Here is a 288,358-nt window from a genome sequence, read left to right on the forward strand (position 1 = left end):
CACGAGAAATTTCCACATTTTTCCACCAATAAGTACATGGCCAAGATTTACTATGAAGAGACTGAGGTCACAAAGTTGGAACCAATGAAATGGGTAAAAGGGGTGGAGTAGGCCCGATTGCTACATATGTTGTGTGTGCCACACTTTAATAGGTTGGTTATCAACACTATATGTGTGCACCAATTGCTCACACTGGTGCACGATGGGTGTTTGTGGTTAGGCGAACCCATCCCCATAATAGACATGTTGAGCCACATAATTACAAAATTTCCCTGTAAAGGAGCGGATCCAGCCAAGGAGTTTGGAGGCAAAAGTAAGGAGAAGGAGCTTGCAGATAAAATGAAAAGTGAGTTTGGACTGGTAAAGAATTCGCGCAAATACTCTATCTGCTCTATTACAGACCAAGCGGTGCAGTTTTCCGCTCAAATTTTGGCTAGGAAGGTCATGCAAAAATGTCGCGCAGACAAGGTTCCAACGCCATTAATTTCATTGGTTGCACAGTGCACAAAGGGGGTGTAGTACAACTGGGCGCAGTACCTCTACAAGGAGTTCTTAGCAAATTTTCGTGAAGCGCAGGATGATGGCAAGGCATTTCACTATGCTTGGTTCTTGTTGTTGAATGTGCTTGTTGCATGGCGACTTCTGGAGGATAGTTAGTTCCCTCCGTAGGATGAGGATTTATCAGAGGAAGCGAAGTTCACTTCGCTATGGGCAACGAAGGACCTAGAGAGGGTCATAGAAACAAAAGTCTTCTAGATACTGGTCAAGATGGACCTCCACACGGTGATCAGTCAAAGGCCAAGGTTGTCTCCAACCTTGTTTGAGAAGTTGCAAGCCTACGCGAAATTTAAGGTTGATTTTCATAATGTATACATCTGCGTGAGGCGAGATCCTAAGAAGATATGGCACAAGTTTCCATACCTAGTTACGGAGGCCAATGTATAGGAGATTGTGGGGACATGGCCAGGGGAGTGGCTAAAACCCACAGATCTTTTCACAGGTGCTAGCAAAGGTGGAGACAACTCCTCCACGCAAAAGACAACTTCAAAGAAATGGAAAGAAGCAGCACAAGAAACAATGTAGGAATTGGTCGATCAGAAGAAGAAAGAAATTTTTGCTAAAGTAGTTGTTGCTAAGGTAGCTGCCGAAAAAGAGTGCGCTGCAAAAGAGGCCACAGTAGAAGTCGAGGAGTCAGCTTCCCAGCATAGTGAAGAGAAGGAAGGAGGCGGGGGTGATGCGTAGAGCACTCCCTTCAGGGTGTCAAAGCGCCAAAAGGAGACAACTCCAGACCAAGGAAAAAGCACAAATCAGACAAGCAAGCGTGCATTGACCCAATGGTCCTCACAGAGGGGGACCTTGATGAAATTGGGGATAAGGTCAGAGATACAACAATGGAACTGTGGCAACAGTTTGAGTAGTAGTTCCAAAAATCACTCAGAAGCATGTAGAAAGGTCTGCATGAGCTGCAAATACAGACAGGTCGGCTGCAAGCAAGCGGGGTTCAAGTGAGCCTGCAGTAAGTGAGCGAGAGCGTAATGGAAACAGAATGGACTCTGGACCTCAGAGTCATTCCCTTTCCATAAGGAACATTATACGCAGATTCAGAGGAAGATAATGCCCAACTCAGAAAGATCAAAGGTGTGGGTGTGAATTTAGCCACACTGCCACTTCAGACCCTCCACGTGCTTCATCAGGGGGTCTTAGATGAGCTTTGGATCAGAGAGTAGCACGCGCTATTGGTAATTAGTGAAGTCAAAATGAAAAATGAGTAGATCTTCGTCGAAAAGGCTCAGGCTCTTAAGGAAAAAGAAGAGCTAGCAATGCGAAGCCAGAGCCTTGAAGCAACAATTACACAAGCGTGTAATTCAGTACTAGAACTACACATTCCAGAGGATGCGACAACTTCAACAAAGATTCATAAATTGGCTGCTGCAATGCGACAATCTAAGGATGATGTAGGCCGAGTTACTTTTGACTTTTAGATGAAGATCTCGAAACTGTAATTGAAACTGCAGTCGACTACTCCTCCAGAGGTCAGGGAGCAGCATGGCACAGCCATCAGAGAACACATGTCTACTTTGGATAATGCAGTATCAGGCTACAATGGTCTTTTTGAAAATGCAATGGATCTATGGACCACTTTGTAGGAGGACTTAAACCTGTAGCGACTGGGTACAGAGATCAAAGAGGCACAACAGAAAGTTGATGAGATCAGGGCGACTACGCGCACTTTGGTGCCAATCCAACGCTTCACGCGCTTACAAGAAGGGAAGCTGTTGCATGCACATGTTGAGGAGCTGCAGCGCAAAGAAGTAGTTTTTAAGGCTTAGATTGAACCATGGATAGAGGAAGTGAGCCAAATTACTCTGGCTATCCAAGAGAAGCTGAAGACTTTCCAGTAGACACAAAGGACCATGTGCCCCGCGACGGAGGGGCCAACTACAGAGAAGCTGGTTGAAGAAGTGTAGCAGGCCACAATACAGAGGACAACAAACCTTGAAGTATTGAAGTTGGACTTCAATGACCTCCGCAATAAAGTGGAGAAGCCAGCTGATTGACTCAAGGGCGAGTCACCATATTTGTGTTGAGGACCTATTGGGATGAGGTCCCTTGGGTCAATTTTGAAATAGTTTTTGTTAAAGAATGTAAAGTCTCCATGAAATGTGGAAGCAGAGCGCAAATCTAAGTAAGATTTAAAGGGGCATTAGTCCCTTGTATGGGTAGGCGATAGGATGGTTTTGAGACTCGCCCATGGTCCGCGGGCCATGGTATTGTAATGAAAAGGATATATATAGTTGGGTCATAGCGAAGTCTAAGAAAGTAACTTTAAGTGAAGAATTAGTGTAAGGGAAAGGTGCTAAGGCAGGAAAAGTTTGTTTCATGTACTTAGGCGAAAGGGGAAGGCTCTTGTAGCTGAGTGCGTAGAGACCTTGGTAAGTCCGCAAGCTGAGTGCGCGGGCCCCTACAGCTGAGTGCACAGGGAGGAGAAGTCTCTAATTGAATGCTTATTCATAATAAAGATTGTTTGGGAAGCAATTCTGATGCATTTGTGCCTTGTTATTTACTTCTTTTTAAGCTTATGTATCTTCACTCTGTGATCTGTTTTATGTGAATTAATGCTTATTTTCTGCGCGAAACAGATAGATCTATAATATTCATGCCTAATAAGTATAATTAACCACCTTCGCGAAGATCAGGAAGTCGTTAGATAGATCTGTTGTAGTTAGTTGTTCAGAAAGAGTAGATCTGCACGACGACAGATCTAGGCCATAAGGGCTTCAGAATACACATTTACTGCATGGAACTGGTAGATCTATAATCTTTCTGCATGATAAGTACAATTAAGTACCTTCACAAAGATCTGAAGGTCATTTTGATAGAGTTGCAGTAGTTGATAGTCAGAAGGAATAGATCTGCGTGAAGGTAGATCTAAACCCTAAGAACCTTAGGAAACCATCACACAGGCTTCTAGATGCAGAAACCTGGTTCTAGCATCCCCCAATACTGCTTCGGGTGAGACTGCAACCTGCTCTACGTAGGTTGATGCTAAAAGGGCCAGTAGTTAGGGTTTTTTTGGTTGGTGCAAATAACTCCGAACCTAGGTCAAGCCCCCTTAAGCCAACAGGGGGATACACTAACAATAACAATGAGGGAATACACTAGTATTATAGGGACCTAACATGCCCCTTTCCTTCAAAAAAGTGTTTTCCTTAACATTTGAGTAGTTATAGATGTTTTTGTATAAAATTCTCGTCCTCCCATGTGGAACCTTCAACAAGTTAGTTCTTCCACTTGATGAGATACTTTGAAATTGATCGATTTCGTAGCTGTCGAGTTCTTTTTTTCGTGACTACTTTAGGTTCCAATATTTCCTTCCTCTTCAAGTTCTGGTAATATTGTGAGAGCTGGGAGCTTGTCACCTATAACCTTCTTTATGCATGAAACACAGAAAACTGGGTGCACTCGAGAAGATGCAGGAAGCTCCAATTTGTATGCAATAGTACCAATATTTTGCAACACCTTTTAAGGACCATAATACTTTGGTGATAATTTATTATCCTTCTTAGATTGCTTGAGGTACATTTGTTTGTATGGTTGTAGCCATAAAAATACCTAGTTCCCTACATCACAACTTCTTTTGTTGCGATGTTGATTTGTTTGTTGTTTCATTCTATTCTACACCAAAGTGAGGTTATCATTTAAGAGTTGGAGAGCTTGTTTTTATGCTAGATGTGATCTTCCACTGCTTGAAACTTAGAATTTTCTCTTCAAAATGATGTGATGGACGGTGGATGATATCCATAAAGTACCATAAATGGGGTCATTTTTTATACAGTATGGAAGGAAGTGTTATACCACCAATCAACCAAAGGTAACCACTTGACCCATTATGTATGTTTATCAGATACAAAGCAACGAAGATATCCTTCCAAACATTTGTTGACTACCTCAGTTTGCCAATTAGATTTAGGATGATAAGATGAACTATGAGCTAATTGAGTGCCCAAACAAGAAAATGATTCCGTCCAAAAATTTCCAGTGAAAATAGGATCTCTGTCGCTTACAATAATCTTTGGGTTTCCATGTAGCTTCTGAATTGTTTCTATAAATGCGGTAGCAACTTGACTGGGTTTAAATGGATAAGATAATGCACAAAAGTGTGCATACTTGGTAAGTTTATCAACTACCACCATGATGAAACTCTTTCCTTCGGACTTGGGTAAACCTGTGATAAAATCCATTGAAACCTCCTCCCAGCGTTGACTTGGAATGGATAAAAGTTGTAACAGACCCGAGGTCTTAATTGTCTCAAATTTATTTTCTTGGAAAATCAAACATTCCACCACAAACTTTTGAATATCAGATTTAAGTCCATCCCAAAAAAAATCCTTCTTAACCCTATGGTAAGTTTTCAAAAATCCTGAGTTCCCTCCTAAGGGAGAGGTGTGCAATTCCAGAAGAATCTTTTGTTTAAGTTGGGAATTCTTACAAAGGTATAAGCGATCTTTGTACCATAATGAATCATTTTTTCCAAATAAATGTATCATATGTACTAGTATCTTGTTGCAGCGTTTGAATGAGTGCCCACACTTCTTCGCCATTCTTCCATTCATCCCTTGCTTAGGTTATCCAATCTGATTGGATAATAGAAATGGCACAAAGCAATGCTTCCACATCCTCATCCTTTCTTGAGATTGCGTCTATAACAACATTTTGCTTCCCATTTTTGTAGATGATTTCAAATTCATAACCCAACATCTTTGTGACCCATTTTTATTGTTCTTCTAAAGATAATCTTTGTTCTAAAATGTATTTAAGACTATCATTGATCCAAATGGAAAATGGCATCAACCCATGGTACTCATCCACCCATATTATTCATTGACCCATGGAATTTACCTAGGTATTGTAAATGGCATCTGCCCGTGGTATTGTAAAATCCACCCATGGTATTCATTCACCCATGGAATTTACCGATGGTATTGTAAATGACATCTGCCCGTGGTATTGTAAAATCCACCTATGGTATTCATTCACCCATGGAATTAACCCGTGGTATTGTAACTGAAAAAAAAAACTATAAGTAACAAGTCACATTTTGTAAAAGGATAGGTTGTCTGCCACAATGTAGAGGCATGTAGCCGCCACATATCTTCTCAGAGATAAGCTACCATCGCCCTAGCCGGTTTATTTCCACTTCTGTTTGTAAGCATATTTCAGTATTTTACAGTAATGAAATGAAGTATTATTTCTGCTGCATATCTGTCTTTATGGTTATCTCAGTAATTTGTTGCGTTCCTGTTTAAATCCAAATCAGTGGGTTTTAATAAAATGTTTCTTTGTGGTTTTTTTTATTGGTCATTCTCCTATTTTTCTTCTGGCAATTCAAGTTTTCAGATCTTGGGGTCCTTTCCCCCAAGATCCATTGCGAGTTTTCATATCTTGGGGGTCTCTCCTCCCAAGATCCATTTCAATCTTTTAGATCTTGGGGGCCTCCTCCCAAGATCCGGATCAGTGGTATCAGAGCCGGTTATGATTCCATGGGCGGCGAATTTGCAGATCATATCTGAAACATTTGGTACAAAATTTACAAAAACAAATACCAGATCTGGATTCCTCTCGAAAAATCACCCAATTTTAAAAAAAAATGCGTCGAATCGAAGTTCGGATGTGGGAGATCTCGCTGATTTAAAATCAACTATTTTATCAGAATTTTTGTGACGGCGGAACTGTTGCAGCACGAATCTGAGATCTCATAGTGTCTAGATAAGGATTTCCAACTCATGGGAAGATGCAAAATGATCCTTCTACTTCCAAAAACAGGTTATAATAAATATTCTGAGTTATATTGGCCGAGTTATGTCCATTTTAATTCTGGAGCAGCATTCGGCTTGGGTTATTTGGAGATGTGCCCTCCCACCCCAGGCTATGTAGGCACCTGCTACTTCATCAGCAACCAACATCATGGTTATGGGTCAACCGCATACAATCCTTGTCATCGAAGTCCATTTGCTAGGCCGCACACTGTCAGAATCACAGTTGGTCACAAGCATTACAGGGTATCTCTATCCTCGGATCTTCGTTTATCAGGGTTTTGGGTTAACCACATAAAACCCTTATCTTCAGTGGCTCTTCATATTCAACAAAGGCTTTGCAGGAGGGAAATTTACGCAATGGGGACCATTGCTTCTTAAGGAGGGAGGAATGAACCAAATGGAAAATGGCATCAACCCATGGTACTCATCCACCCATATTATTCATTGACCCATGGAATTTACCCATGGTATTGTAAATGGCATCTGCCCGTGGTACTGTAAAATCCACCCATGGTATTCATTCACCTATGGAATTTACCCATGGTATTGTAAATGGCATCTGCCCGTGGTATTGTAAAATCCACCGATGGTATTCATTCACCCATGGAATTGACCCGTGGTATTGTAACTGAAAAAAAACTATTAAGTAACAAGTCATATTTTGTAAAAGGATAGGTTGTCTGCCACAATGTAGCATTTACAGTTCAGAGGCATGTAACCGCCACATCTCTTCTCAGAGATAAGCTACCATCGCCCTAGCTGGTTTATTTCCACTTCTGTTTGTAAGCATATTTCAGTATTTTACAGTAATGAAATGAAGTATTATTTCCGCTACATATCTGTCTTTATGGTTATCTCAGTAATTTGTTGCGTTCCTGTTTAAATCCAGATCAGTGGGTTTTAATAAAAAGTTTCTTTGTGGTTTTGTTTATTGGGCATTCTCCTATTTTTCTTCTGGCAATTCAAGTTTTCAGATCTTGGGGTCCTTTCCCCCAAGATCCATTGCAAGTTTTCAGATCTTGGGGGTCTCTCCTCCCAAGATCCATTTCAATCTTTTAGATCTTGGGGGCCTCCTCCCAAGATCCGGATCAATCATGATTCATTTTTACCTTGAAGTGTTTTCCCATTAGGTAAGGTCACCTTTTCTTAAGTGCATGTAGGATTTCCAACACTTCCTTCTCATAGATAGCTTTGTGTAAATACTTTTCTTTGATAGGATGATTTTCAAAAGCAGTGGGTTTTCCCTCTTGCATTAAAACAACACCAATTCCATTTCTTGTGGCATCACATTCCATAATAAAGGTTTTTGTGAAGTCTGGCGTAGCTAAGACTAATGCTTGGCACATTTCCTCTTTAAGATGTTCAAAGGCCTTAGTTTCTTATGGAGTCCAAGAAAATGCATCTTTCTTCAGTAATGTTGTTAGAGGTGCTGCTATTCTCCCATAATTCTTAACAAACTTGCGATAATACCCTGTAAACCCAAGAAATCCTCGCAGATGCTTTATGGATGTGGGGATTTTCCATTCCTTAATGGCTTTAATTTTGTTAGGGTCTACCTTAACACCCTTATGAGATACAATATGACCCAGATATTCCACCTCTTGTACTCCAAAGAAACATTTGGAGGTTTTTTCATATAATTGTTTCTCCTCCAATAGTTTGAGCACCCTGTCAACGTGTTGAACATGATCCTTCAAGACTTGTTGTAGACTAGTATATCATCAAAAAGTACTAACACAAATTTTTTAAGGAAGGGTTTGAAAATGGAATTCATCAAACCTTGAAATGTAGAAGGTGCATTGGTAAGGCCAAAATGCATGACCAAAAATTCATAATGACCCTCATGGGTTCTAAATGTTGTTGAATGAAGATCCAACTTGGTGAAGTAAATTGTTCCATGTAATTCATCCAATAATTTATCAGTGACATGAATGGGAAATTTATCTTTAATAGTGATCGTGTTGATCTACCTATAATCCAGACACATGCGCCATGATCCATCATTCTTGTGCACCAATACTACTAAAGTAGAGAAAGAACTTTGACTAGGTTGAATTATACCAACCTCTATCATTTTTACAACCATACGTTCAATTTCACTCTTTTGGGCATATGGATATCTGTAAGGCCTAATGTTTGGAGGAACACTTCCTGGATCAAATGAATAGCATGACCATGATCACAAATAGGTGGGAGGCCATTGGGAGAACCATGGAATGATTGTCCAAGACTTTTTGGAGATTTGGAGAAATAGATGATTTCGATTTTTGAACTGTTGTTCTTTATTTAGAAGCTTTGTCATGCCATTAGAGTTGATTATATTTCCTGGTTTCCCTGCAATACCCCTTAATTCAACTTCCTTTCCTTCCCAAAAAAAAAATCAAGAAAAGTTCTTGAAAATTAAAAGTTATCGTACCCAAAGTTGTAACCATTGGACTCCTAGTACAACATCAGCACCACCCATTGGAATGGAAAGCATTGGACTATTCAATACATATTCTCCCATGGATTGCTTGATATTATGGCACTTTCCAGAGCAATTTATGGTTCCTCAATTTGCAACCATCACTTAACACTCTAGTGCTAGATATAGGAAGCAATTCAATTACTTGGTTAGCTTACAATGAATAAAATTATAAGTACTACCTGAATCAATCAACACTATTACATTTTTCTTCTTTATATGTCCTTCTATCTTGAGAGTTTGAGGAGTGGTAATTCCTATCAATGCATTACAAGATATGGTCGGATTCATTTCTTCTTTCTCTGGGGTTGGTTCCTAGTGTATATCCTCTTCTTTTGACATTTCTTGTTCCTTTTCTTCCTCCTCTTCACAATCTATTTAAAATAATTTCTTCTCAACACACTTATGACCTTTAGTGTATTTACTATCACAATTGTAACAAATCCCTTTTTCTATTTTTTCATCCAATTGTTGTGGTGTCAACCTTGTAGGTTGTGGAAGGCTAGGAGCAAGAACACTTCCATATTTATAGTTGTGAGTGGTAGGCTTGCTTGTTGCCATAATTTTTCTTTCAATTTTTCTTGCCAACCTGAATGCCTTCTCCAATGAATCAGATACCTAAAGGCTCAAAGTGCTCCACCATTGAAACCTTTTGTTTGAGATTTATCAACTGGCTAAAGAAGGTGTTTCTCTTTATATCCTCATGATGTGCTATAATTTCCTCCATAAAAATTGACCAAATGACAATTTGTTTGCGAGAGAAAATTCATCGATACCATAAAAATTGATTGGGTTCTAAATATAAAGTTGCAATGCATACCTTTTGTGTGTTTTTCACATTATGGAGATCAAAATATTGCTCCATTTGTAGTATCCATGTTAAGGGATCTTTGCCATCAAACTTCCTCATATTGATATTTGGAATATGGTGGGTCTTCCATCCAATGTTAGGGTCTATGAAATCATGGTTAACATTTCTTTTGTTCTCATCATGAGTTTCCTCTACTACCTTTTTTCCATTAGGAAGCATTTCTTGTATCAACTATGTCAATTCTTTCTTCAAATATTCCACGTTGCCTTTTAGTTTTACTTATATACCATCAATCTTAGCTTCCATGCCATTCTTCAAACCATCCATCTTAGCTTCTGTTACTTTTTGTGAGAAATTTGTTGCACTTGGTCTCGTAATTTTGATATATCATGTTGCATTTCTTCCTCTTCATCATGTGTCATAGTAGAGCTTTCGGGTTGCTTACTAGGTGTTTCCATTTTTTTTCTTTGGGGAATCAATTAATGATAATTATGCTTCACTGTGCCCTTTGAATCACTTCAAAATAATTATTCAAACAAAACTTATGTAAATTTTACAAAATACACATTTTTTTCACTTTGTAGGAGCTCAATATTGAATCTGTTGTATCTCTATAATTTTAGATCTCCAAGGTGTTGAAGTTTCTAAGTCTAACAGTTAGAAACCCTCCATGCACTTTACCGATTTATTCCTACCTACTTGTTCTGTTAATTAACAAGTTATTTACCATGTAAATACTGAAAATAAATACGAGTGCATGCTCAACACATTACAGATCATCAACTAAAGGAAACAGAAACAAGCACACAAATGACACTGTTATTTTTGGATTAATGTCCCTGGAAAAACCCAATGCAGAAAAACCAATGCAGCTATCTGAGGGTTTTACTATTAAGCAGCTCTTTTCTGAGTACACTAGGTGCCAAATTGGCTAACCCGACAGAGATCAAAAAAATCTGGCAGCAATACCTCTCTTTGGAAACAGGTATATGGAAAGCTTGTTCCATGAAATCCCTCTCCAGCACAATCTGAAGCTCAGCGTCAGCCCTGCTAGCCTCTGCGTCAGCCTACTGAGGCTCTGCGCAGCCTCTCTGTCTCTCTGCATCACTCCTACAGCCTCTCCATGGATGACGCAGGCCCTTCTAGTTATGCGTAGTCTCTGCTACCTCTGCATGGCTCCCTATGGCTCTGTGTTTTCCTCTCTCTGCTTCTGCGCTGGTCTCTCGACACTGTTCCTGCCTCTCTGCCTCATACTCACTGCCCCTCGCTGCAACTGATCACTAATTCTATCTCTCTTAGCAAATCCTGCTCTAGAGAATTGAATGATTGATGACTCTAGTGTGTTCTCCATCTGAACCTTAAGCCTGCTCTTATACTTTCCTCGTTGACAAATCAACGGCCAAGATTAAGTCCCTAATCGAAGGCTAAGATTAGATCTGACTTGATCCATGTATTTTGGACCATTCTAACACAGTTTTATATTAATTCACATTAATATTTTAATTTCCCTAAATTTAGACTTAGGGACTCCATTAAAAGTATTAATTATTTTAATATCTCCCAAACTGTTTAGAATCTACCCAAACCCATTCTAGGTATTGGAGATCTCATGTGCCCTAACATCTCCATAAAGTTTCGTGGCTAGAGCACATCCGATGCTACACCAAATCAACACAAGGTTTGAAATTTCATCTTGTGGTAGCCCTTTGAGTCTTCTTTCCCACCCCACAAGTCAGACCAATATTGGAGTCTTCATGAAAGAGTTATGCCCAATCTCCCACGATAACCTGAGTATAGACTAGTTTAGTAGAGTGAACTTGTACGGATTTCCACGTGTCATTGTTTCGACCTTCAAATCTGAAATTCCTACACGAAAAACTACAGTCTATGCACTTTCATCCACTTTTTATAGAATTCAAATCTGAAGCCTGAAACAAAAGTTATGATGATTTTCCCTAGGTCACCTATTTGAGACAGAATTATGGGCCCTACAAAAACCCTAACTTCCCCATATCATATCTCCAAAAATATAGCGAACCAAGATCTGAAATTTTTACATTAAGTTCATCAGAATTTTGAATCCACGTGATAAAAAATTCAGCTTCTGAAGTCTCGTAGAAAAAAATTATAGTGAAAATTCTAAGATGTCATGTTTGAAGAAGTGAAACCCTAGAATCCCAAATTTTATGCAACCAGCTCACAAAATAGAAGAATAGATAGATCAACAACTTCAAAATTAGCCTCTTCGGAGGGGAAACCTCCTTTACATTACACAAATGAACAATTATTCGATGATTCAAATGAAAAAACCTCCTTTCTATATATAGGAGTCTAAGGGATCATAATATAATCAGATTCGGCATAATAATAATAATGTAAGGGCACAACAATAACAAGAGTGGGCTTCTATGGGGCACAATAATAACAATATGGGGACTACATGGGCACAACAAGGGCTACACTAATAATAAAAATGAGGGAATACACTAGTATTATAGGAACCTAATAGAATATAATCACAAACTTGTCTAGATAAGGACGTAATACATTATTCATTAAGCACATAAAAGTAGTTGGGGAATTAGTCAAACCAAAAGGAATCACAACAAACAAATAGTGTCTATGCCTGGTCCTGAAAGCAATCTTGTAGATGTCCTTTTCTTTGATGCATACCTGATGATATCATGACCTCAGATCAATCTTCGAGAACACTGATGCTCCCTTCAACTGATCGGATTCTCCCATAAACGGATCAAACAAGTCATGAATCCTTAGAAATGGGTACATGTTCTTAATCGTCACCTTGTTTAGTTTCTTGTAATCAATGTACAACCTGAGAGTACCATCCTTCTTCTTTACGAACAATACTGGTGCACCCCAAGGCGATACACTTGACCTAATGTATCCCTTATCAAGCGTTTCCTTCAATTGCAGCTTCAACTCTACTAACTCTTGCATGCTCATCCTGTAAGGTGCCTTTGATGTTGGTATTGCTCTTGGTACCAACTCAATAGAAAATTCCACTTACCTGTGGGGACGCAACTCTGGAATATTTGTTGGAAACACATCCTAAAACTGCTACAGTACAGGGTACCTCTTGAATAATTTTGCATCCTCAACATCCTTACCCTTGTCACTGGAAATATGAACTGCAAACATCACACGCCCTTTCCTGCAACTGTGCCTTGCCTGCATAGATGTGACCATCCTAACTGATGTAGGCTTCTTCTTTCCCTGCAAGATTCTATTTTCTCCATTATCATCTAAGCACTCAATGGCCTTGTCATAACAGTCTAATTTGGTCCTGTGAAGGTACAACCAATCCATACCCAAATGCATATTATATGATCCCAATGGTCGTACATTAAGATGTGCTTTTGTAGGCATACCATTAAGCTCAAATGCACAATCTCTTACCCAATGATGAACTCTCTTCTTAGTACTTGTAGCCAACTGCACCAACCAAGACTCTGCATGCACTTCTTTTCTCAAGCCACACTTATCCACCAGGTTAGGATTAACATAATTATAATTATATCCAGGGTCAATCAAAAGAGAAACAACTTGACCACAAAGATTACCTTCCATATCAATAATGTATGCCTGATGATCTGCCTGCTTGTTGTCTACAGCTACATAAATCCGAGGAATGATATGACCAACACCCCCAATTGTCTATGCCTCCTGAGCATTATAGATATGAGGCCTGCCACCCTAGTACTATGGATAATCCTTCTTGCGATGACATTTGCCACATATCCAACACTGCAATGGTCCCCTGCCATCACCTTTGTTCTACTGCTCTTCAGGCTATGACCCATGTCCCTTTTTAATTGCATTGAACTTCTTGTAAGGAGCAACATTTTCTTTCTCACCTACATCCTGAGGTTTCCCTCGATTCAGTGGCCATTTCCCTTTAACTTTTCATTTCCCCTCAACTCGTGCTTAGGCTTAGCTTTATGCTTTAACTATTCGTAACAATGCTTCAACTTCCGAATGGCCTCCTCCAACGATATAGGCTCATCAAACTTAATCTGGTTTCTATATGTTGTTGGAAACCCACTGATGAAACTATGAATCTTAGCCTTCTCATCCTTGAGGTAAGACACATACATTAACAGCTCCAAGAACCTGCTATTATACTCATCATCTTTCATATAAACCATCTACAACTCATAAAACTCCTTAACTCTATCGTTGTAATATCTCTCATATAAGTACTTCTTCTTGAAGAGTCTCTCAAACTCATCCCAAATCAACTCTTCTTCTTGAATGCCCTTGAAATTCTTCACATCCTCCCACTAGATATCTGCTTTACCTTTAAGACTGAAGGTGGTTATTTTCACTTTCATGTTCTCTGAGTAGTTATGCAATCTAAAGAATTTCTTCATCCCAAGCAACCATGCCTTTACATCTTCTAACTTCTTCATTTCTCCATCAAATGTAGGCGGCTTGAATTTCTTGAACTCTTGGGCAAGTACTCAATCCTCCTATAAGGATGATGACGATGATGATGTCTCCTAGATGAGGAACTAGTATGATACCCATACATAGCAGTCTGCCTATCAGGTGTATCCAATGATCTTCCACCTCTGATTGTATCCCCTTTATCCAAACTATATCCGGATCGAGACCTGCTACCATATGCTCCATTAGTTTTCTCTTCTTGCTCTTGACTGATCCTCAATTGTCCCTGTCTCTGCAAATCTGACAAGCTATAAAAATCACTGGATTGACTTTTCCCTGCTTTTCCTAAGCCCTTGAAAGTTTTTCCTAAGCCTCAACCAACCTGTCATTGTCTGCTTTGTAACTTTTGATCTCTACCTTCAAACTCCTCAATGTATCTGTTATATCTGGAGAATACTCGTCTCCTTTCTACCCAACTGATCTGTAGGGAGATTCACGTGAACTGTAGTCTACCATTTTGCTCGTCATCTCTGATTATCTTCTTCCTATAAGTAGGCCATGTCATATAAACCAAATAGATACCAAAATCAAAACCATACCTCATTGACGTTCAGGGGAGGCTTATCTCATCTGCAAAATCAGTCCACATTAGCATGATACATATATAATCATAATCATATCAATATAACAACATCATGCATGACCATACCAATTGTATACCATGACCCCATGCATGACAACCATAACCTTGACAACATCATATTTTACCAAAGAGAGCGCAACCCACTCTGATACCACCCTATAACTGCCTCCTCCCACATTTACCCACTTTCACCAATTTTCTTGGGGTAAACATGAGTTGAGGGTCACTATGATAAGACTCAACCTCCTATATGACCTTAAGGAAATGGAGTCAACCCTTAAGACCTTACTGGCTCCCCTTAGGTGGTACAGGACCTCTAGGAGCTACCCAACCCCTCTAGGTGTCCAACTCCTAAGCTACATCTCTTTTTCACTGACCTAGAGCCTCAGTCACTCCCTTGAAAAGGCCTCCAAGTGAAAGTAAGCCTCCAGTCACTCCCATAAGCATGCTTCCTAGTGACTGTGAACATTTTTAGTCAATTTTGTGCGAGCGACCCAAAATTCTAAGCCACTTTTTCAGGGATAGGACTCAAGCCTCTGCCCAGAACTCAGTGAAACTTCTAGAAATGATAAATAACATAGAAATAAGGCTTCTAAACCAAAAATTAAACAAGGATTTGACCTAACCCCTCCCAAACAAGACAGGCATTATGTCAAACATATGGTAAACATGCAATCTACAGGTCATAAATGCATATTTGAATATAGGGATCTGAAACTTATCTGAGGTTTAACAAGAAGGACCAATGCCTTCTCACAATAGCTCCCATAATTTAATTTAGGTCATGCATTCATTAACTTTACATTCATTAATTAAAATGTGATCAGATTCATACTTAAATATGTCATAAAACCATGCTTATAACCAAACTAGATAGATAACAATGATAGAACAAGCATTAAAGCCACATAATAACAAGTATAATTACTCATCAAAGATAAGAGGAACTTAGCTCTTATTAACCATATGCAAAATCCAACCAAGTCAGGGACTTCCACGTACCACCCGACCATAGATTGGCTGAACCAAATCTTTTTTTCAGCCAATCACCCTCGTTTCATATTCCAAGCATGAATGTGGGATATCATGGGATAAACCAATCCATAAACAACCAAGGGAATCTGGAGGTTAAACCACCTCCACCCTCACCATACCATGATCTCACCTAAACCGGTCTCAAGATCACAAAACCAAACCGAGCTTGGATGCCTCAGAATTCCTTCACCATCCCTTGAGGAATTTTCCTATCTCCACCCACCTATTGAGGGCTTCCCAAAGAAAACCATCTCCACCCCCAACCCTTGGGATTTTCCTGAGACCACCTCACCCAAATCCAAAACCTTCTGGCAATCCAAAGCTCAACCAAGAAAGAATCCCATCACACCATGGATATCCGAAAATGGAAAGGCAAGGCTAAAAACCACTGTCGAAACCTGACAAAACCCATGCCAATGACAACAAATGAACCAAATGCACACATGCACATACCATGCATACCAAAACTAGTTAGGAAATCATACATGCAACTTGTTACCTGCAAGTATTCCCGCTGAAGCTACTTGATCCAACCTTTCCTTGCTTGATCCTTGCTTTCCTTGTCCTTCCTTTGCTTGCTTTCTTTCCTTCTCCTCTTGGTGCTCTTCTCCTCTCTAAGACTAATTCCAAAACCGAACTGACAAAATGCTGACAAAAAGACGTGAACTGATCCTCAAAAGCCTTTTTATCATTGATGCCTCTAATTTCTTCATTTTCCTTCAATTTCCTCCTCACATGCAACTCGTGACCTTTCACCTCCCTTTCTCCTAATTCCTTTATTTTCATAAATAAAATACCAATAATGCATTTTTGCCTTTTCAAAGCCTTTGCCACTGCCTTTGCTAATTTCCCCTTAGCCATAATACACAACAAGTGATGCCCACTAGGATTTTTTGCCCAACATTCAGCTTGGAATAAGTGTCCCATGACCTTGGTCTTATTTTGCTTCTATTAACTTTATTACATGAGCTTTTAACCTGGGGCTCTTACATTGTGCATCTTTGTAACATCAAATCGTACTTGTGAAATAAATAACTTGAAATAATAGGTACTCGGACTTTTTTTATGTAAAACAAATTCAAGTATAACTTAAAAGAATGTGTTGTAATCTTTTTAAAAGAATACATATACAATATGCATCTATAGGTATATTGGATGCCTAATTCTATTTACAACTACAAGCATGATTATAACAAAGGATGGTAAGATATATTCACTCAATTAAAATTATGACTAAGAGCCCTGGGTTGTTTTGAGTTCAAAACTAACTGGCTTTCACGGATATTTATTATATGTTTATAAATAATCACATAATGGACGTTCAATACAACTCTTGCCAGTATGACAGAATATGTGTTAGAATAGAAATGAATAGGTGGGGACAACCGGCTAGTAAATCCCAAAGGTATGATCAACCAACGGGAGAAAAATTAGATACGAATGGCCATGGTCCCAACCATAACGACAAGCACTGGATAACTTCATAGAGATTGACTAGTTAACATATATCCCACTTCATTTGATAAGGATCAAAGGCCATGTATAGTATCATGATGACCTAGTTGAGACAGTGAACCAACAATGAATCGATGAGAAATTCGATCACTATTTGGTGCATACTTGATTTCGGGTTAGTTATAGCAAGGCCTAAAGTATGCATGCAACTTACAACAAAAGAAAAAGCAAATGCTAGAATAGATTCCATTACAATGCGAGTATGGTTATACCTTCCTCTCTAATACTCGAAAAATCAATTGGGGAGCTAAACAAATCATCACAGATTAATTCTATGTATAGATTCGAGTGGAAGATTTTGTGCATTGCCATATGCTAGGCTTCATTATTTAATATATTTCATGCAATAATGGAACGTAATCTCACACAACAATATATTTAGACTCACCATGCACACACCATATAGTTGGGAAATGTTAATATAAGAGTTCTACAGGAGCGTAGTCCCAATACACAGAGATAAATGCATGATTTACATTCACCCACATAATTATATGTAATTCAAATTATGTATAATGCATAAAAAAAATGCATAAACACTGTAAAAATTACATGAATAGAGACAGAGTACTTGGATTAAAAATTAAAAATAAAAATACGTGAATATTGTTATGCACTATACAAATTTCCATGTTCATGTTATATGCAATCTTTGTAATCTCTACTAGGAAGAATTTAAACATTTACAAAAAAATTAGACACGTTTTTAACTTAATATCATAGACATACATCAAACATTCTATGGGTGATTTCATTGGGCAACTGAAGGACAAACTTCCACTCTCCCCCAACCATAGATTAGTTTCACTGTGAACTCTCTTGTAGTTGATCACCCTTCAGACAGATCTAGGGTATGAGGAAATTACAGGTCACTAAAGCAGCATACGAGAAAGGGAAGTTGTCAAACGATTCTAATAGGGCTCTCGAGCATAAGATGGTTAACAGAGTGGGGAAGACATCCCACTTAGTGGGTGGTGATATGAATTTATATTATTTTGTCCCAGCGCCCCACTACCTCTAATTGTGGCTGAGTGGGGAATTTCCCTGGTTTATTATTAGGGATGTTTTGTCCCTTCAAAATTCAAGGAAAAATGTTGACTTCTTGTCAGAAAACAAAACAACATTCCATTATTTCAGGTCTTGTATTATGTGCCACCATGTGATAAAGGATAATAAATGCTTGTTACTTGAAATTTCACGGGGCTGGCATTTAATTTAGGCATAAAGTAACATTTAGGATTATCAATAATTAATTATGGTTAAAGTATAATTTAAAATTAATTATTGTAATGAATTTGTAATTACAGTTGCAACATTTAAGAATTAATAATTTGTATTATTTAATTATTGAGTTATCATTAAACATGTTCGATTACAAAAAACATATAAGGATCATATTAATGTGGAGTGATACAACCACATTAATTAATAATTTAGTCAAAATAGTAGTTCTCAACTGCAGAGGGTTCAGTACTTGACTCTGTGGATAGCGGTGCGACGTTTTAGGGCTACAAGCAAAACCCAGTAATTTCTTCCTTAGACCAAGGATCCGTAAGGCGATCCAACCTTTTGTTGTGTTAATTAATTAATTATATTAATCATTAATTTGGGTCTTGACAAGTTGTGGTTGTCTCCAAGCTAGTGTGGCCATTGCTGCTACATTTACAGTAGCAAGGTAGACATGGGGGTGTTACATGGTTTAGAGGATAGTCTCGGTGAAGTTGAATTTACTACAGAAAATAGTAGTTTGAAGGACTTTGAAAAAGTTAAGGAAATGACTCTCATTAACCAAGAAAGGTATATTCAATGGCTCGCATAAAGGCTAAATAGGATAAATCCTAAGATGATTGTATGGTAGTTGTCCAAGTTGATCCACCATGGTAAACTTAACGTTATTATAGATTTCAGAATATTTCACAAATTTAATGGATATTTCAAAATTTGCAATCAAGATAAGGATGGTCCATCCTCACATTGTGGTGGGTCAACCTTAATGTTAGAAAATTATATATTACAGAGCAATGGAACACATAAAATATTGCAGAAATATAAACACAGAAAACGCATAAAACAAGAGAGACACAGATATACGTGGTTCACCCAGTTTGGGCTACATCCACGGAGAAATAGCCAGTCCTTCTTTTATTATATTATCCAGCAAACTAAAGAGATACAACCTACAGCAGATCTGTTGTAACACCCTCTTTGCTCTCAATATCCTCTCTCTTCCTCACTCAGAATCCAGATATGTGTAGATGTAATACAATTCCCTCATATATAGTGAGGGGTTGCCTTCTAGGGCAAAAAACCCTAAATTAAACATAACTTCTACCGTTAGATCATCTGCCTAATGAACGGCCCAGATTGACTAGAAATTACTAGGCTTTTACAAGGTAATTTTACATCTATTTTTAGCTTCGGGGGCGCTGGCCCCTGACCGCGTGGAGGGGTGTACAGTCTTCCTGGGGTATACATCCGACTGAAACCTTTGAATACAGAATATAATCAGGCTCCACACCCAACAATTTCCCACTTGGAGACTAACTATAGCAACTCCACCGCTGCTTCATTTGCTAGACAATGACTCCACTTTGGACCTGGCTGTTTCTCATCTTGTTCATCATACTTGAAGACCAATTGAAACTGAGCAGATTCTCAGTTTCTCCCTGGTTACAAATTTTGTTAGCATATTTGCAGGATTCTGGCTAGTATGTATCTTTTCCAACTTCAACTGTCCATCTTCCACTGCTAACCGCATGAAATGGTACTTGAGCTATATATGTTTAGTCTTGGAATGAAATGCAGAGTTCTTTGCAAGATGTATGGCACTCTGACTATCACTGTATAACCTGCCCAACTCCTGCTTCTTACCCAATTCATCCAGAAATCTTTGTAACCAAATCATTTCTTTACTAGCCTCTGTAGCAGCAACATACTCTGCTTCTGTTGTTGAAAGTGCAACAACACTTTGGATTTTTGAAACCCAACTGACAGTTGTTCCACCTACAGTAAATACATATCCTGTAGTGCTCCTCTTGTTATCTCTGTCACCTACCATATCTGCATCAACATATCCCTGTAGAGCAATGTTTGAACCACCAAAGCTTAATGCTTGATTTGTGGTACCTCTCAAATACATGAGAATCCACTTCACTGCCATCCAATGTTATTTTCCTGGATTTGTCATGTACCTGCTTACAACTCCCACTGCATGTGCAATATCAGATCTTGTGCAGACCATTGCATACATTAATCTTCCAACTGCTGATGCATATGGAACTTTAGACATATGAGCCATTTCTTCCTGAGTATTGGGACACGCCTCCTTACTTAATTTGAAATGGCTAGCCAAAGGTATACCAACTGGTTTTGAATTCTACATATTAAACCTTTTCAACACCTTTTCTATGTACTCACTTTGAAACAATGTTAATTTGCGATTCTTCATGTCTCTAGTTATTCTCATACCAAGGATTTGTTTTGCAGCACCCAAATCCTTTATTGCAAATGAGTTTGCCAATTTCCTTTTGAGCACATTTATTTCCTGCATGTTAGAACCTACAACAAGCATGTCATCTACATACAATAACAATATAATATAGCTGCCATCATTTTGCCTTTTGAGATAAACACAATGATCAGAGTGACATCTAGTATAACCTTGTTCACACATAAACCTGTCAAATTTTAGATACCACTGCCTTGGAGCCTATTTTAAGCCATACAATCTCTTCTTCAACCTGCACATTTGTTTCTCCTTCCCTTTTACCTCATATCCTTGTGGCTGCTGCATATATATCTCTTTCTCCAAATCCCCATGGAGAAAGGTTGTCTTTACATCTAATGCTCAAGATGCAAATATTCAACTGCTACTAGACTTAAAATAGTTATGATTGAAGTCATTTTAACAACAGGAGAAAATATTTCATCAAAATCAACACCTTTCTTCTGTGCAAACCCCTTCACTATAAGTCTAGCTTTGTACCTCTGTTTTCCTCCATCTTCTTCCTTCAGCCTGTAAACCCATTTATTCTGCAATGTTGTTTTACCTGTAGGCAACCTGCCTAAGTCCCAAGTCTGGTTATGTGTTGAGTCCATCTCTTCTTTCATGGCTTGCTCCCACTTCTTCTTGGTTTCTACCTGCACTGCTTCTTCATAACATTCTGGTTCACCAGAATCAGTCAACAATACATAATATAATGAAGGAGAGTATCGTTCAAGGGGTCTACTTATCCTTGTAGATCTTCTAACACCACTTTCAGGTGTTTGAAGTGCTTGTTGTTGTTGTGGTTATTGTTCTGGCTATTGATCATTATGATTTTCAGGCACCATCACTTTTCCAGTGATATCGTCAAGCACTGTGTATTCTCTGTTTTCTTTTTCTTCTTTCTTTTCCTGCAACTGATTCTTATACAAGACCTTTTCATTGAATATTACATCTATGCTCCTAATGATTTTGTGATTTTCATAATCATATAAGCGATAACCAAAATCATTAACACCATATCCAATAAAGGTACATTTCTTTGATTTTGCCTCAAGCTTTGTTCTATTTTCTTTGTTAATGTGGACAAAGGCTTCACAACCAAAAGTCTTTAAAAATGAGTAGTTTACCTTTTTACCTGTCCATGCCTCATCTGGAATACCGCCACCCAAGGAACTTGAAGGCCCTCTGTTTATTAGATAAACGGCAGTATCTACAACATCTACCCAAAATTGTAAAGGCAATCCTGCATGCAATCTCATGCACCTTGCACGTTCCATGATTGTCCTGTTCATCCTTTCTGACACACCATTTTCTTGTGGTGTTCCTGGAACTGTCTTCTCTCTGTGAATTCCATTCTCTGAACAGTACCTATCAAACTCTTTGCTACAATATTCACCTCCATTATCTTATCTGAGACACTTCAACCTTTTCCCTGTCTCATTTTCAACCAAAGCTTTCCATTTCTTGAAAGTATCAAATACATTATATTTATTTCGAATATAATAAATCCAGGTTTTTCTGGTTGCATCATCAATAAAAGTAACATAATAACGAGAGCCACCAAGAGATGATACCTGAGCAGGTCCCCATACATCTGTATGCACAAGCTCTAATTTTTCGCTCTTCTTTTCTTTCCCAACTCTAAGGAATCTGACTCTCTTCTGTTTTCCATAAACACAATTCTCACAGAAGTCCAAATCAACATTCTTCAAACCTAGCAACAAATTCCTTGAGTGAAGAATCTTCATCCCCTTCTCACTCATGTGTCCGAGCCTATGATGCCATAATGCTGCATCTGCTCCTTTGGAAGTTAAAGCATTAACAGAGTTAGAAATACCATTGCATAAATACAATGTACCAACCTTTTCACCTTTTGCTATTACCAAGGCTCCTTTGGTGACCTTCCAAGCTTTATCTGTGAAAGTTGTCACACAACCTTCATCACTTAACTGCCCTATTGAAATCATATTTTTCTTCAGATCTGGAACATGCCTTACCTCCTTCAATAGCCATTGATTTCCATTCTGCTGTTTTATGAAAACTGTACCCATTCCAACAATTTTACAGGGTTTATCATCACCCAATCGAACTTGTCCAAAATCTCCTTGAACATAGTCATGAAAATATTTCTTATCAGGTGTGGCATGGAATAAGGCCCCTGAATCTACCACCCAAGAATCAGTAATATTTTCAAAAGAAAGAATCAAACCATCTTGTAACACCTCACCTGTCACATTTGCTTCATGATTGTTTTCTTGATGTGCATCTCCTTCTTTTCCCTTCCGAGACTTGCAGTCTTTCTTCAGGTGTCCTTTCTTCCCACATTTTGAGCACTCTATCCCCGATCTGGACTTGGATCTGCCTTTTCTTGACTTACTGTGATATCCTGGGCTCTTTCCTCTTTCCATTTTTCTTCCCCTAGACTTTGCACTCAAAGCATTACCTGATGTCTCACCGGAGCTTTTCTGTCGCATTTCCTTGCTAAGGATTGCATCGACAACATCATCAAACTTTAAAGTACTAGATCCAGAGACAGAGTTACTAATGGCCATAACTAAACCATTCCAACTCTCTAGCAATGAGCACAAAAATAACAAAGCCCTAACTTCATCATCAAAATTTACCCCTACATAACTTAATTGACTTGTAACTGTATTAAAATCATTTAAATGGTCTGCAACAGATCCACCTTCTGACATCTTCATATTAAATAAATGCTTCATAAGAAATACCTTATTTGAGGCTGAGAGTTTTTCATATAGTTTGGCCAATGCCGACATTAAACCCTGTGTTGTCGTTTCCTTTGAAATATTAAATGCTATCGACGCTGCTAGGCACAACCGTATTGTTCCAAGTGCCTTTCTGTCGAGAATATCCCATTCTGTGTCTGTCATACTCATCAGCTTCTTTGTCTTTCCACTCAATGGTAGGTACAGATCTCTCTAATACAGATAAACTTCCATCTGCATCTTCCACAGCTGGTAGTTTTGGCTATTGAATTTTTCGATCCTAAACCTACCATCTTCTGCCATTGCTCCCACTCGAACCAGGAACCCTTCTCTCCTGCGAGTTTATCAGCCAAATAGACCTTTGGCTCTAATACCAGTTGTTAGAAGACTATATATTACAGAGCAATGGAAAACATAAAATATTGCAGAAATATAAACACAAAAAATGCATAAAACAAGAGAGACACAAATATACGTGGTTCACCTAGTTTGGGCTACATCCACAGAGAAACAACCAGTCCTAATTTTATTATATTATCCCGCAAACTGAAGGGATACAACCTACAACAGATCCACTGTAACACCCTCTTTGCTCTCAATCTCCTCTCTCTTCCTCACTCGGAATCTAGATATGTGTAGATGTAATACAATTCCCTCATATATAGTGAGGGGTTGCCTTCTAGGGAAAAAAAAACCCTAAATTAAACATAACTTCTACCGTCAGATCATCCGCCTAATGAACGACCTAGATTGACTAGAAATTACTAGACTTTTACAAGGTAATTTTACATCTATTTTTAGCTTCGGGGGCGCTGCCACCAAACCCCCGCTGGGGGACCACTAGCCCCCAGACCCCTGCAGGGGGGACAAGTCCCCCCCGCACCCCCTCGCGTGGAGGAGTGTATAGTCTTCCTGGGGTATGCATCTGGCTGAAACCTTTGAATATAGAAGATAATCAGGCTCCACACCCAACACTTAACTCAATTGCAGATTCCAAAATATTATATAGATTTGAGGGACAAGAGCGAAATCAAACAAGTATTCTAGAGTTCTAACAAAAATGAGTGAAGTCAACTATTTCATTTCACTTATGTCCATGGGATCTCCAAACTATTCTAAAATCAAGAATTGAGTTAAATTCAGCGACAAAGATGAAATTCACAAATAAATTATTTGTAAGGATTGTCCAACTTTTTGGGGATATGGATAATTGGAGGAAAGCAATGGAAAGAGTTCATTGGGTTCACAACTATGGTATGCATAGACAATAGTGACTATTGTCCTTGAAAAGGCTAGGAGGCTAATTTAAGCATTGAAGTCCTTTCATATGATGCATGAGCACATATTTTCTTACCCTAACATGCCAACATATCATAATATTGAAGTTACTCTTGGGAAAATTAGTTACTCAAAGATATTTGAATATTATTAATTCTTTGTAGACAGGTCCTTCCAAGCCGAAGAAGGATGTGAAATTTCTACTTTGAGATCTCGAACCAAATGTTGTAGTCTACAATGTTGTGTTAAATGTTTGTGTCCCTTCGAAGCAATAGAAAGGATCCTTTTGGTTGTTGCAACAACAAAGCAAAGTATGTTTAAGCCATCTAGCCCATAATATGGCCTTGCAATGGAGGTGATGTTATCCTTCGAAAAAATCGGTGAAACTCCAAGGGTAGTTGAGTAGATGGAACGTCGAAGAGTGCTTGCAAGAGTAAGTGTTTATTTTGAATCAGCTCACTGTATTTACAATGTTATAAGATGACAAGATGCTTTATTACAGTGGTGATTGTTGGACAATGCATTTGACCAAAGTTTAGAGATGGGTGAAATAGAGAGGTTAAGTGACGGACTATTTAAATGTTTAAGCAAAATGGGACTCAATCCTAAACATTTTCTTTCAAGATTAATGCACTCCATTGAATTCAAATAGTAATAATAAATTTATGATCAATCATAAATTGAAAGTTATCCATAAAATAACACGTAATGAAATTATAATAATATATTTATCATTGATAATAGGTATTAGTTATATATGGCAAGAATAAAAACATGTACACCACTACTCCGACAAGCTTAATACTTGGTCTTAGCGAGAACGATGAATAGTGGAAATAAAGAAATTCTTATGATATATTCTATACATCTGATATTGTTATCCTAAGATATCATGTTTATCAAATATATATTCTTCAGGGATGTGACAAGTTGGCATGTGAATTTGATGTTATGCCCAAAGGGTGGTCATGGAACAATGAATGTGGAGACTAAGAGAAATAATAAATCACAATCGAAGAAAGAAATAACAAAAACTCAGGGAAGGTGAAATAAATTATAAATCCAATGCATCTACATATGAGTCTATCTAAAATGTTATCCACATTACAAACCCGAGAAAACATGGTCAATATCATGAGTAATTGTTAGGAGAAAAGCATTGTTACCTTAAGGAGTATTATAAAATTGTTCTCTTAAGTTTCAAAGATAAGGTTATGTGTAGATGAAATTGGGTTGAATTCAAGGGCAACAAACTCATGGTTGTATATGACTAAAAGTGTCAATAGGTATTTTACCTAAGTGCAACAAAATCTGGAGAATTTGGAGTGAATCTATGATCTCAAATTGAGGAAACATAAATTATTTAGTAATTGAACTTAGTTTATCTATGTGTAGCATCACTAGCGAGGAATAACATCTAATATACATGAAGTATATTACTCATTCAAATACAAGTAAACTAGACATATAATTTATTTAAGGACATAATGATTGTCTGGAGGGTTGCAACTCATTATACCACACATTCAATATATATGGTAGATGTCCATTTATTATTGTAAATGTCACAAAATAATAAAATATTTATTTATTTATTTATAGTTATTCTTTTGGTTTGCTCCAAAGTGAATATGTCTATACATAGTGGAAAGTGGGGAGCATCAAATTGTTTTTGGATGATGTGTTGCATTGGTTATGTTTGAGTTCCTAAAAAACGTCATTATGTTCCTTTACTTTTGGGTTGCCCATCATTGCTGGACGAAACACATACCAACCACAACCTCTCAGGTGTAGATATGCAGTTGTGGCTCACAAACAAAATTGGCAAATTAATATCTTGAATTAAACAAGTTTGTTAAGAATAAAACATCGGTATTTGATGCAACCATTGTTGTCATTCTTGAGCTTCGATTCCCTTCCATTCTCCATGTAATATGCTTCTTCGAAATATTTGCTATATTGCCTTGTAAATCTATTTGCAAATAGAAACAATAAGTTGTTTCAAGAATTTGATCCATTTTATTCCCAATTACAAATTATCACCTAATTTCCTTAGTGAAAGATGTCAAAGCATCGATAAATGGTGCAACATATTTTTGGATTTAGGAAGTTCAATGATCTTTGAACACAAGAACCTTAAAGACAAAAAAAAAAAATCTCAAATTTAACTTTCTAATGTTTAGAAGAGTCTAAAATAGAACATAGTACTTAAATAGACTTATTCTAGAAAACACATATTTATATTGACCCTTAAGGATGAAATATCCTAATAAATAGGGTCAATGTTGTATTTCTCTATAAAAAAACATCAAATTGATGATTGATGCTTCATTAAGAAGTCTAATTAGAAGCTCATTGTGCATTGAATGTTGCTCACAAACATGACAACTTACTTTGAGATGCTCAGCTATAAAAATGAAATAGAAATGCCAAGAAGGTTGTTCATAAATATTGTGCTTATATTATATCAACCTAAATCCATATTAACTCTATATCTACCAAGCCCAAGAGGGATCAAATCTCTCAAGGTGCAAACCTCTTTTTTGAGCACAAAAGAGATGTGATCCCTCTCAACGCTTGATAGATCCAAAGTAAAGATGGATCTAGGTTGGTTTAATTCCCCACTTTAAACAGGTTATATTCCACATGAATACCATGGGCTCTCATAAACCTGGAGACCAAAAACTATTGGTACCTTGACCAATTTTACCTTAACCACCTCACACAAATTAATAAAAATTAATAAAAAAATAATGATAACATAGAATTTTTATTTCTATTTTATTTCCTCAAAAAAGGTCCTGTAATTTTATTACTGAAAACAAAAATACATTGTGTATATGCCAAAACAAATTCAAGAGGTATGCAAATGGCCTACATAAAACTGAGCAAAAAGCTCCAATATCAGTACCCCAGCAGAAGAATCTTGGAGGACCATGTAGAAAAACCACAACCCAAGGCGGAAACCCCCCAAAAACTACATAATGGTGCAAAGACCCACATTTAGTCAACCCCAAAGGGGACCAAGTTAACAATGGTTGAATCCATAAGATAATAAAAGAGGGTCCACAATCCCAACCAATCACCAACAGAACCCAAGCCACTAATCTGTCAGTAGCCACGCCCAAAAAAAGAACTCAAACCGAGGAACCACCAACCAGGCATCAACAAAAAATGCCCAAACCATGAGCCTCAGTACGAGCAACATATCGACCCACAACAGGTGGAGAGATGCAACAACAATCCACACCAGAAGTAGTGGCAATAGGAAAGGGGTGCACCAGAAACACCGGAAGGAGACAAACCACAAGCAAGGATAAATGTGGAACCAACAACACAAAAACATAGAGCTAACAAATAAAGGGAACCAGTTGCCAAAGTCCATGCCCCCTCAATGTTGAGACCCGTTATACGCAGCGACAACAACAAACAACCCACCAGAAAGTGGCCCGGAGGTGACACCATAACCTATCACAAAGAGGATAAAGAACCATGAAGACGAGGGTTGTAGAGGCTAGGGTTCTAGCCTCTAAGCCCTCCAAGATTTTTATTTTTATTATTTTAATTTTGAAGTTATTTTTATTTAAACATATAACTTTTTATTTTTTTCTTTTCATGACATAATAGGACATGATGGGACATTATAACATTTCTTCTATACTGAGGTGAAAAATGCCTCTCAATATAATTAATATTTGTAAACAAATCCATATCAATTTCCTTTAGTACAAAACGAAAGATGTGATAATAAATAATATATTCATAAATATAATAAATATAAATATGTAATATATTCATGGGAATATTTAACATGGTAGAATGCCTTAATATGCTCACAAAAACATAGAATCTTCATATAACTTCTTGTGTTGCCTTCCATATTCGTTTTCCATGTTTAGTGATTGTCACCAACAAATCCTCAAACACTTGGCAATTGTAGAAATGCTAGTGGGAGTCTAGCATTAGTTCATAAATATTAAAAGTTTGTCAATTGGGGTTATCTTAGGTGGTTGGGAGGAATGAATGGAATCCTCCCCACCCAAGTTCAGTTCCTGCAAGTGACATGACGGATGTTTGACAATATTGACAATATATGTATATTTCTCATATGGAATGTATAACAATGTACTTGTGAAAAATATATATTAATAGTTTGTGTTAGACCATAATTGATCAAAGATGTATAATGCACTGTGTGTGCCATGATCCACCTCACAACCTTTATATTCTTCTTTGCATTGACACAATATTATTCTATAATGCTTGCTTTTCAATTTTTAGGATCTAAGGCCACCCACATAGATTTATTTGTGTTATACATCATCTATTAATCTTTTATTTTTGCAATCATTCTTCTTAAAATCACTTTCTACTACAACAAAGAAAAAAGAAGAAGAAGAAAACAGAGTTGTATCCTTACTTTATATCAAGTATTAATTTATCCTCTTTTACACACTTCAATAAATCATGGAGTATTGTTTTGAAAAATTAACTAATCAAAGGATTGTCCATGCAAAAACATTTTAGGTTTCTATACAATGTAGAAAAATTCACCTTCTCATGATTGTGAATGCTAAACTAAATAGTGCTTCTCATAGGTGAGATTACTTGGAAAGCCTCCCTTGACATGCCTTGTTCTAACCATTCCACCCTTTGAGTATCCACGATACTTTCATAAAAAAGACAAAATGCTATGCCATTGTAAGAGATTACATGTTTAACTTATTCCATAAAAAATTCCAAATTCACATTTTTTATGTTCTAAATGAAAATAATTGTAAGTGATTTTTTTGCAAAAACAAGCTTTTTCCTAATGAAATTGTTACTACTAAACACATAAATTGCACAACTTTACTACAATAAGTATTTGCCTTTCAAAAATCATGAAACTATGTTATTTGTTTCAAGTCATTCCCTACCTTAGCTATCTAGGGAAGGGGGATATAATGATTCCTAGTTGATGGATTTCATACTTAGTTGGTTGTTTTTAATTACCCTAAAGAGCAAGAAAAAATATACTGAATTACCTAAAAAATGAAATCCTATCTCCATTGTTTGGTTAGACCTAGTGTTGATAGGGAAGACCCTTTCTCCTACATTTCACTTATTCACAAGTTACGTTACCTCAATGCATGTATTCCAAGTCAACAAATATCAACAAAACATAGGTGGGTGCACCTTATTGAGAAGGCATGTCACCAATGGTTACTAAGGTGAAGACATCAAAGAAAGTAGTAGAAGAGTTAACTAGAAGAGATAGGAACCATGACAAGGTACAACTCGACCCCCACCTTTTGTAGTGCACTATAGAGGTCACTTAACATTTGTTGATTTGTAATCCTAATCTATGTGTCATAGGAAACATAGGGCTATCACACTAGATTTGGTCTCATCTTTGCTTTTGTTTGAACAAATGCTACTACACAGTCTCAATCTTAATGGATGTTGGTGATGCTAGACAAATCAGTGTCGCTAAAGAACCTTATGCCCCTTCCTTCATAACTATCTATTTTGATGCCAAGCAAACTTCTCCTAGTGCATTTGTATATGCCTCTAAATAAGCACTTTGATGATTCGTTCATGTAATAATAAGTTCTACCTCTTTAACTATTTGCACCTTTACTTGAGCTACCCTATTGAGTGGTTTTGTCTCTTGATCTTGATATGCTAATGGATATGCTACTGGTGGAGAACCTTAAACTAGATATGGAATTGGATATTTCACTTATGGATAAGGCACTGGAGGATCTAAAACTCACATTATGAGATATGGCCTTGGAACCAAATCAGCTTCAATTGGTCCTTATTGGTGTTGGGACTTCCATGGAGTGATGTGTGATGTAACAAAGATACATGTTTTCTCAACTAGCAACATGCTTTCCCCATACGTCATATGAAAAATGTCGTAGGACAGATGGAGATGTATATTGTGAAAAAAAATCTGCCTATGAATAAAATGATTTAGATTACTTGTGATATATTTCCAGGGGATGATAATTGTGTTTTAAAGCTTATATTTTTTACTAATAACACTCACCTTAAATAATATGCACAATAAGGTTTCTCACTTATTTAGTGACCACATAAGGGAATTTTGTATAAAGCTTTCTTTGTCTCTTAGTTTACTCACATGATCTCACATACATGCACACACCCACACACATATAAAGCAACATTGTAAAGTCATCTTGAACCAATATTTACCATTTCCATGTAAAATCATATAACAAATGATGCCTTTGAAACTCACATTAGTCCAAAGAGGGGAGTAGCTAATGACATAAGCATCCTTGTTTATCAAATATTTTTTAAAAGTCTGGATTTCTAAAACCTTCCTATGACATGATTTAAAATAAAATTTAAATAGGATTACAACACTGCTAAAGGAACAAGGAACATAACGAGATAAGTATTAATTTCAAAATTGACATGATTTAATTATGAACATTTTAGATTCATTTTATGAAATTGGTCACTTAATCTATATCTAAGCTACATTGCTAGATGTTTGGAAGTAATCTTGATTGAAGGTAGATGAGCCATACTAAATGTTGTAGTTTATTTGTTAGACATTTTGGAGTTTCAGGTCTAGTTCGCCCATAATCCAACAGGAATTTGTTGGAGTCACAAGTTCGAGTTGTCAACTCTCTATAATTCAAGTGCTCCAAGGGTTTTTTAGGGTGTTGAATCCATATATATGGTCAAAACCCCAATTTAAACAACACAAATCAAGATTTGACCCAAAAAAATTGCCAAATTTTGACCAAAAACTCCAAAACGTCTAATAGTTAGACAACACTATACTAAATTAGTTGACAATCTATCATTTTATGATACTTTAAGGAACAAATAGAAGGCATATTGGATAAAAGAATGTTGGCAATAATTTAATGGTTAGAATGAGGCATGCTCTAAGGTAGTGCCTGGGAAGGAATAGGACTTAAGACCTCATGCATGAAGCTCAAAGAACTCAACCACTTGAGCTAATCTATTGAACTAGGTCTTTTGACTTTCGCATGTGTATTATTCAAACCTCAATTAGTTCAAAACTAGGGACCCAATTGCTATGGTGTTTATGTGTGCTTGCACTTATACATGTGTATTACTAAAACCTCGATTAGAACAAAACTAGGGACCTCATGTTGAATTTGACCTTGAAACAATGTGTTTGAATTGATAAAGCTAACACAATATATATTAGAATATATATTAAGTTAGCTCAATCAGTTCAAACACTTTGTTTGTAAGTGGAAATTGTCGTAAAGTCATCGATTTTGGTCTATTTGAGCTTTGAGTAATATATATATATATATATATATATATATATATATATATATATATATATATATATATAAGCTAATATAATTCATTTTTTTTTTTAAGATTTGGGATTACATTGTATAATCAAAATGAGCATACCCAGATAACCAAAATTCTTTGAAAACACAATTCAAGCATACCCATTAAATATGGAAATGCACAAGTTTAATTTTGAATCGAAATATGCAAAATCATTGTAGCAATGTCACTGTAGCGATGACGTTATAGCAACATTATTGTACCATGATATTGTAGCGAACTCTAAAATCCTTTTTGTTTCCACAAATATCCTCAAATATGCTCTAAAATACCGATATCAAACCATTAACGAAGCCCAACTCTGATTTTTGTGTTAAATCACTAATATATTATCTAGATTATATCTCTCAATAACATGGAGAATGTCACCTGAAGTAATCTCCTCTAGAAAATGGCAATATCAAATATCAAAACCAACATATTAAATGAACTCCACAAATTTGCTTTTATAACTCTCCCAAGAAGTTCGACTCTCTTCATCAAACCATGTGAGTCTAAGTAAAATCAATTTTACTATCCCAATTAAAGGCCTCATTCTTCTTCTTTTCTAAATAAAGCATCTTTCAATTTATAACTAATCCTTATAGCCCCTTCATTAAAAATATTAAAATAACAATAAAGTTAAATCTTTGATATAACTTTATTAATTAACAAATTATCATTATTTTATTTAAAACTACCAGATTATATAAAATTTTGAGATAGTCATCAAAAGTTAACCCATTGACAATACTAACAACAGTAACCCTATCAACTGATCCAGTTAGTGCTAAAAAATAACTTATTAAAAATAGTAAGTATTGGAAAACTATCTCGAAGTCATTTTAGAAAAAATGCATCATGCTCATAATCCTGATGAGATCTCAACTGACCATCAAATAATTCCAAACTGTTGGATTAATTACCTCCAAGATTCCCTAACCCTAACCCACTAGTTTATGGGAAACAATTGATAGGTTATAGGTCCACCAAATCATTGGTTAGGAAGGGGACATTACAATCTGCCCTTCCCAAAATTGCTTGTCCTTGATCAATCTCAACTCTGGATGTTGCAATATATGTTCATTTTCCCATGAGGCATCCTTTACTAACAAGTTCTTCCATTTGACCAAAAACTCTTTGATGACCCTCTTACGAAGAGTCCTCTCTCTAGTATCAATGATGGCCTCTAGAATTAATATCAACTTCCCCTCCTTTTCTAATGGTGGCAACTCAGATGAGGGAACCAAGCTATTACCAAGTGCATTCTTGAGCTTGGATACATGAAATACATTATGAACCCTATTGCTAGTCAATAGCTCAAGTTCATAGGCAACCTCTCCAACCCTCCAAGATACTTTGAATGGTCCATAAAACCTTGGCTTGAGCTTCTATGCTCCACCCTTCTTGAGATTATACTATCTATATGGTTATAATATCAAAATGAACCATGTCCCCAACCTCAAAAATATGCTCTATCTGTTGTTGATCACCATACAACTTTTATTGATTCTATGCCTATTCCAAATTTTCCTTTAGTGACTTCATGATGTCCTAACTCTCTTGTAGTAAGTCCTTTTCCTTAGGCACTCTACTATCCCAAAGTAGTAGATCCATGAATTTGGGAGCCTTATGACCATATAAAGTTGTGAATAGAGACATCCTGATAGACATGTGATAAGTACTATTATAACAATAATCACCAAGGTGTAACCATTTGATCCAAGCTCTTTGTTATCCAAAAACATAGTTCCTAAGATACCCACCACTCATTTGTTCACTATATCCTTTTGACCATTTGTATGTGTCAGGTAGCTAGTGCTAGGAGTGAGCTTAGTCCCACTCAACATGAGTAGCTCCTACCAAAACATACTCAAGAACTTGTCCCTATCAATAACAATATTATTGGGCATCCCATGCAACCTGGAAATCTCTCTAAAAAAAATTACCTACCTGCACTGTTGTATAAGTAATTGAAGTGGCAAAGAAGTGTGCAAACTTAGTCGATCTATCAACCACCACATAGATGCAATCTTTACCTATTATATTAGGTAGCCCTATGATGAAATCTATAGAGAGAGATACTTATTTTTTATTAGGAATGGGTAGGAACGAAAGTAGACCAGCTAGATAAGTATGTTCATTCTTGTTTTCTTGGCAAGTAGAACACTCTCTAACATAATTAATAATTTCATTATTAAGTACATTCAAAGTGAATCTCTCTCGGATCTACTTGTGGGTTGTAAATAAACTCAAGTGACCAGTCATAGGTGCATCATGAAAGGTCCTCAATATCTTTATCTTAAGCTGTGAAGAAGGCACCAAATAAATTCAACCCTTATACATGATCAACTCATTTACCACTATATATTTGTCATCAATAATTATGCCTTCCATAACTCTTATTGCCCATGAATCTTTGACATACTCTATTGTATTTAACTCCCTCCAATCAGCAGAACTCTTCATCACCGAACATAAGTGATGCCTCCTGAAAAGTGCATCAATAATTGCATTCTTCTCTCCCTTGACATATACAATGTCAAAATCATATGCCTACAATCTATTAACACACTTCTGTTGCCTATCATTTATATCCTTTTGGTTCATGAAATATTTTATGTTGTTAGGATCCATTTTGATGATAAACTTACCCCCAACTAGGTATGATTTGAATTTAGCCAAGGCATGCATAATGGCCAACATCTATATATCATAAATGAGTAACTCCTCTCCACACCTCTTAATTTTCTACTCTCAAAAGTGATTGGGTGTGTATCCTACATCATAATGGCTCCTATCCCCTTTCCTAAAGCATCACACTCCAACTCAAAGGGGTTTGGAGAAATATGTCATTTCCAACACAAGGCACGTAGATATCCTCATCAATCTAAAGGGTATTACCAAAAACTCAAAATGCCCAAAATGACATATGCAAGTAGTCTTCTCAATATCCTCTTCCCTCATTTGAATATGATGATACCCTAACCTCAAATCTATCTTAGAAAAGTACCATGGCCCATGCAACTCATCGATCAATTCATATATCCTGGGAATTAGATACTTGTTCTTGATTGTCTTTTTGTTGAAGGCCCTCTAATCGATGCAAACCCATGTCATTCCATCCTTCTTTTTTACCAACACTGTTACTGATGAAAAAAGACTTTTGATGGGTCTTATATGCCCCATCTCCAATATTTCCTTGATCCTTTTCTATTCCATCCTTGTACATATTAGATGTCAATAAGGAGTAGTGACCATTAGTTTGGGTTATCCCACTAGCTCAATGACATGCTTGATTCCCCTCTCATGAGGAACTCCATGAGGAATACTCCTAAACAAATTGCTATGTTTGGATAACAACCCTTGAATATTAGGATGGTAACTATTATTTTGTTAGTCCAACATTGCAAGTGTCATTGGCATGATGAGATACTCTATTGCCCACTCTACCTTCTCATGCATGTTTAATCACTTTATACCCTTAAGTGATAACACTCTAGGCACTCCATCTGAAATTCCTCGGAGTATTACTTTCCTACCTTGATGTTCAAGCTCTATTTCCAACTTTTGTAAAATTGAAAGAGAAATTTGCAAGGGACGCCATCCATGCCATACCAAGAATAACATCATTGTTCCCCATGTCTACCACATAAAAATGAACTTGCAAATGATAACCACCCAACTATATACTTATATTTGAAATCTTATGAGTACAAGGAATCTTATACTCGTTAGCTACAATCACCTTAAACCCACTATGTTCTTTTTGTTGAAATTCTAGTGTTGCAATGGCTAAAGTAGTTTTTCACGATTGATAACTACTTATGTTGATATAAATTGTTCCTTCTTTATACGTTAGTCAACAAGTAGTTATACATGAAAAACTTCAACCATTAATTCTTCAATATGAGTAGTAAATAAAGATCACAGTAGACAATAAACAATAAACAATAAGCAAGAGACAAGAGACACCAAGATTAAGCTCACAGCTAGGGGAAAACCCACAAGAGGAAAACACAAATTATTTCCTTATGAGAGAGATATTTTGTCCATCAATAGTACATCAAAATATTCCAATAGCTAATAATGAAATACCTAATCAAAGTCTGCTTGTAAAAGGAGAGAAATTCCACTTTTGTCCAATGAGAAAGGTCTACACAAGGATTCCAAAATATATGCATGTAGTCACTATGATAGGAAGCTGAGGTTCTCACCAAGGTCACCACAAAATTCTACCAATGAACTGTTAAGAACTCAACCCTAAAACCCTAAAAAAACTTTAGAAGTATGTCACATAAAAGGAGCGAGCTTCTCTGTAATTTTTGGCCTCAAAGAATCAATAGAATAGAAGTCAAAGACACCCAAATCACTATAGTCAACGAGCCTTTAAAAGAGACATGAATCGCAGTAAAAAGATCCCTTATTATTCTCTTTGCACATGTGGATATGCTCTATAATAGAAGATCGAACTTGCTTGCGAATGTAGACTGAATTGTTATGGTTGATAGTGGACGAAATGAATGCCAGCAAACTTGTATAAATAAGCATCATGTGAGGGCTAGTTAGCCCTAATGGGGCCGACATGATGATCTTCAAGGAGCCAACTTGTAGGGCTTATTTGAGCTGACTTGTAGGTGACCAAAATTGATTTCTTCTTTGTGTATGCAATGAAAAATGTTGACCATAGCTACATTATATTTCAACACTCCCTCTTAGCTAGGGAGGTAGTTTTTCATTCTCTCTCAAGATCCACCTTCCCAACCAATCCATAGGTCTCATGGACCATAGCCTAAGGAAGAGAACACAATCTAAGTTTCTCTCTCCCAAACTCATCATCATGAAATATACATACCATCCATCTCAAAGCATCTTCCCGACCACAAGGTCTCATGGCACACAACCTAATGTAGGAACCAACAAAGCATCTCCCAAACCACAAGGTCTCATGATACACATCCTACAGGAGGAATCATCAATACATCTCCTAGACAACAATGTCTTAGGACACACAACCTACAGGAGGAATCATCAATACATCTCCCAGACAATAATGTCTCACGGCACACAACAAACAATAATGTCTCACAACACACAACCTATAGGAGGAATCATCAATGCATCTCTCGGATGACAATGTCTCACAATGCACAACCTACCAAAGGAATCATCAGTACATCTCTCGGACAATAATGTATCACGACACATAGCCTAAAGGAGGAATCATTAATACATCTCTCAACAACATTGTCTCACGACACACAACCTACAGGAGGAATCATCAATCTATCTCTCGAACAGAAATGTATCACTGCACAAAACCTATAGGAGGAATCATCAATACGTCTCTCGGACAAGAATGTCTCACGTTGAAACAACCTACAGGAGGAAAGGAATCCATCAATATGATGCTATGTCATCAATGTTCCCTCTTTAAGAGGATTCTCGGTCATTCCAAATCCTTCATATAAACATCAACAACCAATTTAACATCATAAATGTCACCATGGTACAACAACATTCATTTGTTCATTCAACTTCAGCTATGACTTCTCTCGGAAACAAACATCAACAAATATCAACAGAAAATAGTAGAGCTTAGCAGTGGCTTCTCACAGAAGCAATCATCGGCAACCAGTAGAAAATAAGAAGCTTATGACAGAAGCAGGCATCGACAACCATAGTAGAATCCAATAGACCATAATCGAACAATAAACTCCATCAAATAGATCTACAAACCAATCAATGAATTAACCAAGTCAACATCAAATATTTTCAGCTTCTTTAAATCATTTATTAGGGAGATATCGATGGACCTGCAATCCATTGAGCCATGATATCACCAGGCTCATGCCAAAAGCAACTCCCTCTTAAACAAAACTCCTCTATATAGCACCATATCAACATCAGTCTTCAAAACTTTTAATCATCTTCATAGAAATGTGCTTCTGAGTATAGAGCCTATCACAAATCCTTTTTTCACATTGTTCTTCCAATATTTCCAACGATTTGCCACACCTTTGCAATCTTCACGAGGATGCTATGGAAGAACAAGAACAACCTGTTGAAGAATGTAACTAGTGTTGGTATTCATAATTGTATTTGAGCCATGATGTAATGTATTTGTCAAAAGAGAGAAAGAGGAATTTCATTATTAAAGAATTTGACTTATTAAAGCATGGGTTTCATGCTTGGGTCAATGGTTTATAGGCAAAATCCTCCATTGTAGGCTTCTAGGGTTTATGTCAAGTGCCCTTGTCCATGTCATAATGTAATAGACCCTTCTTGGGCATTATCAATCAAGAAACAAATTTATTTTGATGTAAAATAGGTCTTTTAGGCCTCCTCCACCAAGTTAGCCTCAAACTGGACAAGTCAGCCTAATTGAGGAGCAAAATCTCCTATATAAAGGAAACAACTTGACCTCATTTAGAACACTCACTAAACAAGTCCAATCTGCAATTTATGGGACAAGAAAAGGTGTGAAATTCAAGGAATAGTGAGGAAAGGGCTAGCAAAAAAAGAGGAATTTGTCCACAAGAAGTCGGAATTTTCTCTCTTTCTCTCACATGTGTGAAGCTGTTGAGCTGCTGGAAGGGTCGAAATTTTGGGTTGAATTTGCATTTGAGAAGTTGAAACTTGGTGACTTTGGGAGAGATCATCTATTGGAAGGAAGCGCTGACTTGGTGGAGGAGGAAGGTCTTTTGGTCTAGGGTCTTGGTCTATCTCAACTTGAATTTTTTAGTGGAAGAGTTTGACTGGGTTTTCCCCAATAGAGGGGTTTTAGCCCTGGGTGAGTGCCTACATCTAATGTCATTGATCTTCATGTTTTGTTTTAATGATTGCTTGATGAAACAAAAATAAAAGAAGAACATAGGAAAGTTAACTTGAAAACAAATATATCAGAAGTAATTATCAACATAAGAAAATCTTTCTGCCTTTCCAATTTTCTAACATGGTATCGGAGCTAAGGTGAAGAAGGAATCAATAGGTAGCTTGAAGATCTATTGAAGAAAAGGGGATCAAAGGAAGGTCATTAAGTAAAATGAATATACAAGGAGACTACTATCTATAGGAACTATGTCAACTACAATGAATGGAGAAAACAAGCTAGAAGGATCCTCCAACTATAGGTCATGGAAAAAGAGGATAGATCTTATCCTTGCTAAGCACAAAAATTTGGACCTTGTTCAAGGAAAAGTCAAGAAGACTACAAATGATGCAGAGAAGGAGAAGTTCAGCGAAACCGAAATCTTGGCCATGAATCTGATAGTAGATGGAGTAAAGGACAACCTAATTCCATACATATCCAACATAAAATCTGCTCAAGAAATGTATGAAGCTCTTTCCAAGTTATTCACCATCAAGAACATTGGTCATATAGCTAGCCTCAAGAATGAACTAAGGACAATAAGGATGACAAGAGACGATACCGTGTCATCATATTTTGTAAGGATATCTAGAATAAGAGATGAACTCCAAGCAATAGATGAGGTTGTACCAGAAAAAGAATGCATAGTTGTCGCTCTTATAGGTCTACCAAAATATTGGAGTGATTTTGGAATTAACAGTTGGAAGGATACTCCAACCTTTGAACAAATGTGGAATGCATGCAGTCAAGAAGAAGTCTGAATATCATTAGTAAACAATAATAAGGAGTATGAATAAGACAACACATTTAATGCTTATTATGCTCATCACAAGAAGAAGGGAACCTTCAAGAAGTTCAAAGGACCAAAGAAGAAAGTTGACCTATCCAAAATTGAATGTTACAACTGTCATAAGATGGGTCATTACAAAAATCAATGTCCTAAGAATCCAAGGAATAAGAAGAGAGATAGGGAACAAGAAAATAATACAGATGAAGATCCACCTAAGAAGAACAAGACTGAAGAATCGAAAGTCAAAGACTTATACTATTAAGTCCTCTCTTACATATCCTTCTTAGTCTGTTGTTCTAAGTTTTGCAGTGTTTTCCTTTATGTTTTGACTTCTAGAGTTTGTAGGTCTAACATGTTGTGTTAGAGCATTTTTAAATTATTTTTATAAGTTGCAGGTGTCCCTCAGAAAGATTCAATTAAGAGGGAGCTTCCACCATTTTACCAAAAGATAAGTATTTTGTTATTTGTTTCATATTTTCATGCTTGGTTTCCTCCTCACATCAAGATTTGTTTATATTGTATGCTAATAACCTTTTATTTATTGCAACAACCTTAGTGAAAATTCCATGTAATAAAAGTTAATAAAGGCAAAAACGATAACCACGATTGATGGGACACTTCTTCCAAGTTGAATGTTGGGCAAAACATCCTAGTGTGGGTGTCCATCGGTTCATTAATGGCAAGGAAATTTGCAAAGGCATTGACTAAGGCTTTGGAAAGGCAAAATGGCATTTTTTGGCACATTTATTTATGAAAATAATGGAAATTAGGAGAAAAGGGAGGTGAAAGGTCACAGGTTGCATGTGAGGAGGAAACTGAAGGAAAATAATGGAAAATGAAGAAAATAGAGGCCTCATTAATAAAAAGGCTTATGAGGATCAATTGGTAACCTTTTGTCAGTTCAGTTTTGGAGCTCTCTCGTTATTCTCTCTCTTTCTCTCTCACTCTTGGACACTTAGAGTTTCTTGGAGAATTTTGGCATTGGATCAAGAAAGGCAAAGAAGGAAAGAGGAAGAAAAGTTCAAGCAAGGAAAGGTAGGAGCAAGCAGCTACAACAAGATTCTTTGCAAATATCGATTTGCATGTCTATTTTCCTTGCTAGATTTGGAATGCATGGTATTTCATGTGGTTCTTTTGATATTAGGGCATGGGTTTTTCCAGGTGTAACAACGTTTTCAGCCTAGCTTTTCCATTTCCGGATAGCCATGGTGTGATGGGGTTCTCATGTTTTGGTTGAGCTGGATTACCGGATGGATTCGAAGCTAAGTGTGGTGGATCTCCGAATGATAGAACACATGGCCTAGTGGTCCCTGAACCAAACTGTGGATCACGGTAAAGCCACTAGCCTAGTGACCCCTAAGCCAGACTGTGGGTTGCAATATATCCAGGATTGTGTTGCCTTGGTGGGCCTAGGAATCATTTCCGGTGAATGACAGGATATACGGTAAACCCAAGAGGTAGTGTGCTCTCCATTGGGCCTACTAATCCCGGGTTTGGGGTATGCGGTAAAGCCTACAGAGTGGGTCTCAGTTTAGGGCCTAGTGATCCGATTTTGGATTACGGTAAATCCTGAGAGACTAGGAGATAGGAAAATTCCTCACGATTTAGGTGGAGAAATTCGATGGCATCCATGCTTGTTTTGACCTACTGATCTGGTGGAGATCATGGTAAATATTGTTATGACATGTTTATTGTGTTGGCCTAGTGATTCGGGATGGATTGCGGTAAAGCCTGGTTTTTATTGATGAGGGTGAGGTGCTTTAGCCTCAGGATGCCCTAGTTGGTTCTTTTGGTTTGAGTCCCACATTCATGCTTGGAATATGGCATAAGAGTGAATGTCTGAAGAGAGATTTGGCTTAGCCATTCTATGGTCGGGTGGAACGTGGTAGTCCCATCCCGAGTTTGGATTTTGCATGATTAATGAGAGGTTATTTCTCCTTGTATTTCTGAGTATTATATTGATTTATATGTGGACCATATGGTTGTGATTCCATTGGTATTTATGCTATTTATATATGTGTTTTATGACAGTGGCTATGTATAGATCTCGTCATGTTTTTGCTTGTAAATGAATGGACAATGTATCTATGACCTAATAGATTACCATGCAGCAAATGATATGAGGGAACAATGTTTCTTAGCGATTCTCATATAAGTATGAGATCCCTATGCTTAATTTTGTTGTTTACACCTGTAGATTACATGTTTGTGAAATGTTTGATGAAATGCCTGTTATGGCTAGTAGGGGTCTGATTAAGGGCTTGTTCAAGTATTTTATTTAACATCATTATTTCCCTGTTAATTTACTATTCTGAATATGTCATGAAATTATGGGCAGTGACCTAGGCTCTGAGCCTGAAAAATTGGCTTAAATCCCGGGGACACTGGCACAGAACTTGACAAAATAGTCCCTGGACGTTGGCATGCTTATAGCATGAGAGCATCCAGAGCCTCCTGGATGTTGGCAGGCCTATGTCATGAGAACATCCAGAGGTCAAGTGATCAAAAACTTCAGTGGGACCTAGGGGCAAGCTGTCTGAAGTGTTGGGATGGTTCTCAGGGGTCCTAAAGCTAACATGGGAGGTTTTTATGTTGAGTTTCTATCAATTCCATTTCCTTAAGGCCACATAGGAGGTTGAATATGACCATAGTAGCATCTCGTCCCATGTTTACCCCGGTTGGCCGGTTACTTGGGTAGATGTGGGAGGAGGGTGTTACATTTATATTTTCCTTGGTAGGAAACATTGCAGAATACACAAAAGTTATGGAGGAGACTTGAAGCATGGAAGAAGTTTCGTTACAAAGAAATCCCTTCAAGAATTTATGTCCTACAATGTTTGTTAAAGAACAATTCAAGGTATGTCTTAAATTACAAGTTTTCTTACAAAGTTCTCTTCATAGAAAATGTATGCTCATTCTCTTTTGAAATTTGTTTTACATTATTGACATTGTTATGTATAGGGTTTTAAATCTTAATATTCTTGTTAGGGTGATTAATCATTAGATTGAATCTACCTTCGTTATACTATTTGATCATTCTTGTGAAACACTAACCTTTAGGGTTCACTATAAAACCCCAGCCTCTAGATGTTAACGGTATGTCAATGTTGATTATAAAACCCTAGTCTTCTTAATGTTTTATTGATAAAGTCTATAACAAATGATGAAATCATATTCTTTTGAAGTTTAGGGTTTTGATAATGTTATGTTAAAAACCCTAATCCTTTAGGGTTTGCTGTTAATATGTAAATGAAACCCTAGATATTTAGGGTTTGGTGGATTAGAGTTTATGAACAAAACCTTTGTAATAACTAAAGTAAGATCCTAGGAATGAAACCCTAGGTGTATATTCATCTGTTTGATCGAAACCCTAGCCTAGTCAAAATTATTCAATGTACTAATTTTGGGTTTACCTAAAATATATTAATGTGAAATATATATGTATATGTGAGTATGCTAACTTAATGTTTTAGTTTGTAAAATCTAGGGTTTATAACAAAACCCTAGTAGAGATTGATATTCTAGGGCATGATGATATTGATATGATTTAGCTTTGAACTAAGGTTTGCAACAAACCCTAGTAGAGTCTGACATGTAATTCTAAAAGCATATTGTTGAAACCATTGATGTATAATTGTTATTTGATTGAATTGTTGATAGCTAAGTCTTTATGCCTTGAAGATGGAGTCTAGGGTTTATAACTAAACTCTAGCAAGAAGTTAAAGTCTAATATGTAAAAATATGTGACCCTTGTTGATTATAAACCTAACTATGTTTAGGTATTTGATGTCTAAAGCATGAATGATTTGATGCTTCCATTGTAATGACATGATTTTGATATAGTTAACTTCATGCTTCGATTTGTATTTGGTTGTACTTGCTATTAAAGTTTTGCAGGTACATCATCTTTAAGATCTTGAAGATATTCATAATGATGATCTTGATAAAGGAAGCTATAAGAACGATGATGATCAAGATTACCTTGATGCCATGAGAAAAAAATGAAGCCCTGAAAAGATGAAGTTTCTTAGATGTTACAAAGTTGTTGAGAGGGAGCTTGGATAGAAGAAAAATGTATATCTCTCAAGTTGAGAGGGAGGGCATATTATGATAGTCATAATGAATACCTTGAAGAAAGAATGAAACCAAAGATTGAATGAAATTAGTACACATGGAATTGAAAAAGATTTAAAGAGTACGAAAACTATTTGGTGTTGATGAAGAAGTGAAAGAAGAAGAAAACTTCTAATAAGTTGTATTTGATAACTTGATGGTGATATAAGTAGCATCAAGATGATTGAGGACCCCGAAGGTTTGTGTTTACTGAATATATATTTGAAATTTTATTACTGATTAGGGTAGAGATTGTGCATGATCTCTCCATAAATAAATTACACATTTGGAGCATGCTTGGATTGATGAGTATATATTTGGTAAGGAGAGGTGAAGCATCTTGCGGAAACAAGATGCTTGGGAGGACATCTTGTCAACATATGTGTTGATGTCTAGATTCTGAAGTACGGAAAGTGGTGTTGGTTATGGAGATTTGACCTTGGATACACATCTCGATCCCTGGGTTGGCGATAGAGCTTAAAAGCCCGATGATACCTAGAGTGGATAAAGCTTGAGTTCACCTTAGTCCCATTCGATTAGAGTACCTTGGTCAGGTATCTAATCTGTAGCATTGCATGTGCTGGAACTCTTCATAGTTCATATCATTTTGAGATCTTTCATGTACCTTTATACGAGTGGATAAAGCTTGAGTTCACTTTAGTCCCATTTGATTAGAAGACCTTGGTCGGGTAGCTAATCTATAGCACTGCATGTGCTAGAACTCTTCATAGTTCATATCATTTTGAGATCTTCCATGCACCTTTATATGTATATAGTTATGAATACCTCCCTAGTTAAGAGGGAGTGTTGAAGAATGTAACTAGTGTTGGTCTTCATAATTGTATTTGAGTCATGATGTAATGTATTTGTTAAAAGAAAGAAAAACGACTTTTATTATTAAAGAAATTGACTTATTTAAGCAGGGATTTCATGCTTGGGTAAATGGTTTATAGGTCAAAGCCTCCATTGTAGGCTTCTAGGGTTTACGTCAAGTGTCCTTGTCCATGTCATAATGTAATATACCCTTCTTAGGAATTTTCAATCAAGAAACAAATTTATTTTGATGTAAATTAGGTCTTTTAGGCCTCCTCCACCAAGTCAACCTCAAATTGGACAAGTCGGCCTAATTGAGGAGCATAATCTCCGATATAAAGGAAGCAACTCGACCTCATTTGGAACACTCACTAAACAAGTTCTATCTACAATTTTTGGGACAAGAAAAGGTGTGAAATTTAAGGAACAAGGAGGAAAGGGCTAGTGAAAAAGGAGGACTTTGTCAAGCACAAGAAGTCAAAATTTTCTCTTTTTATCTCACTCATGTGAAGTTGTTGAGCTGCTTGAAGGGCCAAAACTGTAGTCTTGAAGCTGGGGGTCAAAATTTTGGGTTGAAGTTGCATTTGAGAAGCTAACACTTGGTGACTTTGGGAGAGATCATCTATTGAAAGGAAGGGATGACTTAGTGGAGGAGGAAGGTCCTTTGGTCTAGGGTCTTAGTCTATCTCAACTTGAATTTGTTAGTGGAAGATTTTGACTGGGTTTTCCCCTATAGAAGGGCTTTAGCCCTGGCTGAGTGCCTACATCTAGTGTCACTGACCTTGAAGTCTTGTTTTGATGATTGCTTGATGAAACAAACATAAAAGAAGAACATAAGAAATTTAATAAGAACATAAAGATATCAAAAGTAATTATCAACATAAGAAAATATTTTTGCCTTTCTAATTTTCTAACTCAACCAAGTAAGCCAAGAGACTCAAAATGAAACAATCAATAGAAATAATCAATATAATTCGTATCTTTTGAGAGTGTGTCAACTCCCTCTTGATCTTAACCTTCTTATATTGAGTCAATATCATTACATCATAAAGGGGTTCATACAATCATCAAAGAGTTCACGTCATTATTAAGGAATTATCATCATCAAAAAAGAGTTCATGGAGTCCAAGTCATCAAGGAGTCCATATCATCAAGGAGTCCATATCATTAAGGATTCCATGTCATCAAGGAGTCCACATCATCAATGAGGCAACATCATCAACGAATCAACAAGGAGTTCACATCATTATCAAGGAGTCTCCATCATCAACGAGTCCACATCAAGGAGTCTACATTATCATTGAGTATCTATCTAGTCCAATTTATCATCAATGAGTTCATGTCATAACAAATTCCATGTCATCAATAAGTCATGTTATCATCATCATCAAGGAGTCTAGTCCAATTAATCATCAATGAGTCCATGCCATCAATGAGTTCACATTATTATCGTTAACATCATCAACGAGTTTAAATTATTATCATTAACATCATTAATGAGTCCATGTCATCAATGAGTCCACGTCATCAAAAAGTCCATGTCATTAGCGAATCCATGTCATCAACAACTCCATGTTATTAATGAGTCCACATTATCATCAAGAAGTCTAGTCCAATTCATCATCAAGGAGTCCATGTCATCAATGATTCCTCATTATCATCATCAACAAGCCCACATTATCATCATCACCATCAAAGAGTAAGCATTAAGGAGTTCAAATCATCAATGAGTCCAATCACATCATCCACGTCATCAATGAGTCATATATCATTGTCAGCAAGGAGTACTTATCATCATCAACAAGGAGTACACATCATCAACATCATATAATATGCATCATTCATCATTAAGGAGTCCACATCATCAACATCATAGAATATGCATCATTCATCATTAAGGAGTCCACATCACCATCCTCAAGGAATCCATATCATCATCCACAACATCAAGTAGTCCATATCATCATCAAAGAGTTCTCATCATCATCATTAATCCATATCATCAATATTATCATCAATGAGTCTTTATCATCAACAAGCCTACATCATTTTCAACTCCCTCTTGATATTAGTCCTCTTGAGTCTAGTCATTCTTTCATATCATCAAAGAGCCCATATCCTTAGTAACAATTTAAAAATAAAAATAAAGCACAAAAATACTTATCTTTTTTCATATCATGACAAATCCCTCTAAATTTCTTTACATGTTTTGTCACCATATTGCTACAAGATTTTGCTTCATTTTTCAATAAATATGTTTCACCAACTAGAAGCTTCAACATCATGAATATCAAGGTCCTTACAATTTCCTCTTTCCATCATTCTCATCATTATATTGCTTCCTTCATAGCGTATATGCAATTTTTATTGACAAGTACAACCAAGCAAAATATACAAAAACAAGAGCATGATGTCAATTTTGACAATCTAGGGTTTTTATGATTTCTCAAAGGTGTGCTTCTAGGATTTTGGGTACAAACCCTAGATATCCCATGACCTGTCCTTATAATTATTTGAGTTTCTAACCCTATGGATTTGAATTTCAAGCCATAGGTTACATTTTTACTTCAACCCTTGCTAGGGTTTTACCACATTCCCTAGATTATCCTTTCAAAATTTAGATCTTGCAAACCCTAGATGATATTTTCCAATAGTTAGGTTTTCTATGAAGGAACAAATCAATTAATGTTTTTCTAGGGTTTTATAATCCAAGTCCCATCTAGGGTTTACAATCCCTAGACACCAAACCAATGTGAAGTCTACAAACCCTAGATTCAAAACATGCAATAAAACCCTAATGCATTACATGTCATTACTTTCTCTTGTAATTATACAGACCCTTTATTCATCTTAAGCCAAAAATGCATAAAAAAATTATACATACCTTATAGAAAAAGACCATGTACCTTTGTCTTTCATGATTACTTGGAAGCTGCTACAAAGCCTTCTTCAATATAACAAACTTTATAAGGATAAGTCTCTCAAAATCTTGATCTCACAATCCAAAGCATTGTAAAAGTATTTGTCACTTCCAATGTTGTCATGATCTAAGATGCTCTTCTCAAGGTGACTAATTGTTGCTCCTCTTGAATTTTGGTTAGGGTATGCAACAAATGCTACTACAAATCCTCAAACTAGACTTCCATTACAACTCCTTGCTTCAAACGAACTTTGAATGGGATACCATAATCCTTCTTTACTTCGTTATCTTTTAGAAAGAGGTCTGGTACCTCTATCAATTCTTTGGAACTTCTAAAGTTTATACAATACCTTTGGATTTCTTGGTTAGAAATTTTTAGCAGTCACTGAAATGCTTTTATATTAGGCCTAAAATACCTCTAATTACTGTGGTCTAGATCCCTCTACAAGGTGTTATTCTTTGTTGGCTATAAAGGCTACTACTAGTCCAAAAAAAATGAAATTACAGGGCTCTTTCTTCCTTGTACATATGCACATGACCCTCGCACTAGAATGGGTCTCTCTCTATGCACCTCAAACATCTTGAAAGATGAAGCGTCTACCTGAAGTGTGCTTATATGACCCTTCTAGACATCTCCGAAACCTTGGATCCCAAGCCCAGGATTTCAACCATATTTGAGAGGTCTAATATTATTGTGATTTGCACAAAAGTATCCCATAAAATATCTCTTCTAATTCGGCTCTTGATCTAGTTGTCTCGACCTTTAAGACTAATGCAAACAATTCCTTTTTCTTTACTCTGGTCACTTTAGAAATGTCTAAATCTTGGAGCAGTCAGTGATCTTCAAGTTGTTAGAAATCTTGACCTTAGCCCTGAAACCATGTTGAAATTCTAGTATTGCAATGACTAGAGTAGTTTTTCACAATTTATAACTACTTCTATTGGTATAAATTGTTCATTCTTTATACTTTAGTCAGCAAGTAGCTATACATGGAAAACTTCAACCATTAATTCTTCAATAAGAGCAATAAATAGAGATCACAGCAGACAATAAAACAATATATAATAAGCAAGAGACAAGGGACACTAAGATTAGGCTCACAACCAGGGAAAAACCCACAAGGGGAAAACCCAAAAATTCTTTCCTTATGAGAGAGAGATTTTTTCCATCAATAGTACATCAAAATATTCTAATAGTTAATAATGAAATACCCAATCGAAGTCTCCTTGTAGAAGGAGAGAAATTCCACTTTTGTCCAATGAGAAAGGTTTGCACAAGGAGGCCGAAATATATGCATGTATCACTATGATATGAGGTCAAGGTTTTCACTGAGGTCACCACAAAATTCTACCAACGAACTGTCAAGAATTTGACCCTAAAACCCTCGAAAAACTTCAGAAGTATGTCACATAAAAGGAGCGAGCTTCTTTGTAATTTTCGACCTCAAAGAATCAATAGGACATAATTGAAATACACCCAAATTACTTTAGTCAACGATTCTTTGAAGGAGACACAAATCACAATCAAAATATCCCTTATTATCCTCTTTACACATGTGGATATGCTCTACAATAGAAGACCGAACTTGTTTGTGAATGTACACTGAATTGTTATGGTTGATGGTGGACAAAATGAATGCCAACACACTTGTATAAATAGTTGTCATATGAGGGCTAGTTAGCCCTAATGGGGCCAACATAATGATCTTCAAGGAGATGACTTGTGGGCTTTTTTGAGCCAACTAGTAGGTGACCAAAATTGCTTTCTTCTTTGTGTATGCAATGAAAAATGCTGACCATAGATATATTATATTTCAACACTTTTTTTGAAAATCCCTCTTAGTCACAAGAATTTTATCAATGAAATCATGAGTTTCCCTTGTATCAATCAAAGCAACATCTCATTGCCCCTATCATCCTATGAATCTTCCTTTGAAGTGTCAAACTCATCATTATTGACTCTTCCTTTAAAGTGTCAAACTCATCATTATTCTCCGAATCAAATTATTGATTTGATTTTTCTAATGCAGATTATTTAATAGAAAAGTACTCTAACTACTTAGCTTTTGGATTCAAATTGCATTTATGTGAGGGGTCCCATGACTCTCTACAATGGAAACACAACTTCTTCCTTCTAAGGTTGTTTAGCTGCTCAGTATCTAACCTGTTAGAATCATTTTGTGGCTATTGTGATTATATATGAAATTGATTTTTTTGTCTTTATTTTTCTTGTGTAGGAACCCTTTGGAATAAAACTTACTTCTAGAAGTAGAATCTTCCATGTAACTTGATTTTTTGATGGATTTTAGAAAGGTAGGTGGATTGAGGGCCTTAATCCAACCTCTCAAAGGTTCTGTCAAACCATCCATGAATAGCACCATGAGTATTCTTTTTGAAATATTAATGAATAACATTGCAAACCTCTGAAAATATGCAATATAAATGTCAATTGAACCCTAATTCTTAAGTTGTGCCAACTCTTTGAAATGCAACTCTGGGTCTTTTTTATCAAGTCTCTTTATGAAATTTACGTATGACGTTATCCTGTCATGTCCCATCATGATCATCCCATGATGCCACCATTTGTGTGTTATGCATAAAGGTGTATAACTACATATTTGATGGCCTCTTCCTCTGGCATTGGGTTGAGTTGGAAATAGGTATCAACCTTTTGAACCTAAGCTCGTGTTGAAGTCTTCCTTGAACAATCACAATATGGGAGCGTCAATTTTCCCACTTTCTTCTTTAAAACATAATTTTGTTATATGTTTCATATGTGGAGCCTATGTTTCATCTTGACATCAATATAATCTCCAAGTGATATAGTAGCTTGAAACTTCGGGCCACTATTTACCTAATCATGCATAAGTTGATTATGCAAATCAATGACTTGTGGCTCATTTTCAATTGATTTTGGTGCTCTAGGTGAGAAGGTAGGCATAAGAGGCCTCAAACTAATGGTTCTAGTTGGTTAATTTTGTCTGTCCCCATGATTGGAATTCTATCCCTAACCATTATTATCTCCATTATTTGCATTATAACCACCAATATTAACTCCTAGTTGTTTAGCCATCAACTATGTCAAAAGGTCAAACCACTGATTCTATGCTTAGGCTCTTTGCTCTACAACTTGTGCCCTCTAACCAAGGCATCCCACAAATTCAGAAAATGTTCTTTAAGGTTTTGATTTCCATGGTATTTGTCACACACATTACTTATATATTTGTCCCTCAATTTCCCTCTGCTTTTTTGCAGCCAAATTTGTAGTTTACTTGTTTCTACAAGTATTGTAATGGTGTGTATAAGGTTGTTGGTCAAATATTGAAATATCATTGTACTATCATATTAAACCCCTTAAGGATGACAAGATACACTGATATGATACCGCTATAACATATACCCTTGTTTTTTTTTTTTGGTTTTATGTTTGAATGTGTTTATAGAAGAGAGATATATGAAGAAGATTTGTTTGACAATGATAGTATTGACAACAATGAAATAACTTAGAAAATAATAATATTTAGGAAAACTCACAAATTGATATAACTTAGATTTATTTTTAGAGTTGGGATTAAAATGTATGATCAAAATGAATAATAATGAGAAAACCACAATGCTTTGAAAACACAATTAAAGAATATCGATTAAATTTGGAAACGCATGTATGCTTTTTGTATTGAAATCTATAAAATCTTTATAGCAACGTTACTGTAGCAACAATATTGCAGTACCGACACTATACATGTTATTGTAACGAGCTCTAAAATCCTTTTTGTTGCCACAAATATCCTCAAATTTGCTCTAGAATATAGAGATCAAACCAACAACAAAGCCTAGTATTGTAGTGAGCTCTAAAATCCTTTTTATTGCCACAAATATCCTCAAATCTTTTCTAGACTATAGATATCAAACCAACAACGAAACCCATATGTGATCTCTATGTGAAATCACCAAGATATAATAACATGTTAATGTTGTCTACAAGGGATTCTGTAGTCACAAACCAAGAAGAAGTAATCTCCTCCAAAAAAAAATGGCAATATTAAAATCAAAACCAACATATGAAATGAACTTCAAAAATTTGTTTTTACAACTCTCTAAAAAAGTTCAACCCTCTTCATCATGCCATGTGGGACTAAATAAAATCACTTTCAGTCTCCTAATTAATTATAGACCTCATTCTTTTTTTCTCTTCTTTTTTAAATAATTTTTTCCATGTTATAAGTGACCCTTATAGTTCCTTTATTAAAAATATTAAAATAATGATAAAGTTAAATATTTGATTTAACTTTATTAATTAATAACTTATCATTATTTTATTTAAAAGCACTAGACTACATATGAGATAGTCAGCGAAAATGAACCCACCAATAATACTAAAAATAGTAACCCTACCAACTAACCTAATTGGAGCTTAAATTTGACTTACTAAAAATAATAAGTATTGGAAAACTATCCCAAAATCATTCTAGAAAAAAAGACATCCTGCTCATAATCCTGATTATATCTCATTTTACTATCAAACACTACCAAACTATTGAATTAATTACCTCCATGGTTCCCTAACCCTAACCCAAACCCAGTAGCCTAGTTAGGAAGGGGACATTGCACACAAAAATACATATATTTATCAAAATATAGCCCAATGGGTTAGCTTGTTTGGTTCAAATGGATTGTTTCAAGGTAGATTTCACCATGAGGTCTTTGGTTCTAGTTTGATTGAGCCCTATTGGGTCACCCGTTGTTATTGTGGCCAATGGTTGAGCTACCTTCCACACACACACACATGCTTCGAGGTAAATGCCACTAACATATAACATGTATGCATGATTCTAAGGGAGTAAGGTGGATTTCATCTTATGACCTCCTTGGCTATATGTGTTATGAAACCAACTCAAGAAAAGATAGAAAAGATAGTTCAACGCCTTAGAATTCAGCCTCTTCGAGGGGGAAACCTCCTTTACATTACATAAATGAACAATTCTTGGATGATACAAATGACAAAACCTCCTTTCTATATATAAGAGTCTAAGGAGTCACAATATAACCCAGCCGACCTAACAATAATAGTATAAAGCCACAAAAATAACAATAGAGGTTTCTATGGGGCACAATAATAACAATATGGGGGCAATAGGGGCACAACAATATTAATAAGGGATACAACTACAATAGTAATGGGGTAATCACTAGTATTATAGGGATCTAACATGCCCCTCTCCTTAAAAAAAGTGTTGTCCTCAACGCTTGAGTAGTTCTGGATGCTTCTCTATAAAATTCTCATCCTTCCATGTGGAATCAACTGTGGAATCTTTAGCGGATAAGTTCTTCCACTTGATGAGATACTCTGAAATTGATCGATTTCATAGTTGTCTAGTTCTTGTCTCTGTGACTGCTTCCAGTTCCAATATAATTTTTCCTTCCTCGTCAAGTTCTGGCAATATTGTTTGAACTGGGAGCTTGTCGCATATAACCTTCTTTAAACATGAAACATGGAAAACTGGGTGCACTCGAGAAGTTGCAGGAAGCTCCAATTTGTATGCCATAGTACCAATCTTTTGCAACACCTTGTACGGACCATAATACTTTGGTGATAATTTATTATCCTTCTTAGATTGCTTCAGGGACATTTGTTTATATGGTTGTAGCCGTAGGAATACCCAATCACCTACGTCAAAACTTCTTTCACTGCGATGTTGATCTGCCTGTTGTTTCATTCTATTCTGTGCCAACACGAGGTTATCCTTTAAGAGTTGGAGGACTTGTTGTTGATGTTCGATGTGATGTTCCATTGCTTGAACCTTAAATTTTCTCTTAAATATGATGTGATGGATGGTGGCTGATATCCATAAAGTGCCATAAATGGGGTCATTTTTGTTGCTGTATGGAAGGATGTGTTATACCACCATTCAGCTAGAGGCAACCATTTGACCCATTGTGTCTGTTTATCAGAGACAAAGCAACGAAGATATCCTTCCAAACATTTGTTTACTATCTCAGTTTGCCCATTAGATTGAGGATGATAAGATGAGCTATGAGCTAACTAAGTACCAAGACAAGAAAATAATTCTGTCCAAAAATTTCCAGTAAAGATGGGATCTCTGTCACTTACAATAATCTTTGGATTTCCATGTAGCTTTTGAATTGTTTCCATAAATGCAGTAGAAACTGTACTCGCTTTAAATGGATGTGATAATGCACAAAAGTGTGCATACTTGGTAAGTCTGTCAACTACCACCATTATGACATTCTTTCCCTCGGACTTGGGTAAACCTGTGATAAAATCCATTGAAACCTCCTCCCAACGTTGGCTTGGAATGGATAAAGGTTGTAATAGACCCGGGGTCTTAATTGTTTCAACTTTATTTTGTTGGCAAACCAAACATTCCACCACAAACTTTTGAATATCCAATTTAAGGCCATCCCAAAAAAATTCCTTCTTAACCCTGTGGTAAGTTTTTAAAAATCCTGAGTGCCCTCCTAAGGGAGAAGTGTGCAATTCCATAAGAATCTTTTGTTTGAGTTGGGAATTCTTACAGAGGTATAAGTGATCTTTGTACCATAACGAATCATTTTGCCAGCTAAATGTATCAGATGTATTGGAATCTTGTTGTAACTTTCGAATAAGTGCCCACACTTCTTCATCATTCTTCCATTCCTCCCTTGCTTCGTTTATCCAATCGAGTTGGATAATAGAAATGGCGCACAACAATGCTTCCACATCCTCATCCTTTCTTGAGAGTGCATCTGCTACTACATTTTGCTTCCCTTTTTTGTAGATGATTTCAAAGTCATAACCCAACATCTTTGTGACCCACTTTTGTTGCTCTTCAGAGGATAATATTTGTTCTAAAAAGTATTTAAGGCTATCATGATCCGTTTTTACCTTGAAGTGTCTTCCCATTAGGTAGGGTCGCCATTTCTTAAGTGCATGTACTATTGCCAACATTTCCTTCTCATAAATAGCTTGGTGTAAAAACTTTCCCTTGATTGGACGACTTTCAAAAGCAATGGGTCTTTCATCTTGCATTAAAACAACACCAATTCCATTTCCTGAAGCATCACATTCCACAATAAAGGTTTTTGTGAAGTCCGATGTAGCTAAGACCGGTGCTTGGCACATTGCCTCTTTAAGATGTTCGAAGGCCTTTGTTGCTTCTGGAGTCCTTGAAAATGCATCTTTCTTCAATAATGTTGTTAGAGGTGCTGCTATTCTCCCATAATTCTTAACAAACTTGCGATAATACCCTGTCAACCGGAGAAATCCTCGCAGATGCTTTATGGATGTGGGGATTTTCCATTCCTTAATGGCTTTAATTTTGCTAGGGTCTACCTTAACTCCTTCATGAGATACAATATGACCCAGATATTCCACCTCTTGTACTCCAAAGAAACATTTGGATCTTTTTGCATATAATTGTTTCTCCTCCAATAGTTGTAGCACCCTATCAACATGTTCAACATGATCCTTCCAAGACTTGCTGTAGATTAGTATATCATCAAAAAATACTAACACAAATTTTCTAAGGAAGGGTTTGAAAATGGAATTCATCAAACCTTGAAATGTAGAAGGTGCATTGGTAAGGCCAAAAGGCATGACCAAAAATTCATAATGACCCTCATGAGTTCTAAATGTTGTTTTTGGAATGTCTTCAGTCTTCATTCTGATTTGATGATATCCTGAACGAAGATCCAACTTGGTGAAGTAAATTGATCCATGCAATTCATCCAGTAATTCATCAATGACAGGAATGGGAAACTTATCTTTAATAGTGAGCTTGTTGAGCTCCCTATAATCTGGACACATGCGCCATGATCCATCCTTCTTGTGCACCAATACTACTGGAGCAGAGAAAGAACTTTGACTAGGTTGAATTATACCAGCCTCTAGCATTTCTGCAACCATACGTTCAATTTCACTCTTTTGGGCATAGGGATATCTGTACGGCCTGATGTTTGGAGGAACACTTCCTGGAATCAGATGAATAGCATGATCATGATCACGAATAGGTGGGAGACCTTTGGGAGTCTCAAATACCTTGGAATGATTGTCCAAGACTTTTTGGAGATCTGGAGAAATAGATGATTCCGATGTGGAAACATCTAGCGAACATAATTGTGCAATTACACCTCTTTGTTCCTTTTTTAGAAGCTTTGTCATACCGTTAGAGCTGATTATCTTTCCTGGTTTCCCTGCAATACCCCTTAATTCAACTTCCTTTCCTTCCGCAGAAAATTTCATGAAAAGTTCTTGAAAATTAAAAGCTATTGTACCCAAGGATTGTAGCCATTGGACTCCTAGTACAACATCAGCACCTCCCATTGGAATGGAAAGCATTGGGCTAGTCAATACATATTCTCCCATGGATAGCTTGATATTATGGCACTTTCCAGAGCAATTTATTGTTCCTCCATTTGCAACCATCACTTGACACTCTGGTGCTGGATATAAGAAGCAATTCAATTCTTTTGCTACCTTACAATGAATAAAATTGTGGGTACTTCCTGAATCAATCAACACTATTACCTTTTTCTTCTTGATTTGTCCTTCTATCTTGATGGTTTGAGGAGTGGTAATTCCCGCCAATGCATTACAAGATATGGTCGGATTCATTTCTTCTTTATCTAGGCTTTGTTCCTGGAGTATATCCTCTTCTTTTGACCTTTCTTGCTCCTTTTCTTCTTCCTCTTCACAATCTATGTAGAATAATTTCTTCTCAGCACACTTATGACCTTTAGTGTATTTGCTATCACAACTGTAACAAAGCCCTTTTGCTCTTTTTTCTTCCAATTGTTGTGGTGTCAACCTTATAGGTTGTGGAAGACTAGGGGCAACAACACTTCCATCTTTATAGTTGTGAGTGGTATGCTTCCTGGTTGCCATTTCCATTTTTCTTGCTAACCTGAATGCCTTCTCTAATGAATCAGGTTCCCAAAGGCGAACATCATGTTGGATATTATCCTTTAAAGACCCTATGAACACATCAATCCTATGCTCCTCTGGAATATTTTTTACCCTTATGTTCAATTTTTGGAACTCCTCAATGTGCTCCATTATTGAACCCTTTTGTTTGAGACTTATCAATTGGCTAAAAAAAGTGTTGCTTTTTGTATCCTCATAATGTGCTATCAATTCTTCCGTAAAAATTGCCCAAGTGATAATTTGTTTACGAGAGCAAAGCCATTGATACCATACAAACTGATTTGGTTCCAAATATTAAGTTGCAATACGTACCTTTTGTGTGTTTTGCACATTATTGAGATCGAAAAATTGCTCCATCTGTAATATCCATGTTGTGGGATCCTTGCCATCAAACTTCCTCATATCGATTTTTGGAATATGGTGGGTCTTCGATCCAACATTAGAGTCTATGAAATCATGATTAACATTTCTTTTGTTCTCATCATGAGTTTCCTTTACTACCCTTTCACCATTAGTAAGCATTTCTTGTAGAAACTTTGTCAAATCTGTCTTCAAATCTTCCATGCTTGTCTTTAAAAAATCCATCTTAGCTTCTACGCCTTTCTTTAAACCATCCATCTTAGCTTCTACATCTTTCTTTAAACCATCCATCTTAGATTCTGTTGCTTTTTGTGCTAGTGACACTTGTTGCACTTGGTCTCGTAATTTTGATATATCATGTTGTATTTCTTCCTCTTCTTCATGAGTCATGCTAGAGCTTTCAGGTTGCCTACTAGGTGTTTGCATTTTCTTCTCTCGGGTCATCAATTACCGATAATAATGCTTTACTATGCCCTTTGAATTCCTTCAAACTAATTTTTCAAACCAAGCTTATGCAAAAATTTAAAAAAACTACACACCTTTTTTCACTTTGTAGGAGCTTGATATTGAATCTGATGTATCTCTGTAATTTCGAATCATCTAGTTTTGAAATTGCAACCTGTGATAGCCCTCTGTGTCCTCTTTCCAATGCCACTAGTCTGATCCAAATTGGATTCTCCACGGAAGAGTTATGCCAAATCTACCATAGTGACCTGATTATAGACTAGTTCAGTAGAGTGAACTTGTATGACGTGCCACGAGTCACTGTTTTGACCTTTGGATCTGAAAAATATATACAAGCAAACTATAGTCTGTCCTCTTTCTACACCTTCTTACGAAATTTCAATCCGATGCTCAGAGAGAAAGTTATGACGATTTTCCCTAGGTCACCTGTTTGCAATTTAATTAAGGAGTCTGCAAAAAGACCAAATTCCTCAGATCATATCTCCGCAAATATAGAGCGAAAAGCTTTGAAATTCAGACCCGAGATTCAGCGCGTTGTCTTCTCAAATGGGTTTTTTTTTAGCTTCTGAAACGTCGCAGAAAAACAGTTATAGTGAAAATGCCACGATGACCTGTTTGGATAGAAAAGATAGATCAACGCCTTAGAATTCAGCCTCTTCGAGGGGGAACCTCCTTTACATTACATAAATGAACAATTCTTGGATGATACAAATGAAAAAACCTCCTTTCTATATATAGGAGTCTAAGGAGTCACAATATAACCCAACCGACCTAACAATAATACTATAAAGCCACAAAAATAACAATAGAGGTTTCTATGGGGCACAATAATAACAATATGGGGGCAATAGGGGCACAAAAATATTAATAAGGGATACAACTACAATAGTAATGGGGTAATCACTAGTATTATAGGGATCTAACAATATGACTTCAACATGATGAGCGAAACCACTTGAACTAACTGTTGGTGTTTCATTGTAGCACATATATATCAAATTCCTAACAATGGCTCTCCTTCATTGCGTTGAGTTTGCCGGATGTGCTTAAGGATTATATTAAATATTGTTGATGTACCATTCAAGTGGAGTATTGCATGGTGTTAACAAGCTACCAACAAACCATACTCTTTGCTTAAGTGTGTGAGAATATGTCAAGCTTCTTTCTAAGTTTACATCAATAAAGTGAAAAGTTTCCATATATTTATATAAAAACATAATATATAATTTGCAATAAATATATAATAGTAGCTTACACATATTTATCCAAAATCTCATTGGTTGAATCAAAGGTGCAATTATAAATGTTTAAAAGTCTCAATCACACCCTTGATTACCTCTGCAGAACTAGATCATAGCCTTGATTATCTGGAGAAGCATATATCAAACCTTTAATCATACTTCCATTAGTCACATAACCCAACTCCATGAGCTGCTCTTGAATGCATTTAGCAAAAATGTAAAATAACAAAATTTCAAGCTTTATTTATATATTTTTTTACCATCTCGCCTCACTAGTGGGATGTTATCATGAGGATTGTGCGAAACTTGGTTGAGCTTAGACACCCCTTGGGATAGTTCATTTCGCTCACAAACATCTCCCACCCTCAACCCATACCTATGAGGTTTGAACCTGAGATCTTATGGGATTAAACCCCATAGAAACAAATTAGTTATTTAAATTACACCTCATGGGTAACAAGACTTCAAAGTTATCTACATCACAAATGCTAAAGGTGCGAGAGTTGGCATAAATCCCAAATGATTTTATAGAAGAGTTAGTGAAGATCCCAAATGACGTTAGACATGAACTCAAATCACTACAAATAATTGTGCTCACTCCTTTGGTTTAGACAACATTTTTCCATCTTGTGAAACAATGGCTGTTCAAGTCCATATGACATGTAATAAATGGTGGACTTTAACATGGTGTCTTTTTGCCACTTTTTTTCATATTAAAAAATTTGTAATTTGTAATTGCTAAATTTATAAAGTCCAAAATCTTATTAATTTTCTAAAATACAAAATCTATATCCAAATATATAATTTAAATAATAAAACATTATGATATTACCAAATATATATAATTTATTACCAAATATCATATAATCCAATTTTAATAAAAGAGTGAAAAATTACCTTCTTATGGTGCACGGTAAGAAACCTATCCATTATTTGAACGTTTCACTACATGGTAAGAAACCTCTTAATCATTTGAACGATTTTACATTGCGCGTTTACGATGAGAGATAATTAAAGTTTAAGATACTGATTTAATTAATTTTTAAATAAAAAATTTAAGATATTGAATAATTTTTTTATAAATATTATAATGTATGGTTCAATTTTTATGATATCAAACTGAACTTTAAAAGCCAAATTTGAAAGGCAGGACAATTCTCTCAGTGAAATCTCGTGGAGACTGTTTGAACCTGTCACCTCTGCTCCATGCCAAAAACAGCAAAGACCAGCAATGACATAGGATGATTCCTGCTTTACCCTAATCGTTCCCGAAGATAAGATTTATGATATACGTATATAGATTTAATTCATGTTTCACTGTGTGCCTCAGGCCGATCTAAATATGGACCTACGGTGCTTTTCTGTCGTAACTAATCAAATGCCCATCTCTATTTTCAAATTTCAAAATCTTGCTGTGGCAAAACATATTTATATTCACTGCTACCCTTGTACTCCCAGTTCTTCAAGGAATCAATGGATAACTAGTGCTTGCTTTAGTCCTTCCCAAAGGCTCCAAACCCTACAATATAAGGTACATTTTATACTGCTGACTTACATTTCTATACTTACTCTGCAATTTTTTCTAAAGCTTATCGTAGTTATTCATAGAACCGTAGTTGAATCCAGCCCTTCTTCACGTGGAGAAAAACCGTTCTCTGTGAACTCCATATGCCCGAGTCTATTAAAAATGAAGAAATGCATTACAATTGTACAATCATCTTAAAACCTCTTATAAAAAATTCAATGGAGAAGTCTTCTCTTAGGGGCTTCAGTTCTGAGAGCATCTAGGGCTTTTTTTCAGAGCAATGGCAGGCGAAATGGGAACAGAGCCAGAGCCTCTGACATTCACAGCGAAAACAGGAGGGATTCAGTTTCCACGAAAGAGGATGTTACGGACAACAATGACAGCGAAGTTTTTGATTATCCCCTTTATGTGGATGAAGAAGATCCTGACTGGCCCGAAGAGGAAGAGGATGGCTGGGGGCTTCAGCTCTCCCAGTTTTTTGATAAAATGAAGGTTAAGAACGAGAAAGATGATGATGACGTAGACTATCTAACCGAGGATGAACTGGATTGGGACGATGATACTGAAACGCATCTTCCAGTCAAGGATATCACTGCTAAGGATTGGGAAGATGCCGTGTTTCGTGATCTCAGTCCTTTGGTTGTTCTTTTCTTTGATCGATATCATCGGTAAGGTTTCAATGCTCTTCCAATGTATGTTTGTAGTGAAATTAAAAAACGAAGCAAGCATCCTGTCAAAATTGAACTTATCATTCAAGACCAACTACTTCTTGTAGGTATGGGTTCTTAACCAAATTGCCCAACTGTGGCATTTGGCAAGGAATCCACGTCATTGGCAGAAATTCAACCCATGGAGTTCCAGTGCTTCACTTACATCCTTCTTACGGAGTCAATTCCATGGGTGACTCCTGGGAATTGAATAACGAATTCCATGGCCAAAATATATTGGAGAGCAACTCCATGTTGGCCTCCTTGCAATACAGAGCTGGGCTTAATCATTTAGAAATCAACCTCCCTGATTGTGTTCTAACTTTATAGTTTAAAATTGACTGGCAAAGACAATTAACTTGACATGCTGCTTCATTCTTGTGGATGGACTAAGATAAGTGAGCGAGTCTATTGATTCGGTATAGGAGTCTGATTTCAGTTGCAGTCAAATACAAATTCCCAGTGAAAAATTCAATGTAGTTGGCAGTTGCACTGAGAATGATTGTTCCATTGTTATTTTATAAATTCAATTCAGAACCCTCATATAATTAGTCCAGAGAATTCATCTTAAATGGAACTTACTGTTATCTGACCTGTTTGAACTTTCATGTAACGGGGAGGCTTTGATATGCTGTCAAGTGCTTCCTTTAACTCAAGAAACACATTACAACTAGCCTGAAGAGTTTGGGTTCTAGAAGCGGCTTGCTTGGACAGGTGAAATGACCCTTAAAGGATTAACCAGTGCGTTGTCCGCTGAGATATATCCTTTGCAGGAAACAATGCCAGGGCATTTATGAGGGATGAAACCTCCCCGCCCTAGGCTTGGTAGGAAGAATCATCCAACCAAAGGGGGTGACCCTTAAATTTAAGCAGAGCCTGCTGCCTATTATCACCACAACAGGTGACGACAGCAGCTCTTTGCTATATCAAATTTGGAATTGAGGCTCATCAATATATAAAATGGTTGGTAGTTGAGTAGTGAGAGGACATCGGAAAGAAACTTAGGAGGATTAAATTCAAATGGATTGGTGGGCAAACCATTGGCCTCTGGAGACAAGTTACTTATGATCATGGGCCAAGGTAGGACCTGGAATAGTAAAGAATGCAATGGCCTTTGCAAAGTGTCCTACTTTTTAATTTAGAGACAGTAAGTAGAGAGCATAAATACACAAAATCCCCTACATGTCGGGCACCTTTCTCCCAGACTAAATGACATGTAGTATCGAGTATGAAGGTGTAAAAGATATTGAAGAAGATACATTCATTAGAAAGTCATGAGAAGGTGGAAGTACAGGTTGCAGAAATGAAAACGTACTAGGCATTGCAAGAATATAGTCCAACAGTTTAATATCATACAAATAGAAAACAACATATGAAACCAGACAGTACAGCATATCCCTTTATATTGATAGCATGGTGAATTAATTACAACCCTGTACACAGAAACTCCAATACTGTCCAACCTGTATTGTCTAATAACACATCTTCGATAGTGACCATTCCCATTTGAATTTGGTATCAATTCCTTTCAATAGCTGCCCTCCCACTTCAACTCCAGCCAAAACCTTTGAACTTGACTGTTCCAATTTTTCTTCAACCAAGCCCCCTTTTCTGAAACAAGTGCAGCAATAGATGGTTCCTCCAAGCATTTATAAAGATGCCTCTAGTGAGCTGATGGCTCACCCAACTATGTTTTTTGAGATGAGGAGAATTGATATCATTTCAAGTGCCCTCGCTTTCCTCCCTTAATTACTTCCGCAACAGACTGATTTCTTCAGGTATGATAGGCACGTGCCTCTCAACAACTGGTCTCAAAGGTGGAAGCAGTTGGAGATTGGAGCATTAAAATATTATTTCTTCTCTAAGAAGAATGGCTGCCATGCTTGAATTGGTTGGTCAGGGCTTCTTTGGCTTTAGCGGTCAAAGAGTTGGTGTGTTCTTGAAGGAGCAGTCTAACTTTTCTATGTCTTGGCTTTATTCGCTGCAATCTGGCAATATAATTTATGGTGAAATTGTGGTTTTTGTTGTTGTTTAAAATGCAATTTTGAATCCACAAGTGGATTTAGCGCCTTGAAAAACCCTTGAAGCACTCAAATCATGCAGATTTCCCAACTCAAACTTGTGATTCCAACAAATTTATGCTAGATTTTGGGTAAAATTGACTGGAAAATATTCCCATAAAATAGCCAAAATGTAGAAGAGTTAGACTACAGCATTCTTGAACCCTGATTTTTTCCTGTTTTTCCTTTAAAAATTCCAAGCTCAATCCTTTCATGACTTTATAATACTATTTAATATCATAAAGTAACGTAACACAATTCACTTCTAGGAGTTGCTTCTGTTTTAGTAATAAAGAAATCTTGGTTATTAAAACCAAGAGATTAAGCAAACTGGTCATGCACTTTTGATTAAATGAGGGAGGACCCACCAAGCGCATCACATCTTAAAACATTCATAAACTGTATGATAAAACCCTGTATGATTCATTGACATGCATGGTTTCATGGGTGGTTATGGCATTTGGGATGATCTCACAATGTCAGAGGGAAAGGCCATGTGTCATTCATCACCCACAAACCAGCAGCCCACAAGTCCTCTTATTTTTGGTGCTGCAGAAATTGGGGGCTCGTGTCTCCTCCACATGGACCCATCATGGCCCACCATTCTTTCAGTCTCATGCTTTTAACCTTATGCAAGACTGCATTGCTCTTTATGATTTACGTGCATTTCAAAAGGTCCATATGCTCTTCTTTTGGTAATTTAACTTTGGTTTGATGTGGGAGGGACCACCAAGACCTGGCTATTCTAAAACTAGTCTGCGTGTTTTCTTAGTCCACATTGATATATGCCATTCAATATGTTTTATGCCTTGGAACCTTGCTTAATTATCCTGGAACCAAGAAAAACCATTCTGCACGGAAGGAAGAATGAAAAACACTTATGAGCCTTGTTCTGGGAGCTATGGTTTTCCTCCGACTCTGCAAATTTTACCATGGCTTGACATCACTGAGGCCTTTAATTACCCTGAAAGAAATCTAGAACAGTTGACTAGAAACAAAGAATTTCCCTGTTCAGTTGTACTTCATGTCTGCGTGTGAAATTGAAGACATATCATTCCCATGGCCATACTAAGCATTTGCTTCTGACGGGTACAAGTTCCATCGGTTGAACCATAGATATCAGTCTTTGAGCCAAATAGCTTCGAGATTTTCTTCCTACCAATCTACTCTCTGCTTCGGGCCATGAAATTTTGACTGCAACTTGCTCCTATGAAGGCCATGGGTTAAAACAACTGTGCCATTGGTAACCTGGTGGCCATGGGTTAAAACAACTGTGCCATTGGTAACCTGGTTCATGAGTTACTAGCACCTGAAGACTGCAAAACAAACCTAAAATATGAATTAAACCAACATGAGCAGCCAACTAAGGATATCTGGACGAAATCATGCCATAACCTGGGCTTTCGAACCCCAAATTTGAATCCATCATAAGTAATACAGTGCAAACTCAGAAGGCTTTTCATTGAGTGTCTGCATGCTACACTTTTGCTCTATCTAGATATCATTTTTTAAATGGAACCATGAGTCAAGTCCTCAGTCCTTTTTATGTGAAGCATTTCAGCACTATTTGAGCTCTTTGTTGCTCCACAACCTCCATAAACATATGCAAACACCTCTCATGCTCTTGGAATTCCATTACATCTGTATGTTCCATTTTTCCATAATCAGGCCCCACCATCAGTTTAAGAAATTGGCATTGAAGATCAAATTATGGAGGGGGCCACTTTTTGCTGCAACATTTGGCTCCAAATCAGGGACCATCTCCCTATGAGGTGAATGAGAACCATAGATATTTGAAGAAGTAGACTAGTGCCTTTTCCTCTGGCCATGGAGTCATATATAGTCATCCATCACAAAAATTCGTCTTTCTTCCTTCTCACCTTGAAAGTTGCAACAACTCATGCCCTGATTGAAACGACACTAAATTTCAAAACATATAAGAAAAATGCAAGCTAGAAGGTGCCCCATGAATACAAAGGGAAAACCTACCTACCTACCCTAGCTGAGATAAATGTCGATCGACTAGGCAACATGAGATCGCTAATGGAGCTGAGCCAACAACTTGTTTAATGTATGGGACTTGTTGTCCTCTGAGATAATTCTAGGTTAATTAATCATGCTAGAGCATCTAAAATGTTTTGTTGTTTTAAAGTTTTTTGGATGACCAATGTTATGAACAGTTAAAGACAGGTGCTTAAACCTTAACAATTCCGAATTTAATGAAATGGCTGTTTGTTTGTCTCTAAACAGTTAATTGATTTTTAGTTGAATGAATAGCAGAGTTGAAAGGGTTATAACTTACTAAATATTCAAATTGAGTATTTAGTTAATTATAAGACAGAGTGCAGGTAAACAATGTTTACCTGCTCAACAAAATGTATTTAATTTTATGAAGATGGGTGTGACAATTTATAGATATAGAGGAGTTTATAATAACAGATAGTTTTATAAACTAATCTCTAATTATTGATTATAACTTCACTGGGGATTTCAGATAAACTAACATTCAGTTTAATCTTACCCAAGGTTCTCCATTAAAACTTAAATACATGAAGAATAACATAATGAAATGAAAACATGAGAAAGACTCACAAGGAGACAAACTATTTGAGGAAAATCCAGAATCCTTTCATTAATTCGAAGCAAATCTCCAGTTTGATTACAATTCTGCTTTGAAAAGCTCATCCAAGGGTTCAACCCATAATAACTCGAAGGAAGAGTTATTTATACAAAATATTGATTTTCTAGAAAGATCCTTTAACAAAATATAAAAATAGTACAAAAATATAGGAATCCAAAAACTGCTAAGCTGCTGGCACTATCTTCAAGGAAGTTGTTGATGATCTGGCCCCCAAAATGTGCTGCCTCGCTGTCTGTCAGTTGGTGATGAAAGTTACTCAATGATTTCACACAAGTGATCCCATATATCTTCACTTGGTATAGAAAGATTAATTAATTTCCTGTAGACTTCATCCACCTCGATATATTTTTCAAAAGTAGGCTTATTGACAAAGATATGTTTAATTTCATGTTTGATCATTAAATCAAAGTTCAAAGCCTCTAAGAAAGCCTTCCCTGTAAGATGACCTTTGATACCTGCAAATTTAGCTTTATCAGTTGCAATTGTATAAAGCTTTTGGCAATATTCCTCCAAACTGATCAATCTGTCATTTGGTGCTACTAGTCCTGGCAATCCTCTTTGGTTAAGCAAGTTGAACTTAAAATGAAATCTCTGGACAACAATTTTCAAAGTTTGGCACTTTGTCTCCAACTGAGTCATAAGATTCTTCTTCTGCAAAACTTTCTTAATCTCTAAAATAGTTTATGTTCTGTTTGCAATCTGAATCTCTTCTAATTCAGCTCTGGTTTTTGAATTCAACACCTTAATCATATCTGTGGCCTCATTTGGTTTTTCTTTAAGGGCTGCTCTGACTTCTTCAATAGTTGTTTGGCATCTAGTAATAAGCTCTTCCTGTTCAAAAATAATTTGTATAGAGGGCCAAACTTCAATTATAGCTTGACTTATATTTGCCCAAATGTTTTCCTTGGCTTGGGCCAAGGTCTGAGCCATTAGTGACTCATTTTCCAACTCTTGAATCTTCTTGGTCAGTCTATGGGTCTTCTGCATCTCTTCTACATAAAGAGTGTCATTCTTTATTTTCTGTGTCTCCAAATTTTTGAATTTCTTCTGAAGTTTTTCATTTTCCTGTCTCTAGAGAGACAACTCTTGTATAACTTTATTTAGATCACTTGTTGTTGATGTAGACTCTGCTGTTGCTGATGTCGATTCCCCTGCTGTCCCTGCCACTGTGATTGGTATAACTGTGATTGGAGCTATGGCACTTGTGTAGACTGTTCCTTTTCCTTGAGCAAAGTTTCTATCTGTTCCTCCATCTTCTTTATTTGTATATTCTGCTCAATGATTAGTTTGAGCATTTCTTCTTTATGTTGCTCGCTTTCTTCTATCTCCTTGGTTTGAGGATCCTCTGTAGAAGGTAATTTGAGCTGCTTCCTTAGTGCTGTGATGTCTGCATTCTTCTTCTTGATGATGTCCTCTACAGCTTTAACATCAGTAGGATCATATCCAATCTTGATCACTAAATCTTCTAATGATTTGACCCTGTTATCCTTTGCCAAGGAGGATATCTTCTCTATCTTCAACTGTGACTGCACATTTGAAAGAGTTGTTCTTAACTTTGACAGTGCCATGGCAGTGTTAGTCATGGTAGAGAAAAGCATCTCCCCAGACTGTCTATGCATGTCCATTTGGTCAATAGGATGTATTTGATTTGCATCAAAAGAAAATATGGTTTTCTTATAGTCTGAAGAAGCCTTTGGAAAAGGCACTTGAGCCTGTAAGAATGCCATTTGCATCCTTCCCTTTTCACTGTCAAATGCTGTCAACAATCTATGCTGTGAAGTAGATGTCTGCTTCCAAAATTGAGCATAGACATTGGCCTTCAGAGATTCATTATTTTGCTTAATTTCAAGAAAATTAGTGAAAATGTTTGGTTCCTCTTGTTCACTTGCTCTTGCTGACTGTGTAATTTCCAATAGATTTTGTGAAACTGAAGAGGAAGATGGAGTGTTAAGGACAGTTTCCTCTGATCCTGTAGAAACCTGTGAATCATCCAGATTGATAATTATGGGCTCTTTTTGACCCTGAACAATGGTAACTTTAGAGTCAGTCTTCTGTTTCTTTTGATAAATGACAAACTCCTTTTCACCCTTTGCTGAAGATGATGATTCTTCTCTCGACCTCTTTTCCTACTTGCTTTGAGAAGTGGGAGTCTAGAGGGTAGAAGGAGGTAGAATTTTCTCTTTTGCTTCCTGAAGTGTGTTCTCCTCCCACTGTTCTTGATTCCTGTATTTCTCAATCTCTAGTCTTGGAGTGTGATTATAAGGTGTGGTTTTAAGTTCCACCCTTAAATTAGAGATTATGTTGAATGGGTCATAAGACCAGGTAAAACTTGGTTGAAATCCCATCTGCTTGAGAATTGAATCTGCTTCAATTCCTACTGCTCTGGTATTACAAATAAAAGGCCCCACTTGGGACTTGATCTTAAACTAAGACTTCCTCTTACCTGAAACAAAATGAAGCTCATCCATGTTAATCATTTGCCTTATATATTCCAGAGAGAAAATTCTCATTGGAACATATTTAGGCAACTTGTATGGAGCTAACTCACAGCCATACACCCTAATCTCTATGTAATTCTGGTAAAGATACCAGTCTCTAGTCTTAGCTTGGTCACTCAGGTGCAGGATCCTTTTTATCTCCGAACTGATTCTTGGTTCACTCTGGCTGTTAAGAAGCTGTGCAACTGGATGAATAAAACAATCAATAAAATCTAAAAATTTAAACTTAGTTGAGTTTCTTCTGACCAATGAGGTCCATTGTGTAATTGATTGATTGATTTGTTGATCATCCTGCTTGTGTAAAGTTATTGGTAGCATGTCTCCTTGTTGAAAAAGGAACATATGGACCAATACAGAAGAGTATTTGAACACACCTTCAGTTGTGATCTTCATTATCTGTTCATGCATATTTTCAACTAGAAATGAACTGTAATTATACATGAATGCTGGCTTGTGCTCTTTGGAGAAGATGGATAGATAACCTAGAATAGGTTCATCTACCCATTGGTCTGTCTGGTAACCTAACAGGCAAGAAACTAGGGAGATGATATGTTTGGCTCTTTCAGGGAACATTGAGGCTGGATATGGAGGATTATTTTTGGGAAGTTTAGCATCTTCTGGAAGAAAGATTTCAAAAATTTGAGCTCTTTGGGGGAAAGTAAGTTTATGGTATAAATCCATGAGGACAACAATAGAGAAATGGCTAAGGGAGTCATTCTCAGGAATGAGCAGCATTTTGTTTATGGTTTTAGGTGTGATAGAGATCAGAATGTCTCCATTCTGAGCTACAACAGTTCTTTGAAGGGGATTATACCTAGCCTGACACCACATAACTAAATCAGGGAATGAATGAGTTTGAGGGAACATGAACATGGGCAACAGGGATTCCCATAGATTAATTTCATCCTCTGAATCTTGGTAAGTTTGTTTTAGCCAATGGTGTAATTCGAACATATCGAATTCACACTCTGTGTCAGTGATCTTAAAAAATTGATCTGCTAAAGGGATATGGTCAAGATCTAGGGTATCAAAGGTTTTTGGATTTTCCTGAGCAGGGGTCTTGCTACCAGAGGGCTGGTCCTTTCTTTTGGGTGCCATATTCTAAATAATGGAAAGAAATAGTAACAGAATGCTGACAGTATGGATACTTGAACAGAGAGCAGTCTCTGTGAATAGTGGTGTTTGGTATCTGCTTGAAAAAGCAAGCACAATCTATAACATAAATTAACTGGAGCTGAGCTGAAAACCTGTAATTCAAACAATTGTGATGAAATCAGGGAAATTGCGCGAAAGGGGTGAAGGGTTTATTTATAACAGCGAAGTGGATTATCGTTAAGATCAAACCGTTACCAACGGGACTAGTGTGCATTAATGAACAACGGGAGGCGGGTAATGGGTAGGAGGAACGGGTATGAGTGTAACAGATATGTAGGAGCGGGTATGAACACGTGGAAGAGACTGATAGGCGGAAGGAGGGCGCGGGAAGTGGTGATGAGCGTTGGCGGATGACGTAGTGATGTGATTGGATGGGCGGATTTTGGAGGGGGGGTAGTGGTATTGAGCGGCCGGGGGGGAGGGGTAGTGGTATTGAGCGGTGGATGGGGAGTGCGAAGTTATGAGGAGACGATACGTTGCAAGGGGCTTGCTGAAAAGAGTACCATTTTTCGGACCCCCTTGTTGTTAATGCAAAACGGTGGAAGGGGGTGTGAAATGGCTTCCCTGCTGTTGATCTGGGCGGGGAGGAGGATCATCGTCGGAAACCATCCACTTGATAGTGCTTAACGACAAAATAAATTTTGTCGTTTTATGACTTTGACTTAAAACATTACATGGATTTATTACATAATTAATCACCCTTTAAAAGGTAATTAACCCTAATTAAAACAAAATTAATCTAAGATTTGGCGCATTTAAACAAGCGGCCAGTTTATTTCCCTAATTCTATTTTAACCCTACTCTAGTACATAATTTGGCCAAGTTTTGAGCATATTGGGCCAATTTTTCATCTTATTCTATCCTATCTAATCATGTTCCACCAAGATTAAATAATTTGGTGAACTTATTCACTAATCTAGAGACAAAAATTTAAATGATTTGATCATGGTTAAACTATATGATTCAAACCAGAATATTAGGTTGTGGCATTTTAAACAAGCTGCACACAAAACCCTAGTTTATTTCTAATGCAATATTATTCTTTTCTAGTGGCATTTAAATTTGCTCACTTATACAATTGTTTTTCTTTTCATGGGGTTTCCTTTCATCATTTTTTTTATTGCATTTTCATTTTTTATTCTATTTTTTTATACCCTCTTTTATAAACAAAAACTAACTTATCAAAACCAAATATGTTACAACGAGATTGGATCATGCATTTGATTGCCAGGGAAAGACGAACATGAAGGGATGAAGTGCAGAATGAATGGGAAATCCATATATGCCACTTATAAAAACTACCCTGAAAGGTCCAAAAATACTTGAGGCCTTAACTTAAATAGACTCGAAAATGACCAAACAGGATTAGTGAAAACATGGGAGTGGTAGGGGTGAAAGACATGGATAAAAAGTGAAGATACCTTTCCCCAGGACGCCTTTGTCATTGTTGTATGCAAACATGTGTTCCTTTCCCTTTATTCCTGCAAGTGAACACATCATAGGTATGTTGTTGTCCCAGAATAGGGGAAGCCTCCTCAAGTATCTCATTCTTGGAGTGAATGTTACATTGATCCAAAACCTCATGGAAACCAATCACTAAATCCGATTTTCGGATGGGATTGTGAAGATAAAAGCCTCTTTTCGTTCCTTTTGAAGATTGGCACTGAGGAGCAACAACAAATCACACTGCAATTTGAGCTTCCCCCTTTTACATTACTTTGTATCAGTGTCATAAATGTTAATTGAAGTTAGAGAAGGAAGGGTTCTGCTAAATTTAAAAGTGCACTAAATTTGGCAGAAGAACCCACATGTGAAGCTAAGGCGCAGTCTTACTTTCTGTTAGTGTTGACTTAGTAAAATTTTCTAATTTTTCTATAGTCAAAAATAGTAAATTGAACTCAACATGCATGGAGATTTTATCTCAGTTCAATTCAGTTCAGTGTAGCAGTTTGACTCGAATTCAAGAGGCTAGTTCGCTTGAGTTCAAAATATCAGTTAGTTCACTATTGTCAAAAATAGTAACTTGAACTCAACATGGATGGAGATTTTATCTCAGTTCAACTTCAATTCAGTGTGACAATTTGACTCTAGTTCAAGAGGCCAGTTCACTTGAGTTCAAGATGTCTATTAGACTTGAGTTTAGTGAGGTAGATCGACTTGGGTTTAAGGAGCTAGTTCGCTTGAGTTGAAGAGTAGTTCGATTCTATATAGAGAAGGGCACAAACTTGGTGAGACATATGATTATGCACTAGCGAGAATTTGTGTGTTTTGAGCTCAGGAAAATAGTTCCAGATCATCACGTGAGGTCAGGGAGAGCCAGAGCACATCACTTGAGGAGGTCGAGATAGCTTGCGCAAGGAGTCAATTCAACTTGTACAATTAGTAAAACCTATACAAGAGAGAGGCCAGATTGGTATAGGGTGTGCAAGATATTGTGTTGAGGAACAGAGAGTTGCAAGAGAATTTTTCTAGTGCTTTGTAATTAATCACTGAGATTTTTTCTCTTTCTGAGCAAATCAATCAAATCACACAAATTAGCAGGTTTTCCGTAGTTGGGGTTTCGTTGGTATTTCTAGTATTTTTTTTAATTATGTGCTCGTGTTTTCATAAATTTATTTTCCGCTGCAATTTCGTTAGTATGCTCAGTATATTTGATCAGTGAATTTAGCAGTTCAGTTTCTAGTTCTTGCATCTCAAAACACTGTTCGAATTAGCCGCTGGGTATTAGAAAAATAACATGGTATTAGAGCTACAGATTGATTGAAGATTAGGAAGCAGTATATTTTTTTCTCAGAAGCAAATGACAATTACATTGCAGGGTGCACAGTTTCCACAAGAATGCAATCTTTTCCCGTGAAATCAAGTGCGCAAGTGTTTTCTCTAGCAAGCTTGCGCAAGGGTATTTTTGAGCAGTTCAAGTTTGAGCATGGCATACCTAGGTTTGAAATTTGAGGACTGCCTTGATGGGGCCTCAAATTTCTGTTCTTAGAAGGAGAGGATTGGCATAGTATTGGAGGAGCAGGGAGTTTGGGGATTTGTGGAGAGTCCACTAGTTGCTCCAACAAATTCTCAGCAGCTGGCCCAAAAGAACAAGAAGAACGCAAAGGCCAAAAGAATAATCCTTGAAGGAGACAAGGATCACATCATACCTCACTTTTCCAGAAAGAAGATAGCTCAGGCCATGTGGACAACTATCTTAGGGTTGTACCAGGGTACGAGTGAGACCAGAAAGTTGGTACTTCGAGATAAGCTCAGAAATATTAAGATGACTAAGTCTGAGTCCGTGATTTCTTACCTAACTAGATTCACCCAAGTGAAGGACGAGTTCACCGGGGTTGGAGAGATAGTCTTAGATGGAGATCTTGTCAGTTTTGCACTACTGGGCTTTCCCAATTCATGGGAAAATGTCATTGATGCAGTGAGTGGCAACGAAAAGCTGCCAAATTGGGAACGATTATGGAGTGATTGCGTGCAAGAGGAGATTTGGAAGCGGGCTAAATCTAGTTCTCATGCGAAGATTGGGAAGAAGAAAACTTTACCCTAGTTGGCAAAGGGAGCGAGGCTAAGAGCGAGAAAATTACAGGAGGGCTTGAATCCAGTTCAGGAGGCAAGAAGAAGAAAGATCTCTACAAAGTGAAGTGCTTCTCTTGTCAACAGTGTGGGCACTATTCCACCAAGTGTCCAAATAGGAAGAAGGGATCCAAGAAGGATCACGTGGCAACATCAACAGAGGTGGAAGAGTTCACTTCTCAGTTTGAGAAGGAGTTTTTGCTCATAGCTTGCATGGCAAGCTCAGTGGCCAACAACGTATGGTATATTGATAGTGGAACATCCTTTCATATGACTGGGAACAAGAGTTACTTCAGCCAGTTGATAGAGAAGGATATGCAGTTTCATATAGAGATGGGAGATGATGGCAGGTACCTAGCGCAGGGTGTGGGTATAGTCAAGTTTGAGAGGGAGTCCGGAAAACCTCTCTATCTTAGAGATGTCATCTATGTCCCAGGGTTGAAGAAAAACCTTGTTTCAGTCTCAACCTTGGAGAGGAAGGGGGTCTGAGGTTATCTTCAGTAGAGGGAAGGTTTTCATCAAGCCTCTCAACTCAGGAGTAGTTAAGCAGGTTAGGATTAGGGCGAGGAACCTCTACAGGCTACAGTTTGAGATAGAAGCGATTTTGAGCAACATAGAGATCAATGTGCATAGATGTGACCTTGGGGAGCTTTGGCATAGGCGTATGGGTCACTTACACCATGGAGCGTTGAAGATTTTGAGGGAGATTGCCACAGGGTTACCATAATACAACGTAGATCAACATGACGTGTGCAAGGGCTACACACTTGGAAAGTATGCCAAGACATCCTTTTCCAGCAGAGACAGTAGGGCCAAGAGCATCTTGGAGCTGGTACATTCAGATGTATGCGAACCATTTTCCTCTCCATCCCTGATGGGATACATAGATTATGTCACCTTTATTGATGACCACTCGAGAAAGACATGGATCTTCTTCATGAAGAAGAAAGATCAGGTCTTCTCAAATTTCATGGAGTTCAAAGCCTTGGTGGAGAACCAAACTGGTAGGAGGATCAAGGTGCTGAGGTCAAACAATGGTGGGGAGTACATCTCCAATGCTTTTAGAGGCTTGTGTGCCAAGGAGGGCAACATGAGAGAGTTCACCGCACCTTATAACCCTTAGTAGAATGGGGTGGCTGAGCACAAGAACCTGAGCATTGTTGGAGTGGCCAGAGCTATGTTGCATGACCAGGGGCTACTCATGTTTCTTTGGGAAGAGGTATGCAACACTATAGTCTTTTTGTAGAACAGGAGTCCACACAGGGTGCTAGGAAAAGTCACACCAGAGGAGGCTTTCATAGGCAAGAAGCGTGGCATGTCTTACTTTTAGATTTTTGGCAATCTTGTTTATTGCCATGTATCTTCAGATAACCGGAAAAGCTGGAGCTCACAACAGAGAAGGGCATTTTCATGGGCTACAACATGACATCTAAGGTGTACAGGGTGTGTATTTCAGCACTCAGAAAGACAATGATTAGACGTGATGTGAAGTTCGAGGAAGGAAGGGCTCTAAGGCTAAGTTGCACGAAACACCGAAACGTTTCGGAGTTTCCGAAATGTGTAATTTTAGAAACGTCACCTTCCAAAAATGGAAACGTTAGCTGAAACATCATATATGTATATAAATATATATAAAAAATTATAAATAAGTGAATAACACATTATCTTGCAAGAAAAAGGGGAATAACACCCATAGATGACAATTTTGAAGGAAAACCAAGTCTATATTAACTCTCATAGATGATTATATGATGGTCGAGTTTCGACAGAGTTCCAACGGAGTTTCGGGTACGACATAGTTGAGGAGAAAGCGCAGAAACAAGAGGAGAAAGCAGAGTGAGTGGAGCCCACTCAACCAATGACCCCTAGTGTAGGGAGAGGTCAAGCTAGGTGGGTAGACCAGTTGATTAGGGAGGCTCAAGAGAGAGTTGGAGCTCCCAGTACCACATTCAGACAGAGTAAACAACCACAAAGATATACGGGGTACATGGCACTTATGACTGAGGTGATAGACTTGGAGCCTTCTTGTTACAAGGAGGCAACTTCTCAGTAGGTTTGGCATGATGCTATGGTGCAAGAGTACTCTTCTATCATGCAGAACGATGTCTGGGAGATAGTGCCAAGACTGGTTGGAAAATCAGTTGTGGGATCATGTTGGGAGTACAAGATCAAGCATGCGACTGATGGGAGTGTGGAGAAGTGTAAGGCTAGGTTCGTGGCCAAAGGGTTCTCTTAGGTTGAAGGGATTTACTATGATGAGATGTTCACACCGGTGGCCTGATATTCGTCCATTAGGACTATTTTGGCGATTGCATTGCAGATGCGGTGGGGGATCCACCAGATGGACACGAAGATCACATTCCTTAACAAAGTTGTTGAGGAAGAGATTTATGTTGAGTAGCTTGAGGGATTGGAGACTTTCAATAGAAACACGCATGTTTGCAGGCTGAGGAGAGCTCTTTATGGGCTCAAGCAGGCACCAAGGGCATGGTATGCCCGGATAGACAACTCACTGTTTTGAAAAACGGCCAGTACGAAACGGACTCGACTGAGTTGGTTCGAGTCATGCCTCCACCGGGTCAACTCGGCCTTCGAACTAGAACCGCCGGCCGAGTTATTACTAAGTTGATTGAGTTGTCTAACGACTCGGTCGGCTCGGCCGAGTCCAAGCCTACTCGGCTGGCTCGGTGATAGCGGCCCGAAAAAGCCAGAACAACACGGTTTTTTTTTGAAAATTGTTTTTTGGGGACCCCAAACCCATTTCTAATTTTCCTTTAGGTTCTTTGGGGTCCATTCCCCTCTCCTAAACCCTATAAAACCCACCCAACCCCTCTCATTTCCTCACAGCCATCTCATTGCATTTGAGTGAGAGTTTGTGAGGAGTTGTGGAGTTTGTTTTTGGAGCAGCAGTGAGGAGTCTTGGGCAAGCATTGTAGCAAGAGTGAGGAGCTTCTTGGGCAGCCATTGGAGCAGCATTGAGGAGTTGGTTTGTTGGAGCAACCTTGAAGAGGCAATTTGTGCCTAGAGGTATTTTTTTTCACTTGTAAAAATCTGTTTTTGCTTATTTATTTTTTTGTGCAAATTTGGAAATTGAAAAGAGTGTTTTTTGTGAAAGAAATGAACATTGAAGCAATGCTATTTTTTTTGTTTTCATTTTCAGATTTTTTCCTTTGATTTCCAAGTGAAAAAATGGCACCTAGAGTGAAAGATGCTGCTTGGGCATATGTTGAAATGGTTGATAGTCAAATGCATTGCAAATTTTCCCATAGAAAAATTAAGGAAGGTCTTGGGGGCATTAATAGGCTGAAACAACACTTGGCGGGGATTAGAGGCCAAATTACTCCATGTGAATCACCAGAAATTGGGGAGATTAGGAAGGATTTGTTAGCCAACTTTGAGAAGTTTAAAGAAGAAAAGGCTAGGCAAAAAGAGTTAGAGGCTGAAATTGGGAGGAAGAGGAGTATACAAAAAATGCTGGCTATCAACCCCCATTTTGATTTTGAGGGTTCTTCCTCTGTCCCTTGTATTGATGCATCCAACCCCTTTCGATATGTTCCTTCCACTTTGGAGTCTATTCAAGAAAAGGGTAAGGGTAAAATGAAAAAAAGGGTGATATGAATATCAAAAGTTATTTCACTGTCACACCCTCCTCTCCATGAGATGCACATGGTCCTCAAGCTAGTAGAACTTTGCAGCCCACTTTAGATGACCATTGGAAGAAAGAATTAAGGGAGACTGCTTGTGATTACATATGTAGATGGGGGTATGATGCTGATATCCCCTTCAATGCTTACTGTTCACCATATTGTGAGCCTATGTTTGATGCCATACGTGTTGCTGGAAAGGCTTCAAAGGCCCTACTATGCATGAGATAAGGAGGTATCGTTTGCAGAAAGAAATTGCATCCATTAATTAGTATTTGAAAGATTTCAAGAAAACATACGATCATAAACTTTCTTATCTTCTACCTACAGGGAACCATGTTTCTAAAGTCAGTTGATGCATCTGATAAGGTAAAAGATGGACAATTGTTGTTTCAGCTATTGGATGAGGTTGTTGAGGAGGTGGGGGTGGCTAATGTTGTTCAAGTCATCACAGATAATGCCTCTAACTATGTTCTTGCTGGTAAACTGTTAGAGGAAAAACACATAACCATCTTTTGGACCGCATGTGCTGCACATTGCATAGACTTCATGTTTGAGGATATTGGCAAATTAGATTGGGTCAAAAACACTGTAGATCATGCCAAAAGCATAACAAAATTTATCTACATTCATTCATGGATTTTGAGCCTTATGAGAAGACACACAGGGGGCAGGGATATTATTAGGCTTGCCATCACTAGATTTGCTACTCATTTTTTGACGTTGCAATCTATGCTTTCACAACCTAGAAACTTGCAAAAGATATTTTCCAGTGAAGAATGGAATCAAAACCAGTGGTCTCACAAACAGGAAGGCAAAGAATTGAAAAAGAAAGTTAAGAAGAAATATTTTAGAGAAAGGCAGCAAAGATTGTGAAGCTTGCTAAGCCACTGGCTAAGGTGTTGCGGTTGGTGGATGGGGAAAGATTTGTTGACACCTAATCCGAAACGGATGAGGTGAAGTTGGACAGTCATCTAGAAGATGAACTGATCCGTTTTTGTATATGTATAAATAATAATAGTCTAATGAATAAAATCACTCAGTTGTTTTGCGCTCATTAATTTCTGAGCTAACCTGGCCTGACATGGTATCAGAGCACAGGTCCCAGAAATAGCTCCTGCCTCTGCCAGGTTTCTACTGCCTCATGAAACCTACCTCTGTCCTGAGACTGCGTGCTTCTGGCGGTGATCTGAGCGCCTCTGGCATGACATGACTGTCCAGCTCTATGCGTTGATGCGTGGAATGCGCTGTTACCTATACGTTGATGCGTTTCTGCTGTTGGTAAAAACCTATCTCATTCCATTCAAACAAAATGGTATCGCTGGTGACTGCGTTTTTTTATGACTGTGTTGTATTGTATAGAAGTTACGCTGCGCTATATTGTTCTTTTGAAGTCTGCGCTGCGTTTTTGTAAAGAACTGTGGTATCGTTTTTTTAATGGTGCGGAGTCCTTCATCCGCTAAGAAAAAAAAACACTCAGAAATTTGTTGGTGAAACTGTGGTATCGTTTTTTAATGGTGCGGAATGTTGCATACAGTTCTGAATGGTGGTTATGCGTTGTATTAAAGTATTGAAGACTGAGACTGCGTTTTTTATAGACTGCATTGTATTATATGCGCATTTTTAAATGCTGTGGACTGCGTTTTTTTTTAAGACAAGACATCTCATGGTATATACATTTTAAATGCTGTGGACTGCATTTTTATTTGAAGACTGAATGCTGTGATTATATGCGCATTTTTAAATGCTGTGGACTGCGTTTTTTGAAGACAAGACATCTCATGACATCTCATGGTATTCGATACCTTTGTGGCTTCTGCACATCTGGAAAGCAAACGAAGTCGAGGCTGTGGTGTGGTGCCTGACGGTGTTTTGAGGGTTGTTTCTTTGAATAACCCGTTTGTAATGTGCTAGCAGCGGAGTTTATAGTATACTTGGAGCAGAGTTTTAATCTTGTTAAACAAATACAAATGCCTGGACCATCTCAGAGTTTTATTACGCTGTCCTCTTGAACAGTCTTTGCATTAATATATATATTGAAATGATATATATTTGAGCGCCCTCTTTTTTCAAAACAGTGATATATGTTGAGCAGTGATATATATTTGAGCGCCCTCTTTTTTCAAAACAGTGATATATGTTGAGCAGTGGTATATGTTGAACAGTGATATATGTTGAGCAGTGATATATATTTGAGCGCCCTCGTTTTTTTTTCTTAAAACATAATATTATGGAAGTGATGGTGATATAAGAAATGCTCATGATATGCTGATGAAATGTTAGAAGAAAAATAAAATGCATAAGGCTATCATATAAGGATTTTTTTTTCTCTCTCAACAGAAGTGTTTTTGGCAGAGATATTTTTTTTTCACAGAATGCATTCAATCATTTCTATGGTCGGAATAGTTCTCACTGGCAAGGAGAACTATTCTGAATGGTCTCGGATGGTGAAACACACCCTCATCTACAATGAGCTGTGGAAAGGAGTGTGTGTCGGAGAAGAAGACAGAGACCCTGTGCAGCCCACATCAGACAAAGAACTCGCCATTTGGGAAAACAAGAACAGCAAAGCCTTTGCATTGATCGCAACATCTGTAAATGAGGAAGTAAGTCGTCATATTTCATCCTATTCCACTGCCTTTGAAGCTTTACAAAAGCTGAAAGAACTCTATGATACACATTCTGCACTTGAAGTTGTTCAGCTAATGATTAAACTCTTCACTCTTGAACTGAAAAATAATGATCCTCTTGCTCTTGCATCTGAAATAAAGTCTATAATGCATGATATAAAATCCACTAAGGTTGAGCTGGATATCTCTCTTATTGCCTTTCTCAAAGCACTCTATCCTACCTACTCTAATTATCTTGAGTCTTTACAAGCAAATGGAAATCTTAAAGATATAACCTTTGACTCTCTTGTGAAAAAGTTTGCTGAAAGAGAAAAGGCCTTTGGAAAGAAAACAGTCCCTGAATCTTCTGAAGAGACTGTTTGCCTTGCTCACAAAGAAAAGCATCCTGCTCAAGATTCTGCAAGAGGAAGAGGTGGACGAAGAGGAAGAGGAAGGTACTTCAGAGGTAGGGGGGGCAGAAATTCTCAAGCAGAAAAGTCAGATCTGCATTGCATTCGCTGCGAACGAAATGGATCACATGATGCTTCTACATGCAAGCTACCATGGGACAAGGTTGAGCAGAGAAGAAATCAGCAGAAAGGTAAAACTGATGACACAGACAAAGGTAAAGCACCTGAATCCGCTCACTATATTGAGGCACAATGTAACATTGGAGTAAATGAAGACTTGTTTAATGCTTCACTTGCTTCTTCAAAAAATGACTGGTTGCTTGATTCAGGAGCAACCTGTCATATGACTCATAGGAAAGAATTTTTTGAAGATTTCACTGACAATGTTGATGGAGCAGTATACTTTGCAGATCAGTCAAAAATCAAGCCATCAGGGCTTGGCACAATCAGGCTTAAACTGCCTGGTCTTCCAGATTTTCTTCTGGATCATGTTCTATATCTCCCACAGCTCAAGAGAAACTTGCTGTCCCTGGTACACATCCGCCAGCAAGGTCACTCCATTCATATGTTTGATGGAAAGCTTGAGGTAAGAAAGGCATCTGACCATTCACTTGTCATGAGAGGTATAGAAGAAGAAAGACTTCTTAAACTGCAAGGAACCTCTGCTCATGCACAACATTTTTCATATATTTCTCATCATGATGAAGGTACACTTCCATCAAGTTTATTATGGCATGCTAGATTTGGACATCTAAACTATGATAGTCTCCGCTTGTTGAAGAAAAATGGTGTTGCTGGTTTGCCTACAATTCCTAGAAAACATAAACAATGTGATGCTTGCATTCTAGGAAAGCATAGCAAACAGTCTTTTCATGATTCACATTCAAGAGCACATAGGAAGCTTGAACTTATTCATTCAGATTTATGTGGTCCAATGCCTGTTCCTTCTGCAAATGGAAATAAATATATCATGACATTTATTGATGATTACACCAGAATGTGTTGGGTTTACTTATTGAAGAACAAATCTGATGCTTTTCAAACATTCAAGAATTTTCATAAGTGGATTGAAAATGATGCACAATCTCATATTGGGTCTATTCGCACTGATAATGGAAAAGAATATACATCAAATGAATTTGAACACTATCTTCGCCAACATGGGATTAAACATCAAACAACTGTGCCTTATAATCCTCAACAGAATGGTGTAGCTGAAAGAATGAACAGAACAATTTTGAATATGGTACAATCCATGCTTTTCTTCAAAAATGTAAAGACAATGTTTTGGGCTGATGCTGTTCTATGTGCTGCATATATAAAGAATAGATGTCCATCTAGTGCTATAAGAAACAAGACTCCTTATGAATTGTGGTATGGACATGTTCCTTCGGTAAAACATCTCAGGATATTTGGTTCCACCTGTTATGCTTTAATACCAAAGGTACATAGAAACAAACTTGGTGCTAGAAGTCGTAAGTGTATCTTCCTGGGGTATTCAAACACATCTAAAGCATACCGCCTTTATGATGAAGTAAATAAAAAGTTTGTTTTATCTAGAGATGTCATTTTTCTTGAATCATCCAAATCTGACAGTGTTGTTGAGCGGCAACTTGATCGCTTGGATAGATTCACAAAACCGAAATCATTTCAAGAGTTTGATAATCAGATTCCACATCTTGAAGGGGGGATTCCTATACTAGATCAACATGTGGAATCTCCTTCTGAAGAACAATCTCCCCTACATGACACTCCAACAACGGATGATGCTTTAAGTGATGTAATTGATAGAATTGGGAGACTCAATCTTGATTCAGACCCAAGTCAATCAACAGAACAGCCTGGACCATCTCAGAAAGGTCCCCCAAAGTGGCTGACAAAGACACTTGAAAGTGTTCATCCTGATGAAATTGGAAAAACAGGAACCAGAAATTCAAACCGACAAGATGGAGGTGATGTAGATAACTCTAATTCACCTGTTGATATGGATGTTACTTATGATTGTGAATTGAACTTGTCTACAGATTTTGAACCAACTTCCTTCAAAGAAGCTGCTTCTCATGATGAATGGAAAGAAGCGATGCAGAAGGAGTATGATGCCCTCATAAAGAATGGCACTTGGAAGCTGGTTGATCCTCCATTTGGAACCAAACCAATTGGCTGCAAGTGGGTCTACAAGAACAAGTACAAAGCTGATGGCTCACTTGACAAGCACAAAGCTAGGCTTGTGGCAAAAGGTTTTGCACAGAAGGAAGGGGTCGATTATGAGGAAACTTTTGCTCCCACAGCAAAATGGGCCACCATCCGGACACTCTTTGCACTAGCTGCTCAGAACGGTTGGAAAGTCCATCAAATGGATGTAAAAACTGCATTCTTGAATGGAGATCTAAAAGAGAATGTTTTTATGTCCCAGCCTGAAGGATTTGCTGTGAAAGGACATGAACACAAAGTATGCAAACTTGTGAAGTCCTTGTATGGCCTCAAACAAGCACCACGAGCCTGGTATGAAAAACTAACTGAGCATCTTCTGAAACTCAACTTCAAACATTTTGATCTTGATGATGCAACTTTATTTGTCAAGAAAGTTGGCAAAACAGTTGTATATCTTGTGGTATATGTAGATGATCTTTTAATGACAGGGAACAATGAAAGCTATATTGCATCCATAAAGAAAGAATTAGGAAATTTTTTTGAAATGACTGATTTGGGCTATGTTCATTACTATCTTGGCATTGAAGTAACCCAACATCCAAAGTCCATATTTCTTTCTCAAAAGAAATACATTGGAGATTTGTTAAACAGATTTGGCATGACAGAATGCAATCCCCTTTCTACTCCAATGGAACAAAACTTGAAGCTCACATCTATTGAAGGAAAGGAATTTGAGGATGCAACAAAGTATAGACAGCTTGTAGGAAGTCTCATCTACCTCACTACTACCAGACCAGACATTTCATTTGCTGTTGGAATCCTCTCCAGGTTTATGCAAAAGCCTTGTGAGGGACATTGGTCTGCTGCAAAAAGAGTTCTAAGGTACTTGAAGGGAACTCAAGACCTTGGAATCAAGTATACACAGGTGGACGACTTCAACTTGATTGGATACTCTGATTCAGACTTCGATGGAGACAAAGAAACTGGGGTATCTACTTCACGATATGCTATGAGTCTTGGATCGGGAGCTGTCTCCTGGAGATCACGCAAACAATTAGTACCAACAGATTCCACAACAGAAGCAGAATACGTGGCAGCAGCTGAAGCAACGAAAGAAATTGTGTGGCTCAGGAAAATTCTTGAAGATTTGCAAGTAAAACAAATACAATCTACTCCACTCATGATTGATAACACCTCTGCAATAAAGTTGGCCAAGAACCCAAAGTTCCATGATCGTACTAAGCACATCAATACTAAATATCATCTGATCCGACATCATGTTGAGGCCAAAACAATCCATCTCCGTCATTGTTCCACAAACGAGCAAATTGTAGACATCTTCACCAAAGCGCTTGGAAGAGAAAAGCTTGAAAGATTCAGAACGATGCTTGGACTCACCAACATCCCTTCAGATTAAGGGGGGGAATGTTGACACCTAATCCGAAACGGATGAGGTGAAGTTGGACAGTGATCTAGAAGATGAACTGATCCGTTTTTGTATATGTATAAATAATAATAGTCTAATGAATAAAATCACTCAGTTGTTTTGCACTCATTAATTTCTGAGCTAACCTGGCCTGACAAGATTGTCTATGGGCTTCATTAATGAGGCTATGGATCAATCAATGGAGCAAATAAAGAGGGCATACAAGGATAAAGTGGCTAAGTATGGGCCCATTTGGGCAATCATCGATGAAAGATGGAACAATCAAATCCATTGCCCTATACATGCAGCTGGGTATTTTTTGAACCCACAGTATCATTATAAAGCTAAGGCGGCAGGAGCTTTGAAGGGGGAGGTTAGAGATGGATTGATTGACTGCATTGATCGCATGATCCCATTGGAGTGTGATCAGCTGGAGATACATCGACAGGTCACAACCTTCAACAAAGCCACAGGTACCTTTGGGAAGAACCTAGCAAAGATTGCAAGGGAAGCAAATGTGCCAGGTAAACAAAAATTTCAATTTTCAAATTCTTAATATTTATTTTGTTAAATCGTTTATAATTTGCAAGTTGGATATAATTTGTAATTTTGTTGAGCTAACTCATTACACTCCTATGTTTTTTGCAACACAATGGTGGGAGGCTTTTGGTAGCCATTGTCCTGAATTGCAGAAGTTTGCAATTCTTATTTTGATTCAAACTTGCAATGCTACTGGGTGTGAGCGGAATTGGTCTGTCTTTGAGAGGATTCACATGAAGAAGAGAAACCGTTTGGATAAAAAAGGGTTAAATGATCTAGTCCATGTCCAATACAACCTCCGGCTTAGACGCAACCAATTGCTAAACAAAAGACCTGATTCAAATCCCAGTGTGTTGGAAGACATTGATCCAACATCAGATTGGGTAGTGTAGAGTAATCCAACAGAGTTTGATTTTGATGAGGATCTTGATTATGATTTACAGACGGTGGCATCACTCGAACATAATGTTCAATTGAATGCAAATCCTGATCCACTTGTACCAGCCTCAGGGCTAGCCCCAAGTCCTCTAGTTGCAGGCACTTCCTCTGCTCAACCACGACAGAAGCGCATATCTCGTCTATCTCAACTTGCAGCTGTTGCACAACCTGCTAGTGCTACTGTTGATTTGGGGTAGCATCGAATGTACTCTGGCCATGAAAATTGGTGGAGAGGCTAAATCACATGAGATCTCCAATACCCAGAAATGGTTTGGGCAGATTCGAAATAGTTTGGGAGATATTAAAATAATTAATATCTTTAATGGAGTCCCTAAGTCTAAACTTAGGGAAAATAAAATATTAATGTGAATTAATATAAAACTGTGTTAGAAGGGTCCAAAAGTGATGGATCAAGCCAGAGTTAATCTTAGCCGTTGATTAGGAACTTAATCTCGGTCGTTGAATTGTCAACGAGAAAAGTATAAAAGGAGGCTTGAGGGTCACTTGGAGAACACACCGAGTTGATCAAGATTTCGATTTTCTGGGGCAGGGTTTGCGGAGGAAGTCTAAAGAGTGATCAGAGTTGCAACCGAGGGCTAGTGAATACAGAAGCAGAGAGGCAGAGATAGTACTGGGAGGATCAACGCAGAAGCTGGGAGAGAGGGACACAGAGCCAGCCAGGGCTCACGCAAAGGCAGCCAGGAGCTGCGCAGTGCCTCAGAGAGCCAGCGTGGGTGACGCAAAGGCTCTAAGGGTTGACGCAGTGCCTCCAGAGGCTGGCGTAGGGCGAGCTAGGGTGACACTGGGCACACGCTAGGCCAGAAAGGGCTGACGCAGTCCTAGAGGCTGACACTGGGGTTTCCGTGGGGCAGATTGGAGCTGGGCACTGTCAGAGTGTTTATCGGAGGTTTCAGCTGGAATATTTGCTTCCGAGTAGAGAGGTACTAATGTTGATATTATTCTCTGTTGGGTGAGCCGATTTTGGCACCCAGATTGTATTCCGAAACTGCTTAATAATTAAAACCCTCAGATCGCTGCACCGGTTTTCCCGCATTGGGTTTTTTCGGGGACATTGGTCCAAAAGCAACGGTGTCACTTGTGTGCTTGTTTTGTTTCCTTCAGTTGATGATCTGTAATGTGTTGAGCATGTACTTGTATTTATTTTCAGTATTTACATGGTAAATAACTTGTTAATTAATCAGAACAAGTAGGCAGAAATAAATCAGAAAAGTACATGAAGGGTTTCTAACAATTAGACTTATAAATTCTAGCATGGTATCAGAGCGTAGTTGCAGATCATAGGAGAACTCAGGACATCAGCCGAGTAGAGCAACAGCGACAGAAAACAGTTGTCCCGAGTGACAAGATATTCCTAGCAGAGAAGTAGCAAGGAAGGGGTGATGCAGTGCCTGCGTCATCAAGTTTGAGTCGTAAAGAGGATCAGCACAGTGGCAGAGGGGAGCAGACTCGACCTATGTAGTGCCCGGTCATCTTTCTCAGTCAGGAAGGATTGACGCCCGTAGCCAGGAGGTGTGGATTTTGCTGGTGTCGGGATTTCACAGAGCCTAGAAGCTCTAACCTTTAGGTTGTTGGGGCTTAGGAGGCTGTGAGTAAGTTGCAGAGTGAAGCTGGTGGGGTACTGTAGTCTGAACAATACCTAATAGGGCAAGACCAAGGAGGAGGGAGTTGTTGCCAAGGATTTCTAGCCAAGAAATTCGGATCAGTGGTGCAACTGTACTAAGGATCGGAGGGGGGGCATCTCGACATTGGCAGAGGGGTTTCCAGGAGGGAAATCGAGGCTCAGAGGGAGTCACACGGAGAACTTCCAGGAGGGAAGTAGAGGAGCAACGAGATGGCAGTGAACGGGGTAAGAGACCAGGATAGACTGGATGGAGCCTCAAACTTCGTAGTTTGGAAGGCCAGAGTCTTATCCGTTTTAGATAGGAACCATCTCAAGCACTTCGTCTTGAGGACAATAGCGGTCCCGGTTGATCCGGCTGATACCGATAAGTACAAGGATGCAATGGCGAGGGCGAAGAGCATCATCCTTGATGGTGTCAAGGACCATGTAGTACCACACATTGCCGAGAAGAATACGACAAATGAGATGTGGGAGGCCCTAAAGAAGTTATATCAACATACTTCCGTGCAAAGGAAGATGCTACTAGAAAATCAACTGCGGTCATACCAGATGCAGAAGGAAGAATAGATCGACACCTTCCTCGGTCGATTCAACGAGATCCGGGATCAGCTGACTTCCATAGGGGCCATGTTGGATCAATTATTGATGGTGAGAACAACCCTGAACGCAGTCTCTGAAGACTGGGAGGTGTTTGTCTAGAGCATACTGGGCAGGGCGACCCTTCCAAATTGGGAGGAAATGTGGGCGGCTCTTTGCCAAGAAGAGATCAGAAGGCTGACCAAGGCAGGAAGCAACGACAAGGGGGTCAAAATCAAGAAGGAGGAGGAGGTGGATGCTGCCCTAGCATCTGAGGGAAAGTAGGAGAAACAAAAGAAGAAGGACCTCTCCAAGGTCAAATGCTTCCACTGTGGGGAACTGGGTCATTATGTGACCCAGTGTCCAAGGAAGAAGAGCAAGGGAGAGGCTTTCGAGACCAAGGCTGCGCTAGCAAGGGCGGAGAAGGAAGTGGAGACAGATGATGACTGTGCCATGAGTGCTCACACGCCACTTGAGCGGAAGTGGGGAGACATCGAGCTGTAGTCAGACGGACTACAAGCGATGAGGGGCAGGATCCTCGAGGTACCTAGCCTCTTGGATTATACCTTGCTACGGGAGCCCCAAAGAGGAATAACAATGCTGGCGGATGTGGATGGAGCGACAGAGGGAGCTACAGTGCAGGATTCCCAGGACAACGTGAGGCAGTAGTGCGAGATGCATGGAGTTGTTGCAGTAGCGCAGAGGTCAGAAAATGGGCACTTGTCAGCGACAGAGGGAGTTTCAGCATCGAGGGTGTCTCTAGCCTGACAAAGATTTCAGAGATGGGAGATTAGTTACTTACTTCTCAGTAGCTAAGTTGCAATGCAACAGTTAGCAGTGGCAGTATAGGCAACACGATGCAACATGATGAGAGGGGTTGCAGTGCAGATGCAATAGTGGCAGTGGCAGGGCCATGGGCAACAACACTGATGCAGAGGGAGCTGCCGTACAGATGAAGCAGTGGTAGTGGCAGTGGCAGGGCCATGGGTAGCAGTACATGATGCAGCAGTGCAGAGGATGTTGGGCAGTAGGCTTCAGCACAGGGACCGATGCCAGATGATTAGGGTGATACTCAATGAGGAGTATTACTAGAGCACAATCCTCACTAAGAGGGAGTGTTGATTTGGGGTAGCATCGGATGTGCTCTAGCCACGAAAATTGGTGGAGAGGCTAAAGCACATGAGATCTCCAATACCCAGAAATGGTTTGGGCAGATTCTAAATAGTTTGGGAGATATTAAAATAATTAATATTTTTAATGGAGTCCCTAAGTCTAAACTTAGGGAAAATAAAATATTAATGTGAATTAATATAAAACTGTGTTAGAAGGGTCCAAAAGTCATGGATCAAGCCAGAGTTAATCTTAGCCGTTGATTAGGGACTTAATCTCAGCCGTTGAATTGTCAACGAGAAAAGTATAAAAGGAGGCTTGAGAGTCACTTGGAGAACACACCGAGTTGATCAAGATTTCGATTTTCTAGGGCAGGGTTTGTTGAGGAAGTCGAAAGAGTGATCAGAGTTGCAGCTGAGGGGCAGTGAATACAGAAGCAAAGAGGCAGAGATAGTACCGGGAGGATCAGTGCAGAAGCCGGGAGAGAGGGATGCAGAGCCAGCCAGAGGTTCACGCAGAGCTAGCTAGGGCTCACGCAGAGGCAACCAGGAGCTACGCAGTGCCTCAGAGAGCCAGCGTGGGTGACGCAGAGGCTCTAAGGGCTGACGTAGTGCCTCCAGAGGCTGACGCAGGGCGAGCTAGGGTGATGTTGGGCAGACGCTAGGCCAGAAAGGGTTGACGCAGTCCCTAGAGGCTGACGCTGGGGTTTTTGTGGGGCAGATTGGAGCTGGGAGCTGTCGGAGTGTTTATTCGGGGTTTTAGCCGGAATATTTGCTTCTGAGCAGAGGTACTACTGCTGAGATTATTCTCTGTTGGGTGAGCCGGTTTTGGCACCCAGATTGTATTCTGAAATTGCTTAATAATTAAAACCCTTAGATAGCTGCACCGGTTTTCCCGCATTGGGTTTTTCCGGGGACATTGGTCCAAAAACAACGGTGTCACTTGTGTGCTTGTTTTGTTTCCTTCAGTTGATGATCTGTAATGTGTTGAATATGTGCTTGTATTTATTTTTAGTATTTACATGGTAAGGTAAATAACTTGTTAATTAATCAGAACAAGTAGGCAAAAATAAATCAGAAAAGTACATGAAGGGTTTCTAACAGTTAGACTTAGAAATTCAAACAGCTACCACTTCTACAATTGTAGTTGGAGACGATGATGATGAGGAGCCATGGGCTGGCCTGTCTGACTCCGATCCAGAGGTTGAGCCAGATGATCTTGGCTCCTCTAGCAATAGCCAGTAGTACTGGTCACAGTTTATTTTTGTTGTAGAGGCCATTTCTAGCCTCCTTGGTTATGTGTTTTTGTTTTGATCTCTATATCATCATCATGTATGTATTGGACAATGCACTGGGTGCCATTTTGATATAATGGATATATTCATGAGCCTACTTTGATCATATGTTGTCTTCTATCTATATTCTAATGCTCCGTGTTTAGAAACATGAATGAAAATCTTTAAAATTATGTTTTTTTATAAAAAAATAAATATTTAATGTATTTTTTACCACGATCGGGTCATCGAAATCGAGCTAGCCGAGTCGATACCGAGTCGGAGTTGAGCCTCGACCGAGTCGGAGTTTTAAAACATTGAGACAACTACCTTCTCGGATTGGGCTTCACCAAGAGTGAAGCTAACCCTAAGCTGTACTATATTGTGGTTGAGGGCCAACCTCATTCTTGTGTTGCATGTTGATGATTTGATATTGACAGGGGACGAGGAGCTCATCTGTGATTGCAAGAGAGATCTTGTAGAAGAGTTTGAGATGAAGGATATAGGGTTGATGCACTATTTCCTTGGGTTGGAGGTATGGCAGGGTGATGGACAAATATTCTTGGGATAGGGCAAATACACACAGGAGATTCTCAAGAGGTTCCACATGCAGGATTGCAATCCCATGACCACGCCTCTAGTCACAAACTAGAGGAAGGTAGATTCTACCAGAGGTGAGCGAGTGGACGCGACTCTATACAAGCAACTCATAGGGTCGTTGATGTATCTTGTGAACACAACCAAACATTTGCCTTGCAACTAACCAATTGAGCCAGTTCATGGTTGAGCTGACCAGAGTGCATTGGGTTGCTGCCAAGCACGTGTTGAGGTATCTTAGTGGCACAATAGATTATGGGTTGTTTGGCAGGTTGATGGAGTGACTCTTCAGGGATTCACAGATGCAGATTGGCAAGGGGGTTCAGCAAACATGAAGAGCACTTCAGGTTGTGCTTTCATTGTTGGGTTAGCAGTTGTTTCCTGGTTTAGTAGGAAGCAAAGATCAGTGGCATTGAGCTTAGCTGAGGCCGAGTACATGGCTGCCACCTTGGCAGCTTGCAAGGCTATTCGGTTGAGGAAGCTACTTGTCGGGTTGTTCAGTCAGAAGTTGGAGCCCACGATCATAAACTTTGATAATCAATGTTGCATCAAGCTCTTTGAAAATCCAATATTTCATGACTGCTCCAAGCATATCGAGATTAAGTACCACCATATCAAAGATTGTGTTCAGAGGGGTAAAGTTAGACTTCAGTTAGTACCTACAGAGGAGTAGACAACATGTATCTTGATCAAGGCATTGGCAAGAGGCATATTTGTCTACTTTTGAGACACTGTGTAGTACATAACACCTTCCTCTCTAAGAGGGAGTGTTAATTGAAGTTAGAGAATGGTTGGTTTTGCTAAATTTAGAAGTGCACTAAATTTGGTAGAAGAACCCACATGTGAAGCTAAGGCGTAGTCTTACTTTCTCTTAGTGTTGACTTAAGGAAAATTCTCTAATTGTCCTAAAGTAAAAAATAATAAATCGAACTCAACATGCATGGAGATTTTATCTCAGTTCGACTTCTGTTCAATGAAGCAGTTTGACTCGAGTTCAAGAGGCCAGTTCACTTGAGTTCTAGATGTCAGTTAGACGTGAGGTAGTTTGACTTGGGTTTAAGGAGCCAGTTCGCTTGAGTTGAAGAGCAGTTCGATTCTATATAGAGAAGGGCGCAAACTTGGTGAGACATATGGTTATTCACTAGCGAGAATTTGTGTGTCTTGAGGTCAAAAAATAAGTTCTAGATCAGTTTCTGAGTTCAGGGAGAGCCAAAACGCATCATTTGAGGATGCCGAGATAACTTGCGCAAGGAGGCAGTTCAACTTGTACAATTAGTACAACCTGCCGAAGGGAGAGGCTGAATTGGTCTAGGATGTGCAGGATATTGTGTTGAGGAACAGAGTTGAAAGATGTTTTTTCTAGTGCTCTGTAATTAATTACTGAGAATTGTATTTTTATTTTTATTTTTTGAGCAAATCAATAAAAGCACACAAATTAGCAAGTTTTCCCCAGTTGGGGTTTCTTGGGTATTTTTGGTGTTTTGTTAACTGTGTGCTTGTGTTTACATACATTTATTTTCCGCTGCAATTTCGTTAGAATACTCAGTATATTTGATCAGTGAATTTAGCAGTTCAATTTCTAGTTCTTGCATCTCATAATATTGTTCAAATTAGCTGCTGGGTATTAGAAAACTGACAATAAAAAACAAGGATATCAAGATGAAAATCAACACTGTCCTTTTCCAAAGTTAGGGAAAGGTTATTGAGAACCTTAGTCACAAGTTACAACTTCTGGGAGATTCCCAAAACAATTTTGAGTCAATTGCTGCATCATGAACATCATGATTTGCTCATAATTCAACATTGTTTTCCAGCATCTGAGAAATAATCTTGACCATAATCTTTAGCCCAATAGGGATATATGAGTTTATTAGCAACCATATCCTCAGTGTAAAAATCATACACAGGTTGGATACCTGTGTTGCGGTATCTCAGTGGCACAGTAGATTATGTGTTGTTGTACAAGCAAGTTGATGGAGTGAGTATTAAGGGATTCATAAATGCAGATTGGGCAGGGGTTTCAACAAATAGGAAGAGCACTTCAAGTTGTGCTTTCAGTGTTTGGTCGACATTTGTTTCCTGGTTTAGTAGGAAGTAAAGATCAGTGGCATTGGGCTCAGCTAAGGGCGAGTACATGGCTGCCAACTTAGTAGCTTGCACGGTGATTTGGTTGAGGAAGCTACTTGTCAGGTTGTTTAGTTAAAGGTTGGAGCCCACGATCATAAACTGTGATAATCAAAGTTACATCAAGCTCTCTGAAAATGCAGTATTTCATGACTGCTCCAAGCACATTGAGATCAAGTACCACCATATAAGAGATTGTGTTCATAGGGGTAAATTTAGACTTCAGTATGCACCTATAGAGGCACAGACAACAAATATCTTGATCAAGGCATTGACAAGAGACAAATTCATCTACTTCTGAGACAAATTGGGTGTAGTACAAAACACCTTCTTCTCTAAAAGGGAGTGTTAATTGAAGTTAGAGAAGGAAGGGTTCTGCTAAATTTAGAAGTGTACTAAATTTGGTAGAAGAACCTACATGTGAAGCTAAGGTGCAGTCTTACTTTCTCTTAGTGTTGACTTAAGGAAATTCTCTAATTGTCCTATGGTCAAAAATAGTAAATCGAACTCAACATGCATGGAGTTTTTATCTTAGTTTGACTTCAATTCAGTGAGGCAGTTTGACTCGAGTTCAAGAGGCCAATTCGCTTGAGTTCAGGATGTCAGTTAGACTTGAGTTTAGTGAGGTAGTTCGACTTGGGTTTAAGGAGCCAGTTCTCTTGAGTTGAAGAGCAGTTCTATTCCATATAGAGAAGGGTGCAAACTTAGTGAGACATATGATTATGCACTAGCGAGAATTTGTGTTTTGAGGTCAAGAAAATAGTTCAAGGTCAGCACGTGAGGTCAGAGAGAGCCAGAGCACATCACTTGAGGAGGTCGAGATAACATGCGCAAGGAGGTGGTTCAGCTTGTGCAAGAGAGAGGCTGAATTGGTCTAGGTTGTGCAAGATATTGTGTTGAGGAACAAAGAGTTGAAAGAGATTTTTTCCAGTGCTTTGTAATTTTTTTTCTTATTTCTTTTGAGCAAATCAATAAAAACACACAAATTAGCAAGTTTTCCCCAATTGGGGTTTCCTGGGTATTTTTGGTGTTTTGTTAATTGTGTGCTTGTGTTTTCATAAATTTATTTTTTGCTACAATTTTGTTAGAATACTCAGTGTATTTGATCGGTGAATTTAGCAATTTAGTTTCTAGTTCTTGGATCTTAGAGTACTGTTCAAATTAGCTGTTGGGTATTAGAAAACTAACAATAAAAAAACAAAGATATCAAGATGAAAATCAACACCATCCTTTTTTGAAGTTGGGGAAAGGTTAATGAGAACCTTTCACAAGTTACAACTTCCAGGAGATTCCTAAAATAATTTTGAGTCAACTGCTACATCATGAACATGATTTGCTCATAATTCAACACTGTTTTCTAGCATCTGAAAAATAATCTTGACCATAATCTTCAGCTCGATAGAGACTTATGCGCTGATTAGAAACCATACCCTTGGCATCAAAATCATACACAGGTTGGCTACCCGTGTTTGATAATGGCCATGTTGAAATTGGGTAGCTTTGGGATGAATTTCCTTAATACCCTAAGTAGGATTCAAAGTGGTCAAAATATTGTTATATAGCAAGATATATTTAACTGTGGACAAAATTCAAATCTGTGGCTTTCCCTCCAAGGATACTTACAACGTCGGCTCCAATTCTTTTAAGAAACAAAAAAATATATAAATTATTATATCAAATTTGAATTCCCTCCAAGATTAAATTCAAAAGGGTCGTGTCAGTTGGCTAGCCCCAATAATCATGACCCTTCGCTTGTATAAACCTTTATATATTGGCACGTCTCTTCGTCCATTTGGAAAAAAAAAGTCTCGAGTCTTCTGTAGCTCGCTTGGATCACTTTTGATCATCGCATATTCTGTAATGGCTCATTATATTTTAGTGAAGGCTCACAAAACTCTCTGAGGTGCGCAATGAATCTTTGAAATGGCTTGCACCCTGTATCTGTGTGTCATATGGTTCTGTGGCTTTACTTTTTCTCTTGGTTCACATTCAAATAGTGGTTCGTATTTCTAATCTTTGAGACTTGCACTTGATACATGTGGGTTTTTTATACCCTGCGCTTTGCTGGCTCATCACTCTATACTCTGTATGGGTATCATTGTTGTACTATGGGCATAAGAACACCGCTTCACTGTATTGTATGGGCATATGGACATTGCTTCACTATAATGTATGGGCATATGGACATTGCTTCACTATACTGTATGGGCATCACATCGCTTGACTATATTGGCATTCACTTATTTGAACATGAAACCACTTGACGATTGACATCGTTGGATTAATTGATTACACAGTGGCATAGTCTCGCTATATTACACAGTGGCAGGGTCTCGCTATATTTATAGTGTCATCTCTTATATGTCTTGATTGGTGGCATTGCTAGCTAGTACAATGGCATCGTGTTGCTCTCCAAATGGCATTGCTCTAAGATAGACACAGTGACACGGTATTATATTGCGGTGGCAATGTAAGTTAGTGATATTGTATTGGTTCACATTATGTTTCTATGGCTTGTAATCATAAGCTTATGACTATATATATTGATCTATATATCTGAGATAAGTGATCTATAGGACTGTGATTTGAACATCCGGTACCCTGTATGAACAAGATTTGAAGTGTATGACAATGGTACATGAATATAACAATGACATGATAAATAAAGTATTACAATGATCCTAGATATGGTTCAGTAACCCTAGGCTTGGTAGTAACAATATTCTTTATGGCATTATCTTTGATGGTTGTTACCTTAATATATATTGGTAACCATGATACATGATGACTCAAACCATGATGATTGTGACTTGTTCTAAGTGATTTGCTCGTGTGAGAAATGATGGCAAAATTCTTACTCGTGTGATTCATATGACTATGCTCTTCTATAATACATATGGCAAAGTTCTGCTATGATACACTCAACTTTGTATTAGATACATGGGTCAGAGTTCTTCTATGATTCAGGTGACAATGAATATGTAGGCAGTAACCCTGGACAATGCCCTTACTTCTATGACATTTGACGACAATGATCAGTGTTGATGTTTCTAATGATGCCACTCCAAACAGTGATGAGAAAGAAACTCTCGTTCTTGATCTTATTTCATTTAGTTCACAAACGTAGTTGTGAATTGACTTGGATTAACCTTGAAGGCCAGATGTAATTGATGTATCTCATAATGGATGTACTTTGTATCTCCGCTGAACAATTGATGACTTAAATCATAGTGTTCCTATTTGTGCATGCTTTTCTTCTGTTGTTCTTTATTGTTCCACTACACTGTTTATGTTATTGTTCTTTCTACATAATTGGTAATGGTGTTATGATGTTATGGGGTGAATGCAATATGTAAATGATAAAGAAGTTTGTAGATGCAACTATCTAATACAAAGAACAATTTAGTCCTAAAATTAGTAGGCCATGCTTTCTCTTCTTCTTCACATCCTAGGGTTGTGTTGACATTGCGATCAACACCCTCCAAAATTTTGCTTACACTTGAATTTTGGAGCCTACTGAGGATCTTACGATCTGTCGCTCTATGGTCACTTCATGGTCGATTGTTGTTTGTTAAATGTTTAAGTCTTCTTCTCAGACTCTAAGTGTCAAAATCACTTGCTCACACATACTCAGTTCTTGATGAATTCATAAGTGCACTTCCTTTATGCAAACTTGAACAGGGATAGCGCAGTCCATCAAAACAGTGCCTCCACAATGTTCGACCTATGTCGAAAGTCAGTGCACACTCTTCATTAATAGTCCTCCTCAATTTGGTTGCAATTGCACTTCTATTTCGGTGAGTTTTCCCAACCGTCGTTTTCGCTCGCCCTTGCTTTCTTAAGTGTCGCTTTCACTTTCGTGATTGTCATTTTTTCTTGCTTTCACTTTAACAAGTGGCGTTTTCATGTTATATTCGCTATGGCATGTGTTGTTTTCAATTTCTTTAGTGTTTGCAAGTGTCATTTTCACGTTTTCTTGTTGTCGCAAGTGTCATTTCTAACTATTTTCATTCTTGTATGTGTCGCACCTTTGCACATCACTAGAGCATTCTAGCGCACTCTTCTGCATTAGATGGTCCTACATATCATAAGAATACGTGCTAGACACATTCCTACAACTTAGCACGCTTTTTGGTCATGGTGGACACTTCTACCGCAACTTGTATTCTCACTGTTGCAATGTGGCGTTTTAACTCTCACACTTAAAAATAAGTGTCGCTTTGCTGTGGTTTCAAGGTATGATTGTTGTTCATGAGTCTTGTGCATTCTCCTGGCTTCCATGTGTGTTATCTATGTTTGAGCCTTGTTCGGATGCTTTTCCCACTCTTACTCTACTGGTCCCACACTTAGCCATTTTGGAGCTCTTCTTGGTCCTACTGCCCAGTGCAAGTTATGAAAACTTTAATCCTTCACTAGGTGATGAACACTGCCTATTCATGAACCTTATTGATGAGATCTCTCCCTCCTAGACTTGTGCACTGAGTCTTTCTTAAGGTCATCTCCTATGGTTGCACATTCAGAACCTTCAAAGCATAGTCACCTAACCCTTCTTGCTTGTACTGACTCACTGCACTGAGTTTTGAGCAATTTTGCCTTATATGGTGTGTGAAGCATTTATAGTGGCCCTTTGCAAAAGCACATTGCGCCATACAAGGTCTCTTCCCTCTCACAGTGCATTAAGCCTCTCCTTGGGCAAGGTGATAGGCCTTCTGTTGCCTGCCTTAGCCAACTACACAATTTCCTCTTCCAATGAGCCTTCCTGAGTGCAAGGCACATTTCTAGTGGACAAACAACCACTGCAATAGAAAATTGCGCTAGCATTGGGCACAAGGCGCATTTTTAGTGGATAGTCAACCACTGTTGAAGAAAAATGTGCCTTCCCTTGAGCTTGCATGTCTCCCCAACTGTTATATACCTAGGGGGGATAATATGGGGTACAAAGGGAGGTACCCAAGGGAATAATGTAATAATGGGATGGGCCATAGTAATAAATAAGGTGGTTAACCCGTATCATGTAAGGGACCACAAGTAGTTAGTAAAAATGTAATGGGCCCATGGTATTAGATAGATGGTATTGAAGGAACCATGGTAATGACCCATGGTATTGTATGTTTGAGGACTATATAGAGGCTAGAAACTCCACATTGAGAGATGTCAAGGATTATTGTATGAACAAGCATATGGCTTGTGGAGTGTTCTCCTTCCTTAAGGAGTAAATGTATGGTGTTGTCCTACTTTAAGGGTTTGATATCAATAAATAGAAGCATTTCTATATTCAGATCTTGTTATTTCTGGTGATTATTTACAGTTATTGGGTATATTGGTATCATTTCATATATTTTCAGGTCAGATCTATAACAAGTGGTATTTGAGCACTTTCTTGGGCAAAAGTGGAGAATTTTTTTTATTTTTTGCAGGAACTTTCTGGGGCGGCGAGTTCGTAGATCAGATTTGTACGTTTTAGGGCAAAATCTGCAAAATCTAATTGCAGATTTGGTTTTTTTGTGAAAAAATACTCGATTTCAAAAAAAAAAATCGGCCGAATCAGAGTCCGGATGAATGAGATATCGCTGATCTAAAAATCAGTGGTGTTGCAGACATTTTTCGGGGCAGCGAGTTTGCGGCACTGATTTGTACATTTTGGAGCAAAATCTGCAAAATCTAATTGCAGATCTGGATTCTTTGTGAAAAAATACCCGATTTCAAAAAAAAATCAATCAAATTGGAGTCCAGATGAGGGAGATGTCGCTGATTTAAAATCAGCCCTCTTTTTTTTTTTTTGTTCAGAATTTTTGGTGACGGCGGGAGAGTTGCAGCGCAGATTTGAAATTCCAGTGCCTATATTGAGATTTCTATCACATGGGCAGATGCAGAATGGTTGTTCCATTTCTGAAAACAGGTCATAATAGGGATTTTGAGCAATATTGATTAAACTGTGACAATTTCAAATTTTCGCCAAGTAGTGAATTTTTTTTCCAAAACCCTCTTCATGGCGGCTCTATGTTTTACAGGAAAAGATAATGGCCCTACTATTGAAGAATTCATAAAACAAAAAAAGTCAGTATGGGCAAAAAATTGGAAGGATTCAGTGTGGCTTGGTTTCAAAGATGAGGCTTACAGATGGTATTTCTCACTTGACAACAAGCAGTTGACAAAACTTTCAGATGCAGAATTTGAAAGAGTCCTTTTAGACAAATGGTCTCGTGCTAGAACAAAGGAGAATGAGACACATAAGGGGTTATTTTCTACTGGTATATCCTTATTGCAGGTTCATGGATTGATTCAGAAGGAGAAAATCATTGTGTCTATAAATCCGAGTTGCAAGCAAAATTTCATAAATGTCAACTTGGCAAAAAAATTACAAGTGCCAGCGAACCACATGGAACACATGCAGGTTAATAATGAGCAGGTGCAAGTTTATAAAGATTTGAAGATTTCTATGGACAAGTATGTATTGCATTCTGATTTTTATGCTTCAGATATGGCTAATGAGAATGTTGTTTTGGGATACCCGTGGATGGAATCGGTGGGTACTATAAATATTAACGTGCAGAAGAAATTCCTGAAGCTCTGGTATAAAAAGAAGAAAATTACATTACATGATATTTCCATTAATAAACAGGTAGAGTCCACGGAGGCTGAAGTAGAAGATGTTCCAGGGACTAACATATCAGATGATGAGCCATTGATGATCGACAATCAAACACAAACAGAGGCTGAAGCAGAAAAAGATATAGGTGCTGATACATCAGATGAGGGCTCAGTGGTTGAAGTAATATTGGAAGATAAGACACCACAACAGGCACCACAACATGCACCAGATAACAGTCATTCTCCAGTAAGGGGTGAATTAAAGAAAAAGACACTGTGGGTTAAAACTTCAACATATCATCATCCACATCACCCCGCAAGACAACAACCAACAAGGTGGCAACCAATTAGCCACAAGGACAACAACTCCCGCATGACAGATAGAGAGGAGTGAAGATCCACCTACTACACATCCACACAGAAGAGCTGCCACGATCAACTTCCATCTCAAGCGAGCGAGGCACCAGCAAGATCGAGGGTTCACCTTTCTCTTGGATGGCTAGATGCATGTGCATGGTACCAGTGGACTACTCTTTTGAGTAGATCTTATTATTTGTGCTCTTCCCATGTTTCGGGGACGAAACATGCTAAGAGGGGGTGGAATGTTATATACCTAGGGGGGATAATATGGGGTACAAAGGGAGGTACCCAAGGGAATAATGTAAGGGTACCTCCCTTTGTACCCCATATTATCCCCCCTAGGTATATAACACCAACGCATGGCGCAGTTGTAGTGGATAGTGTGACCCTCTCAGGATCACTACTCAAGAAAACTGCGCTCTCCCTTAAGCTTGCCTCTTAGTCACAATGCATGGCGCAGTTTTAGTCAAGGAGACATCAATCCTTATTCACTAGACTCCCTCATTGCACAATCATTGAGTCCTGCCCTGCCTCTTGAGCGCATGGCGCAGTTTTAGTCAAGGAGACATCAATCCTTATTCACTAGACTCCCTCATTGCGCAATCATTGAGTCCTGCCCTGCCTCTTGAGTGCATGGCGCAGTTCTAGTCCACAATGAGGGCCTCCCTCAGTCACTGTGAAGCTTAACTACGCTCTCACTGTCTCCTTCTCCCTTGACCCTAGCGCATGGTGCAATTTTAGTCAATAAGCTCATCACACTGTCTCTTGCACTTGCTCACTGCGCTGGACCCTAAAGAGCTTTTCCTTATAACGCATGGCATAGTTCTAGTGAGCAGTGATGCCTTCCCTCAACCACTGCTGAGCTCAACTATGCCATCCTCATCAAGCCTTCGTAGTGATGCCTTCCCTCAGCCATTGTTGAGCTCAACTGTGCCATCCTCTTCAAGCCTTCCTCTTTCAGTTCTGACACAGGCCTATTCAAGTACTTGATGTTGATTATCTTATAACAAGAGTACTTAACAATATATTGAAAGACAATCTTAAACAAGACCAAGTGCTCCAATGATTCAAGTGCCAACAACAAACAAGAGATTTTCTTACAATAATTCCACAAAGATATTGACCAACAAGTTATAACAATGATAGCAATTTAGGAAACTTAGAGCGTTTATCTAATTAGCTAATGATTTCCAATACAAGATGCCAATGACTAAAATTTAGCCCAAATCACTTCAACCATGAATGATTATGAATTGTAAAATTTCCTTACCGAACTTTAGAGACTTATAATTGATTTGTTATCGCTGCAACCTTGTATTCAGAGTTCTGCAATTTTATATCAGCAGTCAAGAAGTGATGCAAGATGCCAAAAATAATTTAGAAAATTGATGCATTTAACTTCTAATGATATTCACTGATTATAGGACTGCTTAGACACTATAGATCAGATTTATTATGTTAAGATCATACCTCAAAATGATGCATATCAGATCTGTAATAACTCAGAAAATTAGTGATGAAGTCTTTAATAAACGAACAAGGTGCCTAAATATTAATGACAAATAAGCTCCAATAATTAGCTAATCAATTTGAGTGATTTTAAGATGATCTTTAATCAATTTTGATGATTCTTATTTTGTTTATATGACTGAATAAATGACTGTAGCAAACATATTATATTTGGAAATTGCCCAACAGTCCTAAAAAAATAACTTATATGCAATCAATTTAACCAGAAGATTAATGTTCAATGCCTTAAGCGTCTTGTTAATGAATTTAGGCTTATTTTATGTGTGTTTATGCCCTGAATACACCGTTGTAACAATTATATCAAACCTAAAACTTTCATATTAGACTTCTGCAATTTCAAATCAGGCCTTGAAAATTATATGACAACCAATATAAAACAATAAAATTCTTGTACTTTATTTTGATGTCTTGTATCAGTGATTAACTTAATGTGTGGGTTGTTTAGATTTGTGTTATGATGATTATGCCACTATTATATCAATATATCAGATCTGATATAAATTATGCAGTCAATTAAAATGAGAGATGAAGGCAATAGAAGCAAACCCCAAGGCCTAATGGCCTATGCCAAGTTTGGAGATGTGAGAGAAATCACTCCTCAACACCTGCACTCACAAAATGTTAGCTCAAAACCCAAAGATCAGACCTTTATGACTGCTGCACTCACAAAATGTTAGCTCAAAACCCAAAGATCAGACCTTTATGACTGCTGCAATCACAAATTATTAGAGATAAAATGCCAATCCCTTGAAGAAACCCTTGTTTGCAATGAGATCTAGCCCTTGTAGGGCTTACAACCTTCTTAATGCTTGCAAAATAGGTCCCAAACACTAGCCTTTTAGGTTGGGTAAGGGTTAGGGCCTTCAAAAAATGGGTTTCTTCTCCAATTTGAAAATAAGCAACTTGCAAAAATGGGCTCAAAAACCCTAGACGTCTAGGGTTTTTAAGGGTTGAAAACTTCAAAAGTTTACTCCTTTCTTTGATCCCTTGAGAGATTTCACCTGTACAAATAAAAATAAAATTTCCCAAAAAAACCTAATATATACAAAAATAAAATAAAAACCCCAAGAAATTATATACAAGAAAAAAATAAAATGCAAAGGGTTAGTGAAATTATTTGCATAATAGAAATTACAAGGTGAAAGGTTAGTATATATCGACACAAATTAGAGATTCTATTTTCAATTTTTGAATGTGGAATAAAAACTTTACAAGTAAAATTTGAATTTCAAATTAAAAGTTAAATTTAAATCTAATTAAAAAATTTAAACTCCAAAATTAAAACTTAAATCAAATAAATATTTATAATTTTGAAATCTAAAAATTATTTACAAAATAAAATAAATCTAAAGAATATTTACAAGTATGTTAGAAACCCCAAAACATAAAATTTAAAATAAAAACCCAAACCCAAATCGCTGCAAAACAAGAGTTAGAAAATTTTATTTACAAAAAGTATTCTACAAAATAATTTACAAGTTATATACAAATATACAATGCTTGGAAATAAATATTTTGAGTAAATAATTTTTTAAATGACGCATAATGACCATAGATCAGATGTATTTCGAAAGCTATGGTATTGCCCACAACCTTAGTGAAGTAAGAAAACCAAACAAAATTTTCGAAGCCCAAACAAGGTCGGCTCTCCTCCAAAGTCTGTGAACTTGGATCCCAAGGGTCGGGGAACATGCAAACTCTATCTATTTTCTTCAAGAAAGCTTGTTAGACATATGGCGAACCAGATCACCTAAGATAGACTCAAAATGTACCAATAGAATGTTCTTATCACAATCTAATGAATAAACAAACTTTAAAATTTCAAGCGCAATATAGGAAAGCACATACCCAACACATACCACAGATCATTGGACAAAGAACACCGTGAATTGAACCCCAGAATATTTTATTATGATATTTCAAACGTTCCCAACAGATTAGTGGAACAAAACCAGCGTTACAAAATTACATAGACTAGAGTCAGAGCTTTCATCATGACTTGAGAAGCAAAATGGCCTCTAATTTATAGATAAATCCTCCAAGTGGAAAATAATGGCTAGTTGGCTTGATCCCCGTCAAAATAATCTCAACCATTGATAAATATTTGATCATTTTTTAATTCCCATTGTCAAAAATAATTATTTTTGAGGAATTTTCAAATTTATCATAAATCGTTTTTTTATTAGTTCAAAAATAATTATTTTAAACTAATTCTCTCAAAATTTTGACTTTGACTTAACCACCAAGGTCCAAGGGTCCAATTTTTCTTTAAATTTCCAATGTTCCCTTGGTGGGGAACCTTCAAAATAAACTTCTTTTAGACCCATGAATTTTTCCACTTGGAGAAATTAATCTCTAACTTTTTAGTTTTGACTATAAATTAATTAGTTTTCTAGCTTAGGATTTAATATTATTTTTGCCATAAAATTAATTAATTGACTCTTGAGGAAAAATTAATTTTCCACCCTAAAATATCTTAGCCATGGTGTCTAAGAATGAGGGACGATGAACTAAAATATTTTTTACATAAGATTTTACAAACTCGACTCTCAAAGGGGGAATACTCGTTCGCTTTAGACCCTCATAAAACTTACCCAATTCTGCGACACAATATGATCTAGGAGACTAAGTGATTTGTAATAAAATAATTTAGCCAAATAGCTTAAATTATTCCCAAATCACTTTCACAAAAGACTCGACTAAAACACTAGGACTCACCTAAGACTTCGATGATACGTCCCACCCTAGTTTTGGGGTGAGGCTGGAGGGAAAAACTTTGTCGATCATTCGTGTTAAAAAACAGATAATCAGGGAGACGGAAAACCTCTTGGGATGAAATTTGCGCCAAAGTCATAGGCTTACCTAGGTTTTTACATAATGAACAGTTGTACTAGCATCATTTATATTATAAATTTGCAGAATGGGTTTACAATGACATAATAATATGCTGGTTGATATTTTCGAACTTAAAAAAAAATGGTACAACTGCTTCCTTGGAACTGTGACAAAACGTGTGCAACAGGGCCAAAATACCATTGGTCAAAAACACCAAAAACAAACCAAAAGGAGCCCAAATTTTTTTGGGGGGCTCTTACCCTACTTGTGTTCCCTCAACTTCCTAGTGCAATGTACAATGTGTGAGGTTAATTGTATAAAGAATTTAACACATACCCAATGTTCTCTTGTTTGCTGTTTTCTTTGCATATAGGGGCTTAGGATTACATGATCAACAACTTATGGCATTAGTCGCCATTGCTTCTCTACACCAGAGAATTTTTTAATACTTATAGCCTTTGTGAATGAATCCGCAACATTATTCAAAGTGTCAACCTTCATTAATAACACCTTCTTGTTTTCAATCATGTATTTCATAAAGTGATACTGAACATCAATATGCTTTGTTTTAGAATGATAATCATGGTTCTTTGCCATAAAGATTGCACTTTGACTGTCACAATTTAACCTTATACTTGTTTGTACAAACCCAATACTTGAACACAATCTTCGTAACCGTACAACTTCCTTAGTGGCATGGGTGGCTACCATGGATCCAACTTTTATAATTGAGACTGCAACTACAAACTATCTCTTGCCCATCAAGTTGATCGCTCCTCCAAACAAGTTAAACACAACCACTCATAGATCTTTTGCGATCCAAATTCTAGCCCTATTTGCGTCAACAAAGTCATGTACATCTAACACTTTGTTTTCTCTAAATCTTCCTTGATAATAAAGCGCATAGTTTGTAGTGCCATGCAAATACTTGAAAACCCTCAACAATTGTCCAATGCTCCTGTTGATAAATCGGGAGGCTGATGAATTAGGGCAGATTTCTCATTATTGATAATTGTTTGTGAAAATTGTGGGCTTTTTATTACAGTTTATTATGCTCTTTTCATCAAACAATTACCAAAACATTAATGTGAAGATCACAAAAAAAATAGTGAACACAAGATATAGGCTCCAAGCCAGGGCATAACCCCTCCAAGGGGAAAACCCAACAAAATTCTTTTCTTATAAAATTAGATCAAAGAGATATCCATGAGCCATGAGCACAAAGACTCCAACCTTCTAGATGGCAAGTCAAACCCTCCTTCACAACAAATTTATCAACAACAAGAGACCAACAACAATTCTTCAACAAGGGATGTGATAATGCAAAACTTCCACACATTTGACTTCAAGAAAAATCCTTCTTCCACTTCAGACTTCAGCGTTCCTTCTTTCTGCGAAATTTTAGATCAATCAACCAAATTGTATGTCCCGAAATGAGCTCCAACTTCCTTCTATGTATACTTGTCCAGAGAGGTTTGAATAAACATGCCCTTTGGGGTAATGCTGACTTGATAGGTAGGCTGACTTGGCATCTAGAGGCAGTTTTGACCAAAACTATAATTTGATTTTTTTTCCTTTTTCTTTTACAATAGGTCCAAATAGGTCTTTGACTTTTTGACCCAACGAATCCTACAAGCATGAAGAACATGCTTATCTAAAATAATAATTTGATTTGAGCATGAAACCCATGCTTGAAAAATAAGAAGTTTATTTTTCTTTCTTTTTTGCTTTTACGTAAAATATATAAATAAATAATGACAATGAAAATTATGAAGAATGAACCTAATTACAACTTTCAATGCTCCCCCTTAACTAGGGAGGTATTCATAATTACACAACAAGGTATAAGGATATTCTCAAATTGAAATATTCTCATAAGCAAAGTCAAATTGATAAGCCATCTTAAGCATCATAGTCGACATTGTTACCAAAGCCCTGACTAACAAGCTCTATATTTCCACTGGATTAGAGCACAATGCTGGAGAGACAATGATTATAGACACCATCATCATTGCCTCACAAGGCACATACCCCATCCAGATGTTCAACAAGTATGTCCTTTTAGGATTACTCATCGTAGATTAACCCATCCTCAAAAAGTATCCTCTTTGACCACTCTTATCTTGGATACCCTGTCCAATCCTCAAGGAGTATTGGTCCAGGCCCCAGGGAACTACTTCCTATCTTGGATTCCAAATCCTTAAGGAGTATTGGTTCATAGATGCTTATCCATTCCTTCATTCTCCCTACCAGTGCCTTCACTAAAACTTACGATTCTTAGTCTTGGTCTAGTGCATGACACATGGAGAATATGGTGTCCCTCATCAATTCCTGTCAGATGGGGATATAATCCTTGCTTCCTCTTAATTAGGGAGACTTCAACCATAAGCTTTGTGTTTTTCGTTCATCAGCCACATGTTCTGTCATGGAAATCTTTGAGCAGTTATAGGGCTCCTTCTTGCGCCATCATATTATTCCCGAGCTTTGACATTCTTGGATGTTGTGGAGCCAAACTTCTATCTTTGTGATGTTGGAGAATCTACTAGGGCAGGTATTAAAACCAATTCTCCTTATCCTTAATAATTGCTTGTGAACTTTAGTTATCTTCTTATTATTATTTATTAGATCTTTTCATCAAACAATTATCATGAGCAAAAACAATAATGACAATAGACACAAGTAGGCTTCAAGCTAGGGAAAAATGTCTCCAAGAGGAAAACCCACAAAGAATCTCCTCTTATAAAATCAGTGCAAATGCGAAATCCAAGACCCTAAGACCAAAGTCAAGACTTCCTCCAAGCACCAAATCATCCCTCCAAGGATCTCCTTCAATATAAGTCATAGTTTGACCAAGTCAACAAAGGTCAAACCTCTTCCAATTTGCTGCACTTCAGATGTTTGGCCCCCTACTTCAGATCTGCAACTTTGGCCCTTATAAACAAGAGAAACCTTAGCTTCTTTGCACATGTTAGCTTTCCAAGAGACCCTTCCTCAAGCAAATCAAGGTCTTCAAAGTCAACGATAGTCAAATCTCCTTCAAGGTCTTCTCTAGTCAAAATTTCGGTCTCCAATGTAGGTTTACAACTTTGACTTGCAACTCTCGGCCCTGCAATTCTTCCAGAAACCCTAACCTTCAAACGTGTGAGAGAATAAGGCTCAAAAATCAGATTTTGTTTCTTGTTTAGACTTTCTCTTGCCTAGTTGTCCTTTGCTCTTATTTCCTTCTCCTTGCTTGCTTGTAATCGAGCTGCAAAAGTGTGTGTAGCCAAAATGAGTCGAATCTCTTTCTATATATACGCTTTTCATGGGTTCGAATAGCCCTTTCTTGGCCGACTTCTCACTGGTAGGGCCACCTTATGCTTGGAGGCTCATATTGACTTTCTGTTGTGAAATCTGGGGCATTGATATTAGATGATTTCTCTTCTTTGGTGATTGCTTGTGAATGTTTTTTACATGATTAGGTTAGGATCTTCTTTACGTTAGATTCTTAGTGTTCTTCGTCATCAAACAATAACCAATGCAAGAACATAAATAGACAAGAGACACAACATGTAAGCTATGAGCCAGGACCAAAACCTTTCACTCTTTGAGAGGAAAACCCGCACAAATTCTTCTTCTAGAGATTCCAATTGACGAATACCAAGACCAAAACCCTTGACCTATTACCCACTCCAAGACAAAGACACGAGTCCTCTTCTGCTTCTGTCTTCTAGATTCTTCTTCCACTGCTGAGGCTACATCACTAGAGACCTTCACCGAGATAGCAATCCGAAATTCATCACTGTAATATCACTATACTGTAAGCATGTCTGAATTGCAACATTATTGAGACTGTGACTTGAGCAAGGTTAGCACTGGATCCTTCTTCCTGTGACAACACTGAGGTTTCTAAACATAACTTGATTCAAAACACAGTCTTCTTATCTTTCGGATAGTGGACTCTCCTCAACATTGAGACAATGTTATTGCACTAGACCACTTGAATGGAGGTATCCAAATTACTTCTGTTCCATCTATGTGAAATCTCAGAGAGAGAGACATCTGAGCTTCATTATGCTACTACCCATTTGAGACCACAAAGAGATCTGTGAATTTCTCATTGTTGTTCATCATTGAAACTTCAGAGAATCTGAACTTCTTCCTTCTGTTACCCATTTGAACTTCTCACTGTAATTGTTATGCGAAAATCTCAGAGAAGAGCCTAGCTGGGTATATATAGTAGTTCGTCTATGTACTCAAGCCGACATGACCATTCAAATGGGTGTGACACTTGGGTGAGCTGACATAGGTTATTTTCTTCATATTGCAAGCCGACATCAAGTCAAGAGGATTGTGCTTGTCTTTTGGAGGGCTTTCTAGACACTAGATTGACTCATATACATTTTACATACGCTCAAGAAGAGCTCTTCATACATGACATTAATTCTTTGACCTTAATGACAAATCCTAAGGCTCTCAATGGGAGCCATCTAAAAGTAAAATCACTTGCTCATGAAACCCATGAAGCAAGCCTCACAATTTTTTTTTATTACATCATTTACAAAAGTCATAATTACATGTCATTATGAAGATCGAACCTAGTTACACTTTTCAACACTCCCTCTTAACTAGGGAGGTATTCATAATGGTACTTGGTCATTCTCAATCTGAAGAATTTCTCATAAGAAGAATTCGGATTTGTAACTCATTTGTATAGCATCATACCGACCAACATTGTTATATAGCAAGGCCTTGACTAACAACTCTATCTCTCCACAAGATCAAAGCACAATGCTGATGAGACCAATGATTTATAGACTGTTAGGATATTCTGACACATAGGAAATAGTTAAGTACAACTTGTCTAGTATAGAGTTAGGTAAAGTGTGTTTATTTACCTTGTACATTTTGTACCTTACAATCCGACGGTTCATTCTCTCCTCGGTATTATCGACACTTAATCCGTGGCTTGACACCCGATTGGTCCATGATTTCTATTTAAAGCGCATGGAGGGTCATTTGTAGGGTAATCCGTGCATGAGAGAAGCATATGTAAATTTTCATTCTTTTATTAATAAATTGCCTGAAGTGGCCGCGTTGGCTCAGGCCGTGGACTGTTTCCCTCTTTGAGGGTTTTAACCACGTCAAAAATACTGGTGTATTGATCTGAGATCTGGTTGTGAGCGGTGTCCTTTGGTGTTCTGTCTGAGGAACTTACCCTGTAAATTCCTACATGGTATCAGAGCTATTTGAGGGCCGCGTCCGTTGGTGATCCAAATCTGAAGCCGGTAGAACTGCATCCGACTGCCGTTTCCTAGATCTACTGTTTCTGACTGCTTTCGGGCCGAGAGGACTGCTCTGTTGTGTTGGGAGCATCTGTTCCAGTGAGGAACCCCTTTCGTTTCACGCGAAAAGGTTTCCGGTAGCCCTAGCTGCGTCATTTTTAAGATCTGGAGGTATACAGTGTTTATTTGCAGTTTACAGTGATTTTCTCTCTGTTTATTTCGGTTTCGGTTTATTTAGCCTTTTTATTACTGGATCTATACCTTTCATTTCTGCGTATGCTCTTTTCCCTGCGACTCTGTGCGATCTGGGCAAATCAGAAACAGAAAGGAAGGATTTTTCTCATGCATATGCTCTTTTCCCTGCGCCTTAGTGTGATCTCGGAAAATCAGAAACATTGAGAAAAATATTTAGTTTCCGGCTAAAGCTAACTTTGAGCCGCAAGGTTCATTTTTGAAAATATTTAGTTTTTCGGCTAAAGCTAACTTCGAGCCGTAAGGTTCGTTTTCTTTGCATGTCCGTGTTGGGTTTTGTGTTTTTTGTTTTGTAGGGAAAAAGAGCTTTCTCAAAGCAAGCACGCAACCCAAAGCACCCCCCTCTCTCTCTCAAATTTTTTGTACAGCTCAATTGGTTCAAAGCTATTTTAAGAGAGTAGAGGTCTTGGGTTCAAGTCTCCATTTTGTGGGGGCAGACTTTTTCATTTCCGCACATTCCCGCACTTCGTCGGCAACTTCATCAACTTTTTTTCAAAAAGCCATAACTTCTTCATCCGGAAGCCGTTTTCAGAGCCGTTTTTTTTAAACCAGCCTAATTTTTCGAGATCTATCCATTGGAACACTTAGTTTCAGCATCTTTAGCTTCAGTTTCCATTGAAATGGAAAGTCAATACCAAGTTACCCTTGATAGCACCAACTACTTCCAATGGTGGTCCTACATTGAGGATTTACTTAGAAGTAAAGGTCTCTACAGAATAGCCTCAGGCCAAGAAAAGAAACCGAAGGATGAAGATAAGGCTGTTAAATGGGAAAATAGGCAAGATCAAGCACGCGGATTGATAGGGATGTCTATTTCTCCAGATCTTAGATTCCATATTGCAGAACTTGATACTCCTGATGAAGCAATGAAACAAATCAATAAAGTTTTTGGGATTAAAAATGAACTTAGAGTCCATCAACTTGAAAATGAGTTGCTTACATTGGACCCTAATAATTTTTCTTGCATTGAAGATTTCTTGTCCAAGTTCAAGACCCTTAGATATCTCTTGGAAGGTGTTAAAGTTAAGAAAGAAGATAGTAACCTTATCTATTCCATTCTTACTAAGTTGGGACCGGCCTACTCTGTGTTTCTTTCCACCTTCCATTCTACAAGAGAAGCCTTCATTTCTCAAGGAACAGACTACAAGTCCCCTTCCTTTGACTCTTTTTGTGATTCTTTAATAAGAGAACAAGAAAAACTCTTACACCTTGGTCTTCTTAATCTTGGAAACTCTTCCAAGAAAGCGTTAGCCGCCCAGCAGCAACCAAATTCAAAGAATCCTAAGAAGTCATATCCTAAAAAGAATGGTCCTAAACCAAACAAGGGTCCTAAGCAATCTCAGCCTCAAAATGAAAAATCATTTCAACAAAATGATAAGACAAATAAAAACAAATGGAAGAAGACTGATAGACATTGCAACTTTTGTAATCGAGATGGCCATTTAGAATCCAAATGCTTTAAGAAGATGGAAGCCTTGGAAGCAGCGATGAAGAAACATAACATCCATTTGGAGCAATCTTCAACTTCAACTTCATCTTCAGGAATGGCACTTTCTGCATGTGGTTGTCAAGCATCTCGGTCTGGCTATGCACTAAATGTATCTTCTTCTTCTCATTCTCATGAGTGGCTCATTGATTCTGGAGCTTCTTATCACATGGCCAAAAACAAAGCATGTTTTCTTCTTTAAATGATTGTAACACCAAAAATATATATGTTGGTGATGATAGATCTCTTAGTGTTGTAGGGACTGGAACTGTTCATCTAGACAATGGTCAGTTTAATGATGTATTATGTGTTCCAACCTTATCCTGCAACCTTCTATCTGTATATCAGATAACTCATTCAGGTGAAGGTAAAATCGTTGAATTTTCACCTCATGATGTTGTAATCAAGGACCTAAGAGATCCTAAAAAGATTTTAGCTACTGGCATTGCTGATGATTCTACAAGGTTGTATAAGTTTCACAACTTTGGGTCATCAAATCTTCCCTTAGTATTTGTTGCTCATAACGATGAAGTGAGCAAACTTTGGCATGAGCGATTTGGTCACTTAAACTATGTAAAGAAAATATGGTGACAGGTCTTCCTATGGTATCTTGCAGAGATGGTGTTTGTTCCGGATGTGTACTCGGAAAACATCATCGGGACAGTTTTGAAAAACGTGCCTCTTGGCACGCCTCAGCCCCTTTACAGCTTGTGCATAGTGATTTATGTGGTCCACTTCCAGTTGTGTCATTCTCTGGGTGCAAGTATTTCTTAACTTTCATTGATGATTTCTCCAGACGCACTTGGGTATACTTCTTAAAACTCAAGAGTGAAGTATTTAACACATTTTTGGCCTTCAAGGCCTTTGTTGAAAAACAATCTGGACATCAAATTCTTAAGCCAAGATCTGATAATGGCGGAGAATATGTTAAAAACACATTCATCAACTTTTGCATTGAGAATGGAATTCAAATGCAACATACTGTTCCATATACTCCACAACGAAATGGTGTAGCTGAAAGGAAGAATCGCACCTTAAAAGAAATGGCTAATTGTATGCTACAATCTAAAGGACTTGGTCTTAGTTTTTGGGCAGAAGCAATTAACTGTGCAAATTACATAATAAATCGCACTCCTACTAAGGCTTTAAAGAATATCACTCCAGAAGAAGCATGGAGCTCAATCAAACCAGATGTAAGTCACTTTCGTGTTTTTCGAAGTGAAGCGTGGACCCATATTCCAGATGAAAAGCATAAAGCTTTAGAACCTAAGAGTGAAAAATGTACTTTTGTTGGATATTCTGAAAATGTCAAAGGCTATAGACTTATTCCATTTAAGTCCAAAAATGTTATCATTAGAAGAGATGTAAAATTTGATGAAAATATATCGGCTTGCGAGCCTAGTCCGGCGGATGTGCCACCTCTCCCTATCTCTTCTACTTTTGAAAACATTTCTTCTTCAGATGATGAAAGTGAGGATGACAATCCTCCCCCACCATCTCAGGATCCTCCTTCAACTCCTCAGCTTCCAAAATGGGTTCGTGCTACTCGAGATGCAGCAGGTGATCTTGCCGGTGATCCTACAAATCAACGACGTACACGTTCTCAGTTCGAGAGAGCCTCTTCTTTACTGGCTCAAGCTCCAGTAAATTATGATCCTGACACCTTTGCAGAAGCTTCAGGCCATCCAGATTAGGAAGCAGCTATGAATGAAGAATATCATTCATTATTGGCAAATGATACATGGGATCTTGTTCCTCTACCAAAGGGACGAAAACTTGTTAGATGCAAATGGGTTTACAGAACCAAGTATGGACCAGATGGGAAAGTTGATAAATATAAAGCTCGTCTTGTTGCTAAAGGTTTTTCACAGGTTGAAGGCATTGACTACACTGAAACCTTCTCCCCTATTGCCAAAATGAACTCTATCCGCCTTGTTCTTTCCCTCGCTGCCTCGTTCAAATGGGAAGTCCATCAGATGGATGTTAAATCTGCCTTCTTGCATGGGGACTTGCATGAAGAAATCTACATGGAACAACCTATTGGCTTTATACAAACAGACTCCAGCCTTGTATGTCGGCGTAAGAAATCCCTTTATGGTCTCAAACAAGCTCCTTGAGCTTGGTATGCCAAAATGGATAACTTTCTTTTAGAATCTGGCTTTTCTAGGTGTCATTCTGACAATACTGTCTACACCAAGAAAGTGGGCAAGTCTCTTATCATTCTTGTTCTTTATGTTGATGATCTTATCCTGACTGGTAGTGATCCCAACCTTATCAACCATGTGAAGTCTAGCCTTAAAAGGAAGTTTGAAATGACAGACTTAGGACACTTACATTATTTTCTCGGTCTTCAAGTCTTGCAATCCAAGGAAGGTATTTCCCTTTCTCAGTCCAAGTATGCCTGTGATATTCTACGCCACTTTCACATGGAAGACTGTAAGCCAACCCCTTCTCCCTTTCAGTCTGGAGTCAAACTTTCAGTCACTTGTACTTCTCCTGAAGTTGATGCTACCTTATACCGTCAACTTGTAGGAAAACTTTTGTATCTAACCCATACTCGTCCTGACCTTTCCTTTGTTGTTGGCCTTGTTGCTCGGTTCATGTAAAACCCTCGTGAAAGTCATTGGAAAGCAGCTAAAAGAATACTTCGTTATGTTCGAGGTACAGTTCAGTTTGGGATTCATTACAGTGCCGAAGCATCTCCTCTATTGGTTGGTTTCATTGATTCCGATTGGGCTAGTGACCCTGATGATCGGAAGTCTACTGCCGGTTATGTGTTCACTCTTGGTTCAGGACCTATTACATGGGCTTGCAAGAAACAAGGTACCATTTCTCTTTCATCAGCAGAAGCAGAGTATCGTGGTGCCGTAGAAGCTAGTAAGGAAGCCTTGTGGCTTCGTCAGATCCTGTCAGAGTTTGGCTTTCAGCAGCGGCATCCGACTACACTTTGGTGTAATAATCAAAGTGCCATTCAACTATGCAAAGATCCAGTCCAACATCAGCGCAGCAAACACATTGAACTGCACATGCACTTCATCAGAAAGCTCATTCACGACCATGTTCTTGAAGTGCAATATTGTTCAACAGATGATCAAGTTGCGGACATCTTCACAAAGGCTCTCACAGAGGCGAAGTTCACTAAACTTCGATTTATGGTTGGAGTTCAGGAAGTTGTCACTAAGGGGGGATAGGCTCTAGTGCCTCCTTCCTTCTCCTATTGTGTCATATTTGTAAATCCTTCAATCCTATCCCAAGTTGTTCTTAAGGGGGGATGTTAGGATATTCCGACACATAGGAAATAGTTAAGTACAACTTGTCTAGTATAGAGTTAGGTAAAGTGTGTTTCTTTACCTTGTACATTTTGTAACTTACAATCCGACGGTCATGATATGTAGTGATCCGACGGTTCATTCTCTCCTCGGTATTACCGACACTTGATCTGTGGCTTGACACCCGATTGGTCCATGATTTCTATTTAAAGCGCATGGAGGGTCATTTGTAGGGTAATTCGTGCATGAGAGAAGCATATGTAAATTTTCATTCTTTTATTAATAAATTGCCTGAAGTGGCCGCGTTGGCTCAAGCGTGGACTGTTTCCCTCTTTGAGGGTTTTAACCACGTCAAAAATACTGGTGTATTGATCTGAGATCTGGTTGTGAGCGGTGTCCTTTGGTGTTCTGTCTGAGGAACTTACCCTGTAAATTCCTACATAGACATACTCTTCATTGTCACTCTAAGAACATACCCCACCCAGGTTCACTTAGGATATGCTCCATAAGGACTATTCTTTTCTTGGACTCCCTAGTCCCAAAAGAATATCAGTCCTCCATGACTACTCTTTCATGGGATGCCCTATCTCATCCCCTAAGAGCATCAGATGCCAAATGATTACACAATCCTCCATTCTGTCTTCCCAAGTGAAGATCAGAACAACATGTCTATCACTCCTTTTTATACCAGGAGGTTTTATTCCATTAAAGGAATGTACTCATTCCTATCATAGAGGAATGTACCTAAGCTTCCAGCTTAGGAATTTCCAAGTTTCTTCCAAGTAAGAAACTTCTTCTCAAGCTCCCTCTTAACCAGGGACCTATCACAACTCTTCATGTGGAGATCCTAAAACAATCAACTGCATGAAGAGCTCCTTTCTTCGATGTCATAAATTTCTTTTTCGTCAAGGAGTCTTCATCTTTGGGAACTTCTATATAGGGCACAGATCATCCATCACTTTATTCATGAGTTAGTCATGTCTTCAACTCATCAGAAAGTGATCCATCAGATTTTCCATCTGGCTTTGCTTTATGTCATTCTGCTTTCATGCCATATTCTCGGAGGGACATTACATCCTTCTATATGGTCTGCTTGGAGGTCATTCACAGATCTTCCCTTTGACAATCCTACATAAGCCCAACTAGATGTTAGTTCAAAAATAATCAATGAACACTTCAAATTAGAATTACCTTTGTGATGATCTTTCACCATGACATCTTCTTGTAAGTATCAACATCCTGCATGCAGATTGACACATCTCCCACAGATATTCAGTGTCAAGGGTCTCTATCTTTTTTTGACTTCCATCAGAGTCTTCACATCCTTCCGGGAGATCTTCTAGTCAAATCTTCTTGGACTTCGGATGTTGAATGTCTTCTACCTTCGTTGCATATTATCACGATCTCTTCCTATCTTTTCACACACTTCATTCCCAGGGGATTCCAATCAGAGTTCCTCAATCGTAGTCAACCACCTCATACTTCATATGAGGACATATTATGTTGATTTCATCTAGTGTGACTCATGCCTTCCGACATTCTTTCATAGGAGGAGATTCCTTTCCTTTGATCATGCTTCTAAAAATAGAAGTAGTGATCCTTGTTACCTGCAACCATACGACATGACTTTATAATATTAAATACAAGCATACATACCTTATTTACCTTTAGGTCATCTAGGCTTCTTTCAACAGCTTCTTTGATTGAAAAGATCTTCAACCCCTTGATCTGCTTCATCTCTCATATCATCATATCATCATCCCATGAACTCCACAAGTTGGTGTTTCTGATGAAACACTTGCTTCCTTTCTAGATTGGTGAATCCTTCAATGAGGATTCCATACAAGGATTTTCTCAAACTAAAGAGTTTTCATAAGAAGAGTCAGATCTATAAGCCATCTTTAAGCATTGACGACATAACCAACATTTTCAACATAGTAAGGCCTTAACTGACAAGCTCTTATATCGGAGCATAATGCTGGGAGGTTTTACGTGCGATACCACGTTACCTTTTAAAGGTACATACTCCATTCGGATGTTCACTAGGTATGTCCTTTTAGGACTATTATTATCTTGGATTCCCAATCCTTAAAGAATATTGATCCTCTTCGACCACTCTTGTCTTGGGTACCTATCCAATCTCCAAAGAGTGTCGATCAACTAGACTACTTCCTATCTTGGATTCTATATCCTCAAGGAGTATTAATCTTAGATGCTTATGCAATCCTCCATTCTCCTTCTTAATGCCTTCACTAAGAATTTCGACTGTTAGTCCTGGTCTAGTGCATGACACATAGAGAATATGATTCTTTAACATCACTCCCTCTCAACCTAGAAAGGAGATCCTCATTCCCTATTTATTGGGAAATATATCCTTACTCCTTTTCAAACATTTAAGAAGACTTCTTATTCCCTCTAAAGCATGGATGAGACTCTTTTATTTCCTTTCAATTGGGAAGCTTTCTAGTGTGCCTTCATCAAAACATCTGCTATTAGTCCTTCATGGAGATTTTCAAGCAGTTACATGGCTCCTCCTCTTCTTCACATCTCTATCAATTGATCTTTCAATGTAATGGAGCCAAATTGTGACAGGATTCGGGCCATCAACCTTTCATATCAATTTCCTCTAGTTATCATCAGTAAAGGTATTAAATTTAGCTAATCAAAGCAGAGCTTAGTCATAGCTCCCTTTAGACATGAAAGTGATCTTCATCGTTCATATGAACATCAGGTTATCTCTTTGTATTGCTACTTCTTAATCCCAAGATGATGTAAACATCTTGACCATAGGACCATTCACTTAACCCATGTATTTATTGAATTGAGTTCAAAACCAATAGTTGTAGATATACTTGCCTCAATTGTCATTATGCTTTTATGCAATTTCCTTTGTTGTAGCAAAACATATATTAACCAGATAACCAAAAACAAGAATATCAAAATCATAATTATGTCAATATGACAACCTCTTGCCAAAATATTAGATTCTTCTTTCTTGTTTCCTTTGAGATCAAGATCCTTCCATGTGGTTTATATTGTACAAGAATTGTTTTCCATGTTTTCAATCAAAGTGAGCAAGTTGTAATGACTTCTTCCATGGAGTTGTCATTATTGACTTTCTTTCTTTTCACAGGAGACCACACTTGATGTTTAATCAATATTATCCCATCAAGTCATATTTTCATGGAAGAGTCTTGATCTTTGGCTTATTTCAAAACATACCAATATCCTTCTTCAAAGCATTGAGTAATAATATGGAAGACTTCTCAAGTTTATATTACCAAACACATTATTATGACCAACTCTTCTTGCAAGATATCTGTAGACATAAATTCTACCTTCAAGAGAAGAGTTACTAAGAGAACATGCATACCTTTTTCTTCCATACAACCATCTAGCCATCCTTCCTTTGGATGAGCTTGTTTTTATCCTTATTGAGGGTAAGTTTCTTTTCTAAAAGGAGAAAGACTTCAATTATGCTCTTTCATACGACAATTCGATCATCTGCATTCCTTCATCCTTCAAGACTATTGATTCCACACTAGGTGAAGTATACTTGTCATAATGCTTCTTGCAAAAACTTGTCCTAGATGATGGTTCTTATATGAGGATCCTAGTGATCCTTAGTGCAAGATGACTTCCTCTAATATTATGTTAGAGAATGCTTGGATGAACTAAAATGTGCAATATGGTGCCCCATTCTTCTCATTCTCTTAAGCTAGATGACTCTTTTCAAAGCAACTTGATTATGTTGACTCTAATACCTCTAATACCTCTATTATCATATGCTTCTTTCTATGATGCCATGCTTTTACAAAAACCAAGACTCTTCTAGAGAATACAACAATGCATGCTACTCTACTTTCTACTTAATAAAATAAAGACAAATTGCATAATGAACTTGATAGAGATGGAGCTTCCTTCAATAGTAAAGATCCTTGGGATCTTCTCCTTTCGGCTTCTTCTCAAGTTCTCCCTTTTCTTTAGCTATGTGAGCTTCACTCCTTTCCTTCCTTTTGTTATTCTTCTTGTTTGGACAATCCCTCTTAAAATGTCCATACTCATTGCATCCAAAGCATTGAATTTTGGACATATCTTGTTTTCCTTTGGACTTTCCAAACTTTCCTTTCTTCTTCTTCTTGGATTTTACAATAAAGGCTTGAGACTTCTCATTTGATTCAGTGTCATCCTTTGCCTTTATCCTAGTTTCTTCCTGTTGAAGAATGTAACTAGGTTCGGTCTTCATAATTGTATTTGAGTCATAATGAAATGTATTTATCAAAAGAAAGAAAAATGATTTTATTATTATTATTGTTATTATGACTTATTAAAGCATGGGTTTCATGCTTGGGTCATCATGTTTTAGGTCAAATTCTCCATTGAAGACTTATAGGTTTTATATTAAGTCATTAGAGTCATTGTCCATTTAATGAGACCCTTCTTGGGCTTTTGAATCATGTAAAAAGAATTATTATTGAGTAAAATAAGTCATTTGTCACCTCCACACCAAGTTAGCCCTTACCTGATCAAGTCAGCCTACATGAGGGTAATTCAAACTCCAGAAGAGAGTATATATACAGTGTAGTTCGATTCGTTTGAAGATCTCTCGCACAAATTCAATACACAACAAGAAGTAGTAGAAAAAGTGCAAAGTTGCAGGAGGAGGAGAATTGCTGGAAGGTTGAATTTCTGGGTCATCTCTCACATGTGTGAATTTGTTGGGCTACTGCTGGAAGGTCGAAGTACTGCATCAGGATCGAAGTTCTTCTGTTGCTAGATCGAAATTTTGTTGGGTCAAAGTTTTGTTGCTGGGGAGGTCGAAATTCTGTTGCTGCAAGATCGAAGTGCTAGGTCAAAGTTGTTGCTGGAAGGTTATCATCTGCAGAAGAAAGGAAGGGCTGACTTGGTGATTGGAGGAAGTCTGTGTCTAGGTCAAGGAGTCTTGGATTATCTCATGAAACTATTAAAGGAAGAGTTATTGACTGGGTTTTCCCCTAGATAGGGGTTTTTCCCTAGCTGTCCGCCTACATCTAGTGTCTTTGATCTTCGTGTTATGGTTATTGGTAATTTCTTGATGAACTAAGATAAAAGAAGAACATAAGAAAGTTAATAAGAACATAAGAACATAAGAATATCACAAGTAATTATCAACATAAAGAAAATCTTTTTGCCTTTCTGATTTTCCAACATGGTATTAGAGCTAAGGTGAAGAAGAAGGAAAAAGGCAGCCTGAAGATCTATTGAAAGGAGAATAAGGAGTTGTAAGAAGTTTGAATAAGGGTCATCAAGGAAAAGGATCATATAAGAAGTCAAGCCTACTATCTTCAAGAACAATGTCTAACTCAATGAAGGGAGAAAACAAATTAGAAGGAGCATCTAATTACAGGGCATGGAAAAAGAGGATAGGTCTCATCCTCGAGAAGAATAAAGTCTTGGATCTAGTCAAAGGAAAAGTAAAGAGGCCTACTAATGAATCAAGTGATACAAAAAAGGAAAAATTCATAGAAACAACGATATTGGCCATGACCCTAATGGTGGATGGAATTAAGGACAACCTCATCCCATATATATCCAATGTACGTTCCGCTCAAAAGATGTATGATGCCTTGTCCAAATTGTTCACAATTAATAATCTTGGTCAAATTGCAAGTCTTAAGAATGAACTAAGACACTGTGGCATCCTTCTTTGTAAGGATAGCTAGAATCAGAGATGAACTCCAGGCAATAGATGAGATAGTACCTAAAAAGGAGCTTGTAATCACTGCACTTCTAGGATTACCAACATCTTGGAGTGCCTTTTCATCAGGTCTCAACAATTGGAAGGAAACTCCTATATTCGAACAATTATGGAATGCATGTAGTCAAGAAGAAGTGGTAATTTCATTAGTAAGCAACAAAAAGAATGAAGAGAAAATTTCAAATGCCTATTCCGCTCATCACAAGAACAAAGAAACCTTCAAGAAGTCTAAAGGGCCTAGAAGGAAGATAGACCTATCCAAGATTGAATGCTACAATTGTCACAAGATGGGTCACTATAGAAGCAATTGTCCTGAGAATCTGAGAAATAAGAAGAGAGAAAGGGAACATGCAAATGTTGCTGATGAAGGACCACCAAAGAAGAACAAGATGGAAGAATCCAAAGTCAAAGACTTATTTGCTAAGGACTCTTAAGGACTCTATCCCCTATATATCCTTCTACTCTAAAGTTTTGAATTGTATTTTGATTTTTAGTACTTATAGGTTTAACATGCTTTGGAAAGATTTTTGAATTGTTTTGTTAAAGTTATAGGTATCCCTCGAGATTGGATTAAGAGGGAGTCCTCACCATTTTTCCAAAGATAAGTATCTTACTCCCTGTATTTTCTTTTATATTTGGTTTTCCTTTTCCTATCTAAATGTTGTTGTATTAGATGCTAATAACATTTCTTTTCATATTTTCCTTGTTTAGGAAAACTTGCTGATATGCTCAAGGGCTATGGAGAAGATCTCACAAGACAAAGCATGATAGAAGTTCTATTGGAATTGATGTCCTATAAGGTTTGTCTAGAAAACAACTCAAAGGTATGTTTTAGACCATAAGCTTTGTTCTCTTCGTGATAAAGGTATATTCATTCATTCTAATAAATTTGCTTTACATTACTAACAAGTGTTATGTCTAGGACCTTTGAATCATAGAGATTCTTATTTGGGTGATTAATCATTAGATTGAATCTACCTTCATTAAAATCATTATGTTTATGGAACCCTAAAAGGTTCTCTGTAAAACCCTAACCTAAGGGTATGTCAATGTGAAAAATCCTAGTCTACTTAGGGTTACTAATGAAATCTAGAAAATACTATTCTTTTGATGTTTGGGCTTTTGATAGCAATGTCATGTTTGGAGTCTTAGTATTGTTATGGAAACCCTAGTCTTTTAGGGTTGGATGGTAATGTATTCCTAGACCTTGAGGTTTTTGGTAAATTAGGGTTTATGAGCAAAACCCTTATATATCGAGAGTAAGCTCCTAGGAATGAAACCCTAGGTGTATGTTTGTCCGTCTAATCAAAACCCTAGCCTAATCAAGATTGTTATATGTCTGACTTTAAATGTATTGATATTTATGTCTTGAGCTTACCTAGTGGATGTTGATATGTTTGTGCATCCTAAATATGTATATGTGCTAACCAAATTGTTGATGCTTATAGTATGTAAATTCTAGGGTTTGTAACTAAGCCCTAGTAGAAGTTTGATATTCTAGGATATGGTGATATTGTTTCCATTATGATGATAAAATCTAGGGTTTACAACAAACCCTAGTAGAAGTTGGTCATATCGTTGAAACCTTAGATTGTGCTATACCTGGTTTTATTTGTTGACATCTACGGCTGAGTGTCTCAAAGATGGAATCTAGGGTTTGCATCAAATCGTAGTAGAAGTCTAACATATGAATTCTAAAGTTGTTGAATGCATTGTAGAACTATACTTGTTTGAATTGCTTCTAGGGTTTGCAATATATTATGGGAGAGTATGTCATATCTCTGAAAGTAATATTGAGGCCCTAGGTGTAATGAGATTGGTATCTTGATTGAGTACTGATGTGATCTAGGGTTTGTGACAAAAACCCGAGCAAGAAGTTGAGGTTTAAAAGTATGCGTCTCTTGCTGATTATGAACTAAGTTAAGGTATTTGATGTCTAATACTTCCATAATTCTGATATAGTTAAGTTCATGCTTTTATATATGCATTTGGTTGTACTTGCTATCTATGTTGTGCAGGTACATAATCTTCAAGATGTTGAAGATATTCGTTGATTTGATAAGCATGATGAAGGAAGTTATATGAATGATGATGTTCAAGATAAGAAGGATGGAAGCTGTTATCACTTAGAACTAAAAATTTGATGTATATCAATTTCTATCCTAGTCCGATGACAAAGGTCTGTGTTAAGTTGATTTCGGATTTTTTTCCCTCACTTAGGATTTGGAGTTTAAAAAAAAAAAAAAGTTTTTAACTCAAACCATACTCAACTCCCATTGGTTCCCCTCCACCATCATTGTTCTATAGTCATATCTTGTCTTATCTGAGTCACCATGTCTTTTAGTAATTTCGCAGCGTAATCCCATTCGCCAGTTTCGCAGCGCAATCATGGATAAGCGTTTTCGCAGCGCATCATGATTAGGCCGTTTCGCAGCACATCATTAAAATTTAAAACTAACAGCGCTGCGAAATCATGGATTCGTGCATTTCGCAGCGGATCTTTCCCGAAATGTCAAGTCCGTTAGGTGAGTCATCAGTTATGTCCTCTCATGTCAGTTTATGTACCTCTCGTATCACGTTTGAACGCTCATTTGCCACTAATCACCACCACTAAAATCTGTTGATATGCACAGAGTATCATTCCCAAGAAATTTTACCGTGCATAAACCTTAATGATGGTCGTGAGTGCTGCATGAGTGACAAATCTGCCAGATTATGTATTGAAAGGTTTTAAATGGAAGACTTAAAAAAGAGACATAATTGCAGTTGCAAGCCTCTGTAATTCACTATCTGCATCTGGAGGCAGGGAAAGAGTAGAAGGTAAATGTTCAAAGGAAACTATCAAAACATGTTCTTCAACTAATGGACTATTAACTGTACATCAAAAGACAATCCTATGGCCGAGAACTGAATTCCATAGGTGTCCACGAAGACTCAGCACGCATTAGATGCAGTTTTTCAACAAAAGGCTCCAGAATTTTTTGCTTCTTCCACTGGGGCAAAGGCCATACAAATACTAAGCTCTTGGACGGCTTCTCCATAGCGTCTGCTATGGTATAAAAGCATGCCATGGTCTCTCCGCAATGCCCAGTTATGTGGTTGAAGAATGAGAAGCCTCTCGGATGACATAATGGACAATCTCAATTCTTGGGGGCGCAATGTTAAAGCATTTGAGTTATCAAACTTGCTGGGCTGGTCAGAAGTATGGTGCACTGGTCGAAGAGGAGAAGTTAGCAATAAGCCAGGATGAGCCCTTGATGCACGCTTCCAATAAAGCCTTTTTAGATTTGCCAAAGCAACTGCAATTATGTCTCTGTTTGATCCAAGCTTAATATCTGGAAGTGATCTGCTGTTCAAATCGAAAGCTTTTGATCCAGGATGTTTAACACAACCACCATTTACTTTAGTAAACCAGCTTTCTCCTTCAGATAGTTGAAAAAGCTCCTCAGTGTATTCATTTTTGGGCCATATCAAAAATTCTTCCCCAACACGAGCTCCTACAATAGTAACTCCAAGTCTTCGGCAAACTTCAATATATATTATGCTTAGCATTATTCCACTTCCAGATGCAGATTTTAGCACTTGATGCAAGTATGACTGCTTTGGATTGTTAAGAAGAGATGACCTAGTAAAGCCTCGTAAATCAAAAAGAACAAAATTCACGGCCTCCAAAACTTGCAACAAATGGCACCCAATTTCTTTTGATACTAACTCTGCTTCCACCTGTTTTGCTATAATGTCAAGCTCAGACAACCGTGCTGTAATGCTTCTGCCAGCTAGCGGAAAGGCATCTAAGCTTGCCCATTCGTAGGTAACCTTTGACAGACTGGGACCTTTGACAGACTGGGAGCTTCTCGCCCCTCCTTTACAACTGCTCGATTACCATTAATTTGATGTCACAACTAGTATCAGTTGTGTCATAATAATTTCCCTTACAAGCAACCGCCGCATCTTTAAATTGCTCATCTGATATAAGCCCCATTCCATGAACAAATGGCACAAGTGCATTGCCATCAAATGTATTGTCTGTAACCCCGTTTCCTACCATGTAGCCCTTAAAATTCAGAATAGGTGTTACCCGAGATTCGATTCCCTTAACCACTTCCAATGCCAGAGTAGGAACGTAGATTCCTGCGTATGATTCTCCACTAATGTAGAATGGATTTGAAAGGAACTCTGGATACTCTTCAAACCACTTCAAAAGGAAAGAATGAGTATCTGAAGCTGTCTGTAGATCTCCAGTTAGGTAGTCATCAACGTTTTCAGAATATGAAAGACCAACTCCAACTGGTGAATCCAGATAGATAATATTTGACACCTTTGCCCAGGAGTATTTATTAAGGTATAGTTTGGGCAAACTTCCAACCGTCTTTCCGGCTTCATAATTGAAGGGACCATGTTCATATACAAAGCCATCAAAACTCGAGCAACCCGGACCGCCGTTCAGCCAGAGAACAACGGGATCTTTAGCCGCATTCCTACAATATGCAATCCCCCACCAATATATCTTACAGATTCAGGATCATCTACTGCAGTTATGCGTAAATGAGGAGGCCCACCAGGCCTTTCTGCAAGGTCCTTTAAGAGATTTATGTACTGACTTCCCTGCCCAACATCAAAATCTAGTATATGAACCTTCTGCTCATCCTTGAAGGCTTCACAAATTTCACCATTGGCCACCATGCAACCAAATTTGAAATATGGGCAAACTTCAAATAACATTTGCATGGCAGATAAAGTATCAGTGCTTGGTGGCTCTTTACAATTCAAAGCTTTGTATATTCCGTTTCCTGAAGATTCTATTCGTGCAGCAAGACCCTCCACCATGTAAGCTGCAAGTCTTTCCATTGGGTCTCCTTGAATTGAGACTGTCTCTCTCAATTTTGTGATTATATGCGATGCCATTTCTTCTTTACCTTTAGATATTGCAGTTGCACATTGAACTAACAGCTGTTTGGAAGAGCTCCCTGTATGAACATTATCTTGCCGGTGACCAGTTGATGCATATGCTTCCTGTTGCAAAGAATTAGTTTGTGAAACAGAACATGAATCAGAGATATTTGCAACACTGGGATAATCTATGCTTCCATTAGAATAATCCTTCAAGGTTGTGCTCTCCATCGGAGAATGCATAGGGGAATCCTCATACAGGAGGTTTTTTATTGTGTCTGCCCATTCCCTGTCAATATATGTGCTTTGAGCGGGGCTAATGATACTTGCTTCATCAATATCACTAAAAAGTTCTCTCTCCAACTCTTGCAGCCATTGCCTGATGTATTCTGGATTTTCATCAAAGATACTACCATGTATAGCTCCTCTTTGGCAATCTGATGACGGAAAATTTAGGTAACCTGATGTATGTTCCCCTGTGAGATTCTCACTAGATGCAGATTTCTGGAGGGAAGCAGAACTCTGTACAATAGGCATGCTAGGATATTGACCTCCACTGGATACCAGAACTTCGGCCAATGTAGCGGGATTATAGGAAAAACCTTGAGAATGAAACACAACAGTATTATTTGTATATTGATGATAAGATCCAGCACTGTGACATGTCGAGTCAGATATTCCCACAGAATCCATAGGAGACAGCTGTGAAATATTGGCTATGGATTCGAACAAATCCCCAATTTCGTAGCGCAGCCAGTGCAAAATATGAATTATGCGCTACGAAATCACCTAGACAATTTCAGCTTTGAAACGAGTTTGGACATATGATATCCATGTGAGATATGAGACCAATGATAGACTAAGACAGAGAATTGATCCCTTTATACATACCAACAAGACTCCTATTCAAACTATTTAGACTCTAAAACCAGATGAAAAGACTAGACCCAAAATTGACACCAACCCTTTGACAAACAATCGAACTGATGTGATCAATTTAAAATTTTTTTCTTGAGTGATAACAGTGGCTCCACTTGGGATAGTGTGCTCCTGTGGTACACTAAGAACTCGTAGGTCCAGTGCTTTATCTTTTTTATTACAAACGGAAATTTGCTTGACAAACATCCCCTTCAAGCTTCTTGGGCCTTCACCTCGGGCTTAAGCTTGATGATGACTGTAGGAGAAAGAAATCTACATCTACTGAAAAATGCTCAGTTGACCTTGAGCTTATTTGCATTTTCCTACCTACCTACCCTATCAATTCAAACTTCTTTCAGCTCAATCAATGTGAAATTTCCAATGTAGCCAATCATTTGTCTTATCTGATATTTGAGTTTTTTGACTGCATCGGAGTTCAGAGCCACTATGATATTGCGATGACCACTGCCACTGAAATTGCCTCTGATCTTCATAGAAAAACTGAAACACTGGAGAGTAAAACTCTTCCATATATTTGGCTATAGGATCCCAGAATACATGATCAACTTGATGATTCTTGTAACTTTCTGGGTGTGCAAACTGATCTTCAACAACAGTGTACAGTTCCTCAATCGTGAAAAAGAAAGGAAACAACACTCCCTCCTTGCGTTCTGACATAGAAAGCTTCTGAAAATAATGATCATGATTATGAAAACTATATGCCTGAATTTGACCTTCTAAACCTTCAATGTCTTTCTCAATGTCCTCAGCAACTTCATCCAAAAATTTCATCTTATCCTCTGCCTTACACTCAAATGATTTTAGATACGAGGACAAGGACAAAGAAAAACTTTCATTTGTATCTCCATTACTATGATCATTATTCCATTGTTTGAAACCTTGAACTGAAGGAGAATTTGCCACCACCTCTGATCTATCTATCCATTCCTCCAAAAACATAAACCAAAAGTCTTCAAATGACTTGATGGATTTGGCAGGAAAGCTTTCAATCCACCGTTTACATTTCCCTTGAAATGAATCATAGAACAACATAATGCAAACATCCTCATGTTTAACTCTAAGAAGCTCTGTAAAATCACAAAAATCTGATATATGCTTCAAAGTTAAACTCAAATCTTCTCCATTGAATTTTGGACCATTCCTTAGAAAATATGCATCCTTGGGAAAATGATTTGGGAAACCATGAATTCCTGAAAAATTTATGCATGCATACCTTGAAATAAAAATGGTAGCATCTGGGTCCTTCATAACTCCAGTGGAATCACCATGAATCTATGAATTTCGAATTCTTCAACAATGGAGTCGCCAAGGTGGATTTGCAGCCTCGAAAACCTTCTGAGCTCCTGCTACCTTCAGAAGTTCAACTTCATTATTTCGGGAATGAGTAATCTTCAGGCTCCCGGCAGACGCACCAAAGAACTAAGGGATCCAGGCCTTAAACTGTAATTTAGGTGACTCAGTTGTACCTAAAATAGTCAAGATTTCAAAATTCCTTTCAGCTGATATGAAGACCAAGTATGTTGAAATGATGAAAAGATTCATTGATGTTTTTGCATGGAGCTATGCTGACTTGAAGCAATATGATTTTTCAATCATACAACAGACCATTCCTATTAAGCAGAATGAGAAGCCTTTTAAGCAGAAGCTAAGAAGAATTAATCCTCTTCTGATAATCAAGCGAGGCTGAATTAAAAAAGAGCTGAATCACGATTTCAACCGGAGCTGTTAGTCTTCGTATATGAAGATCTCGAAGAAAGAATGGAGAAAAAAGAGCACAGATCCGGTAAATGTCAGAGGACTGAACCTGAGGGCCTGGACATAACGCTGAGAGATGAAGGGGTGAAGAAAGCGTTTAAAGATGCCGGGTGCTGGAACTTTTGCAAAAAGCTACAAGGAGGACATGCGCAGGTAACTAAAGAATTTGCGTTAAACTTCACTGGTTTAAATTCAAAGGTAGCCATGTTAGAAGTGCAGGTTTCTCCAGAAGCAATATCTGCTGTGACAGAGATCCCAAGAGGACAAGAGGAATGGTTTAAGAATTTCAAATTTGACCTGAATCCTTGTAAGGAGTTTTTAAAGGATGCATATGTAAATGAAGATTTAACTAAAGCAGTGCCCAGGAGTTATGTCAAGGAACATTATGCTCTTTTACTCACCTGCATACAAAAGTATTTGACTTGTGAAGGAAGGTACAACAAGGTTTACTCTTACCATTTCAAACTGCTTTTGCATTTCACTGGGAAAGTCTCCATAGACCTACCTTTTTATTTGTTCCGTAGCTTGAGTAAGATGTGTGATAAGGTGCAGCTGAGGAAAGAGGACTGTGAGACCTCTTTGTTTCATCATGGTTTGATCAAGTTGCTGGTTTTAGATGGCCTCCAGAAAATAGACAGAGACTGGAATTCTTTTATTTTTATGGCTGGATTCCAAAGCAAGACTGGCCTCACTCCTCAACCGGCCAGAGATCTCACGATAGCTGAGCTCCAAAAAGAGGCGAGAGCCAAAAGGGTTCCAAAGTCACAGCTAAGAAAACCAGTGAAGCCACTAATCATTCAAGATCAACCTCAGAAATCAACAAAGGAAAAAACTCATGATAAGAAGACTATACCTGAAACAAGCACATCTGAAGCAGTCTCAAGGGTAAGGACAAGAAGCCAGATAAATAAGGAAAAAGGTAAAGCCATAGCAGTTGAAGAGAGCCCAGTGTCCAAGGCAAGTTTGAATGATTTATTACAGGCCATTGAATTTGAGCAGTCTGAACCAGTCCAAATTGATTTGACACAGTCAGAGCAAGAAGGTACCAAGAAGTCTAAGGCCTCAAAAAGGCTTAAATTCGATGAGCCAGCTGAAGAATTCATTTTTAAACCCAGAAGACCTATAACAAGGAAATTCCAGCAAGTAAAGGAAGCACTGCCAAGAACAGAGGAAATAGGGAGAGGAACACAAAAGGACACAAGCAAAACAACCATCACATCTCAAGGGGAAAATATAGCAGCCATAAAGAGTCAATTAGAAACAGCTAAACATGAAATTACCAAATTGAAGAAGGCTGCTAGAAAACATGCAGTCTTACATGCAGAGTATAGGAAAGCTCTATGGAAAGGGAGTGAAACCCTAGAATCTCAGTTAAATTCAGTGGTTGATGGCCATGCACAATTCCACACCTGGACAGTACTAGCAATCAAAGAAGCCAGGTACATCAGAAGAATCAATATGCAACTGAGAGCTGGGAATAAAACTATGAAGAAACAAATTGAAGATCTGAAGGCACAGCTAGGTCAGCTACCTGCTAAATGAGTTTTGAGGCCAAGTAAGATTTTGTTTTAAAATTTTGACAAATTTGCTTGACTTTGTCTTTTTGAGAAAACATAAATCCCTGTGCGACATGTGTAAAGTTTAAGGAAGTTTTGGGCAATCAAATATTCGGCTAATAAGGGTCTCGGGGCAAAAGCAAGCTGTTATTTAAAAAAAAAACTTAGCAGTTTCGTAGCGCGCTACGAAACCGCTGTAGGTGATGATTTTAACGCAAACAGACAGTTTTGAATTATGAGCGGGAATTTTGAAAGGGAAACGCCTAAAGGGTGTGCAAACATCAGCTGGAGCAACAATAGTCAATCAGATCAAGACAGGTGGATGCTTAAAAAAGGTGGAATATTTCAACCCAATTTTAAAATTTCTGTTGTAAAGCCCCTTTATCACCGTTCAAGAGGTATCAAACGATTTGCACACAAGGAACTTTTGCTTGCATACATGTTCATCGATGAAGCTTACAACGCATCAAGTACGTGGCAACTTTCCATGTTTTGGGTTATTAAAGGCTAGAAGACATGCTTCTGTATATTCGAATTTTTTGAGGAAAACTGAAGCCGAGAACCAAGGGAAATCTCCTAATACTTCTGAGCAGTTAAAAGATTCAGCGTTCAAGGTCAATATGGAGTATTAAACATCCAGCTCACTCAAATCGAAAGAAGACCAGGTGTCAAAGAACAAGGAAAAGCCATTATGCATGGAAAATGGAGTTAGAGTCATAGTTAATTTAGAACTCTTAAAAAACTCCAGTCAGCACTTTATTGTATTTATTAGTTAGTTAAATAGTTGATAGGTGTCATTAGAGGTAGTTATCGAATTCCCCTCATGCTGGAGGAGGAAGCTCGAATCAGTTAGAATAAGAACTCTATATATCGCTGAAATAGCAATGTAATGGGGGTTGGGAAATTTTATAACAGAGCATTGTTTTGGCTTATGTAAAGACAGAGTTTCAGTAATATAATTGGGCTGCTTTACTTCTCAGGATTCATGAAGGATTTTTATGTTCAGAATGTGTGATTTTATCCTTTCCTTAATGTCTTTTACAGTTGCATAGATGTATAATCACTCAGAATTCACTGATTGTGCTCTGATTTCCTGTATGCATTTATGAGCTGTGGTTCCATATGTGTTATATTCTGAATACTCAAATGCTGAATGCCCTGACTTCTATGTAAAGGCAGTATCATTGTTTACTGAGGGGTTGTTAACTCCATAGGCCCAATGGAAATTTGTTTAATGTTTTTCCAGCATCCATATTTATCACAGATATATCACAAAGAGTTAGCCATCTTATCTTTAGTAAAAATCATTAACCCATTTAGAGAGAGCCCTCTCAGGTTGAGGAGGCTAAGCCTCAACCTAAAGTAGGTCTGAAATAGTTACTTGAAGTCTTCCTGGTCAGCAGCCTTCCAGGGCCTGATTTTGAGATAACAGAAGCCATGGAAGATTCTTCGATTTCATAGAAAGAAGTTGACCTCCCCAAGTTAAGAGGGAGCCGAGATAAAATGAAGGATATCTCCCAAGTTGAGAGGGAGGGCATATTATAGTCATGATGGATACCTTGAAGAAGAAATTGGAGAATGTATATTGAGGTGCTAGAGTATGTTGCTTCATGTGAAGTAGTTAATGAAGCTATATGATTGAGGAAACTTCTGTCAAGATTTGTTTGGAAGCCTCTAAGTCCTACTGTGATAAATTGTGAAGCAACATCAAGATGTTTGAAGACCCCGAAGGTTTGTGTTTATTTATTTGAAAGGTTGTTACTGATTGGGGTTGTGATTGTTCAAGTAAATCTCTCAAAGTTTTTGGAAGCATGCTTGATGTTACCGATCTATTTGATTGGGAGAGATTTGATGTGTTGAGGCATTGTGTATGCCTGGGAGGACATTTGGCCGACTTGTGTGTTGATGTCTAGTTCCCGAAGTAGGGAGGGTGGTGTTGGTCATAGAGCTCTGACCTTGCATTACACACATAGTTCCTTGGGTTGATGGTTAGCAAGTAAGCTTAATGGTACCTAGAGATGCTAAAAACTTTAGTCCATCTTAGTCCCACCCAGATGTATTACCCTGGTCAGAAATCTAGTCCGTGGCATTGCGAGTGCCTAAAATTTTCATGGTTCATGTGTTTTAAGATCTTCCATGTACTTGTGTAAGTATGAATACCTCCCTAGTTAAGAGGGAGTGTTGAAGAATGTAACTAGGTCCGGTCTTCATAATTGTATTTGAGTCATAATGAAATGTATTATTATTATTATGACTTATTAAAGCATGGGTTTCATGCTTTTGTTATCATGTTTTAGGTCAAGGTTCCCATTGAGGACTTCTAGGTTTTATATTAAGTCATTAGAGTCATTGTCCATTTAATGAGACCCTTCTTGGGCTTTTGAATCATGTAAAAAGAATTATTATTGAGTAAAATAAGTCATTTGTCACCTCCACACCAAGTCGGCCCTTACCTGATCAAGTCGGCCTACATGAGGGTAATTCGAACTCCAGAAGAGGCTATATATATAGTGCAGTTCGATTCATTTGGAGATCTCTCACACAAGTTCGATACACAACAAGAAGCAACAAAAAAAGTGTGAAGTTGCAGGAGGAGGAGAATTGTTGGAAGGTCGAATTTCTGGGTCATCCCTCTCCCACGTGTGAATTTGCTGCGCTGCTGCTGGAAGATTGAAGTACTGCATCAGGATCGAAGTTCTTCTGCTGTTAAATCGAAATTTTGCTGGGTCGAAGTTCTGCTGGGGAGGTCGAAATTCTGTTGCTGCAAGATCGAAGTGCTAGGTCAAAGTTATTGTTGGAAGGTTATCATTTGCAGAAGAAAGGAAGGGTTGACTTGGTGATTGGAGGAAGTCTGTGTTTAGGTCAAGGATTCTTGGATTATCTCGTGAAACTATTAAAAGAAGAGTTTTTGACTGGGTTTTCCCCTAGATAGGGTTTTTTCCCTGGCTGTCTGCCTACATCTAGTGTCTTTGATCCTTGTGTTATGGTTATTGGTAATTTCTTGATGAACTAAGATAAAAGAAGAACACAAGAAAGTTAATAAGAACATAAGAACATAAGAATATCACAAGTAATTATCATCATAAAGAAAATCTTTCCAGCTTTCTGATTTTTCAACACTTCCAAGATACATTCAGCACATAGTTCATCAAAAGGAGTAATATCTTTTCTTGAACTAGTTGCAAAGTTGCTACAATCAGGTGGCAAAGAATTTAATGCACAAGTAGTCATCTCTGAATCAGAAACGACTTCCCCAAGCTCTTGCAATTGGTCCCTTATTTGTGAGATCTTCATAAGGTAAGTGGCCATGTCTTCATCCTTTGAATTGCTTATTTTATATAGTTGATTCGTCAAGGATATCTTTTGACTTGATGTACTTACAGAGTACAATCTTACAGACTTATCATACATAGCTTTAGATGTCTTCAAATCAACAACAAAGGGAACATGATGATCCTTTATGGATTCAATAAGAAGCCTTTTGGCCTTCACTTTTCCCTTATATTTTGCTAACTCTTGAGTCTTCTCTTTGTTTGGTACAGTAACTTCACCAAGAACATATTCCATGACTTCATTTTCTGTGAGCACCAAGTCAATCCTCTTCTTCCATGCTAGGAAATTTGTTGATCCAACGAGCTTGTTGCTTTCCTTGCAAAATGTAGCCATATGATCTGTAAATTGAGACATAGAAGGAAATATGATACTTGTTTGTTAACCAAGAGTCCTTCTTTTTGATATCTTGAACTTCCTTAATGCTTTCAAGACCTTCAAAGAGATTTCAAAAACAAAGCGCCTTCAAGAGAGATAATATCCTTCCTTACTTCAAAAAGAGCTTGATCCTTCTTAAGATGACGAGGTCTCCAATGGGAGTTTGATGTAGTAACCTTACTTTTGGGTCAATAGGTCTTCTTCTTCTTTCCTCGCATCCTTTTGCAAATGATTCCCCTTGACAAGCAATCCCTTCTTATTTCAACAAGATGATCTTCAAGCTACCTTCTATTTCTTCACCTTAGCTCTGAAAACATGTTGAAGAATCTACTAGGGCATCTATTAAAACCAATTCTCCTTATGCTTAATAATGCTTTTGAACTTTAGTTATTTTCTTATTATTCTTTATTAGATCTTTTCATCAGACAATCATCAAGAATAGAAACAATAAAGACAATAAACACAAGAAGTAGACTCCAAGCCAGGGCAAAACCCCTCCAAGGGGAAAACCCAGAAAGATTCTCTTCTCTTCTTATAGAATCAGTTCAAATGAGAAATCCAAGACCCTAAGACCAAAGTCAAGACCTCCTCCAGGAACCAAATCAGACCTCCTAGAATCTCCGTCAATATAAATCAAAGTTTGACCAAGTCAACAAAGGTCAAACCTCTTCCAATTTGCTCCACTTCAAATTTTCGGCCCTCTACTTCAGATCTGCAACATTAGCCCCTGGAAACAACAAAAACCATAGCTTCTTTGCACGTGTCAACTTTGCAAGAGATCCTTCCTCAAGCAAATCAAGGTCTTAAGGTCAATGATAGTCAAGCCTTCTTGAAGGTCTCCTCTAGTCAAGATTTTGGTCTCTAATGTAGGTTTGCAACTTCGACATGCAAGTCTTGGCTTTGCAAATTATGCCAGAAACCCTAACCTTCGCACGTATGAGAGAATAACGCTCAAAAATCAGATTTTGTTTCTTGTTTAGACTTTCTCTTCCCTCCTTGTCCTTCACTCTTATTTTCTTCTCCTTGCTTGCTTGTGATCGAGCTGCGGAAGCGTGTGTATCCAAAATGAGTCAAATCTCCTTCTATATATATATGTGCTTTTCATGGGGTCGAATAGCCCTTTCTAGGATGACTTCTCATTGGTAGGGTTGACTTGTGCTTGGAGGTTCAGATTGACTTTCTAGACTCAAAATAATATCTTTTACATGTTACAACTTGCCCAATAGGGTCTTATACAAATGATAGCCCCATTTGACTCAAGAAAAATATTCTTTGTACTTGACAAACCCTAGGAGCATGAAATGCATGCTTGACCTATTTGACCAATACAATTAAAGCATGAAACCCATGCTTGAAAATAATATTTTTTCTTTCTTCTTTTGCTTGTATCATAAGATATACATAATGACATGAGTATAATGACAATTATGAAGACCGAAACTAGTTATATTTTCCAACATGTGACAGGGTCCTCGCCATCAACCTTATCACTTTCCATCAGCGATCCTTTGTATTGTCTTTTTTGCATTTGTAGTGTACAAATTTCTGCTAATGCAAATCACGATGGCCTTTCTCGTCAAGATGTCAAATTCTGCAACTTGCTTCTTCTGAGGTCAATATTCCTTTGCATGGTCTATTATTGCAACAGAGTTCTGCTTCATGCTCTTTCGATCATCAATCTGGAACGAACCAATCAACAAGTTTCAATATCATAATCATCAGGATCATTACAACTCTCTCTTTCTATCTGAGGTTAGTAATCTTTTTGCCACTTGATCATTTTCTTTGACCCATACATCAAACTACTCCTTCCTTCATAGTCTTCATGCTATGCCACGTTTCTTCGAGTCTTTCCTCTGTTTAGTCAAATTTTAGATAGAACTTGCATTGACCTGTAACTTTGGTTAGAAGACTTATGAAAGAACAGGGAGACAAAATATAAAGACAGTAGTATAATAATCAAGAAGATGTTAAATACTTATCTTTGGAGGAAGGTTGACTCCCTCTTAATCTTGGACTCCCTTTTTCATCATTACGATATAGTACCTGTCATAAAGAACTAGGTTCCTTTTTCCTTACAAAGAAATCAATTAGTTAGGGTTTCTATTTCTAGGGTTTCTCCTTTCTTTTCATATTTTGGTAGGGTTTACATAGCCTAGATGCCAAGACCTGTCATTTACAATTTGTAAAGTTCTACAACGACACAAAAGAGTTAGTGGCAAAACCCTAGATTCCTCAAGATCTTGTTTAGAAAATGTAAACTCTATGCAAACCCTAGAACCTTCAAATTACAAAGACTTGTCATCCAAGCATTGCAAACTAGCATATTGCAAAACCCTAATGCCTTTCATTCAAGACCTAGTCTTCAACATAACATCAATCACTTTCATATTACTGTCTTTAATCTATATGCAGACCCTTTATCTTTCAAATGACCATTATGAGTTTGGCACATAACATAAAATGCACATAACAATTATACATACCTTTGCAACTTTACCTTACTTCTTCTTTGTAGTGACCAGTTCCTGAATAATTTTCTTCAAAAGAGACAACATCATTTCTTTCTAACTTCAAGTCGTTTTCATTGATGTCACTCTTTCTTTTATTATGTATAGTGTGATTGCCTTAAGTACCATCCATAGAGCTTTAACACTTCGTTTTTCAAGCTAGGATATGAACTAGGTTATTATACTTCTTTCATCTAGATTTCTTGTCCATCAATCATTATTGTCAATAGTTGTCAAGTCATGCTTCACCGTTTGCAATTTTGTATTGTTACATGAAATTCATTGCCATTACTATTGGGTATATTATCGTCATCATGAAGGTTACTCTCATGTTTACTCTTGTCTTAATTATTATTGTCTTGTTCTCAGCCAAGGTCACTGTTGTGCGGATCATAGTCATGCTTCACTATTCATACTTCAAGATTGCCACCCACAGAGTCATAGAGACAATTCGAACCTCAAGCCTTACAAGCCCAAGTCACAAAATATGTAAGCGATCTTCAGGCAGTTCTTATTGCACTGAAAAACGTTACAGATAAGTCAAATTTTACACGGATGCTATATGTGTCAATTATATGACTATCACTACTAGGTTACCACTGTCATTGTTATCAAGAGCATTTTCTTGTTGTCATCAAGGTCTTACGGTCAGTGTTATCCATACATCAAGGTACTTTTCTGACTTAATGTAAATTATGCGAGCCATGGCATGAGCGATGCCATTATGCTATATTCGAGCTATTATATACATGTCAATAAAAATAGAGCCTCGAGCCATTGTTAATGTTTCATGCCACCGAGCTTCCTAGAGAATTTTATACGAGGCATTGAACCACTATCGAGTCACTGCGATGTTATGTATATAACGATGCCAAAAAAACTCGAACCACAACCACACATAGTTATGCACATTATTGTAAATTCGAGTCCACTATATATAATCATGCGATGCAACCTTCGAGGAATACAAACCATGGTAATGTAATATCTTCATTGTCACTGTTATATACAAGTGCGAGATCCACAGAGATAATCCAAAGCACAAAATATAAAATGTATGCAGAGAATATCTTGTCTCAAAGCGATGCGATGTAATGTGATGTCTCTGCAATGTACTAGGCTATCGTGATGGCAGGAGCCAGCCATATGTATTTCATTGATTGATAGTAATGTCACACAGAAATCAAGCCTCAATCTTCATTAAGGAAATTAGAATCATATATGATTTCAGCTTTAGAGAGGTATCATAGATATGAACCATTATTTATAGAAAATTCGAGCTATTGTTCAGACAAGCCATTCAAGTGATAATGAATGTTGTGAAAATTCTGAAAACTAGAACCCTATTGCAGCAATTGGAAATTATTCTCCTAATTGTTAATTTAATTTAACAATTTATTTACTGTTTGCTACAACAAATACTGAATAAATCACATTGCAACCTACACAAATAAAATTGCGGAAGAATAAACGTTGGAAGAAATGCTAGCACACACATAAAATAACACAATTATTTTTTGGACAAAAGTCCCCAGAAAAAACCAACTTGGGAAAACTGGTCTAGCAGTTGAGGGTTTTATTATTAAGCAACAGTGAAATAATTTGAGTACAACTGGATGCCGAAACTGGAAATCCTACAGAGAAATACTGGAAAAAATCTAGAGAGGAATTTTCCTCACCCCGTAGGCAATCTCCCGACACAACTTGCCTTCAGAATTTTGGCTCTATGCGCTGCTCTGCATAGCTGGCTGGACGTCTAGCCTCTGACTGGACTCTGATGAAGTCGTTCTGCCTTCTGCATCCTGGTGCATCTCATTGTCTCCTCTAAGTACATCTTCCGCTGCTCGGAAGTACCTTGGTATAGCGTGGAGAGAGTCTCCCACATCTCTTTGGCCGTTCCCTTGGCCGCTATATGTGAGACAATATGATCCCAAACTTCGTCTAGGATCAACCTCTTCGCCCGTGCCATCTCCTTTTTGTACTCCTTTAGCTGATCTACATCCATGGAAATTGCTACCACTACATCAATATATGTCTTCAGGCCATATTCATCTAGAAGGAAGGACATCCTTGCCTTCCTGATGACATAGTTGGAAGCTCCATTCAACTTGTCCTGATCATGAATCCCAGCAGTGGCCATCTCAACAAATGTTGAAAATCTCTTCTTTTCCTTCTGCTCAGCTGTTTCTTGCTATCCGCACTCCCTTTTGGAGTGAGAAGATATGCTCACAATGACTACTGATCTGCAAGGAAAAATCAAACTTCTTGAGACTAGAAGTTCCTTGAGGAAAATTTTCCCTCAGTGTGTGCTCTTCTTCCTTCCACCCGACGCTGACTCTTCTCTAGAAAACTGCTGCAAAACCACTGCATCCAGCTAGAGATCTGCTCCACAAAAATACTGAGCTGCTCCCTCTGCCTCTAGAATCACTCAATCTAGAGAGATCGAATTCTTTTGCCCCTCACTCAAAAAAATCAAATCTCAAGTAACTCAGCCTCTTAGCAAAGTGATTGCGCTGCCCTTGGGAATTTCGATGTGCGGCTCACACTAAACAACGAAATTCCTTCTCTCTTCGCCTCTGAGCTCTCCGACTGATCAACTGCGCTCTAATACCATGTGAAAAATTTGAAAATTGGAACCTTATTGCAACAACTGGAAATTATTCTCTTAATTGTTAATTTAATTTAACAATTTATTTACTGTTTGCTATAGCAAATACTGTATAAATCACATGGCAACCTACACAAATAAAATTGCGGAACAATAAACGTTGGAAGAAATGCTAGCACACACATAAAATAACATAGTTATTCTTGGACAAAAGTCCTCGAAAAAAACCAACTTGGGAAAACCGGTGCAGCAGTTGAGGGTTTTATTATTAAGCAGTAGTGAAATAATCTGAGTACAATTGGATGCCGAAACTGGCAATCCTACAGAGAAATACTGGCAAAAATCTGGAGAGGAATTTTCCTCACCCCACAGGCAATCTCCCGACACAACTTGCCTTCAAAATTTTGGCCCTCTGAGCCTCTGTGTTAGCCTCTGCGCTGCTCTGCGTAGCTGGCTGGACGTCTAGCCTCGGACTGGACTCTGATGAAGTCGTTCTGCCTTCTGCTGACTAGAAAGACGCTTCTTTGACACTCTGGGACTCCTTCCCGACCTTTGGAACTGAAAATGTCAATCTCTCCCAGCAAATCGACTTTGCCTCTAGAGGCTACTGCGCCGCTGCAACGTCAGCCTCTATGTGGCTCTTTTGCCTCTCTGCAAATGCACTCACTGGATCTGGAAACCTTCCTCCGGCTTCACTGTCTCTGCCCCTCTCTCACTGCTTCGATCTCACTAGCTCTCTCTCCGGCAATTGATTGCTGCTACTCAGGAAATCAATCTGCTCATGAAAATCAAACCTCTCAAGTGTCTTCTCCATCACCACATCGACCTTCTTTTATAATCCTCTGTTGTAGCACCAACGACCAAGATTAAAACTTAATCAATGGCTAGGATAATCTTGGAGTTGATCTTTGTGAGTTTTTAGATCATTCACACATTGACTTAATTAATTCTGATTAATTAACTAGTTTTCCTAAGTTTAGACTTAGGAAACATTAAAAAATTGGTTAGTAATCTAATTAAGTCACTTCTAGGCAGACTTTCCAGAAACGATTTCTGGGTTTTGGAGATCTCATGTATTCTAGCCTCTCCACAAAATTTCAAGGCTAAAACACATCCGATGCTACAAAAACTAACAAATGTGAGCCTTCAAAGTATAGAATGTAAGCCATAAATATGATTTGCATATATCTAAAAGTTCAACATAGAATATCGCCATATCACACTTTGAAATAGGACGAGCCTCCCAATAATGATAGATATGATCCATTGTAAAATATGAAATCAAGACAATGAAATGATTTCACATTGATCCGACCTAGTTCGCAATGGAGATTAATCTTTGCATTGTCACAAGATATATCGGGCCACGAATAGGACATTGAGCCTCTATAGTGAGTAAGCCACAAAGATCCACAAGAATATAATATATATACAAACGAACCATAAATAATTATAACAAGTGCAAGGCCATGACAACAAATGCGAGCTTCTTTTTGATTTTTTGCGAGCCACAAAATATATACATCGAGCCTCTTGCCACAGAATAAATCTGATTCAAGCCATAGAAATCATGATACTTCGATCTAAATTGCTAATAGAGTGATCTTCAAGCCTCTTACTCCAAACCTTTGCTTTGATACCATGTTGAGAAATTGAGACGCTAATGAATTAGGGCATATTTCTCATTATTGATAATTGTTTGTGAACATTGTTGGCTTCTTATTACAATTTATTATGTTCTTTTCATCAAACAATTACCAAAACATAAACATGAAGATCACAAGAAAAACAATGAACACAAGATATAGTCTCCAAGGCAGGGCAAAACCCTTCCAAGGGGGAACCCAAAAAAATTCTCTTCTTATAGAATCAGATCAAAGTGAGTTATCCATGACCGATGACCACAAAGACTCCAACCTTCGAGATGGCAAGTCAAACCCTCCTTCAGCACAACAAATTCATCAACAACAAGAGACCAACAACAAATCTTCAACAAGAGATGTGATACGACAAAGCTTCCACACATTTGACTTCAAGAAAAATCCTTCTTCCACTACAGACTTTGGCTTTCTTTATGTGAAATTTCAGATCAGATCAGCGAAATTGTGAGTCCCAAAATGAGCTCAAACATCCTTTTATTCATACTTGTCCAGAGGGGTTTGAATAGACATGTCCTTTGGGGTAGGGGAGAATTCTTTTTCCTTTTTCTTTTACAATAGGTCCAAATAGGACTTTGACTTTTTGACTCAATAAATGCTAGAAGCATGAAGAACATGCTTATCTAAAATAACAATTTGATTTGAGCATGAAACCCATGCTTGAAAAATATATTTTTTTCTTTCTTTCTTTTTTGTTTTTACATAAAATATATAAATACATAATGATAATGACAATTATGAAGACTGAACCTAGTTACAACTTTCAATAGCTCTTTCCTTGGTTTTGACATATACTGGCTGAAAACTTCCATTACATGGGCAATGTTTGATCATAGTATAGACCATTGCATACATAAAACTACTAGAAACACTAGCATAGGGAACACAAAACATGTTTTCTTCTTCTTCTCGTGTCTTTGAACACTAATCTCTTGATAATTTTACACCTATAGGAACAGTGGCCTTGATTGCTTTGCATTCTTACATATTAGACTTCTGCGATATTGTCTCAACATATATCCTCTGATTGGCTCATAGTTTTTTGTTTGCTTGTTCTCTTTTAATTTCCATGCCCAAAATAAAATTTGTAGCACCAAGATATTTCATGTGAAATTTAGAGGGCAATTGAATATTGACATATTTGATGATTTCCATGTTTTTTTAGTCAGCAACATATCATCAACACACAAGATCACATAAATAAAATAATCATCAACAAATTTGAAATTCACATAGTGATCAATTTTTCTCCTTGTGAAACCAATTCCCAATATATAAATATCAAACTTTCGATACTACATCCTTGGAGATTGTTTTAATCCATAGAGCCACTTTTTTCATCTTGCAAACCAATTTTTTCTCTCTTCATTGCAAAACCTTCTGGCTGTTTCATGTAGATTTCTTCTTCAATATCCCCATGTAGGGATGTTGTCTTTACATCCGTCTAATCTACCTCAATATCAATAACATCAACAACACAAAAAAGGAAATTTAATAGAAGTTAATTTAACAACAAGAGAAAAAATGTCACCAAAATCAATTTCTTTTGTGGGAATATCCCTTTGCTACTAGGTGAGCTTTATACTTCTCCACTTTACCTTCTTCATTCAACTTCTTCTTAAACACCCATTTGCATTGCCTAGATGGATTTCAAACTAGTGGTTGCATGCAACACTTTGACTTTGTCTAGATATATACATATTTTAAATGGAATTGAGAGTCAAACCCTTGGATATTCATTTTACATGAAGCGTTTCTGCACTATTGGAGCCTGAATTTGGATTGCATCATTGTTGTGCTGCTCCACAATCTCTATAAACAAATGCAAACACCTCCCATGCTACTGGAATGCCATTATGCCCATATGTGCAATTTGTCACGAGTGGGCCCATAATCCACATAAGGAATTGGCATTGAAGATCAAGTTATGAATGGGGCCACCTTTTGCTAAAACACATTGAACACAAGTGATTTTGTTCATATATGTTGTTATGGTGGGGTTTTCTTTGTGGAAATTTCTCGTGATGCAGAATTTAATGCAAAATAAAAATTTCACCTTCAACCTAGAAGGTTTCTTAGATCTTAGTCCTGTGAATTTTCAGCCTTAAGGCTACTATAAAACAAGGTACAAAACAACAATGGAAGGAGTACAATGTTTCATTTCCAAACAACCCAAACATACTGACAATTCAAGGAGAAAAGATACGAAACCAAAGGGATAAGTTTCAGCCCTTTTAGGGCAACTTATCAGCCACTAACCAACTCTGAAAATACTCCTTGACAACAATAATAACAACATTACAATAACAGTATGGCAGCAGTAAAAACAACCCCATATATTATTCACTTAGATGTTGAATCACAACAATTTTTCTTTTAGTATGTTAAATCAGCAAGACATATGGCTGTGAATAACAATGCATAAGGAACATATATTGCTGAAAATCAAATATGGTAATTGTACAAGTTTTGATCAGCTGGAAACTTCATTAATTTGCTTAGATCAAGTAGATATACATACCCATAGCATTCTCTCAAGGCTAGTACCAATATTTTCAGCTCTCCAAACCCTAGTTAGTGTAAATCAACGAAGCCCTAGCAACAAAGAAGATTCGATTTGTAAGAACCACTCCAACACATCCTTCAAGGCAAAATGTCTTCTCCTCCTCTTCTTCCTCACAAATCCATCCAAGGGTTTTATCGCAAAAGTATAATCTCCAATCTCCAAGGGATAAATCCTAATCCTAGACTCCAAGATGCTCCAAGAAATCCTAGCAATGAGAGAGAGAGAGAGAGAGAGAGAGAGCACTTGTGAGGAGTCTACAGAGGGAGAAAGAGGCTAGTGCACACTCTACTGGAGGTCACATATCATGAAAAAAGTGATTACAAGTGAGTGAATCAACAATGGAAAGCCTCTCTCCTTTCTCTATTTATGTGAGGGGTAAGGGCAGCCAACAATACAATGTGGGCCTTAGCCCATACAAGCAACCTCCAATGAGCACTTGTAGGCCAACACAAGTGACGCACTGCACTCTTAAGTATATGTGTCTTACTCCAAGGTGATGTTGTGCATAAAAATGGCTTCAAGGTGATGTAATTGTCTAAGGAAAATCCACATCCCCCCGTCACAAGCCCCCATGTACTTTGTCTTCGTAGGTAATGTACTCCATTGGTTTAATCTCCCTTGCAAGAATGCTAGCAAATCCCTTAGCATCCTTGAGCCATCTCAGATCCTTTGAACAAGAATCCAAGCTATCATATGCCAACTAGGGCTTGATGCCCTCCAAGATGCACAACACTCCTCATCCCATCTAGGGCACTCTCCAAGGAAATGGATCGTTCATGGGGCCTCGATGAAGGGTGTCCACCAAACTAATGGAAAATGGTTGGTTATACTATGTAAATGACCCAAGAGACCTGAAAATTCAATGATTTTTCTCATAGGATCCTTTCTATTTGATTTATTCCTGTATCATAACATTTAGAATCATTGAATAAAACAATTCGAAAACAGTTGGATGGTGATAGAACCATAAAAGATCCACTATCTTCTTCCCCATTAGATAATGAACAAAAAGTTCCTTAACTATCAAGAGAACTCCAATGCCATTAAGCTAGTGACAGTTTAAGGTTAAGCATTCATTGAGCAAGCTATCTCCACTGTGCAAATCCATCAAGGACTATTTCTTGTGTGACAATCCGTCTTGAACCATCTAGGGGTTGAATGTACACCATGTACCCCAAGTGTCACGAAGCACACCAAGCATGGTGTAAATTTTTTTGGACTAATCTCGAAAGTTACACTATTCCCATAAAAAAACTTGGACATGCATCTGACACCAACTTACTTATTCATGCATTTGGGGAATTGAACCTTTATGGGTGGCCTGACATGCAACCATCTTCAGTGCTGAGCCATGACCGTATCAGTGTGGGCCCTATTGTCATGGAAGTTACTATGTGCAAAATATTTTCTCCTTTTGTCAAGGGATGTCCTTGTACATCTTGTGATAAACTTATAATATTCTACACCTTTTTTTTCTCCTTCTTGTTGTGCAACAAATATTTTCTCCTTTTGTCAAGGGATGTCCTTGTACATCTTGTGATAAACTTATAATATTCTACACCTTTTTTTTCTCCTTGTTGTTGTGCAACTCTTACAAATCACCTTTCCCATGGTACTAGATAATGCCAAAATACCAAAACTCAGGTTAAGATCTATCCCGTAAAATGACATGTCTTTTGTGTCTGAAAAGTATGGAAGTTTATCAAGTCAATTTCAAACTGTCAATAAAAGTTGATAAAAAAGAATGAAGGAAATCAAAGGTATGCATTCAAATTCTTGTTTTGACATGGTAATGGTGTGAATCTTCTATATATCGAGTTTTTGTTAGTTTTGGGGAACCTAGATGAGATTTAATGTTCGGTTCCTAATTCAGTATGAACAATAGAACAAACAAACAATAAACTAGGAAATCAATTTTATTGACACAATTTCTACATTGGAAACCCCAATATGGGGAAAACCAACAAACAGGGCTCTTTATTCAACTTCAAAAAATTGATTACATCAAATATTTTCTTAAGAATTTACAACAACAATTTACCCAAAAATTTTCAGCACTTCGACCTAACAAATTAGTTGTATGGCCCAGCCAAATCAATCTATATGACTCACTGGAAGTTGGCTTGTACGACCCATCAACTCGACTCCCTTCAGCCCAATCGATTTTCCCAACTCGACCCTATCAAATTGTTCTATTTTTGCTCTTCTAAATCGACCTATACAACATGGATAATTCAGCCTCCTCAGCCCTACTTGCTGCCTCTGAAATTTGCCTCTATGCTGTAACTTCGACTTCCTGTCTCTGCTGAATGCCCAACTCTTGTGCCAAATGGAACTAAACTCTCCAACAACCCATATCCCTTTTATAATTTTCTGACATAATCTCCAAAGTGATGGAGGACTGAGATTGCACCCCCACTCTCAAGATCAACAATCACAATACAATCTTTTGTTGACCTCTTAACTTTATAAAAACAGAAAAAGAAAAGGAAAAAGGAAAAGTGGCTAGAATGAAAAAATAAATTATTGATTCTATGTCTAAGTTCCAAACTTAGGAAATATTTAATTAATTCTATTGTGAGAGAATTTTGGTGATTCACTGCATGTTATAGCACTTAACCAATACAAAATCACCTTCCAAGTTAGATTTTCAACACTTCCTCTTAGTAAGGAATGTGTTCTGCACCACCCCCAACTTATCTACGAAGAATAAAAATTTTCCCTTCATCAAAGCCTTGGTTAGAATGTTTGCTACTTGCTCATCCATTGGTACATAATGTAGCTTTACTATCCCCTTCTACACACAGTCTCAAATGAAGTGGTACTTGATTTGAATGTATTTCAACTTATCATGAAACATCAGATTCTCTGAGAGCTTGATACCGCGCTAATTGTCACAGTGAATCAAAGTTGGCTCCATCTTCTAATAAAATAGCCCCACGAGAAGTTTCTAAAATTAGATTGCCTCGCAAACTACCAAGCTGGCAACCATGTACTCGACCTCAACAGAACTTAGTGCAACTGACTTCTGCTTCCTACTGAACCAAGAAACTGCTCTTGATCCAAAGCTGAAACAACACACAAAAGTGATCTTTCTGTCAGCTGTACTACCTGCCCAATCAACAACGGTGTATCCTTCTAGCTTTACTCCATTCATCTGAGTATATCTCAAACCGTACTCAATTGTGCTTCAAAGGTATGTCAACACATGTTTTGTAGCTACCTAATGAACTCTCTTTGGCTCTACCATGAATTGACTGAGCGTATTGACTGCAAAGTAGATGTTTGGTCTAGTATTGACCAAGTACACGAGAGAGCCAATCAATTGTCTATATAATGTAGGGTCCATTGTCTTTGATTTGGAAACATCAGTCATGTGGTCACTAATGGCGTAGACATGGATTTACAATCCAACTTTCTAAATCGTTTTAGAATTTCAACTATGTACTTCCCTTGTACGAGGAAAAGCTCTCCATATCTCTACCACATCTCCAAGCCCAGAAAATAGTGCATCAACCCCAAATTCTTCATGTCGAACTCTGCTGCTAGGTCCCTCTTGCATTTTGCTATGAGCTTCTCGCAACTTGTGAGAAATAAGTCATCCACATACAACACCAAAATGAGAGGCTCACCCTTGACTTGAATATAATATAGGTTTGGGTCTGCCTCACTCTTGTTGAATCCCCTACCCTGCAAGTAGTTGTCAATCCTGGTATAATGTGCCCTAGGAGCTTGCTTGATTCCATACAACACTCTGTTCAATTTGCATACATGGGATTCCCTCCCATGCACTTCAAACCCCTTTAGTTGCTGAACATAAATCTCTTCTTCAACCACAACATTGAGAAAGGCCATCTTCATGTCTATCTGGTGAATCCTCCAACCCATTTCTGCTGCAATAGAAATTGTTGCTCTAATGGATGAGTATCTGGATATTGAGGCAAAGGTCTCATCGTAGTCAATCCCTTTCTTCTATGAAAACCCCTTAGCCACAAATTGGGCCTTAAACTTTTTAACACTACCATCTGTAGCGTGCTTGATCTTGTAGACCCTGTTGTCGCGCGAATTGGCACGACAACGCTCAGACCGGGGGCTGTCACTCTGATCCCCGATCCCTCTGTTTAAGCCTGTCTCCTGCGGCTAAGGGGGGTAGACCCTGTGAGGTGATGAGACCAACTGTCGACCAGTTGGTTGGGAGACACGAGATACGATAATAAAAAGCACTCGAAAGATTTGATTAATTTAACAGACCAGTGCCTTAAGAGATTATTATTAGATCGATTACTTATTAGATGATATAGAAACATGAACTGTGAACAGCAATCATTAATCATCAGCTAAATCCAAACGATATCCAGCGACTGAAAGATTCAAAAAAGATAAATGCTTTAAAACACCACGAGAATCCTAATCCAGATATCAATTTCGCATCTCGGCTCGAAAATTTAGCATCTCAGCATAAAACATATAACGCGAAAGCTCCTGAGACTTGCAAAAAAAAATTTCACAAAAATTTTTAAAATTTTTTAAACCTTTTTCAATTTTTTTAATTTTTTTATTTTTTTTTTATAAAAATGAAATCCTAAAAAAATAATTAAAAAAAATAAATAATTTAAAATCTATCCTAAAACAAACAATAAAACTCTAAATTTTTTTTATTTTATTTTTTATTTTTCATAACAAAATCTAAAGATAAAAAATCTAAACTAAAAATTAAAATTTACAATCTATACTAAAGATTAAAATTTACAATCTAATTTAAACAAAATATTAAATCTAAACGAAAACTAAATATTAAAGTCTGTATTTAAACAAAACTATATAAAATTAAAAAAAATTTAAATCTAAATCTAATAAAAATTAAACTAAACGATGAAATTAAAAAAAACTACATGAAACAGAAACACGCTAACCTATGACCCAACTAAACTAGACGCATGGATATCAAAATTTGAAAAAAATCGAAAAAGACTAAACCCTAAAGATACGCATGTGACCATAGAAAAAACTCGACTTACCTGTTACGTAGACCGAATCCACTGAACGACGGCTACGGATCAAGGATGCCCCTGCTGCCGGCGTGAACGTCTGCGTGAGGAAACGAAGCTGAAACCGATTCTTTTCATGCCGCCCACAAGTCGAAATTTGTCCAGCTGCTCTTCTGTTACGTTAAGAATGATAAAAATGAGTTTTAATGTGCAGCTCAAATCGGACGCCGACAGAGATGAAGGAAGCTTGATGGATTTTGGCAGAATGCTGGGTATATACGCCGACAAGAAGTTTTCGATGGCAGCTGTGGGGAAAGGCTGCGGGTTTGCTGCTGCTCTCTCCAGCGGTGATTTACAAACGTATGGATACCCCTGTAGATGCCCTTTTCAAATGCGTCTGTGGTTTCTTCAATGCTGAATGCGCCTCAAACCGTCACGCTGCACGTTACAGCTCTCTTGTTCATGAACACTGAGCTTACGCAGCAAATGGAAATCGAGTCAAAATGTTGACAGAACGCATCCAAAACTGAAGCACAGATATCGTATTGAACCCCTGCGGATGGCCAGCGTTTGAAAATCCGAACAGTCGACGGTGTGGATGGAAACAATCGAAAATGCAAGAGGAGCTCGGAGTGAAACGGATCAACAAGCTTTGCAATCAAGTGTAACGATGGGTTCAATCGTTTGCAGGACCACGACTTCCAGCAAGTCGGAAAGCGGTGATTATAACAAATACGTGGGCATTTTCGGTCGATTTCTGAGCCGTTGGTGTCGATTTGAGACTGTGTGTTTGCAGCGAGTGGAGCAGAGACAGGGCTGGAGCTGGTGGCTCAGCCGCATTTCACTTTCTATTCTATTTTATTTGCAGGTTTGTATGCAGAGAAATCATTGGATGTTCACAGCAGGACTTGTCGACAGCAACATATATTATCACCCATGCACGCAGCTTTTTTGAAAACTGATTTTGCAGCTACGCTCTGACAGATAGTTTCTGAAAAACCCTGTAGCTGAAAACACAGAAATACAAAACCCTAGTGAAGACTAAAAAAAAAAAATGAAACCCTAAGACAGCTTAATAATTTTACAGATTGTGGCCCCTGAAATGCCAGATTTAACAATAATTGCGGAAATGTTTTCAATATGTCAGAAATTTTGAACTTCACTGTGAACAGAAAGAAAATCTCTCAATGTAAAACAGAAAAGAAACTCCTAATGATTAACCCAGGGCACAATCAGCTGGGCTCTGCACAGAAGAGCCTGCGGGAGTTGGCTGGTTCAGCCGAGAACTTCCCCGAACGCCCACAAAATTTCCTTTAAAAAATGTTTTCCTGCACATCTCAAGCAACCATCAGCAAAGAGAGAGAGAAAGCTGCTAGATCTCAGGAAATAATGGAGATACCTGCCATTATTTCAGAAACCCTAGCAGCCCTCAAACCCTAGCAGGTGAACAAGATAACTGTGCTCACACTACTCTAAAAAAAAAACAAGCTATGATTAATGGCTGAAAACTAAAATATGCAGAAAATTAAAGATCTCACAGCAATCCCAGAGAGTAACACCAGCCAGTTTGAACCCCAAAGTCTTTTTATTAACCAGAAAATCAGATTTACAAGAGAGCTTTTCAGTACAGATTCACAGATCAGATGATCTGAAATGACCACCTAAGACCCTATATAAAGGAAATGATCCCAACGGCTAGTTTTGGGTGATCCATGTAGAACTGATCTCGACCGTTGATGAGGATCAAGACATCTCTTGATCTCATCCGTCGATTTATTAACTTAAAATATTATTATTTTATTAGTTAGGGTTTTTTGCTTCATTTTTTAATTTTTTATTATTTTATTATTTTTATTCATTTTTTTTTTTTAATTTTTTAATTCATTTTAAGATGGATCATCAAACTGAGCCGTTGGAAACATCACCTAGGACCTAGGACCTAGGACTCATGAGGGGATTTACAACATTTCTCGACCCTCAGGACACATTACATCATGACTTTTACAAAAATACATCTTAAGGGACAAACCCATTTAATACAGACCCTCACAAAACACCCAGCTCTGCGACACAACGATAATCTAGCAGATCAACACACTAGGATTCTCCTAAAGTTCTAATGACAAAATCAATCCCGGCTTTGGGGTCAGGTTTGAAGGAAAACTTTGCCGATCCGTGGATCGGTGAGACAAAAAACCTTCCGGGACATAGATTATCATAGAAAGTTAGGTCCACCTAGGCAATTTTACATACATGACTCCGATCTGCTTAGATTATTTACAATTTTTTCATGCAGACTGGGTTTACAACAAAAATGATAAAAATGTTGATGACTGTAGGCTGGCACGGACACGTCGCTCAGGAGCTGCCCCTTTCTGCCAAGCAAAGGGGGGAGTACTGCATGGGTAGTTGACCAGTAGTGGTCAACAGACCCATCTAGAGCAAACCACATATTTTCCCTTTGGTCGTGGGACAACCTCCCAAACATTGTTCTTCATGATGGAAGAATACTCTTCCACCATAGCATCCATCCACGCCTGATGCTTAGATGCCTCTTGGAAGCTAGAAGGCTCAACCTCAATTAGCTCACCTATCAACGCCATATATCTTGAATATAATTGTGGTGCCTTGCTCTGTCTGATTGAAAATATAGGAGTATCAACGTAATCCTGAGCATCTCTCAGTGTTTGCTCTGCCCACTTGGCCTTCTTCCTCTCTGTGCTGGAAGTTTGAGCCGGAAGGAGAGTTACCCTTTGCTCCTCCGGCTTAGCCTGATCATTCTATTCACAACTGTGTCACGGTAACTTGAGGTGTTTGTACTATTTTTGTCTTTAGTGTCTCTTGCTTTTGAACCTCCACTGTAGAGGAATCTGTGCTGCAAGACCTCTTGAGAGCCCTCTGCTCCTCAAACATCACATCCATGCATAACACTATTTTCCCGACTGCCAGAATGTAAACCTTATAGGCCCTTGAGGTCGCATTGTACCCCGCAAGAATTCCCTTCTTTGCAGTAGATTCTAACTTGGTCCTCTTTTCAGAAGGAACATGGCTATATACTAAACAACCAAAGATGCGAATGTGTGACAAATCTGGTTTATTTCCTATGAAAGCCTCCTCATGTGTCAACACCAACACTTTATGTGGACTTCGACTTTGCAAATAAACAATAGTGTTGCTAGTCTCTACCCATAAAAATAGAGGTAGCTCTTTGTCATGTAACATAGCCTTGGCCGCTCCAATAATGGCCCTATTCTTCTGCTTTGCAACCCTATTTTGCGGGTTGTATGGAACCATCAACTCTTATCTGATACCCTCACGTGCACAAAAGTCCTTGAAGGCATCAAGGTGTACTCGCCTCCATTATCAAACTTGAGCGTTTTAACCTTTCTCACTGTTTGGTTCTCTACAAGGGCTTTGAACTCCTTAAACTGGGAGAAAACCTTGTTGTTCTTTTTCAAGAAATATATCTAGGTCTTCCTGGAAAATTCATCTATGAAGGTTACATAATAGTGGTATCCACTTAAGGACACTGTTGACATGGACCCACACACCTTTGAATGCATCAGGTCCAAGATGCCCTTGGCCCTAGTATTGTTGCTCAAAAAGGTGGTCTTGGCATACTTGCCTAATGTGAAACCCTTGCACACATCATGTTGCTCGGCCCTGAACTCTGGAAGTCCTGCCACAATCTCCTAGAGCGCATTGAGTGCTCCATGGTGCAAATGAGCCATCCTCCTATGCCATATCTCGCCAAACTCTTGGCTGCCACACAGTAATGCTTGTGCTGGTTCAAATTGAAGTCTGAACATGTTATCTTTCTGATTCATATCACCCTGGCTATCTTGGAATCCTTAGGTCGAATATACACCTTGCCACCTATTACTCCTGCCACCTACACCTACTTATAGGTTAGTGAGAAAAGCCTTCAACCCCACAAGGTGTGGTTGGTGGCGGGGAACTTAGAGAAGAGGTTGTCACACTGTTCTCGACTCTCTCCGTCTATGCTATCTCTTAGGTTAGCTAAGGGGTATGGTCCCTAATGAAAAGCTAAGTTAAAAGTGATATGAGGTTCTAGGAGAGTGCTATAGTGAAAGTGGATTACTTTTAATGATCAATGAGCAAAATATGATGAGCAATAACAATGAAAATCATTAACATGAGGAAACCATAAAACCAGTGCCTTGTAAATATTTTGCTCAACAAAATAAAAGATACATTTCGCTCAAAGTAAAGATGCAATGCTTCCAATAATGAAAGCAAAGTAACCTTGAAATGCAAACAAAAGATGTTAGCACAAGATATTTGTAAGATATAAATTCAATTCATGAATCAAAACATATCCTGCCAAAACTTAACAATTAAAAAATTTACTTTGGAAAAAGTAGAATAGGAGATGCTAAATCAAGATGTCAATATGGAATTAGATTTGAGCATGAAATGAAAGCACTTATTACCAATTTGAAGAATCTCAATACTTGCTTTGAAATGTTTCTTGAAAATAAATTTTGCAATATAACAACTCAAAACATCAAGAGACAAGTAAAGTGAATATGATGGAAACTGCTATTGGTTAATTTTATCAATTACCTCTACAACAAGATTGCAATTGAACTTTTCAATTCTCACGCTTCACTGTCACCCAAAGATATGGATCTCATAGTGAGGAGTCAACAGAGGAGTAGAGGGTCCCCAAGATGACTACTTCAACCAAATTATGTTGGAGGTAAAATTTTAGTGAGGCTTGGGGTCTTCCTATACTAAAATGTATAGATGAAGTGCAAATTGTGTTAATTCCCCAATTAAAATAACGCTACATGCAAATGCTTCAAAGAGAAATAAGATAGTTGCAAAACTTGAGAGACTAGGATGTAAGTGAGCTCATATGTGTTTGTACCATTAAATGGAAAATAAACAAGTAAAATGGAATAGATTGATTTAAACTACAATTTGTTTCAAATAAATGATAGCGCTCTAATAGTTTCCATGACATATAGCATAATTTTTCCAAGTAGTGAAGCATGTACTTGAGGAAATTATGAAACAATTAAAACTTGCCAATGTATGAAGTGTTTACACATGAGATAAGATTCTCTAAAGTTTACAAGTTTGGAGCTTATGCATGTGAGAATTACTTTAAATACAAGATTAAGAAAATTGCATGTGGAGTGAAATGTGTTAATTTTAAGCACGCACAAAATGAAATTAAGTGCTAGAAAGCTAAGAAAAAATAGAAACAAAATTAGTCCACCCACAAGACTCTCTTTTAAGTGAGGAAGGGGGATGCCATGGGAGAAATCCCAAGCTCCTTCAAACAAAATTTTATTTTTTATTGGCGTTTGAAATGGGTAAAAATGCCTCTAAGAGGGCTGCCCACAATATGAGAGAGATCTTTACAAAGATAGAAATTTAACAAAACTAGACTCTCTTCAAAAGGAATGTAGATCTACAAGGCTCAAAAGGCCCACGACCTAGATGAGTTTGCAACTCTCCCTCAAATGCTTATGACCTCCCTAGAAATCAGTCCTTGAATAGCGTGAGGAGGTCCTGCATGCACACGAGTGAGTAGTTTCCCAATGCTTCTCCTCAAGCTCCTTGTTGCTTAATGCTTAAGCCTATGGGCTGCAAAACAAAACCAATTGTCAATGTAAAACTAGGAAAAAGAAACGAAAACTAAACTACAATTTAATGTACAAAATACTAGCTCAAGTATGAGAGTGAACCCTCATACTTGCTTAGCTTTGGAAATGACTCTTGAATAATAGATATAACTTTGAAAGAGCTAAAATCAAAGAAGTATTTTAAATTTAAATGGATGATCAAGTAGCTATAGTGTAAGAAAACTCCCTCTCGTTTTTCGTTGGATGGAAGACTTGGAGTGAAAAAATGGCAGAGTCTTGGATCACTTTGACTCTAGCGATGAGTTGATCTAATTGATATTTGTCCCACTTCCAGATGGATTCCTGCACACCATATAAAAGATCTTTCCTACACACTTGAACAAGTATTACTTTGCAAAGGACAAAGGATTAAAGCAATATAATGAATATTATAGACCAATCATTCCTCCTAAAATGAATTGGCAAGCTTATCCCTAGAATACTACTATAGATCAATGATATGTGCAAGATAGCTTGCACATATCAATCCAAGCAAGATGGCAAGTATAAACTAATATTAATTCAATATGCAAAAGAAATTAAACACAATAGCAATAGCATGAAATGAAATCACCTCATAACGCCAAGAGAACACCAACTAGATAGCCCCAAAGTCTTGATTATATTAAGAAAGTATGCAAGTACAAAATGACAGAGTTTCCTCAAGCCCAATAGCTCATAACATGATACAATATGAGAGCCCATAACCTCATTATACAAAGTGTTGGGAGAAAATCCCAAGGAAAGATAAGTCAAAATCAAAGTGGAGAAGATAGAGACACCAGAGCAAAATCGAATTCCATATGTGCACCTCAAGGGAAATCGAATTCCATATATGGCATAGTAAACTCATCCATGAGTGAATCCAAGTACCGTGATAACTCCAGTCAACAAATGCAAACTCAAACTAAGTGAGGCCACATCTGTAGATGATCCCAAGGTAGCTCTGTGTAGATCCTAGGAATTGCGTGATCTCCTCCAAGAGAAACTCGTGGTCCTCCAAAGTGAAACTCGTAATCCTCCAAAGTGAAGTGCTAAGTGTAGAAGCACTCAAAGCTAATGGTGAGAGAAGTCCCTGCGAAATCCTCAGTCCAAATATTCCATCGAATATTCCTTCAGTGCATGAGCTCCTCTAATTAATTCGATTTTCCACATGTGCAATTGTTGCTTTATCTCTGGGAAATTCGATTTTATGAAATAATGGTGTATTTATGATGTAGTGTGCTCAGTCATCCTTCGCATCCCTTGACTCAACTCTTTGACTTATGATAATTTCCAAGTCATTTCCACGTCATTCTGCCACATGGAATAATTTATTTAATTCTAACCTGATTAAATGCCACAATTTCCACTAAACTTAGGAAATGTGGGTTTTGAGGGTCCATAACACATTATTAACCTCTCAAAGTGTGTCATTGTAGAAAGTTGAGGGTGAGAGGTGTAATTTTTATTACTCATACCCCATACAACTTCTCTAGACGACACTTATTACATTACATATACAATTTTTATTGTGATTTTTGACTCACGGGAAATCTAAAAAATTAAAAAAATGACTACCTAAACCTAACCAAATTCCATTAAATTTTTTGTGTGATTTAGTATGGTAATATACATTGACTCTAGACACTAGGACTCACCCAAGGCCTCACCATCAAGCCGTACGCCAGATTTGGGGTAAATTTGGAGGAAAAAACTCGATTAATTATTAAGTCTTGGTAGTGAGTTAATAATTAACCAAGTGAAAAAGACCTCCTAGAGTAATACTCACTTGTTGGCAAGGTCCCAAGCTATCCAGGCCTGTTACAGACTCAAAACTCATCATTACTAGCATCACTTATTACAATTCCCCGTAGGGTGTGGAATTTGGGTATAAGAGAAAATGATGAGAAGTAGAAGTAGAGTTTAAAAACTCTGGTGATCTGATGATATCTGATGGTACAAGTGTCCTTTGGTACATCCTTGGGCATGGAATCTTCGTATAATCATCAAGTGCCACTCCAGTGGTTAACACCACCCTCAAAGGTCACAATATAACCCTTGTCTTCCAAGGTAGCAACATAAATAAGAATTTTGGTCATTCCTGGAACTTACAACACATCTTCCACCAACAAGGGTTTACCAGTCTCCCTTTGAAACTTGACAGTGCTAACTCTAGTTGCCTTGTACTTGGCATTGTCTCCAAGTTCTTTGTAGAATTCCATTTCCTTCTCCTTCATGCTAGTGAAACACTGCTTCACTCCTGTCATGTGGCAAGAAGCCCCACTATCAATAAACCACACACTAGTGGCTACTGAACTTGAGAGACAGGTAATGAGTGAAAACTCATTTTCAAATCTGGCTGCAAATTTATTTACTTTAGCTATAGCAACAACCTTTTTCTTTTGTTTGCTTTTTTTCTTATTAGGGCATTGGTTGGCGAAGTTTCTTGGCTGATGATAAGCAAAATACTTTATCTTATAGAGGTCCTTTTTCTTCTCTCATTTAGAAGTCGACCCATTACTTGGCCCTTTCTTTGCCTTTATCTTACCCTTACTATCTAGGGCAAGATTCTCTTCATCTTCCTCAAATTTCTTCTTCTGGCCACCTTGCTGAGCTTCTTCTCTGATCTCTTCCTAAATGAAATCATTCCACATTCTGTCCCAAGTAGGAAGGTGCTCTTGATCTACAATGAATTTGACGAACACATCCCATTGTTTCGTAAAGCTATTCAAGGCTATACACATCAGTTCTTGTTAAGGTATAATTTCTCCTACAACCGCTATATCATCGTGTAGCTGAGTGATCCTGGTCAAATAGAAGACATGCCCTCACCCTTGGACATCCTTGTGGTGTGTAGCTGGTCCTCGGTATCATCTTTTAACCCTGATAGTCACCTTGGTACAAATTGGTGAGTGCATCCCACAATTCTTTTGCTGTCTTCTTCTTGGACAAATGTGGAATAAGGTGATCTTTGACTCCATCCAAAATTATCCTTTGCGCCGTTGCTTCTTTTACCTCATGCAGGTCTAGGGCTATTGGATCTGAAATTGGTGGAACAACTGTGGTATTGACAAAATTCCAGAGTTTATTTTCCTCGAGGACGACTATGATTCGAGCCCCACATTGAAGATAATTTGAGGATCCTTCCAATTTATATCGAACGCTGGTAGCCATGGTGAATTAAACCCTTAAACACCTACTTATTGAAGACACCCTCCTTTGGGCTGATAGCTTGTGTCAAATGCCCTTGGTTTTGTACTGAGAGACTAATGCTTTGATACTCTGTTAGTTTTCTTGAACCCAGATCAGATTTAATGTTCAATAAAATTAATTTCCTTAGGTCTGAAATTTTATAACAAGAAATACTATGGGTTCCTAACTCAGTATGCACAACAATACTAAACAAACAATACACTAGACTAGTAAAAAATATTTGACACAATTTTTTACCCTGGAAACCCTAATATGAGGAAAACCAACAAACTTGGGCTCTTTATTCAACTTTGGAAAATATATTACAACAAATATTTTCTTAGGAATTTACAACAACAGTTTTTCCAGAATTTTTCAGCCCTTCAACCCAATTTTAGCTATACGACCCAATGGAATTTTTCTTGTATGACCCAGCGAAATCCGATCTGTACGGCTCACTGGAAATCGGCATGTATGGCCTAGTCAAATCGGTTGAGCAACTCGGCCCCCTTCAGCCCAATCAATTTGCTCAACTCGGCCCTGTCAAATCAGTCTATTTCTGCTCCTCTAAATCGACCTGTTTGGCTTGTATAATTGGTCCTCCTCAGGTCTACTTGCTGCCCCTGAAATATGCCTTTGTCCTGATCACACTTTGGTGTAACTTCGACTTCCTATCTCTACTGAATGCCTAGCTCTTGTGCCAAATCAAACTAAACTCTCCAACAACTCATTTCCCTCTTTTATAGTTTTTTGACCTAATCTCCAAAGTGATGGAGGGCTGAGATTGCACCTCCACACATGAAATCAATGGTCACGATATACTTTTCCTTGACCTCTTAACTTTATTTAAAAAAGAAGAGAAAAGAAAAGAAAAAGTGGCTGATAAAATCAAATTTTACATTATTGATTCTAGGCCTAAGGTCCAAACTTAGAAAATATTTAATATATTATGCTGTGAGAGAATTTTGGTGATTCACTGCATGTCATGGCACTTGACCAATGCAGAATCACCTTTGAAGCTACATTTTCAACAATTTTTGATGCAAAAATAGAATGCCCTAGACAATAATGATAACAGGTACATGATGCATGTCTTGTGAACTTCTAGATAAACTACTCTTGTTATTGTTTCTTTCACAAAATAAACTATTTTGAGATAATGTTTGTGTTTGTGCTGAAAAGAGATTGTTATGTACTGCAGACCATTTGACAACATGAAAGCACGTAAGGAGCTAGAGAAAGCAATTCAGATATTTTGGGACTCTGATAAGCCATCTCCAAGGGTATGTGACTGCCTTATGGCTTTTTCCTATCAAGTTGGATTCACTTTGGTCTCATGTGTGAGATGTATGTTATAGCTGAAGCGGTATGGAGGGCTTAGTCCATATTTTGGCTTCCTTCAATTTAATGATACTTGATTTTATTATTGAACATTTTCCTACCACCTCTCTGTACTAGTAAAGAAATAATATTTTGCATACAAAAAATGCGTACCATATATAAATGGGTACCATAGGGCACATTGAATACATACTTGGTATGTAATCATCAGAAACAATTGGCAGTTTAAAGGTCATGTGGATAAACACTTCAACAAAATTAGTCATGCAGAAAGAATAAACACTTAAGCAAAAATAGGCATGCAGAAAGAATCTATATCAATGTTTCCTATATCAATCAGGTCAATTTTCTTTGAAATGTGTGTACATGTGTAGAACAAGAACATGCATCCCCAACATCTTTGTTTGAGGGAAAAGTACATTTAATCCCATAATATGGTAGGTTGGAAGAGAAAACATGGATTACCACAGATTTACATGTCATGGTATCCAGCATTTCCAAATTGTTAGATAAAGTGGTTCCTGTTAAATTTGCATCCATTGAAGGCTCAAACTTTATGCCTCATAAATGTGAGGGTAGGTTTAGTGGTCTTTAAGAAACATCAAATATAAACAAACTGTATCCAACCTGGAGTTGTTATGTGCTAAACAATTAAAGAAGATTGGTATGAATGAATTAGATGCTGACAGATGGCGGCATAGTATGAGTTAGCCAAGGCAGGGTTATGTTGCGTTTGAAGTATTTGATTACTATGACTGCCAGTATCTCACAGTTCAGCAGCTTTTGGTCTTATACCAGTCTATTTCAGTAAGTTTTGAGGAGTTTTTGAGCTTGCTGATTTCTTGAGCAAGCACATATAAGCTCAACCCTATTGAAAATCAAACTGGCTGCTTGCTATAAAAGTGATTTTATCCATAGCTCTTTCATCTATTCTCACTATTCATGTTAATCTACTACTATGGTTTTCAGCTGGCTGTTACAGGTGCATTTAGTACTAAGGTTTTGGTGAGTGTTGGGTCATTGTTATAGTTGCCTATTATGATAACTTTCCAAATATTAAATATGGTTGTTGGGACAGTTGATTATATCACAATTTTGACATAACTTCACTTGCATATGAGCTATGAAGTCATGAAACCCGAGGATGAGTCCAGCAACTTGAAAATCTAACAGTCAACAACTTAACCCCATGATTTATGGAATGAGTGGCATGATATAATGGTAGTGTACCACAGCACTGATTGACAAAAAGTAGCTTCTTTACAAAAAAAAATTCCTGATTAAAAAAATATTGACAATGATATTATGCTGGCAATCTATTAGGTACAAGTTATAATGGGCCACCTAATTTGGTAAATATTATTAGGTAAGCTCTTGTTGCTACTGTGGGTGGCAATCCATATGCTTAATGGTTATTGCTATTATATCCATTGGTAGTTTTTGATGGGTATACATTAGTAGCAAGGGACTAGAAGATTTTTAGGCATATCTACTGGCATGAATGGATTCTTGTGTGTACATGTAATAGATTGACACACAAAGCTTGGAAATAATAATTGCAGCAATTATTTTTGAAGTTTTAACATTTAATCAAGTTACACGAATCATGGGTGTAGGTTGGAACTGGTAGAAGATTCTTGTGTGGTGTGGTATCTGTCCCAAAGTTAGGATCAGGGAATCGACTCCCTAACCCTAATTTTTAATATAATTATATTTTAAATTAAAATTTTACATTGAAAAAAAACAAAATTGAAATTTTAGATTCATTATTTCCTACATAAACAAAAAATTTGGTTTGAAATCAAATTTATGTTTTTGTTTCAGGAAAATTGAAATATATTAATTTCTGCAAATTGAAAAATCAAATGTAATCACATCACTCTCAGAATAATAATTACAATTTTACATCCTATATTCATAATAGGTTGGTTGATTGGAGTCTATATGTTAATATCATTTATTGTTAATTTTAGGTAACAATGGTATGTTTTATGCTTTAGCGCAATTTTACTTCAATTTCTATATTAGCCCAATATCAATATCCAGTTTAGCAATCACATCAGCATGATAGTAAAATGCAGATAGAGCGTAAACATAAACAGTAGAAGACAAGCCAAGACAAGAGGACACAAGATGTGGCACTAGCCAGGGACAAACCCCAATGTGGGGAACCCTTGATCAATTCTTCTTATATTCTTCAATAGTTCAGCAGAGAGAGAGAGATAATGCAATTTACAAATTTGATAATTTATGATAGCAGCGAATGAGCACTAACCAGCAAAGTCAACGCTGGTCAACAGAGCAGAATTCTTCCTTAATTCAACTTGGTCAAACCCAGTCAACTTTGGCCTCCAACAAGAAGTCTAATCAGCCCAAAACAGTTCGAAAAAGTCCAGTCAAAACTGGTCAATGAAAGTCAACTCTGCTGCCAGCCGTAGAACAGTCATCACTGGTCAAAGGAGAGGTCAGATTGCCTCTATTTTAGTGCCCAGATCTGCGGCCTGCTAGGACAGAGATACCTCACCCAAACCGAAGTCAAAATAGGTCAATGCATTAAGTCAACACAGTCAAACAACCTCCCTGCAGCTTGGTCAATGCTGGTCAACGCAGTCAACAGAGATCTGTCCTTTCCTTCGCACGTGTGAGAGAGAAGATTGCCAAGAAATGCACACCCAATCACAAGAGGAGAGAGAGAGATGTGAGATGTGATGATGGTGAAAAATGACTTGAGGTCTCCTTTTATATGCAACGTTGAGGATGAGTTGGGGGTTTGAATGCCTGTTTTGCTTGCTAGCCGACCTTGACAATTTGTCCATAATATAAATAAATTCATATCTTCATTTGTACATGTCGGAATCGGATGATCTTTAGATCAATCCTACACCTCTCGAAGAGAGGAATCCAAGAAAAATATCAGCTGCCATAAATGAGATGACCCATGTGGAGTTTGCCCTAGTTGCCAATTTTAACACTCCCTCTCATCTAGGGAGAACTCCATCTGCTAATCCATCTGCTAATCTGTACTATCTTTGCCATCAATGAACTGCTTTGGACTGCTTTGCTTTGCCGAACTATGAAGAAGAAGAAGTGATCGAGAATGTATCATACCATTCTCTACTGACCCGAAGTCAGTCCCAAATAAAAGAGAGTGTCTCATACCACTATTACTGACCTGAAGTTAGTTCTAATCAAAAGAGAGTCTCATACCACTCTTACTGACCCGAAGTCAGTTCCAATTGATCCCAGATCAATATCGGTCATCCTAGCATAGGGAGTACAGGAGTACACGATGCGTCCATCGGTAGTACTATGGTCCCTATCCTCATTTCCTACTCATTGGCCAGATGAGAGGTACTTCCCATGAGTCCGAGACTGCATGGGTAGGATGTCTCAACAAGAGAAGGATGAACCACTCATCCTGCCTACATGTCGCCACGGGGTATCACAGGGGAAGGTTGAACCACTCACCCTGTACATAACAAACCACTAGGGGAAGGCTGAACCACTCACCCTATGGTTGCTCATCGCTTCAAGAAGTACCCGAAGCCCCCCGGAGCTCCCAGAGCCCAATGTCCATATCATACAAGACCCTCATAAGAGGGTCTCTCCACGGCTCCAAGTCGTTCTCGGAAGGCCAAGAACTTGAACTTCCGCAGGGGCTTTGTCAGAATATCGGCGACCTGCTCATCAGTCCCAATGTGATGGAGCCGTATTGCTCCTCGTTGTACCATATCCCGGATAAAGTGGTACTTGATATCTATATGCTTGGAGCGATCATGAAACACATGATTCTCTCATAATCGGATCTCACTTTGGTTGTCACAGACGATCACGGTGGTATCCAACACATGTCCAAACAACTCACTGAAGAGGTTCCTCAACCAGATAGCTTCACAGGAGGCCATATTAGCAACTATGTATTTGGCCTCAGCGGTGCTCAAGGCAACCGATTTCTGCTTTCTGCTCATCCAAGATATCGAAGCAGAACTAAAGAAAGACAACATCCAGAAGTGCTTTTGCGATCCACCACACTGCCAGCCCAATCAACATCAGAATAACCATGCAGCCTCACATCTCCGGCAGTGTATCTTAGTCCATGAGTGATTGTGCCTCGAAGATATCTCAGAAGATTCTTGGCACCAATCCAATGTATATGATGAGGCTCAACCATATATTGGCTCAACGTGTTAACTGCAAAACATATGTTCGGACGGGAGTTCACCAAGAACATCAGTGCTCCTATGAGTTGACGATACTCAAAAGCATTTCCCAATTCAGGTCCGACAGCACTACCACATAACTTCTTAAAGTTAAGTTCCATCGGGGTAGTCACAGGCTTGCAGTCCACCATCCCAAATCTTTCCAATATCTTCACAACATATTTTCCTTGAGATAGGAAAATTTCTCTTGGCTTTTGCCAGACCTCCAACCCTAGGAAGTAGTGCATCAGTCCTAGGTCCTTCATCTCAAATTCAGAAGCCAACTCCCTCTTACATTTGTGAATGAGAGGGTCTGCACTTGTCAGAAAGAGGTCGTCCACATAAAGTACCAGAATGAGAGGTTTATCATTTTCAACCTTAAAGTAAAGGTTCGGATCGACTTCACTTCTAGTGAATCTCAGCTTCATCAGATAGCTATCAATCCTCTCATACCAAGCCCGGGGTGCTTGCTTCAAACCATAGAGAGCTTTCTTCAACCTGCATACATGAGATTCCCGGTCATGAACCTCAAATCCCTCGGGTTGTTCCACATAGGCTTCCTCTTTGATCGAACCATCCAAGAAACGGTCTTGACATCCGTCTAATGTAGGTTCCATCCTTGCGAGGCAGCATGGGCGATGATCGAGCTCATGGTGGTGTATCGGGCAACAGGTGCAAATATCTCATCATAATCTACTCCTTCCTTTTGAAAGAAGCCTCAAGCAACAAAGCGAGCCTTGAACTTTTCTCCACTTCCATCAGTGCCATGCTTGATTTTGTAGAGCAACTTAGAGGTGACAACCGATTTGTCCTGGGGTCTAGGGACCACGTCCCAAACATCATTCTTCATAATTGACTCATATTCTTCATTCATAATATCCTTCCATACTTGTTGCTTCATGACTTCTTCAAATGATGAAGGCTCATTTTGGATGATAGTGCTCATGACGGTCAAGTATCCTTGATACTTGTTCGGCTTCTTGCTTTCACGCAAAGTCCCCCTTGGTGCAATATGTCTCTCGGCATCTTCGAGGGTCTCCCTAAGCCATGAGGGTCTCCTCTTGGAGGAGGAGGGCTCTTGAGGAGGAGGATCAATAGGATCCATGCGTTCATCAATATTCGTCATTGTTTCATCTTCTTTTGCACCCTGTTTTCCGGTGTCAGTGTCTTTGTCCTTCCTTGGGATAGGAAGGTTGTTGATCTTGCTAAGGGCTATATCTTCGTCGAAGGTGACATCATGACTTATCTCAACTTCCCTTTGACCAACAACATAAATTCTATATCCCTTAAAATTTTCACTATAGCCCACAAAGACTCCTTTCTTCCCAGATGTACCCAATTTGCTTCTTTTCTCTTTCGGCACATGAACATATACAAGACTTCCAAAAATTCTAAAATGAGAGACATCGGGTTTCTTACCAGTGAACATTTCTTCGGGAGTCTTGGAGTCCAATGCTTGATGAGGGCATCAGTTTTGAACATATGCGACAATATTTGCAGCTTCAACCCATAGGAACTTCAGAAGCCCTTGATCATGAAGCATGGCACAAACAACTTCTACAATAGTGTGATTCTTCCTTTCAACCACACCATTTTTCTCGGGGGTGTATGGCGTTGTAGTCTCCCTATTAATGCCAACTTCTCTGCAATAATCATGGAATTCATTGGATTCATATTGGAAAAAAGTCCCATTATCAGTCCTCAATATCTTGATTTTCTTCTCGGATTGGTTTTCAATCAAGGCTTTGAAGTGATGGAACCAGGTGAACATTTCATCCTTCTTTTTCAAGAAGTAGATCCAGGTCTTGCGAGAATAATCATCTGTAAAGGTGAGATAATATAAGTATCCTACCAAAGAGTTTATGAGCATCATACCAGATATGTCGGAGTGGATCAATTGCAATATATCTGTGGTCATGCTATTATTTGAGGGAAATGGTCCCCTTGTAAGTTTTCCTTCAGCACATCCCGGACATACACCTTCATGCTCTACTTTGAACTCGGGCATATCTGTCACCATTTGTCTGACATCGGGTAGGGCCTTATAATGAAGATGGGCAAACCTTCGGTGCCATAGTTCAGATTGTAGAGATGTGTCGCAAGGCATGGCTCCCAATGGACTTCCTCCAACTTGATACAAAGTGTCAACCCTGAATCCAAGAGTAAAAGCATCTTTAATTTTTTTTTTTCCAAACACGTGCCTTTCCACCGATGAATGCCACCTTGAATCCTTTGCCTTCCATTGCCGAAATGGACACCAGGTTCTTCTTGAGATCAGGTACATATAGTACTTCTTGTAAATGAATAGTGTTACCATGATTCAATTGAAGGGTAACATTCCCTACTCCCTTTACGGGATAGGTGGCATCGTCTCCAAGGATGATCTCCAAGTTTGTTTCCTTTTCTATTAGATTAGAGTGAGCTTCCTTGTATCTGGTGAAGTGCCTTGAGGCACCACTATCAATTAACCAATTCCCCAAAGTGTTCGGTGGAGAGGTAGTGGAGAGGGCTGATATAAGATAGTATTCCTTTTGCTTATTGTTAACAACATTTGATTCTTCATACCTGGAGTTCCTTGCTTTCTTGGAGGGTCGACCATTTCCTTTATGTCCCGCATTCCTTTTTCCCTTGCCATTGGACCTGCCATTCCTTTGATCGTTGTTGTTGAAGTTGCCCCTAGAATGATTGTGATCATCATCATGCGATGTGTCCCTTCTATTTGGACACTCCCTTGCATAGTGGCCAAACTTATTGCAAACAAAGCACCTGCCCTTCCTTACTCCCGTAGATCCATTGAAATGACCTTTAGACCTTGCATTATTTCTCCTTTTGGCAATGAGCGGAGAATGCAGCGGGGTTGCTTCTATTAGAAGGCATTTCTTGCTCCACCATTCTTGTTTCTTCTTGAATGCATCTCGACATCAGTTCTTCAAAGCTCGGAATTCGATCATTGTTGAGTATAGTGGTTCTAAATATATACCACTCGGGTGGGAGTCCTCCAAGGGTAGTGATAGTAAGTTCCCTGTCAGGAATGACTTCTCCAATCGAAAGTAGATCATTCTTGATCTTAGTGATCCTTAAGAAGTAGGATTGAATATCCTCGTCCTTGCCCTTCTTAATATCCTTCAACTTATTTTTGAGAAATAAAATTTGATTAGCATTACTAACCTTGAACATGTTGATCAACCTGTTGTAGATTTCCTTGGAGGTCTTCAATTTGGAGATGTAGGCCACCAGACGCTTGTCAATGGAATCTCTGATAATCTTCTTTGCTTTGACTTCAACCCTATTGTACTTGGTCTTCACAACAGCCGGTGCATTTGAAGGAGGCTCAGGGATTTTACTCTTTACATAATCCAACACTTCTTGTTCTTCCAAGGTCAGATTACGAGACATCTTCCATCCATGATAGTCAGATTTTTCACGGAGCTTGTCTTCAACCTGGAATTGGGATGAGGAACCCATTGAGCCTTTTGTCCTTGTCCGTCTTTGGTGATTTCTCTTTCACTCTTGCTTGGGCTTTGTCTTCACCTCAGCTCTGTTACCATGTTAATTTTAGGTAACAATGGTATGTTCTATGCTTTAGAGCAATTTTATTTCAAATTCTATATTAGCCCAATATCAATATCCAGTTTAGCAATCACATCAGCGTGATAGTAAAATGCAGATAGAACATAAACATAAATAGTAGAAGACAAGCCAAGACAAGAGGGGACAACCGCCAATGTGGGGAAACCCCTGATCAATTCTTCTTATATTCTTCAATAGTTCAGCAGAGAGAGAGATAGTACAATTTACAAATCTGATAATTTATGATAGCAGCAAATGAGCCCTAACTAGAAAAGTCAATGCTGGTCAATAGGGCTGAATTCTTCCTTAATTCAACTTGGTCAAACCCAGTCAACTTCAGCCTCCAACAACAAGTCTAATCAGCCCAAAACAATCTGAAAATGTCCACTAAAAACTGGTCAACAAAAGTCAACTTTGCGGCCAGCCCTAGAACAGTGAACGCTGGTCAAAGGAGAGGTCAGATTGCCTTGATTTTAGTGCCCAAATCCGCGGCTTGCTAGGACAGAGATACCTCACCCAAAACGAAGTCAAAACAGGTCAATGCATTAAGTCAATGCAGTCAAACAACCTCCATGTAGCTCGGTCAACGCTGGTCAACGTAGTCAACATAAATCGGTCCTCCTTTCCTTCGCATGTGTGAGAGAGTAGATTGCCCAGAAATGCGTACCCAATCATAAGAGGAGAGAGAGAGATGTGAGATGAGATGATGGTGAAAATGACTTGAGGTATCCTTTTATACGCAATGTTGAGGATGAGTTGGGGGTTTGAATGCCTGTTTTGCTTGCTGACTGACCTTGACAATTTGTCCATAATATAAATAAATTCATATCTTCATTTGTACGTGTTAGAATCAGATGATCTTTAGATCAATCCTACACCTCTCGGAGAGAGGAATCCAAGAAAAATATCAACTGTCATAAATGAGATGACCCATGTGGAGTTTGACCCTAGTTTCCAATTTTAACATTTATCAACTATCATTATGTTAAAATGTCAATGATAAAATTCAAAACATCAAAAAAGAGCAAAGCTTATCTGGAAAGCTCCACATGTCCAAAATAAATAAATAAATAAATAAACAATGGAAACATGAAAATCTAGGGATTGAGAGAAATGTGATTGATAGTGTTCTCTCCACACATTCTCCAATGGAACAATCGCTAATTTCCCAGCCCAATGATACAAAGTAGCATGGGCAAAAGATGTACCATGCTCCCCACCAACAATAGAGGCAGAAGAACCTTCCACAACTGATTTGTCATCTAGATCCCCAACACAAAAGGATCATTGGAATAACTCGTGAAAGAGAGGTTAGCTAGTGAGTACTAGGTAGTATCCTAGTTTGCATCCTTGGGATGGTGATTTTGTAGCATAGGAAGGCCTTCTACATTAGCTTGGTGTCTTAGCATGTAGAAGATATTTGATTGCCTCTTTAGGTGCTTGCTTGTTGGCATAAGTAATTCTAGGATTTCTTTCCTAAGGTTAACTTAAAAAAAGTACAATAATTAATTTAGTTAATCATTGTGGACGATTAGGCCAAAGTTCTAAGGATAAATAATAAAATTGTTTAAGTGACTTAAATATAATCTCAAATGTCGATCTCAAGTGGGGCTTAGGATTTAATTCTAGTCATTGATTACTTAGGAGATTAGGGTGAGGGATTTTGGCTTAATAAAACTATAAAATAAGACTAAGGGAGAGGTGAAGTGTCATGTTACTTTTTCTGGTTTCCCCTATGGCATGGTCAAGATGGACTTCTAGGATTGGAGGTAGCTAGGTCAGAGGAGCAGGGTTACTCCATCAACAGGCCCAAGGGTTCTAGAGGGGCTTTATGGGATTTTGAGGAGTTTCTTTGGGATCCGATGACATTAGCTTGGCATATTCCATCATTTGCACAACTTGCCTTTTGTTCCATTGCATTTCTACAACTTTCGGAAAATGGGGTTATTATTGAGCCTAACTCAATTAATTATGCTTAAGGTGACATCCCAAGAGGAATACTCGACGAAACACCTTAGTGTAATAGCTTGTAGGAACCGAAACGAGATGATCTATAGGGTGAGATGGTGGGAAGTGACTTTTAGTGTCTTGTGGAGGGATGGTGGCTGATTTACCATTTTCCCAAATTAAAAAGTATTTTAATTAAAATAAAAGGAGAGAAAAAGGTACTAAGTGATTAAAATAATAATAAAATAAGACTTCTAGAGGGGTCCATCAGATCTATAAAAGAGGAGGAGGAGGAAACTATTTGAGGGCATCTTGGATTTGTGCATGTTGTCTTTAGTGAGGTATGCAGAACCTAGTTCCCAACTTTTATAGCTCCGGGATATAATATCCTTAAGGAAAATTAACAACATTAAACAAAGCATGCATAGCAAAAGCAGCATAAAAATTTCACACAAAATTAAATACGCGGAAATACTCCAAAAACTGCTTAGAACTGAGCCATTTTATTATAATGCAAAGGGGGTACAATATAAGATCAGAATGTATGCACCTGGGCTTTCCCAAGGCAAGCTAACAAGGCCTAGGTGATGAAAATGTTTGCTCAACTGATAGGAAGGTGCTCCCCACAAATGCCCTGCGTTGGACCTAGAAAAATGCACTGCTGGAAGAAACTACTGTTTGGCCCTCCTCTGGTGCTCAAAAAATTTTGGGAATTAACCTTGGTCTCCCCACAAATAACCCACCAAAACCCAAAAATGCTTTTGTCTAATGTTGACCTCCGAAATTAGCCCCAATTTCCATGCTCTCCTCCAACTGCTGGGAAAATCGACCCTCTAGAAAATAACACTGTTTGAGGTCCCCAAAATGGTAGCAAGGCCCAGCGAAGTTCCCCTCTGGAAGTCTCCACAAATGTCAGCTCACTCCAGCACCCAAATTAGCCTTCTCCCAAGCTCCCACGTGTGGCACAAAATCACCACTGTGCAGGCCCACGCAGACCCTCCTGATGGCTCAATGGCACAACGAACTCCCTCAAAATCGTGCCCAGCTAGCACTCCAAATCTCCAACAAATTGTGGCCCAAATCACTCTCGGAAAGCCCAATGAATTCTCTGCTCCACAACCAGCTCCTCCAAGTGATGTGTATTTCCCTTTCTGCTCCCAACTTGCTAGAAAAGCTCCACGAATTGCTAGACAAACTCCCATGTAACTCCCAAACGTAGTGTATATCACCTCCGTGGGCCGTCACTCGAAGTCCACCGAAGGAAGGGTGAGATTCTCACATGAAAATCTCGTGTGCTCAACAACACTTGCAGACTTGGCTCTCAACTCAAGCGTGCTAGGTAAGTGTAAATGTCAAATGATAAAAAAGTCCCCAAAGTGATGAATGCACCTCCTATTTAGCCTTGAGCCTCCAATTCTCCATGTGGGCCCCATACATCGACCCACTCATCTCTCTTCCCTCCATGAGTGCATATTAGCCAAGGGGAGTGTATTTCCTTTTGGGGGTGGCCCCCACCATCCACTAGCAATTCAATTTTCCCTTTTCCCTTATGTTGGAGTCTCCTTTTGGCCCAAAATTGCAAGTGGGGCCCCACAACCCACTTTTCCTAAGTTGCAACCCAAAATTGGCAAAATTGATCAAAATTGATATTTCCCTTAGCAACATTGCTAAGTGGGAATATCATAGTCCTCCCCACCAAGATGTTGCTTGCCCTCAAGCAACTGCAATGCTGGATGTTGTAGTATCTGCTCACCCTCCCAAGTGGCGTCCTCATCAGGTAGGTTCTTCCATCTGATCAGAAACTCCCTGATGACTCTACTCCTCAATCTCCTCTCCCTGCTCTCCAGGATAGCCTCAGGCTCAAGAACTAGATGCCCATCATCATCCAGTGGAGGTAGCTTAGTGGCTGTTGTCACGTGCTGTCCCAGTACCTTCTTGAGGCACAAAACATGGAAGACATTATGCACTTTGCTCCCCGGCGGAAGCTCCAACTCGTATGCCACCTCACCAACCCTCTTGGTCACCCGATAAGGGCCATAAAATCGTGGTTGCAGTTTCTCGGCCCCCTTCTGCTTTAACGTGGACTGCCTGTAAGGTTGGAGGCACAAGAAGACTAAGTCCCCCACCTCAAAATGTCTCTCAACCCTATGCCTGTCTACATACATCTTCTGCTGATTTTGGGTTGTTTGCAAATTATCCTTGAGAGCTTTAAGAATGTTTTGGCTCTCATGTATCCAATCTTTGGCGCTTGGGGCCCGATTGTCTCCAAAAACAAGGTCAACAAAAGATAAAGCATCATATCCATATAAAGCTCAGAAAGGTGACATACCAATGGACATGTGATAGGTAGTATTATAGCAATACTCCCCCAAGTGTAGCCATCTCGCCCAGGCATGTTGCTGCCCCATCATGCAATTCTGCAAATAACCCTCCAGCCATTTGTTGACTATCTCAGTCAGCCCGTTAGTTTGGGGGTTGTAGCTAGTACTCGGTGTCAGCTCTGTGCCCACCAGCCTGAAAAGCTTTTTGTGGACATGTGATAGGTAGTATTATAGCAATACTCCCCCAAGTGTAACCATCTCGCCTAGGCATGTTGCTGCCCCGTCATGCAATTCTGCAAATAACCCTCCAGCCATTTGTTGACTATCACAGTCAGCACGTCAGTCTAGGGGTTGTAGCTAGTACTCGGTGTGAGCTCTGTGCCCACCAGCCTGAAAAGCTCCTGCCAGAAAGCCCCCATAAAACGACTGTCCCTGTCACTCACTATGGTCTTGGGGAGACCATGCAACTGGAAGACCTCCCTGAAAAACAACTCTGCAACTTGCGAAGCAGAGTACTTGGCGGGAATGGCGAAGAAATGGGCATACTTCGTCAATCTGTCCACCACTACGTATATGCAATCGCGACCCTGCACCATGGGAAGCCCTGTGATGAAGTCCATCGAGATGCTCTCCCATTTCCCCTCCGAAATAGGGAGTGATTGTAATAACCCAACTGGATGAGTCAACTCCGCTTTGTTCCTTTTGCAAACCTCGCACTCCCATACATGCCTCAGCACATCCCCTTTGAGGCCCTTCCACGTGAAGCGCTCTTTGACTGTCTGTAGGTCTTCAAGAACCCTTGGTGTCCTGACAGTGGTGAATCATGCGCTGCATGGAGGATTCTCTCCCTCAACTGTGAACCAGGAACCAAATAGATGCTCCCCTTGTAGTAAATGACATCCGCCATCACACGGTAGCGCTCATCCCCATGGGTACCCTCCAAGATCTCACACGCCTGTCGATCCTTGGAGTACTCCACCAACAACTGTGCTTTCTAATCATGGCAAATGCTCATGAGGGAAAGTGTCGCAGGTCTCCTAGATAGGGCATCTGTGACCACATTATGCTTGCCCTTGACATATTCTATCTCAAAATCGCAGGCCTGAATCTTGCTGACCCACTTTTGTTCCCTGTCATTGAGGCCCTTCTACCCCGGCGAAGACTGTTATGATCAGTCTTCACTCTGAACCTGTTACCAACCAAATACTGTCGGAACTTGGCCAAAGCATGCATGATGGCCAACATCTCCTTGTCGTAGATCGAGTACATCCTCTCGTGACTAAGGAGCTTCCGACTCTTGAAGGCTATAGGATGACCCCCCTGTGACAATACTGCGCCAATGCCCTCACCTGATGCATTGCACTCCAAGGTGAATGGCAGTGTGAAATTAGGTAGAGCCAATACTGGAAAACTACCCATCACCTCCTTGTGGTGCTTAAATGTTGCTTGTGCCCTATCAGTCCATGTGAATGCTCCCTTCTTGGTTAGATCCGCGAGGGGTGCTGCTAGCTGTGAGAAGCCTGTTACGGACTTCCTATAATATGTGAAAATGCCGACAAACCCCCTCAGCTCGGTCACATTCTGAAGAAATGGCTAGTCCCGGATGGCTCTAATCTTCTTCTCATGCACTCGCACTCCATCCTCTCCAATGATATGCCCCAAGTAGAGCATCTTGGTCAACCCAAACTCACACTTGGACAATTTTGCATAGAACTGTTGTCCCTCCAAAATACGAAGCACCTCCTCAAGATGTTGCAGGTGCTCCTCCCATGTCCTGCTGTAGATCAATATGTCATCAAAGAACACCAACACAAATCTGCGTAGTTGCTTGTAGAACACGTGGTTCATGCAAGACTGGAAGGTGGCTGGAGTGTTGGTCAACCCAAAGGGCATAACCAAGAACTCAAATGGTCATAGTGGCATCTGAACGCTGCCTTGGGGATATCCTGATCCCTCACTCGAATCTGATGGTACCCCGAACGCAGATCTATCTTAGAGAAGTACTTGGCTCCTCTAAGCTCATCCATAAGCTCATCTATGCAGGGAATGGGGTATCGGTTCTTCAACGTCTTCTTGTTGAGGGCTCTATAGTCGATGCACATCCTCAACGTGCCATCCTTCTTCTTCACCAGGACAACTGATGAAGCAAAGGGACTGGAGCCGGGCCTAATGTGCCCCAAAGCCAACAACTCATGAATAGCTCGCTTAATCTCACTCGGTAGGCCTTGGGATGTTGGTACGGGGTTGTGATCACTGCCTACACCCATGGATGTAGCTCAATAGTGTGCTCAAACCCCCTATTAGGTGGTTGTCCTGGCAGAATGTCTCTAAACACTGCTGGGTACTTGTCTAGAATGGCTTGGATGTCTGAGTGTGGTGGTTGGTGTTTGCCCCCTACATCAGATATCCTCCGCTCCACAACCCACTTTATATCACCATGCCTCAATTCTGCCTCCATCCTATGCGCTGACATCGTCTGTGGGGGGTATGAGTGCATGCCCCTCAATAAAACCATTTTCCCATCAAGCCTAGTGAACTCCATCTCCAACTTCTTCCAGTCAGTAGTAACGCGCCCAAGAGAGTACAACCACTGCACACCAAGCACCATGTTGGTGTCTGAAACATCAACCACAAAGAAGTGGTCCGTCATAGAGTAGTTCCCCATCACCACTGTCATCCCAGGGACATATCTAGTGCACTGCATGGTACGGTCTCTCGACACCAAAATCGAGAATCCCTCAAAGGACTCTGTGTGTATGCCTCTCCTCTCCACCATCTGGGCATCTATGAAATTATGGGTGGCCCCACTGTCTACCAGCACCAAAAGGCGTTGCCCTTGATCCTCAAAGTGAGGTACTTCGACACTCCCTGAAGTGAGGCAATGACTCCTTCTGCTAGTAAGAAAGGGGCTCTCTCCGATGGGGGTGGTGGGCCTCCACCTCTACCTCCAGCCACCGGTGGCTCATCATCTCCAACACCTATCTCTTGCTCCACATCATCCTCTAGCTCACTCCCAGAAAATACCTCTATGAAGTGTGCCTTGTCCTTGGTACACTGATGTCCTGGTGCCCATGGCTCCTGGCAAGTGAAGCACAACTTCCTCCGACGGAGGCCCCTCCTGGCCTCATCATCCAACTGCCCACGCCCTTGAATATCTTGCTGTGGTGGGGGTCTATTGTCTCTTCCCCCCTGCTAGAATACAGGTCTGGTGGGTAGCTGCACTCTAGCCTTGGGCAGAGTATCCTACAGTTCTCGGGCTCTACCAACTGCGCCCTGCTAAGTTGTGGGCTGGTTGGACCTCACCAAGCCCCTCAGTGGCTCTGCTAGCCCCTCCAAAAATAGGAAAACCCTCCTGGCCTTCGATAGATCCAGTACCATCACTAATACTCTAAAACACCCAAAGATGTATGCCTTTACACTATCTGTCTGCTTGAGTCGTGTCAATTCCCTGAAGTGCTCCTCCGGGTCTCTCCTCTCAAAACGCTCAAGTACCCTCTGTGTGAAATCCTCATAGGCTATGACTCCTGCGTGCCCCATCTTGGTCAATCCATTGAACCACCAATCATGGGCTTCTCCCTCCAAGTGTAAAGTGGCAATTTTGATTGCCTCCATCTTTGCCATTTGGTTAAGATGGAAATAGACATCCAACTTCTCAACCCACGCCCTGGCTGACCTCTTAGGTGAGCCATCAAAAGTCAGAAGGAATAACCTTCCTAGCGTGCGTTGCAAATAGGTGCCATGTGTGTAACCTCCACTCTGCCCCTTGCTCCTATTGTTGCCCTTCAGTTGGAAAAAATCTTTGAAGGTGATGGCATCTCTGAAATCAACCCCACATGATTGGTACTTCTCTAAATAGTCCCCCATGGGCATGTCCTCCTACCCCTGCGACCCTCCGACACCCGATGCTAAAAATGTAGGGATGGTCGACTTGGTGGTGTGCTAGAGACACGAAGCACGTTGGGTGGGTTTGCTGCCTGGTGGTGCGAGGTAACTGTGCCCTCACCGAAATGTACATCTCCCTGAACACCCTTGCCCTTGTTGTTACTGTTGTTTTGCTGCCTCAACTCATCAATACCCCTAGATAAGTCATGGATAGCCTTCAAGAGATGTTGGGCAAACTCTTCTTCTTTACTCTATCATTCGGGTTGTCCCCCATATCTGGCCCCCTCAGCCTCCGACTCAAGGTTCTCTGTTTCAAGAGTAATCTATAGTTGCCGTTGAGCCAAGACTATGAGCTCTGATACCACTGTAATATCCCTAAGGAAAATTAACAACAATAAACAAAGCATGCATAGCAAAAGCAACACAAAAATTTCACACAAAATTAAATACTCGGAAATACTCCAAAAACTACGCAGAACTGAGCCATTTTATTATAATGCAAAGGGGGTACAATATAAGCTCGGAATGTATGCACCTGGGCTTGCCCAAGGCAAGCTAACAAGGCCTAGGTGATGAAAATGCCTGCTCAACTGCTAGGAAGATGCTCCCCACAAATGCTATGCGCGGAAAATTGCACTGCTTGCTGGAAGAAACCGTTGTTTGGCCCTCCTATAGTGCTCAGAAAATTCTGGGAAATTAACCCGATCTCCCCACAATAACCCACCAAAACCCAGAAAGGGTTTGGTCTAATGCTGACCTCCGAAATTAGCCCCAATTTCCATGCTCTCCTCCAACTGCTGGGCAAATTGACCCTCCAGAAAATAACATTGTTTGAGGTCCCCAAAATGGTAGCAAGGCCCAATGAAATTCCCCTCCGGAAGTCTCCACAAATGTCAGCTCACCCCAACACCCAAATTAGCCTTCTCCCAAGCTCCCACGTGTGGCACAAAATCACCACTGCGCAGGCCCACGCAGTCCCTGATGATGGCTCAATGGCACAAGAAACTTCCTCAAAATTGTGCCCAACTAGCACTCCAAATCTCCAACAAATGGTGGCCCAAATCACTCCTGGAAAGCCCAATGAATTCTCTACTCCACAGCGAGCTCCTCCAAGTGATGCATATTTCCCTTTTTGCGTCCAACCTGCTAGAAAAGCTCCACGAATTGCTGGAAAAACTCCCAGGTAATTTCCAAAGGTAGTGTAGATCACCTCCTTGGGTTGGCACTCGAATTCCACCGAAGGAAGGGTGAGATTCTCGCATGAAAATCTCGTGTGCTCAACAACACTTGCAGACTTGGCTTTCAGCTCAAGCGTGCTAGGTAAAGTGTAAATGTCAAATGAACAAAAATTCTCCAAAGTGTTGAATGCACCTCCTATTTAGCCTTGAGCTTCCAATTCTCCATCTGGGCCCCATACATTGACCCACTCATCTCACTTCCCTCCATGAGTGCGTATTAGCCAAGGGGAGCGTATTTCCTTTTGGGGGTGGCTGCCACCATCCATTAGCAATTCGATTTTCCCTTTTCCCTTATGTTGGAGTTCCCTTTTGGCCCAAAATTGCAAGTGGGGCCCCACAACCCACTTTTTCTAAGTTGCAACCCAAAATTGGCAAAATTTATATTTCCCTTAGCAACATTGCTAAGTGGGAATGTCGCACAGGACGAAAAACTTTGGGTTTACTACTGTGTGTGTTGGACGAAAACCCAACACCCTTGAGGAGACTTCATCCAGAGGTTTCATAAAGCTTCAATGTTATCAACAAAGTGGAGTGGGGATTGTTGACCCTGTCGCCTACACCTACCTACAAGTTAGTGAGAAAAGCCTTCAACTCCACAAGGTGTGGTTGGTGGCAGAGAACTCAGAGAAGGGGCTGTCACACTAATCCCAACTCTCTCCGTTTGAGCTATCTCCTAGGTTAGCTAAGGGGGGTGGTCCCTAATGAAAAGTTAAGTTAAAAGATGTGAGTTTCTAGGAGAGTGTTATAGTGAAAATGGATTATTTATTTAAGATTTATAAGCAAAACTGATATGAGCAATAACCATAAATACATAAGATAAGCATGAAATACATAAACAACTAGTGCCTTCAAAGTATTTCTCTTTAAGAAATGAAATTGTATTTGCTTAGAATGAAGTGAAATGCTTTCAAATGGAAAGCCAAAATAATCCTGAAAAGTGAAACAATAAATTATTAGCACAAGATATTATAAATGCTTTCAAGATGAATAAGTCTACAAATCAAAGCATGGAAACTATCTTGCTCAAAAGAATACAAAAATAACTCAAATGTTAGACCAAGATAACTACAAAGTATGTTACAAAAATAATCTACAAGAGGCTAGGCCAAAAAGTATGAGCAAGCTCTTCTCTTTGACTAGCCATGACTTAGCTCTTTGAAATAGCCAAATATTGATAAATGAAGTACAATACATAAAAAAATATAAAATTTCCAAGTTTGATATTTTGATGCAAGAAATAAAAGCTTTAAGAAACTTGAAAGAATCCTCGCAAGACACAAATAAGATATAGATGAGACTTTGGAATTCAAAACATGCGGGTTCTCCTTGAATATTTTTCAAGAATGGGTTGATTCCTCCGAGAATTTCCCTGCACGCTTGAAAAGCTTGACCAAATAATTCATCTCAAAATTTCACCACAAATCATTAAATCGACATGAAATTAAATAAGTGCAGTAGAAAGAATTCCTAGAGATACATCTATTATTCACTAGAATATTTATTTTCATAAAGCAATTAATTAATTCTTATGCTAATATGAGATAGCTGCATACTAACATAACTTGAAACAAGCATGAAAGAAATAATGACGAGGAAATAAATAGAAGCATAACAAGAAGTCAAGAATTTATCACACATGCAAGGAGAAGAACACCATCACGCTTTACCCCAAAGATTGTTGTATTATATTGCAAGTAGTGAATACAATCCCGCAGAGTCTCCTCAAGCACAATAGCTCGTATTACATGATACAATATGAGAGCCCATGGCTCTATTATATAGAGATTTGGGAGCAAATTCCAATGAAGAATGACAATGACAAATGGCATTGGAGCCAATCCCAATGTAGAAGTGATTAAACAAGTGGCATGAGGTGACAATCCCAAAGAGAAATTCGAATTTGTTGAATGGAGCTCCAATGCCAAGTGTAAAAATCGAATTCTAGCAAGTGGACATCATTTTGTTCTTCCCTTATGTGCCAAACTTGAATTTTATGATAGAATGACAAGTGTAGATGGGTGGTAACCCATGTGGGGACAATTTCCCACAAAAATCTCCACCAAATATTCTCCCAAATCCTTCCAAATGTGCATTAACTTCACAAATTCGAATTTCCAAGTAAGCAACTTTCTCCTTTAATGCCAGAAATTCGATTTTATTTGAGCACATGTCATTTCCTTGATTTTAGGAGTCCACATCACCTTGGGACTTCACTTTAACTCCCCCATAATTTTCCACCTCATTTCCACAACATTTAGCATGTGTGGATATTTATTTTTCTCTATTTATTTAATTTCTGGCTTAATTAATTGCTAGATTTCCCACTAAACTTAGGAAAAGTGGGTTTTGAGGGTTCAAAACACATTTTTAACCCATCAAAGTGTGTCATAGTAGAAAGTTGAGGGTGAGAGGTGCAAATTTCATTACTCATACCCCATACAACTTCTCTAGATATCACTTATTACATTACAAGTATAATTTTATTAGCAATTTCTGCAGTGTAGAAAATCAAAAAAATTAAAAAATAACTACCTAGACTTAACCAAATTCCATGAAATTTTTTGTGTGATCTATTATGGTAATATACATTGACTCTAGACACTAAGATGTGTTAGGGGCTCAACTTTCAAACTGTAACCCCGGCTTTGGGGTAAAACATGAGTGAAAAAATGCAGAAAATTATCCGCCTCTGAAAAAGAAGGGATAATTAACCAGATAAAAAAAACACTCCAAGGTGTACTTGTTTGTTGATTGAGTCCCAACATCCTAAGCTGATTACAGACTCAAAACTCATCATTACTAGTATCAATTATTACAGTTCCTCACAGTGTGTGGAATATGGGTACAAGAAAGATGATAAGAAGATAGAAGTAGAGTTAAAAAACTCTGTTGACTGATGATATCTGATGGTACAAGTGTTTTTTGGATCATCCTTGGGCATGGAGTCTTCATATAATTGTCAGGTGCCACTCCAGTGGTCAACAGGGATGACATGGATCTTCAATTCGGGTGTCATTTTCAATTGTAGTTTTGGAGGCCAGTTTCAGGGATGCAACAAATATTTTTGGAGGCCGCATTTGTTATGTCTCAGCTATTTCCCAGGTTGTATTGGCATGTAAAACTTCATTCCAGTTAATATAATAAAACTGAGTTTATTTCCATTCCTTGTGTTATTGAGTTGCAACATTTTCTTTTGTTTTCGGTTTGATTGATTTATTTGCAGCAACAATTTATCATGTTTAACTCTGCAAATTTGTATGGTGTTTTGGATGGAATTTGAGAAATAAATCTACCAACATAAAATCCTTAGTAATTTTGTTGAAATTAGAAAAAGGGATATTATAGTGGTATCAAAGCTGTTTTTTTGGCCAGTCTGAGGGTCTACTTGCCAAATTGTCGGACCAAATTTATTGCAGGAGTAGGAAGGAGGGTTTTGCTGAAGACAAACCCTAGTCGAAAGGGATAAATCTCTGAGCGCAAATTTGTCTCCTTAATATTAATTGCTCAACAAAATGCTTCACAAATTTTTATTTAATTTGTCAGCCCATGAGCAAAATGTCTAATGAAATTTTTGGCCAAATTAGTTTAGGACGGAAAGCAAATATTTTATTAAAAGGTGAAACTTTTAAGAAAATCAAATGTTTACAAGGGGCCAACGTTTGATATTTGGTGTCGGCCATTTACATTACTCAGGGCCCAATTACTATGAAAGTTCATAGAGCAATTTTGTTTTGGGAGAAGCCAAATATTTATGCCTAAGTCCATTGCTTGGTTAAAAATATTTAAAAGGGCGGAGAATTTTAAAAGCCAATATATATTCAGCTTGATCGAAATATTAAAGGGGCCAATTTTTTTTTGTGAAAGTTGTGAAGTTGGACTATTATTTGGCCAAATTATTTTGCAAGGAGCGGAATTACCCTAATTACGTGGATAGAATTTACAAGGGCCGAGTTTTATCTTCTTCAAGAGGTTGAGGGCATAAATCTTTGGAGGGCGAGTTTAATTTCAGAGGAAGCCGAATCTTCTATTGCTGCAGGATCGATTGTATATACTTCTCAGGGTCAAGCTGCAGTTTTTCTTTCATTTACTTGGAGAACCAAGCTCCACTTCTTGATGATCGGTCTTAAGGCAAAATCCTGGCAACATCATCAGAGAGACCCAGTTACTGATCTGCTGGAAGGCTGAATATTTGCTGTCAACCGCCAGGCCTAATTTCATTGCATATTAGTACCAAAGGGAGAGCGAAATATATCATTGCTGGAGGGCATGATTTTTCCTTCACTGCAGATCAATTATCAGAAGGGGTCAAGCTTATAGTAGTGGGTCAAATTCTTGGGAAAATCAGAAGTTGAGATTGGTATTTGTTGATGAACATGGGCATCAAAGTTAATTGAAAATTCAATGCCAAGGAAGGGTGAATACACCAACTGTTGGAAGCCAGATCCATCTCCTTGGTTGCAGACCATGATACAATTTCTGAAGGGGCCATGTTAAGCAGAAATTCTAAGGCCGAGTTTGATCTTGTGATTTCTAGCAGAATTATCAAGTGTGGTTCCAACAATTCATCACAGAACCTTCCTCAAATTTGTGGCTACACCACTATATTTTTGCTGGTCAAATGACTTCACAAAGTTGAGCGTGCTAGTTGTGGGCTCTTGCATTTGGCTGGGCGTGATTTCTCTCCACAGAAGTGCGACTTTGCTTATTACTTGGGCAACATATTATCCACTGAAGAGTGTGATCGCTGTGGTGGGGAAGATTTCTTCCTTGGGGGGTCGAGTTTGTACAAGAAATAATTGTTTGGATTCCTCATTTTCTTGTCTAGAGCTACGACAAGTTCCTCTTGCTACTGTGCGTGCATTCTGGGCATGATTAAAAGTTGTTGCAATGAGATGGTCATACAATATAGTGGCTCTACCTGAAAATGCCTTGTTGAAATTATATCTGCACTCGGTCACTGTATTGGAGGATGCCTAGCTGATCTTTATTCCTGGTTCTATCATTCACTTCTGTTCATTGCACCCTTTATATTTCAAAAGTTGTTTGTGTGATATTATTTTAACAACATTTTGTAAATTTTTGGGTCTGATATAAGTAGCATCAGTCTATTTTGAAGTATGTTGGTACATACATAAATTGTGTTGAGAAAAAAAATCAAGGAAAACACTTACAACATGATCACCATATAACTATTTGACAAACCAATGCAGCCAAAAAATTATTGGCATAACAGGGGTATTTCTACAAGGGAATTTTACCCTGTTCTCGAATAAATTTGTCATTGTACTGGTCATCAGTGTTATCGGAACCGAACCAGTTCCGGCAAAACCGGTCCGAACCGGTCCTTTGAACCGGAAATGGTTACCGAACCGGCCGGTTTCGGTACCAAACTGGCCGGTTTCGGTACCGAACCGGCTGGTTCAGAGCTGGTTTTGTGCAAAAAAATATTGCCTTTTATTTTTTTTCATTTTTTACCTAGTTGGCACACTTCTTACTCTCCCTTAGGCTAGCCTAATTCAAGCCTATGGCCCTAGTATTGCTATGAAATGACTTAGGATGTTTGAGAGTGGTTCCAACCTCATTGGATTTCATATGGAGAAAATAGAATTTTAGATTTCACTCAAAACCCAGCGGACTTAACAGTTTTTTAGGATTTCAGGATTGGGGGGATTGCAAAGTTTCCAATGGATTTTGTCATGTACGAGGGTATCGATCTAGTATTTAATAAAGAGCACCAAACCCTCTATTACTTTGATGATAGTGGCATTGGTTGTTGAACTCCTCTACCATGACACCACTAAAAATGTACCCATCACTCAAACAAAATCTTGACATGACATGCTACGTTTTTTCTATCTTATTCTAATGCCTAAATGTTTATATTGATGGCGAAGACCCCAATATAGGCAATGATTTTGATGATATGTAGGCATTTGTTGTAGCACATTTTTTTTTGGATGCTAGAGGCCATCTAGAGCCTTTTGGTTGATGTATTTTCGGTTCAGAGATGGATTGCACTCTATGCTATTTTGGTTTTGTGCACCCTTACATGCTATGTAAATGAAAACTTTTGCATATTTGTATATAAATGGTTTGGATTCATATGGATGCACATGAATATATATGTTTTTCTTTAAAATATGAATATTTTATGTGTTTTTAGTAAACTGTTTTTTTTTTCTCCGGTTTTTTACCGGTTCCGACCGGTTCTTGGTTCTACAAGGTTTTTCGGTTCAATCACCAGTTCGGTTCCAATAACATCGCTGGTCATAAGCCCTGTGATAACCATATGCTGCCATCATGAAGTGAGAAGCTTGTGTATCTAGTAGTGCAGAGGGTATGTCTTGATTGTGTCCCTTTAATATAGTGTTGATAGTATATATGGCTGAGTTGTTGCTAGGGGTTGCATGCATCTTGTCAGAAAAGAGTGCTTGGTCTTTGTATTAAGACAACTACTATTATGTACTTCTGTTGAGCTGTTAGTCAAAGTCTGATTTTGTATAAGAATTGCAAGCCTTGTATATTTTGCTAAACTATGGATGACAAAATGAAACTAACCTCAAAACTCTACACAAACATCATAAATACCCTGAAAGTCCTTGAAAGAAGATTGAAGCAACACAACAGTGCATCGAGCAACAATGCTTCTTTGGGCCAAAAAATAATGCAAAACAACAGACCTTTTCCCAGAAAGGTCCATAATATGATAATACAAAAACAATAGAGGAACTTACTTAAGGAAAAAGAAGTGGGAAATTGGCTTTATGCACTTGGGTTGGACTCAAAGACTAGAAGATCAGAAAATGACTTCCCACATTGGAAAAGCTGGAATCTTATCTTTCCAAGGTGGATCAATCTGATTGGAGTTTAAATTGGGCTTTGGAGCCAGCTATGCTTGCATTGGTACAAGCCAGATTCTTGGAGCATCTGGGTGAAAGAGTTAAGCTTATAATCGCCTCTTGTTTTAGTGATATTCCGAGGATAGTAGTGTGAACATTCCTAGTCCAAGGAACCCCTACTGCAACAAATCTGAATCTACTTCACCTACTTGATTTTTTTTTAAATTACATTCATCAAGTTATTCTTTTGAATACTGAAGCAAATTACTTTTGCAGCCTACACTAATTAAATATTTGATCTCATGAAATAGAAAACAGAGCAAAGAACAAGATACATAGGACACTTATTTTTGGGCACAATTGTCCCCGGAAAAACCCAATGAAAGAAAACCGGTGCAACAACTCTAAGGGTTTTATTATTATGCAGGAGAATATCTAAATACAAATCTAGGATGCTCATCTAGCAATCCTTTACTCCTTGTTGGGATGATACCTTGGCAGTTAGGGTATCCCTAGCATTGCGTATGTTGTAACTCTTATGTGAAACAATGTCAATTTGAGTTCATCCTTGTACCTATTTGTACAATTATGAATACCTTCCTAGTTAAGAGGGAGTGTTGAAAATGTAACTATGGTCGATTTTCATAATTTCTATTGTACTTTATCATCATGTATTTATTGTAAAATTGAAAAAGACGAAAGTTAAATTTATTTTGAAGCATTGGTTTCATGCTCATATTATTTATTTATTAGGTCAAAGCCTCCATTGTAGGCTTCTAGGGTTTTTCTTGAGTCTTAGGAGTCTTTGTCACATTTATTAGACCCTTCTTGGGCTTTTGTATCATGTAAAGAAAATTATTTTTGAGTCAAAACAATTATTTGTCACCTCCTCACCAAGTCAGCCCTACCTTGATGAAGTCGGCCCAAATTGGGGCTATTCGACCTTGTGGAAGCAGTGTAAATAGAAGAAGAGCTCAACCTATTTGGAATCCATCCATCAACAAGTTCGATTTGCAGTGGAAGAAGAAGAAAAAGAGTGCGAGGTCAAGGAGAAAGAAGGACAAATCAAAGGAAGATCAAAATCAAAGTTTTTGGGCATCTCTCTCTCACACGTGCGAGTTTTTCTAGGGTTTTTGGGCAAGTTGCAGGGCCGAAATTTTTGCAGTGACTGCAGGTCCGAAATTTTGAGTTGCAGGGAGCCGAAATTCCAAATTGAAGCAGTTTTGAAGGAGTTGACGTTGAATAAGGCAAAGTTTGTTTACTTGGAAGGAGGGTTGACTTGGTGATTGGAGGAAGTATTTGTCTTGGTCAAAAGGTCTTGGATTGTATCACTTTGACTTGATTCTATTATTGAAGAAGAGTTTACTGGGTTTTCCTCTTGAAGAGGGGTTTTTCCCTGGCTTAGTGCCTACATCTTGTGTCTCTTGTTCTTGTGATCTTCATGCATCTTGATTTGGTAATTGCTTGATGAAAGATACCATAATAAAGAAGTAAAAGAAGCCAACATATATCGCAAGTAATTATCAAGAAAAGAGGAATCAAACCCTAATAACTACATGCATTAATTTTCTGAACAAAAGAGGGGTCGAATTGTTGGTGAGGGAGGCTAAATTTTCTAGAGGTCGAGTTTCTTCAATAACGCTGATTTTCTCGAGGCAGATTTTTCCCAATTGGGCCAAAGTTCCAAGTGCCCAACAACTGTGTTTTTATGTATATTCTTAGTGGTTCTAGTCCCAAATTTCCTTGAGAAATTTAATATGAAGGAAGGTTGTGTTGGGCACAAATTCGTTGTTGTAGTGTGATTGATTTGCCAACTTTTTATTTTCATTGCATTTTATTTTCTTAGTTAATATACTAGTGTGTTTATTTTACAAGCAATTCAGAAATATTTGAGATAAATATTTTATGAGTTTTGAATAAATTGTTGAAGTAAAGTAAATTAAAATTGGTATAAATGAATTAACATGGGATTCACATCCCATACCTTCAAAGTATTCTCATGATACTTTGCCTTTGATCAAGAGATGAGACAAATATTTGAGTGAATCTATAGAAAATCCTCTCCCTTCGATGACTGGAATTTGTTTCTCTCAACTGAATAGATAAACCCATAAGTGCGCCACTTTCTCTTTTCTTTTGAAGTGCTGCAAACTTGTGAAAGAATTCCAAAGTTAAGGGTTTGTTCTTTGTGTTTGGGCAAGATAATATGTCCACCATGCAAGAGGCTTCATAGTGCCCCTATGAGTGAGTGCATTTACATTGTTGCTCTAAAACCATTGGTCACATCAGAAATCTTTGTTTGGGGCCCTCTTCTTGTTGAGAAATCTAGGGCAGCTAGATTAGGGGTGATTTCTCTTTTCTTTGATAACTGCTTGTGATGTCCTTTACTTTAACTTGATGTACTTATGATTTACTTCTTCTTCTTTTGATTATTATAGTGTTCTTATCATCAAACAGGTACCAAAACATGAAGATTAATAGAGAAAATGGACACAACATGTAGGCTGCTAGCTAGGGCCAAATCCTCTCCTAGAGAGGAAAACACACACAATTCTTCTCTTCTTATAGATATTTAAATGACGAATTCCAAGACCCTTAGACCCAAAAACTAAGATCCCTCCAAGACCAAGTCAACCTTCCTTCTTGATGAGCTTGCCTTCTTAAAGTCAAAACAAGTCAAACCTTCTTCAATAGCTTTCAACAACAAATTTCGGCCCTCCAGCAACTGCTGCAACTTCGACCTTCCAAAAACTGCTGCAACTTCCCACGTGTGGGTGATTAAGGCTCCTTTTAGTCTTCTCTTTTCTTCACTTGAGTTGCTTCTTTCTTCTAGGCTAGTAGATCCTCAAATAAGCTTCCTTACTTCAACTTTTGGTACTTCCCGAGAGATCATAAAATTTGTCCTTGTAGTTGCAGAAACCTTAGCTTCTTCTTTGCACGTGTGAGAGAAATAGACACAAAAACTTTAGATTTCGACTCTACTTGTTGTCTTCTAGCTTTTCCTTGACCTTCTCTTTCCCTTTGACTTCTTTCTTCTTGTGATCGAACTTCTTTGGATTGTCTTCTTCAAATGAGGTCGAATGCTTCTTATATATAGGCATCCTTGGAGTACAAATAGGGCCGACTTCTTCTTTGCAGGTCGACTTGGTCTTGGAGGGATATTTTTGACACATTTGACTCAAAAATAATTATTTTACTTGTTACAAAATGCCCAATAGGGTCTAATACATGTGACTATGACTCTTTTGACTTCTTGACTCTATGACAAACCCTAGAAGCACACAATGGGTGCTTTGACCTAAAACAAATTGATTTTGAGCATGAAACCCCATGCTTTATAAAATGACAATAATAATTATCTTTCTCTTTTACATCAAATACATAAATTCAATAGTACATAAAATATTATGAATACTGAACCTAGTTACACATTTCAACACTTCTTACCCCAAATTTAGACAAGTACACCTTATCATTATACTTTTGGATTAAGGCATTAGCTAAAAAATGCATATGGATATTGTCCTTTTTCGATTTGTTAATGATTGTCCTTTTAGTGCCATACAAAAGATGGTCTAGTTCTTCAAGAATTTGTTGAATTCTTTCCAACGTATGGCTTATTCCTTCATAAATGTCACCCAACTTAGGCATAGGCTGAGGAGAGGAGTAACTCATGTCTCACAATTGCTCCCTCTTCACATTATAATGCTCAAGAATGATGGTATTTCATTACAGTACAAAGATAGTGGCATCCTGCATGAAGTAAACCCCCAACATACCATTATTGACTTGCACCTATTGATTGATGGGTTGGCCTAGGAATTATTCCTCTCCATGAGGTTGGAAGCACCTAATAGGGCCTCTAGATAACCATTCCATATGTAAGCATGGTAACTTGTTTACAAACCCTAAGCTAGAAAGACATTTGAAGATGATGCTTGTGTGAAGTACTCTTGTGCCTTTTGCATTAAATATGGTCCACTATGATACTTTTATGGTTTCTTTACGTATAATGATGATCTCACTTGATTTTGGAGGGCATGTTTTAGATGCCTTCTCCCAGGTAGAGCTATTATACCTTGAGGGGTCAATTGAGATTTCTACAAAATGTCAAAGAGGACATCTAACCCCACTTGATGACTCTTCAGGGCACCATAAATAGGACATTGACCATTTTGAGATGAGCATTGACCATGTAATATTCCTAATGGGAAAATTTACAGTGATAACAAAAACATGCAAGACAATTCAGCATAAATTTTTTCAATAAACACCAATCAACCATAAATGCTCCCAAACATGCCAAAATGGGCAATTTTATTATATATAATTGCTGGAGTACAATGTGAAATAGAAAGAGTGCACTTGGGCTTGCACAAGGCAAGCTACAAGCCTTAGCTGGTCGATATATCAATGCTGACCTGTTGCAGGAGTTTCTCTTCTAGAAATCTGCGTTGGCCGTAGTAATTCTACATTGTTGGCTTTGTTGAGACCTTGGTTTGACCCCTCAAATCTGTCTAGAAAATTCTGCAAAGTTGGGTCTGAGATCCTTGTCAAAATCCCAAAAAACCCAAAAAGGGTTTCCTCTAGTTTTGACGCTCCAAAATTGACCCCAAATTCCCAACACTTCTCCATTGCAAGTAAATTTTGGTCTGCAAAAGTTTTGTCTTTGCTGCCCTCCAAAATAGTGGAAAATCTCCCCTAGGCTTCCTTCTAACTCCCACACAACAACCCAGCTCCAAATACCTCTGACCAAGACCACTCACATCAACTCTTCAACTATTGCGCAGGCCTGGGAATTATTGCATAAGCTTAAACAAGGGAAGTTCGTATTGATGAAATGGCTCCTTCTGTTCTGCAAATTCTCTCCTCTCCTCCAACAAATTTTGAAATGGATTACCCAACAACTATGTGGCTTCTAATTTTCGGCACCAACTCCCAATGGACAACATAGCTCTAATTCTGCGTCCCAGTTGAGCTCAAAAATTTCGTGGTGCCTATGCTATGTCTCTACCTGCCTCCTCAAGACAATAGTGAAGCCTTTCTAGGGTGGCACTCGTAGTCTACCGAAGAGAAGGGTGAATTTCCTCGGGAAACTTTGGTTCTCAACAACACTTTGTGACTTAGCTGAACAACTTGAGCAACGATGTAGCTTTTCAAATGATCAAAAGCCCCAAATGGTGTTGCCTTCCTGTTATTTATACTTGTTCCTTTGCCTCATGTGGGCCCCTCCAATAATTTCGACCTCCTCTAAGCATTTCGAATCCGTTTACCAAGTGGTGCGTATTTTGTGAGAGAGTGGTCCCCACATTCCACTAAGAAATAAAAAGACTTCGACCTACTCTTCCTAAGTGCCTCTCCAAAAATTACTTTAGGCCCCAAAATGACAAAATTGACAAAATTGGGTTTTCCCTTTAGCAAAATATTTAGGAAGGGACATTACAACCCTCCCCTCCCAGATGTTGCTTGTCCCTAAGCAACTGTAGAGTTGGATGTTGTAAGATTTTCTCACTCTCCCACGTGGCATCCTCTTCTGGCAAATCTTTCCATTTGACCAAATGCTCCTTGATGACCCGGTTCCTCAGCCTCCTCTCTTGGGTCTCCAGTATGGACTCTGGTGTCAAAACTAAGTGCCCCTCATCATCCAGTGGAGGCAACTTAGTCACTGCTGTAACCTGTTGTCCCAACGCCTTTTTCAAGCATGAGACATGCAACATGTTGTGAATCTGACTCTCCAAAGGTAGCTCCAGATAATAAGCTACCTCCCCGACCCTCCTGATCACCTTATACGGCCCATAAAATTGTGGTCGAAGTTTTTCTGCCCCCTTCTACTTTAGCAACTATCTGTAGGGCTGCAAGCGTAGGTAGACCATGTCCCCCACCTCAAACTGTTGGAATTTCTAAGTCTAATTCGTTAGAAACCCTTCATGTACTTTATTGATTTATTCCTACCTACTTGTTCTGTTAATTAACAAGTTATTTACCATGTAAATAATGGAAATAAATACAAGCACATGGTCAACACATTACAGACCATCAACTGAAGGAAACAGAAACAAGCACACAAGTGACACCGTTGTTTTTGGACTAATGTCCCTGGAAAAACCCAATGTGGGAAAATTGGTGCAACTATCTGAGGGTTTGATTTATTAAGTAGTTTCATAATACAATCTGGGTGCCAAATCCGACTCACCCAATAGAGAAAAATCTCAGCAGTAGTACCTCTCTACTCGGAAGCAGATATTCCAATTGAAACCCCGGATAAACACTCTGGCAGCTCCACAGCTCCAATCTGCCCCACGAAACCCCAACGTCAGCCTCTAGGGACTGTGTCAGTCTCTCTCTGGCCCAACGTCACTCGGGCTTGGCCTGCGTCAACCTCTGGAGGCACTGCGTCAATCCTCTAGCCCTCTGCGTCACCCGCGCTGGCCCTCTGAGGCATTGTGCAGCGCCTGGCTGCCTCTGCATCAACCCTGGCTGGCTCTGCGTGAACCCTTGGCTGCTTTGCGTCCCTCTCTGGCTACTGCACTGATCCTCTCGGTGCTATCTCTGCCTCTCTGCTTCTGTATTTACTGCCCCTCAACTACAACTCTGATCACTCTCTCAACTTTCTCAGCAAACCCAACCCCAGAAAGTCGAAATCTTGATCTCTTGGTGTGTTCTCCAAGTGACCCTCAAGCCTCCTCTTATACTTTTCTTGTTGACAAATCAATGATCGAGATTAAGTCCTTAATCAATGACTAAGATTAGATCTGGCTTGATCCATGACTTTTGGACCATTCTAAAACAATTTTATATTAATTCACATTAATATTTAAATTTCCTTAAGTTTAGACTTAGGGACTCCATTAAAAATATTAATTGTTTTAATATGTCCCAAATTGTTTAGAATCTGCCCAAACCCTTTTTGGGTATTGGAGATCTCATGTGCCTTAGCCTCTCCACCAATTTTTGTGGCTAGAGCACATCTGATGCTACCCCAAATCAACACTCCCTCTTAGCGAGGACTGTGCTCTAGTAATACTCCTCACTGAGCATCACTCTGATCATCCGGCATCGGTCCCTGTGCTGATGCTAGGCCTGCTTCCCAACATCCTCTGCACTGCTGCATCCTGTACTGCTACCCATGGCCCTGCCATTGCCACTGTTGCATCCGTACTGCAACTCCCTCTGCATCCGTGCTGCTGCCCATGGCCCTGCCACTGCCACTGTTGCATCTGCACTGCAACCCCTCTCATCATGCTGCATCGTGTTGCCCATAGCACTACCACTGCTAACTGTTGCACTGTACTCAGTTATTGAGAAGTAAGTAACTGATCTCCCAACTCTGACATCTCCGTCAGGCTAGAAACACTCCTGATGCTGAAGCTCCCTCTGTCACTGACAAGTGCTCCCTCTCTGACCTCTGCACTGCTGCAACAACTCTGTGCATCTCACACCGTTGCACACCTCTCTGTGCCATCCTGCACTGGTGCAACACTCCTGTGCCTCTTGCACTATTGCAGCCTGCTAGCCTTATGCTGTCTTGGGAATCCTGCACTGTAGCTCCCTCTATTGCTCCATCTGCATCCGTCTCTACTGACATCGCCAGTACTGCTACTCCTCTTCGGGGCTCCCATAGCAAGGTCTAATCCAAGAGGCTGGGTACCTTGAGGATCCTACCCCTCATCGCCTGTAGTCCACCTGATTACAACTCGATGTCTCCCCACTTCCGCTCAAGTGGTGTGTGTGCACTCATGGCACACAGAATAGAAAGGATCTTGGCCTTCCAGATGACAAAGTTGGATGCCTCATCCAACTTGCCCTGATCCCTCAACCCATTCATGGCCATCTCTCTGCTATTCTTGTTAACTCCTCCGAGTCTCTCTACTTCCTACCTGGAAGTTCTTTGTTTGACTCCTGCTGAGTCTACTTCCTGTTTGGAAGTTCTCTGTTCAACTCCTGCTGAGTCTACTTCCCATCTGGAAGTTCTTTGTTCAACTCTTGTTGAGTTTCTCTACTTCCTGCGTAGAAGTTCTCGGTTCGACTCCTGCTGAGTTTCTCTACTTCCCGTCTGGAAGTTCTCGGTTCGAATTTTGCTGAGTCTCTCTACTTTCTGCCTGGAAGTTCTCGGTTCGACTCCTACTGAGCCTCTCTACTTCTTCTCTAGAAGTTTTCTTCTGGACTCCCTCTGAGTCCTGATTTCCCACCTGGAAATCCTTCTGCTAACATCAAGTTGCCCCTCTTTGATCATCTATGCAACAACACTGATCCAGATTCCTTGGCTAGAAATCCACCTCGGTAGCAACTCCCTCTACCTTGGCCTTGCCCTGTCAGGTATTGTTCTGACTACAGTACCCCACCAGCTCCACTCTGCAACTTACCCATAGGCTCCTAAACCCCAACAACCTGAAGGTTAGAGCTCCTAGGTTCTGCGCTATCCTAACACTAGCAAATCAACTTCCTCAACCAACTGCATCAGCCTTCCTGGCCTCTGCGTGAGCCTATCTTTGCCTCCCTTAGCCTTTGCATTGCCTCTTCTTGGCTCGAACTTGATGACGCAAGCATTACGTCACCCCTTCCTTGCTGCTTCTCTGCTAGGAACAACTTTTGTCACTCGGGACAACTGTTTTCTGCTGTCGCTGCTCTGCTCGGCTGATGTTCTCAGTTCTCTTGTGATCTGTAACCACGCTCTGATACCATGTTGGAATTTCTAAGTCTAACCCATTAGAAACCCTTCATGTACTTTATTGATTTATTCCTACCTACTTGTTTTGTTAATTAACAAGTTATTTACCATGTAAATACTGGAAATAAATACGAGCATATGCTCAACACATTACAGATCATCAACTGAAGGAAACAGAAGCAAGCACACAAGTGACGCTGTTGTTTTTGGACTAATGTCCCCGGAAAAACCAAATGCGAGAAAACCGGTGCAGCTATCTAAGGGTTTGATTTATTAACCAGTTTCAGAATACAATATGGGTGCCAAATCCGGCTCACCCAACAGAGAAAAATCTCGGCAGTAGTTCCTCTCTACTCGGAAGCAGATATTCCGGCTGAAACCCCGGATAAACACTCCGACAGCTCCACAGCTCCAATCTGCCCCACGAAATCCCAGTGTCAGCCTCTAAGGACTGCGTCAGCCTCTCTCTGGGCCAGCGTTAGCCCAACGTCATTCTGGCTTAGCCCGCGTCAGCCTCTGGAGGCACTGCGTCAATCCTCTCGCCCTCTGCGTCACCCACGTTGGCCCTTTGAGGCACTGCGTAGCTCATGGCTGGCTTTGTGTGAGCCCTGACTGGCTCTGCGTAGCTCATGGCTGGCTTTGTGTGAGCCCTGGCTGGCTCTGCGTGAACCCTTGGCTGCCTCTGCGTCCCTCTCTCCGGCTATTGCGCTGATCCTCCCGGTGTTATCTTTGTCTCTCCGCTTCCTTATTCACTGCCCCTCAACTGCAACTCTGATCACTCTCTCAACTTTCTTAGCAAACCCAACCCTAGAAAGTCGAAATCTTGATCTCTTGGTGTGTTCTTCAAGTGACCCTCAAGTCTCCTCTTATACTTTTCTCGTTGGCAAACCAACGACCGAGATTAAGTCCCTAATCAACGGCTAAGATGAGATCTAACTTGATCCATGACTTTTGGACCATTCTAACATAGTTTTATATTAATTCACATTAATATTTTAATTTCCCTAAGTTTAGACTTAGGGACCCCATTAAAAATATTAATTATTTTAATATCTCCCAAACTGTTTAGAATCTGCCCAAACCCTTTCTGGGTATTGGAGATCTCATGTGCCTTAGCCTCTCCACCAAGTTTGTGGCTAGAGCACATTCGATGCTATCCCAAATCAACACAAACTGTCTCTCCACTCTGTGCCTATCAACATACATCTTTTGCTGATTCTAAGCCACCTGCAAGTTGTTCTTGATCGCTCGGAGAATCTCCTTGCTCTTTTGAACCCAATCATTTTCCCCTAGGGCCCTGCTATCTCCAAACATCATATAAGAAAAAGAAAGTGCATCATATCCATAAAGTGCTTGAAAAGGGGACATACCAATCGACATGTGATAAATGGTGTTGTAGCAAAACTCTCCTAGATGAAGCCACTTCACCCATGCTCTTTGCTTCCCCGTCATATAGTTGCGTAGGTACCCTTCCAACCACTTGTTCACGATCTCAGTTTGCCCATCCGTCTATGGGTGATAGTTAGTGCTGGGCGTAAGCTCTGTCCCCACCAACCAAAACAACTCCTGCCAGAAAGCCCCCATGAATTTGCTGTCACTGTCACTAAAATGGTCTTGGGAAGAACATGTAATCGGAAGACCTCCCGAAAGAACAACTCAACCACCTGAGAGGTTGAAGATCTTGATGAGATGGCAAAGAAATGGGCGAACTTGGTCAATCTGTCGACCACAACGTAAATACAATCTCGCCCCTGTGCAGCCGAAAGCCCCGTGATAAAGTCCATGGACACGCTCTCCCACTTCCTCTCTGGAATGGGGAGCGGCTGTAGTAAACCTGTGGGATGTGACAACTCCACCTTGTTCCTCTGACAGTCTATGCACTCCTGCATGTGCCTCAGTACATCTCCCTTGAGTCCCCGCCATGAGAACCTCTCCCTGATGGCACGATATGTCTTGAGGAACCCAGGGTGTCCTACTAGAGGGGAATCGTGGGCTGCCTGCATAATCCTCTCCCTGAGTTGAGATCTTGGCACCAAGTATATTCTGTCCTTGTAGTAGATCACGTCATCCATCACCTGGAATCGGTCATCCCTGTGTGTGCCATCCAATATCTCACAAGCCTGCCTGTCTTTGGAGTACTCAACCAAAAGTTGAGCCTTCTAGTCATGAGTAACGTCCATCAAAGATAGTACTGCGGGCCTCCAGGAAAGTGCATCTGCTACTATGTTGTGCTTGCCCTTAACGTACTCAATCTCAAAGTCATAGGCCTGGATTTTGCTCACCCACTTCTGTTGCCTCTCCTCCAAGAAAAATTGAAGACTGTTGTGATCAATCTTCACCTTGAACCGGTTTCCCACCAGATACTGCCTGAACTTGGCTAGCGCATGCATCACGACCAACATCTCTTTGTCATAGACAGAGTACAACCGCTCGTGGGGTAGTAGTTTTCTGCTCTCGAATGCAATAGGATGGCCTCCTTGTGTCAACACGACCCCAACTCCCTCACCAGAAGCATCACACTCTAGTACAAATGGCCATGTGAAATCCGGCAAAGCCAAAACATGACAGTTGCTCATAACTTTCTTGAGGCGCTCAAAGGCCTCCTGTGCCACCTGCGTCCACTCAAAAGCCCCCTTCTTTGTCAAATCGGTGAGGGGTGCTGCAAGCTGTGAGAATCCTCTCACGAACCTCCTGTAGTAAGTGCAAATGCCCAGGAACCCTCTCAACTCTGTCACATTCCTAGGTGTTGGCCAATCCAGGATGGCCCTAATCTTCTCTTGGTGTACCTTCACTCTATCCTCCCCAATCACATGTCCAAGGTACAACATCTCTGTCAGTCCAAATTCACATTTGGACATCTTCGCATACAACTGTTGCTCCTCTAGTATGCAAAGTACTACCTCCAAGTGCTGAAGGTGCTCCTCCCAAGTCCGGCTATAGATGAGTATGTCGTCAAAGAAGACAAGGACAAAGCGCTGCAACTGCCCACGAAACACGTGGTTCATACAAGACTGGAATGTAGCTGGAGCGTTGGTTAGCCCAAAGGGCATCACCAAAAACTCAAAGTGTCCGTAGTGGCAACGAAAGGCAGTCTTAGGGATGTCCTGCTCCCTCACTCGGATCTGGTGATACCTCGAGCGCAGATCTATCTTAGAGAAGTATTTCGCCCCTCTAAGCTCGTCCATCAACTCATCAATGCGTGGGATAGGGTATTGGTTCTTCAGTGTCCTCTTATTGAGGGCCCTGTAGTCGATGCACATGTGTAGTGTCCCATCCTTCTTCACCAGCACTGCGGGAGAAGCAAAGGGGCTCGAGCTAGGCATGATGTGCCCAACCTTAGCAGCTCGTGAATGGCCTTCTCTATCTCATCCTGATATGCTTTGGGGTGCCTATACAAAGTAGTGATGACCGCATTCACTCCCTCCTCCAACTCAATAGTGTGCTTGAACCCACAATCTGGTGGTCTTCCTGGTGGGATCTCCCCAAAAACCCCCTGGTGCCTCTCCAACAAGGCCAGTATGTCTGGATGCACAGGCCGTGTTGGAGCCCCTGTCTCTGAGATCCTCAACTCCACTGCCCACTCTATATCCCCATGTCGCAGATCTGCCTCCATCCTATGAGCGAAGACTGTATGGGGTGGATAAGAGTGCATTCCCCTCAACACTACCAGCTTCCCATCTGGGCTTGTAAATTCCATCTCTAACTTCTGCTAATCAGTGGTGACCCTCCCCAGTGAGTACAACCATTGGACACCCAACACTATGTTGGCGTTTGGGACATCAATCACGAAGAAATGATCAGTAACTGTGTAGTTCCCCATTGTCACAGTCAAGCTGGGGACATACTTTGTGCACTGCATGGTTCGGTCCCCTGGCACCAATACAGAGAACCCCTCAAAAGTCTTTGTGGGAATTCCCCTATGCTCCACCATCTGGGCATCAATGAAGTTGTGGGTGGCCCCACTGTCTACCAGGATTGACACTCGCTGCCCTTGTACCTCCCCCTTATCCTGAGTGTCGAATACTTTGGTACTCCTCGAAGTAAAGCAAGGACTCCCCTTGATGGGGCAAACGATCCTCCTTTAGGTGGTGGTGGTGGTGGTGGTCCTCTCGATGATGGTCCTCCCTCATCTCCCTGCTCTACTCCCATCTCGAACTCCTCATCTGGCTCACTGTCCGAATACACCTCAATGTAATGGGCCTTGCCCTTAGTGCACTTGTGCCCGGGTGCCCAAGGCTCCTGGCACGTGAAGCACAATTTCCTCCTCCTAAGGTCTCTTCGGGTCTCCTCATCCATCTGTCCACGACCTCCATCCCTCTGAGGTGGTCTAGTGTCTTGGTTCGCTTGTGGGGCAGTGGGTCTATTGGGGACGAAAGCCTGGGTCTTGGGCACTGCGTCAATCCTGTTCCGAATCCTAAAGATAGCATTTGTCAATGATATAGGCTTGTAAGCCCTCACCCAGCCACGTAGTGGCTCAACAAGCCCCTCCAAAAACAACATGATCAACAGAGCCTTCGAGATGTCAGTCACCATCACGACCAATCTCTGAAACTCCGTAATATAGGCCTCTGCGCTGCTAGTTTGCCTCAGATGGGCTAACTCCCTGAAATGTAACTCTGGGTCCTTCCTCTCAAACCTCTCCAACAACCTCCGGGTGAACTCTGTGTAAGAAGTGATGTGTATATGTCCCAACGTGATCAACCCATGGTACCACCACTCCTAGGCATCCCCCTCCAAGTGAAGAGCAACAAACCGAATAACATCGGTCTCCCGCATGGGGTTCAGGTGGAAGTATGTGTCTAACTTCTGAACCCAAGCTCTGGATGAGCTCTTGGTCGACCCATCAAAGTTAGGGAGTGTAACCTTCCCTGCTATCTTCTGCATCTCTTGGTTAGAGGGTCCCCCTCAGTAGTGTGCTCTAGCCCCAGTAGTACATCACTCCTTGAGATGTATGTACTCCCCAAAGAACATCACCTGCTTTATCCGGGCATCAAACCCCTCATACTCGTCAATACCAGACGCAACTGAATTGACCAAGTCTGCAATCAGGTCTGGCTCCTCCTCTGGTTCTGGTTCATCCACAAAGTGAGGCATAGTGGGACGACCAACCTTCCCACGCTAAGTATGTGGGGGATGATAGGTACGGCTTCCCCCTCCTGCTCTGGAACCTCCATCTCTGTGGGTTCCCCCCTCGGGCCTCCCATTCATCTGCAACCCCATCACCTGCTGCATCACGTCCATCATGAGCTGCCCTTGCCTCAACATTTGCTGATTGGTTCTCAACAGTGCCTCTAGAACCTAGTTTTGGCCCCCTTGCCTGGGTTTCTCATTGTCTCCTTGGTTGTCCATCCAGCCTCTGATATGTTCCACTTTTGTGCTTGAAAATGGATTTGGACCCTCTTCTCTACCTCAACCCCTGTCTCTGCCTCAGTAAACACCAATAAACCAGAAATGCTTTTCAAACACGCCAAAATGGGCAATTTTATTATATATAACTGCTGGAGTACAATGTGAAATTGAAAGAGTGCACTTGGGCTTGCACAAGGCAAGCTACAAGCCTCAGGTGGTCGATATATCAATGCCCAACTGTTGCAAGAGCTTATCTTCGAGAAATCTGTGCTGGCCCTAGTAATTCTGCATTGTTTGATGTGTTGAGACCTTGGTTTGACCCCTCAAATCTGCCCAGAAAATTCTGCAAAATTGGATTTGAGATCCTTGTCAAAAACCCAGAAAAACTCAGAAAGGGTTTCCTCTAGTTTTGACGCTCCAAAATTGACCCCAAATTCCCAACACTTCTCCACTGCTAGTAAATTTCGGTCTGCAGAAGTTGTCTTTCCTGCACTCCAAAATAGTGGAATATCTCCCCTAGGTTCCCTTCTAACTCCCACACAACAGCCTAGCTCCAAATACCTTTGACCAAGACTACCCAAAACAACTCCTCAACTACTGCGTAGTCCTGGGCAGTACTGCGTAAGCTTCAACAAGGGAAGTTCGTACTGATGAGATGGCTCCTTTTGCTCTACAAATTCTCTCCTCTCCTCCAGCAAATTCTGAAATGGATTGCCCAGCAACTATGTGGCTTCTAATTTCCGACACCAACTCCCAAAGGATAGCATAGCTCTAATTCTGCGTCCCAACTGAGCTCAAAAATTTTGTGGTACCTGTGCTATGCCTCTCCCTGCCTCCTCAAGACAATAGTGAAGCCTTTCTAGGGTGGCACTCGTAGTCCACCAAAGAGAAGGGTGAATTTCCTCCTTGGGAAACTCTGGTGCTCAACAACACTTTGTGACTCAGCTAAACAACTTGAGCAACAATGTAGTTTGTCAAATGATCAAAAGCCCCAAATGATGTTGCCTTCCTCTTATTTATACTTGTTGGTCCTTTGCCTCATGTGGGTCCCTCCAATAATTTTGACCTCCTCTAAGCACTTCGAATCCCTTTACCAAGTGGTGCATATTTTGTGAGAGAGTGGTCCCCACATTCCACTAAGAAATAAAAAGACTTTGACCCACTTTTCCTAAGTGCCTCTCCAAAAATTACTTTAGGCCCCAAAATGACAAAATTAACAAAATTGGGTTTTCCCTTTAGCAAAATATTTAGGAAGGGACATTACATGCCGTGGGATTAATCCAACAAAGATGATGACCCTCTCCTCACCCTTTAGACCTTGAAGTGTTGGTCAATGAAGCTAGGACATTGCTAAGCCAAATAATGTACAATAGAGACCACAAGATGGCCCTAGGATGACCTTGCACCTTCTTGCTGGATAATGCCCTGTTCTTGGACTAGTTGGTTGATGATGATGACCGGGATCCCTCTAGAAGGTATGGTACACCTTTGTTGATGATGACACCATGCCCTAGCATTGTGACATCACCCTCATGAGGCCTAGAGTAATGACTTGGGCTTGGTTGATGGTGATATCTTGATGAGGAGCATTTTACTTAATGATTGGACACTGTGGATGTGGGGATGGCTTTGAATGAATGATGTAGGAGCATCACCATCAGTAAATTCATTTTGATAGTGATGGTCAAAATTTCATTTACTACAAGAAGTGGGTTTCCTGAATTTATTTTAATTATTTGAAATACCTAAGGAAATTGGTATTCAGTTAGAATTTTTATGTATTTATTATAAAATAGGAAATTGTTGTAGCTAATTCTGAGAGATATTGTAACCCAGCGTTGCACAATCCTTCCCCCCCCCCATGGATCCAAGGCTGTAACCATGCCTCATACAGATCCTTGGCTAATCCTTCGGTAGAACTACGGATTCGAAAATCGGATCTGCTTTTCCGCCAATTTGTGTCGATTCTTGGAAATTTGGAACCGTGCGGGCGCGATCTGCGGTTCTGGATTTGCAATTTTGCAGATTTGGAAAACTATCCGCGTTGGATCCATGGAGGACCAGACACGGATCTGGGCTGATCCGAAGTGGATCCGTAGGCCGACGGGTGGTTCTACGGAGGACCAATTTTATTTATTTATTTTTTCTTTTGATTTAACTTGGGTTGGGGGTGGGTTTATGGTAAGTTAGGGAAATGATAGATAGGGTTAAAAGGCATTCCCCCTCTCTTTTCCTCATTCTTGCATCTTTGTAGAGCTTGGAGAAGAGAGGAGAAGAGAACTTGGAGAAGAGAGGCTCGAGGAGAACTTAGAGGAGTGAAGGAGGAGGAGCTTGGAGAAGTAAAGACGGGTTGCCATCTACAAGAGCTGAAGAGGTAAGTGCAAACCCAAAAATCCCTAATTTTTTTTATTGTTTGTATTTTTTCTCTTCCCTCTCCTACTCTTTCCCATTCTTTCTTCTTGCTCATTTCATTGCAGGTTGTCCATCTATATTCATATTCCAAAATGGTGTTCTTTTGCCTTATATGTGTTGTTCCACTTTTGGTTTTCATGATGGTGTTGGGGAGTAGGAATAGAAGGGAAGAAGAAGAAGAGGATAATGGTCTCCATTTGAGTGATCCAATGTATGATGAGGAGGAAGGGTTTGAAGAGGACACTGAAATATAAGAGGGTAAAGTTGCGTTGATGCCCTTGTGGAATTATGTGACCAAACGTGTGGGGGGAAAAGGTGGTGGAAGCTACAAGTTTGTGTGTTGTCATGGTTGCCCATATACCCATGTGAAGAGGCATCTTTATAGGGTGATGGATAGTGATGAGAAGAAGGGTCCTGTGGGGATAGCAATTTGCCCTAGGTTTTCAATGGAACAAAGAAGAAAATACGTCCAAATAGAGGAGGATGCACAAAAGAAAAACAAGGAACTAAAAACTCATTCTCAGTCAAGTGCAACCTCTAGATTTGGTAGTTCATCTCCTTATGGTACTTTTGCAACCTGAAAATAGAAGAACAATAATAGATTTCCTGAATATTGCTGGGAGGGATGATGTGGATGGAAAGGTGGTCCAGTTTCTTTGTGTTTGTAGTGTACCATTTAATGTGCTTCACTGCCCCTATTGGCATGATATCGTTAAGGGCATCAATGAGCCCCAAAAGGATACAAGAATGTTGGACACCTAATCCTAAGTGGGTTAGTGTGGAAGTCGAATGGACAAAAGGAGTCCAAGAGACCTTGGGATCTGAAACCCAAGAGTCACATATTTGTACTATAAATGTATATCTATTGTTAATAAAAAGGTATTCACTGATTTATCTTTCCTATTCTATGTTTTCCATGTGTGTTTAACATGGTATCAGAGCGGGCGATCTCCTGCCCTGCTCCAGTGTGAGCCACCTGTTTCTGTGGCCTTTGTAAACCAATGCTCTCCTCTTGATTATACTTTTCTGAGCATTTATTAAAATAGAAGTTGTTACCTCTATCAGCGCTGCCATTCTTCTGATGTGAGCAGTCCTGGCCCTCTGCCATATTCTTTTCCAGCGCTCCTGACATGCTGCCTCTGCCCTATAACGCATTGCCCAAGCCATTCTCATGAATATTGTCTCAGCTAAATTTTAGCTGCAACCTGTTATTTCTCCAGCACTATTTTTATTTCACCTGCCATCTCTGCCCTAGCAAGAACGCACTTCTGACTTGTCATTGAATGGGACAATTTCATTTGATTTCTACGCACCGTTACTCCAGTCTTGTGTGTCAGACAACTACGCTGCCCATTGTCCGCTATCATAACAGTTACATTGTCCGCCTCTTCTAGTTGCAGAAAATGTCAGCGCAACATTCGTGGAGGAGAACGGTCTTGGTATCATTTGTCTCTCTGCCTGCCTAATGCCTGGATCTCTGCCCATATACTCTGTCGATTCTCTGCCCTGTAATCAATCATAATTCATGTTATTGCATCTGCTATACAAAGGGACCGTTACAAGCCTTCAATAACTGACAGTGCTTGGAATCATTCTCGTTTGAATGACTGTGCGTTGAATGTCGTCAAGCCGCTGAAGCAATCTTGAATATCCCGCATTTGGTGAGCGTTATGAGTATGGTGTTGATGCATTAGCCTTATTGTCTACTATGTATCATATTCCAAAGATGCGTTTTGAATAGTGTGAAGTAAGTAATGTGGTTGGTAACTATGGTGATCTATCTTTGTATGCTTCAATGGTTGCTCGAAAGTCTTCAGTTATTAAACTACCTGCTCGGATTAGTCCAATCTCCCCCCATCTCGTTGGGATATTATTCAGTTTCACTGTTTTTGAATTCCAAAAAATTGTTAAAGCGAGTTGATTGTTTATTTGTGGAAAAAGCCCATTGAGCTTTCTGTGGGGGGAGCGTAACGAACACACATCGCACCAAAGCTTGCTTGCAAAAAGGGCCACCCACTGTCCGGGCATCCCACAGTTTAGATAAACCCATTCTCTCGGCCGAAAATCAATGTAATCTACAATCCATCAATACCAATCTACTGGTTTTCTCTAACTTCGCAAGAAACTCTGAATATTAGGAGAAGGTTGCAGATGATACAACTGGAATACTGGCACCGACTACAATTAATCTCTCACCCCGATAATGATTCTATTGGTTTGTTGGAGTTATTTATTCAAGTTTTTGAGAATGATTGTCTGAGATAACTAATGGAGACATGCTGAAAACGATTGCAGCTACAGAGTCCTCATCGATTGCAGCTCTCACTTTTCTCGTGATTTCCTGGTGATGTTGTGTTGCGGGTTGAATGAAGCTTTCTATGCTGTGAATTGATATCTTTATTCTCTTTCACATGGTGATAGTGTAGTAGCACGCACTTTCAGTTTTGCGGTCCACAAAGATTGACCCGTCTCTCGAGATGGGGAACCTCGTTGGTGACCCGGAAAAGGTGATTATTTCTGAGTAGCAGTCAGAGTCTGGGTCGGACATATGCAGTACTGCTGGCCTCTGCACTTGCTCTTGACATTGCCTGGTTTATTCTTTTCGCTGATATATAGGTTGGGAGTATCTTCAGATATTTCTTCTGTTTATGAACCTGCCGACTTTGAGAACAGGCCTGGTTTTTCAAATCCACCAAGTCCTGCTCATGCTAGACAAATTTCAATTAAGGATAATGTATTAGGAGGTTCTATTTATGATCCAGCTTATTACGCCTCCCTTTTCCATGACAAACAAGATCTTGGACCTTCCTATGAGAGTACAAGGCTGTTAGAAGGACCTGAAAGTGTATGACATGTAAAGAACCGATTGATCCAGAGGATGTCCTATCTACTTTTCCCTAAAGTTGAAGATGTACAGTTGTACTATATTCATCTATTTGTATCTCTGAAATTGTTGCTCAATGTGAGTTTAACATCGTTATCAGCGATGGTAGGAGCTTTTGGAGGCCCGTATGCCTCTATGATATCTCTACATTGAATGTTCACTGAACCTACAATCATGATCATAAACAACCATTCGATTCAACAGTTTAGTTGAAGGGCCGTACGCTGGTGCGTTTTGTTCCTTTGTTGTGTGCTGTACGCTGGTGCATTTTGAACGTTCCCTGTGTTGAAACTGTGACTGGCTTCCGCGTATATTGGACATTGTTCTGGTGTATTACATTGGTGTATTACACTGTCTTCAATATCACTGCATCATACACTTCACGCTCAGCAATTGAACTTCTTGTTCTATTTTTATAAAGTCTACCTTCTCAGCTCTCAGTGGGAATTTATTTGTCAAACGTTTTTCACTGTATACGGAAAACATCTCTTTCTTTCTTGTAGTAAACTGTTGGATTTTATGCATTGTTGCTCACTGTGAGACTGTGCATAAGCTGGTCTGTGCGTTGATCTCCGTGCAGAAGACCGAATGACTTTGCCTCTGTAAACCGACTCTGCTACAGGTTGAGCTCACTAAATTTCCAGCCATTCCAGCCAATAGATCGGACCAGCGAGAAGCAGAAATCTGGTATCTCCAATGCTGAAGCAAACTAGTGGCAAGATCAGGAAATATTTGTTCGTACCCTAGTCAAAGCATTTATATATGAGCATTCAAGTTCTGTCCATGACAGTGTTATAATTGTTGAAGTTTTGTTAGCCATCATTTCTGATTCAAAAGGGAAGGAGTATTTGAAGGATCCAAGCAAGTTTGCAGTTGCTGCTGCCCCAGTTGTGGAACTGTATTTAAAACTCATTATAGTTTCTGTTCCTTGATTCATTTGCTGCACATTTACAAAGGATTTTTCTGTGTCTTTGTACTGTACTGTGAGTGGGTGTTACTTTTACTCATTGAGTCATAGTTGTAATCAGTCTTTTAAAGGGGTGTAATTTTGACAATGAAGAATATGCCTCGAATTACTGAAATATTAGAGTTATTAAAAACTCTGATATATTCCTCGAATCATGAAACATTCCAAATCAACAAAGGATCTCTCTCAGAAATTCAAACATGTTTACAAAATGCACAGGAAAAGATCGATTTTTTGCAGCTTGAATCACAGCTACAGCAAGAAGAGCTACATCAAAATAGACACCATTCTGAACCTGTTTTTGTTCAGAACATTGAGACAACCACCCATCAACAACATGTTAATAATGGTACAGTTCATTCAAATAAAGCAGCAGTTGTATATGCAGATGCAGAAACTCAGTCTGCACTTTCCAAGCCGATCATCAGACCTTGGGAACAACTTGTCCACAACAAGCACAAAACTGGTCTTGGATATGACAAGGACTTGTCCTTTCATATTCCAGACTACGCCAAGCCCATTCAGTTTCAGAGTGCTGGATTTATTCATGACAGTTCACCTGCTTCTCATGACAGTTCAGCTTCAGCTGTTCCAGAATCTGCTCCTCTTCCGCAACAACAACAACAACAACAGATCGTGAAATGCCAACACTGTGACCGAGTTGGCCATTTGAAAGATCACTGTTTTGATCTTCATCCATGTAAGCACTGTCATAAAACCAATCATTCTTCACACAGATGCTTCAGAAACAAACGTCCTGCAAGAACAAAGATTCATCTTGGATGGATCGCTTCTTGGCAATGGGCATCAACAGCCAAGAAGATATTCCAAACGCATGTTAGAACTTGTTCCAGAATATTGAATAGTCTTGCAGTTGAGTTTTCTCCGTCATCTCACCTTGTATCTGACAGGGGGGGGAATGATGGTCATCTACAAGCTTCAAAGTCACATCAAGCGAGCCTGAGCCACAACCTGCCACACCAGTTTCAGAGTTGTAGCCAGAGACAAAGATGCCCGTGAACATGCCTTCAGTTGGCAATCTGGGACACTTTTTTCTAGCAGAAGACTTCAGCTTCTTGCCAGTTTTGGAAGAGTTCCAGGAACAAAATTGAGAACACTTCCTCTAACAGAAGACACCAACTTCTTGCCAGTTTTGGAAGAGTTCAGGAATTGCATTAAGCATTCCAGAGTTGTTGGTCATCCTTAAACCATCACAGATTAAGAACACTTCCTCTAGCAGAAGACTCCAACTTCTTGCCAGTTTTGGAAGAGTTCCGGGAACTGCACTAAGCGTTCCAGTGTTGGTGGTCACCCTTAAACCACTGCCCTTTATACCAACATTTCATAGAGCACATTCAGCCTAGTGCTGCCATGCATTTTTTGCACATTTTGTATTACAGCTCTCTTCTTGGACTCATACATAACCCTTCGGATTAAGGGGGGGAATGTTGGACACCTAATCCTAAGTGGGTTAGTGTGGAAGTCAAATGGACAAAAGGAGTCCAAGAGACCTTGGGATCTGAAACCCAAGAGTCACATATTTGTACTATAAATGTATATCTATTGTTAATAAAAAGGTATTCACTGATTTATCTTTCCTATTCTATGTTTTCCATGTGTGTTTAACAAAGAACCCCAACTATGAGAAAGCTAGAATTGTGTTATTAGAAAGAAAAAGAAAATGTTCAAAGAGCTTTGACAAATTTTACAAATGCGTGGGTGGATTGTGGGTATCCATTGTATTAGTTGGTTGGACAAATGTTAGAAACCAACATTTTGTAAATGTTCTTGGTGTTTCTGCTAGCAGTGTAGTGTTTCTTGCAAGTCATGACTCCATCAGTGCAACTTCCCAAAGCATTGCAAATCTCTTATTGAAATCAATCAAAGATGATGGTCCTAATAATGTGGTTCAAGTGATCACTGATAATGCAACAAATTATAAGTTAGTGGGAAAAATTATTGAGTGTACTTATCCACACATCTTTTGGTCCAGGTGCTTGGTGCACACATTGAACTTTTTGATGCATGATATTGTGAAGCATAAAGAATGTGGATGGATTAATGAGCTTTACAAGAAAGGGAAGCAACTCATTAAATTTATCATAGGGCATACAAGGGTAAACTATTTTTATGGCACTTACTCCAAGTTATAGCTGTTTAAACTTTCAAAAACAAGATTTGCAAGTTATTACCTCACCTTTAGGTGGCCAGGGAAGGTGAGGCAAGCTTTAACTAATATGGCAACCTTTGAATCATGGGATGACATTAACACTGATAGAGATGGTGCTAATGTAGTCAAGGACACTATTCTTAACAATTACTTTTGGTCACAGAGTAAATATGTTTTGCAATTCACCAAACCAATTTATTACATGATCAAGTTTGCAGATTCAGATTGACCAATAATTGGGGAGATGTATGAGCAGATGTATAACATGTTGAAGCAGATTAAAGACATTGTTGAGCCTGGAGATATCACCTTTTACAATTATATTTGTGCAGAGGTGGAAAAATGATGGGAAATGCTAAACATTCCATTGCATGCCTTAGTATATGGTCTGACACCTAAATACTATCATCCATCATGGCTTTAAACACCAACACCGGGGGGAGGAGCAGGAGAAAACCACACCTAGATCTAGAGGTTCTATCTGGTTATATGAAAGCGTTGGATAAATTAGTCCTTGATGAGGAGGAGCCTACCATGCTACGTAAACAATTGAGCAACTATATGCTTGGCACTGGTCCATTTGGGAGCAATCATGCAATTAAGATCGAAAGAATTTATCTTCTCTTGAGTGGTGGAACATGCATGGAGGTGCTACTCCACTTCTACAAACTTTGACATTGGGGGTGTTATCGCAGGTGGTAAACACTTCTTCTGCAGAGAGGTGTTGGAGCTCTTATTCTTTCATCCATAGTGTTAAAAGGAACCGGTCAAATTTAGAGCGGGTAGAGAGCTTGGTTTATGTTCACTACAAATTGCGATTGTTGTCCCATTATTGTGGCGATGCAAAGACTAATAAAGACCTTAAGCTTTGGGAGAAAAATCTAGAGGAGGCCAATTTGGAGGATGGACTGTTGCAACTAGAGCAATTGGAGGATGCTCTTATCTAGGATGATGATGATCGAGTTGAGATGCCACCCCCATCCAGTCCCATGGTTCCTAGGTTCCATGTTTCAACCATTAGAGAATTTTTTGAGGTTTAAAATGGGCCTCCTAAGGAATATTATAAACTAATAGTGTAAATAATTAAATAAGTTTAGATTACATCATCAAATTTTAGAGGGAAAAAAGAAAAAATTATTTTTTCAACTCGTATTTTCAACTTACTCCCTACGATTTTACTCAAATTGGGCAGGAGCACTTGTTGGATGTGGAATTTAATTCCTCATCCAAGGAGTACCCATGTTGCATACTTTCGGTGGACCCTACTACATGAAAAATGAGAAATACATGAAAAACGTGATTGCAATCACATTTTTCATGTATTTTTCTTTTTTCTTGTAATAGGGTCCTTCGAAAGTATGCAACATGGTACTCCTTGGATGAGGAATTAAATTTTGCATCCAACAAGTGCTCCCACTTGAAATTTGAGTAAAACCATAGAGAGATAAGTTGAAAATACGAGTTGAAAAAGTAGATTTTTATTTTTATTTTTTAATTGTTTTACTTTTTTACTCCAAAAATAGTGAATCGTTCTCCATGGTCGACATCATCATCTTGAATCCTATAATCTATTGGTTCTTATAAAGTTGATTTTGGTTGTATATTTTTGTTTTGAGGCCCATTTTTTACCTCAAAAATTCTCTAATGACCAACAACAGGGGCTTTGTTGCCGCCTCCCTTACACACCTAAGTTAATGTGGGAAAATTTCTCAACCCCACTAGGTTTGGCCTTGGTGGCAAACCTCAAAGAAGAGGTTGTCACCTAATCCCAACTCTGTTGAAAAATGTAACTAGTATCGGTCTTCATAATTGTATTTGAGTCAAATGATAAAGAAAAGGAAAGGAAATTTTATCATGAAAGAAAAATCATTTACTAGCATGGGTTTCATGCTCTATTATTTTATTCTTAGGTCAAAGCCTCCATTGTAGGCTTCTAGGGTTTATGTCATGAGTCCTAGTCCTTGTCATCATTCAATAGACCCTTCTTGGGCTTTGTATAACAAGGAAAACAATTATTTTTATGTCAAAAGTGTCATTTGTGCTTCCTCCAAGTCGGCCTCAAAGAAGACAAGTCAGCCTCATTAGGAGAATTCAACCACACAGAAGGACTATATATTGGCAGCTACTCGACCTCATTTGGACATGAAGCAAGGAAGTTCGATCTGCAGCTACGAGAAAGAAGGTTGAGTCATGAAATACCTAAGGAAGAAGGAGAAAACCCTAGCGAAGAAGAAGGAGACACTTGTCAAGCAAGAATAAATTCTTGCTCCTTTGCCACACGTGTGAGTTTCTGGGTTGCTGGAGGAAGGCCGAAATTTGAGATCTGCAGTAAAGGTCGAAATTCTGAGTTGTAGTTGGGTTAAAGCTATCTGACTAGAAGGGACTACTGAAGTTTGATTAATCGATTTGGAATGCTGACTTGGTGGAGAGAGAGTCTTTTGGTTTGGTCTAAGGTCTTGGATTGTCTCAATTTTATTTGAATCTACTAGTGGAAGAGTTTGACTGGGTTTTCCCCTTCATAGGGGCTTAGCCCTGACTGAGTGCCTATATTTGGTGTCATTGATCTTCATGCTTTTGATTTGATGATTGCTTGACGAGAATAAGATAAAAGAAGAACATAAAGAAAAGTTAATAAGAATACAAGAATATCACGAGTAGTTGTCAACATAAGAAAATCTTTCTGCCTTTTTGATTTTCAACATGGTATCAGAGCTATAGCCAAAGGAATAAGGCAACTGAAAATCACATTCATGTAAAAAAATAGGGTTTCCAAAGGAATTGTTTGAACCGAGCCACTTAGAAGAGGATCTAAGTTGCAAAAGAGCATATTTATGGGCACAATTACAAGTCTATATATTTGTAAACAAGCTGCAGACCTGAGCTTATAGGTCAAAGTACCTAGAGGAGTCAAATAGCATATTTGTGAGCTTAGTTAAGGCCGAGCTTCTTATGGAATAGAGTGAAATTCTAAGTATTGTTTAAGGGTTCTGAAATCACCATTTTACAAGTTCCTGTACATCTGAAGTTATCACAAGTTCTATCAAGATGACTAAGTCTTAAAGTTTGAAGTATAAAGGTAGTCCTTGAAAACAACAAAGAAAGGAACAAGGGCCAAATTGTTTAGTAGCTATGGAGACCTACTTGAGAACACTGCTACAAAGCTGCAGTCACCCTAAAGTTAAAGGAGCCAAGACCCTTGTAGAAACAAAGGACGAAATTCTGAGTAGATATATATATAAGATTCGTGCCTCAATAACTGAACTGGAAGGATCTCATGTGTTTGAAGAATTGTTCTAAGAAATCTAATTGAGTGAGACATTTGAAGTACATCAACCTTGCAACCCGGGGAACTTTGAAAGAAATTAAGATCTATAGTCCTTGACGAATAGGTGTCTAACCCTATTGAATAAAGTTTTATCTTTAAAACAAGCATACTCTCTTTGAGAAGAAGTCCATTTGAAGATAGCAGCTCATTCTTGAAAGCCTTTACTACAGTCAAGAGAAAGCATCTAACATTTTGGACTAGTTTGCATTCCTCATCAAAGTCAAGTAAGTGTTGTTTTTGTTCTTTATATTTTTGTCATCTAACAATATGCTTTCAATTTGCTAGAAAGAGCAACAAATGGAACCTCAAAACAAAGGTATGTAATCTTGAGGTATGTATAACATGTTTATTTAAAGAGTCTAGCATGAAATGTTTTTAGGATTTGCCTACCTATATGATTCTAGGGTTGGCTAGTTCTTATTGTAATAAAGATTGTTAATATTTAGGGATTGTAAACCCTAGATAGTACACATGAAAACCCTTACCTTATTTATTGTTCCCTCTATGAAACCCTAACTCATGATATCTAAGGTCTATAGGTATATGACAATCCTTTGCAAAAATAGAATTGAATGATGTCTCGATTTTAACATTTTTCACTTTATAGCTAGTTAGGGTTTGTACTCAAAATCCCTAGAAATTCATTTTCTAAGAAGTAATGGAAACCCTAGATAATCATCACGCTATTGTTCTTGTATATTTTGGTTGTGCTTGTCAATTAATATTGCAGGTGAATATTTAAGGAAGCAAAGATGAGGTAGAAATGCTAATGGTGACTTGGTAAATCAAGTTGGATCCTTGGGCACATATTAAATCATATGAAAATGGACCATGAAGATGCTACAATGTATGTAAAGGAGCAATTTCAGGTATGCTTAAGACCACAAGAGTTGTAGCTAATCCTCTTCATTATAAGGTACATTCATTTTTGAAATTTGCGTTGTTTTACTAACTCTTATGTTTAGGGTTTTATATCATAAAGAGACTTGTTAGGGTGATTAATCATTAATCTCTAGATTGAATCTACCCTTGTCACGCTATCGTTTACCATATGTTCATTCTTGGTAAAACCCTAACCTTTAGGGTTCACTGTAAAACCCTAGCCTTTTGATGCTTAAGGTACGTTGACAATATTGAGGAAACCCTTGTCTACTAAAGATATCCGACTCTCTTGATATTTAGGATTTTGGTATTAAGAAACCCTAGCCCTTTAGGGTTTGTCATTGATATCTAGGTTATATGATAAAACCCTAGATCTTTAGGTTTTGTTAAATTAGGGTTTATGACGAAACCCTTGAATCAATTAATGAAAGATCCTAGGAATGAAATCCTAGGTGTATGCTTTTATGTCTGATTGAAACTCTAGCTTAGTCAAGTTGTATATCTAACGTTGAAATTTTGAAGTTTGTGTCTAGGGTTTGTGACAAAACCCTAGCAGAGTTTTGACATGAAATTCTAGGACATAATATTGAAACCCCAGATGTAAAATGCTATGATTGGATTGCTAACTTGTTTTAGTTGATATCTAAGGCTTTAAGTCTCAGTGATGGAATCTAGGGTTTGTGACAAAACCCTAGCAAAGTTGTTGAAGTCTTGGATATAAGGGATATAACTCTTGATTGTGAACCTAACTAGGTTTAGGTGTCTAAAATTTGATTTCTTGTGATAATATGCTAACATTGATGACACTGATTTCATGCTCCTATATGTTTGTACTTGGTTGAACTTGTTGAAGATTTGCAGGTACATAATCTTCAAGATGTTGAAGATGTCTACCTACCTCATAATGACTTGATGAGCATGATGGAAAGGAGCACCTTGTTGCCTTGTGAAGTTAGAAAGAATAATGTTCTTGAAGAAATGAAGTTTTGAAAGGTCAAAATTCTCCGATAAAATAATGATGCAAAAGAAAGAGCCTTTGTGACTGAAAGAATAAGATAGTTAATGGACTTGTCCCCTAGTTGAGAAGGAACTTGGATAAAGGAAAGTGTATATCTCCCTAGTTGAGAGGGAGCTTGAAGAGAAGTGAATCTCCTCCATAGTTGATGATATGATGAAAAGACAATGAGGATGTTTGAGATCGAAGAATCGCTGCAGGCACTATTAATGATTGATAAAGTTGACTTAAATGTTTTTTGGAAAAAGTGTTGAAGCTAAGGTTGGTGCTATTAAAGAAAGTAAATAAAGAAGTTTCCATAGAGATAAGTTTGGATATTGTAATAACCTAAAGCAACATCAGTATGATTGAAGACCCCGAAGGTTTGTGCTAACATTTATATATTAAAAGTTTATTACTAATTGGGGTTGTGATTGTGCCGGCTCTCTCCATAAGAAGGTTGAACATTTTGAAGCATGCTTGAACTAGAGGATATATCTGTTTTATTTAATCGGGAGAGATGAAGCATCTTGAGGCGACAAGATGCTTGGGAGGATATCTAGCCGACTTGTGATGATGTCTAGATGCTAAAGCAGGGAGGGTATCATTGGTCTTGTGGAGCTCCGACCTTGGATACGTTACCTAGATCCCTAGGTTGGTGTTAGAGTTGAAGCCTAATGGTATCTATAGTGGCTAATGCTTGGAACACACCTTAGTCCCAACCGTTTAGATACCTTAGTCAGTATCTAATCTGTAGCACTGCATGTCCTATGACTCTTTGTAGAACATATCATTGAACTCATCCTTGTACCTATATATGTATAATTATGAATACCTCCCTAGTTAAGAGGGAATGTTGAAGATTGTAACTAGTATCGATCTTCATAATTGTATTTGAGTCAAAAGAAAATAAAAAGAAATTTTATTATGAAAGAAAAATCATTTATTAGCATGGGTTTTGTTACTGCTCAAACTAGCAAGGGACCCAAGGGGAAACCCTAGAGGACAAATTCTAGGCTGAGGGCAATAAATGGAGTCTTAACCCACTGTCACCTCAGTTAAGGCTCCCTTCTATTTACAGACTTTCACTGATGGGGGGAGACCCAATATGCGTGGAGTCACCGATGAAGGATAAGTCAATGGATATGAGTGACCCGAATAACCCTTTCCCAGAATTTGAAGGATAAAGATTGCTTGCTTTGTAAGCAAGGTACTAGGTTATCTAGGGAAAGAAAGAAAGGATTTGAGGGCTATGTTTATGGGATAAGACTTGTGAAGGAGTTTCTCAATCCCTAAAATCCTTGTTAGAATTGGTATACTGGATGGTTATTGAAGAATGGTCATTCAAAGGAGTGGGATCACACGGGGCCAAGTGGACCCAGTCTAGGGTATGAGGAAGGAATGTAGCAACCAATGATATTCTTACCCTAGACAAGGTGGAGAAAGGATCAAAGAAAATATAATTACTCAAAGATGTTGGTTTGACCCTGGGAAGTGCTAGCCTTGGGGATTGCCGGGCAAGTTTTGGTCTCGAAGCTAAGTCTTGACTTTTCTCTCAATTCCACCGTTGGAGACCCTAGAGGATCGAATTTCTTTAGTGGCTAGCTTGTCAGGAATTTGATGCCCTAGGCACCCCAATGTGGCTAGACTTGGGAGAAGGTGAAAGAATAAGAATTTAGTGACCACCCTTGGTAGATCAGTGCCTTAATCCTTGGGAGAATGGAGTCTGTTGATTATGTGTAAGATTTCTTGGTTCCCAGTTAGGGAGGCCTCAAAATTACTTCACAAACCTTCTAGGTCAAGTGAAAGCAATCTTGCAGCTTTTATACTTCAAATGCACAAGAGGAATGGCTTATCAAGGTCAAATTTTACCCCTAGGAGGTTTCGCTCACACTACATGGCCCATACATGGACATAACGTTATAACAGAGACAATCCCACAATATTAAGCAATAATGTGCATGCAACAATTAGCCCTAAAACAACGAAAATCCCATCCAGCGTATATGACAAAAGTAACAAGAATAACATCAAAATTTCGTACTTTACATGCAGTAGAGTATATCCAACCATTCACAAATGACAATAGAGAAGCTCCAAGACCAATAACCATACATCAAAATTCATCCATAAATGCTCCAATTCATCCTCTAGAATAAAGTGTGAAATTATCTAAAGAAGGGAGAGATCCAATCCAAAGTGATGATGAGAAATGATCTCACCTCACTTGTATTTATACACATCTCAGGCGTTCGAATTAGCCTCCTTGGCCTCCATAAGCCCCCAAAATAAAATAATGTGCTAATAATACAACTTTCGGTGACAAATCGACCAAACTAGCTCATAAATGAAAAAGTAAGGCTCTCAAGTGGTCAAATAATAATCTATGCATGTTGTAGGGCCCTCTAAAAGGCCTAATGAGATCCATGGGTGCCACAATGAAGAATAGGACCCTCAAAAGCAGTGGACAAGGGGTTTGCCCCTTGTAATAACCTGTGGTGCTCCAAATGACATGTGGGGGAACATAGGTATCCTCATGGGTTTCCCAACAAATCAAAGATGCCCGTGGGTTCCCTGCATAGGATAGGATGATAGTGTAGGTGATGCCACATCATCGTACAAGTCTTGGATCCTCTGCCAAGTGTATGGTGTAGATCTGGGGTCAGCTGAGCATGATAGATCAAGTGCATCCTCCTCGTCTAGTAAGTGAAACACAAGCAATCTTTGAATGGTTGTGGGGATCCATGGAGTGCAATTTGTTGCTGTGGAGGCCCATGGCTCCCAACACTCACCCTACATGTGCCAATGTAGCTCTCTAGAGGATTAGGACTCTGTATAGGGGGACCAAACCCAAATGGAAATCATCTGCAATCTTGCATAAGATCCAATGTGTCCCCTAGCCTTCCAATACAACAAGTCATTAGAGAAATCGAGTAAATGAGCTTGCCTAATCATGGACCACAGGTCGGGACTTCATAACGACCTACCCTACCATAATGGGCTTCGGGGTGTGCCAATGTCTCCTAAACTCCAAATGGGGTTAACCAAGTGCCCTATTAAGTGGTTTCTACCTCTAAAGGGGATAATATAGTTAAGGTACATCCATCAAAAGGTGGTGGCATGTGACAGATAGGTGAATGAAGTAAGGGATTAGAAAGGGCAGCCCTGGGTCACATGCTGGGGTATAAGGGTAGCTAATAAGAAGGAAGCCCACACTTGGGTTTATAATGTGTAGGAGGGAGCAATTGTGGTACATGAGGTGCCCTGATCTTGGTTTTTAACTTTTTCCACCCTTCTTTATATGCCTTTTGCCTTTTAATGATTTTCTTTGATTAACTGCTCAAGGCTCAAGGGGTTAGAGCATGATGTATAAGATATAACAATGAATTCCCCCTGTTAAGGTGGGGTGGCCCATCGCCCACCAGGGGTTGGGACAATCATGGATTTCTATATGATGAAGAAGGCTCATAGAAACTGTAAGAACTAGGGTGATGGCCATGATGATGGGTTAGTGCTCATGTGTTGGATTTTGCCCACGTGCTAAATGTTTTTGTCCCGACCATCTTTTGCATTTTGTGGTACTTTTCCTGTTGAATGTGGCCATATATGCTTTTAACTTTCTTTTCAGTTGCATCAACCTCCAGGCTTCATTCTAGGCCATGACCTAAGGTGTGGGCAACGGAAAGGGGCAAGCTAACCCTATGTAGACCCAATCCAGGTGGGAGAAATGATGGATGGGTAATAATGAATGGAAAGAGGGCAATATAAGTGGATAAGGGAGTGGGACCACACAATCAAAATCGGGGTTTCTCGTGAAATACCATCCCTGAAACCCAATGGTCAGTGAAAGAGATACCACAGGACTAGAATCCTAGGTTAATTCCTAAAAGGGGTCTAGGGGACAGAAGCATAGACCTAGCCCATCCTTTCTGTCGATCCCCCCCATTAATCCATGCCCAGAAGTGTCCATGATAAGCAAACTACAATACTCAATTTCAAAATGACAAGGCATACCTTTAGATTCAGGAGGCCCACCTTCAAACATACGATCATGGCAGATGGGCGAGGGACCACACGGCTGGCTCAGGTGGCGGAGAAATGTCACAATGAGCTAGCTGATGGCTGCAAGGGGTTGTTGGTTGTTGGCTGAGGACCATCTTGGATAAATTTTTTCTCCTAGGGATATTACCCACAAAATGATGGATAATGGGTTTCATGCTCTATTATTTTATTCTTAAGTCAAAGCCTCCATTGTAGGCTTCTAGGGTTTATGTCATGAGTCCTTGTCCTTGTCATCTTTCAATAGACCATTCTTGGTATTTGTATAACAATAAATTAATTTATTTTTATGTCAAAAGTGTCATTTGTGCCTCCTCCACCATGTTGACCTCATTAGGAGAATTCGACCACACAAAAGGACTATATATTGGCAACTACTCGACCTAATTTGGACATGAAGCAAGGAAGTTCAATCTACAATTACAACAAAGAAGGACGAAATACCTAAGGAAGAAGGAGAAAACCCTAGCAAAGAAGAAGGAGACTCTTGTCAAGCAAGAAGAAATTCTCTCTCCTTTGCCACATGTGTGAGTTTTTGGGTTGTTGGAAGAAGGCCGAAATTTCAGATTTGCAGTATAGGCTGAAATTCTGGAAGCTGGAGGGTCGAAATTTTGTGTTGTAACTGGGTTGAAATTGCTTAACTAGAAGTGACTATTGAAGTTTGATTAATCAAATTGGCAGGCGGACTTGGTGGAAAGTGGAAGGTCTTTTGTGTTAGTTTTTGTAGCATCGAAGGTGTTCTAGTCTCGAAAGTTTGTGGAGAGGCTAAACACAGTAGTTTTCCATAACCCATAAATCATTTATGGAAATTCCACGTAGAAATGTCTCAATTAGATTATTAGCCTATTTTTAAATCTAAGTCTAAACCTTGGAAAAGGTGTTAATTAATCAATGTTAATTGAGAAAGGTGTGAATCATCTAGAAACTCACACGAATCGATTTCGAAATAATATTAGCCATCGATTATGCTTTAATCTTGGCCATTGGAGTCTCAATTGGAGATTACAAGAGGAGGTCGACGGATAGATGGAGAACACACTCTTGAGATCGATTTCCTTGTGCAATTCGATTTTCTAAAGAGCAGCAACAGTTGACGGAAGAGTTCGAGCTAGAGAAGGAAAGCAAAGACAGATAGGGCCAGGGACAATGATCTGGAGGAAGTTTTACAGTTCCAGAGAGGCAGCAACAAGAGGCCGAGTTTTTCCTAGTGACGTTGTGCAAAGTACTGCACATGGAACTTCAGAGGGCATTTCGATTTAGCTTCCAAAGGCAAGGGAAGTCTTCTAGAAGGTCAAAGAATCATTTCCAGCAATGAGCTAGACATCAAATGGTCTGTGAAAGCACTGCACAAGGTGTCTAGGAGGATGAGTCTTTGAAGCCGAGTTGTGTTAGAGTTGCTTGTGGAGGAAGGGATATTCCTTCAAATAATTTCGGCCAGTATTTCTTGCTATTGATTGCCAATTTTCGACATTCAGATTGTACTCATATTATTTCATTGCTACTTAAGAATAAAAACCCTTAGCTGCTGCTCTAGTTTTCCCAAGTTGGGTTTTTCCGGGGACTTTGGTCCAAAAATAACTGTCATATTTTTTATGTGTCAGTGCATATTTCTCATTTTCCAGCACTATTATTTTTTGCAGTATTTTTGTGAAGATTGCAATGTGTTTATCTCATTGTTGTCTTAGCAATAAACTGTTAAATTAATTTACAGTTAGAAGAAATAGTTCCAGTTGCTTCAATAGGATTTCAAAAGTGAATTTTTCACATGGTATTAGAGCGAGTTGGTCAGACGGGGAAGATCAGAAGCAAAGGCAAAAATTTGTTGTTAAGAGGGAGCAACAGGGCGAATTTCTGGAGATTGCATAGAGCCTAAGCTAGGCAGTGTGAATTGCTTGAGCAAGTTCGACTTTTCAGTGCAGGTTGGCAGAAAAATTCGACTTGCCAGAAAAAGTGATTCCAGCAGGCAGAGGGGGTAGCAGTAGCTCAAATTTTCATTAAGCAGGTTCCTTGTTTGGGCACAGGAGGGTTTTGCAGCAACAAAATCAACGCTAGGTGGAAGAGAAAGGCGCACACAAAGAATTTCTCTCACATGGTTTCTAGTCTAGAAATTCGATTTTTTTTAGTTGCAGTTGGCAGTAGCTGCAAGCAAAGTTTCTCACTCCAGAAGGGAGACTGAGTAGCAAATTCAGCAACCAAGCAGAGGGAAGAGGGAGATTTTCAATCAAACTTGAGATGGCCACAACTGGGCTTAGAGATTAGGACATGTTGGATGGATCCTCCAACTTTGTCATCTGGAAGGCTAGAATGTCCTTCCTTCTGGATGAATATGGCCTGAAAGCCTATGTAGATAATGTGGTGGCAATTCCTCAGGATGCAGAACATCTGAAGGAATATAGGAAGGAAATGGCGAAGGCGAAGCGGTTCATCCTGGATGGAGTCTGGGACCACATAGTTTCGCATATATTTGGCAAGAACACTGCCAAGGAGATGTGGGACACTCTCATCCAACTATATCAGAATAGTTCCAAGCAGCGAAAGATGTTCCCTCAGCAGAATCTAAGAGGCATCAGGATGCAGAAGTGTGAAGGCATAGATCCCTTCCTCACTAGGATTCAGGAGGTCCATGATCAGCTTGCAGCTATTGGGGAGGCACCTCAACCAACAGAGCTTGTACAGTTGGCACTGAACAGTGTCTCAGAGGCGTGGCAAGTCTTTGTCCAAAGTATCGTGGACCGAAACAACTTGCCTAGATGGGACATGATGTTGTTAGACCTATAGTAGGAGGAGATGAGGCGAGCTCTATTAAAGAGTACCATCAACGGAAGCAGTAGCAAGGGCGCGAAGGGTGGGAAGGAAGATGAGAATGTGGCCCTAGCATCAAAGGGTCTTAGTCAAGGATAGGGGGAGAAGAAAAAGAAGAAGGGCCTATCTAAGGTCAAGTGCTTCAGGTGTGGCGAGTTTGGCCACTACAGTACCCAGTGTCCTTTCAGAAAGAAGGACAAGTAGGAGAAGCATGACCAGGTAGCAACATCAACAAAGAAAGACAAGTTGTCCTCCAGGCTGGAGGAAGATTTTGTTATGTTTGCAATTATACCTCAAGGAGAGAGGTGGGGCGATATGGAGTTATAGTCCTAGAGTTGCACGGAGATGGGTAGGGTCCATTGAGGTGTCCTCCTCATGGATCATTACCTTGCTATAGGGGTCCACAATCTTCAATAAGAGGATGGATCAGTGTCAGTGATGCAGTCAGATTTTGGAGTGACAATAGCAGAGTAGTCGCAGTCAGGTGTTGAGGAGTGTAGAGCAGTGTTGATAGTAGAGCAGGATTCTTAGTGGCATAATCAACAGTAGTACATATTCTTCAGTGGACAACACAAAGGCTAGTAGCAGTCAGATGCTCAGGTGATAGATGTAGCACAAAGACACAACTGATTCAGTATTTAGGATGCTTCTTAGTTGCAATAGTTGCAGTAGTAGCAACAACAAATGAGAGGGATTTGTAGTGCATATGTAGAGTTGGCAGTAGTGTAGCATTGTCAACAACAACACAGATGCAACATTAGAGTTGCGCAGTAGTTGGTGGGCAGTGGCCACACATCAACAATGTGACAGTAGGTGATACAATGGTAGAGTGTTGTAGCGGTAGTACAATACTAGAACACCTCCCTTGCTAAGAGGGAGTGTTAGTTTTTGTAGCATCAGAGGTGTTCTAGTCTCGAAACTTTATGGAGAGGCTAAAACACATGAGTTCTCCATAACCTAGAAATTGTTTTTGGAAATTCCACCTAGAAGTGTCTCAATTAGATTATTAGCCTATTTTTAAATATTTCCTAAGTCTAAACTTAGGAAAAGGGGTTAATTAATCAATATTAATTGAGAAAGGTGTGAATCATCTAGAAACTCACACAGATCGTTCCCGAAATAATATTAGTTGTTGGAGTCCCAAATGGAGATTATAAGAGGAGGTCGATGGGTAGATGGAGGACACACTTTAGAGATTGATTTCCTTGGGCAATTCGATTTTCCAGAGAGCAACAACAGTTGCCGGAAGAGTTCGAGCCAGAGAAGGAAAGCAAAGAGATAGAGGGGCAAGGACAGTGATTTAGAGGAAGTTTTCCAGTTCCGGAGAGGTAGCAGCAAGATGCCGAATTATTCCTAGTGAGGTTGCGCAAAGTACTCTGCAGGGAGCTTCAGAAAACAATTCAATTTAGCTGTGGGGAAATTGATTAAGCTTCCAGAGGTCGGGAAAGTCTTTCAGAAGGCCGAAGAATAATTTCCAGTAGCAGAGTCAAGCAAAACAACTTAATCAGAGGCAGTTCCAGGCTAGACGTCAAAGTGTCTGCGGAAGCACTACGCAGAGGCCTGCACAAAGGGTCTAGGAGGACGAGTTTCTAAAGTTGAGTTCTGTTGTGTTGTTTGTGGAGGAAGGGAAATTCCCTCAGATAATTTCGACCAGTGTTTCTTGCTGTAGATTGCTAGTTTTTGGCATCCAAATTGTACTTAGATTATTTCACTGCTACTTAATAATAAAAACCCTCAGTTGCTACACTGATTTTCCCAAGTTGCGTTTTTCAGAGGACTTTTTTGCAAAAATAACTGTCATATTTTTTGTATGTACATATTTCTCAGTTCAACCATATTATTTTCTGTAGTATTTTTGTGAAGATTGCAATGTTTATTTTGTTGTTGTCGTAGCAATAAACTGTTAAATTAATTTACAGTTAGAAGAAATAATTCCAGTTGTTGCAATAGGATTTCAATAGTGAAATTTTCACATTTTGGTCTGGTCTAAGGTCTTGGCTTGTCTCAATTTGATTTGAATCTACTAGTGCAAGAGTTTGACCGGGTTTTCCCATTCATAGGGGTCCCTGAATAAGTGCCTATATTTGGTGTCATTAATCTTCATGCTTTTGATTTGATGATTGCTTGATGAGAAGATAAAAGAAGAACATAAAGGAAAAGCTAATAAGAATACAAGAATATTGCAAGTAATTGTCAACATAAGAAAATCTTTCCACCTTTTTGATTTTCAACAAACTCTCTCTGTCTAGGCTTTCTCCTAGATAAAGCCAAGGGGGTTGGACCCTAAGGAAGGTTTCTAAAGGAAAGACTTGTTGAAAACAACAAGTTATAGGAGACTAAGGGCAAGGAAATCACTTCCCAATGCAAGTTGATCTTAAAATTAGCAAGTACAAGAGTTAATGAGCAATGTAAAAGATAAATTCAATTAAGATCATTATGGCATTTAACGAAGTAAAGACGAGAAACCAATGCCTTATAAACGATGCTCAAGTAAAGATTATATACTTGCAAAATGGAAATAACACTTCAAGTTACAATGATAAGCAATGCTGCAAGACAAATGTTAGTACAAGAGATATTGAAATGTGAGTAGTAAGACACAACCTGCCAAAATAAAAACTTGTACTTTAAGAGAAATGCTCAAATAAAATAGGACAACATCAAATGGCCATGAACAAAAGATTAGAATCATAGATAAGTATAAAGGAGATACAATATAATATTGCAAGTAAGATAGAGTGCCCACAAATCAAATTGATGCAAAATGGGATGATGCCAATTTAAACTATGTGAGATGCAAGTTATCTTGGTTGATTTTAATTAAATGCCTAATATATGGTGAGAAATCTTCCTTCAATTTCTTACAACAAGTGCAATGTTCCCAAATTAATTAATTTTGCTAGGAAAAATTTCTGTTTTTGCAATTTTGGCAATTGGGAGATATTTTGGCCCACAACTTAGGAGGATGGATAAATCAAAGGAGGATTCGATTTTTGGGCAAAGAGAAGGACCCGCCTTAGAAAAAAGGGGAAATTGTGGTGCTAGTGGAAGGTGGGGGCCACTCCATAAGGGAACACACACCCTTGGAGAGCTCGACTTGGAGAGAGAAGAAGGGAAAAGGAAATTCGATAGGTGGAGCCCACAAGGCAAGAGAAGGGGTAAAATTATAAATGGAAGATGGAGCACTCATTTGGGCACCTTTTTGCTAATTTGACTTCTAAACTATTGTTGGTCAAGTTGTTTAGCTGGGTCACAAAGTGTTGTTCAGCACCAGAGATTTCTAAGGGGAAATCTCACTCCTTCTTTGGTGGACCTTGAGTGCCACCCTAGGGGAGAATTACCTAATCATTGGAAGCCTCATGGAAAGAACTACAGGGAAATCGAGCTGCTTTGAGGAGCCATCTGAGCGTAGAAAAAGGGACCACGAATTCTTGTAGAGAGGTATTCCAGGCTGAGCTAGTTCCGAGTTTTTGTAGGTCCAATCCTTGAGCATTCTACAACAAATTTCAGGTGGATTTGTGGGCTGAGGGTATGAATACTGGCCAGGTCGAAATATTCTTTCTAGGGCCTGTGCAGAGGGAGTTCTGGACCGCACAGTTCTTGGCGGGAGTTGATTGTGGGGAAGACTTGGTTGAGGATTTTGGAGTTGACTTGTTAGGAGGTGCACGAAGGATTATTGTGGGCATTTTCTCAACATTTTGGTGGGGTTATAGAGATTGATTTCCTGTAGGACGGATTTTCTAGTCAATGGAGGAGCTCCCAAGAATTGGGGGTGATTTTGGAAGGTTGAAACGAGGCCCAAATATTTTTGGGCTTTTATGGGTATTTGGAGGAGAGTATCGATTAAATTTGCAGAATTTTCTTGGTAGTATTCGGCCTGGAAATCCACTTTTGTTCAACAATGCGTTTTACTACTCAACGGGTAATTTGCACCATTTTGTGGGTTTTCCGGTGTGAAGGATTGGGACCAATTCCTTTCTGGGTCATGTGGGGAAAATTAAGAGGAGACTACAACAACAATTTCAGACCATTCCGGGCATTCCACTGGGAGATTCGAGCTATTCTCTAACAACAACAACAGGGGATTTCCTGGTTCAGCGCAAAGGCCATTTGGGGTTGAAGTTTTTACTCATTAGAGACATCTATCTCATTTGGGTTTGCTTCAACTTGCTTATGCAAGCCTAGGTGCATTTATTCCTTGCTATTGTACTCTAATATATTACAGATTTTAATAAAATGGCTTAGCTTCTATTTTGAAATTGTGTTGGCTGTTTGTGCCTTGTGTTCTTTTATAATTTCTTTGTTATTGTCTAATGCATGCTTCTCTTTACACTTAATATTTCCATTTATGAATATTACAGTGGTATCAGAGCATGATCTTGGCTAGCTGTGGGGACGCTAGCAAGATCATGGAGGAGTTGATGAGGTAGAGCCAACAATTGGTGAGGTAGAACCAACAAATTTTAGATGGGATGTAACAAATGATACATAACCAGCAGAGAAGCCAAACACATGAACGCACATCCTAGTAGTATGACACCCATACGTATGGCTAGTTTGGTTGTCCTAGCCTCATTTTCTGGATGAACCGGAGAAGCATAGTTCAGGGGTTGGATCATCATGTAGAGGAGGGCAACTAGAGGGTGAGATCAGGAGGCACTTCTGTTGGTGGGGACCTGGCTTTAGATATCGGGAGCCTGAGGAGGAGGTTGAACATGAGGCTGAGGGCATGTAGGATTGTGAGGAGCATGTAGATACACCCAGTGTGACACAGGAGCCACCCTTGTGGGAGTTTCCTTTGGTATCCCCAATTGACACATTGGTGGAAACAATTGAGCACACATCCATTGGACCATCCATTGATGAGGTGCCAGTAGGCGCAAAGGTACCCACAACTGTGACAAAGTTCCCAGACGACAAACAACATGGAGAACACCTTGAGGAGCGTGAGCTAGATGAGGATGTTATGCTTGAGGAGCTACCTGTGGTGGGGCAACTTGAGACTCCCATTGAGCCCATGATGGAGGAGGATGGGCAGTGATATTTTAAGTTTGCCATCGATAGGGAGCAGATAGATGGATATGTAGCCAACATAGCTGCATTACTTCCAATCAACAACTCTCTTCAGGTTTATATAGATGGGGCCTACAATATTGTTAGGTTACTCCTGCACGTTGGAGGGAGAGTGGCTAAGCTATCTAGACAGATTGTATATGTTGATTGGGCTAGTGAGATGAGGTGACATGAGTTGCATGGGGTGCAACAATCGCATGATGGATTTGCTATGTACTCGGTGGCTCTAGCATTTGATCCCTCTCATGGGGTTGGGTGGCGAGAGGTACTGAGTTGGTAGTTGGTGGGGCTTGCCAGGTTTTTGGATGCATCCATGGTCGAGAGCATAGTTCAGCGGGAGCCGTGGTTTGCCAGAGGGGCTCAAGGGCTAGATCATCGTTGGGATCCAGGTGGGACTCCCCACCACGCCATGGATTGGGTCAGTCATGGTATTAGCAAGATGGTGGATCCAGTGATTGGACTCATGCCCGTTTTCATATTCCCACCAGAGTTCTAGACAACACCAGTGACAGGTCGAGCTGACAGAGATGTAGGCAAACTCCATGAGTTGTCTTGGCATGTTGGTTGCGTGTGGGGGCATTGGATGATCAATGTACCTTGGCAAGAGGTTGTCAGAGGAGGTGGCATCGACAGGCCACTAGATAGTTCCTTGTATGGAGAGGAGAATTTCCCATGGATATATGGGGCATAGGGGTCATCGAGGAGCCCTAGTGACACCCCCATAGGTACATGGGGAGATTCGTCTGTCAAATCTTTCGGGGAGGATCAGGAGGGGAGGTCCGCTCATCCAAGGTTATGGAGATAAGAGAGTGGATATAGTGATATTGACAGGATACAGACTGATACTTACTGCTCAATTTTAGACCATGGCATCTAGGGATGTATAGGGGTATGCAGTGGTGTGCAGTGATATGCAGAGGAATGGAGGTGTGTGGTGGTGTGCCATGGTGCATGGGTTCACACCATGGAGTAGGGTTAGTGAATCACACCCAATGTTTTAAAAACCAACCAGTTTGAACCGGTAACTAGTCAAATCGGCCGATTCACTAGCTGATCGGGTCAAACAGGCAGGAAAACCTGGTTTGACCCCTCGCTTCACCAAAAAATTAGAAAAATCGGTCCTAGCCGGCTGGTTTATGGTTAAATCGACCATTTCCATCATAAACCGACCGATTTATTGCGAGGATAGCTATAAACCCCAAAGAATGCATTTTTGTGAGTTTTGAAGCTGTTTTGAGGGAAATTTGGGGTTGTTTTCCTCCAAAAATAGCCCCTCCAAGAAAAACATGCCTACACTCTCATTTTCCTGATAGATCTCAACCCTAGCAATGTTGGGAATTAATGGTAATATTAAATTCTTTAATTTTCATTTTCAACCTTTTACTTAAATTTTTAACATTACCATGAAATGACTCAGGATGTTTGAGAGTGGTTTCGACCTCATTAGATTTCATATGGAGAAACGAGAATTTTAGATTTCACTCAAAATTTAGCAAACTTAATGGTTTTCAGGATTTCATGGTTTGGGGGATGATCCAATTCCTTCCTAGGCTGACACATGTGGAGTCATTGAGACCTACATCATATGGCGAGGCAGGTTGTTGCTTGGGATTGAAGCTAGCTATGGAGTGGTGGACTTGAGCATTGCTGAGTTTCCCTTGGAGGTTGGGAATAACGTTGATTGTGATAGATATTGTGGTCAAACGTTATCGGAGAGGAGGATCCAATACGAACATGTTGAGCAATCAGGCATGACCGGGGTGTCACGATGTCAGCAAGAGAGGTTCATTCTGCGATGGGCAGGGGATTTTGGCATAACAAGGCTTAACAGTTCAACCAATGCTGCGAAAATCGCGATCGAGATTAAATCGACGAGGGGAAAAAATCGTAAAAATCAGGAAAAAATCGGTAAAAATTGGGACAAAATCGTAAAATACAAAAATATTCATTTTTTTCAATTTTTTTAATATCTAAAGCATCTACAACATAAAATAAATACATTGACACATAAATATGATAAAAGAACTAATATATAAGATGTGTAATATCATTTCTAGTGCTACATCACACATAACAGTGAATCATGTCCTGAATAGTAAGTTCTGACTCCTGAGTCCCAACTCAGCCTCAAAATATCAACAAAAAATATAATAATGTATCTCATATTATGAGTCATAATGTCATATACAATGAAATGAACCAAATAACTAATACCACTGATTTCCTCTGCCCCTCTTGCGAGAAAATGCAATAGATTTCCCTTTCCTTCTAGATGTAGATGCCGATGGAGTTGGCAGTGGACTCTATTGTGCTTTAGAAGCTGAAGAACTAGGAGCTATAGGAGGTAGACCACGTCCTCTACTGGTGGCAGGGGTAGCTTGGGTAGGTGGTGTCTCCTCCTCCTCCTCCTCGCCCTCCCCCTCTACGCCTTCCACTACCTCCTGCTCTAACCAATCATCAAAAGACTCCATGAGAGGCCTCTCAGCCTCAACCCTCCATACAACAATGGTGTCAATCCCATCCAATGAGATGGCCTCCATATCAGGTACCCTCTCAAGTTGCTTCACCCACAATCAAAGATTGTAGTAGACGTAGACCATGTCATTAAGTCTCTGGGACTCCAACCTATACAAATATCATAAAATTATAATTATAAAAAAAATATTATTTAATGAATTCAAAAAATTAATTGGAAATTTGGAATATTTTAAGTTTTAAGTTTAACCTGTTGCGCTTCTTGTTGTATATTTTTTCAAATACACCCCGGTTGCGCTCGCATCCTGAGGAGCTACATGTTTGGCTGAGGATTCGAATGGCAAACTTTCGTAGATGGGGTACTCTGGCACCATAGTGAGTCCACCATGCATCTACAACAAAATTACAAATAAGATAAACATAAGAAAAAAATGAAATTTGAAAGTTGAAGCAAAGTATGAAGTTATGAACTTGAAGAGACAATGAAATTTGAAACAAACTAAAAAATACTTGGCATTTTAGTCTTCCTATCAACCACAGACATCTCAAAGCTAAATGTGCCACCTGCCATCCTGTATATCTTCATTTCTTTGGAGATTTTTGCACGTTCTGCTAGAGATTGCACCATCCTCTGAACACAGGTTAAGAATCCATCCATGATCTCAACATCAAATAAGAATCCACATGGGTAAGAAAATGCGGGGTCCAAGTAGATCCCTGCAGCATAAATAGGACGATGGACTATGTTGTTCCATCGTGCATCAATCATTTCTCATAGGAGTTGTTTCTGAAACCCCTCATCTCCCTTATCATCATAGTAGGCCCGAATGGATTCTTTGGCCCTGTCCATGGCCTCATACAAATAGCCCATTGCGGGCTTCTCACCATCAACTAATCGAAGAACCTTTACCAAAGGTTCAGTAACGCTGCACACCTCCTGCACTCCCACCCAGAAGTTTTCCTGGTATGAAACTAATCTGCATATGGCCTCTCCCTCTGGTTTGCAGCTAAATGTCAAAGCACGCCACTCATCTGAAAGAAACATTCTCTTCACATCCCACATAGAATTCAAGAGGGATTGAAGAGATATGAAACTGGTGGCAAACCATGTAATGGCGGGGCGCACCAACTCCTTGTTGTTGGTGAATTTTCTCATCAAGCTAAGCATAGATGCATGATTATATATAAATTTTGTAATGCTTTTTGATGAGTCAACAATATCTTTGACAAAGGAAATTTTTCCTATGTTCTCCAACATCAAATCAATACAATATGCAACACAAGGTGTCCAAAATAAAGTAGGATGCCTCTCCATAAGCATATTGCCAGCAGCAACATAATTTGCAACATTGTCCGTTATGACTTGGACAACATGTTCTGCACCCACCTCCAAAATAAACACATCCAACAAATCACATAATAATTTTGCATCTTTGATATGTGAAGATGCATCAACAAATTTCATAAATATTGTCCCCTTCGGACAATTGACCAAGAAGTTTATAAGGGTTCTCTCTTTTTGCTCGGTCCAACCATCTGACATCACAGTGCATCCTATTTGTGCCCATGATGCCTTAAACTCCTCCAATCTTTTGGTGCAGTGAACCTTTTCATCTTGAAGAATGTAGCCTCTAAAGTCATCATAAGAAGGGATTTTTTACCCTAGTCCAACAATTGCAATAGCATCAACAACAGACTGGAAAAATGGATTATTTCTTGCAACATTGAAAGGAATATCACTCCAATGGAGAAACTTGCCCAACAACTTGTCAGCTTGTTCTTTCTCTTTTTTTTTAAGCATTGAAGTGATAGATGGTTGTGAACCAGCCGTGGTTTTAAGAACAAAAAATGATGAGGTAGCTAGAGGGTTGGTTGTAGACGTTGATGCTGAAATAGAACCAGTGCCACTTCCATATTCACATCCTAACACACTCCCTGCTAGTTGCTTCTTCAGGTCTGCTTTGGTCACTTTGTCTTGCTCTAATTCTTCCAATGATCTCATGGCTCTTCGGATGATTTCCGCATTTGTATTGGTGCAAGGCCCTATATCACGTCCATGCATTTGTGCAAGGTGATACTTCAAGCTATAAACCCCCCTGACATATGCTACCTACACAACTTGCAAGACAAGTTTATTCTGTCAAACCCTCCATCAGGTTCACCAAATTCCCATAGAGGGTCCAATTTCCTTTGCATGTTTGTAATTTGATTGAACTCTTGAGTTTTAATGTAAGATGAAGTTTGAAGTTGAACCTATGGCACAATAAGAATTGCAAGTTAAAAAAAAAATTACATACATGACACAACACGTTGAATTTTTGACAGACAAAAAAAAAGCTTCAACTCAATCCAACAATAATAGAAAAAATACACATTCAAGCCCAATAAAAAATGATGCAAAAAAAGTAGAGCACACGAAAAAATTAAACTAATAAATCTAATAATCAAGTTTTTGCATTTTTGACCAAAATGAACCCTCTCCATTCTATGCAACAAAAATGAAAAGAAACACCATCAAATCCACTAAAAAATCATTGATAATTAATGGGTTATAGAAACCCAAGCATAAACAAGAAAAAAACCAAAACAAAATGGCCAAATTTGGTGCCCATACTTAGAAACCACGGTTTGCTAAATAAATTTGGTCCAAACACGAAGTTCTCTTGCTTGGGATGCTAAAATCTCTCGTTTTTTTCCTACAATGCCCTAGTAGACGCCTTCCTCTCCTCCTCAGCTCTCAAACAACTCCGCTGTCTGATAAAAATGAGAAATAAAACTCATCTTTTGCTTATAAAACGCGCTGTCTCGGACTCCCGAAGGGTCCGATTTTTTCCATTCGAATCGTGATTTTTTGGAGAAAATCGTGGTTTTTTTAGCGATTTTTCGAAAAAAAGAACTTTGTAAAAATCGGGCGATAATATTGGCTGAGTCAAAAAATCGCGAATTTTTTCAAAAAATCGCGAATTTTTTCAAAAAATCGCGAATTTTTTCAAAAAATCACGATTTTTGCAACACTGAGTTCAACTACCCGTAGAGGTGAGCTATTTTCTACAGGGGAAGGTCATCCAAATCTTCCATCGGGTTTCAGTGATTCATTGATGGTGTGGGGAACTTCGCCAGTGTGGCAGGGTGATTAGCAGGAGGAGATCAAGGGAATCTCAGGTAGACGAGGGTTCAATCCCACAGGGATTGGATTGCATCTTTAGGAGTCCACTCCTGAGGTACACGAGAGGGACTATTTGATAGAGCAGTTTCACAAGGAGATGATTAGGATTTTATACTACCATTATGCTCTACTTAGTGGCGACATGCAAAGGGCGACTGGTGCTTATTCGGAGCTGGACAACGAAGGGAGAAAGGGATGCCTCACGCTGATTAGGATGGCTTGGGATCCTGGCAGGACAGGGAAAAGACCTGGGATGACTGGGTGGTACATTTGGGATTCCGGTATTGTGTGCAATGACTGTTTAGGTCAGCTGATCGAGAGAGTGCTTGTTCAGGCATTGCTTGAGGACAAACAATTTTTGGTGGGGAAGACTGTAATGTTCCCAAATTAATTAATTTTGTTAAGAAGAATTTTCGACTTTGCAATTTTGGCAACTAGGAGATATTTTGGCCCACAAGTTAGGAGGATGGATAAATCAAAGGAAGATTTGATTTTTGGGTAAAGAGAAGGACTATTGTGGGCATTTTCTCAACATTTTGGTGGGGTTACATAGATTGATTTCCTGTAGGATGAATTTTCAGTTAGTGGAGGAGCTCTCAAGAATTGGGGGTGATTTTGGAAGGTTAGAACGAGGCCCAAAGCTTTCTCGGTTTTTACGAGTATTTGGAGGAGAGGTCTCAGTTAAATTTGTAGAATTTTTCGGGTAGTATTTGGGCCAGAAATTCCCTTTTGTTCAACAGTGTGTTTTACTAAACTGGTAATTTGCACCATTTTGTGGGTTTTCCAATGTGAAGGATTGGGACCAATTCCTTTCTGGGTCCTGTGTGGAAAATTAAGAGAACGCTACAACAACAATTTCAGACCATTCCAGGCATTCCAGTGGGAGATTCGAGCTATTCTCTAGCAACAACAATAACTAATTTCCTGGTTCAGCGCAGAGGCCATCTGGGGTCAAAGTTTCTACCCATTAAAGACATCTATCTCATCTGGGTTTGCTTCAGCTTGCTTATGCAAGCCCAGGTGCATTTATTCTTTGCTATTGTACTCCAATCATCAATATATTCTAGATTTTAATAAAATGGCTCAGCTGCTATTCTGAAATTGTGTTGGGTGTTTGTGCCTTGTGTTATTTTATAATTTCTTTGTTATTGTCTAGTGCATGCTTCTGTTTACACTTAATATTTCCATTTAGGAATATTACAACAAGGTAAAGATTGAGGTCAGTTGCAAGAAGGATGGGCTGAGGAGGCATAAGCTTGTCATTAATGACACCCTTCCCAAGCTCTTTGCAATCCACGTGCCTTCTTTCCTACTAGGGTTCGGCCACAAGAGAACTGCGAGGTAATGTGTTTCAACCTTACTCTGTACATGAGTGAAAGAAAATCAGAAAGATTTGTCCTAAATTTCTATTAAACCGAGCTTATGCTTGGAGGTAGATTTAAAAAAATAAAAAATGCAAGCCTAAGTTTAATATGCAAGTGAAATGCCTAAATGTTAATGAAATATCTTCAAATAGATATATTGATAACAGCGTGCTTCAAATAAAGAAATAGCGAATGAAATTTGTGACCAAGATTACATTAAGCACAATACGACATAAGCTTGTAATGATGCTCAATGAAACATGCACCAATTACTCAATGAAAACAATGAAAGAAAATTAGCTCAATGGTTAAAATACCAACTCAAGTGCCTTGAATTGAAAAATGTATCTTCACTGTAACATATTATGATAATTATCCAAGTGAAAGTTGGATCATAAAGCACAAGAAAATTTGGAGGCTAATGAGCTGCTTGATTGGTAAATGGAATGTAAGTTGAGCAAATGAACCAAAATAGACAATTAGATTGTTCAAGCTAGAATAAAACTTGCAAAATTTGTATTAAGTATAGAAATGTGCTCAAAGTAAGATTCCAAATGAAACGAGATACAAGTAAACTAAACCAAATTGAGCATGAAACTTTGAGGTAAGTAAATGTTGTAATATGAATGAAAACTATACTATCACGAAATTTGCAACTAGATAAAACTATGATGAGAGCTACAATGGAAACTCATTAAGTGAATGATCAGCATGTGTTAAGCTCCAAAGAAAAATATCACTTTATTATTATGATGTTACACAATGAAGAGCCTCTTATCAGTGAAATAGGCTTGAGTCCTTAAAGGAGGCTTTACAAGTGAATGCTGAACTTTTGAAAGAGAGAATCCCTCCTTAAGAAAACAGTGAGGAAGTTTTACAAAGGTTTTGGCAATGAAACACCAAGGAACATATTATGATAATTATCCAAGTGAAAGTTGCATCATAAAGCACAAGAAAATTTGGAGGCTAATGAGCTGCTCAAATTGGTAAATGGAATGTAAGTTGAGCAAATGAACCAAAATAGACAATTAGATTGTTCAAAGCTAGAATAAAACTTGCAAAATTTGTTTCAAGTATAGAAATGTGCTCAAAGTAAGATTCCAAATGAAACAAGATACAAGTAAACTAAGCCAAATTGAGCATGAAACTTTGAGGTAAGTAAATGTTGTAATATGAATGAAAACTATACTATTACGAAATTTGCAACTAGATAAAACTGTGATGAGAACTACAATGGCAACTCATTAAATAAACGATCAGCATGTGTTAAACTCCAAAGAAAAATATCACTTTATTATTATGATGTTACACAATGAAGAGCCTCTTATCAGTAAAATAGGCTTGTGTCCTTAAAGGATGCTTTACAAGTGAATGCCGAACTTTTGAACGAGAGAATCCCTCCTTAAGAAAATAGTGAGGAAGTTTTACAAAGGTGTTGGCAATGAAACACCAAGGAACTCCCCAATGTAACTTTGAAAATTTACAAAGGAAAATTGCTTCAAACAGCTCCAACCCTTAGAGTGATGAAGTCTGCCCAAAAAGAGAGCAAATGGGACTGTTTGTTCACTTTTCTAACAGAGATGTAATGCAGCCCTTTTGTGCGCACTGTTAGGGAGGTAGGATAGCCCTCAAGAGCTCACAGTCAAGTAAATATTTCTCCTCCAATGAAGTGTTGGCAGACTGCAAAAGGAATGTAAACAATTTCCAGCCTTAAGCTCCCAAATCTCTGTCAAAGTTATGAGAGAAAAACCACTTGTATAAGCTGTTATACTTCTGCAAAACGAGTCCCAAATTTCAGTGAGTGACAACACGGAAAATGCAGAATTATATACAACTAATCTACAAGAACTACACCAAATAATGGCAGCATAGCTCCTCTCTTTGACTAGCCCAAACAATTTTGCTCTATCTTAGCATTTTTTTTTCAAGTAGAGGTACAATATTTGAAACAAGTGTATTGAAATGAATTCTGTCACAAGTCTGTTGAGAAATGTAACTATGCTCAGTCTTCATAATTGTTATTATATTTATATCAGTGTATATTTAATGTAAAAAGAATAAGAAGACAAATTATTGTAAGCATGGGTTTCATGCTCAAGTCAATTAGGTCAAGTGTGTTCTTCATGCTTCTAGGGCTTGTCTGTTATGAAACCAACTCACAAAAAGATAGAAAAGATAGATCAAAGCCTTAGAAATCAGCCTCTTCGAGGGGGCAACCTCCTTTACATTACACAAATGAACAACTCTTCGATGATACAAATGACAAGACCTCCTTTCTATATATAGGAGTCTAAGGGGTCATAATGTAATCAGAGCCGACATAACACTAATAATATAAGGGCACAACAATAACAATAGTGGGCTTCTATGGGGCACAATAATAACAATATGGGGACTACATGGGCACAACAATATAATAAGGGGGTTGCACTAATAACATTAAGGGGTTACACTAGTAGTATAGGGACCTAACATGCCCCTCTCCTTCAAAAAGTGTTGTCCTCAACGCTCGAGTAGTTCTGGATGCTTATGTATAAAATTCTCGTCCTCCCATGTGTAATCTTCAGTGGGTAAGTTCTTCCATTTGATGAGATACTCTGAAATTGATCGATTTCGTAGCTGTCAGGTTCTTGTTTCAGTGACTACTTCAGGTTCCAATATGACTTTTCCTTCCTCGTCAAGTATCGACAATATTTTTTGAACTGGGAGCTTGTCACTTATAAACTTCTTTAAGCATGAAACATGGAAAACTTGGGGCACTCGAGAAGATGCAGGAAGCTCCAATTTGTATGTCATAGTACCAATCTTTTGCAGTGCCTTGTAAGGACCATAGTACTTTGGTGATAATTTATTATCCTTCTTAGCTTGCTTGAGGGACATTTGTTTGTATGGTTGTATTTGTAAAAATACCCAGTCGCCTATATCAAAACTTCTTTCGCTGCAATGTTGATCTGCCTGTTGTTTCATTTGATTCTGTGCCAAAGTGAGGTTATCCTTTAAGAGTTGGAGAACTTGTTGTTGTTGAGGGTCTACCTTAACACCTTCATGAGATACAATATGACCCAAGTATTCCACCTCTTGTACTCCAAAGAAACATTTGGAGGTTTTTGCATATAATTGTTTCTCGTCCAATAGTCTGAGCACTCTATCAACATGTTGAACATGATCCTTCCAAGACTTCCTGTAGATTAGTATATCATCAAAAAATACTAACACAAATTTTCTAAGGGTTTGAAAATGGATTTCATCAAACCTTGGAATGTAGAAGGTGCATTGGTAAGGCCAAAAGGCATGACCAAAAATTCATAATGACCCTCATGAGTTCTAAATGTTGTTTTCAGAATGTCTTCAGTCTTCATTCTGATTTGATGATATCTTGCATGAAGGTCCAACTTGCTGAAGTAAATTTCTCCATGCAATTCATCCAATAATTCATCAATGAGAGGAATGGGAAATTTATCTTTAATAGTGAGCTTGTTGAGCTCCCTATAATCCAGACACATGCGCCCTGATCCGTCTTTTTTGTGCACCAATATTACTGGAGCAGAGAAAGAACTTTGACTAGGCTGAATTATACCGGCCTCTAGCATTTCTGCAACCATGCGTTCAATTTCACACTTTTGTGCAAAGGGATATCTGTAAGGCCTGATGTTTGGAGGAACACTTCTTGGAAAATGAATAGCATGATCATGATCACAAACAGGTGGGAGGCCTTTGGAAGTCTCAAATACCTTGGAATGATTGTCCAAGACTTTTTGGATCTGGAGAAATAGATGATTTCGACATGGGAACCTCTAGCGAACATAATTGTGCAATTACGCCACGTTGTTCTTTCTTTAGAAGCTTTGTCATGCCGTTAGAGATGATTATCTTTCCCAGTTTCCCCGCGATATCCTTTAATTCAAAGTTCATATTGAGCATTCAAACTTGGATTTTATATCCAACATTTGCTCAAAGTTCATTTTTTCTTTTCAAATCTGAAAACAATAACCATCACAACATCATGTGAATTCAAATTGGACACAAGCCTAAACACATCACACATATATATCTTTATACTGGACCTGCAACTTATTGTAATCTAAAAACTTATTTCATTGGACACATAGAAACCAGATTGCAAATCAAACTTTACTCGAGTCATTTGAATACTTCAGCGAGCTTTTCAACCTTGGACTTTGATTGACCTTGGGGAAGCCCCTTTTGCACTAGAAAAGAACTAGCCTACAGTGAGAGGAAGAGTTACTGTGGTGATAGTGGGTAGCCTTCCTAAATTCAACTTAAGCTTACACATTGGTGGTTGAGACTTTACCTTAGGTGCTAGTTTTTGTTGTAACATGTCTTACAATGTTAGATTTTAGATCTAAATTCATAAAATAATGCAATACATCTTGCTGAATTCAAACACAAACAAGGACCAAGTGACTTATGTTGCATTTCATAATGATAATCTACAGAGAGCAAGTTCCTTCAGTGCTTCAAACAGATCACATCATCCATACTTTGATTGCGCCAGAAGCAAACTTGCATTGTGTGTCACATAAGTTAGTTGGTGGATGATGATTCAATAGCTCATCAATTGTTAGTTTGTGGTATGATGATTCAATAACTCATCATGAATAATTTGCCAGAAGCAAACATGAATTATGTGTCACATAAGTTAGTTTGTGGTATGGGGATTCAATAACTCATCATTAATAGTTTGCTGTGAACCATCATGAAGGTAGGACAAGTGTTCCAATTGGTAAGTCTTAATTGAAGAATGTATTGTGTCCAAACTTAAAATTTGGGTGAATAGAATAGTTGGATAATGAAATTTCCATTCAACAGTTCCCTTTTCGAGGGAGGAGCCATTGGACAGTTACAACCTTACAAGTGCTTCTACTCATCATTTTATGTACTTTCTATTATATTTATGAGCCAAAACTGCATGATTTTTTCTCCTTTCTGTGTGATTGCGATCATCTCATTATGTTTGGAAATGCCAAATTTAACAGAATGTATGATTTCACCGTGTGGATTTGTTGCATATTCTAAATTTTCAATACCAATGTTATATATTGGTAGCAGTTGTGTGAACCTTTTCTGTCAAAGCTGTACCTGTGTTATTTTTTGGATGTTTGGTCCATATTATAAGCATGCTTGAATAAATCTGCATGCGTGCATACTTCATACACACTAATCTTTTAGAAAGTATACTGTTTTTTTTTTCTTGTTAATATTCTCTGTTCATATGTACGTTCTGATTTATCCAGATATGCTTTTGAAGCAGGTAGTCAGGTTGTGTTATTTTTTGGATGTTTGGTCCATATTATAAGCATGTTTGCATAAATCTGCATGCGTGCATAAGTCATACACACTAATCTTTTAGAAAGTATACTTTTTTTCTTTCTTGTTAATATTCTCTGTTCATATGTACGTTCTGATTTCTTCAGATATGCTTTTGAAGCAGGCAGTCAAGTTAGATGCTGCAAAGGAAACTGATCTGGTATCAGCATTGAAAGTCAAAGACAGTCCTATAATTCTGTTTATCAAGTCTGGCAAAATATTCCTTCGCCTAACAGGTGTGCTTAAAGTATTTTTATAGACCTTATCTCTAGATTTTCCAAGTCAGGTGTCTTACGCAATATGCTGATGCGTGAAATGGAGAATTGTCTCTATTGCACTTTACCCTCTTTCTGTTTTTCCTTGTGTAGCTTGGGGTTTCATTGAAATGAACGTTCTGTTCTTGTTCATTCTTCTTCTGAAATAGCTTGTAACATTTCACTAATATATTTAAACAAAAATTTCAGAAATTCTGACAGCGGATGACTTGGCAAAGATAATGGCCTACTTCTATTATGGCTCTAATCAGCCTGAATGTTTAAAGAATATGAGACTTGTGGAAGAGGAAGTTCCTGCGGTGTCATGATTCTGTAAGTGGTACCCAATGGATTATAAATAATCACATAATTTTTTCAATTTAGAATGGATGGTGTGCACAAGTCAAAATGTCTATATATTGACTCCCAATAGTAGAATTTTGTAGCTGAACCTGTCCACAGTCATTGTCATACATCCAATCCAAATGGATGGCGGAAATCTGGCACAGTTGTAAATGATAGCCAATGGTGTTCAATTCATGTATGTGAAAGTGAGTATCATTTTACTTTTATAACTTTAGTTTGTTTCAGTGGACTGTATATGTATTGGATGTCACCTGTTAACCTTCTTTTTTCTTGCTCTCTGCAAATTTAGTTCACCTCATTGTAAGATTTCAGAAATGATTCTTGAGTTGGGCCACTTTTGGAATGGATCTAATAAGGGAGGAATGCAAATAACATTAGATGATATATCAAGATTGTGGAATTGCACTGTATTAGTTAAGGTTGTGATTTGAGGTTCTGTGTAAATAGAAATCTGCTATGCTTTGTAATTTTTTTAGCAATGCTTGAGGTTTGCATATTTTCTAGATTTGTATTTATAATGTGGCTAGTTCAAGTAGTTTTAGTTACAAGGCATCTTAATAACTTAATAAGTACTATTCACATATCTCATCAATTGTTCTACATGCTTTACTGAAATATACCAATGTGCTAGCATTATGTTTACGTGGTAAAAGTACTGATTAAAAGTTCCAAATAGAAAATTGTTCTCTTTAATATTTATAATGGCCTAAACCGTCATCTTTTATGTTCTTTTTGGTTGTAGTTCTCGAATTTGAATATATGTTTCAAAATCTGAAAATATGTAACGTAGTTGCAATACTTTTGAGTATGACTCCCAAGTACTTCCAAGTATGGTGAGTATCTCGTTGCGGAGAATGCCCTTCTTAATACTAGTATTGCTCCAGTAGAGCGTGAGTATGTCCATGGGAAGAATACCCTTAATACTGGTATTACTCCAGTTGAGCATGAGTATGTCCTTGGGAAGAATACCCTCCTTAAAACTTGTATTACACCAGTTGAGTGTGTTGACCAGTCAATACCTGTCATACTCCAGAGTATTGGCCGGTACTCCCAGGTATGCTGAGTATCCTAAGTCAATATTGGCGATGCTCATCAAATATTTTCATGCATTAACATTTGCACAGGGTGTCCATGTTATAGTAGGTTGTCCACTATGAATCCACTTGTGGGCCAAACAGTTGAAGAGCCCATTAGATGTAAATCCTTCCCTTTGCATCAGAGAAATTTTGAGGCCCAGATGTAAAAACTTCCCTTTGCCATGAGAATGATGGATAGCAGACTTGGTTCAGGCCCATCCCCAGATTAGAGATCACTCACTAGTGCAGAACTTCTTGGAGCACCAATGGAGGGTTTAGGCATAGGTGCTGCAATGGCTCTAATTCGTTAGCCAATGTTGAATCAATGAGCGCCCCTATGGCCCTGAGATAAACTTGCAGGAGGAATCAGTACTAGTAGATGATAGTTTTGTAGTTTCGAGTCTTGACAATTATATTGTGCAATCCTAGTACTGATAGTTTGGTGGTTCTGATATCTATATTGTGCAATTAGGATTCATGAAATTTGAAGATTGTGATCATGCAGTATGTGGTATGCTGATGTTTACATGTTCTAAATATTTAATATTGAAGGGTTGTTTCTATAATAACTAAATTTCAATGTCTATGGTCCATGCATTGTCTATCTATCCACACCTCGTTGGTCTTGAAAATGAATGATTTACATGTCTCTTGATGAAGCAACCTTTTTATAGTCCCGCGTGAATAATCGTCTTTCTGTAATTTTTACTGTTCAGCAATGCTTTTTTTTTTTTTCCAGTTTCCTACATAAAAACAGTTTTTCGTTAGATTTAAAAAAGTATTGCTGAGTATTCAGAGTGAGTATCCCAAGTAAACCTAGTATTTCAATTCCTTGTACAATAACTAAGATGTGTATTACATTATCAATTATGTATGGAAATGTGAAACTTAGAACTAAATTTCCGGTACTATGTCATGATCATTGTTACTCCCTCACTTCTAGGCCTAGTCACATAGTTCGGGTTCAAGTTTGCGTTTGGAATGATTATGTTCAATACGAGTTTGAATTTTTTGATGATGTTTAGATGAAGATCATCATCTCTCTCTCTCTCTCTATATATATATACTTTAAAATGAAATATAGCATAAACTAGTAAGAAACCAAAATCAATAAATGTAAAAAATGCTATCATGGACTTGGAAACTACTAGGATAGATTACAAGCTCGAGTTGTGACATAGTTTATGATTTTGAGCTATGGACTTAGTCAATCACCAAGAGGTTCGATGAGGTTTGTCGAACCTCAATTTTTTTAATTTCATCAAAGTTTCGAAATGTGAAAATTTCCTTGAAATGCAACAATTGAAAATTTATTATTCTAACTCATTAATTATGTAGTTTATTTGCTATGACAAACAACGAATAAATCATAGTGCAATTTCTTCACCATAAAAACACTGAGGAAAATAAAAACTGGAACTAAGAAAATATCACACACACAATAAAAATGACATCGTTATTTTTGGACAAATGTCCCTAGAAAAACCGAATGTGGGAAAATCGGTGCAAAAAATGAGGGTTTTATTATTACTATGCAATAGTGAAATTTAGAAGTACAATCTGGATGCCAAATTGGCTATCCAACAACAAATAATCTGGCCAAAATATCTGTGAGGCAAATACCTCAACTCCACAAGTAATCGTGCTCCACAATTAGCTCTCAAATTGCCCTTGCATCAACCTCTGCACAAGCTTAAACTCACACTGCCTAGAATAGTTGCAATTTGCTGCTGTTGACTGTCTCTGTCACTGAGAAGGATTTGCTTGCCCTTCGGGAGAAATTTCTCGGTCCTCAGCTCTTGAATCATTCTCTCCTCTGGCTGAATTGAATTGCCTCCTTGAGGCTTCTGCGCAACCCCTGTGCAGCCTTTGAGTGGAATAATTCGGTCTCTCTATTGCTGTCTCTTTGAAAATGGAAACTCCTATGGAATCACTTTCTCTACTCCCTCTCTGTCTCTACATCCCTTCTGGATCAAACTTCTCTCCCTTGATCTCTGCAACTGGGTAGCTCAATCTGCCAAGGAACTCGACCTCTCATGTGTGTATAGTATATGTATCTCCAACCCAATTCCCTGCTCTTATAATCTCTCGTTGGTGAACCAATGACCATGATTAGATCCCTATCAACGACTAAGATCATCTCAAACTCAATTTGTGTGAGTTTTTAGAGAATTCTCACCTTTCTCAATTAATTATTTTAATTAGTCACTTTTCCTAAGTTAGACTTAGTAAATATTTAATTATTGATCAATTAACTTAATTGAGTTATCTCTAGGTGTTTTCTCCTGAAATCTTTCTGGGTTTTGGAGATCTTGTGTTTATTAGCCCTTCTAACCAAAGTTGAAACTAGATCACCTGTTCGATGCTACAAAAACTAACACTCCCTCTTAGCGAAGAATGTGTTCTCTTTTTCTTGTAACATCCTCCCATATGGTGTTGATGCCTGACATCTATGACAATTTGTCACCGCCCACCAAGCCACTGTGCATACTCTAATTCAACTGCCAACTGTGTCGCGAACCATACTGCATCTGCATTGTTGTTGACACTGCATTGTACCACCTGTACTACTACCAACTCTGCTTTGTGTTGCCACTGATCTCATGCTACTGCAACCACTGGAACTGAGAACGAAACTTTGGATCAATTGTCCCTGTACTGGCTCTGCAACTGTCTCTTGAGTCTTTGACTACAACTAAAATCTGCACTGTCCTCGAAGTAACTCTTTGCGTTGCAACTGCTCTGCGCCCCTCAGCATCTGACTGCAACTAGTACTGCAATTGTCCCTCAAGATTTGTTTGTGCCAACTGACACTAATCCATCTGCTACTGGATATTGTGGGCCCTTGTAGCAAGGGTAATGATCCATATGAGGAGTAAACTACAATTGTTGTTGCTCCTTTATGGACCTTGCCCAAATCTCTGCAACTTCGAGGACTATAGCTCAAGATTTCACTACGTCTCTCCTATAGGTATAGTTGCATACAAAGAACATTCGTCCTCCAACCCGGAAGACAAATTATTGATCTTCGTTGAAGCTGTTGCATGCCCCTGCTTCTTCTTGCCCTTCTCCTTCTTGGGACACTGAGTACTATAGTGACCAAATTCACCACACCTGAAGCACTTGATCTTTGACAAATCTTTTTTCTTATTTTCTCCTCCCTATGAGCCTTGTCCCTGACTAGGACCTTTCTTTGCCTTCCCCTTTGATGCAAGGGCTCCATTCTTCTCCTCTTTAACACTCTTTGGTCCTTTGCTACTGTTACCATTGATATTTCTCTTAACCAGAGCAAGCCTCATTTCCTCTTGTGTGAAATTAGCCCACAATCAATCCCAACCTGGTCGATTATCTTGATACCTTGGACGAAGGTAGCCCACTCTGGGTGAAACCGTTGATAGTTGTACGCACTAGCTCACTCTCTTGAGTTGCTTAACCAATTGCAACAAGCTTGTCTCAGACATTTTGAATTCTAGTGAGATAAGAAGTGACCCCTTCACCCTTATGCATCGTGGTGGTCCTCAAATTCTCTTTCAAGAACATCTTTTGATTCTCGAAAGGATTCTGGAAAAGTATAGCAACTGCATCCCACGTTTCTTTAGTCGTATTTCTTCTCGCTAAGTGTGAGATTATATGATCCCAAACACCATTAAGGATCAACTGCTTTGTCTTGGCCATCTCCTTATTGTAATTCTCTAGCTGCTGTGGGTTTGTAGGTACAAAAACTCTCTCTACATATGTTTTCAGACCATGCTCATCTAGTAGGAAATACATTCTGTCTTTCCATATACAATAATTTGAGGCTCCATCTAGCCTATCTTGACCTCGAAGTCCCATTGAGGCCATTTCTGCAAAATTCAAAATTGGGAAAATAAACATGAATCTCCTCCCTTTCCTGCTTGGATGTCTGCTATGCTACTCACACTCCCTCTTGGAATGTGTAGTTCTGCCTGTTGCTACTACCTTCTTCCTCCTGGAATTGGATTTGGAAACCCTCTGAGAAATTTATGTGTGTGATTTTCTCTTCCACCCAACGTTGATCTGCCACTGTTGGTCTAGCTGCAAAGAAACTACGCCCAAATCTGCTCAACAAAATCTCTGATCTGTTCACCGAATCTGCTTCCCGACAACACCACTGTCTGTTGGAACTGCTCCTAGGTTATTCGAACTTCTCTTGCACCTGCAACTAGAAATTAAACCCTTCTACCCAGCAACTCGAACTGCTTAGTTGGACCTCTGCGTAGACCTAAAAGAAATTCACTGAGACTCCCTATGAATTGCGAAATTTCTCCCTCTTCGCTATTGAGTTACTGAAATGATTAAAACTACTTTGATACCATGTGAAAATTTCCTTGAAATGCAGCAACTGAAATTTATTCCTTTAACTGATTAATTATGTAGTTTATCTGCTACCACAAACATCGAATAAATCACGATGCAATTTCTTCGCCATAAAAATGTTGCGAAAAATAAATTTCCAACTGAGAAAATATAGCAAACACAATAAAAATGACAAATGTCCTTGGAAAAACCCAATGTAGAAAAATCAATGCAACAAATGAGGGTTTTATTATTATTATGCAACAATGAAATTTCTGAGTACATTCTAGATGCCAAACTGACTATCCAACAATAAATAATTTGGCCAAAATGTATGTGAGGAAAATACCTCAACTCCACAAACAATCCTGCTCCACAATCAACTCTCAAACTTGTTGAAGAAAGTGTAATTAGGTTCGGTCTTCATGACATTGTAATTATGATTTTTTAAAATGAATTTATTATTCCTTGCTGCATGGGTTTCATGAGCAAGATCTCTACTTATTTAGTGGCTCCCATTGAGAGCCTTAGGATGTCAAAGAGTCAACGCCATGTAAAGTCTAAACAACCCTCCAAGACAAACACAAGAAGAAGTTGGCAAGCTAAACAATGAAGAAGACAATCATGTTGGCCTCAAAATATATTTAAATGACAAGTCAGCTCATATGTGGAGACACAACAATTCACTATGAAATGTCGGATTATTTATGGAGGCAGAACCATTATAAATACCTTGTTGGGGTCACCACAGGAAACCAAGAATCTTAGATAGTCTGTAATTTTGGATGTATAAAAGAGGTGCAAGATCTTGGATGGAACGACTTCGGATGGGTGCAGGAAGGTTCTCGGATGCCTTTGCAATTTCGTAGGCAATTACAGTGAGGAAAATTGCAGTGTAATACTCCTCGGTGATGGAAATCTCAACATACATGCAATCAGAATCTCGGTACAAGAATAACAATCATTATCTCAATAAAGCAGTAGTAATGTAGGCCTCAATAATGGTCATAGTCTTGGCCGACTAACACAGTGAAGCAACCTCGCTATCTCGGCATATGTGTGAAGAGAAATATTCAGAAGTGACACTGTCTTGGTTCAGAAGCAGTGATAACATATGTAATAATGATCTCAATATAACTACAATCAAGACCTTAATAGAGAAGATCATTGTGTCGGTGAATCTAAGTGCAACTCTACTATATATCTCAGATCTCTTTGTTGTGGAGAAAATCTTGGTGAGGACACAACAATAATGAAGATCTCCATGGTAGTGCAGCAAGGTGCAACAATAATGGTGGTAGAGATGATCTTAGTGTGCAACAATGATCTCAGTCAAGATGGATCAATGATGAAGCAACAGTGATGATGATCTCAGTAATGACAAAGAAGAGGATTGTTGTCTTGGTCTTGGAGTGGCATGATAGGTCAAGGGTCATGGTCTTGGTATTCGTCAATTAGAATCTCTATAAGAAGAATTTTGTGCGGGTTTTCCTCTCTAAGAGGGAGAGGCTTTGTCCCTAGTAGAAAGCCAACATTTTGTGTTCTTGGCTCTTGTATTTTGGTAACTGTTTGATGAAGTAAGAAATACACACACTAATGATAGCAAGAGAAGATTGTGCTAATAAGAAAAAGTTCAAATACCTCACATCACATTAACTACATTTGCCCTAGATTCTTCAACAAAACTGACCTCGCATCAGCCTCTGTGCAGGCTAAAACTCGCACTCCTTGGAATAGTTGCAATCTGCTGCTGTGGACTGTCTTTGCCACTAAGAAGGATTTGTTGGCCCTATGGAAGAAATTTTCCGATACTCATCTCCTGAATTGATCTTTCCTCTGGCTGAATTGAACTGCCTCCTTGAGGCTCTTGCGCAACCCCTGTGCAACGTCTGAGTGGAATAACTTGACCTCTCTGTTGTTGCCTCTCCGGCACTGGAAACTCCTCCAAAATCACTGTCTTTTCTCCCTCTTTGTCTCTGTGTCCCTTCTAGCTCGAACTTCTCTCCCTTGCTCGATCTTTGCAATTGGGTAGCTCGATTTGCTGAGGAACTCGACCTCTCAAGTGTGTCTGATATATCTATCTCTAAACCAATGCCCTGCTCTTATAATCTCCCTTTGGTGAACCAACAACCATGATTAGATCCCTATCAATGACTAAGATCTTCTCAAATTCATTTTGTGTGAGTTTCTAGAGCATTCTCACCTTTGTTAATTAATTGTTGTTAATTAATCACTTTTCCTAAGTTAGGCTTAGGAAATATACAATTATTGATCAATTAACTTAATTAAGTTGTCTCTAGGTGCTTTTTCCCGAATCCTTTTCTGGGTTTTGGAGATCTTGTGTTTCTTAGCCTCTCTGACCAAAGTTGAGACTAGAACACCTGTTCGATGCTACAAAAACTAACACGAAATTCAAGGCTAAAATTCAACAAACCTTGTTACATAGCTTCTAGGGGTAACTAAAGGATATTATCATAGACAATGGTTTCGATGATCACATTCAAAATTCTCCATAGACAACAATGCACATATGCCTCTTATAGGTGTTAGAATCCTTGAACCCAGATCAAATTCAATGTTCAATAAAAGTTCTCAGAACATAAATAAAACTAATTTCTTTAGATCTGGAAATTTATAACAAAAAATACTTTGGGTTCCTAACTCAGTTATGCACAACAAAAATAAAATAGAAAACCAAGCACATAAAAATTTATTTGACACAGTTTTTACCTTGGAAACCCTAAAGTGAGGAAAACCAACAAATTTGGGCTCTTGATTCAGCTTTAGAAAATTGATTATAAGAACCATTTTTTATGAATTTTACAACAACAAATCACTAAGAAATTTCAGCCCTTCGACCCATCAAAAAAATAATTGTATGGTTTAATGCAAAGCGGCTTGTATGGCCTAGCCAATTAGTCCACAATTCAACCTTATCTAGCCCTCACGAATTGCCCAAATTAGCATGATCTTTGTTTAATCAAATTGACATGTATGCCCTGGTATTCTGGCCTCCACAAATCTATTCTTTGCCCCTGAAATATAGCCTCTTCATTTATCCAAACTATGTTGTCAATTCAATCTCCTATCACTACTAAATGCCCAACTCTTCTGCCAAATCGAACTGACCTCTCCAAAAAACCCTTTCCCTTTTTTATAATTTTTTGACCTAATCTCCAAAGTGATGGAACACTGAGATTGCACCTCCACATTTGAGATCACTAGTCATGATATAATCCTTTGTGGACCTCTTAACCTTTAAAAAAATTGGCTAATGAGATAAAAAATTAATATATTGATTGTATTCATATGGTCCAAACTTAAGGAAATATTTAAATAATTTAGCTATGAGAGAAATTTGGTGATTCATTGCATGTAATGGCACTTGACCAATGAAAAATCACTTTCCAAGCTACATTTGAAACACTCTTTTAGTGAAGGAGGTGTTTTGTACCACCCCCAACTTATCTCTAAAGAATATAAATTTTCCCTTCATTAAAGCCTTGGTCAAAATATTTGCTACCTACTCATTCATTGATACATAATGTAGCTTCACAATCCAATTCTACACACAATCTTGAATGAAGTGGCACCTGATCTGAATGTGTTTCGACTTGTCATGGAGCACTGGATTCTCCGAAAGCTTGATGCAACATTGATTGTCATAGTGAATCAAAGTCAGCGCTATCTCTTGAAAAATAACCCCATGAGAAGTTTCTGAAGCCAAATTGCCTCACAAGTTGCCAAGCTAGCAGCCATGTACTTGGCCTTAACAGAAGTCAGTTGCAACTAAATGCAATTGACTTATGCTTCCTGCTGAACCAGGAAACTGGTCTTGATCCCAATTTGAAACAAACCCGTAAGTGTTATTTTTGTTAGCTGTACTACCTACCCAATCAACATCAATGTACTCCTTGAGCTTCACTCCATCCATCTGAGTATATCTCAGTCCATAATCAATTGTGCCTCGAAGGTATCTTTAACACATGGTTTACAACCACCCATTGAACTTGCTTTAGGTCTAGCATGAATTGACTAAGTGTATTGACTGCAAAACATGTTTGGTTTGGTATTGACCAAGTACATGAGAGAGTTAATCAAATGTCTATATAATGTAGGGCCCATTTCCTTTGATCTAGAAGCATCAATCTTCTTCTATTTGGTCACTACTGGCATAGACATGGGTCTGCAATCCATCATCCTGATTCGCTTCAGGACCTCAATTGTATATTTCCCTTGCCCGAGGAAGATCTCTCCATCCTTTTGCCACATCTCCAAGCCCATAAAATAATGCATCAACCCTAAATCCTTCATGTTGAATTCTATTGCTAGATCCCTCTTGCATTCTTCTATGATCCTTTCGCAACCTATGAGAAATAAGTTGTCCACATACAACACCAAAATGAGATGCTCACCCTTGAATTGAATGTAATATATGTTTGGGTTTGCCTCACTCTTGGTGAAGCCCATGCACTTGATTATATCTTCCTGGTGGTATTATGAGTAGTGAAATGTGTGTTCTTAGGTTTGATTTCCTATTGGCTTAAGAATCCTTTTTGCTACTAAGGAAACATCCTTTGTGTATGATCCGTCCTTTACTAAAGAGAGGGAAGTTGTTGCCAAGGTGACAACAAACATTTCCATGGTCCACTAGTTTTAGTACATTGTGAAAAACTTTGCATTAAGGTGCTACATTTTGTGACAACACTTACCATGATGAGTATTTGTGTAAATATTTAACTTGAATTTTGTATCATAACATAAAGAGGCTTAAGTTTTTAAATAAGATGGATATAAAGTTATTTTATTTTTGTATTGCATAAGCCTTTTGGTTTTTAAATAAGAAGGATAAGGTTTTTCTATTTTTACATTCTTGTTTATTTTACTATGATTTTTTCACTCATTTCAAAAAAAATGCCATGATTCTATTCGTATATCAAATTGATGTTTTCTTATATGATAATATAATGAGTAACTGAATTGATATATTTATAAAAACCTTTTTATATTATATTATATAAGTTTTGATAATAAATAATATGTGAAAAATATAAGTCAGAATTGTGGTTTCTTTAATGAGTTTGTTTTTCCCTGATGGGGGTGCCAATTCCTTCGAGAAACAATGCATAGTGGGGGGTGTATGCTGCCCTTATAATCATGATATTAGATGGCATGGCGTCACCCGCACATGAAGGGCAGGAGCGTGGGAGTCTATTGCTTGTAGTGGGTGCCAGTTACTACTTTTAAGTTTAGTGGTTTCTATGGTTAATGCAATGAAGGTTGGTGAGGTTTGGTGCTTGCGTTGATTTGGGGTAGCATCGGATGTGATCTAGCCATGAAAATTGGTGGAGAGGCTAAAGCACATGAGATCTCCAAGACTTAGAAATGGTTTGGATAGATTGTACCCGGTTTGGGAGATATTAAAATAATTAATATTTTTAATGGAGTTCCTGAGTCTAAACTTATGAAAAATAAAATATTAATGGGTATTAATATAACACTGGGTTAGAAGGTTCCAAAAGTCATGGATCAAGCCAAATGTAATCTTAGCCATTGATTAGAGATTTAATCTCGGTCGTTGAAGGATCAACATGAAAAGTATAAGAGGGGGCTTGAGAGTCAGTTGGAGAATACACGAGAGTGATCAATTATTCATTTTGCTAGAGCGGGGTTGCTAAGAAAAAGTGAATCAATGATCAACAACGAGGGGCAGTGAGTACTGGACAGAGAGGCAGAGACCGTACTAAGAGACCAACGCAAAAGCAGGGAGAGTGAGAGCAACAACCAGTTCAGGCCACGTAGAGCCTAGTTGAGACAACACAGAGGCTAAAGGGACTACACCATCCACGCAGAGGCTGCTGGAGTGACGCAGAGGGTCCCAAAGGCTGCACAATGCCTTAGAGGGCTGAAACAGAGGGTCCTGGTGCTGACGCAGAGGCCAAAAGGGCTAGCGCTGAGCTTCAGTTGTGCCGGAGAGGGTTTCGTGGGATAGGTTTTCGGAATACCTATTTTCGAATATAGAGGTATTGCGATCGTGTATTTTTTCTTTGTCGGGTGAGCTGGTTAGGCACCCAGTTGTACTCAAGGAAATACACATAATAATAAACCCTCAGAATAGTTGCACCGGTTTTCCCACATTGGGTTTTTCCGAGGACATTTGTCCAAAAATAACGGTGTCACTTGTGTGCTTGTTTTATTTCAGTTGATGATCTGTAGATGTTGTGACTATATTGCGTTTCTTTCAGTATTTAAGTGTTTTAAATAACTTGTTCAGAATTTACAAGTAGAAGAAATAAACCAACAGAATACAGATTAATTTTCTAATGGATAGACTTAGAAAATTCAACATGGTATCAGAGCGTGGTTGCAGATCACAGGAGAGCTGAAGGCATCAATTAAGCAGAGCATTTGCAGAAGAATCAGCTGTCCCGAGTGACAGTAGCTGATCCTTGCAGAAGCAACAGAGGAAGGGTTGATGCAGAGGGACTGCATCATCAGTCCATGGTAGAAAGAGGCTCATGTAGAGCCACGCAGAGACCAAGAGGGTTGACGCAGTGGCTGAGGGAGCTATTTTTGCTATAGCCGGGAGTGCGCAGAGCCTAGAGGTTTAATCCTTCAGCTGCTGGGGTGAAGGAAGCTGTGGGCAGTTTGCAGGAGTGAAGTTGGTGGGGTACTGTTGTCAGAACAGTACCTGACAGGGAAAAACCAAGGTAGTTGGAGTTGTTGCCGAGGCGGGTTTTTAGCCAAGGAATCCGGATCAGTGTTGCAGTTGCACAGACGATTAGAGAGGGGAAACTTGAAGGTTGGCAGCAGGTTTTCCAGGAGGGAAATCAGGACTCAGAGGGAGTCCAGAAGAGAAATTCTAGACGGGAAGTAGAAAGTTGGAGGAGTCGAACCGAGAACTTCCAGACGGGAAGTAGAGAGACTCTGCAGGAGTTGAATCGAGAACTTCTAGGCAGGAAGTAGAGAGACTTAGAGGAGTCGACAGAGAAGAGCAGAGAGATGGTCGTGAATGGACTGAGGGATCAGGATAAGCTGGACGGAGCATCCAACTTTGTGGTTTGGGAGGCTAGGATCCTATCCATTCTAGACAGACATCGTATCAAGGGCTTCGCCTTGAGAGCAATGGCTATCCCAGTTGACCCGGTAGCTAATGAAAGGTACGAGGAGGCAATGGCTACGGCAAAGTGCATCATCCTTGATGGGGTTAAGGATCATGTGGTCCCACATATTGCCGAGAAGGAAACGACAAAGGAGATGTGGGACACTTTGAAGACATTGTACCAGCATACTTCCGTGCAGAGGAAGATGCTCCTGGAGAATCAACTAAGGTCATACCAGATGCAGAAGGGAGAGAAGATAGATGTCTTCCTCAGTCGGTTGAAGGAGATCCGTGACCAACTGACTTCCATAGGGGCCACGCCGGATCAGGAGTTGATGGTGAGGACCGCACTTAACGCAGTCTCCGAGGAGTGGGAGACATTTGTCCAGAGCATACTGGGCAGGGCGAGTCTTCCAGATTGGGAAGAACTGTGGGCGGCTCTTCATCAAGAAGAGATCAGATGGCTGACTAAGACGGGGAGTATCAATAAAGGGGTCAAGATCAAGAAGGAAGAGGAAGAGGATACGACTCTAGCATCTGCGGGAAAGTAAGAGAAGAGGAAGAAGAAGGACCTCTCCAAGGTTAAGTTCTTCCATTGTGGGGAACTTGGTCACTATGCAAACCAATGTTCGAAGAAGAAGAGTAAGGGAGAGGTTTCTGACTCGAAGGCAATGCCAGCGAGGGCAGAGAAAGAAGTTGAGGAGGATGACGATTGTGCCATGAGTGCTCATGTGCCACTTGAGAAGAAGTAGGGAGACATCGAGATGTAGTTAGGAGGACTACAGGCGATGAGGGGAAGGATCCTTGAGGTACCCAACCTCTTGGGTTATACCTTGCTACGGGAGCCCCAAAGAGGAGTAGCAGGACTGGTGGATGTAGGTAGAGATGGATGCGAATGAAGCGACAGAGAGTGCTACAATGTAGGAGTCCCCGGGCAGCGCGAGGTTAGCAGGCTGCAACAGTTCGAGAGGCACAGAGAGTGTTGCAGTAGTGCAAAGGTCAGTAGAGGGAGCACTTGTTAGCGACAGAGAGAGCATCAGAATCGGGAGTGTTTCTAGCCTGACAGGGATGTCAGAAGTTGGGTGGATCAGTTACTTACTTCTTAGTAACTGAGCTGCGGTGCAGTAGCACGATGCAACATGATGAGAGGGGGATGCAGTGCAGATGCAGTGTTGGGAGGATGGACCAACAACAACACAGATGTAGAGGGAGCTGCCGTATGGATGCAGAGGTGGCAGTGGCAGGGCCATGGGCAACAATACAAGATGCAGTAGTGCAGAGGTTGTTGGGTGGGGACACCTAGCATCAGCACAGGGACCGGTGCCAGATAATCAGAGTGATGCTTAGTGAGGAGTATTACTAGAGCACAGTCTTCGCTAAGAGGGAGTGTTGATTTGGGGTAGCATCGGATGTGCTCTAGCCATGAAAATTGGGGAGAGGCTAAAGCACATGAGATCTCCAAGACCTATAAATGGTTTGGACAGATTGTACCCAGTTTGGGAGATATTAAAATAATTAATATTTTTAATGGAGTTCCTAAGTCTAAACTTAGGAAAAATAAAATATTAATGGGTATTATTATAAAATTGGGTTAGAAGGTTCCAAAAGTCATGGATCAAGCCAAATCTAATCTTAGCCGTTGATTATAGATTTAATCTCGGTCGTTGAAGGACCAACAGGAAAAGTATAAGAGGAGTTTTGAGGGTCAGTTGGAGAATACATGAGAGTGATTAGTCATTCATTTTGCTAGAGCGAGGTTGTTAAGCAAAAGTGAATCAATGATCAATAACGAGGGGCAGTGAGTACTGGACAGAGGCAGAGACAGTACTGAGAGACTAGCGCAGAAGTAGGGAGCGAGAGCAACAACTAGTTCAGGCCACGTAGAGCCCAGTAGAGACATCACAGAGGCCAGAGGGATTGCATCATCCGCGTAGAGGCAGCTGGAGTGACGCAGAGGGTCCTAGAGGCTGTACATTGCCTCAGAGGGCTGACATAAAGGGTCTTGGGGCTGACGCGGGTCAGCAGAAGGCTGACGCAGAGGCCAGAAGGGCCAGCGTTGAGCTTCAGTTGTGCCAGATAGGGTTTTGTGGGACATGTTTTCTGAATACTTGTTTCCGAATATAGAGGTATTGCTGATGTGTATTTTTTCTCTATCGGGTGAGATGGTTAGGCACCCAATTGTACTCAAGGAAATATTGCATAATAATAAACCCTCAGAATAACTGCACCAATTTTCCCGCACTAGGTTTTTCCAGGGACATTTGTCCAAAAATAACAGTGTCACTTATGTGCTTGTTTTCTTTCAGTTGATGATCTGTAGATGCTGTGATTGTATTGTGTTTATTTCGTTATTTAAATGTTTTAAATAACTTGTTCAAAATTTACAAGTAGAAGAAATAAACCAGCAGAATACAGATTAATTTTCTAACAGATAGACTTAGAAAATTCAACAGCTTGTACTTTTGGTTCTTGAACCTCAAGCACTACTCAGCGTGAATTCATAGCCATACTGGTGTGTCGAAATGAGGAAGAGGTGCATCAAGGATTGACGTTCCAGGAAAGAGTCGAAGCAGGCTTGCCGATCTCTCCATCATCTATTTTTGGAGGGTTCCTGTGGGTGTGTTGCTTTGTGGACCCTCTACCGCATTAGCTCTGTTGTCACTCAAATTGTACACTAGAATGCGACAATGCTCAGGGCAGGGGCTGTCACTCTGATCCCCGCCCTCTTCGTTTAAGCTATCTCCTAAAAGTAGGCTAAGGGGGGTAGTCCCTATGGATGAGATGATGAGCAACTTGTTGGGAACCAACAAGTCAAGGATACACAACTGAATGGCCTAGCAACTTGGGTTAAACTTAAATGGCAAGTGAGATTATTAAACACAGTTTGATTAGATTCTTTAAGATTAGGGATGAGAGACCAATGCCTTTAAGTTAATTACTTGCACAATATAGATCATTATTCCAAGTCACCGGTAGAACAATTGCTGCAGGATGCAAATTCTATCCCAAATGAAGTGTATGACCTAAATTTAATGTGTGATGCAGGATCTTGGTAGATTTTAATTAGATGCCCTATTTAGGTGAATCCTTCTTCTCAATTATTTTGGAACTAGTCTTGAACTCAAGTTGTAGCGAGAAGCCCAAAGGAAGGAGGCTAAGGCTACATTAACGATACCTCCCTTGGGGTTCTAACCACCTAGGTGCCTCTATTACTACAAGGGATTGCCCACAAGAGAACTGCAAGGTCACCTTTTTTTACCCCAGGAAAAATAGTAATTTTATTAATGAAAACAAAATTACATGTTGTAGATGCTTACAAAGAATTCAATCATGCCAGTTGAAATTGGTGTTCACATAGACAAAAAACTTCTTCGAAATGGAAAAAAAAGACAAATTACCCTTTTCTCCATTTCTTCTTTTCTACCTTTCGCCATTCTCCTTGTGATGGAGTGGTTGTTACAAGTGCTAGTTGGGACCCTTCTTTCAGCTTTGGATTTTCCTTATCTGAACCCAAAATTTCAGAAACATGATGACGTTTTGAGCCTCCAGGCTCCTTTGCTTCAGGGATGATCTCTTGTCGCGATGTATGTGTTGGGGTTCCTGAGTCATCATGATTTATTCCTTCCTTTTCGACACTATCTTGAGGAATCCAGGTTTCTTCAGTGGTAGGGGGCTCTAGTTCTTCATCATCCTCTTCTTCTTCAGACAATTGCTGTGGGAATTGCCATCCCTTGGGCTACTTCCCTGATTTTTTCTTTCTTCGAGGCGTTTTCTTGGTATCAGGACATGAGTTTTGTAGATGTCTGGTCTGTCGGCATATATGAAATCTAAAAGGCATGTTCTCAAAATCTAAAAACTGTATCCAACACTATTTGTTATGTGTCAAGAGGATACAATCAAGAAATCCTTTGCTGAGATCCTTTCTGGCAAAAGTGTAGACGCGTTCTTCGACTCGTTGTGTATTTGTCTTGATGTATATCCCTAAGAGGTTCCCAATGTCTTCAAGCACTTTGTGGCTCTAGAAATGGATGGGGAGATTATGCAATCGAACCCAAACCAGAACCACGAGCCGTCTCGTAATATATAGTCATGTTCCTCTGATGATGCAAACTTTACTATGAAAAAGCCCCTAGAACAGAGGTGAATCTCGCAATTTATTAACCAAGTTGTGAGGATCCAGTGGAATAGATCGACGGGTTTTGGCCAGAAACGTTGAATCTACACACAACTGCTTGAGATTCATAGGTTGTACATAGATAATTTATTTTTGATAGATCTACAATCATTGCTGGTATTTGATTCAATTGTTCCACGATATAGGGACTAGGTATATTGTGTTTTCGATCTGGTATTGTTGATGCTCCCGATTTTCCTTTGAGGATGTCCTTGAATGAAATTCCTCCATTTACTAGTCCTTGATTCACTTTTTCTCCTTTGGGAAGACTAGATCCGAGTACTCCCCCTGCTCCCTTTTGATAGCTTGGTCCAGGAGAGCCTCCCCGAAGCTTTAGATTTAGTACAACGGTGGATGACGGAAGAATGTTATATTCTTGTAAACTTAGTTCATCCTACATGGATTTCCTCCGTAGATCAAGCTTTGAAGGGGCACCAGAATACCCCGAAAATGCAGGATATTTTGCTTCAGATGGTGGACACTCTTTGAGGCCCGAACCCAGAAAATAAGTGATTTCCCATTTTGGGTTTTAATAAAAATTTGAAAAGATGTTTTGGTTCTCATATCTGTCTCTCGATCATGATAATCACGCAAATCATCAACCAGAGAAAAATCAGAAAAATTATCAGAGACCCTCTCTGCACGATCCATCAAGGAAAGCCCCACATTATGATCGTCTTGAGACAACACAGATCATTGTGGAACCACTTGGAATAGGAGGGAGGAATCTAGATCTGGCCAAAGCGGAGGTTGATCTTCAACTTGGAACTCTAGATCTGGGAGGCCTAGCCAAACTGAAGGCTGGAACACTAGATTTAAGAGTTGGTAGGGTGATCTATGTAGGGTGTCACGAATCAACGTGAATATCTCTAGATCCGACCAACTCGGGTGTCAATCTACCATTGAGGAGTCGAGATCTGCAAAAAGGTGAAGTAGATCAGGATCTAGGGTCCCCGTATATCTTTGGAAGCGACTTTGCAAAAGCAAACCTGTTGGCTTATTTCCGAGATTACCATCAAGATCCCAGAAGGCTTGGAGAGTGAGTGTATGAGGGCTTCGCCCCACAGGTTTGTTTAATAATCACCTACATGAATTTCTGCATCATTTGGATGATGAAGAGCGGTAATGGAAGGAGCCAGAAGGTTGCAACCTCTCCTCAGAACAATCGCAGTTGCTATTGTGTTCACCATCTCTTCCTCTCTCCAATTCGAGAATTTCAAGGTCACCTATGTTAACTACGAATGAGAGTCTTGATTCCTCAAATTGTGTGAAAAAGGTGGTCTTGTTTTTCCTTCAACAAAGCTTATGCTTGGAGTTAAATTTTAGGAATGCACTTCTAATTCTATAATGAAAGTGCAGATATGAGTGATTGCTTCAATGAGATTATAAATATGTTAAATGCTCCAATCAAGATTAAATTACTTGAAAACAAGATGCTCACAATGATATTCAACACAATATGACAAGAGCAATTAATAGAGCACTTAGAGAACAATTTAGAAATTATCCCAATGAAACAAGATTTAGCAATACCAATTATCCAAGATGCTTATTAGAGTTAATTAGATCTCATTTAATTTCTCTTATGCAATTAGGAACAAGAGCAACTTTAGAGCACAATGATGAGATAATATCTGCTTATCACTTAGATTATGAACCAATTGCAATTTCTTCTTAAGCACAAATGTAACCAAAAAGCACAAGGAGATATGAGATTGCTAACAGTGATATGCAATACAAGAGAAGACTAACAAATGCATTCAACTACTAATGAGATGTTCATGCAAGAGAAAACCCAATGCAATGGATGGCAATGCAAGAATGCAAGAAACAAGTTAATGAACTAACTAGCTATCCTCAAGATGCAAGACTTATATAATTAATTCACCAATGATTCCTCACAATGCTATTACTTTGAAAATGCACCAGACTTAAACAAATCAGATCAGATTGCTTTCACCATGAAATCAGTCCCAAAACTTGAATGAGAAGCTTGCAAAAAGCAAGTTATTTAAGCCCTTGGATGATATATATTACTTTTTAGAGTTATTAGGCTCATTTGGAGGTGTTTTTAGGCTTCTTTAGGATGATTAACACTTGATTATGCCACTGTTTAGATTAGTCTTCAGATCTGGTTATTCATGACAATCAACAAAAGAGAGGAAGGAGAGAGGACCAAACCCTTTAGGCCTAAAGGCCTTGTTCCACTACCAAGTGTGCCAAGTTGAGGCAAGCTTGAGGCACCAAATGAAATGACTTGGAAATGATTTATCCTTTGAATACCTGCAACCACCAATGATTAGCTTTAAAACCAAAAGAATGCTCTCAAAACCTCACAACCAAGACAAGGTGAGTCTCTTCGGCTAGCAGCTAAGGCAAATGGCTTAAAAAATGTGATGTGAGGCTTCAAACAAGTGCAAGACACTTGCAAACACAAAGGATTAACCCTAAAAAATAATTCAAATGATAAATCAAACAAATGGTTAGGGTTTAGACACCCTTTAGGGTTGTATCTAGTGCTAGAAGCCCTAGAAACCCTTGTCGCTAAGTGGGAGAAGGCCCTTTAGGCCTACGGTTAGGCTCCAAAGGCCTTGGACGATGAAATAAACAAACCTTAAGCCCTTGAAACCATTCTTCAATGGATAATGAGCCTGCAAAACTAAGATTAGTCTGCTAGACAAGAAATTTCATGGGTTAATGGAAAAAATACATTGAGAAACCACTGCAAACCCTTGCCAAAAATCACTTTAGGCCTGCAAAAAAAATTGTTAGCCCTTATAATCAAATGCAAAGATGGATCCATTCTAGGGTTGCGACTAGGTAAAGAAGGCCTAATTAAGTTTGTATCTAGGCCTTAGACGCTGACATAGGACTGCCCTCAAATCCTTGCAGCTAGTTGCGGATGCCCGTGATGAAGTAGATGGATGAGAATGAGCCACAAAAAAATTGATTTCCTCCCCAAAATTGACCTGCAAAGCTTCCAATGATAAATACTTGTGAAAAACCTCAGTTGCAGCAACAAACAACCCTCTAGGGCTAGCGACTTCCTCAAGGAGGCTTAGCATTAGAAAACAAACACTTGGGTCTTGTAGATCAAGCCATAAAAGATCTAGATCAACCCCTTCCAGTTGAACGCTCTCCTTGTCTAAGCAAAACAACCCCTCAGGCGAAAATACACCCAAACCCTAGCTGTCTAGGCTAGGTGAGGGTTTCAAACTTCTCACTTCAGATTTGTCTTTAAATCGTTGAGCTAATGGCACCTGCAAGTAAATTAAATAAAGGCAAACCACAAGATCTAGAAGATTTTGAAATAAAACCCCAAAATATTATTTACAAAATGAGAAAAATAATATAGAAGGGTTAGAAATAATGTACAAATAATTTACTCTATTCACAATTAAAATCAAGCTCTAGTTAGCAGATAAATCATTTATAGCCCAAGCAGATTTTGAAAATAAATAAGATAAATACTTTTTATTTAATGTCCAAGCCAAGGCCCTGCAACAATAATCATTAGATAAGTTCAGAGTCCAAACAAAATGTGAACACCTCAAAGTCCATGAACTTGCGGCATGCCCAAGGGCTGAATATCTAAAGATATCTAAAAAAAGATAGACTATTAGTTGTATAGGGGTTTGATTCACACAAATAGACTAGGGATCTATAGATACTTGCTAGATCTACTAACTTCAATGTGTTTACTCTAGCCCAATACCTAAAGCAAGATACTTGTGCTAATGGAACACTAATTTCAGTTAAATAATAATTAGAACATTAAGATCAATTCAACACATACCATGAATCATCAAGCGAGAGACACCTTGAATTGAAACCCCAAATACCTTTTATTAAAAATGTTCGTGCAAAGCTTAGCTCAGTACAAAAGATTTTCAATCCAGTTTAGACCCTGTTACAATGAGGAGCTTGAAAGCTTCCTTATATAGAAAAAATGAGAGAGATTAACCCCTCCAAGTGGAAATAAAGGCTAGTTGCATCGATCCATGGCTTGATCCTTGTTGAAAAAATTCCATCCCTTGATCAACTAGCACAAATCTCTAAAAAAAATTGATCTTTCTTGTTCTCTGTGTTGGAGGGTCAATCTTTGACTAATGGATCACTGAAGGACCTTCAAAAAGTAGAATTATCGTTACTTGTGCAAAATAAATCATTTTTTGGCCCAAAAAATTCGATTTGCTAGAAAATAGTCTTCTCTAGTGCAATCAAATTTCTGGACTGGGTTCTTCTGCCTTGGAAATGAGACTTTTATTTTTAACTTGAATATTCCCCCTTGAAAATAGCCTCAAATATTTTTTTTTGATGAATTTTCCACTTGGAGGGTAATTAATTTTCCCTTCATTTGATTTTTTAACAACTTTTGGCTATTGTAATTTTTATTTTTTGCCAAAAAATAAAATTAAAAGGCGTGGCGATTTAAAATTTTTCCACCCTCTAAGTGTATCTAAAAATTATTTTGGTAATGATGTTCTAATTATGATTAACCATTCACCAAAAATATTCCTATATAGCACTATTACATCAAGATATTACAAATACAACCCTTAGAAGGGGAAATACACACTCTTAAGACTCAACCAAAGTTTACGACAAGACACATGATCTAGTATGAAAAAATACATAAACTTGATAACACTAAAACTCACCGAAGACCTTGTCAATGAGTCCCACCCTAGCTTTGGGGTATATCTAGGAGAAAACACTGCCAATTATCCATGTTTACAAACACAGATAGATGAGGTTATAAAAAACCTCCCTAGAGTGAAACCCTTTGAGAAGAATTATAGGATTACTTAGGTGTTGTTACATGGCTTAATATTCATACTATAATCATTTTTACATTATAAAAGTAGAATTTGAGATTATAATGATGAAATTGACCGAATTTTTTTATTACATTGTTGTATACCTTGCATCTTGGATTGTTGACATGTACATGGTCAACATGCTCGATAGGCAGGGTTGCTTCAGTGTGTGGTGAACAATAATTTTGTTGTCCTATTGCCTTTGAGCATTAAATGGTTTCTATTGTGGGGTATACATGTTAAGTTTAAGTTTAGGTGGCTCGTTGGTGGTGCTTGGGTCTTGTATATTTTCTTAATTTTACCTTTGTGGTATTCTGAGACTGTGAGCAAGTTTTCACTCTTAGTTTTGTGGCTCGACAACCTATTCTAGTGTTTTGGCATGTGGGTTGGTGTTTTGGTCTATGTGATGTCAATGGTTTCTTGTTTTGTTGCTCTTCTAAGTGGTCGTTTCTCTCGGTTCTCTTTTCTGTGTTTGGCCCTAGTGTCCTCCCATGCCTGGTGTCTCGAGGGTGGATTTTTTGCTGGAGTTGGATAGTTGTGGTGTGTTGGGTAAGGCTATCTACCTTTCTCTTGTGGCCTCGGGGTGGTGCGGTGGTTTCAAGATGACTTCTTTGTTGTAGTTTTTGTTGGCTCTTCGAGCTTGGTGTGTTGTGGGTGGGTCGTTGGTGGGAGTTGGGAGTTGGTAGATGTGTGGGACAATGTCCCTTCGATATTATCTCTTGGCCTTAAGGTGGTTTAGTGGTCCGACACAAGGCTCTCTATGGTGCCAATGTTATCTCTTGTCGCATTAGTGTCCACCCATGACAACATGCATGCTCGGCGTGGAGGTCGTCAGCAGAGGGTTTTCGCTCGTCAGAGCTCCATGAGACGAAGAAGACCCTTTTTCCAACCCTCCCTTCAGCGAACGTCAGATGTTCTAGGTGTTTCTCATTCACAAATGTTTTTAGAATTTTTGGTTTAGTCCCTGCTTACAAATTTGGATCAGTTAAATCAGACATACTAGGAGGATTGTGTGGAATTCATGAAGATCCTTGGTCATATCCAACATTACCAATCGCAGTTTCATGATAGTATGGAGAGATTGTGGCGCGATCAACATCGTACTTTTAAAAATTTAGAGAGACTAGATGCAAGGTTGACCCATATGGAGGGTCATGTACATTGTGACTACAAACCACCCTCGTCTTCGGGGCAGGTTCAAACAACCTTGCTCCAATTAATTTTGCTGAGTAGGGATGAACATGGAAGTTCTTTTGCTTCTATATGTATTTTAATCTCTCGATGTCTTTTACATTATGTACATTATCTAAATATATGGGTCTTTATTTGCTAGCTAACAAATCCAACCAGAGTGAGGCTGGAATTTTTTTGGAGATGTACATTGTAAATCTTAACTTCTCGAGTTAAGAGAAGATGTCGACTTAAAAAAAAAAGAATTTATTTTATATATTCATAAAATATTTTTAAATTATATTATATAAAGTTTAATAGGAAAAATATTTAAATATAATAAAATATAAATTAAATTATCATATGGTCCTACATAATGATTTATAAATGTAAAATCAAATTGATATATTTAAAATAGGTTTATATTATGTAAATTTTGATAATATATACGCTATTTAAGTTAAAAATTACGGTTATATAATATGGTAATTTCTAATATTAAATTTGTATATTTATAAAACCTTTTTCACTATTCTCTATAACCAAAATTTTAATAATAAAAGTTATAATTTTATATTATATTTAATACAATTGAATTAATTAATATTGTAAAAAATAATTGAAGTTATTAATAAATATTTAATTTTTAATTAAAATGTTATTAATAATGGTAAATTTTATTAAGTTTATGGGGCGTTAAATAAATGGTGACGGAGTGTTTTATTAATGTATTAAGTGTGTAAAGTTTATCATTTTGAAAGTTAGTGGAATAAAATTTAACAATGTTAAGGGTTGGTGTGGCCTAGGCCGAATGTGATCCATGAGTGATTTTACGGCTTAGAGTTGGCCACGGCTCCTCAAATCACAAGTTAGGCATGTCAATCATTTCAAGGCTCATAATACCTAACAAACAAAAAATGAAAATAAATTATATAACTATATTTATATTAAAAATTATGAAATAAAAAATTTAGTGTAAAATTAAATTTAAATTGAATTTTATTATTATTATTGGTAAATAAAAAGTAATTTGAGATTATTATGGTTAGAGATATCTTAAATTTTAAAAATAAAGTATTAAGTTATAAGTAATTTTAAAAATAAAGTATGAAGTTATAAGTGTATAAATTTAATATAAAAATTATATTTATATTTATTTAATAAATAAATGTAATATAAAATTATTTATATATAATATTTATGTTAAAATTGATTAATTTTAAATATTTTTAAAATAGAAAAAACATTTTATATATAAGAGAAATTTATAAATTTTTTTTAATATATCAAACATTAATATAATATATTAATAAGCTTTTAGGGTTATTTTAATTGGAGTTTTTTCTCATTAACGGATTTTTGTTATTGAGAGGTCGTGGATTCAAGGTTTTGATATTTTTGAGGTCAAGCTTCTAGTTAGCAACACGTAATGGTCACTAATCTCCAAGGTTAACCAAAATTAATATTAAAACATATTATAAAAATAAAAATAAACATTAAAAATAATAAATAATGTACATAAAACTTTAAAATGTTATAAATAATTTACATACAAGCTTTAAGTTTAAAATGTTATTCTTAATTTATATATATAATTATAATTTTATTAATATTAATAAAAATAACATATATATATGAGAGAAAAACTTTCAATATTTTTCAACTTCTATAATTATAATTATATTTATATTTATGAGATTAATATATATGTGTGTGTGTTTTTTTATTAAAATTGCTAGATTTCTAATGTTTAAAATAAATAACATTAAAATATAATTATTTATTTTATTTTATTTTTGTATAAAGAGAATAATTTAATTTATTACAATTTTTAAATATTAAAATATTATAACTAAATTAGTGAAGGAGTTTCACTTAGTTTCAAGAATTTTATGATATCAATATTTTATTAACAAAGTGTAATCATAGTGAAAGTTTATTTGGTCCCTTTCCACTCACTTTTATTGTATGATTATACTACTATTTCACTCATCACTCACCCACCTCCTATGTGATTTCCCTATGCAATACATTAAAGTTCATTTGAGCTACCCCCTCACTTATAGCTTTTATGATAATGCTATATCACTCAATACAAATATTAAATTTTGATCATTACAAAAATATTATTGCAAATACAAAAAGATGCCATATCAAATTTTGTTCATTCTCACACAAATTCTCACATTCCAAGCATATACACAATTGCAAACAAATAATTAACAAATGACACAATCAAACAACAAACATTGGTATACATAGTCACTAATACACATCAAAATTGTGCAAATACACAACCATACAAACTGAATGTGAATACCACAAAAAGAATTACTAAAGAAAAATTACACACATTTCATAGTATATATCACACATTAATTGGGAATATAGAAACACACACACATTGCATATCGATTTTGATCATTAGACATAAAAGGGTTGTACAACCAACATACTATCAAGAATACAAATACACAATTGAAACATACAATCAAGAATACAAACACACAATAGAAACATACAATCAAGAATACAAACACACAATAAAAAATACATGCAATCAAGAGTACAAACACACAATCAAGAGTACATTTCAAGTTTTAATCATTACACCAAGATTTTAAATACACAACCAATAGATTCACAAACATACACACATCAAAAACATTACAAATATGACATCCCATCTAATTTTATTATTACACACAAAATTACAAATACATACAAATATTGTATATTGAACCTTGACCATTAAACACATAAATGTTGTAAATATAAATACATAATAAAGAATGCATATCAAAATTTTGACTATTACACACAAAAATGTTGTAAATACACAAGCATAGAAGCATGACACATTGAATTTTGATAGCTAAAAAAACAGTTGCAAATACACAAGCATACAAACATAATGTAGACACTAAATCAAGCCATATGCTAAAGAAAATTCATGCATTCCAAATTATCATATCAAGCACATCAATTGAAAATATAGAAACACAGATGAAATCCAAACAACAACCATTGTCATACACATCACAAATACACATCAAATAATGAACATCACAAAAAACATTGTAAACACACAAAGATACAAACATTACATATCAAATTTTGGTCATCACACACAAAGGTTTTGAATGCACAAACATAATATAGACACCAAGCATTACTAAAGGAAATTCTCACACATTTCAAAATACATATTAACATGTCACACATTCATTGTAAAACACAATCATATAAATGAAACTCAAACAACAATCTTTCTACTTTTAAACTAACAATCACAAAATAGTAAAAAAACACATCAATCAATGTATACAATCACAATTTAAACTAACAATCACAAAATAGTAAAAAAACACATCAATCAATGTATACAATAAAAACATACAACTTGATCATACAAAAATTCAATCACTCAATAGGCATACAATTTTTTTTGCAATTACCACACACCAATCAATGTATACAATAAAGACATACAACTTGATCATACACAAATTGAACCACTAAACAAGCATCCAAAAATTGTGCAATTATCAAAAAACCCATGGTTGGAAAAATATTATATTGATTAAATCAAATGCATATAAAAAATTAGAATGCCATAATTTATATTGATGCATTATTTGATACTTTTAATTTACAATCTATTAAACTAAAACTATCTAGTTCTAAAATAAAGAAATAAAAGTAAATGAAAAAGTAAGGGAGAGAGGGACACAAACCCTTGAGGATAGCCATGGTCCATCCTCAAGAGCAATGAGAAAGGGCTTTTAGTCTTTAAAAAAAAAAAAAATTTCTATACTCCACAATTAGTCAAGGAATTTCTAATACAAGTCATCATACTCCACAACCTACAACCCCATGCAGTAATTAATCAAATGCAAATATTCTCATTGCAACATCGAGTTTGAACATTTTGGAAGCTTGGAGTATTGCTGTCTTTTGGAAGAGGAGTTGATGAACTCCCGACATTTGAAGCCAAACTAGAAGGAATGAAGGAAGAAGTCAAAGGAATTGTTGGAATCCCAATAGACAATTCCAAAAGAGAAGGCACTCCCACCGAAGTAGAGGGATGAGTGCTCCCATTCTGACTAGGCGTAGATATAGGACTGGTCCCAAATGTACCTTTGGTATTTTGTTTTACAGGCATTCACTGTCATGGACAGCTTGGGGCCTTCAATTGCAAAAGAAAACTTTAGCATGTGCTCTGGTACGTTTTCTTTTTCATTCCCATGAGAACATGCAAAGTAGACAAGGTTAAGATAGTACTAGTAACAACTCCAACAACATCACATATGATTCCTATTTTGATTTCCCAGGGTTACAACATGGTTTTATTTCTGCAAGTGTGAGGTAACCATTTTGTGAATTTGGCCCTGGCTCAACTAAATATTATCCATTTTCTTCCACAAATGATATTCGAATTTTAAGAAAAGACTATTGGAAGACATTACTAGATTTTTTTCAGGTTCATTTCAGCAGATCCAGGAATAGCTACAATGGCAGGAATAGCTTAAATGAAATCTGTTTTCTAATCGTGAGAAGGATTGATGCTTAATTGATTGCCTACTTTATAATTCTATAGGAGTAGCATGGAAGTTAGTTTTCGATCTGTGTCAGCACACAATTGAAATGTGTTTTGGACAGATGGTGCACTATTTTGTTTTGGGTCTGGAAATTTCCATTCTGTAATTTTATATATTTCAGATTTTGTTGTAGAAAACATACCTAATCCTTTAAACACTTTTTTTGGAAAAATTGGCATCGATAAGATATACCAGTATTACATAATATATGAAAATGGTCCTATAAATGTTGTCAACCATACAAAATATCCAAACATGTATCTGTTTGGATTCCCAGACTCTCGTCACAGTGCATTGATTTCAAACTATAAGGAAAAAACTTTAAACATTGACTATGAGAAGACAAATCAGACTGGCCTATAAATGCAGTATCTTATATTCACGGCAAAATGAGACAAATACAGAGGTACGGAGATAACCCTCAAATTATGGAGAGATGGTGAGGACTAAATTATGTTGGATATGTACAAATGCCTTTCAAATCTTGTTCTCTATCGTAAGTTTGATATAAGATGATCTTGAATAACTACTGATATAGTTGCATTAAGGTCGAAATTGGCAAAGGTTTATTCAAATGCAGATCATCGAAGCAAATTTTTTATTTAAATGGCAGTAATTGTGAATATATCTGTGTTGACATTACTTTTTAGTCTATAAGGGTTTTCCTCTGGTATCTATAACGCTAAATTTACCACTGGATTGAGGTTCAATGTCCTTTTGTCATCTGTCACATTGCACTATTGTCCTGGCCTTAAAAAAAGGATAAGGGTGAGCTACTTGGAAATACGGTCAACAACTCTCAAATAGGATGTGAACTGTTTATCCATGGAATCCATTTTTCAAGTAGCCTTGAATGGAATTTAATCATGACAGCGGATGAATGTGGACATCTCGATAAACTTTTATGTTTGTTATTTATGACAGTAAAAGACTAACACATTTCTATTGATGTCACGAATAGGTGAGCTCCATGATTTATGGTTATGAGAGTATTTTCTCAGTAAGAAAGAGAGATGAAAATATAGCAATACATAAATTTATTGTCCTCATCATGACATCGTCACAACGATCAATCGGTCAAGAAACACACAATCTTCTGACCCAAGTGCTTACCTCTGACGGATGAATCCACAACAATATGACCCACCCGCTTTACCGCAAGCTCAGGGATTTCTTCTCCAGCAAAACGCTCCCAGTCGCCACTATTCGACCATTGTTGGCATCTTCTATCACGGAGATGTGATCGTCACCGCCCAGATTGAACAGTGATATTGGCAGGCCCTGTTTCTCTCCATTTCTGTGCAATTAGGGATCTATGCTGCCGCCTCACCATGGATGCAGAGGATTTAATAAATGCTCATATTCTTCATTTTGCTACCCAATAGCTAGAGCTTCTTCAGAGAATCATATTTCCTCAGCTCACAGTGATGAGGCAGCATCTGATCCTTGACAGTTTCGTTCATAGAATCATATACCACACCATGAACACACTTCTATTGTTGGCCTGGATCTGACAGACAAACATGTTGATTTATCAGCGAAATTGATTCCAGAGTTTCATTCCAGGTTATATATCTATATGAATCATGCTGGGATGCCATAATCACGAAAATCAGATATCATATACTAGAGACAAAGAGATCGAAAGACGTATCATAAATTCGTGATGATATGTGGAGCCCATAAATTTGTATCATAAATATGTGATGATATGCAGAGCCCATAAGTTTGTATCATAAAGTTGCGATGATATGCAGAGCCCTTAAATTTGTGATCCGATATTTATCTTATGAGTGACATCAGTTAAATATGTATTGTTTAAAGGTATTACAAACTCATGTGTTGGTGTGTGTTCTATGTTATTGAAACAACGGATCCATCAGATTGCCAATACACAGACAATAAAATGGAAATACAACAGAGAAATACAGTGAGCAAACACAAAGACACAAGAAATTTAATAAGGAGTTCACCCTATTTTCCAGAGCTACATCTCCGGTCCAGCTTTTAATGGTGGCCTTATTTTATTGTGCCTTTAAGCAGAGAATTACAATGCAGGGACTCAATATGAGTTCTCCTGAAGCAGGTTTTGCTTGGCAGGGTGATTCTTGGATTCCCCAAGCCACTAGAGTGCACACTCTTCTTCTTCCTATCAGCTCTGTGACCTTCTGGTCTACAGTGAAAAGAGCCAAATGTGGTGCTTAGTCTGGACAAATTCCTCTATGGGATGGCTTGAATCTCTCAAGCTCTTTGGTGCTCAATGCTGCCGCTGGTCAGCTCGGCCCTCTGTCTCTTTTGCGGTGCTTTACTGTCTTCTTTCTTTGTTTTCTGTCTTTTAGTGTTCAGTTCTCCTCTCGGGGTTCATTGACTGACTCTCATTGTGTATTCTGTCTCTGTTCATGGCTTTTAGCCATCCATTCCAATCCCTGTTCGGTTCCTTTTCTGCCTCTGTCGATTCACCTTCTGCAATTGCGCTTGGAGTTCCCTGTTCGGCGTCATCATCAGCACTCAGGGAGTGGCCACATGTCCTCTAAACGGCGCCAGCCTGCTTCGTCGGTTCGTTTCTTCAGTGATGTCGTAGAAGCGTTCTTCCTCCACTGTGGCGGTCAAATGGATTCCAAATCCTTCTAAAACCCAGCGTATTCCTTCGTTGATTCCGCTTCCTCCATCGGGCACGATCTCAGTCGTTCAATCTGGGGCCTCTAGATCCAACGCCATACGCACATTTCGCGCGGTTGACTTGCTCGACCGATAGCGCGCGATCAACGACGGTTTTCTCTCACCTTCGTTTGCCATGTGTCGATCGATGAATGGAATCGCTCCGCTCTCGTCCAAAACCTCTTACCGTTTGAGGGCGCCCCAATTAATACCGCTGGTTTCCAGAGTGTGGGTCCCGCCTTTGTATGTTTAGCGCTTTTGCCTTTCCACCCGCAGTTTTCCGGCTCACCATGCGTCCGTGTGCTCGGGCTTCCTCCTTCATGGCCCTGTTCGCCTAGCGATGTTGCGCATCAAAAACCACCTTATTTTCCTGATCCGGGGTTCCCAGGGGCTACTTTGACCTCCTGCGCAGTCTCCATGGGCCTCTGTCAGTGCACTTTGACCGAGGTCCTTGTCGTTCCACACTGGCTGCCATTGCCATTGGTTCAAGGTGTTTTTGATCGCTGTTTTGGATTCTTTAGAGATTTGTTCTGACCTAATACAATGATGGTTTTTTGACAGTCTTCTATGGATCCAATTTGAATCACGACCTTCCCACTGAAAAAGCTTTTGGACCACCAAAAGTTGGTTTTTAAGCATCGACTAAGTGAGGGCACTGTTTTCTCACTTGTCCAATCTCAATCCACTTTCCACTGCTTGGCTTCGAACTTTTGAGCCCAATCATGAGGTATTTAACATCTCCCCTACGCGTTGTCCTCACTTTCCTGTCCAGCACTATGTCTTCCTGCAATTCATTAAGATATTCAGGTAGCAGGTCATCAATAGAAGGCAATTGACTTTGCTCTTCAGGGTCCTCAACCATTGAAGGTTCAAACAATCTCAAGCAATCTGCATTTACGACTGAGTAGATGTGCATGTAAATTGGTAGATCAAGGCAAAAAGCATTTTTACCAATCTTCTCAAATATCCTAAAAGGTCCATACCTGATAGACTTTAGCTTTTTACCTTCACCTTGCATCCTGTCCTTGCTGATATACAGTCAGACTTGGTCTCCAACTTGAAAACTATGCTCCATCCGATGCTTATCATGCCTAGCCTTGTACTTGGTTTGGCTCTTTTCCAGCTGTTCCTGTACTGCTTGGTGGATCTCTTGGATCTGTTCAATGAACTTGGTTGCCTTGTCCACATCACTGTGTCCATCAACCATGGTATCTTTACCAAAGACAAAATCCAAAGGAAACCTTGGTGTGAAACCAAAATAGGTCTCAAAAGGAGATCTCTGTGTAGAAGAGTGTTTGGCTCTGTTGTAAGCGTGCTGCACATAACACAAGTGTTCATCCCAAAGCTTAGGATGTTTGCTGCAATATCCTCTCAGCAATTGGATCACTGTCCTGTTAACTACTTCTGTCTGGCCATCTGTTTGTGGATGAAAAGCTGTGCTTTTCTTCAGTTAAGGTTCATCAGTTCCCACAGACTCGACCAAAACTTCCCCACAAATCGGGTGTCTCGATTAGATACAATGGAAGTGGGTAATCCAAAATGAACCCATACATGTTCAAAGAACAATTTTGTAGTCTGTTCAGCTGTAATTTGTTTATTACAAGGTATCAAAATATACATTTTGCTGAACCTATCCACAACAACATATAAATAATCATGACCTTTCCTAGATTTAGGCAGTCCTCCAACAAAATCCATGGAAACACTTTCCCAAGGGTGAGAAGGAACTGGGAATGGAGTGTACAAGCCTAGTTTTCTATTGTTGAGTTTGCTTTTAGCACACATGGCACACCCTCTTACATATCTAGAAACTGTCTCATTCATTTTTAGCCAATAGCAGAATCTTTGTCGCTGTGCAACTGTTTTACTTACCCCAAAGTGACCTAATATCAGAGAAGTGTGTGCTTCTCTAATTATTTTTATTCTCTTAGTTTGTGGAATGCAGAGTTTCCCACTATGGTATAAGAGTCAGTCCTTCACATGATAGTCCAATTCTTCTACACTTTTGCCTTGACTCAAAGTTGCATATACATCTTTAAAGTCCATATCCTGAGCATATTGTTCTATGTAGCTTTCATGTAGCATAGAATTATGCTTAAATATGGTAGATGCATTTATAATGGGTCTAGATAACATGTCTACAACCTTGTTATGTATGCACTTTCTATATCTGATGACTAAATGAAACTGTTGTAGAAAACCCATCCATCTGTGATGTCTTGATTGCTGCAACTTAGTTTGGGAGTGTAGATATTGAAGTGCCTGATGATCAATGTGTATTATTGTCTCTTGCCCATTAAGTAATGTTTCCACTTTTTCACACTCTGAACTAATGCATACAATTCTTTATCATATGTAGGATAGTTAACTATTGTAGGATTAAAAGTCTCAGAATGATAACATATGGGTTTACCGTGCTGTGTCAACACTACTCCCATGGCATAGTCACTGGCATCAGTTTGGATCTCAAATGGTCTTTGTAGATCTAGCAGTGCTAGTACAGGTGCTGTACTAATTTTCTCTTTCAAGGTATCCAAGGCTTTCTGATATTTGCCTCCCCACTGAAACACCTTATTCCATCCTGTTAAAACATGTAAGGGAGTTGCAGTCGATGAAAAGTTAGAAATGAACTTCTTCCAATATTGTGCTGCTCCTAAGAAGCTTCTCACTTCCGTAGCAGACTTGGGTTTAGGCTAGTTCACAATGACTTCCACTTTAGAGGGATCTATTTTCAATTCACCTCCTTCTACTATATGATCCAAGTAGTTTAACGATGTTTTGCCAAATTCACATTTTGAGAGTTTAACATAAAGTTTTTCTCTTTTCAAAACATCTAATGTCTGCTTAACATGCTTTAAATGTTCTTTTCACGTTTTACTAAAAATCAGAGTATCATCCAGATACACAATAACAAAGTCATCAAGAAAAGGTCTGAGTATATCATTCATTAATCTCATGAAAGTAGCAGGAGCATTAGTTAAGCCAAAAGGCATAACCAGCCATTCATACAATCCCTGCTTTGTTTTGAAAGCAGTCTTCCATGCATCTTACTCTGCAACTTTGACCTGATGGTGTCCACTATGTAAATCCAGCTTGGTGAAATAAACAACTTCTTTCAATTGATCTAAAAGATCATCTATGTGAGGAAGGGGATAACGATTTTTTATTGTTATCTTATTCAGTGCTCGATAATCAATGCATATTCTCCACGAGCCATCTTTCTTTCTCACCAAAACGATTGGTGACCCACATGGTGATGCGCTAGGCCCGATGAACCATTTCTCAAGCAACTCCTACACCTGCTTCTTGATTTCAGCATTCTCTAAAGGAAACAACCTTTTATACCTGTGGCTGCTACAGTTGTTTCATCTCCCGAGTCTGACCCCAAATCTTTCTGAATAGCTGTAGCTATCTTTTTCTTCTTGCCCTCGGACTTCTTAGGTCTTAGCTCTGGATGCAGAATCCAACAATGCTCATCATCATGCCCCTCCTTTTTACAGTGAGTGCATGAAGCTTTGGCTTTTTGTGTAGTGTTAACCTTCCTTGCTTTCCACTTTTGCTTTCTTTTCTCCTTGTTCTTGCTTATATTGGGTTGCGATAGTTCCCCAACTTTTGGATTTTCATTATTTCCTCTAGCTTCTAGATGAGTAGCTTGTACAGATACCTCATCTATACTAGTGGGATTAAACATGAGGATGGTATACCTCATGTAGCTGTGTAGACCACCAATGTACTTCAATAAAGTCTCTGATGAGTCTAGTGAGATACCCAACATCAATGCTTTCTTTATGAATTCTTGAGTATACCCTAGCACACTTTTCCCTTTCAACTATTGAAGAGTTTTCCAACTCATTATGGCTTGTTGCATGTAGGCCAATGGATAGAACTGCTTTTTGATTGCAACAACAAATTCACTCTAGACAGAGATGGTCTTACCATGTCTTTTCATATCAGCTTGGGTTCTGCCTTCTCACCAAACCAAGGCAGTGCCTCCTAAGCGTAGGCTTGCCAGCTGAATCTTGCTCTTGTATGAGTCTATGTTCTGTACCCTGCAATACACATCAATTTGTCTAATCCAATTGTCCAACTTTTCAACATTTAGCTCTCCATCATATATAGGCAAATCAAATTTAACATCTAGCTTAATCAAAGATGCTTTCTTATTATGCACAGGGCTATTAGGAAGTGTGAGAAAGATTTCCTCTTTCCCCTTTCCTTTGGAGTGGTCATGGAAGTGAGAATCATCTTCTTCTTTATCTTGCTTAGAACCTGATGAATAATCAACCTTATGCTTTTTAAAGTCTCTATACATTTTTTCAACCATAGAATTTATAGCTAGGAAACTCTCTATGAATTGAGAGTCTGGCCCCATAGAACCTTCCTCTGACATTGTTTTCCGAGGATAGACTCTCCCAATTTTAGGATTAGTTTCCACCAACTCTCCTTCTCCTAATTTGAGCTTTGATCTTGTGAGCATTCACAATTAAACGAACACAAGCTTGTCTAACCTTACAACCTAGAGCTCTGATACGACTTGATCTGATATTCACCCTACGAGTGACATCGGTTAAAGATTTATTATTTAAAGGTATTACAGACTCATGTGTTGGTGTGTGTTCTGTGTTATTGAAGCAACGAATCGATCAGATTGCCAATACACAGACAATAAAATGGAAAGACAACAGAGAAATACAGTAAGCAAACACAAAGACACAAGAAATTTAATAAGGAGTTCACCCTATTCTCTAGGGCTACATCTCCGGTCCATCTTTCAGTGGTGGCCTTGTTTTATTGTGCCTTTAAGCAGAGAATTACAATGCAGGGACTCAATATGAGTTCTCCTGAAGTAGGTTTTTCTTGGCAGGGTGGTTCTTGGATTCCCCAAGCCACTGGAGTGCACAAGCTTCTTCTTCCTACCAGCTCTGTGATTTTTTGGTCTATAGTGGAAAGAGCCAAATGTGGTGCTCTGTGCGGACATATTCCTCTATGGGATGGCTTGAATCTCTCAAGCTCTCTGGTGCTCGATGCTGCCGCTGTTCAGCTCGACCCTCTATCTCTTCTGCTGTGCTTTACTGTCTTCTTTCTCTATTTTCTGTCTTTCAGTGTTCAGTCCTCCTCTCGGGGTTCACTGACTCACTCTCACTGTGTATTCTATCTCTGTTCATGGCTTTTAGCCATCCATTCCAATGCCTATTCGGTTCCTCTTCTGCCTCTGTCGATTCATCTTCTGCAGCTGCGCTTGGAGTTCCCTGTGCGGCGTCATTATCAGCGCTCAGGGAGTGGCCACATGTCCACCTCTAAACGACACCAGCTTGCTTCGTCGGTTCGTTTCTTTAGTTACGTCGTGGATGCGTTCTTCCTCCACCGTGGTGGTTAAACGAATTCCAAATCCTTCTAAAACGCGGCGTATTCCTTTGTTGATTCCGCTTCCTCCATCGGACGCGATCTCAGCCGTCCGATCTGGGGCTTCCAGATCCAACGCCATACGCACATTTCACGCGGTTGACTTGCTTGATCGATAGCGTGTGATCAACGACGATTTTCTCTCACCTCCGCTTGCCATGCGTTGATCGATGAATGGAATCACTCTGCTCTTGTCCAAAATCTCTTACCTTTTGAGGGCGCTCCGATCAATACCGTTGGTTTCCAGAGCACAGGTCCTGCCTTTGTACGTTGCGTTTTTGCTTTTCTGCTTGCAGTTTTCCAGCTTACCATGCGTCTGTGTGCTCGAGCTTTCTCCTTTCACGGCCCTGTTCACCTAACGATGCGCTAATCGTGCATCAAAAAATACTTTATTTTCCCGATCCGGGGTTCCCAGGGGCTACTTTGACCTCTTGCGCAGTCTCCATGGGCCTCAGTCAGCGTGCTTTGACCAAGGTCCTCGTTGTTCCACGCTAGCTGCCATTGCCACTGGTTCAGGGTGTTTTTGATCGCTGTTTTGGATTCTTTAGAGCTTTGTTTCGACCTGATACAGTCATGGTTCTTTGACAGTCTTCTATGAATCCAATTTGGATCCATTTGTATCATAAATTTATGATGATATGCAAAACCCCAAATGTACCATAAATTTGCGATGATATGCCGAGCTTGTATACCACAATCAACCAACATAATGCATAACATAGAAACCATTTGATCTGGGTATTTCTGAAATGAAAAAGGAATGGAAAACCTAAATGGTAAATAAGATATAAAAGAAAATGCAAGCAAGAATCCTTGAGACAGTACCAAGTAAGCGATATCAATATCTAGGAGTAGGAAGTCATGCTGCAAAAATTACCCAGTGAGAGGATATTGCTAAGAAAATCAATACAGGAAGTGAAATGATTGGATCATGGACTCTTCTCTTTAAAGGGTACTATCCTACAATCCGTTCTACTCTTCTCTTATACAGATTTAAGCCTTCCAATATCGCACGGTTACTTCATCAGAGTAATTCTAACCATTTTTAATCTGCATGGTATCAGAGAACAAAAACCCCTCAGATGGCGGATCTCACTGAGTCGATTTATTTTAAAAACCAAGAAAATAAAATAGAAACAAAAAACATTGAACATCAATGATCAATTTACAGGAATCGAGCATGTGAATGAAATTTCAAAAATCAAATATATTCCTCTCTCATTAAGCTAATCTTATTCGTAACCCATAATCAGAGTGACAGATACAAAGAGTTTGAAAATAAATTCACCAATGGAGGATGCCTCCTTTAGCTGTGATCGAGTCCCGGCACTTGTCTTGTTTAGAAAATTGATGTGTAACCTGCTTTTTCGTCCACTTCTCAGATAACACAAACACACCCAAGTGATGGCATATACACGCAGGCACACCAAACAAATGACACATTAACAACATAGACCAAATGATATTCATACAGACATGGAACTCCAAATGTACAGACCGCATGAGACTAGACCACAACACAGACAACTCTGGCAAATCTGAGAGGAAGAGGAGGAGAGGCAAAGGAAAGCCATTGCCAATATGAAATCAAAAATTGAATACAATTAAAGCAAGATCCGACTGTTGCAATAACCTATGACACTCCTCTCTAAGCAGCACGAGTAATCTCTCGGATGGTTCCCTCGACTGTTGCGATAAGCTATGCTATTTCTCTCGTTCGATAAGCAGTGTGAATTACCTCTTAGATGCCAATTTTGTTGACAACGGAGGGCTGCGATAGCACAATGTGGAAAGATGCTCCATCCCATGTAGGATGCAGCCATCTTTAACCAGCGTTCACAGCTAGACAACAGCATAATCCATGTCATCCAAGTAAAAATATAATCCATTAATCCACTATAGTGTTGTTAAAAAATATAAAATAGAAATAGTTAAATATAAAATGAGAATCCATGTCATTCAAAAAATTATTAAATAGAAATATCTAAATATAGAATGACAATAGCATAATCCATGTCATCTAAGGAAAAATATAATCCATGAATCCACTATAGTGTGGGGTGAAAAATATAAAATAGAAACATTTAAATATAGAATGAGGGCATTTTTTTTTATCATAATAAAAATTTCAAATTCAAAATTTGAATGAAATTAAAAGAATCAAGATCCTTTCTATGTTGTGATAATCTATGTTGCTTTAGGTGAAAAATATAAAATAGAAACATTTAAATATAGAAAGATGGTCATTTTTTTTTATCATAATAAAAGTTTCATATCTTAGTTGACCAATTCAAAATTTGAATCAAATTAATTGAATCAAGATTCTTTCTATGTTGGGATAACCTATGTTGCTTTGGGTGAAAAATATAAAATAAAAACATTTAAATATAAAATGAGGGCCAATTTTTTTCATCATAATAAAAATTTCATACCTTAGTTTACGAATTCAAAATTTGAATCAAATTAAAAGAATCAAGATCCCTTCTATGTTGCGATAACCTAGGTTACTTTTATCGTTTGATTTTTATAAGCACTATTGCTATTATAGATTACCAATTTTGTGTGGAACAAAGGGTTAGGATTGGCATAGGATGTGGAAAGATATCCCATCCAATAGAGGATGTAACTAACCTTTACTAACCTTTACGGTTAAACAACAAAAGCAAACCCTTTTGCATAAGTATACTTTAGGTTTGCTTTCTCACATGGAAACAAAACTTGAACTCTTGCCAAATTCATTTTTGGAGCATCTCCCCTATTTATCCTCCAAGATGCTAAGCTACCCACTATTATTGGCAATCAAGAAACACCTAGTTTGATTAGCGAAGGGAAGAAGAAACATTGATTCTATCAATAGGAGATATTGTCATTTTGATAATGAATGTTGATGACTTGTAGGCCAAAAAGGTCAATGCCTTTCTTATTGAACAACATCGAACAATAGAAGTGTTGACATTGATGATGCACACCTAGATATTAATGTTAATAATTCAACCTTCACCTACCCTTAGTGGGTTCTCATGGCATAAAACTACTGTGAGAACAAGAATGAAGGTCTCTTCACTTAATAGTTTCTAGATCAAGCAACAACTTGCACAATTAATCATAGACAATGGAAACAAAAAGAACTTGCTTTCTCAACAATTGATTGAAAAAATTCAAATTTCTACCACTCATCCCCAACCATATCATATTGGATAGGTCCATGAAAGACCAACACCTACTTTATGTTTATAAGGTTTTGTCACATATTCCATTGGATATTTGATTTGGTAATATTGATTGTGATGTTACACTCGTGGATTTTTGTGATGTGATTTTTGTCAAGCACTACTAGTTTGACAAAAAGGGAAAAAATTGTGGGTATTATAACTTCTACAAAATTTTCAAAAATAATAAGATCTATAATGTCATATATTTTTCCCTTATTCCACACTTCTTACAAGATACGTTATTAACCATATCAATATCCATGAGGTCAAAATTCTTTGATATGCTCTGATGCTTATCCCTATCGACATTCATCTACTTGCTTTATAGTACTCACACTTTTGCATGGAGATGTCTTTCTGAGCACCGAGTCCAACTCCAATCCTCAACTTACTTCATACCATGCCCTAGTTAGCATCTTCTTCATGGTTCACCTCCAACTAAGGATATGAAGGTCATATTTTTTGCATAGGTGCTTCCACAACTAACAATTACCTAAATCTTTAGTAGGAGGACATTGCTTCTTCCAATTGCTATGACTAAACATCATGCCCCTACAACTATTCCATCCACTCTCATTTCAACATCCATTCTTCTAGTATCCAATAAGGTTATTCATGTCACTGTTCCTACAAACGATGACGTCTTTCACTAGAAAGAGTGTACAATCAATAGAAATTGATGACAATAAATTCTCACCATGATAAAGTTGATCATACTTAGGCCCTAGTTCCTATCAAATTTAGTACAAACATACATATTTTCGTGTTTTATTTATTTTGTACTTTATGTCTTGTAGTTTATCTACCTTGTCGTGAATATTTCATTGGTGACTCGGTCAAAGATGATCACTCACCTAACTTTGTATCTGATATTTGTAACCCTTCGAGACTTGGTCAAGTATGATCACTCTCCACCATTTTTGTACAAATATAACCACATAAAACAATAGTGTACCACATGTATGATTTGATGTTCTCCTTTTGGTATTTGCATTCTTCTTTCTTGTGTTAATTTTTGCAACTAGGGTCAAATTCCACATTGGACAACTCATATGACCAAGATAATTTCTGCATTAAATCCTCTTTTCGAGAGCACCAAAATCGACCTAAATATCACCCTATTTGGTCAAGCAAAAGTTGAGTTTTGAATTATTTTATTCATATATGTATTATGGAATGGGTCGGCCCTAAGCACATGTGAAATTGGTTAGGTCGGCCTCAACCCCAAGTGGACCCTCAGGAAAGCCTATAAATAGAAGCGACCTCAAGCTCATTTGATCACATTGATCAAGCCATTTTCTATTCTTCTCTTTTGTCTTGGTTAGCACAATTCTATCGGAAGGAGTTCGCGAAAGGGTTTGAAATCATAAGAGCAAAGCTAGCTCTGATCTTGGGTTTTCTGATTCTTGGATGCTGGAACATAACTGGGCATTTTAGTCCCTGGATACTGGCACATAGTTGTCAAGACAACGTCTAGAGACCCCTAGACACTGGCATAGAAGCTTAAGGGAGCATCTAGGGTTTCAGAGGCAACTATGATGGTGTCAATCCTCGAACGCTTGCACAGAGTGGTCCTGAGAGTGTTCAGGTCATCCCGGATGCACACATAGTAACTGGAAGAGAGTGTCCGAGGGTTTTGGAGCATATCTGGTGAATTTGACCCAACACACACACACACATAGGGTCTTCCTGAGAGCATCTGAGCAGTTACAGATGCCCTTACACAATGGATGAGAGAGCGTCTAGGGAGTTTTGGACGCACACAATCAGTTTTGTTGAGAGCATCCAGGGTTTTGAGATTAGGTTTGATAGTTGGCTTTAGTTGGCTTCAATGATATGGTAGATCTGGGTTTCTCTTTGCTATTATATAGATCTGTAGATATGTAGATTTGATTTGTAAATCTCCACTGCAATCATATGTATTGGGCTCATTGTACTTTCTGTCGGAAACTTGTTATGACGATCTATTAAAGAAGAAAATTTGAAAGGGTTTCCCCCTTGCGGGGTTTTTCCATGATCTTGGACCAATTTATTGTCTCTTATGATTGTGTTGTTGTCTTCTTTGTCATTGCATATATTTTTCTATTTTCAGTTACAATTTATGATTGGTTACATTGTTATTAATTGGATGCATTGTTAATGAAGAAGTACATTGGGCTAAAATAACTGATACAACATAGAACAATCAGAAAAACTAACATGGTATCAGAGTTGAGGTGAAGGAAAAGCCCAAAGAAGACAAACATTGAAGCCCTCATTTTTAGAAATAAGATTGCCTAGTCAAGGTCAAGATGTCGTCCTCTACCAAGGAGCATGAAAAGTTGGGTGATACATCAAACTTTGATGCATGGAAAGTCAGATTGGAGATCGTCGCTGAAAATAATGATGTGTTGGAATACATTCAGGGAAGGATGCCCGAGCCTCAATAAAATGCTTTCGCTTCCCTTAAGAACAGGTACAAGAAAGGTGAGTCCAAAGAAAAGCAAATTATAGCTGATGGTTTACAAGATCATTTACTTGCATATGTTGGGAATTTAAGAAATTCTAAAGACATGTATGACAAGATAGCCGGCATGTATGAAATCAACAACTTGAATGAGATAATCACCTTGAAATATCAACTCAAGGAAACCAAGATGAACAAAGGAGAAGTTGTTTAATCCTAAATTATGAGGATATCTCGCCTTAGAGATCAATTGCAGAGTTGGATAAAATGTGCCTAATAGGGAACTAGTAGTTTTGACTCTTAGATGTCTCCCTCCTATTTGGGAAACCTTCATTACTACAATTAGCAACAACAATGTCCTTTCGTCATTTGATGAAATTGTTGGGAAACTTACTCAAGAAGAATCGAGGATGATAGCAAGAGGATGGATTCAAAAGCAACGGAAGCTACAAATATCACTCATGACAAAAGGAATAAGGAAAAAGGAGGTCCATCAAGGAATCATCCTTCTCAAAATACAAAAGGAACGAATGACAGATCATTATCTCATATTGAATGCTTCAATTGCCACAAGAAAGATCATTATGCTCGAGACTGTCCTGAGAAGAGAAAGAGGGCATGTTACAACACCAGAAGCAACAACAATAACAAAAGAAGAAAATACAATCAAAGGAATAACCACGATAGAAGATATGAAAGAAGAAGAAGATACTCCTCAAGCGACTGTGAAAAAGATCATCCTCCTCAAAATAAGTCAAGGGCTCCTAGATATGAAAGTAATGTTGTAAATAAATCTAAATACATTATTATTTATGCCCTTACTAGTTCTTCTCCACTGGATTCGTGGGATAGTTGGTTGATTGATAGTGGGGCCACTCATAATTTCTTTAGATAAAAGGAAGTCCTCTCTAATCTGGTAGAGAGGGAGACTAAGCTGAAGATCATTCTTGGAGACAACTCCACTCATCTTGTGAAAGGATATGGGTCCGTCAAATTTCAACTGAATTATGGGGAATCAATTATGTTGCATGATGTTATGTATATACCAGGATTAATGAAGAATATGATATCTATATCCACATTGGAATATAAATGGATGAGGGTTGCCTCCATCAAAGGAATTATTTTGACTCGGCATCCTGATTCACTTATGAGAGATGCATTCACATTAGGATTGAGATTTGAAGCATTCTATAGATTCACTGGAAGACCAATTCTAGCATTGGTTCATAATACCAATCATCTGAGCGAGTTATGGCACCATAGACTGGCTCATCTACATTATGATGCACTTCCGAAGTTGAAGAAATTGGTCTCAGGTATCCCCAATGTTTAAGCTCATCATGATGGAGTTTGTCTAGGTTGTGCGTGTGGAAAGAAAACAAGGGGACAAATTCCCTCTAGTAAGAACAAGACAAATGACACCATCCATGTCATTTATTCTGATATATGTGGTCTGATGCCTGTACATTCTATTGGTGGTCATCTCTACTACATCACCTTTATTGACGACTTCTCAAGAAAGACATGGATATACTACCTTAAGCACAAGGATGAAGGCTTTTAAATATTTAAGGAATTCAACGCCTTGATCGAAAATCAATCAGGAAAGAGAATCAAAATCTTCAGGTTCGACAATGGAGGGGAATACATGTCGAACAGATTCATAGCATTTTGCAAGAAAGAAGGGATCAATAAGGAAACACGTGTGCGGTATACTCCTAAACAAAATGGTTTAGCTGAAAGGAAGAACATGTATGTAGTAGAAGTTTCCCGTGCCATGCTCCATGATCAAAAGGTGCCAAAGTTCCTTTAGGAAGAAGCCACATCTACTATTGTATATGTTCAAAACAGGGTGCCTCATCAAGCATTAGAAAACAAGATTCCCAAAGAAATATTCACAGGTGTCAATCCTGATATTAGCCATCTTCCTGTATTTGGATGCCCTGTATATTTTCATGTGTCGAAGGATAAAAGGAACAAATTGGAAGCTACAGGAAGAAAAGGTATGTTTGTGGGTTATTGTGAAAATTCTAAAGCATATAGAATGTATATTCCTGGTCAGAGTTAGTAGGGACGTAACATTCAATGAAGATGCATCCCTTGGAAAAGCAAGAGATCTTCCTCCGCCTCCTCTTCTCAAGGAAGAGAATGATGACTGGGATATTCTAGATGGTACTTCTGTGCCTGAGTATGATATTTATGATGATCCCTTGGAGCCTACGGATATGTTAGATCCTCTTCCAAGTGATCCTCCTACTAGGAAGAGACCACTTTGGCTCCATGATACTATATAGGATGCTGAAAGAAATGTTCTCGTTCATAGATAATTCAGAAAAAGGAAGCAACCATGCAAGTATCGGGGATATGTTGCATGAGCACTATGAATGAAGCTGAACCATCCTCATTCAAAGAAGCAGTAAAATAACAAGCTTGGAAGGATGCTATGGCTAAGGAATATGACTGGATTGTGAAAAATGATGTATGGGATGTTGTGCAAGAATGAATGGGAAGTTTGTTGTGACTTCAAAGTGGTTATTTAAGATCAAACATGGAATTGATGGCAGCATCGAGAAATACAAAGCAAGGTTCGTATCTTAAGGATTCTCTATGCAACCATCTGTTCGATAGTTTCCCTTGCTGCCAGTCAAGGATGGACTCTACACCAGATGGACGTAAAGACCGCTTTCCTTCATAGCATGTTACAAGAAGAAGTATATGTTGAACAACCATAGGGATTTGAAGTGGAAGATCGAAGAACGCATGTTTGCAGCTTGAAGAAGGCATTGTATGGTTTGAAGCAAGCTCCTCAAGCTTGGTATGCATGCACTGAAAGTTACTTAATGAAGTTGGGATTCACAAAAAGAAATGTCGATACCAACCTCCACTTCAAGGTAGTCCAAGGTATGCCATCGATTTTGGTTTTATATGTTGACTATATACTCTTGAAAAGTAGTGAGCCTCTGATGATCGAGTGTAAGAGGGAGTTAGCCTCTGAATTTGAGATGAAAGACCTTGGTCTCATGTACTACTTTCTAGGCCTTGAGATGTGGCAAAGGCCTGGTGAGATTTTCCTTTCACAAGGCAAATACATTGCAAAGCTGCTGGAAATATTTGGGATGATTTAATGCAAATCCATGGCTACACCGATGGAAATGAACTTCAACAAATTATGTGGGGAAGCTGCAGGATCCGATTTGGAAAATTCATATGAGTATGGACAATTGATTGGGGCTCTGTTGTTCCTTATGAACACCCATCCAGATATTTTCTATGTAGTAAAAACATTGAGTCAATTCATGACTGAGCCCCTCCATGCACATTGGATAGCTGCCAAACACGTTTTGAGATATTTTCATGGGTCGATCACACTTGGCTTGAGATATTCTACGGAGATGTTCAACTTCATGGATACACTGATGCTGACTGGGTAGGAAATTTCATCGACAAAAAGAATACAACAGGGTGTTGTTTTAGCCTTGGATCTGCCATGATATCCTGGATGAGAAGGAAAAAAAATTATGTTGTATTGAGCATTGCCGAAGCAGAATACATTGCCGCTAGAATGGCTAGTTCTGAAGCAGTTTGGTTGAGAAAGCTCTTTGGAGAGCTCTTTGAGCAGGTCCTTGACACTACCGTGATATATTATGACAACACGAGTGGGATCAGTTTGGTAGAGAATCCCGTGTTTCGTGACAAGTCCAAGCACATTAAGGTTCCATACCACTTTATTCGAGAGATGGTGCAGATAGGAGCTGTCAGGCTCCATCACATATCGACAGATGAAAAGATTGCATATATTATTACCAAGGCATTACCAGAAGGAAATTTCTTGGTCTTCAGAGAGCAGCTTGGACTGATGGATGTGGCCCCTCTGGATAAGTGGCAACGCTGATGGAGGACACTGAGTCAACTCTTCCTACCCTGTTTGAGCTCCTAGAGTGAGGAATTGAGATAGAGGGTTCCTGGGGTTGAGGGATCTCTGAAAAATAGGGTACTCCGCTATCTGTTACCCATATGGTTGAAGATGCTTCTCCCCTATATTGATAGGGTTGGAGAATGCTTCTCCCTTGTTTGGTCTTTGCAAAGTATACCCATGTTGGCATCATACCCGCAAGTAGGGCTTGTTGGGAATAACACTCCTCGTATGGCCAACGAGTTGAGAGTGTACTTGCGGTGTACAACCCAAGTCAATTATGATGCAGGTGTTCTACCACATGACTTTTGAGAGTCATTAATGGGAATATCAGTAGGTAATATGATTGGGTTGAGATGGTGCTCTCGTTTTGAGATTTCGGGTCGAGGATGAACTCCTCGATGAGACTCCATGGTTAAAGATGTGCTCCCTTGTATGATGAGTTATCCTATTACTCGGTATGGGTGGAAGTTATTGCTCCCCGATTCTTATTATTTTCGATCCGAGAAGTTTTCAGTAGATAGAGTTGAGAAAATATAGTCAAATCACGACGACAACATGACATGATGATATGAAGATCAACTGACAGATATTGGCAGGTGGAATTCTTCCATGTTGAGAGGGAGTGTTAATTTTTTCAACTAGGATCAAATTCCACATTGGACAGCTCAGATGACCGAGATAATTTTTGCATTATATTCTTCTTTTCGAGAGGACCAAAATCGACTTAAAAATCACCCTATTCGGTCAAGAAGAAGTTGATTTTTGAATTATTTTATTCATACATGTATTATGGAATGGGTTAGCCCTAAGCACATGTGAAATTGGTTAGGTTGGCCTCAACCCCAAGTGGACCCTCAGGAAATCCTATAAATAGAAGTGACCTCAAGCTCATTTGATCACATTGATCAAGCCATCTTCTATTCTTCTCTTTTGTCTTGGTTCGTACAGGTCTATCAGAATGAGTTCGTGTAAGGGTTTGAAATCAAAGGAGTGAATCTTGTTCTGATCTAGGGTTTTCTGATTCCTAGACACTGGCACAAATATGGGCATTTTAGTCCCTAGAAGTTGGCACAGAGTGGTCAAGATAGTGTCCAGAGACCCCTAGATGTTGGCACATAAGCATAAGCGAGCATATAGGGTTTTAGAGGCAGATCTGAAGGTGTCAGTCTTAAGACTCTCTCACATAGTGGTCCCGAGAGCGTCCAAGTTGTCCTGGATGCATGCATAGTAACTGGAAGAGAGATTTTTATGGTTTTGGAGTAAATTTGGTGAGTTTGACCCTAGACGCACGCACAAGGTCTTCCTAAGAGCATCCGAGTAGTTACAGATGCCCTCACACAGTGGTTGAGAGAGCGTCTAGGGAGTTTTGGATGCACGCAATTAATTTTATTGAGAATGTCCAGGGTTTTGACAATGGGTTTGACAGCTGGCTTCAATTGGTTTTAGTAATCTGGTAGATCTGGGTTTCTCTCTGCGATTATATAGATTTATAGATTTGTCGATCTAATTTGTAAATCTCCGCTGCAATCATATGTATTGGGCTCATTGTACTCTCTACTGAAATGTTTTTATGACGATCTATTAAAGAAGAAGATTTGAAAGGGTTTCCCCTTGTGGGGCTTTTCCTTGGTATTAGACCAATCTATTGTCTCATATGGTTGTGTTGTTGTCTTATTTGTCATTGCATATATTGTTCTATCTTCAGTTATAGTTTATGATTGGTTACATTGTTATTAATTGGATGCGTTGTTAATGAATAAGTAAATTGGGCTAAAATAACTTATACAACATATAACAATCAGAAAAATTAACATATTGTGTGAATACATGTAATGTAGGCTACTTCTACACATATGAATTAGCAATAGAGGAACAATAGAGGAAAATGTAGAAGGAAAATCCAAATTGACAAACCTTTCCATCTTTTGAAGTTTGTGAGTGATGTAGTATCTATTATAGATGGCTTTGTGATCTTGCACATAAGGTCTACCAAGGAGGTTGCATGTGATCTACGCTATCCATATTATGGCTTTAAACCTTCCACAACTATAAGTTGTAAGACCTCAACACTTCTTGTGAACACTATTGTGTACTTGTCTTCTTTAACATAGGATTAGTTGGGAACTAATGTTTCCCACCTTCCAGTGCTGCTAATGGTCAATTCCTAAACTTCTATTTGTTAAACTACTCACAATTTTATAATATAGGAAACAACTAGGTAGTTGGCAACAACTGGAAGCATGTTAAGATGAGCTTGTGTTAACATTGTTGAACACATACCTACACATTGTCTCTCAAAATATCAAGTTGTTGCAATTGTAGATGACCATGGACTCATTTTCCCCATTACTCCACTTGCAACATTTGCTTCTCATGTTCCTATCTTTTTTTCACAAAGATATCTACTTCTTTTGCTACGAAATTAGTTCAAAATCACAATGATTCTCTTCCTACTCCACTTTTAATGATTTTTTATGGGTTTCTATAATTGGTTCTTTCCTTTGCCACATTTGTTCAAAATGTCGTTTACTAGTTTCTTAATGTTGCAAATCCAAATTCCCAAATGTAATCTCTCACGTATCAACAAGTATGTGTTACTGAATTAATAAAACTCTACTACAATTGGTACTGAGTTCTTCATGATCCTAAGTATAACATTTTATCAAATGCATCCAAGCTTCAAATATGATGACTTGTTTGAGCATATCATAGCTTTGATACCCAAATAAAATGGACCCACTCTCAATCTTGCTCTCGTATGAGTTCCTTTCCATAAATTACAACTCATAATAATGATAATGATGCCCTCACTATGGTGAGAAGGGACTTAATATATCCCATAAGGGAGTATGTGTATGCCAAAGTTTGTCTCCTTTTGTAGGTCCTCCATTTTATTAGTACAATGTGTTAAAGCTAAATGTTCCTATTGACTCTATACAAAGCATTAGGCTCTTAGTTTAAGTATACTAAGGCTAAATTGAGAAAATGAACATTTTCCAAGGACCATTTAATCCTATGTATTGTCTAGACATTATTATGCCTAATCAAATTTGATATGTACTCAACTATTAATATATAATGGCTTTAGCAAGTATGTTTATGCATGATTTGACTCATATGGTATAATTTGAAGCCTATAACTATTTTCATGATGGGCAAATTTTACCTTGTTGGTGCTTAGGTACATAATAGGAAGAACATGTATGGTACTAGGAGTTTGTTTACCCTATTCACTTGTGAGTAAACAAATTTGGCACAATAGACACTTTATATGATAGAGATGTTTGGTAGAATTCAATAAACTAGTGGACACTTCATACAAACATATCCTAGAGCTGCTACAATTTTTTATATGGTTGCCCCCATCTGTGGGGATTCCTTTTCCCCTGAGAGGAATTAGAGCACCTATGCTTATTTTTGGATTAGGTGAAGAGAAATTAATTGGGATCAAGGAAGGTAGAAAAACTTGGTTTGTGTTTATAATACCCTTAAAATTCTTCTTGGCAAAGACCTAGGGTACAAAAAGGTCCTTTAAAGAAATGTGACCAATGACTATGGCATGTCGATTAGGAGATTCAACTAGATTGGCTTCTCTTGTTGCCTATGATTTGAAGCCCTCGCAAATGTTCCAAAACACAGAGAGCATCTTGATGAAGTATGTAGAGGATGTAGACAATAAGGATGCCATCTTTCATGGCATTGTATCATGGATTTGATGAGAAATCTAGTCTTGTTTTAAATGTCTAGGTATAACATCTTTTGAATTGAATTCTCAATTAATTTGTAGTATTGTAAAAATTGAAAACATAAATTCTCGTCTTAGGATAATACTCCCTATTACTCAATGTTACTCTTTCCATTTAATATTATATTACTATCAATCTTGACATTAAGACTTGATGAGATCTGATCAATAATATTATTTTTAATGTATTTTATGTCATGTATGTATCCATGTATATGTGTAAAATCTAATAAACCCTTTGACCCCATGGTGTCCCTGTTACTCTATTCCCACAAACATATTTTTGACAACTTCAAAATTACTTCTAGTTTTTTCCTAAATTTTTTTAATCCTTTCACATTTGTTTTATTATGCCAGTGTTTTACTCTTAATTTTCATCATTAGTTTATAGAGTTCAAACTTTTCGTTTTATGATATAGATATGTTGGAAATTAGGTATGGGATACAATTAACTCTTTGGCATTGTATTAGATAAAAGTTATTTTTTGTGTGTTCTGTCCACATTTATGGTTTGTTTCTAGAGCTATGTTGTAGTCATGAAGATCAATATATAAGTTGTTAGGTTGAATTTTAGGTCCAAGATAAAAATAGGTGAAACATTGGATTTCCCCTTTGCACATTTATGTTTTTCTACTAATTTTTTTTATAGTTCAAGGTATATGCAACAATTAACCCTTTGGCATTGTGATAGACATAATTATTTTTTTCCATGTGTAATATACTTTTTTGGTTTGCTTCTAGGTCTATGATGTAGTTTTTAAGATCAATATATTACTTTGTTGTTTCATCTTTTAATCTCTAAAATTTGCAATCAAATTCCATAAGTTATAATAGATAAGCTAAAATATTAGAATTTTATTTTAACTGCTACCTTGACTTGCGGTTTAATCCAATGCAATTATATTTGTAGTATTGATTTCCGAATGGAATTGTTTGCATGATAGAAACCTACATAAACTCCTGTAATTTTTTGATATGCCTAGACATATTTGTTGCTTCAATCTCTCTTTCAAATACCAAATAATTTTTTATTTCTTTCACATGATCTTACTATTTCCTATATAAATAAAGTGTAAAGCCTTAAATTGTGTTTATTCTACTTCTTACCATAATCCAATGACACGAATTCTTGAATAACTTGATAAGTGATTCTTCTTTCCTTTCTTTTTTCTTGTATTTCTTGTCTAAGAATCTATTTTTTCCCTAAATCTTGTTTGATTAAAAATGCAATGCATTTAAGATAGACTATGTGTTAACAATCTGGAGTTTTTATGCTCTGTCAATAACACTTTTGAATCTCACGGGGCTAAGTGAGATAATGGACATAGTATAGTTGTCTTAAGCCCTAGGTATTCTAACAAATTAACCAACTTTATGAGAGTTGTAACCTCAAAACAAGAACTCTAGACCAAAAACCCCTATTTTTGCACAAAAAATATGAAAAAAATACCCCGAAAATGAAAAGTGTTGAATTTGCATCAATGTTTTTTTAGGTCCCTATAATACTCATGCATTCCCTCATTATTATTAGGTTATCCCCCTTATTGTTATTGTTTTGTTGATGTAGTCCCCATATTGTTATTTTTGTGCCGCATAGAAGCCCACTATTGTTATTATTGTGCCCTTACATTATTATTGGTATGTCGACTTTGATTATATTGTGACCCCTTAGACTCCTATATATACCAAGGAGATGTTGTCATTTGAATCATCCAAGAATTTTTCATTTGTGTAATAGAAAGGAGGTTTCCCCCTCGATGAGGCTAATTTTGAAGTCATTAATCTATCTCTTCTTTTATTTTGTGAGCTGGTTGCATAACATTTGGTATCAGAGCTTTGGATTCTAGGGTTTTGCTGTTGCAAATAGGTCATCATGGAATTTTCGCTATAATATTTTTCTACGAAGTTTCAAAAGCTTAAATTAAAACCAATTTGAGAGAAAATCCTGTTCAACGCTATATCCAAATTTCATACATTTCTTCACTATATTTTCAGAGTTATGAGTCGAGGAAGTTAGGGTTTTTGTAGCCTTCAAAATTCCATCTCAAACAGGTGACCTTGGGAAAATAGTCATAATTTTCTCTCTGAGCATCAGATTCAAATTTCATAAAAAGTGGCAGAAATAAGACAGGTTGAAGTTTGTTGGTTATTAATTTTAGTGCCAAAGGTCGAAACAGTGACATGTGGAACTTCGTACAAGTTCATTATACTGAACTAGTATATACGCAGGTCATCGTAGGATATTTGGGATAACTATTTCTTGGAGAATCCAATATTGATAAGAATTGTGGGGTTGGAAAGAGGACTCATAGGGCTACCAAAGGATAAAATTTCAGACCTTATAGATCTAAAATTATAAAGATACAATAAATTAAATATAGAGCTCCTACAAAGCGAAAAAAGTGTGTAGTCTTTTTAAAAATTTGCATAAGTTTTGTTTGAAAAATTAGTTTGAAGTAATTCAAACGACATAGTGAAGCATACTTATTATTATTTGATGACCCGAAGAAAGAAAATGGAAACAAACAGTAGTCAACCTGAAATTTATACTATGATTCCTGAAGAAGAGGAAGAAATGCAACATGATATTTCAAAATTACGAGACCAAGTGCAGCAAATTTCATTCTCACAAAAGTAATAGAAGTTAAGATGGAAAGTTTGAAGAATGGAATGGAAGCTAATATGGATGGTTTGAAGAATAACCAACCCCCTACCTTTGTTCCAGACAAACTCTTTACCCACCTAAATCACTGGATCTCTGTTCGAAACTATACCTTTTTTCCCTAGACCACCTAAGGAATGGAAGCTAATATGGATGGTACAGAAGCAAAAGTGTAAGGAAACATTGAAGATTTGAAGAAAGACATGGAAGGTTTGAAGGGAGGTTTGACAAAGTTGCTACAATAAATGCTTCCTAATGGCGAAAAGGTAGTAGAGGAAACTCATGATGAGAACAAAAGAAATGTTAATCATGATTTCATAGACTCTAATGTTGGATTTAAGACCCACCATATTCCAAAGATCGATATGAATAATTTTGATGGAAAGGATCTCGTAACATGGATACTACAGATGGAGAAATATTGTGATCTCCATAATGTGAAAAACACACGAAAGGTACACATTGCAACTTTATATTTAGAACCCAATTAGTTTGTATGGTATCGATGGCTTTTATATCGTTAAAAAATTGTCACTTGGTCAATTTTTACGGAGGAAATGATAGCACATTATGAGGATACAAAGAGAAACACCTTCTTTAGCCAATTGATAAATCTCAAACAAAAGGGTTCAATAGTGGAGCGCATTGAGGACTTCCAAAAATTGAATATAAGGGTAAATGATATTCCGTAGGAGCATAGGATTGATGTCTTCATAGGGACTCTAAGGGATAACATCCAACATGAGGTTCGCCTTTGGGAACCTGATTCATTGGAGAAGGCATTCATGTTGGCAAGAAAAATTATGGCAATAAGGAAGCCTACCACTCACAATTATAAAGATGGAAGTGTGGTTGCTCCTAGCCTTCCAAAACCTACAAGGTTGACACCACAATAATTGGAATAAAAAAGAGAAAAATGGCTCTGTTATAGTCGTGATAAAAAATACACTGAAGGTCATAAGTGTGCTGAGAAGAAACTATTTTACATCGATTTTGAAGAGGAGGAAGAAAAGGAACAAGAAACGTCAAAAGAAGAGGATATACACCAAGAACCAACCCTAGAGAAAGAAGAGATGAATTCGACCATATCTTGTAATGCATTGGCGGGAATTACCACTCCTAAAACTCTCAAGATAGAAGGACATATCAAGAAGAAAAAGGTAATAGTGTTGATTGATTCGGGTAGTACCCATAATTTTATTCATTGTAAGATAGCCAAGGAATTAAATTGCTTCCTATATCCAACAACAGAGTGTCAAGTGATGGTTACAAATAGAGGAACCATAAATTTCTCAAGAAAGTGCCATAATATCAAGCTATCCAAGGGAGAATATGTATTAAATAGTCCAATGCTTTCCATTCCATTGGGTGGTGCTGATGTTGTACTAGGAGTCCAATGGTTACAATATTTGGGTACGATAGCTTTTAATTTTAAAGAAATTTTCTTGAAATTATTTTTGGAAGGAAAGGAAGTTGAATTAAGGGGTATCGTAGGGAAACCGGGAAAGATAATTAGCTCTAATAGCATGACAAAGCTTCTAAATAAAGAATAATGGGGTGTAATTGCACAATTATGTTCACTAGAGGTTCAAAAATCGAAATCATCTATTTCTCCAAACCTCCAAAATGTCTTGGAAAATCATTCCAAGGTTTTTGAGACTCCCAAAGGCCTCCCACCTATTCGTGATAATGATCATGCTATTCATTTGATTCCAGGAAGTATTCCTCCACACATCAGACCTTACAGATATCCTTATGCCCAAAAGATTGAAATTGAATGTATGGTTGCAGAAATGCTAGACTCTGGTATAATTCAACCTAGTCAAAGTTATTTCTCTGCTCCAATAGTATTGGTGCACAAGAAGGATAGATCATAGTGAATGTGTCCAGATTATAGGGAGCTCAACATGCTCACTATTAAAGATAAATTTCCCATTCTTGTCATTGATGAATTATTGGATGAATTACGTGGACCAATTTACTTCACCAAGTTGGATCTTCATTCAGGATATTGTCAAATAAGAATGAAGACTGAATATGTTCTGAAAACAACATTTAGAACTCATGAGGGTCATTATGAATTTTTGGTAATGCCTTTTGGCCTGACCAATGCACCTTCTACATTTCAAGGTTTGATGAATTTCATTTTCAAACCCTTCCTTAGAAAATTTGTGTTAGTATCTTTTGATGATATACTAACCTACAACAAGTCTTGGAAGGATCTTGTTCAACATGTTGACAGGGTGCTCAAGCTATTGGAGGAGAAACAATTATATGCAAAAACCTCCAAATGTTTCTTTGGAGTACAAGAAGTGGAATATCTGGGTCATATTGTATCTCGTGAGGGTGTTAAGGTAGACCGTAATAAAATTAAAGCTATTAAGGAATGGAAAATCCCCACATCCATTAAGCATCTATGAGGATTTCTTGGGTTAACAGGGTATTATCACAAGTTTGTTAAGAATTACGGGACAATAGCAGCACCTCTAACAACATTACTGAAGAAAGATGCATTTTCTTGGACTCTAGAAGCAACTAAGGCCTTTGAGCATCTTCAAGAGACAATGTGCCAAGCACTGGTCTTAGCTATGCCAGAATTCACAAAAACCTTTATTGTGGAATGTGATGCCTCGAGAAATGGAATTGGTGTTGTTTTAATGCAAGAAGGAAGACCCATTTCTTTTGAAAGTCGTTCAATCAAAGGAAAGTATTTACACAAAGCTATTTATGAGAAGGAAATGTTGGAAATACTACATGCACTTAAGAAATGTTGACCTTACCTAATGGGAAGGCACTTCAAGGTAAAAACAGATCATGATAGTCTTAAATACTTTTTAGAACAAGTATTACAAATATGTTGGGTTATGACTTTGAAACCATCTACAAAAAGGGAAGAAAAATGTTGTTGCAAATGCACTCTCAAGAAAGGATGAGGATGTGGAAGCATTGCGTTGTTCCATTTCTATTATCCAACTAGATTGGATAACCGGAGAAAGGGATGAATGGAAGAATGATGAAGAAGTGTGGGCACCCATTCAAAAGTTGCAGCAAGATCCTAGTACATCTGATACATTTTGCTGGAATAATGATTCATTATGGTACAAATATCACTTATACCTTTGTGAGAATTCCCAACTCAAACAAAAGATTCTTTTGGAATTGCACACCTCGCCCTTAGGAGGGCACTCAGTATTTTTAAAAACTTACCACAGGGTTAAGAAGGAATTTTTTTGGGATGGCCTTAAATATGATATTCAAATGTTTGTGGCAGAATGTTTGGTTTGCCAACAAAATAAAGTTGAGACAATTAAGACTCTTGATCTATTACAACCTTTATCCATTCCAAGTCAACATTGGGAGGAGGTTTCAATTGATATTATCATAGGTTTACCCAGGTCTGAAGGAAAGAGTGTCATCATGGTGGTAGTTGATAGACTTACCAAGTATGCACACTTTTGTGCATTATCTCATCCATTTAAATCCAGTATAGTTGATATTGCATTTATGGAAACAATTCAAAAGCTACATGGAAACCCAAAGATTATTATAAGCGACAGAGATCCTATTTTCACTGGAAAATTTTGGATGAAATTCTTTTCTTGTCTGGGTACTCAATTAGCTCATAGCTCATCTTATCATCCCCAATTGGATGGGAAAACTGAGATAGTGAACAAATGTTTGGAAGGATATCTTCGTTGCTTTGTATCTGATAAACAAACAAAATGGGTCAAGTGGTTACCTCTCGCTGAATGGTGGTATAACACTTCCTTCCATACTGCAACAAAATTGACAACATTTATGGCACTTTATGGATATCATCCTCCATCCATCACATCATCTTTAAGAGAAAATTCTAAGGTTCAAGAAGTGGAAGATCACATCGACCATCAACAACAATTTCTCCAACTCTTAAAGGATAACCTCAGTTTGGCGCAAAATAGAATGAAATAACAGGAAGATCAACATTGAAGCGAAAGATTTTTTTTTTTTCTAAGTAAAAGTAAACTATTAATATGTATAGAAAGATACAAAGAGGATGAGGCCTCGAACAAGGTATCGTAGAGTATCAACAAAATTTGGACTGCCCCAACATTGGGGAAACTAGTCCAGTGAGAGCATAAACTTCAAAAATGGTATCACTTCTCAAGTCCAGACCCCACAAAAAAAATAGTAAGATGGTTCCTTGACGATTAGTCCATATAGGAAGCCATAACCCAAGCAACACTTGCAAAAAACAAAAAAACCAGATAATGAACACCTGGGCAGTCACAACTGGCCTCATACTATCATCAAGTAGCCCCTGCCTATTCTCCATCCCTTGGTTTCCACCCCTTGGATTCCACCGATGCGATATTGCGATGCGATCTGATCACCATCGCATATTGCTGGAAGTAAAGTCCTTGCCCTTTGGTCTGCCCATTCTGTGATCCGTCGTTGGTTTCACGTCATCACACCGCACATGTGAAATTATGGAGGCTCCGCCCCTTGGTTTCCGTCGATGCGATATTGCGATGCGATCTGATCGCAATCGTATATCGCTAAAGGTAAAGACATTTCCTTTAGGTCTCCCCATTTTTCGATGCATCGTCGGGTCTGCGTCATCGCATCACACATGTGAAAGTGTGGAGG

At 38.6% G+C, this 288,358-nt stretch overlaps 2 protein-coding genes and 1 pseudogene across 2 annotated transcripts; 1 reads left to right on the forward strand and 2 right to left on the reverse strand.

Moving 5' to 3' along the window:
* The first annotated feature begins 59,648 nt into the window (after positions 1 to 59,648).
* LOC149260247 (thioredoxin-like fold domain-containing protein MRL7L, chloroplastic) lies at positions 59,649 to 232,808 on the forward strand. Its single transcript, XM_089419881.1, has 5 exons — positions 59,649 to 60,051; positions 60,322 to 60,713; positions 155,751 to 155,832; positions 231,929 to 232,040; positions 232,269 to 232,808. Exons 1-5 carry the CDS (start codon positions 59,830 to 59,832, stop codon positions 232,385 to 232,387), a joined length of 927 nt encoding a protein of 308 aa, XP_089276007.1. The 5' UTR covers positions 59,649 to 59,829; the 3' UTR covers positions 232,388 to 232,808.
* On the reverse strand, positions 121,404 to 122,938 carry LOC149260248 (uncharacterized; annotated as a pseudogene).
* On the reverse strand, positions 122,984 to 131,247 carry LOC149260249 (scarecrow-like protein 1). The gene is made up of 2 exons (XM_089434033.1): positions 130,812 to 131,247; positions 122,984 to 124,146 (listed from the first exon to the last, which is right to left on the reverse strand). Exons 1-2 carry the CDS (start codon positions 131,245 to 131,247, stop codon positions 122,984 to 122,986), a joined length of 1,599 nt encoding a protein of 532 aa, XP_089290159.1.
* Positions 232,809 to 288,358: the final 55,550 nt, after the last annotated feature.

The sequence above is a fragment of the Pinus tabuliformis genome, chromosome 6 (genome assembly GCF_031772625.1).
Source record: "Pinus tabuliformis cultivar Carrire ecotype Pingquan chromosome 6, CPIR1, whole genome shotgun sequence".
Lineage (NCBI taxonomy): Eukaryota > Viridiplantae > Streptophyta > Pinopsida > Pinales > Pinaceae > Pinus > Pinus tabuliformis.

What these genes read in the sequence shown, in the direction of transcription:
- LOC149260247 (XM_089419881.1), top strand. Translation starts at nt 59,830, where the DNA reads ATGTTTCACTGTGTGCCTCAGGCCGATCTAAATATGGACCTACGGTGC. An exon ending in TCCAAACCCTACAATATAAG is followed by an intron (nt 60,052 to 60,321) that starts GTACATTTTATA and finishes GCTTTTTTTCAG; the next exon opens with AGCAATGGCAGGCGAAATGG. An exon ending in AATATTCCTTCGCCTAACAG is followed by an intron (nt 232,041 to 232,268) that starts GTGTGCTTAAAG and finishes CAAAAATTTCAG; the next exon opens with AAATTCTGACAGCGGATGAC.
- LOC149260249 (XM_089434033.1), bottom strand. Translation starts at nt 131,247, where the DNA reads ATGGAATATGTTCTTGGTGAAGTTACTGTACCAAACAAAGAGAAGACT. An exon ending in TGATGAACTATGTGCTGAAT is followed by an intron (nt 124,147 to 130,811) that starts GTATCTTGGAAG and finishes TCGAATCCATAG; the next exon opens with CCAATATTTCACAGCTGTCT.